Below are 268706 nucleotides of genomic sequence, written 5' to 3'. Positions count from 1 at the left end.
TCTTCCAAACGCGCTTTCTGAACTTTTCCATCGTCGAGCATCACGTCTCAAATTCGTGCCTGCAGTTGTTGTTTACATGCTTATTTGACTTCATGCGACACTGCAAGAACCGGCAGCCGGATGACGTTAAAGTACCACAAGAATGATCCGAGACGGCACTTTGACATCATCCGTCTGTCAGTTCTAGCGGCGCCGCACGAAGTCGAACAAGCCTAACGTGTGTGATTTTGTTGCCGTAAAGCAAGTCGTGATTCTCGCGAGATTTGTCAGGGGCGGTTCTCCCAAGCTTGCATTGCTGTTTTTTTTTGCGGCGACCTCCCCGAGCTTCAACAGGAGGATAATTCGCCCTACTATGACTTTGTTTACCACCTAAATAACTTTGAAGCTGTTATATTAAGGTAAAATAACTGCATTTACATTTATTTACATTATTTACATTGCACGTAAATATCTGTGCATATGTGCCACCAGTACTCTGTCAGAGAGGTTCTTCAGCACCGCGGGGAGCAGCCAGCACTCCAATGCACAGCTTATTAATACCAAACAAAGTGAACAAGTTGGTATTTCTGGCCAGAAACATCGCAATTTAAACATGGTCTGTGTAACGTTATGTAAATCCCGCATCTTGGTCTGATTGTTTCTGTTTTCTTGTTCTTGACATTCGCAGAATTCTGGGTTTATATTTTAAACTGCCACTTCAGTGCAGTAGCTGCAGACCTATGTAACAATGAGCACGATCTCACTACACTACAATAAGAGACACTACAATATGCAGAGCCGCCTTAACCTAATGTTAGGCTCTGGGGCTGAGAGGTTTTGTAGGCCCCCCATCCCCTCGATTTATAGAGTCTCGTTTAAAAAAAAAGTGTAAAATCTAGGTAATCTACATCACAAAATGCATTAGTTTCTTTCAAGAAATACAACAGTGAGTTTTCCCTCTTTGAGCCAGAAAACATCATAATATTGTTATTAACATATCACTGAGCCCACTTAGGCATAAACACAAGACACTTTATTTAACAACCACACACAGCAACTTATGGTGATAATAAAACCAAAATGTATGATAGTATATATGTTTATAAGCTTTATGTCTATATAGTTTTTGGAATATGCAAATTTGCAGAAAATTGCCACTCACCAACTAAATGCTCAGCACAGTTTTAAAAATATAATAAGTTGAAGTTAGTGTTAAAGTGAAAATGCACTGAAGATAACAAAAAAAAGTCTTTATAGACAGAATCTTGTTTTATTAGTCATTTATTTTGTAGGCTATGAAGATATAGTATGTATTGTATTTTGTATTTTTGCATACATAAGCATGTACAGTAAACCAACAAGTATGAATATGCACTAAACAGACAGGGAAAATACATGTATATAAGATCTTTAGATAAGGCGATTTATAAATATAAATGGTGCTATCAGGGGATGATCATTGAGTATGGGAGGCAGTTCAGAAAATAATTCATTTATAACGTGTGGATATGTATTGGTTCCCTAATTCAATGTACATTTAGTTCAAATATGCATTGATTTGTTTAGCTATATATTGGTTTAGATAAATTGGTTTGTTCAAATATATATTGATTTGTTAAATACAGACTTTAGAAAAAAAACATCAAAAAGCGCCTATTTATTTTTGTGTTTATTAGAGGACTGACAACACATACAACCATGTTGAGCACTTTTAACAGTGTTTTATGTAATTTCAAAGCGTTTCCTGTAAAATGATACCAAACTTTTGTATGTGCACCTCTGCTTGTGGGTATGAGAAGCTTTTGAAATTGGGTAGGCCAAATCCCGGCGGAAATCCCCAAAATAGCCTCAGAGTGTAAGAGGTTAAATATATGTGGCATCAAATAAACAAGTCAAAGGTAATCTAAATGTAATAAAAAAAAAATACTCAGATTACAATACACAAAATGTGTAAACTAAGAGATTAGGTTACTGACTACAAATTTTGCCATGTTGTTTGTAATCAGTAACTGATTACAATTTCTAAGTAATCTACCCAGCTCTGATTTATATTCATTTAACTAAAATTTTTAATATTGAACCAGAAAACAGCCCTCATTATTGAAAATAATTATTATTATTCAGGAAATAATTAATTTGTAACATATGGATATGTATTGGGAACTCTATATATATATATATATATATATATATATATATATATATATATATATATATATAATATATATGATTATATAAATATTATATATGACGGTTTTTCATTTCATTTTTTCAGTCATAATACAGTACAATGGTTGTCTTAAGAAAAATCTTAAATAATGACCACAAGTAAACTGTTGTTAACTAAATAGTGTTCATACCTTGAATGTGTAACAGCAGGATCAGTGATGAGAGTCTGAAGTTCATGATTTCACTTTGTAGAACCTCACAATGTAAGACCCAAACCTCTTTTCTTATTCCTGAGAAAAAAGAAAACAAAAATCAATTTAGTTTCATGGTTATTATAAAGTATTTCAGATCTGCCTCATTACAGTAAAATCATAATTATAGTAACACAACTGTAATGACAACAATCATGCCTAAAATAATGAGAAGATTAAACATATATAGAGAAATGTAATATACATATACATACTGTGCTGTTGTGCAGTTGTCTGACTTCAAGTTGCAGCAGTGGTTTCTAAAGTTCTCAGTTTAAGAAGCTGATAAAGAAGCAGTTGATCCAAGTTCCTTTTTTTAAAGAAGGTGATATAAAAATACCACAAAACTTGTTAAAGTGTGATTTTTAAAAGTATTCCTTCACCATTTCCTCACCCTCATGCAGTGGCAGTGTTTGACAAAAACCTAGGGTATGACATAATTTCCTCTGGGCTTACAAGAAGGACATTCTCATGTAATGAATCTAAATATTTGTTTGTATATTAAGTACAAAACTAGTATGTGAAAATAAAGCACTTGAAGTACTTTATGGAAATGTCGCCTGCACATAAAGTACCTATAGCAGATCTTGCCCTGAATGTGTATGTACAGCTCTCTCTGTGTGTGTGAGAGATATAATAGCTATACATTTCAGCTTATGAATGGTGTTTTGCATGGCGTTTGTTGCACATTTGATGCCTTGATGAAAGGTAAATAAAAATCTCTACTCCTTTCAAGTTAGTACTTTCCCTATTTTCAGGTAAGCTAAAGCTTTTGGTTGCAAAGCAGTTGCGATTGATTAAGCCTATTTGGAGAGAGAGATGTTTAATGTGAAAAAAATGTCAGTCATTGTGTTATAATGAAAATATAGACTACTTGTTCAGTGAACAGGCTGTATAACTGTTGGCTAAGTTACAGGCACTCATGAAAAACAGATGCTGATTATCTGGGAAACGGTCAAGTTGTCATTGTTTGTGTCAAACAAGTTGTGAATTTGTTGTAACATTACAGTTTTTCTCGGTTGCTTATATAGATTTCTTGAAACTATGCCTTATATTCTCAAAACAGTTAACACAAATCCATATAATCTCACCCAATTCTCCAAACATCATATTTTCAGGTCAAAATGAAGCTCTACACTCAAAACCATTCACTCTTACTGAAAAACCAAACTTTTCCCTCACACATCACACACAAGCTTTCAAAAACACACACACTACAACATAGTATTACACACTGGTGCAATAAATTCAAAACAATATATCTAAAACTGGTAAGTTGCTTGTGGTTCTCCCCCTCAAAAACCAAAACCTTTTCTCATGACCAAAAAAACCACAATCAATGTATGCACTAGCACATTTTTATTCATTCATGTGCTACTGTACACAGCACAACTGTAAAACATTTGTTAAAAAATTATTCCGCCTCAACATCCCGTCTTTGTTCTGGGTCAGGCCAGAGAATCTCATCACAGCCTATATTGGTCCTAGCCAAACAGCGAGGGTAAAATCCTCTTGCATGATCCACCCCTGGCATTCATCTACTGATATGTCGATCTGTATGGAAGGCAGTTTTTTACATTTTTTTATTCCAGTGGCATACGAGTTTGTATGGTGTCCCATCTGTCATTTTTATGCTCTGAAGTCCACACTGCTGCAGGCTTCACGCACTTTACCTACCCAGAAGTCCTAGCGAAAGAGCAATTGGACCAATCAGATGACGGAAGGGAGGAGTTCTCACTGAAGGGCGACCTCTCTTTTTATTTTCAGCTTAACGCTCGAGTCTGTCCCAAAATACGACTCTAGCGCACCGTTGTGGACAAGGGTCCCTAAAGTCTGCACTACACATGAGTTCATCAAAGTGTGGACTCTGAGGAAGTCCACAAGTCAATATTCAGTATAGTCTATGTTCACAAAAATCTCTGTGATCAACATAGACCCTAATATAAATTAAAAGCACATTTTGGGCCTCATTACTGTGACTTTAAATGACAACACAACAGCATAAAACACACAAGCTTCAGCTGGTCATAACACTTTCATGTGAGTCACTCTTTATTTGAATCTGTATCATTTACTACTTAATAAATGTTATCTGAAATATTTCCCTTCATCACAATATTTCAAAATAACAAATAACCCTCATTCCTCTACATCAAGGAAATAAATGTGCAAATTCACATGCTGTAGCACTTTAGTCATATTTACAGAAAGTCTTGTTCCCAGACTGATAGGTGATTTCAGTGTACACTTTACACAAGACAAGATGAAACAGATAAACGTGAAAACTTGACTGAAATCTCAAGAACAAATAAGCCTACATGGCAAATATGATTATCAAAAAAACATTAATACACACAAATAAGAGCTCTGTCAGGTAAGAAATAAAATACAGTGCTGAAATAAATGTAAGTTTGCTACATAAAGTTCTGTATATATAATATGATGGTTATTTTCATAACATTATGTCATGGAAGCATTAACACATGTTTGACCAGCAGATGTCAGCAAATAGCAAATATCCTATTCTAAAAAACATCTTAACAAACTATATATTGTTGGAAAGCTCAGTTATCATATTTCAAGGCCATTTGATGGTATTATAAATCATAAACCATTAGATATTTATGGCTCTAAGAAATCGTGTCCATATTCAATGGCGCAACTTTGGGTCTACCATTGGGGGGGGTTAAACTCGCGGCATATTTATTTATTTTTTGAATCATCTTCTTGTGTAAAAGGTAACATGCTAATTTGCCGTTCCTATATTAGCAATACATTGTGATACTTTTACTGATTTAGACTACTTAATGTAAATGCAGCTGTTCACTTTACTATTTATGCCATAATGACACAGTAGTTATATTAAGTGTTTAAGCACTAGCCAGCAGTGGCAGTTTCCAAATTTTTTGTGTGTTCAATATTTTATCAAAAAGAAACAAGAACTTAAAGATTAATCAAGTCCATCACTGTATTGGCACCTACATGCAGCAAATGTATTATGAACAATTCAACTCTCAATACATTACACAATACAGGGCGGCACACTGGAGTGCAGCTTGCACCTTTATTCAGAACAGATTTCACATATTGGTGGGCATCACCAAAACTCACCATCCACTAACAAAATCTAAACAAAAGCATGTAAATACAAAAGAAGGCCTATCTGTAAATCACATTTAAGGTATGTTACAACATATTAGGCTGCAACTTAACACACATACTATTCAGATTGTTTTTTTTGTTTTTGTTTTTGGCTTTTCATAAACAGGGAAACATTAACAAACACAACCTGTTCAATTATAAGTGTCAGAAATAATAAATAACTGAAATAAAAAAATTACACAAAATGTATATACATATTATACATACATATTTAAATAGAAAATATATAATATAAAAAAAAATTTAATAATAAAAAATAAAAATAGTGTATGATTGTCTGCGTAAATACATGAATATTTAAACATAGGAGGAAAGAGATATAGATATAAATGACTTTGATAGTGTATACAAATGTTATATACCTTTGTATATATCATACCTGAATATACTCCTACCTTTAAAAAACAATGCATATACCTACATAATCATACATGTATCACCATTCAGATTGTTTGCGTCTCGGTGTAAAAGGAATGAACTGTGCACATACTGACTTCTTAGTTAAGAGGTCCAATTTGTCCTGATGGATGTGACACACTGCAACATGGTTCAGCCTCTGCTGTGTCATAGTTGTGCGTAACCTGGGGGCTGTTTACACTTGGTATTAAGATGTGTTTTCATCGATCAGATCACAAGTGGGCGAGAGAGACACTTTACGTTTACACCTGGTATTTAAATCCCTCCCTTTTGTCCCCTTTCGACCGCTTTTGTTCTGAATACTGTGAGGGGTGGTCTATGAGACGGTGGGCAAGTCTCTATACTGTCATTCAAATGCGAGCGGGAGTAATGAAGAGTTTATATGGACGCGAACTAGTATTATGTCAGAGTCCACTGCTTATTTAGTAAAGCTAAAGCTCATCTCTGCCTCAGAGGACGAGACTGGTACCACAAGGAGTAATCTGATCAGAGTTTCAACTTCAGATATATCCTGAATAAAAAGGGAAATAAAAGCTTTTTGAGTGTATGGTCATAATAAAGGAAATATATAGATGGGCACAAAACCTGTTTGTCGCGCCCCACTTGTCATGTCTCTATGCCCCACGCTGACTTTGAGAAACGCTGAGGTAACTTAACAGTTAACTTAGCAATAGGGGTACCTCAGTTTGGTCAGGATTTTTCCTCTTTTTGGCTGGTGTCGACCAACAATGAAAAATCGTTGTCTGGCTCGACTGGCTGCCTTGTCCTTTTCATCATGCACCGTCAGCTTTCTCCAACCATTCATCCCATGCACTGCGCACGCGCAAAACAGTGAACAAACTTGGGAGAGAAAGCGGGTTGGGTTATACCTGTCAGGACTCTGCCACGAGAATCTTGTTTTATATTTATGTTTTATAGTGATGGCAGGGTTCTGACAGTCTCTTGTTTCATGTCTCATGCCTTGTTTATTGTGGCATGTGCCTCTGGTGTCTCCTCTCTAGTCCTCGCCCCCTTGTTCTCCCTGTTAATTATTCATTATTAGTTCATCCCTCTCACCTGTGTTGCCCTCGTTTAGTTTCCCTATTTAATCTCCTCTTGTCTCTTGTCTTGTGCTGGTTCATTGTGTTCACATGTGTCATGTCATGCAGTCTTAGTGTTTATTCAGTTAAATGTTTTCATTAGTGTCTAGTTTATCATGGCAAGTCAGTGTTTGTAAAAGATCATGTTGTATGTAGTTTTGCCCCCACTTGGGCTATAGTTTTCATGTCTCAGTTAATAAATGTTCTATGTTTACTCCCCGATATCGCCTGCGCTTGGGTTCTCTTGTTCCCTGTCTCAAACCCTCACAGAATGAACCAGCCACCACTGAACCCAGTAGCGATGTCTGGGAAGTCAGGGCGTTCAGCGCATCTGGAGCTCCCGAAGCCACCACGTTCAGCTCGGTCGGAGTCCCCGAAGCCAGCGTGACCGAAGCTACCGAAGCCAGCCTGTTCAACGCTGCCGGTGTCAGCGTGTTCAGCGCCGCCGGAGCCGTCGATGTCGATGTCATGGTGTTCCCCAAGCCAGTGAGTTCAGTGCAGTCAGAGACGCCCAAGTCAGCGCGTCTAGCGCAGCCGAAGCCGTCCAAGCCAGCGCAGTTCAGCGCGGCTGGAGCCGTCCAAGCCAGCGCGTTCAGCGCGCCCGGAGCCGCCCAAGCCAGCGCGACAGGAGCTGCCGAAGCCTGCGCAGTTGTCCCGTCCCGCACAACTCTCGCCGTCGACTCGTCCCGCGGAGCTGTCGCTACACACTTTGGTACATTACAGATTATTTAAAATATAATACTATCTTTCTTGCTGGCAAATGAAATTAAGAAAACGAACAAAAGTGTTCATTAGTAATTTTTCATATTTATTTTAATCTGAACCAGTGCTTTAAGTGGCCCAAAAGAAGTGCCGGTACTCTATTTTTCTTTTTTTTTGCTGACTGGACTATATTGAAGGGGTTTTATATTCAGCAGTCAACAGACGACCTTGCAAAAAATAATAAATCTATATAAGTTTGTGGATTTGCTTGAGCTAGAAATAGCTATTGAACATACATAAAATGTGCAAAAGGTAGATATATAATAAGTAAAATTTTCAGCATGGTCAAATGCTAAAACTAGTTGTTCAGATAGAAAGAGCTTAAAAACTAAAACTTTAAAATGACACCAAGACCATCTATGGGTCTATGGGTTCAAGAATAACAAAATACTGGCAATTTAAAACTAGAAAGTCGTCACTTTATTTTTTCCCATTGTTTTCCATTTTGCGGGTGGTAAAACTACTGTGCGCGTCGTTCAAATTCATTGATATTTCCATGGGCGAGGCTAGCCCCTTTTTAGGGGTGCTTCAGCACCCCTAAAAAGGAGCTCAGCACCCCTAAAACTTGGAGCAAGAAATTTATTTATTCTAAAATGTTTGTTCGTCTTTGACAAGGTTAAATAATGTCCAAAACATACTCCGTAGTTCGTGGTTTAAAATGTATATGTTAAGGTAGAAATGAAAACCTCCCCGCTTAGCAAATGGTGTCATCCTCTTCTTTTACTTCTCTGTACCTGCATCGCTTAGCGCGAGCACGAAACACACGCAGAGTGAGAATCAGTTAAAAGTGTTGTGATGCAACTTGCTTGCATGAATCTTACAAAATGTTTACGTTATGTTTATAATGACCGAGTACATCACGAATCAATCTTTCAAGCCGTGTTTTTGTCTTATATTGAATCACCATGGTACACGTATAATAAGTGTTTATTTTCGGATTATTTTAGTCCGGCGGGTACCCGCGCGCTGCGGAGTAGTACAGTACCTGGGTGACTCGTCCATAGACTTAAACGAAGAGAAGTAGCGCCGGTTACAATGTTCTTCCGCAAGACGCATGCAGTTTTGTGCATCTCAGTGGGTAGTTGCATACAGTACGTGTGTCTCCGTTGTTAAAGTTTATTGTATGATTTATCGTTAATTTGAGACTTATGCTGCGTTCCAGGCAACCTGTAACCCGTAACTCACGACTTCAAAACCACGACTCACGACTTTGAACTGGGAGTACATCGATCTAGTACGAGTTCACGGGTGGGAAGTCACGGGTTTGACTGCCGTTCCAGAGCACTTTCACCGGTAGAAGGTTGTAAAAACACGAGTTACAGGGTGCCTGGAACGCATAGGGTCGTGAGTCGTGGTTTTGAAGTCGTAACTCACGGGTTTAAAAACCTGCCTGGAACGCACCATTATTTTAACAATCGGGAGTCATGTAAACATGACATCACGTGCGTCTTTTCTGGTCAGTCGTCATGAAAACATGGCGTTTGGAACAGAGTGAAAACAAACTACATATCACTATACCACCAGTACCGGTAAGTTATGTGTGAAATCACTAACTGTCTGACTATCAAACTAGACAATAACTATTTTTTTAGTTGATCACATGTAGATTAATATGAAGGGGATAACGTTTTTAACCCTTAGTGCAGGAGTCACAAGTGTTTTGTTTTAGACATATAGTAAAGGTAATGTAATGGTTCAATTAAAGGAAAGCTGCAAATTAACAAACTATTAATAAACCTACCATATGTTGTAGGCATAAAAGTTATAAATTAGGAGATTTATCATTTTGACAAAGGCTTAAAACGACACACTGCTATCCACATAATACCATACCCACACTGCTGCTGTAGCCCACCTTTTGTCCTGAGACTTTAATATGGCATTAATGGCAAAAAAGTGCTAGCTCGCCACTAATTAGAAATAAAAAGGTTGGCAAAAAAATGCATCTCAAAACTCATCAGATTGATGCTTTAAAATATGTAATTTTAAAAAAAGTTCTAAGGGGGAGCATGCTCCCAGACCCTAGAGGGGTAATTTTCTTCTCATCTTTTTCACCCCTGACCCGTTTTCATGCCTGAAAGGTCTCCAAAAAAATCTGGATTTTGGAGTTAGTTGAACCAATGTTAAAATGATAGTTATTTTACAATAAACATATGATTGGTTTCTGTAGGAAAAAAGAGTGGGTGGTGGCAGCGGAGCTTGGGTGCTCAGCACCCCTAAAGCTCTAACCCTAGAATCGCCTCTGGATATTTCGTTGGGCAGTGTCCCAAACCAAAAAGGGCACTAAGGGGTACTATTAGTATGGTTTTAATAAAGTATTATAAATATGATGTGTTACATATAGCATCAACTTAGACAAGTGATTATAATGGGAAATATAATAACAAGAATTAAAGTGTGACAAAAAAATATTCAATATGATTTACCTGCTGGCTTGATGGATCTTTGAATCCATGTTTGCAATGTTGAACTGACTTTAGAAGCAGCCTCCCTTTCCGTTCTCTGTCTTTATTTTGTGAAGGCATTTGTGTTTTTTGTATTTTTTTGCCTACAAAGTGTGCCAACAACAGCAAATTTAGTGTTTATATTAACTTAGATCTGATCGGGAACTTTAAATCCATGAGACAATCGATAATAGTAAGAATGTGGATATTTTGTTGTTGTTTGCTTGCTAAGTTGTTAGCACTTTTACATTTTACAAATACATAAACAAACTTCCAAATGAGTAATTCTGCGGTTTAACAGCTGATATAATGTAATCATGCAATCTACCTACCTGTTAATGCAATGAACTTCAGAAACTGTCGTCCAGGCAGAGAGTGCACACAGAGATGCTGCGGAGCAGGCGGGAAAACACTAAGTGGATTAGCGGAATCAGTGGATCTTTAGCGATCTTTAGGATCTTGTTATAGATCACAACCTTTGCGTGCGAAATTACGGAGGATAAAATACGGGAGATTTAAGGGAAAATACTAATACGGGAGGACGGCGGGAAAGAAGGGTAAAATACGGGACTTTCCCGGCCAAAACGAGATACTTGACGGGTATGGTGAGTCACACCTCTCCACACCACGTTGAGGCTGACTGACACCAAAGGCGACGCATGCGCTTTTAACTTGTTAACTCAAGGGTGTATGGGTAATGTAGTCTCTGCTCTCAATGGGACGAATTAGGAAGTGTACATTGTGAAGAGCGCTCTGAAAAGCGGCAGGGCAGCAAAAGGATTAAAACCTCTGATTTAAACAGATGTGCAAATGAGCGTTCCGGTACGCTGAAAGCATGTTCTGGGCTCAGGGAGAGGTGGTGGTACGCTTAAGAGCTATTTTTAGAAGTGGCGGTACTGAGTACCGGCGCGTTCCGGCCCCCTTAAAGCACTGATCTGAACAATGTGATGATATTGGGGGGGTATATTAGCTGGATTTGATTTTTGCGGGGGTCATGACCCCGTAACCCCCGTGCAAATTACGCGCATGTCCATATTTCAAAACCTTTTAGCAGTAGTATTAATGCAATGACAGTAATTTATTAATTTGTGACATCGGAGGCTTTGTTGGTAAAACACTATGAGGTGGTTTTCCGGACAGTGTTTACATGAATGCACAACTAGGCCTTAGTTATTTTTGGACATTTAAGAAGATTTTACAAACAAACCTTACAAAAAAACAATACTGGTGTGCATCTTGAGACAAAATGTCACTAATATCAAGATATGTCAGTGCAAGGGGTTTTTAAATTAAGGCAGATCAAATATCCATTTTAGTTTTGGACTAAGCCCTGTCTAAACCGCCACTAAAAGTGTCACAAAAAAACTCATTACTTTATTGATTTCAACTTTTAAACCAGAGTTTTCAAAACAGTTACTGACCAATCAGAATCATCTTTTTATATGTATTTTTTATATCTTTATTTAACCAAAAGGTCCCCAGCTCTTTTTGATGGAGACTTGGATGAGAAGACACACTATTACATAAAGACAAAATTTTAAAGAATAAGCATAGAAAACCAAATTAAGATTCACTAATATGAAGGATTTTGAATACTATTTGTAAATACTGAAATGCAATGTAAATGTATTAATACAAAATCCAGCCTATAGCAAGAACACAATTATAAGATGATCTGACACAAAACTGTTGAATGATAAGCTCAATACTTCAATGAATAATTCATGTATTTGAGCATTAGATTATTTACACTGAGCTGTCATTAATATGTCACTGTATATGACATCACTGCATCACTGATGTCACTGCTGAGAGACTGTTGCTAGGTGATGATGTCATAAAGAGAGTTGTGACATCACTCCAGTAGTTCTGATGGACAGACAGCTGATCTACTCACAGACCTGCAACATCTAACAATGACAAACACACAGAAAGAGATAATGTTATAAAATCTGACCATTAGTTTATTTAACATACAGATATACAGATTTTCTCACCTCTATTTGTTTGTCATCAGTTTTGTTTTCAGATGAGTTCAATTTATTCATGCTGATGAAAAACCTGTAGGGTCAAAATTCACACTCTTACAATCTGAATTCATATCAGAATATTCACTGTATGTTATGCAGTTTTGAGTTTTACTTGATATTTTTACTTACCAGATCCATACAGCTCCTATACTGAGAAACTGAGGCAGAAACACCAACAGAGAGACAAACACTGAACTGTCCATTTCTTCATTGTTTCTGTCAATTGTTTTATTGGTTTTGTCCATTGCATCTGAAGACAAACCCCAGAAAACTCAGAACATAACTTGACTCTTCATCTTAAATAACAAAGACTCATGGTATTAAAATCAATCAGATAGATCACCTGAATGCAGGTATGAGAGGCTGTGCTACATTATGAATATCAACTGAAGAGCAATGACCTTTAACCCGTGACTTACAGACTGGCAGAGACAAATGCATGAAATGTTTTTTATACTTTAACATGAAAATAATAATGACACAAATGTTTATTTCATTATGAGATATACTGAAGTGTTTGACATAAACTATAACTGCTACAATATTAATGATCAGCTATGAGTGCTGCACAGTGAAAGCAGAGCCATAGAAAAACAGAGTTGTGCCACCGGAAGTCCAGAAGCTCGCCCGTCACGTGATTCACGGAGATTTCAGTTAGTTCCTAGAAGCCCATAGTGAGCCATTGAAATACATTGAGTTAGAGGCAAAAAGCTGTGATTTTTCTTAATTTATAGTCAAGAAACGTATTTTTTTTTTACAATATTTATATATCACATCAAAATGTGAAGGTAGTATTGTTATGTAGTTATATAAACAATGTTTTTTGACAAATAAAATTCACCAATATAGGAAGATTTGTATGGTCATCTGCTGGTATGTCCCTTGTTAACATGTTTTACGCTGCCTTTAGTAACTTTATAGCTTTTAAATGCATCACACTGTGTACTAATGTAAGTTTATGGCTGTTAATAATATACAAAGTGAATTGCTGTGTATGTAACTCATACTGGTTTAATTACTTAATATACAAAGCACAACATAAAAAAAGACTTACAAAGCACTTTGTTTAATTTATTATAAATTATAATAATATTTCTGGCTTAGTGTAGTTTTCTTTTTGTTGTTAATATAAACATCTGATGGGAAATAACATCATCATCACTTTAAATGATTACTAATCTCTTAACTATGTAAGTATACATTTGACAAGTTATTAATAAATTAATTCATTTTATTTTATTTATTAACCAGCAAAACCACAGTGTCAAAAACACTCCACCCATACGTTTGATGCATAAATATGACTGTATACATGCATCACTTTATTTATAGCCTCTCTAATTACACAATATTTACAATAATGGATGAATCTGCATTAAGAAAACAAAATTTACCAATAAAAGGCTGTTCGTGGTTTGTTGTGTGTTGCTAAAGTTATCCACAGCTTGTCCTAGCCTAATACCCGTTTTCTACTAACACCCCCTAAATGTACTTATTAAATGAGAAATAATGCACTACAAACACACTGATGCATAAAGTCATTCGATTCACATGTATTGCTAACATACAATATTATTTGTAAAGCGTATTAAGTCTTAAATCTTGTATTAAGTTCAACACATTCAATCTTTCTAATGCAACTCTATGGAGCTGACTGTGACTTCCGGGAACTCTGGAGAGACTCCGTGGTCCGCCATTGCTGTAAAAAAACCGTTCCATTGGAGTCAACGGACTTGACGTAACTCTATCTTTCTATGGCTCTGAGTGAAAGTAGCTCTGTGATGATGTCATAGCTAAGAATAAACCAATCAGCATCAAGGACAGAAACTATCTCTTATATAATTTCATCAGATGTATGATGAGATGTTGTGTTACCTCTTACAGTACAGGAATACTCTTGTAGCTCCTCACTGTTGATTGAGTCCAGGTACAGCTTGTTTAATAATCTCAATCCATCTGTTACCTGTTGTCCATTCTTATACCAGATGTAAGTATGTTTGCCATCTAGAGTGCAATTGGTTGTACAGCTTAATATCACTTTTTCTCCATCTATCACAGGATTTGGGCTGCTTCTCACTCGTGTATCTGAAATTTAATAAAAAATAATCTGCAAGGTCATGCAGTCAAACACATACAGATAAAATATATAATGTGAACGTATCCTAAATTGCTTTAAAAAAAGCATCTGTCAAATGCATGAGTGCAACATAAATATTTGTCTTAATTCTGAAGACCTCTGTGATGAGAGTCCTCAACATCAACATAAAATCTTGAGCGACTTTTGCCATTTTGCCACAAAACACCCACTTAACAAGAAGAGACATTGTGACAACTCATGAAACCAGTTTATACCAGCTTCAGTTTTATTACTGGACTGGTAAGTGCACTCAAAAAAATGATTCAAGCCCTTCTTAGAAATGACACATTAAAATTGTGTTCAATAAATGTAAAATACCTCATTAAGAGCAATAAGTATATAAATTTAATTAGTATAACACAAAATAAATATGTACTATAATTTATTGATTTCTTTTTAATTGCGTTAACACAATTAGTTTGAGTTTGGGTTCTGGAAAAATAATTTCCCAGCATGCTTTGCATGCAACTGCTTTTGGAGATTATTTTTATTAATTAAGTGTTATTTTATGCATTTTTAGGTAAAGAGAAAGACTTAATAGTGTTTAATGTCCGTTTATCTTATTGATTTAGAAGCGTTTGTGTTATATTTTTTCAAATGGTTTGGTTACCATCGTGCTGAAGAGTGGCGCTTGTGGTTAGGTTGTGGATGTTACATAGTTCTCTCAATGAGCACTGACTGTGTTAATGCCTGTTTGGAGATCAGTCTCTTCTCACATGCTCATCCAAAGTATCATATGTTATTATTATTAGCATGCTAACATGTGCCTATGCTAATTAGTATGATATAAAAACGTTTAATATAAAATAACAGAATTGAGTTCTTCAAACTACACTACATTGAGTTATTCAAACTATGCTAAATTGAGTTATTCAGACTACACTAAATTGAGTTGAGGCAACTAATTATATTTTTTGTGTAAAGCAGTTTTTTATGAGTTAGGGGTACACATTCATATTGGATGGAAATCCTGCCCACAATTTTATTGAGTTAATCCAATGAATCATTTTTTTGAGTGCTGGTTTGCTGCTGGCTGCTTGACCAACATATTCACACTATTCACCAGCATCTGGTCAACCATGCTTGCAAGCTGGTGAACTGCATGGTCCAACTAGTAATTGTGGTTAAGTGAGTTAAGATTCCACAGCAATGAAGCCATTGAGATACAGCAGCATTATATATCTAGTAACCAAAACACATCATATTATCTTCAGCATGAGCAACCTCAAAAACAAGTGTAAAATTCACAACATAAACATCATACAGTGTTGAGACAAGATTCAATTTCAGATGATTGACTCAAATGATTGATAGCATTGGAATTTGAATATTTAAAATGTAATCCACTCATTGTTTAACAAAAGATAAAAAAATCAAGGACCCTAAATCTGTAGCATAAATATATTTATTACCTGTAACAATAAGAAAGACTCCAGGAAAACCGGAAACTTTATCTATTGTGTTAGTGAAGATGTTGACGTGATATTCTCCAGTGTCTCTCATGCTAACATCTTTGATTCTCAGTGTGTTTCCCACAAACTCCACACGACCAGCAAACTGATGATCCTCACGCAGATCTCTGAGTTCCTCGTGATAATAATAATAGTAATCCCAGTACATTTCCTCTATTGTATATCCAGTGGGATGTGAGTATGAAGAGTGAATATCTACTGTTGATCCCACTAAAACACAAACTCTTCTAGAGGTGTAGGTCACACCCCAACAACCACTGTTAGAAAGACCTGAAAGAGTCACAAAATACTGCTGTAACATTCACAATCAATTACAAACACGCTCATACTCTATGAAACTGAGCTCTTCCATTTTAATTTCAGACTCACACACGGATGAAGAGCGCTCTGAACCAGACTCAAAGCAGTAATAACTGTCAGTGTTTTCACTGGATGACACAAATATGCTTTGGTCAAATGTTAAATGTTGTCCATTCTTGTACCAGCGGTAATAATTATCAGATGTTAAAGGGCAGGAGGAATCACAGCTCAGTTTTACTCGTTGTCCTGTAGATTCAGGATTCATCTTCACCTGTAAAACTAAATAATCAAAACCTTACATAAGATGAGAAATGAAAAGAGTTTAACTGGACTGATGAGAATGTAAATGTACCTGTGACTTTTAGATTGACTGTGACTGAGCTGAGATGTTTAACTCCATCCTTCATAATGATCATGAGCTGATATTCTCCACTGTCTCTCTCTCTCAGATCTGATATTGTGAGTTGTGAGTAATTTTCAGTGATCCACTGATCCACTCGTCCTGAGTAATCTGAATCTAAAGTCAAATCTTCAGGTTCATCTTTGTTTCTCCAGTTTGTTCTCTGTTTCTGACTAAACCAGAACACAGTTTTGATGTTTGAGTAATCGCACCTCACCATCACCCATGTCCCCCTCGCAGCACAAATATTCTGTTTATCACAGATTACATTAAAGTTATCCAATGTTAGGGACCCTGAAAATAAATATGAAATATTATTGACATTCGTAACTGTAAGGAGGACGCAGACAGAGCGGGATCCATTTGCAGATGCTTATTTAAACAAGCCAATCTAGCAAACAAATCCAAATCATAAGGCAAGAGGGTAAACAAAGACAGGCAGGCAGGTCAATAACAGTAAGCAGTCCAATCCAGGCAAACAGGTATAAAGGGTGATCCAAAATCAGTAAACAGGTAAACAGACAAAATGTCATAAACAGGCAGACAGATACTTTCAGAATAAATGCTCGGTACGCAGGTAAACTGGCAATACTTCGTGTTAGGGCTGAGTCAGATTTTAGCTTAAGTAGGAACAAACAGGAAATGATCAGAGAAGCAGAGAGAGGCGCCATGTCAGTACTCCGGAGAGGGCTTCCTCTGGCGCTCGACGGGGTCGTCCTCGTGGTCTTGGTGCAGGTCGTTCAGGTCTGGCTCGATGGAAGTCCTCGATGAAGTTCGGGTCAAGAATGTCGTCCGAGGCTACCCAGGACCTTTTCTCAGGACAGTAGCCCTCCCAATCAACCAGGTACTCGAGTACCTCGAGTCTAGCAACTCCCTGACAGCGTATGCCGGCTCCCCGTGGAGGAGGTGGCTCTTGAGGCTCAGCGTTGGGGTCGAACACCGCATGATATGGTTTCAGCAAAGATACATGAAAAGAGGGCGAAATTCTATAATTAACGGGGAGTTCCAATTGGTAAGTAACATTATTGATTTGTCTAATAATTCTGAAAGGTCCTACGTACCTCGGACTTAACTTCTTAGAGGGCAACTGGAGCTTGAGATCCCAAGTAGAGAGCCAGACCCTCTGACCAGGTTGATACGGGGGTTGTGGATGTCTGCGTCGGTTAGCATGGAGCTCTTGGTTTCTGATGTCTCTCTTAAGTCTTACATGGGCGCTTTCCCAAACTTCTCCACTTTTCCTCATCCATTCGTCGAAAGCGTGGACAGCAGATGGGTTTCCAGACCAGGGAAACATGGGTGGTTGGTAACCAAGTACGCACTGAAGGGAGTAAGGTTGGTAGATGAATGTCTCAATGAGTTTTGTGCGTACTCAGCACAGGGAAGAAACTCTGACCAGCGATGTTGTTCTCTGCTGCAGTACAACCTCAGGTATCGGTCAATTTCTTGATTTAGACATTCTACTTGTCCATTCGACTGGGGGTGATAACCAGAGGTTAGGCTAACATTGACATCTAACTGGTTGCAAAAAGCTTTCCAAACCTGTGACATAAATTGTGTGCCACGATCAGAGATGATGTCCTCTGGGATTCCATAGATCCTGAATACATGGTTAAACATGGCCTCCGCAGTTTCCATGGCAGCGGGTAATCCTCTCGAGAACCGGTCTATGATGACAAGAATAGCTGTGTAATTGTTGGAAACAGGGAGGTCAGTAATGAAGTCTATGCTGAGGTGCGACCAGGGGGGTTGGGGAATGGGCAGAGGTTTTAACAGACCGGAAGGTAGTTCCTTGGGGGTCTTTGACTGGGCACAGTTACGGCAGGATTAAACAAAATTAGTGACATCATTGTTCAGGGTAGGCCACCAAAGGATGTTTTAACGAGTGCTATGATGTGAGAAATACCTGGATGTCCAGAGCTGAGGGAACCATGAACCCATTGCAGGATGCAGGGACTATCGGAGGGTGTGGGGTCATGGTAGCGTGAAATGGCGTCTGCCTTGCCATTCATGTTTCCAGGTCTGAAAGTAATAGAGAAGTTAATGCGGTTGAAGAATAAAGACCCCCTTGGCTCGAGCGTTGAGTCGTTTGGCTCCTTTAACATACTCCAAGTTCTTATTTTCAGTAAGGATGATGAAATGATGTTTGGTGCCTTCCAGCCAGTGTCTCCATTCCTCAAGGGCAGCTTTGATTGACTGAAGTTCCTTATTTCCAACATCATTGTTTTGCTCTGCAGAAGTGAGTTTACGGGAGAAGTAAGCACATGGGTACATTTTGTTAGAGGGTCTTTGACATTAGGATAGAACAGCTCCTACTCCAGAGTCAGATGCATCAACTTCTAGGATGAATTGTTTTTCTGGATCAGGGTGTTTTAGAATAGGAGCTGAGGTGAAGCATACCTTGAGCTGATTGAATGCGTTTTCTGATTGACATATAGCTTTTACATATAACTGGTTTTTGAGAAGACGAGACAGGACTTCCTTGACATGGCTGATGTGGTCCTCCATACTGTTGGAATAGATAAGAATATCATCAATGTATGCAGTAACACACTTGTTGAGAAGGTCTCTGAACACTTCATTAATGAAGGACTGGAACACGGCTGGTGAGTTGGATAGACCATACGGCATGACGAGATATTCATAGTGCCCACGGATTGATGAGATATTCATAGTGCCCGCTAGTGATGTGGAATGCAGTTTTCCACTCATCGCCCTCTCGAATTCGTACAAGGTTGTAGGCACTACGTAAATCTAGCTTAGTGTAAATCTTGGCCTCATGGAGTTGTTCCAGGGCTGAAGGGACAAGAGGTAGGGGGTAAGGAAATTTGACCATGATGTTGTTCAAACTTCTGTAATCTATACATGGTCTCAAACCGCCATCCCATCCTTTTTCTCCATGAAGGAGATGTAAAAGAGCGGATAAAGCCATTCTTCAAAGCCTCAGAAATATAATCATCCATGGCGCGGGTTTCAGGTTGATACAAAGGATATACTTTACATTTGGGGGGCATAGCATTAGGGAACAATTCAATGGCGCAGCCCCATGGTCTTTGGGGAGGTAATTCAGTGGCTTTAAATTTACTGAACACTTCAGCATGTTCTTGGTAATGATCAGGAATCTTAGTAGTCTTACCAGACGGACTCTCAACACTGGTGGAAAGGCAGGGTTTGTGCAGGGGGTGTCTGATGCAGATATCCATGCAACAGGATGAACACTGTAAGATTTCTCCAGATCTCCAGTTAATCATGGGATTATGTGCAACAAGCCAGGGATGACCAAGGATGATATCATAGAGAGGTGAGGTGATAACATACAGTGTCACGCTTTCAATGTGAAGTGAACCAACTTGAAGGGTGAGTGGAATGGTGCGATGAGTGATACCGTTACCAATGGGAAGGTCATTTATGGCAGTAATGTGTAGAGGTGGTTGACATGGTATGATGGGGATCTGGTATTTCTTATCTGTATCTTTGTTGATGAGATTGAGAGCAGAGCCAGAATCAGTTAATCCTGTGAATGACATATATCGTTGCAAAGGATAAAGGGTTTGGGGTTGGCTTACCAGGTTGTTATAGCATGGAGTTTTGGCTGGGCAGAATTCGATACGATGTCCGGGTTTACCACAGTAAAAACAGAGGTTTAGGTTGCTTCTGCATTGGTGTTCCTCCATAGTGAGTGGGGAGAATCCCAGTTGCATCGGTTCTACGATGTTAGAAGAATCGACAGGGAAATTCAACACCTTGCGGGTGGCAATCATAGTGCTCGAAGAAGATCTCATTTTAGATTTTGAGACATACGGATGATCTGAGATGAAGCACTTCTGCCCCCGGCCGGATACTCAAATACTTCTCTAAGTTGTTGAATGAAGTATGTGTAAGAAGTGTGGAGACGATGATCTGTGTCCCAAACAGGGGCTGCCCACTCGATAGCTCTACCCGATAGCAACAACAGACTTTAGAGCATTTTTTCTCATCAGGCAAATCTTCACCCTCATGATCCTTAAAATAAATGTCCAGTTGTTGAACAAAACCTCTCACATGCTCAGCGATAATATCAAACTTTTCCGGTTCGCATACAATGACCCGTTTGGTAGATGTGGAAGGCAAGGCTTGAATATAACTGGTGAGATGATCACTCACTGACTGGAGTCGTGATAGTTGTTCCTGGTAACCCTGCAGGAGCTTTGATGGTGGTAAGCAGCCCGTTGATTGGCGACATCCGCTGGATCGATGGTAGGTGAAGTATTCTGTAAGGAGGACGCAGACAGAGCGGGATCCATTTGTGGATGTTTAATAAAACAAGCCAATCTAGCAAACAAATCCAAATCGTAGGGCAAGAGGGTAAACAAAGACAGGCAGGCAGGTCAATAACAGTGAGCAGTCCAATCCAGGCAAACAGGTATAAAGGGTGATCCAAAAACAGTTAACAGGTAAACAGTAGGGATGGCTGCCGCGAAACTGACATTTCGACACTGTGTCGAGATCCCAAAGTGTAGATGTTTCGAAACACTGCTCCGAAATGTGATTCGAAACACCCATTTCATGTGATGAAGTGATATGAAACACTTAAGTCACGTAACTATGGCTAAACAAAGCGGTGCATTTCACAAGTGTTTCGAAAGGTGGCGTACCTGTCGAATCTCCGTCGAATCTTAAACTGACAGGGTAGCACACAAATCTGACAATACATCATAGATGCGTTTTTGCCAAGACCAAATACTTTAAATTACTGAAAAGAAGTAATGTTTCCTAATTTGTATGTAACCGTTAGGCTACTTACAAAAAAATGTCAGCAACAAGTGTCTTTTGTGTGAGAATTTTTTCAAAGGCTGTAGAAATTATTAGAGCCCGACCGATTTTTTTTTGGGACCGATGCCAATACAGATATTAGGGAGTAAAAAAACCACCGATAACGATATATCGGCCGATATTCATTATGTGTATATGTGACCCGTCACGGAAACCAGGGGCACAAGTCGGCAGCACAAGTTTCGAGAAAATGAGAATCAAAGTTTTTTTTTTCAAAATTTGTGAATTTCGTTTTATTGCAGAATCTGTTAGTTGAGATCACGAAGAAGCCTCTCCATGTTTGAGATAGCAGTTTATGTATATTTAAAAGCGTACATTTTGCGGTTGAAATAGGCTTGTTTTTCCAGAGATTCTAGTGTGCAGCGGGGGGCGTCATTGTCTGTGTGTATATTTACATACTGTATAAGCTTGTGTTTTCGCCTCCGCCCCCAAAGGGAACAGCGTGACTACTAAATAAGGATAGTTCGCCCAAAAATGAAAATAATGTAAGTAATGACTCACCCTTATGTCGTTCTAAACTCGGAAGACCTCTGTTCATCTTCGGAGTACAGTTTAAGATGTTTTAACTTTCGATTTAGTCCGAGAGCTTTCTGTTTCCTCCATTGAAAATCTATGTACGGTTTCCATGTCCAGAAAGGTAATAAAAACATCATCAAAGTAGTCCATGTGACATCAGTGGGTCAATGAGATTGTGGTGAAGCATCGAAAATACAGTTTGGTCCAAAAATAGCAAGAATTACGACTTTATTCAGCATTGTCTTCTCTTCCGGCTCGAGCGTGAAGTCACGTGACTGTAGTGACGCGGCTGCCCTGTTCCTCAGGCATGTTTGCTTAGTTTTATTTATTTTTTTCAAACTTATAGTGTGCGTCTCCCCAGACTGTAAATGAAGCTCGGGCGCACAAAACAAAAGAAAGATAAAAGAAGCTGGGGCGGAACAAATAACAGTCAGCCGCATCGTACGTCAGCCGCGTCACTGACTTTATGGGGCTCCGCAGTCGGATGACGTCAAAGTACCGCGAGAGCTCTTGGAAATCTTACGGAGTAGTTTAATTTCGTCTCGCTCTCACGGTACTTTGACGTCTTGCAGCGCAGCATGAAGTCAAACTCATAAGTTACACAGAGACCCTATTTTAAATACAAAATTTGAAGGCGGGTTCATGTGTTTAACGGAACGCAAATACCGGAGTGTAATCTGATATACCTTACATGTTACGATGTAAATAGTCCTCAGATTGTATATTATAATGTATTACCAGAAGTTCATGCGAAATCTGATGTAAACAATAGCCTATATACAGTGGCGTAGCGTCTGGGCATGCAGGGTATGCACGTGCAAATGGGCCCAGACCAATAGGGGGCCCGGCCCTGGGCCCGCCCAAGCTAAAAATATACAAATATCTTATTAAAAGTAACAGACCTGCGCACCACAGTTAACAGTGCCAACGGGCAAGGTTGGGGGGGGTCTTTGGCTTAAGGGGGCCCGTAATTTTTTTTTGCATATGGGCCCGGGACTGACTTGCTACGCCACTGCCTATATATCTATATTTCACGGATTATACGCATTTGTGGAGAAAAATCATTGGATGATTCACACATCTGAAACAGACTGATTCGACTTGTGATCCCCACAAAGGTAAAAGTCCTGTTTATTTTTGCATGTTGTTCATTCGGACTTCTGTAATAAAATACTACATTTAATGATGCTTAGAACATCTGTACCTCAAAACGGCTTTACAGGGGATATGGCTTAGCTAAATGAGATGTAAATGAGCCCTATTGTCTCTCCAGCCAGGGAAAAGGGAAAGTGTTAACTTTTTTCTTTCTCAAATTTCTCAGCATTCTCCTTCTTGAATGTGTTACATTAAAATGGCCACAACTTCTCCAAATCTTATCAGATTTCCATGTGTTACACATCGTTAGAAAGCTCAGAAACTGCACTTTCAAAATCTATGAATAACTCAAAATGCCCCAGATCCGACTTGTGTCCCTACTTTCCGTGACTGGTCACATATTATAGTACAGTACACATATACTACAGTATATTATACTACAGCAGGCTACTGTACATATAATACACTATATACATTAACAGAATATACTATATATAAATACTTTTTTTGCAATGATCACTCACAAATGTGGTGATCAAACACTTAAAATGACGTGACAAAGATATGTAATATAGGCAGGTGTGTTTACACTCTGAGGCTATTTTGGGGATTTTTGCCTGGATTTGGCCTACCAAATTTCAAAAGCTTCCCATACCCACATGCAGAGGGGTACATATAAAAGTTTGGTATCATTTTACAGGAAAGCCTTTGAAATTTCATAAAACACTGTTGAAAGTGCAAAACATGGTTGTATGTCTTGTCAGTCCTCTAATAAACACAAAAATAAATAGGGTTTTGATGTTTTTTTTCTAAAGTTTTTATTTGAAAGTGTATAACTCTGGTCCTGAATGGTAACGAAACCTGCAGACAGTTTTGTTTGATTCCAGCAATTGCCAGCTTACAGAGGAAAAAGGAATTTTTTCTCTATCATAACATATGCAAAAGTTATTTTACTCCAACTGATGGGAGGAATAATACGCTTTTTGTATTTATTTTCCGCCTAAAATTATTTGAAGTGCTCCCATAACCACATACAGTGGAATAAATGCAATATCTTTATATCATTTTGCAGAAAACCCTTTGAAGTTACATAAAAAGCTGCTGTTTGTGACAAATATTGTTATTTAGGGTGTTTTTCATATGATGAAACACCAAATTTTCTTTTTTTATGTTGCAAATACTGCTTTTGATAGTGTATAACTCTGGTTCTGGATGCTCTAGCAGACTGCAGACAGTTCTAGTTGTTAGCAGCAGCAGACAGTAAACATCCAAAAAAAAGAATGAACTCTTTAGCATGTTGCATTCAAAAGTTATTCTCATTTTACTGAAGTGTGCGAAAATACATTTTTCATATAAATATTAATTTTTTGTTTTGCACATATAATAAATAGCAAGGGGTTAATCATGTACACAACCAAAGAAAATGCTGTGAATGGACTCATTTTTAGAGTAGGACCTAAGATAAAAGATAGTGTAGCATTTGTAGCTATCTGTGCTATCTGAGGCAGTCCACACTCAAGTTTCACATATGTTTACAAAAGTCAATTTTTTACCTCATTATTCATTCGACCATTGTTAGATAGGTGATGAAAATAGGACAAAAATAACGCTGTAGCCTTATTCCTGAGAATGAGAGCTTTCATTTGATATAAGGCTTGCCCATGTTTGTCATACTTGAAAAATATGAAATATGTGAATATTAAATGATATTAAAAAATATGAGGGGTGTGATAGTGTAAATTAATTGTAAATAACTTTCTTACAGTAAAAGATGTGTCAAAGTGATGCATATCTGCAGAAAGTAGAGACTCTAAGCTTTCAAACAGTATCTCATATGTGGCACTGGGTCCATTACAGACCATTACAAATTAAAGGAATGTTTTATATTTAGTCAAAATAAGATAATTCTGGACCCGGTACAGGGTCCCAGAGTTAAAGAAGTTAACAATAAACTTTATTATCCAAAATGATTGTGATATAAGTGCACAAAACAGTAAACTTGACTAATTATAAATAACTTTAAAACACAAACAAAACAAAATACATATAACTTAAATGATTGTCAGTTTTGACGAGAATAATGTTATATTGGGCGTATTTTGAAAATGGAAACTTATAAAGTCATTGTTTATTAGCTTTACAATAAGTTATGTACTTCACAAATGAATTAGACACTTACTGTTAAGACGACAATGCTTTACTGACAACATACTGATGTAGGCTTATGTTTAATGTACTGCACAACGTTTTTATAACACAAACCCAGTGTTCTGCCGGTACTTTAAACTTTTATAAAACTAAAGCGTCTTCTCTCCGCCTCTTTAATTTAACGAGGGTGTAAAGTTGCGCGAGCTTATTTAATCAATTGCTTTGAAATGAGCATGTTCAGTAACAGCACAAGCAGCTAGTGATGGTCGTTTTCGAAGCACTGCTTCATGAGGCTTCGAAACATTTACAAATCTTTTGTTTCGAATCAGTGGTTCAGAGCGTGTTTCAAACTGGCCCAAGTCACGTGATTTTAGCAAACGAGGCTTCATTACGTCATAACTGTTTCGAAACGTTTCGAAAATCCGACGATTCAACACTAGGGGGAGTTGATCACATGACCACTGTCTAATATGTTTCGGGGAACTCGGGTCAGTTTTATTATAAAAGTTCATAAAACATTTATCCTTCTGACTAATTACGCTGCCATTTTGTCTATTTATTGTTTATAGACAGATTTAATGACAAAAATGTGCATAATTAAAAGGGTAGTTAGTTTTAATGCTTTGTTTCCCCTAAATAAAACTAAAAAACATAATAAACTTTTAACTATGTCTTAATTAAGTTAAATATTTTTTTTAAACATATTTTAATAAAAATCTTTCTATTATTTTGTAAAAAAAAGTCTAAAATGTTTGGCCATATCTGCTTTACACTATTTTGACCAGCAGGGGTCGCCAGCATGTGTGCTGTTTCGAACTGCTTCGAAAAACTGAATCAATTTTCGAAAATTTTTCAGCTTCGAAAAGCTTCGTTTCTCCCATCACTACAAGCAGCTGTACTCCCACAGACTGCGCGGCAGTTAAAGCGCGTCCTTTCTCCGCCTCGCGTCATTTCTTCCGCTTGCGTTTTAAACAACTCGCAAGTGGACAAAAGAGACGGATTAAAAACACCGAATGTAAACCGGAATGTGTCTCTCTCGCCCACTTATTATCCAATCGACCAAAGCGCGTCTTAATACCAGGTGTAAAATGTTGTGAAGAAAACGCGTGACTGCCTCCACCTGAACTGAGAGACTGACTGAAGTGAAGGTGGTGGGGGATTGGATGGTGTCACTACAGTGAGTGACCTGGGTCACCATTAGCAACCAGTAGGGCGCACTCTGCTGGACAACTAGGACTTACATCTTTCAAAAGAATTAAATGTCTTCTGTAAGGAACGTTCATATCGGCTTCATATCTGTGGCTTATACGCCGATAACTGCGACATGCTCATATCGGCCGATAAAATCGGCAAAACGATAAATCGGTCGGGCTCTAGAAATTATATGTAAAAAAATAAGCTGGCTGAGTCCATCAACACAGAACAATTTATATATTTGAATAAAGATCTTTATATGTACACAATGTGGCATATTATGGCTTGATATATATTATGAATCTCTTATTATTTGTTTGGTATATCTCTATTACATTTTTTTTTAATTAAATAGACCCAAATAGCCTATAGTTATCAGCAATTGTGAGCCTAAAAGCTCATGTAGTTGTCAAATAGATGTTAAAACAACAACAACAAAAAAAAAGGTATTTTATTATGATGACATAGCGCATGCATTTCCCAGGTTTGATCCTAAGATCTTTGAATGAGAGTCGAGCACACTATCCAATCCCCCATTCTATCACTTGTGTGTCAATCAAACAACATGTGAGATACAATTTGTCAGCACTTTTCTAAAATCTTGCCAAGGCTGCTTCATGTAAAGACATGCAAACGACCGCTAGGTGTCACTGTTGAGGCGGATTCGGATTGATGTTTCAAAGCCTCGAAACATATGGCACTTTTGACATTTTCAGTGTTTCACAAAGCCGCGCTCTGCCCACCACTAGTAAACAGGCAAAATGTCACAGGCAGACAGATACTTTCAGAATAAACGCTCGGTATGCAGGTAAACTGGCAATACTTCGTGCTAGGGGTGAGTCAGATTTTAGCTTAAGTAGGAATAAACAGGAAATGATCAGAGAAGCAGAGAGCGGCGCCATGTAAGTACTCCGGAGAGGGCTCCCTCTGGCAGCGTGGTGTTATGGACGTTACAGTAACACAGTATAATGTAAAAGTAAGCATATTTTAGAGATCAAAATTTAAAATCCTGCACTGAAGAACAATGATGTAAATTAATTTGAATAAAGTTTATTTATGAGTTTTTCTTTTAAATCTACTTGATCTCAAGTTAGCTGATGTATTAATAATATTAACAAATTCAACTTTATTGTAAAATGTTACCAATTACCAATTATAGAGAGAACTCAGATGCAGGCTTTGGATGAACAGATACAAGGTTTATTGGGTACAAAAGAAAACCCAATTGGTGCCTAAAACACCATTTTATTTACAAATCTGTTGTTTAGTTTTGATTTAATGTTAATACTTAAATTCTACATATCAATACAATATATTTATATTCTAGCAATTCTCTTCCACATATTTTGCTATCATAACTGCACGTATTTCCATCGCTGGTATAAGTTGCAGAAGGTCGATAATTGACAAGAAATACTTGCTGTTAACATTTCTCAGTCATTTCAGCGTTCCTACAGACTGAACCACTGTAGTGAATCCACCCTTACAAACACAAAGCAGTCAATTACATGTAAAGCGTCTGTGAGGAAACAACTTTGTGGTTACATTCTGGGCTCTCCAGCTTGTCATTACTTACACTGTCAGAAAAATTATGTCCTAATATGAACTATTTACATACCTCAGAATCAATATGTACCTTTGAGATACTTATTTGCACTGTTTAGGTTAAATATCTTATTTAAATGTCTTATTTAATAAATGTCTTATAATATCACTGTCTTAAACAACACTGATGCTTTTCCCAAATGTCCAACAAGCACAAAACTGTCGTCTACTCAAAAGTGTTCATACCTTGAATGTGTAACAGCAGGATCAATGATGAGAGTCTGAAGTTCATGATGTAGTTTTGTAGAAAGTCACATAAGACCCAAAACTCTTTTCTTATTCCTGAGAGAAAACAAAACATCATTGTGACGCTCAATTCATCAGACGGTTTAAACAGTAAAATAAAACACTAAACTAAAATGCTTCTTTTCATAACATTTCAAACAAAAGATACAACGCATAAACATGTGAATACAAACGTGCTCGTGGAGATCTCTGACTTCAACCGGTTTGTAAAGTTGTGTAAATATCTGAAGTTGTGGTAGATCATTTAATGATCTGATTATCGTACTCAAGCGGATGTTAAAGAACGACTCTCCTCCACTTTTTGACACTTTTCATAGCATAAGAAGAAGGAAAGCATTTCATAACATGCTTGAATTGTACATAATCGGTCAACTATTCTTATCTTTACGTGTAGCTGTTATTTGTTGGAGAGTCCTGTAAACAGTGGTGTGTTTACCATTTTGGGGGCCCTAAGGAAAGTCCAAGGAACTGGAGCCCCACATGCCCCAACATTGCCTGAAGGGTTTTCATTTGAATTGCACAACAGTAATATTGAGTATATACAATTAAGTTAGACATAAAACCCAGATTTACTTTATTTTGAACTGCTTAACATAACATGGTACAAGACAAAAATTCTTGGTTTAAATAGAAATAGTGCCCATTGTCCTTTTCAAAATGATACAGACTTATTCTCTTTAAAAAAATAAAGGTCTTTGTTACCAGCTGGAGCGGGCCACTAATGCCCCTCCGGACGTTCCACCTCGAGGAGGTCCCCAAAAGCACCCCAATGACCAAGCAACGAAACCAGATAAGTGAAATTTAAAACAAACTTTATTTAAATTAATTAAAATCAAGTTGGGAGGGGGGAAAGTGGACTTTAAAAGTAATGGCCGGTGTGTTCTTCTTTGCAGGGATAGAGGGGGCCAATTGAAGAGGACGGAGCTCCTTCGTCCTCAGGTGAGTATCTCCTCTTCTACTGGTCCTAATCTTGGCTTCCTGTTTTTTATTTCAGTGAACACGTGGCGCCCTCCTCGGATCCTGGAGGCAAACAAGAAACACACAATGAATAACTGGACATCCCACATTTACCTGTAACTCCGTTCCTGTGTGAGGCACCCTGGCCTCGCCTTAGCGACTTCCAATGGTTGAGTACTTCTCCTCCCTCTAGATCCCGTGCCGACCGCGGAGCAGATCAGGTAAGTGTCACCGTAGGATCGTCTATGAAGGTAGGCCCTTACTCATGCTCCTGAGGTCTTACTTTCCAGTGGCTCTATAATCACAAAGTTAGATAATTAATCGGCTCTTATTCTCGTTTTAGGCATGCCCAGTCGTTGCGAGGCCCCACTGGAAGGGAAGGACACTCAACCCCGCTCGGACAAAGGTCCCGATCCCAGGCTTTGGCCCCTGCACAGAATACACAAATCAGTTGACTCTTGATTTTGCTGGACGGTTTACTTCGGACTCTCAGGTGCTTTGGGTAAGTATATCTCTTAGGTTAAGCGTGTTCCTTTGGACTTTCAGGCGGTTTGGGTAAGTATAACTCTCAGGCTGGGCGTGTTACTTTGGACTCTCAGGCGGTTTAGGTAAGTACAGGGTTTAAATTGAGCCAGAGCCGTCCAGGGCTAAGCCCCGGTACATAGGCTGAAGGTCTCACTCTGCTCATGCCATAGTACCCGCTGCGCTTGTGCGTGAGCACTCGCTGCGCTGGTGCGTGTGCACTGACGCGAAGGGAATAATGTGTTTCCATTCATTATGGGGCAAACTCACCAACGCAAGTTCAACGATTTGCGCGATCAGATTACATACAAAATCAATGCAAAGACGCAACCAGGCGCGTCCTCGCACGGGGCGATGCAAATGATGCGAATTGGGCTGCGCAATTGCCGCGAAAACACGAGCTTTTCCCTTTAAGCGCGTCTTCGCGCAAGTTAACTCAGAACTTCAAGAACGCGCTCTCACGCAGGTTCATTGAGAGAGACAGCATTGTATTGACACCCCCACTGCATTGCCCAATTACGCATCGCCACGCTAAACGGTGTCACCTACTTCTAATAAGCCCCATTTTGGTTGTCAAGGGAAACCAGGAAGTCATTGTGTTTTAAAATTTCGGTCCGGGCGGAACCTCTCCTCTCACTTTTTGGTTCCGCCCTAAGTCACTCTGTGACATCTTGGTTTAATCTTAAGCTAGTGGTTCCCAAACTTTTTCCACCGCACTCCCTTTGTACAGAAAAATATTATCAAGCCCCTCTCAGATCTATCCTTTGCTTGCAAATTCCTTATAGGATGGATTTAAAACAATGTAATTTATACACTACTGCAACTTCAGTCTGTGATCTTACTAAAAAAACTAAATAAGAAAAAACGGGTGAAGCATTAGATTACGATTCAGACTGAACTAACAAACACCAGCAATGTACGTTATAAGTTGGTTTTTGTCTGGATTTGTAATGGGAATCACATAGCTCTCATTTTCATATTGCAGAAACAAATTAACTGTGAGATACAACAAGCATATAGACGTCACTGCCTGTAAAAGATGTCTCTTATCTTTACCTCATCTTTTATGTCTCCAACAGAAAAAAATCTAATCATTAATCTTCATCTTTTTACTGCTAGTGCTCTTATTCTTGAGCAACAGTCTCAACTCCATTCACAGGACAGATTATGTTTTATATTTTTATAAACCTGTTCCTTAAATTATTAATAAATTGAGACAGAAATATTCTGCACATTTTATATTTACATTGAATTTTTGGAGAAACTGAATGTAATTGTTTTTTTGAAATTGTAAAACTTGTTAACAAAAATGTTAAATGGAGCTGATAGTAACATATTTAGAAAATTGTGCATGCTCGCTTAGTCTACGAGTCCGTAGGGTGTCACATCTGTCATTTTTACACTTCCAAGTGTGCTCATCAGCGCCCCCTTTGCCCCCTTGATGCTGTCTGCAGCAGAATTTGCACACTTTACCAACCCAGAAGCCCTTGCGAAAGAGCAGTCAGACCAATCAGACAACTGATACATAACACAAATATATTTTTTTTTAAATTCTAAAGACAGATTAAAAATGAGTGTCGTGTTCTTGAATCAGCATAAAAACTTGATCGGCTTTGCCACAAACCACCCACTTAAACAGGATGAGACTGTGTGATAGACATCTCTGCCCAGAAAACCAGTTTATACCAGCTTCAGTTTAATACTAGATAAAATAAACACATCATATCAGAGACAACCTCAAAAACAAGTGTAAAATTCACAACATAAACATCAGTTCATGACAGGGCTTTTTAATTTCAAAATGTTATCCAATTATTGTTTAACAAAAGATAAAGAAAACAAAAATGGAAAAGGCTCTTATGATCAATAGCATCACTGATGTAATGTCAGTCTGTTTTCTTTACATGTTAATAAATTCAACCTCACTGAAACTCAACCTGTGCAGAGCAGCTGCCCTTATTGTCCTTGCACTCTGAAGTGCCATTTTTTAGGTATTTTATTTAAATTTATTTATTTTCTTCAATTTTATTTCAGTTAGATTTGTTTATTTTAAGTTTGCTCAGATTACATATGAATGTGTAAACTTTACTGTTTGTTTCTTTAAGAGACATGATCTTGTACAAATACGGCCATGGGCAATTCATTTCTACATCTTCAGATTCTGCCGTCATGTCTTGCTCCATCACGGGCATTATAATAGGATAGATGTGTCGACTTTTCCCCAGACGATCTCCACAAAGACGAGTGACAGAACAATCACAGTAATGATCAAATTAAATTTGTGATCTATTAAGAGAAGAAGATGCTGCGCTGCTTAAAGGGCCGGTCACACTACACTTTTCATTCCATTGACTTCCATTCATACACAAGTGAATGCGTCAGATTGGAAACGCAAACTTGTGTGATGATATTTCGCAGGTCGCTGCATAGCAAAGTTCAAGTCAAAGCTCTGTGAATTCATATCATGTGAAGCATTACGATCAGTACAAAACTGGTACAACACTGTGTGATCTTTCTCTCTACTGAAAAGTACAAATAAATGAAGCAAAAGATCAAACTGATGAGCTGCTCCCCACAGCAACATCTGACCAAAGTGTGACCGCGGCTTAAATCAGCCTGCAATGCAATTATTTACATTTTCCCCAAAATAAGTGTATTACTAACAAATACTTTGATAATAAATAGATTAAACTCCCCATGCATTTATTGCACATCCCATAATGCACAATTGTTGAAACTTTCAAGAAGTCGTGAACCACAGAATCTTAAAACCCCCTCGACTAATTCTAGTCAGAAGATAACCAAAAAGATTGGTCGCAGTCTGGAGCTCTTGGTGTCCCCCTATTGCCCAATCCGTCTATGGATAATCTGGCACTAAGTAAGAAGCTCGTAAACAGATTCAGGGCGTTGTTGTAAGCAGTAAATTGCATGTAAAGCGTCTGTGAGAAGATAACTTTGTGGTTACATTCTGGGCTCTCCAGCTTGTCTTTAACTACACTGTCAGAAAAAATGTGTCCTAATATGAACTATTTACATACTTCAGATGTATTAATATGTACCTTTGAGATACTTAATATCACATACTTAAAAACTTAAAACTTGTTTTTCTTAAGTAACATTTCAAATAAAAGATTCAATACATATACATGTGTATACATGCGTGCTTGTGGAGATCTCTGACTTTAAGCGGTTTGTAAAGTTGTGTCTGAAGTAGATAATTTAATGATCTTATCTCATTTTCTCGTACTCAAGCCGATGTTAAAGAAACTCTTTTTGACACTTTTTATAGCATAAGAAGAAGGAAACCTTTTCATAACATGCTTGGACTTTACATATTTTGACAACTATTCCATACTATTATATTAAAAGTTAATTTATAGCTGTTAATTATTGCTGAGTCTTGTAAAAGATGTCTCTTATCTTTACTTCATCTTTTATGTCTCCAGCAAAAATAAATCTAATCATTAATCTTCATCTTTTTACTGCTAGTGCTCTTATTCTTGAGCAACAGTCTCAACTCCATTCACAGGACAGATTATGTTTTATATTTTTATAAACCTGTTCCTTTCTTTACTAATAAACTGAGCCAATAATTTGCATATGTTTTATACTCCACACGACCAGCAAACTGATGAACCTCATGCAGATCCTTTAGTTTCCAAGCATTAATGTTTGACAGATCCCAGGATGTTTTCTCTACTGTATATCCAGTGGGATGTGAGTATGAAGAGTGAATATCTACTGTTGATCCCACTAAAGCACAAACTCTTGTAAAGGTGTAAGTCACAGCCCAACAGCTACTGTTAGAAAGACCTGAAAGAGTCACAAAATACTGCTGTAACCTTCACAATTATTTGAAAACATCTGCACAAATATACTTAAATACAATTTATTAAGAGAACAACAATACTTCATTAATTCTTGTAACGGTGGTCACCTTTTTTCGCATTGCCACTCTCCCCTCAGAAAAAAACAACCTATGGTTGGACGAAAAACAACAACAAAAAAAAACTCAAAAACAAAATAGGTTAGAAACCTAGGAACTCCTCATCCTCATCAGAGGTGTCTTGAAATAGCTGGCAAAGTTTTTCCTTTTCTTGAGACTCCAATTCCTCAGCTGTAGGAAAGCACATTTTTAAGTTACAGATATGCCCTGTACATACATCCTCACCAGTGTCTTCCAGGGCTATTCGATAATTCACCAAACCCAGTTGCTGCAAAATACAGTAAGGTCCCTTCCATTTTTGTGCTAATTTTGCAGGAAATTTGTGTGATGCACTAGACTGAGGGAAGTTAAGTAACCATACACAATCTTTGTTTTTGAATGTTAAGTCTCTCCTTTTGCTGTTATAATTTCTCATTTGTCTCTTCTTGGCTCTCACTATTTTCTTTGGCTTGCTGTTGCAGTTGATGAAGATGATGGACTACATCATATGAATCAGCATTTGGATTCAAATTAGTCCAATGCAGGATTTTGTCCATAGGACCCTGGAGTTTTCTGCCAAGTTGGAGTTCTGCAGGGGTTAGTCCAATAGTTTCTTGCACAGCTGAATTTAAAGCAAAACGGAATTCAGGTAAGAACTGTTTCACTTTTTTGTAGTTGTCTTCCACATAGGCAGCCATCATGGTCTTGAGGCCATCATGAAATCAAAATGTAAGATTTTTGGCCTTTAGTATGAATATGTTATCTTAAATTGTCACGGTTTCAACCGTGTTTCTGTTGTCTCTGTTCTGATTGTTGTCATCTGGACTTTTCACTGATTACCAATCATCACACCTGTTACCATTTAGTCTTTGTGTATATATATATATATCCCGGTCACCTGTATGTTCAGTTGCTGGATCGTTGTCTTGGTTTGTTTCATTGTCACAGTGTATGTCTTGGTCCCTGTTCCTGCTACCCGTTTGTTCATTTATCGCGACTTGTTTCATGTCTTGTTTTTGATTTAATAAATGTTGTTTATTACAAACTTTGCGTTTGCATCCTCCTACCTGTTCCGGGGACGTGACATAAAGGGATAGCCCAGTTCACCCAAAAATGAAAACTTGTAATTTTTTTACCCAGCCTCGTGACATTTGATTCTACCAATGTCTTTCTTTATTCTTTCGAACCCAAACTCAGTTTTTTTTGTTAAAGTGTTGCTTTGGGTTTTCTGGTTACTCCCAGTCACCACTCAGATGAAATGAGTTTTTGTGCTATCCTTTATAAATGTTGTTATTATACAAACTTAAAAGTATTTATGAATTGATATACCAATTAATGTATTTGCACATTCTTTAGATTTGATGGCCATAACTGGAAACGCCCACAATGAGTCATATCCGTTTATGTTGTGGATAAAAATTATTCAAATCAATGTCTGTAGACCTTATTAGGTGCTTGATCTTGATGTGAAATGAATATTACTGATATTTTGCTTGGTGCAATGGGAAAAAGTTGCTGTGTGGGATTCTGAAGTTTTATATAACCCGTTTTATATAGGCCTGGTTTCACATACAAGACTTAGCTAAAGCCAGGACTAGGCCTTAGTGAAATTAAGATGTTTAAGCATCTTTTGTAAACACTCCTTAGAAAAAGACATTGGTGTTTATCTAGAGACAAATCAATGGCACTGGCATATTTTAAGGTCTTGCAATCACAATTGGTAATTGTTTCAAAGCAGCTTTACATTAATAGAAGCAGGGGAAACACTTAAAAAAATCAGGCGACACCGATTGTGTACAGATGTGAAGATAAGTCTGACTGAATAAGCTATACACACACAAATAACAGCGGCCCAGCCACTTAGTGTTGGTTCCTCTTTTGAAATGCAGTCAACTCTTAAATAAAACTTTTTTTGCATGCAATCCATCCATGTGTCATCTCATATGATCTTAATGTTGCTCATCTTCATGCACAGTGTGTAGATGCTGAGAGAGATGTGCATTTCACTGGGACAGCAAGACTGGTGGAGCGGTACAAGTGACACAGTAGCCTAGAGATGTGAAGTTAAGATTCAATCAATCAGTTGCTAGGTTTGTCTAAATGGATAAAAAAAAAAAAATCACTAAATTTAGCAATAAAGTGGCTAAGTTGGTAACACTGCTTCAGAAAATCTCCATTTTGTGAGAAAGTAAACACCATCCACTGATTAACAGAATTTGCATACAAATTGAAAATATAAACCATGAAATAAAAGATAAAAATTAAATAAATCTGAAATGTACATTTTAATTTGAGTTGTCACTATTACGGCATGGGCAAGAATAAAAAACCTTTTAAAAATGGACTTGCAGATTTTTTTTTTAAGTTTGTCTATTAATTTTAATATTGGCAGTTTTAATAAATAAATACTTAATATATAAAATTAAAAATGTCATTATATATTTAACAATTTATTTATTTCAACATTTATTGATCGATTTAATGTTGAGTGATTTGACTCTCCATATTATTACACGTTACATGCAATTATTTTCCTATTTCATGATTATTTCTTACACACTTCATAAATGGCATAGTGCACTATATAGGGGATACAAATAATTCAGTTTCAAAATATGCTGTCCACTGAAGCGAAATGAAGTGTGACAATGTGTTACGAGAGCTGCAGAACCACACACACAATTAAGATAAATCTTAAATAAATGACCACAACTAAACTGTTGTTAACTAAGTAGTGTTCATACCTTGAATGTGTAACAGCAGGATCAATGATGAGAGTCTTGAGTTCATGATTTGAGACACTTTGTGATGGTTTGGAGCAGCGCAGGTATAAATAGGCTGCCTGATGAGGTTAAACAAGACACAGGTGAATGTAATCTGAACTAATCACGAGTCTGAGCAGAGCATTATGGGGGATGTAGTTCACTATATGATAGATATGTTTAAGAAGGAGTGCCCTCCGGTGGAGCATGAAGGCACCTCACCTGACAAAGCTTATTCTCTAGAGAAAGTTTAAAACTTGATACAGATTTACAGATGAATAAATGTATGTATCTAAAACAAACTGAAGAGTTGAAATAATGTAAAACTGTCTGATTGTTTGATTTGTAGAAATGCCATGAATCATATAGTTTGATTTTATTTTTCTTGTGTTTTTCTTTCTTCAGTATATTGGGGTCTGGACACAGTCATGTCATCTGAACCTCTGCTTTTCAACCTTATTCACTAAAACAATTTGATATAGTATTAGTTTTGTCTTTCCATGTAATTCATAAAATAAAAATAAATAATTGTATGAAGTCTTTATTGACTTCCTGTGGCAACCACTAGAGGTCACAGTGTCTTTGTTTCTGAATGTTGATTGACAACAAGAGCTTGATGGTTAAAGAGTAACTAAACCCTAAACCAACTTTTTTTGGTTAATGATCTGTAAGAATGATGCTTTATTAGTGCTGTTCATTGATTTTAGTCAGTTTTTTGACATTTGGATATAAAGTGTTTTAATACTACAATATATGGTGTAAAAACGTCTGAGTGCTGCCCTCTTCAGGTTGAACGGTGGCTACTGCAGTTGAATTTTCCTATTGGATGTTGGGTCCAAAAAATGACTCGTGACGTAAGCAGGTTCAAGCTCACCACGCCCTTGTTACGATCTAACCACCTATGCTAACCACACACTTGGTACGAGCTTAGTTCGTCCCCTCTATCTCCGTTGGGATCTGCCCACTTTTCCACTTTGCGTTTTTCAAATATTGGCTGTGGGTTGAGTCACGCTCTGACCAGGGGTTTAGTTACGTTTTAAACTCGTGAGTAAATGTCCAGACTGACAAACATTATGGGTGTTTAAACTAAGGTAAATAAAATTCATGTATATTTAAGGAATAATTGACGGCGGGCCATTGAATTAGTTGAAAATAATGCACACCCAAGGTGGTTATGCGGCATGACGTGAAGCTGTTGTTTGGTCAAAAGCTGTGTAAAAGATGTAATTTTTCAATGGTTACAGAATTAATTAAGTAATACAAGTAAAACAAGCAATCTATAACATTTTATACACATAACATAGGGTATATAACAGCTCATCTGAATTTATTTGGCAAGTAATAATAGTGCATCAGCACTGGGGTGGTGAAAAGAAAGATTTTGCCTGAAATATGATTTTCTTTTTCTAAATTAAGAGTGGATTTATTATGAAGAGGATCTTGTACACTTTAAGTGGAAACATTGCTGTTGTGCCACTACATAATCTGTTTGAGTCGGTGTGACAGTTGACTGTCAATCTGTTTTAACAAGTATGAATGTCTTTATAAAAGTGTGATACTGAATGTGAATCTGAGATCTTTCATTTAAGGTTTAGAAAACATTTACTATGGTGATACATAAATGTTTAATGCTCTGAATAAACAACTGAACTCGGTGCAAGGTTAAACCACGGGTCTAGTTAAAGGTGAGACTCTATTAGTCATTACTGGTACAGAAACCAAACCAGTGGAAAACATCTCTGGGTTTGGTTTAAATACTTCTGTTGAGTTTAACCACACTGTGTAGCCTAACTTTTTGTTAACAACAAAAGACATGAAAATATATACAGACATACATTTGTTTTTTTAACACTTTTATGACATCTTAAATGTACTTACAGTATGGTGACTTAAATAAACTTTTAATATGAAAATTCTCGCATAATTTACTCACCCTTCAGGTTGTCCCAGATCTATATTACTTCCTTACTTCAGTATTAAATTGCCATAATTTTATCTTTTTCAATGAGGCTCACTATGAAATCTGAAATTAACTTTTAAAGAAAAAAAATTGTCTGGTTTACAATTCTGATGTATTTGTTTACATAAAACAACACTGCATCATAAATTGAATCATTAAATACAGTAGAATACAGTATAAGTCTTAGTTTTATTAGTACATTTAAGTCATTTTTCTTGGAATCCACCCCTAAATGTTTAAATCTAGACAATAAAGTGCACAAACACAGAGCATCATTTCAACAACAAACTACAAAACCACAGTTTGAGGTTAAGACGACTGTGAGAGCTGAGATACATGAATGTTTACAGCTATGAAAAAAATACACTGAACTTGATTTTAAACCTCATGTCTTTAACCATTTAAGACATTTTCTGTTTTCTTTGTGTGTGTGTTTGAACATTTTCTTAAAACATAACTATAGAAATGTGCAAAACATTGAATAAATATGACAAAAAATAATAATAAAAAAGGAAGACCATTACAATTTATTTAGTCTACCAAATACTTTAAGACATTTGTTATTGTTTTTCAATTTGATACATTAATTTGGTACACAAAAATAAAGCTTAACTTACAAACATGAGGCGGTGTTTTTCAATGAATTGATAGACCATGTTTAATTTGCTACACCCCAAAAAACTATGGTATTCATAATATTTAGACTTTAGACCAAGTTTAATAAACCAATTTATTAAGATCAAGCTATGCACAGTTTGGCAAAGAAATATACAGTAACTTATAAATACATCAACAGTCACAGATCCAGTACATTACATTACCAGTACATTATTAAAATATTAAAATCTTCATTTTCTAACATCTGAGAGGATGTTAAGGCTAAATTGTAAACTAAAACTATCAGCTACAATATGGCGTTGCATGTTGTTGCCAAAATCATAAGAATCAAGTAAAAATGATTGTTAACCAAGAAGACTTTCATATATGAAACTATGATACTACAGTACATAAAGTACTTCAGTCTGATCACTTATAGACATTTTGCATTTCATCACAGATATTTTACAGTCCATGCAAGTGCATTTACATTTATCAGTCTGTTTATGAGATCAAATCTACAACCTTGGATTTTTTGCTCACATTAAACTTTTAATATAATCCAGTATCAATAACAGCTGGTGTAAACTGTGAGGTTGCAGCATTATATCAACACAGAAGTTATACTGGATTTGTTTTGCAGAGACTTTTATGCGGCTTTAAAAAGTTCACTTCTGCAAACTGAAAGAGATAATGAATACTTGTATAAGCAATGTGAATGCAATCAAAATAATAATAATAAAAAATGTATTTATTGCAATTTAAAATTGATTTACATTTAACTGGTTTGTGACTCGCTGATAAACATCTGTAGGTCACCTGTTGTAGTTCAGTATCATGAAGTTGTTGTGAACAATCTTCAAATCTTTTACTTCCAACAATGAAAACCTTTAATAGTCCTTCAGAAAAACACAATGAATCAGATTTAACATGACATTTATATTAAGAACATGAACGTTAATTTACTCACCTATGATCACAATGAAAAAAACACCATTCAGCAGACCAAGTATGATGGTGAGAGTCTGACATGATGTCTCAGTCTGTTGAATGTTTTTCACTTCTGTATGATTCAGCTGTATGTAAGTTACTTGGTTTGGTCTTTCTGTTGGCTCTGTGAGGTAAAACAGTTGCATTTTTATGGTATAATAAATTGATTTGTTTCTATATGAATACAAACATATCACTGCATGAGCACTTACCCTTTACATGTAGTCTGGTGCCACTGCTGAATTTTGGAGGTGGTGTTGTTTCTATCTTCATACAGTAATAAACTCCTAATTCATCAATAGTGATGTTATTTATAAACAGATGATTTTTAGATTGAAGTGAATATTTGTGTCTGAATGTTTTGTTGAAGAATAAAGGTTTTGATGATAAAGTGCGTAATATCGTCACAGGAGGATCTGGTGTTTTCAGTAACAACCAATAAATCTCTTCTTCATCCAGATCACAGTTTATAGTCACATTTTGTCCCAAATCTGTGAGTTGATCCAAAGTCTCCGCAGCTTGAAGCAACATTAACAGATCTATGAGATGATAGGAAAAACAAAGTCATAAAAATTAAGATATAGAAATGAATGAAACACAATTTAAATGAAAATTTATTAATCGAATGTAAAGAAACTCACAGATTTGAAGCTGTGTGATTCTCATGATGTTGTCTCAATGAAACACAAATTAACTTTACTGCTGTCTGTTTATGAGCGAAGGAAAAATCTTACCCACATCAAGTAAAGGAAGTGAGTTTGCTTTGACCACATTGTACAAACAGTTTAAAACTCTCGTTACCTTATGACCATCATCACTTTAAAGAATTAAAAAAAAAATTAAGTAACCTCAAATATGAAATATATTTTCCATTTATGAACCCCTTTGGATAATAGGTTGTGCTAAATAAATTAATAAATGTAAACCGGCTATTCTTTTATTGAATGATTGTCTCTTGTTTGTGCATCATGTTATTAGCCTATTACATTTTACAAACCTCAAAAATTTTTGTTATTGGTTCTGCTGGATTCACATTTTAAGCAGGATTCAAGTTGTTGACCAAGTCAGTGGTCAGTAAACTATATGGTATGTATGATATATGGTAAATTCTAGGAATAGAAAAAGTTAAATGTGTTTACATTTAAACCACCTAACTGTGTCATATACAGTTGATCAAGTGACCAAATCAATAGAAAATTAAAGTATGTAACATTTTATTTGAGGAAAACCCCACCACACACTTTAGAGAATGATGCCTGGGACTAACCATCATTTAATATAGGTGAAATAGTTATGGTGATCTAAACAAACCTTAAACCAAACAGTAGGTGACTCGATGTGCTCATAACACCAGACTGCAGGAGCAGTTAAACGCACTTATTGAATCTGTGTACATATGAAGGTGTTTTATACTTAAGAGCTTATGAAATGATTATGAAGAGCTGTTTGAAATGTCTAGACACACTTACATCAACTGAACTCCTGTTTTTCACCTGCTTCATCTCTCAAAATGTTTAATATAGTAAGATTTAATGTAGCTTATAACACCATGTATCATGAATGAACTGAACTGAGAGAGACGCACATTTCACCGGGACAGCAAGACCCAGCACTCGTGGGACAGTACAAGCGACACAGTGGCCTATCTGTACAGATGTGAAGCTAAAATTCATCCAAACAGTTTGTCTGAATGGGTCACTTCATGTAGCAATAAAGTCGCTAAGCTGGCAACACTGCTTCAGCCAATCCCCATTTCTTGAGCAAGTAAACCACGCCCACTGATTAACATATAATTTGTCTACAAGTTGAAAGTGAAAACAAAATGTAAAAGAAAACTAATAAATAAAAGAGAACATAAATTAAAACTGAACTTTGCATTTTAATTTTGACACTATTATTGCTTGGGCATGAATAAAAGCATTTTTAAAAATATATTTACAGATTCCTTTTCAAGTTTGCTTTTTAATTTTAATACTGGCTGTCTTGGCTCGAGATTGTATTGAAAGTTAAATTTTAAATCATCAACTGCATTTTATTTTTCAATTTGGCAGGAAAGATGCATTATCACCTTGAAAATGAAAAAAATAATAATTTAATATCTTTATTTTTATTTCAGCATTTAATTTTCAAATTCATGACATATTTTGCGCTTTTATTTTTATTGTATCATTTAATTAATTATTTTTAAATAGGCAGAAAAAACTTCCATAAAACAGAGGTTTATGGCAAGACAATTTAAAAACCCTCTTCAGAGATATTTCTTTAGACACCTAAAAAGACAGACATATACAAAATAAGATGAAACATGTTTAAAAACAAACAAATCACTTTAGATTATCCGATCAAGCCAAGATGGGTTTGGTGGGCAGTTGGCCTATAGTGGTTAGAAAGGCAGACTTGTATTTCAAAGGTTGTCATTGCTGGCAGGAAGCTTCTATAAACTGCTCTGGGTGTGTTTGTGTTCATGACTTATAGTGTGTGTGTCTCTACTCACAAGTTGGGTTAAATACAAGCACCACTAATAAGGATTAACAATAACAATAGTAATGCAATTAAATTCAATTTACATAGCGCTTTTCACAATTGTTTTATTGTTCCAAAGCAGCTTTACGTTAATAAAAATGTGCATAAATGCGAGCAGCACTAAATAAGTGTGAGCAATAACAACAGTGATGCTTTGCATGAATGCAAGCACCACTAAAAATAGCCCAGGAGATGAAATGTTTTATAACCTATGCAAACATCTCACTATCTCTGGAGTTTAAGATACATTTAGGAGCTACAGCTCATAAAATAATTTACATTGTGGTCAGTGCTCACATGAAGGTGCTAACATCATAAAAAAAGCTGTTTACTGCAACTGGATGTGTGAGAAATGTTTCAGGTAATCTTGTTATTTATACAGCTGTAACCTTTTACACAGTTTTGAAAAGTCCACTTCTGCAGAGTGAAATAGCAAATGAGAATACATGTATAAGCGTAATAACAATATTAAAAACATTTGATTAAAGTTGCTGGATGAATACTGATCTGCATTTTGACACAATTTCTACAATAAAACAATAATGTTTTGACATAATTTACTGGTTTATAATTTTCGTTTGGTACTACTGTAGATGTTAAAAAGCATCTGCAGGTCACCTTCTAAAGTCGTGCCACATAACCACCTTGGGTGTGCATTTTTTTTCTCGAATAATTCAAAGGACTGGAATCAGTTATTCCGCTTATACCACAGTTACCAAAAACATTGCTCTGGTGCCTATTTTGAAGACATTTGACAGGTTAGGTGTACGGTTTACAGAAAAATAATCAACACACACGGAACATTTAACAGACAATAAGAATAAAGCATTCAACATGCGCCGCCCTTAAAATTAGAGCTAGAGAGGAAAGCTATTTAAACTTGCTACCAAAAAGCTAATATACTATGCAAATTAATACAAAAAAAGAAATTTAGTGATACTATTGCACTGTTAGTCATGTTATTATTTATTACAAAAAAAGTTTGATGTGTGTGTCATGTTTATCCTTACAAAATCACATTTTATAAGGTGTTTCGTTGATGAATAAATAAAGGATTAAGGAGCCTGGAGCAGCAGGAGTCAAATGATCGCGGTCAAGCTTACACTGTGTGTTATTTCAGCACTTGTGACAAATGGAGTTGGCTAACGTTAGCTGGATGCTTTGTAAGTCATGCCTTTTATTGTTTTCCCTGTTTGCTGTTTTTGTGAATTTTGTGCCGGATTTGAGCTGGTAATGCCTGGACATAATAAGATCGAGATTAAAGGTAAATTTTACTGTGTGTGTGTGTGTGTGTGTGTGTGTGTGTGTACCTGGTAATTATCACGTTGTGGGGACAAATTGTCCCCACAAAGATAGGAATACCAGTGTTTTTGTGACCTTGTGGGGACATTTTGATGTCCCCATGAGGAAACAAGCTTATAAATCAAACATGATGATGTTTATTGAAAATCTAAGGTACAAGAAAGGTTTTTGTGATGGTTGGGGTTAGGGAATGGGGCAGGTAAGGGGAATAGAATATACAGTTTGTGTGGTATAAAATACATTACGTCTATGGAATGTCCCCACAAAACATGGAAACCAGAATGTGTGTGTGTGTGTGTGCGTGTGTGTGTGTGTGTGTGTGTGTGTGTGTGTGTGTGTGTGTGTGTGTGTGTGAATGATTACCTTGATTAGTTCATTACTGATAATAAACCCACATTACTCAAATTCACAGATTCAAAGTACATTTATTTTTTATGCTTTAACAGATGACTTCAACAGTAACATTCAATTTAAGGTAAAGTATTAGAAATTAAGTAATAAAATCAAAAAGAGATATTAAAATAAGTTTATACAATAAAATAACCATTAATAATCCTGTACTGTAAAATGATTATGCGATCATTAAAAGTTTTGTGTTCTTGATCTTTAGAGCAGAATGCTGTCATGCAAACAAGACAACAATAAGGGCTGCCATGATCCTGTCACATGAAACAAGGCAAAAAGACATACAGGGCTGACAGGATCATGACACATACGTGCTGTTGTCTTTGTTAAGTCCACTAAGTCTGTTGTTAAGTCTGTTTGCTGCTAAGTCTGTTGTCTTTGCTTGTCTTGGAAAAGTCCACCGCCTCATACTGAAAGATCAACAAGAAATTATTACTAAAATTCAGCGGTAGATGTACTTATTCATTTGTTATTTCATAGAGTAATCCATGCCATAGTGTATTATGGGTTTGTGACCCAATAGTTTAACAATAATTATCAATACATACTGTAATGAATTTCTGTAGTGATATGAATGCTTTTACCTGTACTGTAACTTGTGTCTGCTGTTGATCAGCGTTATGAAATTGTCCTAAACTATTTTCAGATCCGATCCAACATCCATTTTCAGTAAAACAAACTTTTATTCCTAAGAATGATTCAGAGAACTTTTAAGTATATTGCTGTAAAACCATAATATATGCAGGAATTTAACATCTTGGATTTTATGTGAAGAAAACTGTATTCATGTTTAATTGTTTTTAATGCTTTTCACCATTTTAATCATTTCCTTGACTAGTAATTTTACAATGGATTGTTGAATGGTTGAAAGTATAAAACTTCAAGGTACTGTAGGCGCTCATTAAATATGACATCCAGAAACAACAACAGGCTTTAAAAAATCCAAAAGGCTGCTCAAAACCTTTTTACATGGAGAATAACATACCAGTTTAAAGGCGCTCTAAGCGAATAATGTGCGACGTCACTTCCTGTTGATGTTTGAACTGTTTTCAAACAGACAGAGCGTAGCTAACTCCTCCCCCTCCCCCTCCCTTCCGTGCTTTCATGAACGCGCCCAACCCCCACCCCCAAATCCTTCTTGTCGTTTATTGGCTGGAATACTTTGTTTCGTTTTGTGCTGCTAGGTTTGGCCATTTGTTGATATTGCCGTTTGTGAAGCCTGGGTTGTCTACAGAGATCGCGTTTTTTTACAGTTTGATCAGCGGACAGGCAGCAAGCAGATAGTGAGGAGATGTTTCCGGTATGTAACAAAAAATGTTTTATGGTCTAAAACGCTTCAATTCGCTTAGAGCGCCTTTAAGGTTATTATCCTTTCTTGAAATCAAATTATTTATATAAATAAATGCATTTATAAAAAATACACAATGGGGCGGTTTCCCAGACACAGGGTTTAGATTAATCCATGACTAGCTTTATATTAGGACATTTAACAGGTTTTACAAACATGGGTTACAAATAAACAATACTGGTTTGCATTTTGAGACAAAACAATAGCACTGATATATGTTAAGATGTCCATGAAAGCTGTTTTTAAATTAAGGCAGCTCAAATGTGTATTTTAGTCTGGGACTAAGATAAGCTTTGTCCAGGAAACCGCCCCAAAATCAAATAGCCAAAAGCATACTGTAAATAAATGCTTTTAGTTTTAACTAAATTACAACAACCTTATCCGTCTACTGAGAAGAGTTTATAGACATGACATTACTGTATAAGTACTCACCTATGACTGTAACGATCAAAACACAAATTAACAGGACAGAAATAAGGCTGAACGTCTTCCATTTTGTACAGTTTTGCTCGGTCACTGGGTCATGTGTGTGATTATTACATTCAGTTAACTCAGTTGGTTGAGTTGGCTCTGTAAAAAAAGTTTTTTTTTAAGATTTGAGTACAATATCATTCAATAAGAACCTCAGGTATGCCTGTTTTAAGTCAGTAAAAAACTAAAGAAGTGAATCACTAATGTTTATAATCACATGTATTAATATGTTTTGATCGCTAAATGAGCAAATGTACTTACCAATGATGTGCAGTCTTGTGCTGGTACTGAGTTTTGGAGATCCTGCGCCTGTGTTCATGCAGTAATAAACTCCTAACTCATCTACAGTAATATTATATATCACCAGACGATGTTCAGACTCTACTGAATATTTGTTTTTAAATGTTTTATTTGGGTAAAAAAGTAATGGTGAGTTTGAGAATGAGCGCAGTATCACTGTATGAGAATCTGATTGTTTCAGTAAAATCCAATAAACTTCATTTGAGTCCAGATCACAGTTTATAGTCACATTTTGGCCCAAATCTGTTAGTTGATCTAAAGACACTGCAGCTTGACACCACATTAACACATCTAAAAGAGAAAAATACAGAAAAAGTAAATTAAATACCATCAGATTACAAAAACATTTAAATATATAACCTGTAATAAACTCACAAAGCTGCAGCTGAATAATCCTCATGTTGATGTTTGGCTCAAACAGATGAATATGAAAACCGCTTCTTTCACGCAGCATTTAAGATGAACTGATGCAGACGTCTGAAAGACTCAAAGACTGTCTGTGTAATGTAAAGGAAGTCAGTTTTTTTCTGACCAAATTATGCCTACAGATACAGCATATGTATAATCAATTTAATCATGTCAAGCAATAAATGCAAAACAAATCCATGTAACCCTTGACTCTATCACAGATTTTGTACACAGCTACTGATATTGTCACTATTCATCTAAAAAACAAAATTGTGCAGGTTTGAGATCCCCTAGCTGTTCAATAATCTTTCAACAGATCAATGTCTGATCATATATCTCAGCATCTAAAACATCTTGACAGTTTGCATGAATCCATGATCACCAAAAAAGGCATGCATCTGCTCAAAGTATTTTAAAAATGAGATTTCAAGACATGACATTTCAACAGTTTTTGTATTATAAGCAACCTAGCAGTTTAAAGCAGCGCTACTGTAATGTTGTTACTCTTCTCTAGTTTGTTTTTGTGTGAATGCGTTTTCGTATATATAAGTCTCGCTTATATCAACAGGTACAGGAAGCACCTTAAAGTCATAGATTAGAAACTGTGTGTCACGTACATCTGCGGTGTGCATATAAGTCAAGCTCAGTTTTTTATGATCTCATTATCTGAAGCTTAACTTAAAGGGCGTGTTGCAGGTTAACCACCACTGTTGATTAATGGGTACATAAATCACTCAAGATATGTATATCATTTTTAAAATGTCTCAAAAAAGGTCTTAAAGACCCTTTTTTTTATGTTTTTGGTATTAACGGTTTTTTTAAGCAATTCGGCGATGACGTCACGTTGGGTAGAAGTAGATGAAAGCCTCAGCCAGAGCCATAGAAATAGATGAGACATTTATTGCCGTTTTATTAATACTTACGTTTATAATATGGAAATCATATATACATAATAGGAAATATATAATGTGGTATACTGCAAAGTTACCCTGCTAATTATTATTTATGATATATGTGGAGATAAATAAAACTTTGCAAATCTGCTGATTCAATCCATTCATGTCCTGACCACCAGGCTAGAGAGTTTTAAACATCCTTAATCCACACTTACTAGTCTATCATATAATATCTAAAATATATTTTTATGTGAAATAAAAGGAAGTTTTGTTATATTGTTTATGCGATCATAACGAATCACACGATCATTTTACACAGAATCAGCGGTCAGCAGCTGCAGCGGGCTTGAATCCAACCGCATACTGCAATAAACAGGCGTTCGGCGGCTTTTTACATCAAAGGATGACAGGCTAGAAACCAATCACTGATCCCCGTATTTTTATAAATCCTGGACATGATTGGACCGGCCGAACGGGTTGAGCACTTTTATATTTGTTGAGCAGAGAGGCTGCATAGTTTGACCAGCGGGCTGCGGGAACCGGCCGCACATCAGACCGACAGACGGTGTTGCTAATATAACTCCCAATGTATAACTATTATCAGACCGGCCAACCGGGAAAGTCCCGACTCTCCCGACTGAAACTCCGCTACTGGCTGTAGGGAAATGTGTGCGTTTTGATCGGTGTTCGAGGCTCTTACCTCGCGACCAGATGTGACGACGTGACGCCTCACTCAGCTTCCAGGATTTGAGTCATGCTGCCTGAATTCGTTTGTGCTGAAGATCGCATACACCCATTTCAGCAGGATTATGGTCCCCCTCAAACCAGCATGCACGAGTATGTTAATTGTTTGTTTACTTTCTACACGAAGTTATGCTAAGGCTATCTGGCTTTCTGCCTATCTCTCTATACTAGCCCATCTATCTGTCTGTCTGTCTGTCTGTCTATCTATCTATCTGTCTGTCTGTCTATCTATCTATCTGTCGTTCTGTCTATCTAGTCTATCTATCTAGTCTATCTATATCTATGTATTTATCTATAATTTGCATTGATATAATCTGAATATTGTACTTTACTCATCTCTCTAGTCACTCTCAATGCTCTTAAGGCAAATTCTCTCCCCAACGTGACGTCATGCAGTGCGTTGAGGGGGAAAGGAGAATCCTTGCAAACCGCTGTACTTTTTCGTTTTTTATTCCGTTTTATGATAACCAACAACATAAAATACAATGGATAACAATTTAAATGTTTATTATCAACAAGCAAATTGCCCAAATTCGTGGAAAAATTTTACCTGCAAAACGCACTTTAAGATGACATTGCGGCTGCTCTGCTACACTTAGTGTCCTAATTTACCCACTTGTTTTTATTTACTTCTTCAAGTTTACTGTATTAGTCAAATAAAGTAGGGCTGTGTCTGAAGTAACCCCACCCTTAAATACTTTTTGAGGGCTCAGACATTTTGTTGTGGCGTCCGTCACTATAGTGGACATTATGGAGTAAAGATCGCAGTGAATGAATTAACACATCTTGGACATGACGGCCAAAACCCTTACTCATTGTCAGAGCCGGCTGATAAATAGGGAGCGTTGGGGCTTTGCCCGCTTAAAGTTAGCCAGAACAGAAAAGTACTTTAATAGTTAAATATATAGTGCAAGTTAACACAGAATAAAATCATTTAGTTGTACTATTTCACTGTTAGTCATATCATCATTTATTTAAAAAATAAAAACATTATGTTCATTATGTGTTAGTGTGTATGTATCAGTAACCTGTTTAATAGCATGTGATTTGAGGCTGAGCACTTATTGGCTCATTTCAAATTGTCTTTGGGGCGCAGCAGTCTTTGCCCCAAACCCATTTTTGTTGCTAGGGAATCAATATTATTTTCTATGTTTTTGGCCTCATGTGATTGGACCGTTCTTAGTAAGTCTCATAACCGCTCAGGAGATCATTTAACTGATAGTTACAGCAAAATATCTTGAGATGAAAGAAAATAGAAAAAATCCTTACAAAATCACACTTTTACAAGGCGTTCAGTTGAAGAATTAAAGGATCAAGGAGCTTGGACCAGATCAACCCAACTTGTAGATTCAGCAGGAGACAAGTAAACGCAGTCGAGCTTACACTTACAGTGCAAGTCTTACAGCAAATGGAGTTGACTAGCTGTATGTGATGTAAGTTTTGTCTTTTATTGTTTTCCCGGTGTTTTTTGATCTGTCAGCAGGACCCAGAGGGCTTCTGAATGCCATCGTGGAGGCCCAGCGACCTTTGACCCACCTCAATCCTCAAGGTAATCATGGATAACTATATACAACTTTACATTTCCTATGTTTCATCCTATGTTTCTGGTAATGGTTTAATGGTTGCACATGTGGGCTTATAACAGAAACCCTGCAGGTTTAAACCCCAAAAGGGCGATTTATGACATTTCACCACTGTGCCCTCTCTTGTTTAAGACACTTAAAGGCTCAATATATAAGTTTATATATATTTTTGCTTTAAAATGTACAAAAACAATTCAGTATATCCCAAAATATTTGAATCCAGAGAATTTATTGTGTTGTCCCTAAACTAACACTAATGTGTTGTTTTTAACACATCTGATCTAAGAGTGCACACTGTGGGTTATAAAACATTATTTTATTATATCATCCACGGACATAAAAGTTTGGTCAGATTGATTTATATCGACAGTGAAGGTGAAGACCTCAACTCTTATCATTCCACGCTCTTTCACAGCGTTATTTAAACTGTGGCTGTTGTTGTTGTTGAGCGGCCTCTAGTGGTGAATGTTGCATATTATCCCTTTAAGATCAATGATAACTCACTGACTGTGTACTGTAATAATATGTATTTTATATACAGTAACTACAAGTTCCTATGTTTCTTTTATCGCAGGCTGTCAGGTGTTTGGTACCCGGGGTAAATTAAATATAATTTTTCCAAAGCTGTAGCTTAGTTAGAAAAAGAAAGTATATATATATATATATATATGTCACCACCAGGGGCTGGCTGTTTTAAACTAAAGCCACGCCCCTTTGCAACTCCCACCTCGAGGAGGTCCCCAAAGCCAACCCAATGACCAGACAAACACGGGAACAGGTAAGTAAAATTTAAAACAAGCTTTATTTAGTTTAAATATTTAAAAGAACTGGGAATTTGGGGAAAGGGGGAAATTAAAACTAATAGGTCTCTTCTTCTCCCTCCAGGGAGACTGCAGCCACGGGCAGACAGGCCAAGGACAACAGGGGTGCCAACCACCATAAGCCGGGGGAGAAAGGGAAACGTCAGGCTCCGGCCTGGACCCTGCTAACCGTGGCGCCCTCCTTCTTCCGTCCTGGAGGCAGAATAATTTTGGTGTGACTGGTAAGGAGGATCTCCACTGTAGGTGTACCTTTCCTCGGGTCGGCAGGGGGTCCTCGCCCCACGTGCCTTTACGTTCCCTGTCGTACGTCCGCCCACGTTCTCCTTGTGCCCCACAGATAGTCGCTGTGACACAAAAGCACTGTTAGCTTACACTTGGGGTGTTTCTCACCGGCTCTGCTGCTTGCAGCTCTCTGGGTAGGTATCACGTTACACAGTCTGTTCTCCAATTGTTTCTCCTTGTTCTCCACAGGCGGCCACTAGGACACAAATGACACTGTTACTTGGGCTTCGGGTATTGCTCACCGGCTCTGCTGCTTACAGCTCTCTGGGTAGGTATCACGTTCACAGTTTGCTCTTCAATGATTCACTCTCGTTCTGTTCTCTCTCCACAGGTGGCCGCTAGAACACAAAGGCACTGTTGCTGAGACTTCGAGTAATTCTCACCGGCTCTGCTGCTTACAGCTTTCTGGGTAGGTATCACGTTCACAGTTTGCTCTTCAATGATTCACTCTCGTTCTGCTCTCTCTCTACAGGTGGCCGCTAGGACACAAAGACACCGTTACTGAGACTTCGAGTATTTCTCACCGGCTCTGCTGTTTACAGCTTTCTGGGTAGGTATCACGTTCACAGTTTGCTCTTCAATGATTCACTCTCGTTCTGCTCTCTCTCCACAGGTGGCCGCTAGAACACAAAGACACTGTTACTGAGACTTCGAGTATTTCTCACCGGCTCTGCTGTTTACAGCTTTCTGGGTAGGTATCACGTTCACAGTTTGCTCTTCAATGATTCACTCTCGTTCTGCTCTCTCTCCACAGGTGGCCGCTAGAACACAAAGACACTGTTGCTGAGACTTCGAGTAATTCTCACCGGCTCTGCTGTTTACAGCTTTTTGGGTAGGTATCACGTTCACAGTTTGCTCTTCAATGTTTCACTCTCGTTCTGCTCTCTCTCCATAGGTGGCCGCTAGGACACAAAGACACTGTTACTGAGACTTCGAGTATTTCTCACCGGCTCTGCTGTTTACAGCTTTCTGGGTAGATATCACGTTCACAGTTTGCTCTTCAATGATTCACTCTCGTTCTGCTCTCTCTCCACAGGTGGCCGCTAGAACACAAAGACACTGTTGCTGAGACTTCGAGTAATTCTCACCGGCTCTGCTGTTTACAGCTTTCTGGGTAGGTATCACGTTCACAGTTTGCTCTTCAATGTTTCACTCTCGTTCTGCTCTCTCTCCATAGGTGGCCGCTAGGACACAAAGACACTGTTACTGAGACTTCGAGTATTTCTCACCGGCTCTGCTGTTTACAGCTTTCTGGGTAGATATCACGTTCACAGTTTGCTCTTCAATGATTCACTCTCGTTCTGCTCTCTCTCCACAGGTGGCCGCTAGAACACAAAGACACTGTTACTGAGACTTCGAGTATTTCTCACCGGCTCTGCTGTTTACAGCTTTCTGGGTAGGTATGGTTCTCCTCCGTAGGTCAGCAGAGGGGCGAAGGTCACACCCCACCTCACCGGGTCGAGCGCTGCCCTATCTCCAATGCCCATAGGCCGATCGATTCCTAGACGGGGGCGCCCTTTTCGTAGAGACCACGGGGCGGCGGACCCTTTCGCCTCTGACTCTGCGACAAAACAGACACAGGTAAGTTCACACCACGAATGTCTCCAATGGTTTACTCACGGTCACGGACAGCTCTTAGTCTGCGTCCCTTCATACTCCGAACAGCACACTACAAATAGTAACAGTAGTTTCTGAGGTCGTTGGCCTCTCCGTCCTCTGCCCAGTGGAAGAAAATGGATGATGCGGGGCTTCGTCTACAAGACACACAGCAACCCACAGCAAACACACAGCACCACTCCAACGTGAAAAGATTTATTACACAGTCTCACTCACCACACTATAAGTGCACCACAACAAGGGAAGCGCCCGGTGTCCTCCACTGCGCTTGGGCTACGATAAGGCGATGGGAAATACGACCACAATAAGTCTCGTTGCGGCGGCTGGTTGAATGTGTACTTCTAACGGCTCGCCCACCACACTCTTGTAGGGGTAGGGCCGCCCTCCTTCTCCTGGAGGTTTCCAATGGCTACACAAGTTAATTTTTGCCAGTTACTCCACACAAAAAGGGTATACTCACGGCGGATAGCCTTTATTTACGTTGTACCAGACGGTCAATTTTCTTCCTGCTTTACTCCTTCAGTATTGGTTAGAACAAAGTTCCTTCTTACCCATAGGACTTTCCTGTTTACTCCAGCAGGTCCACAATAAAGACTGCAACGAGAGAGAGAGAGAGAACCACAGACAGCCACCACGTCCAAAAACGAGCACAGCTCCGTTTCCCAGCACACACTAAGCACCTCTAACTGTGTTCTAACTGTGCTTTATATACTCCTCTCTGTACTATAATCATCCAATTGCCCGGCGATCTCTTCAACTAGGCACAGCTGTGCCCAATCGGCTGATTACAGCCTCCGTGAATCTGCCGGATGTCCGGTGTTTCCGTTTTCCGGTCTGGACGGAAACATCCGGGCGGAACCAAAACTTCCTCAACTTTTGGTTCCGCCCTGAAAGATCGTCACCCCGTGACATCCTCCCCCGCCAATGCATTCCAGTCCCTGGAATGCCTTTGAGTAGTCCACTCACCGTAACGGGAAGGGGGTCGGCCTCGATTCTCCCGTTGGGAGCGCCTCACAGGGGAGTCAGGTTCGGCGGGCTCGGGCACAACCTCAGGTTGTCTCTGGGCGGCCGGGGGTTCGGCTGGCTCTGGTACTGGCTCTGGCTGTCCCTGGGCGGCCGGGGGTTCAACTGGCTCAGGTGCTAGCTCTGGCTCTCCTGGGGCGGCCGGGGGTGGTGCTACCACGGGTAGGCCTGGTACCACAGCCCATCCTTCCATCCAGGGGGCCGTCGGTGCCGGTTCCGCCACTACCTCCTTCGCGACCTCGGGATAATTTGGGCAAGGGCGAATCATGTTTCGGTGCACCACACGTTCAGGGCCGGCCTTTCCTTCCGGCCGGATGGTATACACCGGCTGTCCCGGCCTCTGTTGCCTGCAGACTACGTACGGGGTGGTCTCCCAACGGTCACTCAGCTTTCCTTTGCCTTGCCGCCGATTGTCTCGTACCAAGACTCTCTCTCCTGGTAACAAGGGGGCGTCCCGGGCCGTCCGGTCGTACAGCCGCTTGTTCTTTTCCCCTGTAGCCCGTATCTTCTGGGATACCTGTTCGTAAGCAAAGTGCAGCCGTTGGTGGTGGCGCCCCACCCATTCCGTCACGCTCCCTTCCTCTTGGCCAGCGGCCACTCCCAAGACCAGGTCCGTGGGCATCCGCACATGTCTGCCGAACATCAGATAAGTGGGGGCATACCCCGTCGTACTATGAACGCTGTTATTATAAGCTTGCAAAAGGTTCGGTAGAGCACTCACCCAATCGCTCTGCTTCCGTTGGTCCAGGGTCCCTAGGAGCCCCAACAGGGTCTGATTAAACCTCTCACAACAGCCATTTCCTTGAGGGTGATACGACGTCGTATGGGTCTTCGTGCACCCATACAGCTGGCATAATTCTCGGATCACCTTTGATTCGAAATTTGCCCCTTGGTCTGAGTGCAGGAACTCTGGACATCCGAACGTTTGGAAGACGTGCCGCCATAGAGCCGTTGCGGTGGTGTTTGCCGTCTGATCAAGGGTGGGAACTGCCCATGCGTATTTTGTAAACAGGTCGGTGATTACTAAGATGTTCGGATAGCGGTCCTGTGGCCGGCCCAGTGTCAGGAAATCCATCGCCATGATGTGGAGGGGGGCTTTGGCATGTATGGGCACCATCGGCGCTCGAGCCTCTCGTCGAGATTTAAACAACATACACCTGGGGCAAGCTTGGACCAAGCTGCGTACTGATGCTTCCAGCCCCGGCCAGTAGAAAAACCTGCGCAGCAGCGATACTGTCCGTTCCTGTCCCTGGTGCCCCAGCTGATCATGGTAGGCGGACACCAAGGCTGCTGCTTGATCGGCGGGCACCACGATCTGGCGCACCTCTTCGTCCAGCTTCGGGTCACTAACCTTCCGGCAAAGCACCCCTTCCTGTAGTTCCAGCTTGTCCCACTGTCCCAGCAGTCTTTTTCCCGTCTCTGTTTGGGTCAGCCTCTCAGACGATGTTGGCCGTCGGCCCTGCTCCACCCACATCTTTACCTGACACACATCCTGATCCTGGGCCTGCCTCGCTTTCCACCGACAGGGGTCCCAGCCCCAATTCTCCGGTACCGCCTCCTGCTGGCCTCCTGGGGCCTCCACGGCCCCTATCAGATAGCCCTCCCTCTGGCTTTCTTCTTCCTTGCCTCCCCGGCAACCGGGGTTGTCCGCCTCTGGCAATCGGGACAAGGCGTCCGCGTTCGTGTGTTCTCGCCCAGGCCGATACTGCAGTTGATACTCGAAATTGGCAAGTTGTGCCACCCAGCGCTGCTCCACAGCTCCCAACTTCGCTGTCTGTAAATGTACCAAAGGATTATTGTCCGTAATCACCGTTACCTTAGCACCCCAGAGGTAGTCCTTAAACTTCTCGCTCAGGGCCCACTTCAGGGCCAGCAGTTCCAGTTTAAATGAGCTGTAGTTTGCGTCGTTCTTCTCAGCTGGGTGGAGGCTTCGGCTTGCGTAGGCAATCACCCGTTCTGTTCCCGCTTGTCGTTGGGCCAAGACCGCTCCCAACCCCAGGTTGCTAGCGTCTGTATACAAGGTAAATGGTTGAGTAAAGTCTGCATAGGCTAAGATAGGAGCCTGTAATAATTCCTGTTTCAACCTCTGAAATGCCCCCTCACAGGACTCATCCCAGTCAATCGGGGGTGATCCCCGTCCCCGGTTCCGCCCTGTACCGACCAGCAGCTGGTTAAGTGGCTTAGCGATCTTGGAAAAATCTTTTATGAACCGTCTGTAGTATCCCACAAACCCTAGAAATGAACGTACTTGCCTCACAGTCTTGGGCGCACTCCAATCTCTTACTGCAGAGACTTTCCCAGGGTCTACAGCCACCCCAGCAGCGCTGACCACGTGACCCAGGAACTGGACCTCTCGCCTCAACAGATGGCATTTATCGGGTTGCAACTTCAGCCCATATTTCTCCATTGCCTGGAAAACCTCTTCGAGGTGCCGGAGGTGGGAATCGAAATCTGGGGAGTACACAATTACATCATCCAGATATACCAAGACTGACTCCATTAACTGACCTCCCAGAAAGCGCTGCATCAGGCGTTGGAACGTGGCTGGGGCGTTGCAGAGCCCGAAGGGCATCCGTTCCCACTCGAATAATCCAAACGGGGTCGTGAAAGCGGTCTTCTCCCTATCGGCCTCGGCCACTGGCACCTGCCAATACCCACTGGCCAGATCCAGAGTGGAGTACCATGCAGACCGCGTGAGACCCGCAAGGGAGTCTTCGATCCGGGGTAGGGGAAAAGCGTCTTTCTTAGTCACCAGGTTGAGCTTACGATAGTCCACACAAAACCTCCAAGCTCCCGACTTCTTCTGCACAAGTACGATGGGGGCTGCCCATGGGCTACTGCTTTCCCGGACGATGCCCCGCCCCAGCATGCCCTGCAATAGTGAGCGTACCTCTGTATACAAAGTGGGTGGGATCGGCCGGTACCTCTCCCTACTGGGTCCTGCATCTCCAGTCGGAATATGATGTTCTACCACCTTAGTGCATCCGTAATCCTCCTCGTGTCTTGCAAACACATGTTGCCATTTCTGAAGGAGGGCTTGGAGTCTTTGTGTCTGCGCCTGTTCCAGCTTTTCCCCTTGCAGGGACTCACCTGCCAGGTGTCTTGGCACGTCCCTCTCCCCGTTGTTCGAAGGGGCTTCCATCTGCGTCAGGGCCACCTCGATGACAGTGGGGCACACCTGCCGGAAACTAACATCTCTCTCTTCCCTCACCTGATGGGGTGCAACCCCCGTGAGTCGGGCCAGCCGCTGGTGTCGGTGTAAATGTACTGGGTAGGGGTGGTCATTTCGAACCTTTACAGGGACCCTCCCCCGGTGGACCGCCGCTAGGCCTCGTGCTACTTCCACTTGGGGGCAATCAGCGTGGGGTTCAACCAATACCCACTCTTCGGGGCCAACTCCTCGGGGGGCCACTCTCACCCACACCATGGCCTCACTCCTAGGGGGGATAGATAAAGCATAGCGACACATCACTCTCCCTACCTCTTCCCGGCCTCTGCGGACCTGGGTCATCTGGACCCGACGACAGTCGGCGACTACTCGCTCCCATAAGGGCCTCTCAACAGGGGAGATCCTAGGGCCGGGCTTAGCCCGAAATAACTCCTCCCAACATTCGGAGAGCACGTTCATCCCTAATAGGGCTCGATGGACACCCAAACACCTGTCTTCCACGATGATCACCCCTTTTTGGGGAACTAACACCCCGTGAACTTCTAAGTCCGTCAGCCGATAGCCAATGTAAGGAATCTCTAAGCCGTTGGCGCCCCGCAACGTCAGCCAGGGGGCCTCTCCTCCTTGGGTTCTCTGCTTCCCGAATACTTCCTGCGAGAGACTTTCGGCAAACAATGTCACTTGAGAGCCCGTATCTACCAGGCACTGTACTGTCTTGCCACATACCTTCACCTCCGCCATTGGGCTATGCCCAACCATCTGGTCTCTGGAATTATCACGTCTTTCCGGGTCTCCTCGAGGGGTCCCGGCCACACGACCCACTGTGGCCGGTCGTCCTAAAAACCCCCTTCCGATGCCCTGCGAGGCCCACACTGACGGCTATAATGCCCTGGTTCTCCACAACGATTGCAGATTGGCCGCCCTTGGTCATCCCACTCAAAGCGGGGCCGGTTTAAACGGTTCGGGCGCCCCGGTGGCTCTCGGCCCCTCTCAGAGTAGACTCGCTCTCGGGGTGCCGGCCTCGGTTCCTCTCGCGCCCTACCTTGGCGAAGTTCTCCCAGAAGAGTCTTAGATAGTTCCGACATCTGCTCTCGGACATCTTTCAACAATTCTACTCTCAGGGCTTGCTTCCAATCTGCGTGTTCAGGTGGTGCTGCGGTGTTCCCACTTACGGCTGCACATACAGGGGTTTCACTTACTTCGACCTCATCACCCTCCAAGGCCAGCGCCTCCTTCTTTAGGTCTTCAAAGGTGAGCCCAGAGTCCCTCCGAAACTGGACCCTCAGACTTTGTCTCACGGGGCCCTCTTTCATCCCCAGGAGGAACTGGTCACGTAACAATGTCTCTCCGTCTCCTAGCCCATGGTCTCGTCGGGCCTGCAGGCGAGTGAACTGCTCTCGCAGCCTGAGGGCAAAAGCTCTAATAGGTTGTCGGGGGCCTTGCTTACAATTAAAAAATTGTGAACGGAGGACAGCTACGGGGGTATGGTCGCCATATTGCTCAGTAAGGAACTGGAACACAGTCTGGGCGGTGGCTCGGATTGCTTCGGGGGCGGCTTGTACCTCTCGCCGTGCTTCTCCCTCTAGGGAGTTCAACACAAACTGGAGCCGCTGAGCGGCGCTAAGGCCCTGTAAGTCGGCCAAGTACTCTAATTGGGCCTTCCATTCGGTCAGTCGTACCTCCGACTCTGCTCCTCCATATTTCTGGATCCATGGGCTTCCCATGATAATAGATGTGGCACGGGGTGGGGCTGCAGGCCCCGCGTTGTCAGTCATTGGGTGACCTTGGTTACTCAACTCGAGGTGGGGCCCTGCCGACTACGCCAAAATCTGTCACCACCAGGGGCTGGCTGTTTTAAACTAAAGCCACGCCCCTTTGCAACTCCCACCTCGAGGAGGTCCCCAAAGCCAACCCAATGACCAGACAAACACGGGAACAGGTAAGTAAAATTTAAAACAAGCTTTATTTAGTTTAAATATTTAAAAGAACTGGGAATTTGGGGAAAGGGGGAAATTAAAACTAATAGGTCTCTTCTTCTCCCTCCAGGGAGACTGCAGCCACGGGCAGACAGGCCAAGGACAACAGGGGTGCCAACCACCATAAGCCGGGGGAGAAAGGGAAACGTCAGGCTCCGGCCTGGACCCTGCTAACCGTGGCGCCCTCCTTCTTCCGTCCTGGAGGCAGAATAATTTTGGTGTGACTGGTAAGGAGGATCTCCACTGTAGGTGTACCTTTCCTCGGGTCGGCAGGGGGTCCTCGCCCCACGTGCCTTTACGTTCCCTGTCGTACGTCCGCCCACGTTCTCCTTGTGCCCCACAGATAGTCGCTGTGACACAAAAGCACTGTTAGCTTACACTTGGGGTGTTTCTCACCGGCTCTGCTGCTTGCAGCTCTCTGGGTAGGTATCACGTTACACAGTCTGTTCTCCAATTGTTTCTCCTTGTTCTCCACAGGCGGCCACTAGGACACAAATGACACTGTTACTTGGGCTTCGGGTATTGCTCACCGGCTCTGCTGCTTACAGCTCTCTGGGTAGGTATCACGTTCACAGTTTGCTCTTCAATGATTCACTCTCGTTCTGTTCTCTCTCCACAGGTGGCCGCTAGAACACAAAGGCACTGTTGCTGAGACTTCGAGTAATTCTCACCGGCTCTGCTGCTTACAGCTTTCTGGGTAGGTATCACGTTCACAGTTTGCTCTTCAATGATTCACTCTCGTTCTGCTCTCTCTCTACAGGTGGCCGCTAGGACACAAAGACACCGTTACTGAGACTTCGAGTATTTCTCACCGGCTCTGCTGTTTACAGCTTTCTGGGTAGGTATCACAATCACAGTTTGCTCTTCAATGATTCACTCTCGTTCTGCTCTCTCTCCACAGGTGGCCGCTAGAACACAAAGACACTGTTACTGAGACTTCGAGTATTTCTCACCGGCTCTGCTGTTTACAGCTTTCTGGGTAGGTATCACGTTCACAGTTTGCTCTTCAATGATTCACTCTCGTTCTGCTCTCTCTCCACAGGTGGCCGCTAGAACACAAAGACACTGTTGCTGAGACTTCGAGTAATTCTCACCGGCTCTGCTGTTTACAGCTTTCTGGGTAGGTATCACGTTCACAGTTTGCTCTTCAATGTTTCACTCTCGTTCTGCTCTCTCTCCATAGGTGGCCGCTAGGACACAAAGACACTGTTACTGAGACTTCGAGTATTTCTCACCGGCTCTGCTGTTTACAGCTTTCTGGGTAGATATCACGTTCACAGTTTGCTCTTCAATGATTCACTCTCGTTCTGCTCTCTCTCCACAGGTGGCCGCTAGAACACAAAGACACTGTTGCTGAGACTTCGAGTAATTCTCACCGGCTCTGCTGTTTACAGCTTTCTGGGTAGGTATCACGTTCACAGTTTGCTCTTCAATGTTTCACTCTCGTTCTGCTCTCTCTCCATAGGTGGCCGCTAGGACACAAAGACACTGTTACTGAGACTTCGAGTATTTCTCACCGGCTCTGCTGTTTACAGCTTTCTGGGTAGATATCACGTTCACAGTTTGCTCTTCAATGATTCACTCTCGTTCTGCTCTCTCTCCACAGGTGGCCGCTAGAACACAAAGACACTGTTACTGAGACTTCGAGTATTTCTCACCGGCTCTGCTGTTTACAGCTTTCTGGGTAGGTATGGTTCTCCTCCGTAGGTCAGCAGAGGGGCGAAGGTCACACCCCACCTCACCGGGTCGAGCGCTGCCCTATCTCCAATGCCCATAGGCCGATCGATTCCTAGACGGGGGCGCCCTTTTCGTAGAGACCACGGGGCGGCGGACCCTTTCGCCTCTGACTCTGCGACAAAACAGACACAGGTAAGTTCACACCACGAATGTCTCCAATGGTTTACTCACGGTCACGGACAGCTCTTAGTCTGCGTCCCTTCGTACTCCGAACAGCACACTACAAATAGTAACAGTAGTTTCTGAGGTCGTTGGCCTCTCCGTCCTCTGCCCAGTGGAAGAAAATGGATGATGCGGGGCTTCGTCTACAAGACACACAGCAACCCACAGCAAACACTACGGCTACGATAAGGCGATGGGAAATACGACCACAATAAGTCTCGTTGCGGCGGCTGGTTGAATGTGTACTTCTAACGGCTCGCCCACCACACTCTTGTAGGGGTAGGGCCGCCCTCCTTCTCCTGGAGGTTTCCAATGGCTACACAAGTTAATTTTTGCCAGTTACTCCACACAAAAAGGGTATACTCACGGCGGATAGCCTTTATTTACGTTGTACCAGACGGTCAATTTTCTTCCTGCTTTACTCCTTCAGTATTGGTTAGAACAAAGTTCCTTCTTACCCATAGGACTTTCCTGTTTACTCCAGCAGGTCCACAATAAAGACTGCAACGAGAGAGAGAGAGAGAAACACAGACAGCCACCACGTCCAAAAATGAGCACAGCTCCGTTTCCCAGCACACACTAAGCACCCTTAACTGTGTTCTAACTGTGCTTTATATACTCCTCTCTGTACTATAATCATCCAATTGCCCGGCGATCTCTTCAACTAGGCACAGCTGTGCCCAATCGGCTGATTACAGCCTCCGTGAATCTGCCGGATGTCCGGTGTTTCCGTTTTCCGGTCTGGACGGAAACATCCGGGCGGAACCAAAACTTCCTCAACTTTTGGTTCCGCCCTGAAAGATCGTCACCCCGTGACATCTATATATATATATATATATATATATATATATATATATATATATATATATATATATATATGGAGGGCGATGCCTCCTGCACAGACGTGGACACAGTGTCAGTGTCAGTGGGCTTTTAGCAATCACATTGGTTTCTTTACATTTCAAAATTAATCAATTAATTCACGCACATTATTTTGTCTTGCATGTTCCTTTAGAAATAAAAAATGCCGGATGAACTTCACTTAAGTCCTGTTTTAATATAATGAATGTAGTTTAATTAGTCTACAATAACACTATGCATTAATATGCATTATAGGCCTTTTAAATATGTTTTTAAAAAATCACTTTGTTTATTTTTATGCAATGATGTAGAATTGTTAACATCGGCATCATGATGGATCATAAGAACCTCTCAGAAAACAAATATAGATATTTCTAGATCTTAAATTACTCTTTGAAGCATCAGGATCAATAGATGAGAGCTCAATATCCTTTTTTACCAACATTTCTTGAATTATTTCTTCAATATACAGTATATATAAAATGTGTATTTGTATACATTTGTGTCTGCCTTCAGAATATGCAATTTTACGGCATAAAAATGACTGCATTTTCATCTAATGACACATCTACATTAATTCATGATTTTTTTTCTTTAAGTGCTTTAAGTACATCTACAGTTAAATGAGGAATTCAAACATTCATAAAATCTGTGCTGAAATATCAACTCTGTTTGTGAGTTTATACTTCAAATAAATCACGAGGCAGACACAAAGATGAAGGGGAAAAACAGCAGGCAGGAGACGAAGTTTTGATGAATAAAATAAAAAAATCATTTATTAAATAATCTCAGTTGTGTTTCAATGCTCAGTCTTCCTCTGACTAGAGACAGATTCATTATTATACCATGAAAATATTGTCTCATGAGGTTACAAAAAACCTTGAGATGGAGACCATTGGAGACTCATACTAAAAGTGCCAACAAAAGATTAAACAACTTTAAGAAAAGTAATGAAGAACAGAATTAAATGAATATAATACAAACTATATATGTATAAAAATCACAAAAATATAATGGTTCATTAAAATAAAACAATTGAAAGTGATAAATGATTTTTTTCTAACACACACTGCACTCAATTATTGACACCTCCATTTGTAATGATAACAGCTCTGAGTCTTGTGTTATAATGTCTGATGAAGTTGAATAATTCATGGCAAGTGATTATAGATTATTCCTCCATACAACAATTTCTCCAAACCCATTTTTTTTTTTTTTTTGATGTTTGTTTTGAACCAATGTCTTGATGATAGATTTATCCACAAGGTTTCTAGCAGAGCAAGTCAGGTTTTAACTTTTTTATCAGATGGTATTATAATCAATGAAACAATTTATTTGAATATATAATAAAATGAAGAAAACTGAATGATAAAATAAATGAGTGAATATATAATTAAGATTAGTAACAGTTAGTAAGTAAATATATATAATTGAATTAATAAATGGAATAATGTAAAAAATAAAACAGAATAATAAAATAAAACACACATTTTTCCACTCTGAACTATCAATCATCTCATTGTTTTATAGATCTATTACAATGATCTAGTAAGATTTAGACTTTGTAACAGTTTAACCTACACTGACACAAGACTGTTATGAGAAAATAAATTGTTAAATGAATAATTCATGTATTAAAGCTAGAGCTGTCAAACGATTACACTTTTTTATATAATTAATAAAGAAGGTCCAGATTCTATTGGGGTAGGGGCGTGTTTGTTTAGGTGATTTCAAATGTCAACATTGGCTTTCAGAGATCATGCACCCCACCTTTAACGCATTAAATTACCAGCCTTAATTTGAACATTTGTTTATTTACACATTCAATTATTATTAATATGTCACTGTATATAACATCAATGATGTCGCTGCTGAGAGATTGTTGCTAGTTGATGATGTCACTATGACATCACTCCAGCAGTTCTGATCACACACAGACCTGCACACCACTGGAGTCTGACAATGATAAATAATTACTAAAGGCCAATTCACACTGATCCAACAAACGTTAACAAATGTGTTTATTGGGTCAGAGTGAAATCTATGTTGGCAGTTGTTGGATCAGTAAATGAGACTTTATAATGTTGGAGTTCAGTGTAAACTGGCCTATAGAAAGAGATAATGTTATAAAATCTGACCATTAGTTTATTTAACATACAGATATACAGATTTTCTCACCTCTATTTGTTTGTCATCAGTTTTGTTTTTAGATGAGTTCAATTTATTCATGCTGATGAAAAACCTGTAGGGTCAAAATTCACACTCTTACAATCTGAATTCATATCAGAATATTCACTGTATGTATGAAGTTTTGAGTTTTACTTGATATTTTTACTTACCAGATCCATACAGCTCCTATAATGAGAAACTGAGGCAGAAACACCAACAGAGGGACAAACACTGAACTGTACATTGTTTCTGAAATAGTAAATAACTTTACTCTTCATCTTCATTACAAAGAATCATGATGTTAAAATCAATACAGTAAATCTATCAGATAGATCACCTGAATGCAGGTATAAGAGGCTGTGCTACATTATAAATATCATCACAACTGAAGAGCAATGACCTTTAACCCGTGACTTACAAACTGACACAGAGACAAATGAGTGAAATCTCTTAATAAAACAGTTTCTATAAAATGAAAATAATAATGAGACAAATGTTTCTTTCATTATGATATATACTGAAGTGTTTGACATATAAACTATAACTGCTACAATATTAATGATCAGCTGAGTGCTGCACAGTGAAAGTAGCTCAGTGATGATGTAATAGCTGTAAATAAACCAATCAGCATCAAGGACTGAAACTCTCTCTTATATAATTTCGTCAGATGTATGATGAGATGTTGTGTTACCTCTTACAGTACAGGAATACTCTTGTAGCTCCTCACTGTTGATTGAGTCCAGGTACAGCTTGTTTAATAATCTCAATCCATCTGTTACCTGTTGTCCATTCTTATACCAGATGTAAGTATGTTTGCTATCCAGAGTGCATCTGGTTGAACAGCTTAACATCACTTTTTCTCCATCTATCACAGGGTCTGGGCTGCTTATCACTCGTGTATCTGAAATTTCATATAACAGAGTTCATGTCAACTATATAGTTAAGCCTGAAATTTTTGATTCAGCTCAATCAATATGACCTGAGCAATAGCAAGGTCATGCAGTCAAACATACACATACAGATAAAATATATAACATGAACACAGCTTAAATTGCTTTAAATAAAAGCATCTGTCAAATGCACGAGTGCAACATCTATTCTGAAGATCTCTGTGATAAGTGTCCTGTACATCAACATAAAGTTTTGATCACTTTGCCACAAACCACCCACTCAAACAGGAAGAGACTGTGTGACAACTCATAAAACCAGTTCATACCAGCTTCAGTTTGAATACTGGATTAGACTGGTAAGTGTTGGCCTGGCTGCTTGACCAACATACAGTATTTACACTCACCAGCAACATTTGGTCAACCATGCTTGCAAGCTGGTAAACTCCACCCCCTCTCGACAATCAGGTTTTGTGTATTTCTTCAGCCAGCATAAAGTGTTCCTTCTCTAAGATCAATGCTTGAAAAGCACCTGGACCAACATACCTGGTCATGTGCTAAAGAACTGTGCAGAAAAGCTCAAAGCTGTCTCATAGACATCTTCAAAATCTTCAACAGCCAGGCTGTTGTATTAACTTGCTTCAATACTACCTCAATCATACCAGTTCCTAATAAACCATCCCCATCCAGGTTAAATGACTACTATCCTGTTTCTCTGACTCCTATTGTCATGAAGTGCTTTGAACAGATAGTCACGCAACACATCAAAGCCACCATCCCCCAAACCCCTTTTAGTTTCCATATCGAGCAAATCTGTCTTCTGATGATGCAATCTCCAATGCTTTTCACTCAGCCCTCTCTCACTTAGATTAAATGACACTTTGGTTTGGCATTTAACACCTTTCTTCCACAGCATTTAATACAGAAACTTGACTGCCTCTGCAATAACACCTGTGTGTGCAATTGGTTGCTGGATTTTCTCATTGGATGGCAGCACATTCAACATAATAACATTGAACACAGGGACCCCTTAAGGATGTGTTCTCAGCCCCCAGCTCTTCACCCTGCTAACCCATAACTGCAAACCAATGCACAGCCCCAACCTCCTCATAAAGTTTGGGGAATACACAAACCATCTGACCATGCACTGTAGCAACAATAATCTCTCTTTGAACATAGAGAGACAAAGGGGATTGTTGTCGCCCTTGTCACCCAGCACTCTCCTCTAACCATCAACAGTGCTGCTGTTAAGAGGGTGAGCAGCAACAAGTTTCTAGATGTGCACATCATGAAGGAGCTCTCCTGAACCACTAACACTGCATCACTAGCTAAAAAAGAACAACCCGTTATGTACTCATTCTACCATGGCCCCACAGAGAGTATCCTGTCCAGCTGCATCACTGTGTGGTTTGGGAACTGCACTGAAATCGCAAGGCCATGTAGTGCATTGTGAATGCAGCAGGAAAATCATACGTGCCACATTAACTTCTTTTACAACACCGCTGCCATATTAGTGGTGGCATCTTTTTTGTTACTCTCATAACAGCTGGAGGTAAATGCCTCTGTGGCTCCGTTGTGTGCCGTTTGGAGGTGTACAAACCTTCACACGTTGAATGTTGATACTTAATGAGAATTACCATTGTTTACATGTTTTTTTTTTTTTAAATAAAATTGTAATACGTATTATAGTAAGGTTATATTAAATTGTCCCTCTTACTTTAGTTCGCTGGTTAGGGTTTCCTACAGTGAAACATATGAGGAGGCATTGGGAGGTTGCTGAATGTATAGAATGGTTTTCCACAAATAAATTGTAAAATAATTAATCCTTATGTTCTTTGTAATGTTTTGTCTAAAGCCCCTTGACTTCACCACTAGATGGCATAATTTCAACTTTTCCCTGCCTTCTAAATCCTAAACTAAATTTTCTTTTTCTTTTTTTTTCTTTTTTTTGTGCAGTGTATATTTGGATATATGTACATTTCTGGACTTTAAGGAGATATCTTCTGGTTTGGATTACCCTTTTTTGTATTGCCTCCCAAGGGGAGTTTAAGTTAAGTTAGTTTAAGTTACTCTGTGACACATTCATTTAAAGTGCTGTCTAAGACTATTGCCAATATTTTGCTTTTCTAAAGTAAAGATTAAACACTTTAGATCTCATTGAATTCCAATTCCTCTGCAATTGGGTTCAACCTTCTCCAGTGGTGGAGTGGTTAGCATCTGGGACACACACTCAGAGACCTGGGTTCGATCCCCAGCTGGATCAAAACAGTAGGACAGAACCATGGATACAACCCCGGAGGAGGAAGCTCGATCCTTGTCCAATGCTGTTTCATGCCATGGTACTCAAAGTGTCGCAGAATTAGCTGTGGAGTTTTGAACCCTAGCTATGGAAAGAGTGGCAGGAATCAGGAAGCATTGACTGTGGCTTTCAATAGAGCACTTTCTGATGAAGCATCGGGAGCGGACAAAATCTTCTAGGTATGGTCCCAGTCAACAACCCCTGGTACTGTCTCTTCCTCATGATTACCCTACCTAACATGGTCAAATGGGGGCCTAATTGTTATAACTTGAGTTTCACTGCTTCATCTCTTGAACATTTTGTCTCTCCCAAGTTAAGTCAGACTACCCTGGGTTGTTAAGGACTACCCTGCAGCCATCAGGCCACCCCCAGAGTTATCCCATATTTCCCCTGACTATGCCGACCTGTTGGAAGTGTTCAGCAAAAAGCTGCCTCATCCTTGCCCCCCCACACAGATCTTATGATTGCGCAATCGACTTGTCTGAAATGTGCCCTCCAAGGGGGAGACTATTTTCCATTTCACCACCCGAGAGAAAGGACAAGGAGGACTATATTCAGGAATTCAGAAAAGACGTTGCTTTAGTAATACGTGCACTTATAATATTGAGTCATAGCCGCAGCAAATTTATTTTGTATTTTGTTGTGCTATCTGTCGTTTTTCTGTGCTTTTCACTGCTTCTATTTATGTAAAGCTGCTTTGAAACAATTGACTTTTGTGAAAAGCGCTATATAAATAAAATTGAATTGAATTGAATTGAATTGAATTGAATTCCTGAAATCTGGCTTTATACATCCATTGACTTCACCAGCAGGAGCTGATACTTCTTTGTTGCTAAGAAGGATGGGGGCTCTGACCCTGTATTGACTACAGGGATCTCAATAAGATTACCATAAAGAATCATTATTCTCTTCCATTAATGTCTCCTGCCTTAAAGTTGCTTCAGGGGTCTTCTGTATTCACTAAACTGGACTTTCGAAATGCTTATCATCTGGTCCGCATCCGCGCTGGTAATGAATGGAATACCGCTTTTAATACACCAATGGGCCACTATGAGTATAAGGTTATGCCTCTCGGTTTGATAAATGCCCCTGTTGTATTTCAAGCTTTGATTAATGATGTGTTAAGAGACATGCTGAACAGATTTGTATTTGTATATATGGATGATATTCTTATCTTTTCCAATGACCTCCAGGGACATGTGCAGCATGTTCGCCTAATCCTTCAGCAACTCCTGAGAAACCATCTGTTTGTTAAACTTGAGAAGAGTGATTTTCATGTTCAAGAGTTCTCCTTTTTTAGCTTCATGATATCTAAAGGTCATATCCAGATGGACACTTCAAAAACCAAAGTGCTTAAAGATTGGACTCAGCACAAGATTTACTTCAACGCCCATTCTCACTATCCCAGATCCTGAGCTGCCCTTCATAGTTGAGGTGGATGTCTCTGAGGTAGGGGTCGGAGCTGTACTTTCCCAGTGGACAAGAAGAGACAACAGATTGCATCCTTGTGCCTTTTTTCACACAAGCTGTCTTTTACAGAAAGAAATTATGATACTGGTAATGGAGTTATTAGCAGTCAAGCTAGCATTGGAAGAGTGGAGGCATTGGTTGGAGGGTGCCAAACATCCCTATGTTGTATGGACTGACCACAAAAATCTAACTTATATCCAAGAAGCCAAGAGACTGAACTCTCGCCAGGCTGATGAGCTCTATTTTTTAATCTCTTTAACTTTTGTTCTCTCCTATTGACCAGGCTTTAAGAATCAGAAACCTGACACTCTCTCCAGGCAGTTTGATCCACCCAGCATGGTTTCAACCCCGGTGACGATCATCCCCCATCCAAGATTCTGGCTTCTGTTAGATGGGAAATAGAGACCATTGTTAGAAAAGCACAGAAGCAGGAATCTGACCCGGTTAAGAGCAATAACAGAGAAAGACCTGCCACCCATAGATGATAGTTGGAATCTGGGTACACACAGAAGCTTGCAATCTGAAGATCGAAGAGAATGAGGAGGAGTATAGGGAGAAAGTAATTCAGAGAGATAGGAGGGAGCAAGACCATTGAGAGCTTTAAAGGTAAGCAGGAGTACTTTGAATGTAATACGAGAAAGCACAGGTAGCCAGTGAAGATGATAAAGGACAGGGGTGATATGAGTAGAGCGTTTAGTGGAAGTAAGCATTCTAGCAGCAGAGTTTTGAATATACTGAAAGCGGGAGATAGACTGTGCTGTTAAACCATAAAATAGTGAGTTGCAATAATCAATGCGTGATGTGACAAAGGCATGAACTAGTGTTTCGGCATCTTTTGAACTGATGTATGATCAGAGCTTATAAATTCGGCGAAGTTGGAAAAATGCAGCTTAAGTGAGGCTACTAATGTAGGGCTCTAAGGACAGGGAGGAGTCTAGAGTGATACCTAGATTTTTTATAGTGACAGATGGGATGAAAGATGTAGCACCGAGGTAATTTGTGTGTTATGTTTTTTGTTAGGGTTGGGGGGCCGGTAATTAAGATTTCAGTTTTGGTCAGGTTTAGACGTTGGAAGACCGTTGCTCTGGCCCATATCCATATCCAAGATTGCTGGTGATGTCAAATCTTTTGTTGCTGCCTGCCCTATTTGTGCCCAGCATAAGGATTCCAGGTCTCGTCCACAAGGTCACCTGCTACCCCTCCCAGTTCCTGCTCGGCCTCTCTTTGGACTAACTGGTCTACCACTCTCCCAAGGTAACAAGGTGATTTTGGATAGATTTTCAAAAGCTTGTCACATTATACCATTGCCAAAACTTCCTTCAGCTCCATGTATTTAGGTTCCATGGCTTTCCCCAAGATGTCCCCAACATCCTGGAGCAAACACTTAATATGGGCAGAATTTGCCCATAATACTTTTCGCCATTGCTTAATGGGTATGTCACCTTTTGAATGCCAATTTGGTTATCAACCTCATTTGTTTCCCATTAAAACTTGTCTCCTGCCACCAGGCCACCGCCAGCACCAAAGATCATTGATGGCCAGCCAGCATAAAGGGTCAAGCGGATTTGGACACTCGGCTGGTCCATTGTAGATGCCAGTTTCTAGTGGACTGGGAAGGATAAGGGCCGGAGGAACGGTCTTGGGTCCCATCTGCCCACATCCTGAACAAGAGTTTGATCAGGGACTTTCATCGTTTCCACTCAACCTGATCTGTTGGGAACGTCAGGAGCTGTTCCTACAAGAGGGGATTCTGCAATGTTTTGTCTGAAGCCCCTTGACTTCACCACTAGATGGAGTTATTTCAACCCAGAATAATTCTGCTTTGTTAAATTGTTGTAATTGATGCCCTTACCTGTGTTGAATTACTTCTAATGACAAACCCTATTTAAGGCCCCACTGTCTTTTTGTTCTTGTTCAGTCCTGATGTTGGTTTAGGGGTTGTCAGTCTCAGAGACTTTTTGGACCTTAGATTTTTATAATGAAAATTAAAGGAACAGTATGTAGGATTGTGGCCAAAACTGGTATTGCAATCACAAAACGTGTGGCTGAAACTGGTGCTGCAATCACACAGCTGGTGGCCAATATACCAAACGACAACATAAACATCAGTTGAGGGCTGCAACTCCACTTTTTAAATGACAATATCCTGGCCGGACTGGTGTTGTCAGTGATATAAGTATTTGAAATGAAAAGGATTTCTTAATGTCTAGTGACATTTCAGGGCCATTTAATGATTAATTGATATAAATTTCTTACATACTGTTCCTTTAATAATTATAATGATTACATTTTAGTGCTATAAAAACGAATGCAGACTGTCACTCTTTGCAACACTGCCACAGGGTGGTAGAGTGGTAAAATTATCAATAAAATTGTTAAAGGGAAATTATATAGCAATCTTTGTGTTATAAAATATTTGTAAATGGTTACGTTGTGTAGCTGTAAAAATGTAATAATGCTACGATTAAATGTTGCACATGCGTTTACATTGTTTTAGCAAAAAAAAGTATGTGTTAATACAACGTATTAACAGTGAGACCAAGCTGTCAAAACACATCATATTCTTTTCAGTATGGAAAACCTAACAAAAGTGTGAAGGTAACAACATAAACATCATTCAGGCAAGATGAATTAAAATGTAATCTACTCATTGTTTAACAAAATTAAAAGAAAACTAAAAATGTAAGGATCCTAAAACAGCATAAATATATTCATCAAATCTGATCAGTGAAAGCAGCTTTACAGAGAGTTTATTATGAGCCGTTACCTGTCACAATAAGATAGACTCCAGGTACACCAGAAACTTTATCTGATGTGTTAGTGATGAACCTGAAGTAATATCCTCCAGTGTCACTCATGTTGACGTCTTTGATTCTCAGTGTGTTTCCCACAAACTCCACACGACCAGCAAACTTATGATCCTCGTGCAGATCTCTGATTTTCCCACTATGATAGTAATACCAGTATGTTTCGTCTACTGTATATCCAGTGGGATGTGAGTATGAAGAGTGAATATCTACTGTTGATCCCACTAAAGCACAAACTCTTCTAGAGGTGTAAGTCACACCCCAACATCTACTCTTAGAAAGACCTGGAAGAGTCACAAAATATTGCTGTAACATTCACAAACAATTACAATTTTACCCATGAACAAGAAAACTGCACATTTTAATCTAAATATGAAGAGTTCAGATGCAAAACCCTCTAAGTGCGTCTGACATGTTTTCTTGCATATTTTTATCAGGCCCTTATGTTTAGGTTCAATTATTTTACTTTAATGGCAATAAAAAGGTTTTTAGTCAGAAAATAAAGGTTTCTAGTTTTATTTTAGATTATGTCCTTAAGTGTATTTATTTGCAGTAAGTACTAAAACAATCTCTCTCTATATTTTTTTACAGCTCCTCTTTCAAGAGCTTGTCATTTTGGCCTGTAATAAGTAATATTCATGAGCCTCTCTTCTGATAGGCCTGTTGTTTTATCAGTGGAATACACAGTTGAAATAACTTTACCCATGGAAGTGTACTAAACATTAGTTTCTGTACACAAAATGTTAAGTTAGTAAACCAAGAGACACAGAGACTAAGAAATTTCAACCTCACCATGTTTAATTCATTAAGAAAACAGACACCAACAGGGCCTTGTGGCTACCAAAGACTTTAATGTTACAAAACAACACGTAAGCATCAAGTTAGTGTTGCATAACCATTTAAAATATATAATTTCAGATTTCTCTGGCTCTATAATGTCACTTAAAATTAGGGCCGCGTGCATCTCATCAGTAAAGCCGGTTACTGGATTAGTAGTAAATTGCCATCACCTGCTTTCAGAAGCAGCAGCTGGTTAGGTGATGGCAATTTACTACTAATCAAGGAACCGGCTTTACTGATGAGATGTGCATAACAATTGCGTGCAATTTATTGTGCAGTCCTGCTTGTGCCCTAAATGTGTTTACATACATGTTATGGATTTGAGATCGGACCCAACAAGATAGGGACTGCAACGTCTTTAAAGAAAATTCTTGGAGAAACCGACATTGAACTGTATGTGCCACATTGATGAAGCAGTCACTTGTGACATGTTTAGGACAGACGGCTAAGGATAAACTAATTGATGTGGAATATCTGAATAAATGAACATTAACCATTAGTCTCGTATAGTCTAGTAATGTTTTTAGAAGCCTGTGCATTGATTTAGTTTCCTAACATTCATCGATTGAACAGCATTTTCTCGACAGGGTGCGATATTGCGTGGGGGCTTGTTTGACTACTTGTGAAATTGACTGTGAAATAACTTATATATTATTGAATAAACTTATATGGCACTTAAAGCCATGCAATTTCACATTTGACAATATGGGACCTTAAAATTTTTCACTAATTTCACTTTAGGCATGGCAATGGTGTTTAACAAATTTAAATTGTCTTTAAATGCAAAACCTTCTACAAGCAAGAAAAATATCCAATCTCTATTATTTTTAAATAAAAGTAAAAGGCTAAAAAAATATGTCAATATCCTAATATATTCTGTAAACTTCCTTTTACTGGGTGAAAAGCTCTTGCAATTTGATGTGCACTCGCCTCCCTTTACTCAATTCATCTTGTGTGCACATACCTGCTGAGAGCATTCAGTTATCATTGTCTTGTTTTGATGGAGGTGGTGTTTAGCAGCTTTTGCATCTGAGCTCCTCATATTGTGTAAATGTCAAACTTACACACAGATGAAGAGGTAGAGCAGGAATAACTGTCATTGTTTCCACTGGATGACACAAATATGCTTTGGTTGTTTTTTAAAGGTTGTCCATTCTTGAACCAGCTGTACTTATATTCAGATGTTAAAGGGCAGGAGGAATCACAGCTCAGTTTTACTCTCTGTCCTCTAGGTCCAGGATTCATCTTCACCTGTAAAACTAAATAATGAAAACCTTACATTAGATGAGAAATGAAAAGAGTTGAACTGGACTGATGAGAATGTAAATGTACCTGTGACTGTTAGATTGACTGTGACTGAGCTGAGATGTTTAACTCCATCCTTCATAATGAACATGAGCTGATATTCTCCACTGTCTCTCTCTATCAGATAATTTATTGTGAGTCGTGAGTTGTTTTTAGTGACTATCTGACTCACTCGTCCTGAGTAATCTGAATCTAAAGTCAAATCTTCAGGTTCATCTTTGTTTCTCCAGTTTGTTCTCTGTTTCTGACTGAACCAGAACCCAGTTTTGATGTTGATGTTTGAGTAATCGCACTTCAGTGTCACCCGTGTCCCCCTTACAGCACAAATATTCTTTATATCACAGGTTACATTAAAGTTATCCAATGTTAGGGACCCTGAATAAGAAACAGTAGTATTATTAATATTTCTAGCTTACTGTATGTGTAACTTCAATTCAATTTTCAATGCAATTCTCAACATTCAATTTTAAATGTAATTTATTTATATAGCACATTTAAAAACCACCATTGTTGACCAACATCTTTTACAGTTTTAACCCTCCTATTACCCTAAAATTTGATTAAAAAAATTTACCCACTGGGGTTAATTTGACCCCAGCATTTTAAACCTACATGTTTTTTACCAAAAGGTTTGTCTCAGGACAATTTTGCAAATCACTATAAAATCTCACTGAATGACCTACAATTGTATATATATATATATATATATATATATATATATATATATATATATATATATATATATATATATATATATATATATATATATATATATATATACATACATATATGTGTGTGTGTGTGTGTGTGTGTGTGTGTACCTGGTAATTATCACGTTGTGGGGACCAATTGTCCCCACAAAGATAGGAATACCAGTGTTTTTGTGACCTTGTGGGGACATTTTGATGTCCCCATGAGGAAACAAGCTTATAAATCTAACAAGATGATGTTTATTGAAAATCTAAGGTACAAGAAAGGTTTTTGTGATGGTTGGGGTTAGGGAATGGGGCAGGTAAGGGGAATAGAATATACAGTTTGTATGGTATAAAATGCATTACGTCTACGGTAAAATAACAGTTAAATAAAAAGAAATAACCAAAAGAAATAATTGTTTTTTCAATCCCCTGTTTTTATATCTTTGAGTTCTGTTCACAATTTAAATAGCTTTTCTCCTATTTGCTTCTAGTTATTCATTTATGTTTCAGTTTAGTTTCTATTTTGGTTTATAGACATCTAGATTCACAAAATTTTACATGGGGTCTCATTCAGAAACATAAGCGGCAATATCAACAATGACGTTCTAAAAATAACACAATATAGTGAAATAATAGGTCTGCAATATATTATACATTATACTATTTGAATATTAGAAAGGATTATTTAGATATTTGCCTCAGATCCAACTTTGTTGTTTCTCTCGTGATAAGCAATGTGTCTCTCACTGCTTAAGCATCACGTTTCTATGACGTCACGCACAGTCTCATATTAGACTGAATATATCACTTAAACATTTGGTCATTTTATCAATTTATGATTTTATTATTTTAAACTACAATGACTTTAATCAGCTTTTTGTTTAATACGTTTAGCATTTCATTAGAATTATAATTATTTAAAAATTATATTCTTTTCTTTCTGTTTCTTTTATATGTGAATTCTAACATGTGTTATTTAAGGATATAAGGATAATAACATGAATTTGATCCCAAGAAAAACAAACTTGGGCCCGGTTCCCCGATAACGTTCACTCTTAGCGTGCTAAGAAGACTCAAAAAGATATATCTTACCAAAGTTGTTGATGTTCATAAGGGTGTTCCTCGAAGTGTCTCTTAGGAAGTTTCTTAACACGCTGCCTCTAAGTTCGACGTACAATGGCGCTGTCCCAAGTGAAGGTGCTGAATTATTTGCGATCGATCTCTCAGGGATCGATTTTCCACTTCACGCGAAGGTGCATTACGACGTTAAGAAAGACAACACGTTATATACAAATGGAACATTACTCAAATTATTCCAGTCACATTTATTTTAACATAGTTTAAGTTATCCGTAAAATATAGACTATTAATTAAATGATTAAATTGTCAGTAATACGGGTAGACGAACCGGGTATCCCTCGCTATTTATCCACACTCTTTATCCCGTGGTGCCACTTGTGCCGCTTCTTCACATGGGTTTTGACTTTAAAAAAAATATGTAACACACTTTTATACGAATGTTAAAGTACTTAACAATCAGAATTGATTGGCAGGCAGCTGCAGTATTTCTGTTTAATGCGGTATTGCTTACCATTAATGTTTTCAATAAAAAGCAACCTAGTTAGATAGAGAATATGGTCTGAGAAGATCTAGCAGCTCCATAATGAGTTGTCTTGGAAGGCGATTTTTTTATTTAGCCACGTCAGGCAAAATGTCAAAAGGTTTAAGGGTTGACGAATAAAAAAATTGGCACTAAACAGTTACGCGGCCGGTGTTGTGTGGAAGTCTGTTCCCCCTATTTTTCCCTTTAGTGTAGTGTTTTTATAGCATTTTTATCACATTATACGTTTATTCTTTATATAAATTGAAAGTTTTAATGGCTACTGAGATGTATATGTGTGCATTTATGTAATGTATCAATTATTTGTACAGTATGAATCATATTATATGTATAATATATATTTATCATGTTTGGAAACATAACAGTTTTAAAACAAACAGTAGAGAAAAAAAGAAAAGAAAAGAAAAGAAAAAGACAGGCTAAATGTTAAAAGACATAAAACTGTCAAAAATGAAATATTTAATAAATTGTATAATAGAATACATGATATTATTGCTTTTTAGTATAATCAATTGAAATCTTTAATCTTTCTAAATAAATTATAAATGTAACGTGATGAAAACGCTATAAACATATAGGGAACAGACTTCAATGAGGAAGAAACACCGGCGCCGTCTTTTATTCATTAGTTCTGATACCAAATTAAGTCAACTGCATAAATAGTCCTGTATCCATTGCAAACATATTTTATTATAAGTCTTAAAAATGTCCATAACATAAAATCATTGTCAGCATACCATAGTTTGACTTGTACTGCGCTGCGCTGATTTCTAAAGACTGCGGTTATAGCGTTTTGCGCTCAAACAACACTAAGAGAGAGCTTACGAATGGTCCAGACCAACCTTACGAAAGTGTGACTTACAGAAGATATACTTAGCGTACGAACCTTTTGGGAATCGTGCCATAGAGTTAAGAGAGAGGTTAAGGAATAGGTTAAGAACTACTTACCGATAAGTTTTGGGGAACCGGGCCTTGTACACTACTGCCAAAAGGAGCAACCCAGTGAAGGCTTGCAAGTCAGACACACCAGTCTTTCCAAGTGGCCCCATCCACCCTCCTTTCCTCTAAGTTTGTCATTTCAAGTATGTTCTTTTCAATTGAAGGTGTAATGAAAAGCTCAAATGCTGATCTTTTACCTTGGACATGGCTGCCCTGGAACCATTTTCATGACATAAGCAGCACTAAGGGGCGGTTCACAGTTTGCGTCTAAAACTGTGTGAAAAATGCTACCATGACGCTTTCCTCCTCCTTTCCAATATGCTTTCTGACTCGACATTCTGAAAAGTTGAAGTATTTTCAAATGGCTGCAGAGCCGACGCACCTGGACCTATTTCAGCGTGCTTGTCGCGCCTCTACATTTGAAATACGCCTTGCAAAGTATAGTTTATTTTACTTGTACGTGTACACAGAAAAAATGAAAATGCAATGCATCTTTTGGGCTACATACTACATTCTCCTGTAGGCACATGCGTGACCTACGCATATAGGGCCCTATTTTAACGATCTGAAACGCAAGTGCGAAGCGCAACGCGCAAGTGAGTTTGTGGGCGGATCTTGGGCGCTGTTGCTATTTTCCCGGCGTGAGAAATAACTCTTGCGCCGGGCGCAAATCAATAAGGGGTTGGTCTGAAGTAGGTTCATTATTCATAGGTGTGGTTTGGGCGTAACGTCAAATAAACCAATCAGAACGCTAGCCAACATTCCCTTTAAACGCAAGGGCTCAAGTTCCATGGCGGGTTGCTATTATTATGACGGATTTACCAGGCGCACGCCAGGAGCGGTTCACAGCCGAGGAGACCGACGTCCTTGTACGGGGGAATCCCACGCTTGCCAGCATAAATCGGGCACGCCGTGTAACGGGAGGTGGATCTGCCTCAGGACTTGACGCCAGCAGAGGACATCGCTGCGTCCACCCTCACCGCTGAAAGGGTTTGGGGGCTTTGAAATTGGACCCAAGAAACGCAAGCAAGGTCCAACCCCAAAGTACTCTTACAAATCAAGTTCATATACATTAAGGTTTCTTATGAAAACATTTTAATTATTATTTACATAAAATAAACGTAATACAGCCACACAACAAAGTTATGAAAATATTTTAATCGTTATTTGCATGAGAATAAATAAAAACTATCACCACAATGCTCACCACTATGATTCCCCTTATCTCGTGTATTAATATTTTTAAGTGTAACAATTTATGATTTGCAAAAATAACTGTTGCATCTGTGTAGATTAGATAAGCAAAGTGTATGCGCGTTGTGCACCCTATACGTTATGGTCAAGCATGCGCCCTTAAAATAGCATAATGAACCACGCGCAACGCGCCACTGACTTTAAACTTTTTTTTCTGGTCAGTGGCGCAATTGTTTTTTGAAACTGCAAAATAGCATCAGGGATGGTTTGCGCCGGAAAACGCCTCTTTTTTTGCGCTGAACCACCCAGGGAGCGCAAGTTCATTCCCTAGTTTGCCGACGTGCTTCTGTGATGGGAAAAACCCGCTGTGCGCCGGGGCAAAATACGAATGATACATGCGTCACGGACAAAGTCAATTGCGCTGGGTGCAAGATAGAGCCCATAATGTACAAAGAGTTTCAAAAATCCGGCAGTGCATGTACAGTATGTGCACACTATTCTGATGATGAAAATTGCGGCATGCGCACTGTACGTGGACCCTCAAGTACAGGTAAAAAATGGACTTCGGCCTTTAGGCTACCCTGGCGTTCAAGTGGGGAGTGGGACCATAATAAGGTTCCATTTTTGGAAGGTAATGTGTCTGCTGGTGGTTAAGAAACAACAAGAGGGTCAAAACTAGGAGTCTCATTCTCATCTGAGGAGAATGCCTAATAACCAGGGCCCTTCTCAACATTATCGTCTGTCTCAGACAAATTCTCCAATATGTCACTTTTAGTGTCAAAAAGCTCTGACAAAATCTCTTTGAGAGAAAACTTTTGCTTAGAGGTCATTTTCAACTGAGAGTGAGCATAAAGAGAGCCCACAGAGCACAACGATAAATGGTTAAGTAGGCTTCTGTGCAGGTTTTTATATGTGACCAATCACGGAAAGTAGGGACACAAGTCGGATCTAGGGACATGGAAATCTGATAATATTTGGAGAAGTTGTGGCCATTTGAATGTAGGAACTCAAAAAACCTCAAAGCGGAGAGAAAAAAGCCTCTAAAGTTCCACCTCTCTCCTTCTGGGAGTGACGATAGGGCTTATTTACATCTCATTTAGATAAGCCATATACCCTGGGACCCCCTTTGAGATACAGATGCTCTAGCATCATATGTAGTATTTTGTGACAACATGCAAAAAATAAACAGGACTTCTTACCTTATAATGATCGCAGGTTGAATCCAGTCTGTTTCAATTGTGTGAATCATTTAATAACCATTTTTGTGTATAATCCGTGAAATATAGATATATAGTCTATTGTTTACATCAGATTTCACATAAACGTCTTGTAATAGAATAGAATATTCAATCTGTGGACTACTTACGTTATAACCAAGCGTGCCGCACAAGCCCTGAAAAGTGAAGCCAAAACGTCTCGATCGCCCCCCAGTGACTGGTCCCAGTATAGGTTATAAACCCCGCCTCCCCATGTTATTCAATGGGACTTGAGACCAACAAAAAAAATTAATTACACTTCAATTATCTTTTTTCCGAACCTGGTTTCTGTCATTTATTGTAGTTTTTATCACACTGATGTAAATTCAAATGTTTGTTTTTAAAATAAGTTTGTGTTTAGTTAGTTATTTAATGATATAAAAACGGTGGTGTCACGTCATGATTGACAGCTGTGATATCGTGTGATATGCGCATTCTGCAAGAGCGAGGGCGGGGTTTTGATTTCGCGGCTTCACTTCCTGCTCACTACTGCGCATGACTGGTCCCGAAATTGCTACTGCGCAGACCCAAGATGTCAGCGCCATATCGGGACACTGGCGGCTTCACTTTTCATCAATGCAAGGGAGCGAACAGGCGTCGTCCATCTTTTTTTACAGTCTATGGTTATAACACTGTATATGAGATTACACTTTAGGTTCCGGTAAACACATGACCCACCTTCAAAGTTTGTTTTTAAAAGTAGGGAGGTAGTATAATAGATAGAAGGCTTGAACCGCAAGAAACCGCAAGAACCGACAGATGGATGACATCAAAGTACCCCAAGAGCGATTTGAAAGCAGACTTCTGTGTATGATTTCTCGAATCGTTCTCGTAGTACTTTGACGTCATCAAGTTGTCGCTTTTATATCCAAGCAGTGCCGTCAAAAAACTTTGACATCTCTTAGGGATGTAACCAATCGCTCAATTGTTCCTCCACCAGCCAATGACTCCAACCAATGACTTCATGGAAGATACTGATAGACTGAACATTTGTCAGTTAGATAATGAATTCAACGATGTTTGTGTGACGTTTTAATTTCCTGGTGTAGTTTTTTCCAGTCATTCACATGGAAGTGTGTCTGTTTTGTCCCGCGCTCTCTTAAGTGGCTTTCGGCAATTTTGTTTGCTACAGAATGGATGCTTGTTGGATAAAAAAGTTTTGTTTTTAAAAGAAAGGACTTGTTGCAGGAACTTTTTCATCATGTAACGATGACATGATATCGGAGATTAGCAGACTATTCTGCAACATGTAATGATGAAGACCCTTAACTGTGAGTATTTTTAGCAAAAACAACCATTTTAGTGAAAGTAGGTTGGTTTGGGCTACATTGGGGGATGCTTTTCAAGAGGTTAACCACCAGCAGACACATTACCTTCCAAAAATGGATAGTTCCTATGGTCCCCCTAAAGGTCAAAGTCCATTTTTAACCTGTACTTGAGGGTCCACGTACAGTGAGCATGCCGCAATTTTCATCATCAGAATAGTGTGCACATACTTTACATGCACTGCCGGATTTTTGAAACTCTTTGTACATTAAATGCCTAGGTCACGCATGTGCCTACAGGAGAATGTAGTATGTAGTAGGGCTGCACGATTAATCGAAAAAAGAATCACGATCTCGATTCATACATAAACGCATTCTTCATTTTAAATGACGGCGATTCACTTGCATATACAGTATTTCCCTGTATTCAGATGGCGTATTCACGTGTTCAAGTATTTACATTACAATTCAAGATGCTATAATATCAGTCAAACTTGCTAACACACATTCATACAGTGTAACACCAAAACCCTATTCATTCACCAATCTGACCCGATCGTTTCTCTCCCCTCTCATCTCATTTGCGGTGTTCCGCAGTCACTCGCGTGACGTATAACAAGGCGGCAGACCTGAACACAGTCGTTTACTTGGTGGATTTGGAGCGGCAATTTTCACAAAAAAGAGAGGATAAATGTACAAAATAATGATTACTTGATTTGCATGAATAATATTAATTTATGTTGCATCTCAATTTATGTAACCTTTCACAAAGAAGCAGTATTGTGACAAATAAAAGTCTTTTTGAAACTGCTTCACTGAAACAAAATGTATGGTGGAACAACTTTTAAACAATCATTTCACAATAATACACATTCACTATCAGGGTGTAATTCTCTTTTTAAGAATAAGTGAAGGGAAATCGTTTTAGTACAGCAGCAAAACTGTGTTTCATACCTTGAATGTGTAACAGCAGGATCAGTGATGAGAGTCTGAAGTTCATGATTTCTCTTTGTAGAAACTCACATATACCAGCTACAAAACAAAGAAGAGTTTTATTATTCCTGAAAACACGTTTAGTTTCATTGTAATTCTTAATTCATGAATCTGTTATTATTGCTCAGATCTTCCTCTTTACAGTAAAATCATCATGACAGTAACACACAACTGTTATTACAACTAAAATCATTAAGATTGTAATATTTTGTTTAAATTGCATATAATTAAAAGATTAAACATGAATACATTACACAGTGCAGTTGTTGTTCAGTTATCTGTCCATGCAACAGTGGTTTAAATTTCTGTCAGTTTCAGCTCCTGATAGCTTCTAATGATCTCAGTTGCTTCCTTTTCCTAAATGAAGTTGATGTGTAGATAAGCTCATGCACATATATGGCACTTGCTTGCAGCCTCTCCGGAATAATGTCTTAATATAGAGTCTGAAACTCTTTTAAAGAATGAAGTCATATATTTTTCAGTAAACAGTGGCTGACAAGAGGAGCAAAACATTCAGAAAATTAATTTCAGTTTGTCAAACTTAATATTACGGTTTGGTTTCCCATACAATGATTCCAGCACTAGGCTTTTGTTGTATAAGGACATTTAAGTAGTTTTCACAAACTTAATTAACAAATAAACAATATTGATGTGCATCTTGACACAAAACGATGTCACTGATGTATGTTAAGATGTCTCTATGGGTCGATTTCCTGAACAGGCTGGGTTTAAGAGTCATAAAACCCCCCTGTTTCAGCAGTGCCTTTTCACACCTTTTAGTTTCATTTCTAAAAAAGGGTGTTGTCAACTGGTGGTAAAGTGGGAGGATAGAGTGTGGGGAAAAAGTGGAGATTGCATAAAAGGTTGTTTAAAGTGAATAATTACTGCTAATTTGCTTACAGACAATGTAAACACACACACATTGTCGTGATGGACAGTGATGCAGAGAGTTGTTAAATGTGTTTGAACAGCAGCAAAAGACCAACTACTCTCTGTCTATGGATCTAATATGATATACTGAGCGCAATGTTTTTATCTCATCGGTAATTTCAGACCGTTTCCTCGAGACCAACGCATTTTAACAACAACAATAATAAAATGCAATGTTGACGGGTGTTATTTGAAAATGAAATATGGTGCAATGCAAAGATCCTGCCATCAAAGCTGTTTATTTATCTCTAGAAAAATAGGCAGAAGATGATGCATGTGTTGGGATTTTTTTATGATAGTAGAAGCATAGTCCATATTAAGACATTAAGACTGCTCCTCTAAACAATTCCCAATCTAGCTTAGTCTGTAGGCCTAACTGCTGATTATTATCTGGTGATATTAAATCATGAATATGAAAACTGACATGGTTTTATGGTCTTGGTCTTGACTCGGTTGTAACGCCACGGCAGCCGAGGGAGCCCTCGCCAGAGTTCTAACCGAGCGCCGCCCTCTGCTTCTCTCTCATCTTCCTGTTCAGTTTCCATTTCAGTGAGCTCACGGCAACATACAGACGCAAAGTATTGCCAGTTCTACCTGCATACAGAGCGTTTATCTCTATATTGATTCTGATATTCTGTTATGACCATTGCCTGTTTGTTTGGACCTCTGTCTTTCGGATTATCCCTTTGTTCTGTCGTTTGGTTTGGACTGCCTTGCGTTACTGGATTTATGCCTGTATCTTGTTTACCCCTTTGCCTGAAGATTTGGATTTGTTTGTATATCGGCATTTTCAATAAACATCTGCACATGGATCCCACTGCCTTAGCGTCATCGTTACATCGGTCTTGACTCCCAAAGGACTCGGTCTCGACTCAGGCTTGCTTTCTTAAAGCGGAAGTGAACCCTAGACATTTTAGCCTGTTATCACTGGTAATTTATGTCCATTTTGCATTTTACATGAGAAAAAATTAAATACATTTGCACTATTTTGATTATTAGATTGATATTGTGTTGAAGCTGCATTTTCGTAACGATCTTTAATGGAATCAATTAACCAGAATGCACTGCGCAAAACTGGATCATTAGCTCCACCCACTAACCACTGACTGATGCAGCCTTTAGGTTTGTTCGACTTCATGCGGCGACAGCCGGATGATGTCAAGGTTCCGTGAGAGCGATTTAAAAGCAAACTCCTCCTCCTACTTTGACGTCATCTGGCTGTCGATTCTTGCGGCACCGCATGAAGTTGAACAAGCCTAATAACTTGTTTTACCGCTCAACCTGCTCTCAAATCAACTCAAGTCAACTTGAAGTTAGCCATTAGACGAACCCAACCAAGGAGTAACCTGTGCAGTATGTGGATGTAAGGACAACAAATTCAGGCCAACGGGAGTTTTTATTGTTTACATCAACGCGACCCTCAGCTGACACACCACTAACAGATTACGCGAAAATTTGACCCAGCACTTTCGTCAGGAAGATTTTGTGTAATTTTTTCAGCCCAGTTGTTCCATGGACTGAGGTAATGTAAAAAGGTAAAAATATCCAAAACATAATTTGGCTTAGTTGTTGCTTGTTTTGTGTAACTACTGTAAACATACTATGTAGAAAGTTATTATCATGTTGTTGTTATTATGAACACAAGCAAAGCAAGCTAACGTTAGCTCATCTTGTGCAGCTGTCAATCAAAGAACGTTATCATCTACTGTCATTCACCGCCCCCATTTAGAACATTCAGAATTATGTAGTTGTGCATTTTTCTTCCTGTGATTTGGTGACCCGTCAAATCACCGTTACTGTTACTGTAGCAGTTTAAAGCTTTATTTTTTTATATGGAGTTAGTACATTTGATGGCAGCACAATCAACTACATATATGAGATGAAATATAGTGTTGGAGCATAATATTGTTTTAGGGTGCACTTCAGCTTTAAAGACTCAGACTCAACTGTATTTGAAAACCACCCCTTTTTTTTTTGAGACTCGAGTCTCAACCCTTCGAAGACCCGGTCTTGACTCAGACTCGGCATAGGTGGTCTCGTCCCCATCACTAATTATGCAGTGTGCTTCTATTTAGATGGATTCAGATCTTCTATTTGATCAAACACTGTGTTGTTTATGTAGTTTGTGTACCTTTATGAATTAGCATTACAATATTTATGTTTTCAAAATTACATGCTAACAACTACGTCTACACAACCGAAAATGTGCTGTATCTAATTCTGATTAAAAGCGAACTAAACCCCTGGTCAGAGCCTGACTCCACCCACTGGCAATATTTGAAAAATGCAAGAAAAGTGGGCAGATCCCAAGGAGATAGAGGGGACAAACTAAGTGTGTGGTGAGATCTTAATAAGGGCGTGGTGATCTTGAACCTGCTTACGTCACGAGTCATTTTTTGGACCCACCATCCAATAGGAAAATTCAACTGCAGTAGCCACCGTTCAACCCGAAGAGGGCAGCACTCAGACGTTTTTACACCATATATTTTAGTATTGAAACACTTTATATCCAAATGTCAAAAAACTTACTAAAATCAATGAACAGCACTAATTAAGCATCATTCGTACATATCATTAACTAAAAAAAGTTGGTTTAGGTTTTAGTTACGCTTTAAAACCAGTGTTCGAATTGAAGGGGGTCCCGGACCTCCTATAAGCCTTAAGGTTTTTATTAAAATTAAAATACTACATGAATTTAAAATTCTCATGTTTCGTGTCACAAAGCGAAACTGTCTTTATTTGTCCCAATTTCGCAATAAACTAATTCAAATGACTTCTGTCTGAAATAAATAAACTCGCAAGTGCGCCTCATGCTGTTTTCTGGAGGAATTGACAGACAAACAGTGGCAAATCTATCCTCTCAGTCTGACGGCTGGTCCACCCAGTCACACAAAATATTTTATTGGGGAAGCAGAAGAAATCACGCTTAAATGATAATAAATGATAGTCTCTTTAATACTTAACAACAGGGCACATAAATTGCACTTGAGCGTGTTTGTGACCAACCCTCATTGACGACAAGCACACATACGCGCGTTTGTTAGCGGCATTGACAAGTACATAAACCCTGTGCGTGTTTGCTGTGATTGTTTTTAATGATAGAGAACACGAACCATTTGATATTTCAGATGAAATAAGCAGATCTTACTTGTAATTGTCATCTATGTGACGCGACAGTCGGCACTCAGCAGCACATCATCATTTCAAATCTGTTTACAAAATGAATTCTCTTGTTATGTTAAATATGAAGTTTACATTGCGTTGTAAAAATGATGAAATTATCTTCATACGTGCTTAATTCATAATGAGAATGTATTAATACAAGCTTTTTTATGCTGCTATATTATATAACAAAATAAACAATACATGTCATTTATATACAAACTATAATTCTATCTTGATAAGCACATTATCTGCTTCATGTTGGTCCGGTTTAATTCAGAGGACTCATTGCTTTGGTGTATTCATTTTCATTTTAAGCCTTTAAAAAGTAATTATTTTAGATGCAATTTTGTAATATTTATAGCTTAAATTATCTAATATAATTTTTAAAACATTTAAAATCATTTTGCAGAATTCCGCAGATTTTTCCAAAACATTTCCAGAGATAAAGCAAAAAAAGTCCGCATATTTCGTCTGGCCCTGTTTATCGCTCAAATACGCATCATTCAGAAATAAACAACTATATTTATAGAAAGTATCTTTTGCATGTGTTTTTTTAAACCTTGCAAATGTTAACATGCAAGCGATTTTAAACAATTTGAGCGGAAGATGTTAAAGTGGGCTGTTTTATGTGCGCAAAGACAAGGACGCTTCGCGCACACATACTTAAATGGACGCAACACTCATAAGCGGACGCACGGAGACGCATGATTCCTAAAGCATGCAAACACAAAATTATTTGGAAATACCACAGTCTTGGCACCTATTCTCATAAAAACATTCAGTTATGTTTTAATGTAAGTGCAATCAGTTCAGAAAGAAATCAGGGGCCGTATTCACAAAGAATTTTAAGGCTAAAAGTAGCTCCTAACTGGCGAATTTAGAAGCAACTCCTAAAAATAATAGGCGTGTCACTCCTAAATTTAGGACTCCTAATTTTTTTCACTAAGAGTAATTCACAAAGCATTTTAGCCCTAAAAGTAGCACCTAAGTCTGGGACAGCTTAAAAGAAGTCGAGAGGACTCCTAACTCACTAAGACCTATTCACAAAGGATCTTAAAATGTCTTAGGTGCTGATCCTCCTTAACATGGACAGTTTCACCAACTCAAAAGCATTGCACATACTTAAAAGCACACTTTAATGTAAGCATATTGTTTATGACATTTGTTTCATAATTCATTACATTCATGACAAGCAGGAAGTTTTTTAGAATTACATGAAACAATAATGATATTAAATATTTAATATTATAGGCATACCTGTTGCCATGCTAGTCTGTTTAAAGGCTGCAATCTCAACCCTCTACTGCGATTGTAATGCATATACCCAGAGGCGCGGGAAGATATTTTCGGTAGGGGGTGCGGGGTGCGGGGGGGGGGGTGGTTATAGAATAGAGTTATAGAATTCTAATGCTGTTCACAAGCTCTGTATTCTGCAGACCACTCTACCTATGTCTTCTTTTAAAAAAATCACTCGCCCCTCCCATCCATAGCCTACAGCTGAGCTGACGGGGCATACAAACTATATAGCCTATTGCAACACAGTAGAGATTCTCTGCCCAGGACGTTATTTTCCGCTACTATCCTCGGGCCGGGCCGATATAAGCATATTTTGAATCATTACTTTATTAGCCCAATTGGGGAGAAAGCTATGCCATAATCAGAAATATTATGACTATATTTAGGCCAAAGTAACAAATGTCTCCAAAAAGTTACACAAAGTACAAATTACAAAATGATTGTAAAAGTTACAAAATGCAACGCGAGTCAGGTGCGGAGTCTCCTCTGGCACGCATCACGCACCGGGCATGCTGTGCGGTATGGTGGAGCTTAAGTGCAACATGGAGTTTGAAGAAAAACAGGAGAATTAACTTTGACCAAGTTTGGAGGAAAGTCGGAGGTATGGAACCAGTTTATGTACACATATGCATTCTCACTGGTCCCAGTAGTACGCCTTTTTGTTGTCCTTTGGTTAAGTTTTTAATATTTCTAAACTCTAACATAATAACTTTATTGACATTACTCGAGTTAAGGCGATTATAGTGGTCCTTTCAATTCACGGGTTTCATTTAATTCTATTTTACACGTAAATGTAATATTTGTGTCTTTACGTTTTGTTTCACTTTGCCATGCCTCCTGCGGTGTAAAAATAAGATATTTTTCGACTTTGAAATTCCAAAATCATGTCCTAAATTGTCGGAATATATTCCAAATGGATTCATTTGAATTTATAGACGTTTAACATTAAAATCGATGCATGGGAATAATTTATATAATTTTTTTGAAATACCTTTTAAATGTCGCATGCATGTTCCTTATTGTACATATATAATTTAATTTCATTTTACGTCGTTTTAATAATTTAATTCAACCGTTTATACTTTCATTCAATAAAGCACATGTTCTGTAACATTTACAAGTGCGTTAAACACCGCAAAACAATTTGGCTATATTTTTAAATATTTTTGAAAAGATGACGAACTAGAAAATCGTTGACTGAACCTAGCTTAGCTTGGACGCATTTTTCCATCGGAATATTTTTAAAATATCAAAATGGGCCAACATATTTTGATTAAAATATATTCTAAAACCATGCTAAATTATTTTAAGAGTAGTAGACCTTCTAATATAGGCCAACCACACTCCACAGTTCATTCTTGTTCGTTTTATATGTGTTTCATTGTTGCATGCACTTTTTACGCATGCAAACTAAAATGCTATTTATATAGTGCGACCATTGTAAATCAATGCGAATCATTGTAAAAATGTATTAGCAATACATACCTTAATAACTAGTCCTCGGGAATTTTGCGTTGTGTGATTGAAAAAAATCCAAAATTCTCTTTTGAGACATTGCCAAGCTGATAGATAAACTCATTCGGCGTTCAGTATGTCGCTGTGAGTGTGCGTGCTTGTGTGTTATGCTTATGCCTATTACAGCATATCGGCTGAATGCAATCACGTCGTCAAGACAGAATCTGATAGAATCTGGCTAATACACACTGAAATAAATTAAATCATTTTAAAATTACTAAAATTATCCCTCTCTTCATCACACACCCAACATGGCATACAAAATGTCTTTATACAGAAACAAACCAAAATCAAGAGATATTTATGAGATATAATTTTACTGTCATCGCAGTTTTAAATCTCTGCCACCAGGGGGTGCTGCAGCACCCCCAGCACCCCCACTTCCCGCGCCCCTGCATATACCACCGCCTCTCGCATTCGTCCGGGGTCCGCGACATAAGCGGGAATGTTGCATTGATCTGCAACAAATCCTCTCCCCAGTGATGCGCGGGTTGATCGGAAATGAGCGGATGCATGTGGTCACCCGCGGTCACGAGTCATCCAAAAATATTTTTTATGATATTCGGGTCGCGTTCGGTCGGGTCGTTTGAAATAAAGATGGCAATTAACTATTAAACAATTACTACTTAAAAAAATGCTGGCCAGGGAGCGGGTCGGGTACACTATTTATTTTTTATTTTTTGCGGTCCGAGTTGCGGGCGGTTAGTTGAAAACGTTGGTCGGGTGCCAGTTGTTTTGTACATTGACCCGCGCATCACTTTCTCGCATGTCTCACGCTTATTTTTGCTTGATATCTCAGTGCCGAATTTCCCTTTTATTACGTTTCTTTTTTCCAGCACCAACTGGGCCAGCAGCAGTAACTGATCCTGCATCCATTTGGGCTTTCTTTTGGCGAGTTCCACCATCATTTATTTATTACATTAGGCAGGCTTCTTTAATATGGGCAACATTTCCTTGCTTTAAGTAGTCTATTTAGGCTAATAGGATGTACATTAATCAAGCAAGTAATGCAAAGTCGTTTTATTATTAGGCAATTGGCGGTTTTCATTTGTATTAGGCTTGATTTAATTTAATTTAATTCACAACTTTTCTTTAATATATGCATTTTGATGGCATTACTATTATTATTTTGTATAGGACACAGACATATTTCGATATTGTAATTCCATGATTTGGTGCGTCTGTGTTATGTTCCGCATGACAGCCCTGTCATCTAACAACCAATCACCGTGGTCATTGCGAGGCAGCTCGTGCATGAGAATTGACGTCATCCGTAGCAACGAAGACTCACTCTTAGTTTAGGAGTTATCATTTTTCCTTACTAAAAGTAGGTCTGAAAGGCGTTGTGAATAACTTTTAAGAGAAAACTCCTAGCTAAAATCTTTTAGTGCGATTTAGGAGTACTCTTAGTGATAAGATAAAATGCTTTGTGAATACGGCCCCAGATGTTTGTGTTGTAGCAGTTCTTATCTGCTTGTGTTTCTGTCATTTATATTAATTAAACAACAGGGGCCGTATTCACAAAGAATTTTAAGGCTAAAAGTAGCTCCTAACTGGCGAATTTAGGAGCAACTCCTAAAAATAATGGGCGTGTCACTCCTAACTTTAGGACTCCTAATTTTTTTCACTAAAAGTAATTCACGAAGCATTTTAGCCCTAAAAGTAGCACCTAAGTCTGGGACAGCTTAAAAGAAGTCGAGAGGACTCCTAACTCACTAAGACCTATTCACAAAGGATCTTAAAATGCCTTAGGTGCTGATCCTCCTTAACATGGACAGTTTCACCAACTCAAAAGCATTGCACATAACACTTAAAAGCACACTTTAATGTAAGCATATTGTTTATGACATTTGTTTCATAATTCATTACATTCATGACAAGCAGGAAGTTTTTTAGAATTACATGAAACAATAATGAAATTATATATTTAATATTATAGGCATACCTGTTGCCATGCTAGTCTGTTTAAATGCTGCAATCTCAACCCTCTACTGCGATTGTAATGCATACCACCGCCCTTTCGCAGTCGTCCGGGGTCCGCGACATAAGCGGGAATGCTGCATTGATCTGCAACAAATCCTCTCCCCAGTGATGCGCGGGTTGATCCGAAATGAGCGGATGCATGCGGTCACCCGCGGTTACGAGTCATCCAAAAATATTTTTTATGATATTCGGGTCGCGTTCGGTCGGGTCGTTTGAAATAAAGATGGCAATTAACTATTAAACAATTCCTACTTAAAAAAAATGCGGCCCAGGGAGCGGGTCGGGTACACTATTTATTTTTTATTTTTTGCGGTCCGAGTTGCGGGGGGTTAGTTGAAAACGTTGGTCGGGTGCCAGTTGTTTTGTACATTGACCCGCGCATCACTTTCTCGCATGTCTCACGCTTAGTTTTGCTTGATATCTCAGTGCCGAATTTCCCGTTTATTACGTTTCTTTTTTCCAGCACCAACTGGGCCAGCAGCAGTAACTGATCCTGCATCCATTTGGGCTTTCTTTTTCGTTTTGGCGAGTTCATAATCCACCATCATTTATTTATTACATTAGGCAGGCTTCTTTAATATGGACAACATTTCCTTGCTTTAAGTAGTCTATTTAGGCTAATAGGATGTACATTAATCAAGCAAGTGTTAATGCAATGTCGTTTTTTATTATTAGGCAATTGGCGGTTTTCATTTGTATTAGGCTACCTTGATTTAATTTAATTAAATTCACGACTTTTCTTTTATATATGCATTTCGATGGCATTACTATTATTATTTTGTATAGGACACCGACATATTTCGATATTGTAATTCCATGATTTGGTGCGTCTGTGTTATGTTCCGCATGACAGCCCTGTCATCTAACAACCAATCACTGTGGTCATTGCGAGGCAGCTCGTGCATGAGAATTGACGTCATCCGTAGCAACGAAAACTCACTCTTAGTTTAGGAGTAATCATTTTTCCTTACTAAAAGTAGGTCTGAAAGGCGTTGTGAATAACTTTTAAGAGAAAACTCCTAGCTAAAATCTTTTAGTGCGATTTAGGAGTACTTTTAGTGATAAGATAAAATGCTTTGTGAATACGGCCCCTGAAAACAAAGGAAAATCACTTCTGTATCTAAAAACAGATTAATTATTCGATGAAGAAGACAGTGTTATTATTCATTTGATTCTATTTATGTACCTAAATATATCTTACTTTATTTGTAACTTTGTTCTTTTCAATTTTTTATGCTCATAATTTCTTAATTTGTTCTTATGTTATTTTCCCACCCCCAGTTTTGCTGATCTGAAAAGTATTCGATCTATGACTCAAAAAACGCAATGTAATCCATTTAACCACTACTATACTGTATAGTAAAATTATGTAATTTAAAAATGAGGTCCGCCCTATTTCACCCCTATTCTGTGTAAAATTTCTGCCCTTGCCAGTGTTTCACACTAATTTGAGGGGTAAAAAATGTTTTAGAGTTTGAGTTAAGGGTAATTTGGGGTTTCTTTGATTAAAACCAGGATCTGGGGCCGTATTCACAAAGAATTTTAAGGCTAAAAGTAGCTCCTAACTGGCGAATTTAGGAGCAACTCCTAAAAATACTGGGCGTGTCACTCCTAAATTTAGGACTCCTAATTTTTTTCACTAAGAGTAATTCACGAAGCATTTTAGCCCTAAAAGTAGCACCTAAGTCTGGGACAGCTTAAAAGAAGTCCAGAGGACTCCTAACTCACTAAGACCTATTCACAAAGGATCTTAAAATGTCTTAGGTGCTGATCCTCCTTAACATGGACAGTTTCACCAACTCAAAAGCATTGCACATACTTAAAAGCACACTTTAATGTAATCATATTGTTTATAACATTTGTTTCATAATTCATTACATTCATGGCAAGCAGGAAGTTTTTTAGAATTACATGAAACAGTAATGAAATTAAATAATTAATATTATAGGCATAGCCTACCTGTTGCCATGCTAGTCTGTTTAAAGGCTGCAATCTCAACCCTCGACTGCGATTGTAATGCATACCACCGCCTCTCGCAGTCGTCCGGGGTCCGCGACACAAGCGGGAATGCTGCATTGATCTGCAACAAATCCTCTCCCATCAGTAATGCGCGGGTTGATCCGAAATGAGCGAATGCCTGCGGTCACCCGCGGTTACGAGTCATCCAAAAATCTTTTTTATGATATTCGGGTCTCGGTCGGTTGGGTAGTTTGAAATAAAGATGGCAGTTAACTATTTTAAACAATTACTACTTTAAAAAAATGCGGGCCAGGGAGCGGGTCAGGTACACTATTTTTTTTTTTTCGGTCTGAGTTGCAGGCGGGTTAGTTGAAAACATTGGTCGGGTGCCGGGGGTTCGTTTGTACATTGACCCGCGCATCACTGTCATGTCTCACGCTTAGTTTTGCTTGATATCTTGAATATCTTGCTTGAATTTGCCTTTTATTACGTTTCTTTTTTCCAGCACCAACTGGGCCAGCAGCAGTAACTGATCCTGCATCCATTTGGGCTTTCTTTTTCGTTTTGGCGAGTTCATAATCCACCATCATTTATTTATTACATTAGGCAGGTTTCTTTAATATGGGCAACATTTCCTTGCTTTAAGTAGTCTAGGCTAATAGGATGTACATTAATCAAGCAAGTGTTAATGCAATGTCGTTTTTTATTATTAGGCAATTGGCGGTTTTCATTTGTATTAGGCTACCTTGATTTAATTTAATTTAATTTAATTCAATTCACGACTTTTCTTTAATATATGCATTTCGATGGCATTACTATTATTATTTTGTATAGGACACAGACATATTTCGATATTGTAATTCCATGATTTGGTGCGTCTGTGTTATGTTCCGCATGACAGCCCTGTCATCTAACAACCAATCACCGTGGTCATTGTGAGGCAGCTCGTGCATGAGAATTGACGTCATCCGTAGCAACGAAGACTCACTCTTAGTTTAGGAGTAATAATTTTTCCTTACTAAAAGTAGGTCTGAAAGGCGTTGTGAATAACTTTTAAGAGAAAACTCCTAGCTAAAATCTTTTAGTGCGATTTAGGAGTACTCTTAGTGATAAGATAAAATGCTTTGTGAATACGGCCCCTGATGATTACTGATCAAGGACGATCACATCTTACTTTGTGAAATCACAGCAACCCTATGATAAGGGAGTGGGGCTTGGCCAGGGGGTGGGGCTTAGCTAGGGGACCCCCCATAAGCTTTGACATAATTCGAACACTGTTTAAAACGGATTATGTTCATTATTTTGGTAATGTTATTTTCTTTGTACTGCAAAGTTTTCTCACTGAGGTAACACTTTATTTTACGACCCGCAAAGTACCGCGTAATTAAACCGAATTTACAGCGTACCTATTTGTAACAACAGAGTACCTCTACAGTACGTACTTGTAGTTATAAGGGAACAATGTTTTAAGTTTGGGGTAATAAGGGGGTAAGAATATATGGAAAATTATTCTCTAAGTATTTCATAACTACAGGGTACCTATTGTAATATTACGTGGTATGTATGACTTACGTCTATGTGTAATATGTTTTTTTTTTCCTATTTGCTACTTACCTGATGAAGTGTTTTGTATAGCCTACAGTTGATGTCTACAAGCCACGTCGGCAAATAAAATATAACACACAATAAAAAATAATAGCAACTTGTTCCTCTTTGATCTGTATATGTATACAGGATTTACCAGGTAACTCTTATATTTGCGGGCTGTAAATTGAATTGGGGCTTATTCCCCGATTGTTCGGTGTATGTACCAGGTAACTCACATATTTGCGGGCTGTAAACTAAAGTGGGGCTTATTCCCCGATTGTTCTGTGTATGTACCAGGTAACTCACATATTTGCGGGCTGTAAACTAAAGTGGTGCTTTGTTCACCTTTTGTTATAAATGTTATAGGGTAAATACCATAAACATACAGAATATTGTTATTTTTATTTTAAAACAACTTATTTCAAAACATCTTTAAAACACTATAATTAAGCCAACACTTAATGTTTATTATCACATAACTTTTATTTAAAATAAAAAGTCTTGACAATTTTTCATTGTTTTTGCGGCTTGGCTTCCTCTGTTGGTGTTCTTGTCCACTCGGATGATGAGTTGATGTCGTCTCACAAATGCTGTTCTGCATTACATATAAAAACATAAATGAAAGCCTTCAGTAAATGTTTCTTCACTGTGCCTTGACAGAAACAGAGTTTTCTGAGCCAGTTACGTTAATAACTTTAGGCTAACTTATGTGCTAGCTAACCTGCTGCTACTGTTAGCTGGCAACTTTCTTGAAAAAACATTGTTTGAAATGCATGAGTCATGTATTAACAAAACCAGTCACCTTATCCAGCATGCGGATCCTGCTGAAATCACTCGCAGCCGTACTCCACAGTGTAGAACGTTTTTAAAACCTCTTAAAGAAATTTCACCTCAGGATCGCGCTCCAGCAAACCTCCTGCAGACGGCCACGCGTTCTACACCTGCGCAGTAGCCTACGCATGTAGTCGTCTTTTGCTTTAGCGGGAGCTGATATCTGCTGTTGTTTCATTCTGGTTTGCCATTGCATAAATTATATTTGGCTAAAATACTTGTGTTTACAGTAAATAAATTGCAAAGCACCACTTCAAATATGTCCGCAAATGTAAGAGTTTCCTGGTAAATAGGGAATAAGTTGCTATTTTTATTGTACTTACCTTAAAAAAAGATAACCACATTAAATCAGCTGGACTTTTGTTATTAAAAGCAAGTAATATAGGCTACTAAAATAAAAGTGATATGCTGTTATATTTATTTGCCGATGTGGCTCGTAGACATTGACTGTATACAACATTCAGTAGTCAATATGAAAAATTCAAAATAAAAAACAATAAAAAATAAAACATAATTTCCCCATAGACTTGACTAAGTCATATATACCACGTAATATTACAATAGGTACCCTGTTGCTATAAAATACTTAGAGTATAAATAATTTATAATTCTTCATATTCTTACCCCCTTATTACCCCAAACTTAAAATATTATCCCCTTATACCGACAGGTTACCTACCCTGTTGTTACAAATAGGTACGCTGTAAATTCGGTTTAATTACGCGGTACTTTGCGGGTCGTAAAATAAAGTGTTACCACTCATTTTTACCAAGAATAATGTTTTGTTAATAATATACAGTATTATTACCTTCAATGTAGGGCAAGTTACACTAATTCACTGTTTATATGTATTTAAATGTGCCACCCCTCTCTAAGTCTGTGCCCCAGTGCGGCCCCCTCATGAAAAATTGTCTAGACCCGCCCCTGATACTGAGCGACAGCCAATCACTGTGAAAAGTGGGCAAGTCAAGATTTTATAGGTCACGTTCTTTCTGATCCCATTTTTCAAACTTTACCTAGTGTGTAATGTTGCTGTTAGAGCATAAATAATACCTGTAAAATGATAAAGCTCAAAGTTCACTGCCAGGCGATATATTTTCCTTAAAAGAATTCCCCTTTCAAAGCCTACAGCGAATGACCGCTTTGGACTACAGCCATGGCCGGACTTACCATTGGGCTTGATTGGGCTTGAGCCCAGGGGCCCCGGCCAATAGGGGCCTCCGTGCTTGCTTGCTTGCGTTCGTTTGATTTGTTCAGTCGTTTTCATTTTTTATTTTACAGCCTATTGGTTGGTGCGGAATTGTTTGGTGCTGCATTTAATTCGTTAATATATATATGTCAGTCATCTTGGTGATGAATATGACGCGCTGAGTTTACCGCTTTTGAAAACCAAAGATGCTAGTATAATAGCAAATACGCGAAATGGGAGTCATGAATGAGCTTTACAGATAATGAGAAAGAGCAACGCGAAAATGAAGCGCTCAGTATGAAAAAGATTACTAGAGTAGGCTATGGTCTTGTAACTCAGTTTTTTCTTGTTTGTTTGTAATCTAACGTGATACGCCGTTATACGCAATTTACCCACTAATGGTCAAGGATTTTCGTATACCCATTTAAAAAAGCGTGAAAATACTTAACAGTGTGTGACAAACCTTTGACACTTTCATTCATAAATTGACATTTGAATCACTCACCATTCGCATGCTCCACTTGCTACTTTGGCGGGTATAACCTCATATACAGTCGGCTATTTGGTATTTGGTGCATTTGACTTCATGCGGCACTGCGCGATCCGATCATCATATGAAATCAAATTATCACGGCGCAAAAGTGACTGTAAAGCAGACGGGTGTATTCATGTGGTTCCACAACAGCCAAAAGAATGACATCAGAGTACCGCGAGAGCGATTCGAGAAATCACACAGAGAAGTCTGCTTTCTAATCGCTCTCGTGGTTCTTTGACATCACCAAGCGGTCTGCGTAGCGCCAAATGAAATCCAATCTGCTCGCAGTCTGCAGCTCACACGACACTAACAAAACAGTCCCTGTGGAGAAATAAACGAGTGAAGCAGAGCTACGAAACATAACAAAATCCGGAGAGTTAACAACGCATATGATTATATCAACATTTAAATCATCAGTCCAGTTTATTACTTCATCTGGAGGTGAGGATTCACTAAATTATGGCCATGTTGATGTCCTGATGGTTTTTGATATAATCCACTAGCTAGCCTAACTTTCCTGTAGTTTCTCTTTCAGCATGTTTGCTAACAGAATCACAGTTTAAACTTCTAAAAGTGTTCATTTTTATATCTACGTTCAAGGTTTTAATGTATTACGTTCAAATCAGACGCAAAAATTAATTAATGATCATCTTCTCCACTTTGGTTTTTGGTGTCTAATAGTACATGATAGTCTTGTCATAATTATTAAATTACATCCTAAAATCTTTTGTTTTTCATTGTTAAACACTGCACCACTTAGGCTATATGCACAAAATACACTTGTTGATTATGTTTATAACATTATATGGTGTGTAATAAGGTGAATGTTTATCAAGACATATCATTCTTTTCTTAAGCTAAGTTTTACACAATGATTTTAAATGTTGTTATGGGGTATTTTTTAATGTGCATGATTAATCTGGATTTGTGAAATCCCTAAAAATACATTATTTAATTTTAGACTGGGCTTATGTTCTGCTATAGAGACATAGGGGCAGTTTCCTAGACAGGTTTTATCCTAGTCCCAGACTAAAATGCATGTATGACGCACACCAATCATGTTTTTTGTAAGGTTTGTTTGTAAAAACTACTTGAATGCCCTAATATAACCTAGCAATAGGCCTAGTGCTGGATTAATCTAAACCCTGTTGGGAAACTTCCCTAAAATATAGTTCTATGATATATTTTTTAATTTTAGGTTGTTTACTGTATGTGTGCACTCTCAGAAGATAATTTACACAAGCTGTCACTGGGTGGTACCCTTTCAAGTAGTACACCTTTGTACCAAAAGAGTGCATATAATGGGTACAAATGTACCTATATCTGTACCTAAATGGTCAATATTAGGAACCATTTAAAGGGTACCGTCCCAGTGACAGCTTTTGTTCTGATAGTGTAGGGCGCAAAATTTATTCAAGCCCAGGGGCCTCCACCCTGTTAAGTCCTGCCCTGACTACAGCCCTCGACTTCCTGCTTTAATGATGTCAGTATAAGAGTTTTTGACTAAACTCCGTCCACAGGAATACGTCAGTTGCCAGCTAAACTAAGCTGCTGTCCAATCACAACACACTAAACAAACTCGATGCGTATTTCAGAAGGAGGGACTTCATAGAACAAGGAAGACATCAGACCGTTTTTAGGACAGTGAAAACAGAGCTATATAGATAAGTAAATTGTGTGAAAAATAATGCGTTTTTTACACGTGAAACATGAACACATGTTATATTGCGCCCTGTAAACACAATCAAAGCTTCAAAAACACACAAAGAACGGGAGCTTTAATATATGCTTCCGATTATTTGCGTATTTCTGTCATTTACTTTAAATGTGTGATTTATTTAGTGCTGTCTTGAACATTTGTGGAACTGTTCAGCTGTTTTGAACTTTAGGTGGTAAGCAGCACAATAAAGTTTATAGTTTTTGAACCGCAGTTAAAAGACGATGAGGAAACGCAATCAGGATGGAATCATTATTTTCAAAGGCATGCTATACAGGGCTGTGCATATCACATAACTTGTTGTGTGTTGTTTTGAGTATTTGCACACAGCTGTCATCAGGGGCGCTGCTAAGGATTTTGGGCCCCATGAAAAGAATCTTGACAGGGCCCCCAACACAGCTGAGACTTTTTTCATATTAATTTACATAAAATCATGTGCTTTTATGGTATTTTGACTACCAATGGGGTGAGAAAATTTTACTTGAATTAAGTGTTTAAGAAAAAAGAAATCTTATTTCACCATTTTTTTCACCCCATTGGCAGATCATTTTGCTTGTTTTTAGGACAATTTCACTTAAATTGTATATTAATTTGTCTTAAAACTAGACTCATTTACTTAGGTCATTTTGCTCATCAAGAAAAAGCATCTTAATTTAAGAATGTTTAGATATTTCTACTGAAAACAAGACAAAAACACTAAGTAAGAAAGTCAATTTTTGCAGTGTTGAACGTTTAACTAAAACTGTGTATTGTTATTTTTTCCAGCATTTTCTTGACCTAACATGGGGAGAAAATTGATTTCCCTTATCATGCACTTTTAACACTAGAACGGCCACCAGCATTCATTTTAACCGTAACATTTAAACTTATGCATTGCAAAAAATTATTTTCAAGAAAAAAAATTCTTAGTATTTTTTCTTGTTTTCAGTAAAATATCAAAAAATTCTTAAATTAACATGCTTTTTCTTGATGAGCAAAACGACCCAAGAAAATAAGTCTAGTTTTTAGACCAAAAATATTACATTTAAGGGATTTTGTGCATAAAACAAGCAAAAAAAATCTGCTAATGGGGTAAGCAAATTTTTCTTGAAATTTTCTTGAATTTAGTGTTTAAGAAAAATGTTCAAGATTTTTTTGCTTACCCCATTGGCAGATTTTTTTGCTTGTTTTATGCACAAAATCACTTAAATTTAATATTTTTGGTCTAAAAACTAGATTAATTTTCTTGGGTCGTTTTGCTCATCATGAAAAAGCATCTTTATTTAAGAAATGTTAGATATTTTTACTGAAAACAAGACAAAACTACTAAGAATTTTTTTCTTTAAAATCATTTTTTGCAGTGTGATATTTATCTTTAACACTAGAACAAACCGGGGCGTCATTTTGACCGTTTAGAAATTTGCATAGTCAATAACTTTGTCTAAATTAATCATAAAGCCTTGCTGCTCCCTGACTTTTCTTAAAACTACATGCATTTTCATTAAAACTAGTTTAAATATTTACTGTGTGAATAAAAACAGAAATATAATCATTTCTATCTATAACGTCCACAGGCAGTCATTTTGCGCTGTTTAAATTGAGTTTTGCCAAGTTGATATTCTGCCGGCGCTTTAAGTGAAGTCAAGCTGTGTTGCCTGGATTATACAATTTGGGCGGACTGAACCATTTTATGATAATTGAGAGGGGGGAAAGGGGCCCAGGGACATTTGTGTTTTCTAAACAAATAAAAAAAAATTGATGCCAGGAAACAGCAAATAGAATAATTTAAAGTTAATAATTTTTACTAATAAATTTTTTTAGCACCACAATTTTGGGGGCTTCTCTGGGCCCCCTTTTACTCGTGGGCCCTGAGAATAGTCATTGTTTACCCCCCCTTTACAGCGCTCCTGGCTGTCATGATCACACTTTGCGGTGTAGCGCTATGATAACGGCTGCTGTGAGACTAAAATCTGAGAGGCAGAGAGAAATCTTTCAACTTTTTCTTTTGGCAGCCGATGATTTTAAATAAATTTTTTTGATCACAATTTATACTATTCTGAAATATTCTGAATGTTTTGCCTTCTCTTAGTATGTGTTTGTGTCTTTTTCTTCTGAAATAAAAGCAATGGACAAAACAAAACAAATGAAGCAGTGAACAAAACCAATGAAGAAATGTACAGTTCAGTGTTTGACCCTCTGTTGGTGTTTCTGCCTCAGCTTCTCATTATAGGAGCTGTATGGATCTGGTAAGTAAAAATATCAAGTAAAACTCAAAACTGCATAACATACAGTGAATATTCTGATATGAATTCAGATTGTTAGAGTGTGAATTTTGACCCTACAGGTTTTTCATCCGCATGAATAAATTGAACTCATCTAAAAACAAAACTGATGACAAACAAATAGAGGTGAGAAAATCTGTATATCTGTATGTTAAATAAACCAATGGTCAGATTTTATAACATTATCTCTTTCTGTGTGTTTGTCATTGTTAGATGTTGCAGGTCTGTGAGTAGATCAGCTGTCTGTCCATCAGAACTACTGGAGTGATGTCACAACTCTCTTTATGACATCATCACCTAGCAACAGTCTCTCAGCAGTGACATCAGTGATGTAGTGATGTCATATACAGTGACATATTAATGTCAGCTCAGTGTAAATAATCTAATGTTCAAATACATGAATTATTCATTGAAGTATTGAGTTTATCATTCAACAGTCTTGTGTCAGTGTCAGATCAACTGTAACATCACAATGCATAAATCCTGTAAAAACTTTGCTATAGTGCATCTTTATGTAGATGATACTGTGATCTACTTTCATCTTCACTATAAGTCAGGCTGATATTGAACTCAATGCTGTTTTTAGTTAGGTTAGGATTTTATTACAGGGCTGTGCTTTAATCTTGTAGTTAGGAAAGCATTTGTTCAGTTTATTTTAAAATGTTTTGGACTATGGGGACATTATTTACATGTATGTTGATTTCACTGCATTTCACAGTTTAGACACTGACTGTGTATCATAGCTCTTTATGTTTTATAATTCATTGTCATTGTTGTATATTTTATAATACAGTCTTTTGGTTTTATTAAGCTTGAGGAGACTGCAGCATTGATTTATTTCTTTAAGCTGTATTGAGTAAACTTCATTTTTTAGGTAATCTTCTTTCACTTACAAATAGTTGCTGTGATTTTGTCTCTTCTAGATGTCGACTCTTCAGTGTACTTATTTAGGTTTCATTCAGGACTCAGTAGAAAATCTTTTGCTTATTTTGCACTCTGGTTATGAATTAATCTTCAGAATATAACAACAGCTTGATCATTTTATTACCATGGGAAGTAATTTTCTTGAAACATCACGCTAACCGTGTGCATGTCTGTGTTTAGTTGACTTCTTCATTTAGGTTAGATGTAATCAGTTCACCCAATACAGCCGAGTCAACTGCCTCTAGTGGACAAAAACAACACTGCACCAAATATACAAGAGTCTCTCTGTGGTGTACAGATCAAAAGGATTTCCAAAGTGAATTCACTAAATAACATAAAAGAAAGTCATGTTTAATTTAAAGGGGTCACATCAACTTGAAAATTCTGTCTACAGTGGCATTGTTGGACTTTCACAGTTTATTAAAATAATGTTCCCAAAACTGTCACTGTACCCTTTGTAAAGACCCCATTTAGGTACAGATATGTGGTGTCAGTATGTACCTCGAGGTATTAATATGAACTCTTTATGTGCACAGGTTTACTTTTTAAAAGGGTACCGCCCTAGTGACAGCTAGAGATCATTTATAACATTTGTTTCTGACAGTGTATGGATTATAATATTACTGGGAAACATGAAGACATGATGCACTGCTGTAAATCTACCACATAAAGACTTCAAGTTTATCCCAGGAGAGGGCGACACACAACAGAGTCTAATGTACTACAACATACACAAAACAATGAGTCCTCAGAAACAGAGACTCTTAGAGTTTAGATTGACAGAAATTGTGAAAGGAGGAAACTAACTTGAAATTTAATTGTAAGTTATCAATTCACTAAACTGCACTGTTAGACATTTCTGTAAATTTTACAGCTATTTACTGTATATCACTCAGTATAATGCACAAGATGGATGAAGTTAATAAAGTTTTTTTTTTTTTTTTTGGGGGGGGGGGGGGGGTGTAGTTTACTGTTCTCAAGAGTATCGCTCTCCTCTGTTCACCGGGGCAGAGGTTTTTTTTATTAAACAAAAGCACCAACATACTAAATTCTCGTTGGGGAACACAATATACATACGTACATACAATATAAATGTTGTCAATGTACAGAAAGAATTTCCTGATAAAGGAACAGCCAGGAATAAAAAATAAAAACAAAAAAAGGGAGATGCTTAAGTACAAGTCAAAGACAAGAGGCTAGGTACAAATAATATTTAGAGCAGTACATAAGGAGAGATTAATCAAAATAGTAATTTCCTAGATATGTCACTACACATTGCAATTTTAGTAGACTGGATCTTTTTCAGTGAAGAAAAACACAATTAAAGTCATTTATAAACCATACACCTCCACTTACAGCAATGAATATGATATTTAACCATCAGAATAATCATATTGAGCAAATCTGATATTGATGAATCTATATTGTCCATAAAAAATAGTATGTGTGACAGGTTGATAGTAGGGATATTATCCATCTTAAATGACAACCAATTATGTATCTCAGACCAGAAGCTGTTATATACAGGGCAACAAAAAAAAAAAAAACATGTGTTCCAGAGTCTCCCCACCTCAAAAAAAACACAAGGGTCTACGTCAAATTTGAATCTTCTTCTAAGAAAGTCAGCGACCGGAAATATCTTATAAATTATTTTAAAGTGGGTCTCTTTGACTTTTGGGGAAATGGGCCATTTAATGAAATTAAAATGTGTTTTTTCTATGGACAATGTATCCATGTTTGGAACCTGTACACACAATCCTCTGTTATAACCAAATAACAATCTAGATTTCAAAGCATCACTAATAAATTCATTATTACATTTATTGTGAAATAAAGTACATTCGTTAATACCTAAGTTTGGTAAAGTTGGTAAGGGTCTTGTTCTTGCATATAACAATATGTTTTGAATTAACTGTAAGGTATTGCTTTACAGATCATATTGTATTTTCTATATGTGCAGTTTAAATTATATTTGTCAATGAAAGCTTTATATTCCAAAAGTTACCATTATCATCTAAAATATAAATTACAAAAACAATGCCCTTTTCATACCAATCATATTTGAACAGTGATTTCCTATTGATTATAATGACCCTGTTGTTCCATAAAGTGGATCCATGAGGAGAAAAATTATAGGTAAATATCATTTTCCAATATTGGAGAACTTGTTTGTGAAATTTTGACAACTTAACAGGAATTTTGGTCACCTCAAAATCACAATTCATCAGAAAATCAAGCCCTCCTACTTGTTTAAATAAATTTCTGGGAATGTGAAACCACATAGAATCTGGTTGTGATAGATATGTTTTTAACCATTTATTCTTAAAGGTTCCAAACATTGCTTCAAAATCCAATGCTTTAATACCACCCATATCATAGTCTTTAACCAGCTGTGATTTCTTGATATAATGGGTTTTGTTTTTCCACAAGAATTGGAAAATAATTGAATTCGCTTTCTTAACATTATCGGAGGAAACATATAGGGAGTGGCATGGATAAATTACCTTGGAAATACCCTCTGATTTAGACAGAGTTACTTATGGCAGCAGTCATGAATGACCTCCTAGTGCACCTGAGCTGAACAGTGCAACAAAAAAGTGCTTATCAATAAACTTACAGACTCTTTGTGTTATAGATTCAGATCTTAGTATGGACTTAACTGACCTGCAATTCACAGGAGCACATTCAGTAAACAGTGAGGAAACACTCGATTATCTGTGTATTTGGTTGCTCCTCATTTATTTAAATTGAACTGTTAACTTTGGACATATAAACATGAACACAGCTCAGTTGCACAGCACACAGATGAAATGAGAAAACCTTTATTAGGCATTTCGGCTGTATATAGAAAATGCTTGTGACCGTTCAGAGATCATTTAAGAGAAAAGTAAAACAGATTTGAAGTGTCGTGCCATTTACTGCAAATGAATTGACTTCTTTTTAACAAGTTTTCTGTAAGTGTTATTTTTAAACATGAAAAGAGGAAATACGATCAACAGCTTCTCTATCGGCATCTTAAAATGAGAACTTCACAAACCACTGCTGCAACTTAAAGTCAGGCAACTTCACAACAGTTGTCACGATCCCAGTCTGTCATCTTCCTGTTTTCCATTTGTTTTGTATGTTTATTAAGTTCATTATTTATTTAAAGTTTATATGTCATTGGATATCATAGGTGTCATTTACGCTGGGGACATGTCCCCACCACTTTTTGAAATGGCTGATTTTGTCCCCACCACTTTTTAAAAGCATTTGGTTAAAATTAAAACCTCTGCGACTTACACTGCAAAAATGACTTTCTTACTTAGTATTTTTGTCTTGTTTTAAGTAGAAATATCTAAAATTTCTTAAATCAAGATGCTTTTTCTTGATGAGCAAAATTACCTAAGAAAATAAGTCTAGATTTTAGACAAAAAATATACAATTAAGGTGAATTTGTAATTAAAACAAGCAAAAATATCTGCCAATGGGGTGAGAGAAAAATCTAAAAATAAGATTTATATTTTCTTAAACACTTAATTTAAGCAAAATTTTTAAAGTTTAAGCACAAATTCACTTAAATTCTATAGTTTTGTCTAAAAACTAGACTTATTTTCTTACATAATTTTGCTCATCAAGAAAATACATCTTGATTTAAGAATTTTTAGATATTTCTACTGAAAACAAGACAAAAATAAATAAGAATGTCCAATTTTCAAGAAAAAAATTCAGTAAAAATATCTAAAAATTCTTAAATTAAGATGCTTTTTCTTGATGAGCAAAAATAATTTTTTAGACCAAAAATACCAAATGTAAGTGATTTTGTGCATAAAACAAGCAAAAAAAAAAAAAAAATCTGCCAATGGGGTAAGCAATTTTTTTCTTGAATTTGTCTTGAATTTAGTGTTTAAGAAAAATTGTCAAGATTTTTTTGTTTACCCCATTGGCAGATTGTTTTGCTTCTTTTATGCACAAAATCACTTACATTTGGTATTTTTGGTCTAAAAACTAGACTTATTTTCTTGGGTCATTTTGCTCATCAAGAAAAAGCATCTTAATTTAAGAATTTTTTGATATTTTTACTGAAAACAAGACAAAAATACTAAGAACATTTTTTCTTGAATATCATTTTTTGCAGTGTACAACTGGTTTTGTGGTCCAGGGTCACATATGTTGCGTTGTGTGCTTGCTTATAGTGTGTTTTCTTTTACATATGTAATGCATTTCATTGTAATCATTGACTTATTTACAGTACTACTGTTATCTACAATCTACTGTTACAGTATGGTTCTTTGGCAGTGTTCGGTTGAGCTGGTGTTGCAGGGATTGTTACATGTGCAATCGACATTGTTGAGGGGTTTTATGCTGAGTATTTTAGTGTTGTTGACCTACCTACACTCTGCCCATTTTTAATGCGCCCTTATTGAATATTTTTCCCGTCCTGCTGTAATGTTTTTTCATCTGATCTTTTGTCCCCACCACTTTTCAACACAAACTGACGCCCCTGTTGGATATCCCTAATCTCCGTCATGTTCCCTACACACATTGTCACAACAGTACAGTATGTCATGCATATATTTAATCTTCTAGTTAAGCGACAGTATCGAACACATTAAAGCTTTCTATATCTGTTTATATAAAACAATATGTAGATTTTTTGAAATATGTTTGATTTTATGATTACATCCATTGATCTGTTGTCTGTTTATTAGGAAAAGCACAAACTAAATGAGCCTACAGCAGCCATTAAAGGGACATTTCACTTTTTTTGATAACATTAGATTTTTCCGTTTTGGAATACATTCAGCTGATCTCTGGGTCTGCCGCTAGCACTTTTAGCATAGCTTAGCATAATCCATTGAATCTGATTAGACCATTAGCATTGCGCTCAAAAATAACCAAAGAGTTTTGATATTTTTCCTATTTAATACTTGACTCTTCTGTAGTTTTATCATGTGCTAAGACCTACAGAAAATTTAAAGTTGTGATTTTCTAGGCAGATATGGTTAGGAACTACTCTCAAACTGGCATAATAATCAAAGACTTTGCTGATGTAACATTGCAGCAGCAGGCGTATTGATATTACGCAGTGCCCGATTACGCAGTGCATATTTAAATTCAGCTCTAGCTGATGTGCTGTAAAGATACATAACAAGGAGTCAATGCACAATCAATAATAAAAAGAGCACAATATAATAAGTAGAATAAAAACATTAAAAAAGAAAAGGAATTAACACTCAGCAGGAAATGCCTGACGATACAGATGAGTTTTTAGTTGTTTTTTAAAAACCCCAACAGATGTCGCGTTTTTTATACTGAGAGGAAGCTGGGTTCAGAGAACGGCGCAACCGTAGCAAAAGCTCTATCCCCTTTAGATTTAAGCCTTGAGCGAGGGACACAGAGAAAAGATAGATCGTTGGACCTAAGAGATCTGGGTGCTGTGTAAGGGTGAATGATTTCTGAAATATAGTTGGGTGCTTTACCTCGAAGAGCTTTAAAAACAGTTAAAAGAACTTTAAACTGTATTCTAAAATTAACTGGAAGCCAGTGTGGAGAGGCTAGTGCTGGCGATATATGATCAAACTTTTTCTTACCAGAGAGGAGCCTAGCAGCTGCATTTTGAACTAACTGTAGACGATTTAAAGATGAGTGTGGAAGACCAATATAAAGAGAATTACAGTAATCTAATTGAGATGAGATAAACGCATGTATAACCTTTTCTCGATCCTGAAAACTTAACACTGGTTTCAATTTAGATATAGTTCGTAGTTGATAAAAACTGCTCTTGACAACAGAGCTAATTTGCTTCTCAAAATTGAGTTCAGAATCATAGATAACCCCCAGATTTTTTACAGAAGACTACATAAAATGAATAAGGGCCCAGATTATTTCTCAGACAGGTGTGATTTTTTTTTGTGGACCAAAAATAATGACCTCAGTTTTGTTACAGTTCAATTGTAGAAAATTATTTTCCATCCATGTCTTAATGCTGTCCAAGCAATTTAATAGGGGCTGTAAAGAGGCATTGGATTTTAATGGGATATACAATTGCGAGTCATCGACGTACAGGTGAAAATAAATATTAAAACTTTGAATGATATTCCTAAGAGGTAGCATATACAGATTAAAAAGAAGTGGGGGTAAGATTGATCCCTGTGGAACCCCGTTAACAAGAGAAGCAGTCATAGAGGAGTACTGACCTATCGACACGGAAAAAGTCCTAGATTGGAGATATGAACGGAACCACTCAAGAGCTGAATCTCTAATGGCCACCCAGTTCTCTAGACGAGATAACGGAATGTCGTGGTCCACTGTGTCAAAGTAAGCTGTAAGATCTAATAGAATTAGAATTGCATTCAACAGCAGCTGTCAAAAGTTCATTTGTAACTGTTAGCAAAGCAGTCTCAGTACTATGATATTTTCTGAAACCTGATTGAAAAGGTTCCAGGATATTATTGAGATTAAGAAATGTGTATCCTTGAGAAAAAAAACACTTTCTCCAATACTTTCGAAATAAATGGCAATTTTGAAATGGGTCGATAGTTGTTGTAGGAGGAAAAATCAAGATTAGGTTTTTTCAGCAGTGGTTGAACAACAGCATGTTTAAAGGAGCATTTCACCCGTAGAAACATTAATCTTTATTGAAAGTGTGTCATATTTGTAGTTAAAATTTAACATACATTTAGAATTTGGTGCCTATTTGACAGAGAAAAGGGGTGTTTGTAGTCTCACTCCCTCAACAAAGACATTGCACTTCCTTCTTTCAATGATGCAAAATGATGATTTTTACATAATTGAAAGAAGGAAGTGCAACACTGAAATCTGTATTTCTCCTGTCTCAGTGGAAACTGAGAAAATGATGCATGACCATTCAAAAATATGACTGGGGTTCTAACTATACAAAGCTTCAAGCAAATGGGTGAAGTGTCCCTTTAAAAGATGCTGGAACAATACCAGAAACTAGAGACGAATTAATGACAGCAGTAATTATATGACCAAAACTATCAAAGGCATCCTTAATAATAATAGATGGTATAACATCATGAGGGGAGGAGGTGGTTATTATCTGCATAACCACATCTCTCAATTCGGAGATGGAATCATGTTATGTCGTGGAGTGAATGACACGCGTTAAAATACATCAAACACACCGTCTTGAAGCTACATAACTCTTTACTGTTTTTAGCAGTAGCAAGCACTACAGACACACTGCGCATGCGCACAGCACATGCGGGAACACATAAAGTCCTTAAAGGGGTAACAACAGCATAATGAAATACATAACATATTCCTCCCCTTTTACTTTGAACAACAACAATATTCATTATTATTATTTAACATTTTCCTACTACTTGAGAAAGAGGGTAGACTACCTAATTTCTCAGGCTAAACCCTGAAGATTATTCTGCCCCATGCTGTGGGTTAGCCACTAAACTACAGTTCTAACCTCTGCGGTGCTTTCCACATTCTTGTGGGATAACGTGGAGACACAGGCACCTGTGGTGTTTTTACTTGAGTCTCGATAACAGTTTCTGAGACAGGAGATGTGTCTTCAAGCGGGATAAATCTGTCACACCCCGGGGCTGGCTACTATTTAGCTAAAGCCACGCCCCTTTCCAACTTCCACCTCGAGGAGGTCCCCAAAGCCAACCCAATGACCAGACAACAACGAGTACAGGTAAGTATAAAACAAGACTTTATTTATTTAAATATTTAAAATGAACTTGGGGAATGGGGAAAGGGCAATTAAAACTAATACTCTCGGCTCTGCCCTCCTGGTAGGCCTCGGCCAGGAAGAGTAACAGGAAGAGGGGGGGGCAGCAGGGGTCCAGAGCACTGTAGACCGGAGGGTGTGATACTCGGGCTCTTGCCTAGTCTTGACTACCCGTGGCGCCCTCCTTTTCCTCCTAGAGGCAGAATAAAAGCAAGATGAGTGTTGGGCCTAATGTATCCTTGCTGCGTACCTTTCTCTCCTTGCGAGGTTTTCCTCCGACGTGCTCTGGGGGGGAGGGTTATAACGATGTTCCTTTGTCTCACGTGTATGTCCTTTTCCTACAGGCTGCTGCAGGACACGGGGGATCGGCTACTACCAGCTGCAAAGGACCTCCACTCGCCTTCGCTTGGAATGAGGTCGGGTAAGTATAGGGTTCTTTCCTTCTTCTCTCCTTTTCTCTCCACAGGCGGCGGCTGGGACACAGAGACACAGTTATTTGGACTTGGTTTACTCTCACCTCTCTGCTGGACACAACGTACAGTAAGTACAGGATTCGCACAGTTTCTTCTCGTGTCGCTCACTCTCTCTCTCTCTCTCTCTCTCTTTCTCCACAGGCGGAGGCTGGGACACAGAGACACAGTTATTTGGACTTGGTTTACTCTCACCGCTCTGCTGGACACAACGTACAGTAAGTACAGGATTCGCACAGTTTCTTCTCGTGTCGCTCACTCTCTCTCTCTCTCTTTCTCCACAGGTGGCGGCTGGGACACAGAGACACAGTTATTTGGACTTGGTTTACTCTCACCTCTCTGCTGGACACAACGTACAGTAAGTACGGGACAAACACAATTTCCTCTCGTGGCGCTCCACTCGTTCCAATTCCACACAGCACGTTCCTTGTTCCTAACAAGCAGACTCCTAGATATATTAATTAGGTTAAACAGGGTGGCGGACTTACGACACTGATGTACTCGAGGTGTCAGCTGGGGTAAGTGGTTCCAATGTGGCGTCGGGGGCAGACCCTCTCGACGAGCTTGGCGGTTGCAGGGGGGGAAACGTCGTACTGTCTCACCGGGCCGAGCGCTGCCCTCTCCTCGCCACTCGTGAGGTGATCGAACACCGGACAGGGGCGCCCCTTTGAAGAGACCTCGGGACAGACGGGATTTACTACCCCTCTCTCTCTGCAACGGTAAGTATCACACAGATGAAAGTATCCACAAAAGTGACCCTTAGTCGTACTCACACAACCGTAATACTCCAGCACTTCACCGCCACTCCTAGACCCACTCGGATGTCAAGAAGAGGGATCGTTCTGGGCACCACAGTGCTACTATCCGCCTGGGGCGTGCTCACAACATATATTAAGTTACCACATTGGGACCGGTAGCCTCTTCGTTCTCCCTCGACGAGGCGTATGAAGGCGGGGGTTTGTCTGACGAGACACACAGCAATACACAGCAATACACAGCACCACGTCAAAGTGAAAGTTTCACAGCACAAAGACTCACCCACCGCACTCAAGTGTACACATAGGACGCCCGCCTTCCTCCACTTCGCCGGGGGTCTGTTCGGCGATGGATAATACGGCCCAGTCGGTAGATGCGTCGCTGTGACTAGCCTCAGCCAATATTCCTTCGGCTCGCCCACCACGCTAATATAGGGGTAGGGCCGTCCTCCTTCCTTAGGAGGTATCCGCTATAAAGACAGGTTAGTATGCAATGCGTCTTCAAACTCAGTATTTATACTCACGGACGTTGCAAACCTTTGTTCCAACTATCCTCTGTCTTAGTTCACACAACAGTCGACTCCAGCCATACAAACGGGGTGTCTCTTCCCCCGACAGGGTTAAACAGCAATTTCCGTCTCTCAATAACTTCCATGAACGTATGTACTCACGCTAACTCTGTTTCCTCTCCTTTGTTGTGTTTCCGTTTCCAACGTTTTCCGTTCTTTCTTCAACCCTTAAGGTTCACAATGTCCACACAGCCATGCAAGCTTCAGCCTGAGAGAGATAAACAGCCCACAACAAGCGTACCAGACGAGTACAACGCAGCAATTCAGCACAGCACACAACAACTCCCAACAGTGATTTTAGCTGTCCTTAAATACTGCCCTGCTCAGCGTGTCCTCCAATCATCAGCCGTTCCTGTTAACTAGGCACAGCTGCGTCCAATTCGCCGATTTTCCCTCTCGCGGCGCTACCGGAAGTTCCGGTGTCCATCTTTTCCGGTCCGGGCGGAAACGCTTCCGGGCGGAACCAAACTTTCCTAACTTCGGTTCCGCCCCTCAAAAGATCGTCACTGTGTGACAATTTCAGTATCCGTCACCACTGGTTTGCTGGTAAGTTGTGTAGGAGACATTTCAGGTACTCCTTCCTGGCCAGAATTTAAGGATGTTTTTGGTAGGTGAATCTGGGTTTTACACTGATCATCACTGGAGACTGCTGCAGACAACATCTGATCAACTTGTCTCTTCCAGGTCACATTGTCCTTCGTTTCGACTGCATAGGAAACGGGGCCTGTTTGCCCAATCACTGTGGCAGGGACCCATTTGGTTCCCTTTCCATAGTTACGAACAAGGACATTGTCACCTCTGTTAAAGCTCCTGAATTTTGCCTTGCACCTCCTCTCCACCTGCTTTTGTTGTTGTAACAGTACAGTATGTTCAGTTTTCACAGATCTTAATAAATCCAGTCGGCTGCGAAGTTGTCGTTTCAGCAATGCCATAGCTGGTGATGGCATGAGGTGTGTTTCTATATGCCAAAAGGAAAGCGTTTAGTCTTTGGTTCAAAGAGCCCTTGCCCTGGGATGCCTTTATGGTTTTCTTCAGAGTCTGCACAAATCGCTCTGCAAGGCCATTAGTAGATGGGTGATAAGGCGCGGACCTGATGTGCTGAATCCCATTTAAGCTAAAGAAAGACTGAAACTCATCAGATACCAGTTGGGGACCGTTATCACTTACAATCTGCTGCGGCAACTCGAAACGACTGAAAACAGATCTGAGCTCCTTGATAGTTTTCTCTGAAGTGGTGTTCTTCATTATGGCAACTTCAGGCCATTTACTGTGAGCATCGACCATCACAAAGAACATGTGATTCTCCAGTGGACCAGTGAAGTCGATATGCCCCCTTTGCCATGGCTCCTCTGGAAACTCCCATGGATGTAAGGGGGCTGTCTGAGGCATTTTTCGCAGATTCTGACAGTCTGGACAGATTTTGGCTTCCTCTTCAATCTCAGCATCTAACCCAGGCCACCAGAAGTAGCTGCGTGCAATTTCTTTCATCCTATGTATGGTATGCAGTTCCTTAAGCAAGGGTTTTCTAAGTGGTGGGGGTATAATGACGCGATAACCCCACAGTAAGCAGCCAGATTGTACCGTCAACTCATTTTGGCAATTCATATAAGGTCTAAGATGGTCAGACATCTTTCCTCTCTTACCCTGTGAAATCCAGTCCATAACTTCAGACAAGATTGGGTCATTTCTTGTAAAATGTTTCACTTGTGCAGCCGTGACCGGTGCATTATGCACTTCTTTGAAGTAGAAGATTTCAGCTTGTGAATGTTCTGGAGGTGTATCTGGCAGGGGCAATCTGGACAAACCATCCGTGTTGCAGTGCTGCTCGGATCTCCTATACCTGATGTCATATTGGTGAGCTGAAAGCAAAAGAGCCCAACGCTGCATGCGATTGCGGCCAGTGAGGGGATGCCAGAATTCGGACCAAAAATTGAGGTCTGTGGTCTGTAAGTAGGGTAAATTTGCGCCCAAAAAGGTACTGGTGAAATTTTTTTCACGCCAAATACAATTGCCAAGGCTTCTCGTTCGATTTGGGCATAATTACTCTCCGCTTTGTTCAGGGTCCTTGACGCAAATGCAATTGGTCTCTCATCACCGGACGGCATCACATGAGAAAGTACAGCGCCAACACCATACGGTGAGGCATCGCATGGATTGAAATGTGTGAGTACCTCAGATTCGGTTAATGTGCACTTCACATCTTTGAATGCCTTCTCGCATTTTTCAGTCCATTTCCATTGTTTGGACTTATTCAACAGCTCATGTAGGGGCCGTAGCTTACTCGCAAGATTTGACATGAACTTTGCATAGTATGTCTATAGACCTAGAAATGAGCGAAGCTGGCTTACATTCTTTGGAGATGGTGCTTCGATGATAGCCTTTACCTTGGATGGTGCTTTGTGAAGGCCAGCGCTGTCGATGAAATGTCCTAGGTATTCGACAGTTGGACAAAAGAATTCGCACTTGCCTTTTTTTACCCGCAGATCGTATTCACTCAGTCTCTGCAGTGTTGCATTCAGGTTTCTGAGATGATCTTCATCGTCTTTTCCTGTGATGAGCAGGTCATCGAGATAGCACTGCACTCCATTTAAGCCACTTAAGATCTGGTCCATGGCCCGCTGAAACAGAGCCGGAGCCGAAGTTATGCCAAATGGGAGCCTCTGGTACCTGTATAGGCCTTTGTGGGTTACAATGGTCAGCAGTTCCTGGGAAACAGGATCGACATGCATTTGAAGATAAGCTTGACATAAGTCTATTTTGCTGAATTTTTTACCGCCTGCTAAACCAGCAAAAAGATCGTCAATTAGCGGCAGAGGGTACTGTTCCACGGTTAAGACAGGGTTGATAGTGACTTTGAAGTCACCGCAGATTCTGACTGATTCGTCTTTTTATATTACAGGAACAATTGGTGTTGCCCATTCGCTAACACTCACCTTCTTTAATATTCCTGTTTTCTCCAGACGGTCAAGTTCCATTTCCACCTTTGGCTTAATCGCGTATGGAACAGGGCGGGCTTTTAAGCACTTTGGTGTGCTGTCCGACTTAATAGTCAGCTTTACTGTAATGTCTTCATGCTGCCAAGTTCCTCAGAAAATACCTCTGCATAGCCCTTTTCACACAGACATTCCGGAAAATACACGTAAAATGCATCCTGGATTTTTCCGGAATGGTTAGAGTTTTTGTTCATTCACACTGCCAAGATTACACGGCATCTGATGGTCCCGGAAAGACACGTGACCTGTTGAAAGTCCCGCCCTCTCTTCTAAGCAGCGTCTGAAGTTTGCAAAGTATTTATTATTCCTCTCTCCAGAAACAACTCGCATGCATTTTTGTTTATAATAAGACTACAAAGGAGCGCGTGAATGCACAGTTCTATGCTGGTAAATGATCTCAGTGGATATTTGACGAGCTCCCTGATCTCTGCTTTAATACAGTTTTCAGACATTTCTCATTGTGATTGTTTATATGCATTTAAAACCCGCATTTTGAGGAGCTGGACGATATATCTTGGTGGGATGACGCGCTGGTATTTTCCTTTATTATAGCTCAAATGAGCACGTGACGCGATATTCTTTTATGCTGCTGAATGATCTCCGTTTCAACGCAGTAAATGACAAGCTAACTTACCTGATATCTGCTTCAGTCCAGTTTGCTGACATTTCTCGTAGTGAATGTTGTAAATCCCTCATTTTAAAGAGTTGAACCAACTTCATGTTGCCATGACACGCGCGTCCTCACTACGGCACGTGCGTCATTGTTTATGCGTCTCATTTATAATTTCCTGATAACTGCTTCAATCTAGTTTGCACCATTTCTCGTGGTGAATGTTTATATACATGTTATCTCTCGTTGTAAGGAGCTGAACCATAACTTGTGTTGTGATGATGATGCGCGCGTCCTCACTTCGACACGCCCATTATGGCATTCTTGCGGCTTTCTGTTCACACAGAGGGTTACCCGCGTATCTTACTAGGTCCTCTTTCCGACAACGACCCCAATAGAGTAACGGAACGAGTTTTTGTTCACACAGACGCTTGTCTGGCAATTTTACGGGTATTTTCTGGGACCAGAGGTCTGTGTGAATGGGGTTCATGTTTCCTTAGAATGTTTTCTAGGCTGGCTGACTCTTTCACAACCAAGTGTACTTCTTGACAATTTATTTTTATTTTCCCCAGCCACGATCTGCCCATCAATGTTGCGTGACTGCTACCGTTCACAATGTAGATTGGTAATGTTACATTTTGCCTGTTAAGCTCCACAGTCACGTCCATGACTCCTACGAGAGGTACCAGCTCTCCTGTATATGTCTTTAGAGTCAGCTTAGGCTTCCTTGGAGACAGATTCTGTCTTGGGCCAGTTCTCTTTGTATGTTGATTCTGCCATGAGCGAAACAGCGGCTCCTGTATCCACTTGCATGGGAATGGCCTTACCATCCAGCAGTGGTGTCACCCAGTATCCATCTGAATTTGAAGACACAGACATTACATGTGCCAATTCATTTTCATCTGAATCATCTGATTGCTGCTTTGCAGTATAATCCACTTGATGAATGTGTTTCTTTTTTACTTTTCTGGCATAGACTTTCTTTGCCTCCATAGGCTTGCTTGCGTTCACTTTTTCACTTACATTCAACTTTTTGCTTTGACATGTCCGTTCAATGTGTCCTTTTATTCCGCAGTTATTACAGTCTTTGTCTTTAAACCAGCATTCTTGTGGCAGATGCCCACTCTTTCCACACCGATGACAAGTTCTCTTACTGTCTTGTTTCGGTTTTTCCCTGTATACTTTGTTCACTTGGGTGAAAGTGCTTAACTCTTGTGCTTCTTTTGCAGCCATCTCCATGGAAACACTGATTTCCATTGCTCGCTCCAGTGTCAAATTACTTTCTCACAAAAGACGTTTCTGGATGGTTTCACTTCGCAGTCCGCACACAAATCAGTCTCTTATGGTGTCGTTCAGCGTTGCTCCGAACTCACAATGTTCAGAGAGACGTTTCAGAACAGCAACAAACTGCGCGATTGATTCTCACTCTAACTGGTTGCGTTTATGAAAGCGAAATCTTTCGGCAATAATGAGGGGTTTTGGTGCGAAATGTTCTTTGAGCAATGTTACAACGTCCCTGAATGAGCAATCACTAGGCTTATTGGGCTGGACCAGACTATGCAGTAGATTGTATGTTTTCCTGCCCATTACACTCAGAAAGGTCGGTACAAGAACTTCGTCTTTAATTCCATTAGCCTTAACAAAACAATCAAACCGCTCCGTATTTTCATCATATGGTCCAATTTGTCCCACTATTCCAGCCATCTTTACAAGTAAATGCACTTTTCACTCACTGTTTGTGTTTGTTGATTTTCCTTTCCACCGAGCATGTGCCGATCGTCCCTGACGTAGTACCCTGTTTACTTTCTCTATTTGCCTCGGCGGTGTCACAATGACACAATATCGCGTTCATCCTCGTCGCCAGTTTACTTTGTTATGTCATGGAGTGAATGACACACGTTAAAATACATCATACACGGACACCTCTTGTAGCAATATAACTCTTTACTGTTTTTAGCAGTAGCAAGCACTACAGACACACTGCGCATGCGCACAGCACATGCGGGAACACATAAGGTCCTTAAAGGGGTAACACCAGCATAATGAAATACATAACAAAACAGGTTGAACATTTTTTAACATTATTGTTCTAGATGCACAAGCAGAAATTCACAGAGATCAGATGCATTAAAAGAGGAATGGATCACATCAATTTTGTCAAGAAAGAATTTTAAAACGTCTTCACAGACAATATTTGATGGCTCAATTTTGAGTATATTACTAGGATTAATAATTGAGTTTATAGTGCTAAAAAGAGTTTTTGAGGAATTACGATGACTGGTGATAACATCAGAAAAGAAACTGTATCTTGCTGCCTTTTCGAATTTATCCAAAAATAATTTAAAAATGTCAAATGAGACAGTGAGATGATCTTTTTTCCACTTTTCTGAGATGATGGACAGACTCATTCATTCAAGGCTGAGATTTAAGTTTAGGAACCCTAAATTTAACAGGGGGTACACAATCCAGAATGGAAGTGCAGGAGGAATTAAAACATTCAAGTAGCTTTTACGGACTAGGGGAGTCCGAAGCTGGGAGTAAAGAGTTTATGGCATTATTTTGATAGCTGTCTATAAAGAGATTTATAGTTTCAGCATTTATCTTATGCATAGAATATTCTGAGGATTTTGTGGTAGATAGATCATAAAACTATGTAGTGTTGAATATGATAGGTTTATGATCAGAGAAAACAATGTTTTCAATATTAATATCTCCAATTGAGAGAACAGAAGACAAAATGAGGTCAAGAGTGTGTCCATGGACGTGAGTGGCCTCCTCAACATGTTGAATAAGGCCAAAGGAATCACAAACCCGGCTAAACACAGTAACCAACGGCTTACCTGGGCAGTCAACATGGATATTAAAGTCACAGAGGATGAGAAGACGATCATATACAGACATAACCTGAAACAAAAAGTCTGCAAAGTCCACAGTAAAGTCTTTATCCAGTCTGGGAGGTCTATAGACGAAGGCACACAGAACCGGAGACATAGTCGCCGTAATTTCAACACATTGTAGTTCAAGTGAAATAGTGCTTAGGTGAGAAGTTGAAAATGTTTTTTAAAAACCACAGCGACTCCTCCTTCACGTCTTCCGTCACATCTAGGGGTACTAAAAAATACAAAAAGAGCAGATAGGTGGACAAAGTTCGCCAAAAATAGAAAACTCATTAGATCCAAGCCAAGTTTCAGTTAAAAATAAAAAGTCCAAATGGTGAGAGATAAAAAAAAGTCATTGAGAATAAAATACTTATTTGATACTGATCTGGCGTTTATCAAAGCCATTTAAATAGTTGTCGACCGTCGTAGTGGTTCCGGCATATTTCACCTGTTGGATATTAGCGATATTTACACCTCTGGCTCTGATGCGTAATTGCGTGGATCGCAGAGTAGCAAATAATCCTGTTGAGGCTGGGAGAGAAAGCAGATTATAACAATGTCTTAGATCCATCAAATGTCGCGTCGTTTGAGAGCCTAAAATTTGTAGTGGTGGCAGAGCGACGGCTGTTTATGATGAACATTATGAAAGTCTCTCCTTATCCTCACTAGGACACCTCCACGAATACCCCTCTTTCTGCAACGATTCTTAATGTATATACCGCAGGGCGGATGACGAAGCCATGGTCCAGATCGAAAAGGGAACAAGGAATAGTGGTGAGGAGTAGGGCAAACGCTTGTGTAAATTCCCAATGAATCCAAGGAGTTTCCGATATCAAGTAAAACTGCCGATTATAAGTTATGCCGCTCATAGCAGGTAAACTTAAACATTGCAATAAAAACGCAGAAATAAGGACCCATTTTTGGACAAATTGAAAGGTTTGGAGAAGACAGCATGCCGACAGGAAACTGGCACCATCTTGACTCCTCAACTCCTCTTCAACCAAGGAGACTATTTTCGGGAAGAAGAAGAAGAGGAGAAACGGGCAAAAGATAAAGGTATGCAGGTTTCTATCAGTGACGACGTGAGTGACAGTAGGATATATTGGCTATTTATTAGCCTCACCCTCTTGCTAATATGTTGTTATTAGCCACAAAATACGACTGTATTTGGTTTCGATTTCAGTTTTGCTGAACAAGAAACTATTAGAATTGAGGCATCATATCATGCAACTAAATTCACCCACAGGCAACACAGTCTAGTTTGTGTTTGCAACACAACAAGTGCAAATTCACACAGATGTCCTGACTATGTAATTTTTTATTGCTACATGCTATATGTTAACTTAAATAACTTCTAATATACATTGACATGGCATTATGTAAACTACAGTGATATAGCTTTTTAAATATTTTGTAGTGTGTTATGCTTAGTTTATAGGATGTTAACCAATGCTAATAAAATGTGTATTATGGTATTATTACATATGTATTATTATATTTTAATCGGGTAACTGATGCATGTGTGATGTAAGTGTATCTAACTTACATATTGTATCTTAATTGTAAATTCAGGGGCACTTCTGAAATATTTTGGAGCTAGAGCACCCACTGACCAAAATGAGAAGTCAGATACTTCCACAGCAGCCACAGACATGGTTGTGAAGTCTGACGAGGAGCCATCTACCTCTGCAGCCCCATGTTCTTTCCAGGATTTCTCAGGTGTGTGTGGCCCTCTCCCAAATGAACCACTTCATGTGGACATTCATTCCGTGGCCTTAAATTGCGCCTGCTTGCTAGTCTACAAGTCCGCAAGGTGTCCCATCTGTCATTTTTACGCTCCAAAGTTTGCTCATCAACCCTCATTGCCCTTTGAACCCTTGATACGGTCTTCGGCGAAGGCCGCACTGCAGCAGGCTTCGCGCACTCTACCAACCCAGAAGTCCTTGCGATAGAGCAATCAGACCAATCAGACGACGGAAGGGAGAAGTTCACACTGATGGGCAACTTTAAGCGATGCTCTGAAGAAGCTGGAGGTCACATTTTCAATGTTGTTGTTGGTGCTGCAGCTTTAGCTGTTCAGGAAAGATTTTCCACACTGCAGAATGTGAGAGAGAACTTTGGAGTGATCTCTAATTTCAGAAACTTCCCAGACAAACAGCTGCAAAAAGAATGTGGGACCCTGCAAACTACACTGCACTTTAAGGGACACTCAGATGTGGATGGCAGAGAGTTTGTGCAGGAGCTGAAGAACTTCCATGACCTCCCACCAAAATCTGTGACTCTGCTTGAGCTGCTGACTTTCATCCATGAGAAAGAGCTCACAGAAATCAACCCCAATCTGTGGACTGCACTCAGAATTGGTTTGACCTTCCAGTGACAGAAGCTGAAGCAGAGAGGAGTTTTTCCAAGCTTAACTTTATTTAAACGTACTTGAGGTCCACTATATTACAGGAGCGTCTCTCTGGACTTGTCATCATCAGCATCAATTATACAGTTTACACAACAGGTTTCATATGATGATGTAATTGAAGATTTTGCTTCAAAGAAGGCTAGAAAAGTCAATTTTAGTTTGTCTATTGTAGTTAAAGATGCTGCAGCGAATATGGTGGCTTGTGCCAGAAAGCTTAATGTAAAACACTTCAGCACATGTGCTTTACTTGATGGTTTAAAATGTGATAAATCAAACTTCTGGACTTGCTGACCAAAGACAATGAAGCTTTGCAACTGATGAGTACAGTATCCTAACTTTGCATCTCATCTAAACTCATGTTTAAAATGCAAGGTTTCTTAAGCCCATCTAAAGGTAATGAAGCTGTTAGTCATGGGTCATGGTGTACTGGGCAACACAACACACAAGATACTTTACCCAAGGATATTTGTGTTGTCAAGGTTCATCTGTCATGTAAGCTGGTATTTTCCAAGACTACTTGATCTGAACTTTTATGCATTTTCACTTCAAGCTTAGATTCCTCTGTTTTGCATCTTTTTCTTGCATCATTCCCTCACATTCTAGGGAGGTGGAGTTAAGACACAAGGACAGAAAACAATGATACACAAATAAGAACTGAAAGACATTCACAGACTGAGAGGAGCGAGCAGGAAATGAAAACCCGAATTGGATCTCTAATGGACTGATAACAGAATGATTTCAGTGGGAATTGGGAATCAGATCCACTCATACATGCTGAGGTTTTTTGTGCCCTAAAGGGGCGTCTGTGAGGGAAGACAGGCAGTGGGTCAAGACCTGAAAACCCCCTAACCTGTGCAACGTTATTGTAAGAGATTAATAAATAATATTTTTTCTGTAATTTAAAGAAAACATAAATTCAAAACTATCTAACTTTATAAGCCGGCTATAACCTCTACTAAGATAAACATGAAGGTAAATGTAGATCTGTTGTTGCATCTTCTGCTATTATAAAAAGTTTGATGTTTGTAAGTTAGTGTTTTAAACTGTATTAAGAAATGTGTAGAGCTGTGTCTGAAATAGCCCCTTATATCTTCATTCACTATTCCCTACATTAGTTTATAAAATGAGTAAATGAATTTAAACTAAGAGGCCGAAGCGCTGCAGGCACGATCTTGTGATCAAACACCATCTAGAATTTTGTTAAGGTTGCAAAAGTTGTTATGGTAAAATGAAAACAGCTTTTATAATGTTGCTGAAGTCAACAACTATCATTTCCTGTTTTAGCTCACTGACATTTACTGCTATAGAACTAGATATAGATACACAATTCTGGGGAGGGTGCTAGAAAGTGCTAGACGTTTTTCTTCACATGAACTTCACTTAGAAAAAAATGAAGTAACTGAGATTATCAGATCATCTACAAGGTGTTAAAACTGACAGCTACAAACCACTGACAGAGAACTGCACTGTAATTTGTAATGTATGCATGTTTAAATATTTTATTTAATGTAATTTAAGAATAAAATATTTTTATTTAATTATTGATAGTTAATAACAGCTGTGTGTTACTTATTTTACTGTACAAAGTAAGATCTAAACTGTAATAAGAGATGAATGAATTTATTGTCACAGTCAAACTAACATTGTGTTTTTTATCAGCAATAAGAAAAGTTTTTGTTTAATGTTTTGTAGCTGGTATATGTGAGTTTCTACAAAGAGAAATCATGAACTTCAGACTCTCATCACTGATCCTGCTGTTACACATTCAAGGTATGAAACACAGTTTTGTTGTTGTACTGAAACTATTTTCCTTCACCTATTCCTAAGAAACTGAATTATGTCTGATAGTGACTGTGTACCGTTATAAAAACAATGTTCAAGTTGATCCTCTATAGGTTGAGTTTCAGTGAAGCTTTTAATTGTCACAATACTGTTCCTATGTGAATGTTTAAATGAATTCAGATGTAACACAGATTACTTTTATTCATGCAATCACCTGATCCTTATTGTATATTATTAATTTATGTTTTTAGTGTGTGATTCATAATTTTTTTTTTTTATATTTCAGGTTTTGTAAAAAAAACTACAGTTTAGTTTAGTTTAATTTAATTAACCGTGCTTTAATCCAAAGGCAGGATTTTCCATTTGATCACTAAAATACTTAAAGTGAGTTTGTAAATTTAAAACTAAATTAATCGAAAGGTTTGTGTTTGAGAACAAAATTGATGAATCTGGGTTCATGTCCTTATAGGACTGTCTGAATCTCTCATCATATGGTAATTTTAATATAGTAATATTAGGCTAGAAATATTAATAATGTCACTGTTTCTTCTTCAGGGTCCCTAGCATTGGAAAACTTTAATGTAGTCTGTGATCAACTGAATATTTGTGCTGCGAGCGGGACACTGAGGAGGGTGCAGTGCTATTACTCAAACATCAACATCAAAACTGGGTTCTGGTTCAGTCAGAAACAGCGAACAAACTGGAGAAACAAAGATGAACCTGAAGATTTGACTTTAGATTCAGATTACTCAGGACGAGTGAAACAAGAGATCACTAAAGGTTTCTCAGAGCTCACAATAAGATATCTGAGAGAGAGAGACAGTGGAGAATATCAGCTCATGTTCATTATGAAGGATGGAGTTAAACATCTCAGCTCAGTCACAGTCAATCTAACAGTCTCAGGTACATTTACATTCTCATCAGTCCAGTTAAACTCTTTTCATTTCTCATCTAATGTAAGGTTTTGATTATTTAGTTTTACAGGTGAAGATGAATCCTGAATCTACAGGACAGCGAGTAAAACTGAGCTGTGATTCCTCCTGCCCTCCTAAACATGGTTACCGCTGGTTCAAGAATGGAGAATATCTAGCAGAACGGTTCAATAATCTAGAATATGTAATACACAACCAAAGCATATTTGTGTCATCCAGAGGAAACACTGATAGTTATTACTGCTTTCAGGATTGGTCTGATATCTCTCCATCTGTGTGTGAGTCTGACATTTATAAAATATTTAAATTAAAATGGAAGAACAAACTTTGCAGTTTTCTTGTTGATTCATATACAGTATGAGTGTGTTTGTAATTGATTGTGAATGTTACAGCAGTATTTTGTGACTCTTTCAGGTCTTTCTAACAGTGGATGTTGGGGTGTGACTTACACCTCTATGAGTATTTGTGCTTTAGTCGGATCAACAGTAGATATTCACTCTTCATACTCACATCCCACTGGATATACAGTAGAGAAAACATACTGGCATTACCTTTATCATTGGGAATACAGAGATCTGCGTGAGGTTCATCAGTTTTCTGGTCGTGTGGAGTTTGTGGGAAACACACTGAGAATCAAAGACGTCAATGTGAGTGACACTGGATATTATAAGTTCAGGTTCATCACTAACACATCAGATAAAGTTTCTGGTTCTCCTGGAGTCTCTCTTACTGTTACAGGTAACTGCTCATAATAAACTCTCTGTAGTGCAGCACTCACTTTACTGATTAGCTTGTGTAAGAGTCTGATATCAGCACGTCTGTGATTAGGCCATACATTTAGGCCATGCTTTACCAATTGAGCTAAATCAAATATGAGGCCCAACTTTGAAAAATAGTTTATGTGATCTCTGTTATATGAAATTTCAGATACACAAGTGAGAAGCAGTCCAGACCCTGTGATAGATGGAGAAAAAGTGATGTTAAGCTGTTCAACCAAATGCACTCTGGATAACAAACATACTTACATCTGGTATAAGAATGGACAACAGGTAACAGATGGATTGAGATTATTAAACAAGCTGTACCTGGACTCAATCAACAGTGAGGAGCTACAAGAGTATTCCTGTACTGTAAGAGGTAACACAAAATCTCATCATACATCTGACGAAATTATTTAAGAGATAGTTTCAGTCCTTGATGCTGATTGGTTTATTTACAGCTATGACATCATCACTGAGCTACTTTAATTCTCATTGTGCAGCACTCATAGCTGATCATTAATATTATGTCAGTTAAGCCAAGGAAACACTTTAGTGTAACACGACTGCAGGCGGCGCAATAATATTATGCAGTGCCTGAAAATAGATCCCTTAGTAACTTTCAATGGCAGGGGACTATTTTCGACTGCTGCGTAATATCACTACGCCTCCTGCAGCAATGTTACAGCAGCAAAGTTCTTGATTATTACACCAGAATGAGAGTCCTAGCCATATCTGCCTAGAAAATCACAACTTTTAATCTTCCGTCAGTCTTAGTACACGATGTAACTACAGATGACACAAGTTTTAAATTTGAAAAATAACTCTTTGGTTATTTTTGGCTAAATTATGCTAAAAGTGGTCCCGCTGGACTGGATGGCTTCCAAAAAGATAAAAATCAAATGTTTAACTCTAGGGATGCTGGAAAATTTGCATATTTAAAAAAAAGTGGAGTGTCCCTTTAAGTCTGAGAGATGTTGGTTTTGCCTGTTGTTGATGAGTAATAGCTGCGAATGATCACAACGCACTTAAACAGCCACGTCACAGGATATGGCTCTTTGGCTTTATCTAACAATTATGCAATTAAAAGGGAGCACAAACACATGGATGAGCAGAGAACGGATAAAAAAAGCCCTGGCCACAGACGCAGCAAGATGCTACAAAATTACAGAAATGTTCAAGCGAGCAGGTCTGTCAAAATTACAAGTACAAGAACACATCTTGGTTAGTTATTGCCTAATAAGTCCAATAAGTCACTGGCGCAGCTTCTGCAGGTTTCAAAGTCAGATGCCGGTGTACCGCGTTGTTTTGTGTACCATCATTACCGGGGAAACCCCTAAAAAAGAAGGCTGTAGTGAGACTGAAATCTGAGAATCAGAGCGCCTCACAAAAACTTCAAATTCTGAATGTTCTGCCTTTTCTGAATATAACTGAGTTTCAGATACAATGGACAAAACAAATGAAGCAGTGGACAGCTCAGTGTTTCTCTCTCTGTTGGTGTTTCTGCCTCAGTTTCTCATCATTGAAGCTCTGTGGATGTGGTAAGAAAAAATATAAACTAAAACTTAAAACTGCATAACATACAGTGAATATTCTGATTTGAATTCAGATTTTAAGAGTGTGAATTTTGATACCACATTTTTTAAACTGAGTTCATCTAAAAACAAAACTGATGAAAAAACAAAAAGAGATGAGAAATACTTTATAATCTTCTATAATACAATAAACTAATGGTCAGATTTTATAACATTATCTCTTTCTGTGTGTTTGTCATTGTTAGATGTTGCAGGTCTGTGAGTAGATCAGCTGTCTGTCCATCAGAACTACTGGAGTGATGTCACAACTCTCTTTATGACATCATCACCTAGCAACAGTCTCTCAGCAGTGACATCAGTGATGCAGTGATGTCATATACAGTAACATATTAATGACAGTTCAGTGTAAATAATCTAATGTTCAAATAGATGAATTATTCATTGAAGTATTGAGTTTATCATTCAACAGTCTTGTGTCAGTGTCAGATCAACTGTAACATCACAATGCATAAATCCTGTAAAAACTTTGCTATAGTGCATCTTTATGTAGATGATACTGTGATCTACTTTCATCTTCACTATAAGTCAGGCTGATATTGAACTCAATGCTGTTTTTAGTTAGGTTAGGATTTTATTACAGGGCTGTGCTTTAATCTTGTAGTTAGGAAAGCATTTGTTCAATTTATTTTAAAATGTTTTGGACTATGGAGACATTATTTACATGCATGTTGATTTCACTGCATTTCAGTTTAGACACTGACTGTGTATCATAGCGCTTTATGTTTTATAATTCGTTGTCATTGTTGTATATTTTATAATACAGTCTTTTGGTTTTATTAAGAGACTGCAGCATTGATTTATTTATTTAAGCTGTATTGAGTTAACTTCTTTTTTGTGTAATCTTCTTTCACTTACAAATATTTTCTATAATTTTGTCTCTTCTAGATGTCGACTCTTCAGTGTACTTAGGTTTCATTCAGGACTCAGTAGAAAATCTTTTACTTATTCTGCACTCTGGTTATGAATTAATCTTCAGAATATAACAACAGCTTGATCATTTTATTACCATGAGAAGTAAGAATTTTCTTGAAACATCACAGTAACCGTGTGCATGCCTGTGTTTAGTTGACTTCTTCATTTAGGTTAGATGTAATCAGTTCACCCAATACAGCCGAGTCAACTGCCTCTAGTGGACAAAAACAACACTGCACCAAATATACAAGAGTCTCTCTGTGGTGTACAGATCAAAAGGATTTCCAAAGTGAATTCACTAAATAACATAAAAGAAAGTCATGTTTAATTTAAAGGGGTCACATCAACTTGAAAATTCTGTCTACAGTGGCATTGTTGGACTTTTACAGTTTATTAAAATAATGTTCCCAAAACTGTCACTGGATCAGTACCCTTTATAAAGACCCCATTTAGTTACAGATATGTGGTGTCAGTATGAACCTCGAGGTATTAATATGAACTCTTTATGTGCACAGGTGTACTTTTTAAAAGGGTACCGCCCCAGTGACAGCTAGAGATCATTTATAACATTTGTTTCTGACAGTGTATGGATTATAATATTACTGGGAAACATGAAGACATGATGCACTGCTGTAAATCTACCACATAAAGACTTTAAGTTTATCCCAGGAGAGGGCGACACACAACAGAGTCTAATGTACTACAACATACACAAAACAATGAGTCCTCAGAAACAGAGACTCTTGGAGTTTAGATTGACAGAAATTGTGAAAGGAGGAAACTAACTTGAAATTTAATTGTAAGTTATCAATTCACTAAACTGCACTGTTAGACATTTGTGTAAATTTTACAGCTATTTACTGTATATCACTCAGTATAATCAAAGAGTATAGAAGTACAAGAGGGGAAACTCAATAGAACGTTCCATTGCAACACCAGCGCCCAGCAGCAGCAGCCCCACGAATCCGCCATTTTGGAATGAAAGCGAATCCGGAGTCAACTAGAAGTAATGGCAATATCTACTTTGTACATTAAAAGATCAAATTCAAACTGAATGATGATAACACAGAATAACCTAAAATCAGACCAGTGATCATTAATCCCTTTTTACAGCTTATTTCAGCTTATCAGATATTTAGACAAGTCTTCCACTTTTATATAGGCTAATTTTACATAGATACATACCGACATAAACTCATCCACACATAATATTTTGGCTCCATATACATACACATATACACACATATACATCTGAATTGCTCGAAATGGATTAAGTAAAAAAAAACACAGACACTGTCCCAAAGTGGCAATTATACTGTAGGATAACAGAATGCATCATGTTCTATAAGATTATAATGTTTATAATGTAGCGGGTCCAGGGGATTAATATGTACAAAATATATTTCATACCTAGTGGAGTTGGTAACTAATAATAGTAGTAAATGTGTAAAGTAGCATAAAATAGAATTACATAATAAAGCAAGAAAAAAATACCTCAAATGTGTTTATATTTAATGATTGGATTCCACAACTGATAACAACAAATCAACACATACATACAAGACAATACAGCGTTTCGTGTAGGTGTAGCAAGTGAACAAAATTTTAATTTAAGAAACTTACTATTGCGCTTCTGATTTGGCTGTGAGATTTGCTGAAAATGAATTGAGAATTAATTGGCTGTGAGAATTTTCATTCCAAAATGGCGGCCGCGCTAACTAGTGACTGTTGCCAAAAACGAATGAGAGTTTCCCCTCTTGTACTTCTATACTCTTTGGTATAATACTGCAAACTATTTATACAGTAAATAACTGTAATTCAAATTGCATTATGGGAATTTTCTGTGACATCAAACATCATATACAGTAATTTAAATGAAAGCCAAGCCAGCTATAACAATCACATCATGATAGATCTGCAGGAGAATGAGATTACATTTTTAGACAAGGGCAGGATGATAAACATCAATGTTTGTTTGCAGGTTCATTTGGTGCTACACAGACTGCTTGGTGATGTCAAATAACAAAAGTGATTCAAAGCAGATGACACCAGGTGACTATGGTAGGGCGGGAACCAAAAGTGGCAGAGAAGAGTTCCGCTTGGACATGGTTTCCGCCCGGACCCGATTTTTAATCATTTGTACTTCCTGATCTCCCTAGCAACACAATCGGGGTTTTATTGGAAACAGGTGCGCAGGATTAAGGGAGCGATCCATGATTGGAAGAGGACACGAGGACGGGCCAAATAAATAGGGCTGTAGCAACGCACAGAGGGAGTTCATTTTCGGGCACAAGCTGCTTTACTGGCTAGGGCAGATCCGAATACACGCTCCGTCCTTAGAGGAGCCGGAGGGTGCCGTTGATCCACGGAAGCGCTTATAGCGCATGGAAAGAGTGCGGCAGCCAAGCAAGGCGAAGAGGACGGAGCGGTGAGAATTAAAGGAACACTGCACCGGAGGGGTGCTTGTTGGTGTACTTTGTACACGCTGCTGTGTGAGCTGCCGTATGGATCTACGTCCATCCCTTGGGGAGAAAAAGAGGCAAAAGGTGACTAGGTGAAGAGGTTTGGACACGGATGTAGTTGTGAATGTGAGGATTCAGAAACCAACGAGTGCAGTCGAACCCCAGATTTTGAGTACAAACAACGAGTGAGTAACCGCTGGTGTATGTGTATGCTGCATTGATAAATAAGGCTGCCATTGTGTATTCTGAGTGTGTTAAAGGCACTGGGCCCCACTGTGAAGGGAAGCGTGGGTGAGCCACGTAACAACCGGAAGTACAACCAGGTTGTGAGATTCAACAACGAGTGAGTAACCGCTGGTGTATATGTATGCTGCACTGATCTAAGGCTGCCATTGTGTATTCTGAGTGTGTTAAAGGTACCTGGCCCCACTTTGAAGGGAAGGGTGGGAGAGCCAGGAGACAACCGGAAGTGCGAACAGGAAGACGACGTAGGAGCTGTTGCTGTAGGTTATCTGGCCCTGCGGATACAAGAAGTGTGGGTGAGCCAAACGGGTAGCAAATAACACACAGGGGTTGTACTGATTTCTTTCATTATATTACCATACTGTTTCTCCTGCGGTGGGAGCGAAGCTCAACGGGCCTCACTGACCGGTCGAGGCCAGGTGGTCCAGCCTAGAAATTCACGTGAGAGTGTGCCGAGTGCTGTGGGGTGAGTGAACTTATCTTTTGGTGTTTACACAAAGCTTGCTGTGTGTGTGTGCAGTGTCTGTAGTGACAGGAACCGCCCCCGCCTCGGACGGTTCGTGAGGAAGGAACAACACGTTGTGGCTCGCGCCCCGTGTGAAGAGGAGCCTAGATCTATCGCCCCCCCCCCCCCCCCCTGTGTGTTAGTATTAACCATTCTATTTTTGGAGCAGACAGTGGCGAAGCCCAGCGCTACGTGCAAGTGAGTAGCAAATTAAGTGTATCGTACGGAGTTCAGGTCACGGCATTCTCTTTGGGATCTATTCCACAGAAACCTTTGGTGTGTGCGGAGCCTCATCGAGAGTTCGCCCCGATTCGTGGCCCCAAGTGTCCAAGCAAGGAGGGAGAGCCAGGGAAGCGTTCGGCTCCGCCACACTTGACCCCTTTAGTCCCCACGACACCCCGAAGGCATAAGCAGACGGGTGGAGGTATACGGTACACGAACGCTGCCGCGAGGGCCCACTGTCTGCAGTACACGAGACGTTCGTACCTTTTGGAGTAACCTATTTGGGTGATGTATTAACCTACCTGTACTTACAGCAACGCCCCAGCCGGAAACCGAACAGCGAAGAGAGAGAAACACTTACCTTTGTCCTAGTGCACCGCCTCGAAGCGAACGGGATCGTCCAGCCCCGTGAGTAACTTACCCATGTGACGCAATAATTCTGTCTGTGCTTAAAGCCACATCCTGTGGAGGAAAAGGACGGAGAAGGAAGAGAGGAATACTTACCTTCGTCCTAGTGTACCGCCTCGAGGGGAACGAGACGGCCGAGCCCCGTGAGTAACTTGTCTGTGTGACGTGTCTAATCGTCTGTGTGTACAGCAACACCCGGGGGAAGAAACGAACTGTGGAGAAAGAGCGAAATACTTACCTTTGCCCTCGTACACCGTCCCGAGGAGAGCGAGGGGCCCCAACCGGAAGAACCTAAGGGCGTAGGAGATACGGGTGAAAAAGCCGGCAAGTTGAAGTCCCGTGTGGGATATTTAGTTCACTTACAGTGTTTTACTTGTTTGCCTCCAGGAAGAAGCGGAGGGCGCCACGGATTGTAGGACCAAGCCAGAAAGGAGCCCCTGTCCCCATCTCCTGGTCCAAACCGCCCCTGGAGACAAGAAGAGAGTCATTAGTTTTAACTGCCCTTTCCCCTTTCCCTTTCCTCTTTTTAACTATTTAAATAAAGTGATACTTTTAACCGTAGTATACTCGTCTGTCTGGTCATTGGAGTGGTCTTGGGAATCTCCTCGAGGTGGAAGTTAGAGAGGGGCGTGGCCTTTTAGTTACCTTTGGGTCCGCCCCCGGCCGTGACACAAACTTCTGCATGTAATTTCTCGAATCGCTTCACATCTAAATGTATGAATAAAATGTCACAAAACGATGTTACGCATCATCACACTTTTTAAAGTGGGTATACGGAAATCCTGTAATTTAAAGAAAACATGAATTCAAAACTAACTTCATAAGCTGGCTATAACCTCTACTAAGGTAAACATGAAGGTAAATGTAGTCACAATCTGTTCTTTTGCTATTCTAAAAAGTTTGATGTATTAAGAAATGTCTAGGGCGGTGTCTAAAATAGCCCCCTATACCTTCATTCACTATTATATAACTTTGTCAATCCGACTAAATTTAATACGATTGAAGGTTACGACGATACAGTTTACATGCACCCTAAACATTGCAATCTGATTTAAATGTTCGTTTACATGTACATTTATTTAGAATCCGAACCGAAAGTCTGCGTAAGCAAAGCCAGGGTTGCCAGACTCACGTATCAGAACCATCCGACTGGACTTTCAAAACTAGCCCAAAAGCATCCCAATGACTATTCACAGCCCAAATACCAATAACTTATCAACGAAATCATTTAATCTTTAACCCGCAGAAAAAAACAACTGGTGAAAACAGTTTAAACCGTATCCCAAATCTAAACTCGAAAAAAAGCAGAGGACTTGGCAACGCTACGCTTGCGACAGCATCTCTCGTCTCGAGTTCACGCTAAGAGACACTACAAGATATCCAAGGCCGGCCTTGGGCATACGCGGAATAGGCAAATGCTAAGGGCGCTGCCGACGCCTTGGGGCGTCCGAGCCCAAATGATAATTTTTATTAATATATGTATATACACATTTAACAATAAATATTTAATTTTGCACAAGAAAACAGTACTTATTAATGAATTATTAGTAGCATAGTATCTCGGGAGATCGTGCTCGTTAAATAGCTCTGTACTGCACTGAAGCAGCAGTTTAAAATATAAACCCAGAATTCAGCGAACGTCAAGAACAAAAAATTGAAAACAACAATCAGACCGAGACGCAGAATTTACATAATGTTACACAGACCATGTTTAAATTTCAATGTTTCTGGACAGAAATACCAACTTTTTCACTTTGTTTGGTATTAATAAGCTGCGCATTGGAGTGCTGGCTGCTGGCCGTGGTGCTGACGGAGTACTGGTGGCCAGGCACGTGCACACATAGACATCAAAGGGGGCTTGAGCACCTGCCCTTTTTATTCTTGGAGAAAAAGTGCCCTCTTTTTCTGGGGTGCTTTTTTTTAATAATATGATGATCTTTATTCATATAACAATTGATGTCTGTCTGTTTCTTGTGTTTTTTACTTGTTACTTATTTAATTTAACATGAATTTATTTAGGAATCATTTAAATGAGATTTAAACTCTTATAAAAAGAAAAATAGCGCTATTTGTGGTACACAAACGGTTAACGATGAGTCCCGCCTCCAAAACTCACATCGCTAATATGATTGGCTTTACCTTTCCTAAGTCCCGCCTCTTTAACCTACTTCGCTTTATGATTGGTCTTGTCTCTACTCGTGTATGCTGCATTCGCGCTTGTAAGAAGCGCCAAATCTCAGCCTGAACGAGACGCGATCATGTGCATGATTGCAGGCAGCTATCGGTATGTCACATACCGATAGCTTACCGTAAGTGTGTGAGGAAGAAAGCATTCGTCTATTAACAGTTTCATGCACAAAATATGGGACAAGTTATTACACATAACGATTGAGGGACATTGTTTCCCTGACAATCCCATATTAACCTGAAGAGTTGCAAACGTGTAACAGTATAGTGTATGTAGTTTAAACAGACTGCTTATAAAATAATAAAACACAAACAATAAAATAATTGTTAACTACAGTAGTAAGCTTTTTTTGTTTGCGTTTTTTGTAGTGGCTGTTAAATAAGTAGCCTATAATGTTAAACTGGAGTGATGTAGTAGATTGGGGAGAAATCTGCTGGTTCAGTATTTTACTTGCCCAGTCTGAATTTTTATTGACATCACCAAAAAGTAAAATATAAAATAGGCCTAATATATTTGTGGTTTCTGACATGTGTAACCCTAATAAATATTAAACCTAAGATTAAAGGTGCCAAAGGATGTGTTGCCATAATATGTGAAATTTTGTTCTTTGACAAAGAAGGCACTTTATAAAGTGCAAACATTATCCAGAAACGTTTTTACATGTCCATTTACAAGCCTAGAATTTGTCATTTGAATGAAATGGTCTATTTTTGCTCTATTTGAAAGAGTCATGAATGATAATGCTCTGCTCTGAGTCTCATGCCAGAAGCTCACATTAGTAAACAGACCTTATATTTTGAGCCCTTATCAGACAAAAATACAGATTTTGATTAACAACTAATTGCAAACTAATAGAACCTCAGCTAAACGCTAGCATATAGCATTTTTGGCATGTAGCACTAACTCAGCAGTCACAATTTTGTTTTTAGCATTTTAACAAATGTATAATTAATGTGTAATTTAATGTTTTCAAAACATGCACATTGTGTAATGGTTTCATTTGCTGCTCTATAAACCTAGAACACTAAGGAGACCATGCTTTCTGTGTGAACTGATTATTTTGTAGACATCTTTTGAAAATGAAACAATTGCGTGAGTTTGAGGAAGATAAAATTAATTAACTTAATTAATTAATTAAAATAAATTTTAAGGAAGTCAGATTTTGCGTTAATATATATACTTTTTTGTTTAAAAAAAGAAAAAAATACATAATTATGAGAAATGCCCTTTATTTCACTTGAGCCCCTGCCCCTCAAAATGTCTGTGCACGTCCCTGCTGGTGGCACTTATGCACAGATATTGCTTATTTACGTGCAACCTATTGAAAACTATTATTCGTTATTATATAATTATTATTCGTTATTTTACTTCATTATTTCCACTTTAGAAGAGTTATGGACTTTTTATTTCAATATTTCTCTTTATATAAATAGGCTACTATTTTGTACTTAAATCTATAATTTCCTTATTTTACTAACCCAACTAACTTATCTGCGCTTTCCGAACGTTGCACGTAAGGGAAAAAGTATAGCTTTCTTCCCCTTGAGAAAAGTTGTGCACTTTTAAACTTTTTACATTAAAATTATCCAATGTTAGGGACTCTGAAAATAAATATGAAATATTATTGACATTGTAACACAGTATAATGTAAATGTAAGCATATTTTAGAGATCAAAATGTCAAATCCTGCATTAGAGAACAATGATGTAAATTTATTTCAATAAATCTGAGTTTTTCTTTTAATTCTGACCTACTTGACCTCAAGTTAGCTGATGTATAAATAATGTTAACAAATTTAACTTTATTATAAAATGTTACCAATTATCTAAACTTATCGGTGCCAATGTTTTATCTCAAGATCATGGCCAGACTTACCATTGGGCTTGAGCCCAGGGGCCCCGGCCAGTATGGGGCCTCCGTGCTTGCTTGCGTTCGTGTGATTTGTTCAGTTGTTTTTATTTTACAGCCTATTGGTTGGTGCGGAATTGTTTGGTGCTGCATTTAATTCATTAATATGTCAGTCATCTTAGTGCTGAATATGACGCGCTGAGTTTACCGCTTTTGAAACCCATTGAAGCTAGTATAATAGCGAATCATGCTTGCAGATTCACAGCCAAAAGTCGTCTGAATGTGAAACTACAAAAAAATTATGTAAAAATCACTTTATTCAATTATTTATTTGTGTAACATTTATATTTTATTTTTCTTGTCATGGTTAAAAAGGAAAAATAAACAGATGCAAAAGTACATGGACCCCTGATTAGCTTCAATGCATTTATTACAAAATGAAATATGATATAAAACCATTCATTAAATGTACAAAACTTTTGTACGACATGAAGTAAACACAAAAAATCTAGTTAAAGTACAAAGGCAGTGATTCAGTGTTAAGATTCTATAGAAAATATATGTGATTTAAGTTATGACACTTAACTTTAACATCAGTTAAAACGATAACAACAAATAACAGACTTCAGGTGAATAATAAAGAGAAATAAATAGATGAGACCAAATGCCAGTTAGATGCACTATATTGACAATGAGGTCAGGACTCTGTGTAGGCCAGTCAAGTTTCTGCACACTCTTTGCTTTGTGCACTGGTGCACATTCATGTTGGAACAGGAAGGAGCCATCCCTAAACTGTTCCCACAAAGTTGGAGCATGAAAATATCCAAAATGTCTTGGTATGATGAAGCATTAAGAGTTCCTTTCAGTTGATATGACTGGAACACCTGGGGCCTCATTTATAAAGCATGCGTACACACAGATTTGATCGTAAAGTGCGCGTACGCAAAAATCCATGGCAAAGTCCATATTTATAAAAATTGTCTTTGACGTGGAAATGTGCTTAGCACCACGTCAGGGTCTGAGCAGACGTACGCACTTTTGCTTGTCCGATTGCTGTAGGTTTTTGGAAAATAAGCCATTTTTGCTGTTTGAAATTGGGTTTAAACATTGACAAGCGCTCTTTTATATGTCTGACATTAATTACGCATTGTTTAAAGGCGGAGATCTGAAACTGCTCGGCTGCGCGCACAAGTTCAAGTTCATTTGCGATTTATAGATTCGAAAGGGGTACGCGTGTTTTCTGCACGTACGTTCGGTTTATGAATCACACGTATGCATTTTTGTTAAATGATCGTAAGATCAAATGTAGGATGGTTTTTACGCAACATTTTATAAATGAGGCCCCTGAATTCAATGATTTGGAGGGGTGTCCCAAAACTTTGGACAATATAGTGTATATCCAAAGGGAATATTTCATTTTTAACGATCAGACATTGAAGGGCAGAGCAGCTACACTGAGCCAACGGCAAATTTCAGAAGGACTTGCCGAGAGGATACTGCCCTCAGTGGTGTGTACACAGTGCTGACGGCCTGCTGATCACCTTGAACTCACATATCCAAATCATCAGAGAAAATTATAATATATGCGCTATCTTTACTAAGAAACCAAAGAATTAAAGTTTATTCTAGTGTTGTAGTTCTCGAGACCGGTCTCGGTCTTAAAGGTCTTGGTCTCGTCTTGGAATCGACCACATTTTTACTCGGTCTCGTCTCGGTCTCAGACAAAGAGGAATTTTATTTCAAGACCGGTCAAGACCACAACTGATGGCACATCACAAATTTATTTTTTACCATTAATTTTATGCAGTTTATTCAGGTTTGGCATATGATGTTGGCATTTTTCAAGTTTCTCCCAATGACAATTTTTCAAATTGTATTACTAAAAACACCTGCATTGTGTTAAGTGGATGGCAAGCCATGGAAAGACAGTTCAGATTAAATGGTTAAGTTGATTTCAGCTCTTTAGTGTTTGTTCACTTTTAGACAAAGATAAATTCCCACATATCTGCAATGCCTTTGATTATTTTCTCAACTTCTCTGATGGCATACACACACACACACACACACACACACACACACACACACACACACACACACACACACACACACACACACACACACACACACACACACGCGCACGCACATGCACAAGAAGTGCCTAATCATATGCATATTCCACATTTTAAGTGTTTTAATGCAGTGACTTGCACTGGGGTCTTGGTGGTCTTGACTACAACACTAGTTTATTCATCGATATTTTCAACTAAAAAGCTACATTTTACGACACAAAAGAGTAATATTTCAAATATTGTGCAGGTTTTAAGCTCCATTGCCGTTGACGTGAAATGCATTCTAATTTGTCTTTCATAAGTCCAAACAAGTCACCTTCTGATGCATCCTCGATACAATGAGCGGATCAAGAACACATCCTTAGATGTTATGTGAACTTGACTTGATGTGAACTTGGAATTGGAACAGTACTTGGGCCACGACTGATGACGTTTCACAAGTCCACAAGAACACAAGTAAAGATATCTTGGGCTTTTGGGCGCATGTAGACTTTTAGTAAAGATCCTCCAGACAGTTTTATTTATAAGACCTCAGCTGATTTCTAAACTTTGTTGCCATATCCACACTGTTGACACATGAATGGTTTCTATCGAGTGTGGATTCTCATGTGTTTGTTAAGTGTAGCTTTTGTTTTGAAAGTCTTTTTACACTCATGGCATGTGAAGGGTTTCTCTTCAGTGTGAGTTCTCAAATGTACATTAAGGTTAGATTTTGTCCTGAAACTCTTTCCACAGGGTTGACACACGTATGGTTTCTCTCCAGTGTGAATTCTCACATGTCTATTAAGGTCATATTTCATTGTAAAACTCTTTCCACACAAATGACATGTGAACGGTTTTTCTCCAGTGTGAAGTGTCATGTGTGTCTTAAGATTACCTTTAGTTGTAAAACTCTTTTCACAGTGATGGCACACATGTGGTTTCTGTCCGGTGTGAATCCTCATGTGTAGGTTAAGGTTTGGTTTTGTTCTGAAACTCTTTCCACAGTGTTGACACAAGTACGGTTTCTCTCCAGTGTGAATTATCACGTGTCTATTAAGGTCACATTTCATCGTAAAACCCTTTCCACAGTGATGACAAGTGAATGGGTTCTCTCCAGTGTGAATTCTCACATGTCTATTAAGGTCACGTTTCATTCTAAAACTCTTTCCACACAAATGACACGTGAACAGTTTTTCTCCGGTGTGAAGTGTCATGTGTGTCTTAAGATTACCTTTAGTTGTAAAACTCTTTTCACAGTGATGGCACATGTGTGGTTTCTCTCCGGTGTGAACTCTTGAATGTTTCCTAAGTTCACTTGCAGTTGTAAAACGCTTTCCACAGTGATGACAGAGATGTGGTTTCTCTCCAGTGTGAATTCTCACATGTTCGTTAAGGTACCGTTTTGTTCTGAAACTCTTTCCACACTGTTGACATACATAAGGTTTCTCTCCAGTGTGAGACCTCATGTGTATCTTAAGGTAACTTGCAGATATAAAACTCCTTTCACACTCATGGCACGCGTGTGGCTTTTCTTTAATGTGACTTCTCACATGAGTCTCAAGTTTACTTTTATCTCTGAAACTCTTTCCACACTGTTGACATGTGAAAGGTTTCTTCTCACTGCGAGTCCTCTTGTGATCTGCAGGGCGTTCATCTTCACTGAAACTATTTTCACACTTTATGTCTTCTGTCTTCAGAGTTTCTTTCTGTGAAACATTATGGTTAATTTTTACAATCTGATGTTTCTCATCCACTTCAGCTTGACTCTCCTCTTTCACTTCCATCATATCTAAAATGAAGACAGTAAATAGTTCGTATTGATAAACCAGAATGACAAAACACATTTGAGATTGTCATGCATTCATGTTATTTTTAATGTAAAGTACATTATGTCATTTCTATTGTCAATTTCTGCTCTTGTAGTTTAACTCTTATGCTGTGTTCATAACACTGGTGGTGTTTCCAATATCACCAAACATTGGATTCTATCTTTTTGTCAACTTGTTTTCTTTCAGTTAAGACTGGTTTTCATGCATCTGAATATCTTAGTGAAAATAGCACTATCTGTGAATAGCGTTGCAAAATTCCAGGAATTTTCAAGGCTGGAATCTTTCCATGGGAATTAACAGGAATATATGAGAATTAATGGGAATAAACCCATTCAATCGTGATATCTCTCCTCCTGTGGCCCTGTAGTGGACAGTGTGACGGTGAGACAGTGCTGATTAAATATTATACCACGGACCTACTGAATGCTGTATTCTGATTGGCTGAGAAATGTTCCATGGGTGCTGATTATTTTTCAATAACCGCATGCCTAACCTTTAAAATGTTTTAAAACTAGGCACCAGAGCAATATTTTTGGTAACCGTGGTATAAGATGAATAATACACTCCATTAAATTATTTAAAAATAAAAAAATAATACAAATTTGATTTAAGATATTACAAAAAAGATGTAGGCCAATATGAAATAATTATTACTCAGTACTAAGGATGTCACGATTTAGATTTTAAACCGAAATCGATCGAAATTAAGTCACAACCTCAAACTTTCAGTTTAAAAATGGGATCGTCGATGTCACCATGCTGGGGAAAAAACTCTCAGAGGTGCCTTTAACTCTTTCCCCGCTATTGACGAGATAACCCTTCAATTAAGAGAAACCGCTTCCCTGCCAATGACGACAATTTCCGCAATACCGATACACAACTTATTTTTGAAGAAATTTGTTGTTGAACAAACCTTTGAAGAAACCGCTGGCGGGGAAAGAGTTAAAAACTCCGGTCCAGTGGAACGCGATTTATATTTTAAACATGAGGGATGTATTGCTACAGCTCCTTGAAATTCATATCATAAACAGGATTACTATCTGACACGTGCGCGAGAGAACCGCCAAGATGCAGTGGGTTATATTTTAAACAAAAGGGATAGTTTGCCTCAGCTCGCATGCAAAGCATGAAACTGAACAAATACGTAAGGATTACTACTGTAGTTTATGGTTAGACTTCAGACAGATGTGAGAGCATGTGCACGGGAGACAGAGAGAAGCGCAGCTGTTTATGACGTGCTGGATTTATTTCAGATGCTAGGAGCCCAAGATGCACACATTAAAGACACACTATGCAGTTATTTTACCTTAATATAACAGCTTCAAAGTTATTTCAGTGGTAAACAAAGTCATAGTAGGGCGAATCATCCTCCTGTTGAAGCTCGGGGAGGACGTCGCTAGCAAAACCAGCAATGCAAGCTTGAGAGAAGCGCCCCTGACAAATCTCACGAGAATCACGACTTTCTTTACGGCAACGACCTCACACACGTTAGGCTTGTTCGACTTTGTGTGGCGCTGCAAGAACCAACCGCCAGATGATGTCAAAGTACCGCGAGAATGATCCGAGACGGCACTTTGACGTCTTCCGGCTGCCGGTTCTTGCAGCGCTGCATGAAGTCGATCAAGCCTATAACAACAACTGCACCCGCGAATTTGAGACTTGAGGCTAAACGATTTAAAAGTTAAGAAAGCACGTTTGGAAGAGAGTAGTAAAAAAGGAAAAGAGAATCTGACTGCATTAGGAACCGGACAAGAGTCCCACTCGGTCAGGTTTTTACTCGTTGCCGTGAGCTAAAAGACAGCACTGGATGGGATGCTGATCTGGCGATCTTGTTGATGGACTAGTAAGTAAATCTCTCATTTGTAAACTTGTTTGCGGTCTATGTTGTATGTTGTTGCGCTTGCTTGTAGTATGTCATGCGATTATCATGACAACAGTTGTCAACATCTCACATAATTATCAGGACATAAATAAGCCTAGAGGTTGTAAATAGTGTAAACATGCACAATTTGCAAACTATTATGATAAATAGCAATAATCATGTATAGTGACATTATAACAAACAACTTTATGAAATAATGCAACGTACACAATTAACTTTGTCATGGCATTTTGTAATGTTTCCTTGTGATTTAGCTGCAATCATGTAAAAACGTTATAAGCTAGCAAACGCGGTACTTTAATATTATATGCACTCTACACTTGGAATAAACTTCTTATTATCCTTTTAACATCATCTGTAGTTTGGTAGACTATGCAGTAGCCTAATATTTGTATGACATTGTGAAACATTACCTGGTCATTATCTTCGGAGTACTAGAGTGGGAAATTACGACAGTTGCAAGTATTCTCCAGCGACTCTAGGGGTCGCTGTTTGACAAAAACGCCGAAACTGCATAGAACGGCTTTAAGTCAAAGAAGGAATCCTCTTTCTACAAGCTCTCTCACGTAAAGTGAAGCCCACAAACCCCCTGTGAGGAAAAGCATGCAGTGTGCATGTTAATGTGAAACTATAATAATAATAGTAACAATAATAATAGCATATAATTTTTTGTCTTTCAAAAAAATAAAAATTGAGAAAAAGCAGAGAAAGCCTCGAGATGGCTATGGCTTAAGAGAGGAATTCATGGGATCAGTGTAGCTAGATTTACCAACTGGACACAAGCTGTGATCTGATGAGGATTTATGTATGAGGGTGTATGAGGTTGAAAGACGGGAAACACCCAATGATTCCAGGAACATCACTAAAGACGTGTCCAGTAGCATCAGAAGTTGTATTCGCACAGTAAAACTTCCTTGTGCTGTGTGTAAGCTAGTGTGCTACAACATTATACCATTATAAAGACAAATACACTGACTGAGAAAACATTTGGGCAGGGCCGGCAATTGCTATAGGCTGACTAGGCGGCTGCCTAAGGCTACAAATTTGTTGGGGACGCGGGCGTGCTATGGTGTCACGGGGGGAGCGGAGTTCCGTTAAATTAGACAAGTGCTCAGCTGCTGGCGCGTTGATCTAAAATATATATAATATAATAATGCAATGCATGCTGTGCTGTGTGCACCAAAAATAAACTGAAATCTCATTGTACAGAAATTTAAGCTCCAACCTGAAACAACATGTAGCGGTAAGTTATGTAAGGGATAATCGACGGCTAGCCATACATTAAAGGATTTTATTGCATGACGTAGAGGCAAAGCGGAGGGTGGTTGCCTCTACGTCGTGCAGTAAAATCCTTTAATCCATGGCTAGTCATGGCGCGAGTTACCTGTGTGCGTCTCTTCTTTAAAGAGTATGACAAAGATAAAGTCAATGGGAAAAAAGACCACTTAATGGGCAGTTAAGACTTCCAGTGACTTTTTGTACCAAAGACATAACATTTGTGATTTCGAGATCTACTCTGCTTCTCTTCTAAATGAGACATTGTGGGAATTTTATGCCTCTGTTCAGTCTACCACAAGTTTGATGTGTCTCAGAGAAAATAAAAGAATAAAATATGTTTTTAACAACGTATCCTCCAAACCCCCACAACTTTTTGGTCGTTTGTCCATTCCCTCAAGTACGCCCAACAGAGGTGTTTACTCTAAATTAGCGCCTCTACTGGCCAGAGGTGAAAATGTATATATTAGGGTATGAAATTATAGTTTGGGGTATCATTTTGATGTAATAAAATGCATTTGGGTATGATTATTAGTTTAAAATGCCAGGATTCATTGTATTTTACTACACATAACACTATTCAGGAATTTAGAGCAAATGACGTACCCATTTACCCATAACCCATTTATTTATTATTTGAAATACTACACAGCATACAAAACAATCACAACTTTTTTCAAAAATTCCTTAAAATATTTCAAGTGTACCGAGGCCAAACAATCAATTTATATGAAGAAAAGATGCAAAACTGATCACAATCCACCGTAGATATCATATCCTGTGTATACTGATTCAAAAACTGCCGCCAGAAGCAGCGATTATACATCATCTTTGATTGTGAAACAGCGTTGGCTCTCATGTGTCTTGTGACCGATTGCATCATTAGGTTAGCTATAAAACTGAAGCGCTATTGGCTGTTGTTAGCGACTGCATCATGATCTATGTTCCAGTTTATATTTGAATGAGATCGGACTGTTTGCGTTGCATTCATGGATTTCTTCATATAAAGTGATTGTATGGCTTCAGTTCACAAGGTTTGCAACGCGAATTGTTTGTAATACTTTTATACTGCTGTTTTTTTGGTCAATTTATGCAATAAACACCTGTGACTGTACTTTGCTTACATGTTGTGTTTTATATGGTTAGGAACTGGTTGGTTTAGATGCTCCAAAATATCTTTAAACCATAAATGTTTATGAAACAAAATAAAATGCATATAATCTGACGTATAAGGCATACATTTATTTCTACAATAAGTTACCGCCAACCAGCTGCAAGTAAAGGGCGATTTATAGTCGTACGTAGGTCCTACGCCGTAGCTCTGCGTAGCCTGACACGCACCTCACAAAATTTCTAACAGCGCGTAAGCTCTACGCGGACCGCAAGCTCTGTGATTGGTCCACCAGAACCCCTCCCGTCAGGTAAAAAAACTGCGTCATAGGTATTTCCGTTTGAGACGGAGAAAACAAAGATGCTGCTGCTGCGGTGACACGCGTGATTACTGCCAACCAGCGGTTTTGCGTGTGTTTGCACGTCGACGCACAAGTATAAATGAAAACCGTCGCGGAACCTACGCCGTAGGACCTACGCACGACTATAAATCGCCTATAAATGTTAACATTGTACAAAATGACACAGAGTCACCCTTGTTGTGGTGATCCCAGTCAAAAATGATCGTCCATATAAAGTGAAGGTGGAAGATCACAAAACACAATCAGAAAATTATTTTACAATTGTGCCGTTCCCTATCAAATCCATGTCATTAAATTTACCTATTTAAGAACAAACCAAAATGAAAAACGCTGTGACAAAATGACATCAACTTTGTGTGAGCTCATGTAAATGAAGCATGCATCTAATGCATTTACTGAACGTATGCACATGAGTGACAATAGCCTATTTCATGTACCTTGTTAATGGGTGCTTTGCATTTAAAACAGACAGTGCTTGTTTGGACATCTTTTGGGGCACACAATGTGCATCTCTTTCTTTTCTCTTTTCTGTTTGAGACATTTGAAAACCCTGGTTATAAACTATTTTCTGTAGGCCGGTCATTTATGAACAGAAACACCACAAGTTTATCAAGGTGGGGGGAATCCAAAAAGCGACAAAAACACTTTTTTGAGAGAGAGACTGATAGTCTTCGTAGTTAACTGTAGTAGAGCATTGCATGGAGATCACAGTCATTCAATCCACTGAAGGTTGCTTGTTATCATCTCATGAATTTAAGTTAATTTTCCATGTTTCTCATTGCCAATGTTTTTATGATTATTCCTCAACCATTAATAATAAAGATTGAAAAACAGACACCAACCTATTTGTTCCTCAGTATCTTCATCCTTTATTCTGCATGGTTGTGGATCTGTCATCTTCTCAAGCTCCTCTTTCCCCAGCATCAACATTATGTCATGAAGATTTCAGTTGTCACACATGGAGTGATTTCTCTGTGTGTTTGACTCCAGCATTTATTGGTGGATTGTTGTAGGAGGAGCTTCACTGAAGGTCTCAATCACTTTTACTTGTGGGTGTAAACTAGAGGTGAAAAAAGAGACACATTTAATGTCAGTAAAACATTCACAATCTGTTTCTCATGTATCAATCACAATTTTATTTTATTTAAATCAGAGGATTAAGGTTTTGGGCAACCCCATTAACAGCTATTCAGCCTGGTTATGGACGTATAATTATTATTCTCGTCTTTATTATTAGGCCTACTCACAAATTTCTATTTTGAGTAATAATATAGAAATATCCTCCGTTCTTTGATCCAACGTCTCACTTCATCTAATTTGACTGAATTTTTATCAAATGCCTTCTTACAAAAAGAAATAGGGATGCACTGTAAGGAAAATTCTTGTCCGAAGCCGGTGTCATGAGCAATCCAGTCCCCCCGAGCAATTCGGTCTCCCCTAGGACCCCGATTGGTATCTAGCACTAATGCCTGCTCAAAAATGTGTCATTGCAATATCTCGTCTGCATACGCGGCTAGCAAGCTAATTATGTTGTACAAAATAGAAACATTACATTTTAAAAAAAATAGAAGTTAACTAAAAAAACAATATAATAAACTAATATTCATGTTGCAGACACGTCAGTACTTTTGTGTCATCATCTGCTTTACAAAAACAATACTTTTATTTTTTGTAAATTATTAACATACCTTACGGAATATATATTTTTAATAGTAAAAGTGTAGTAATCATGGCTTATAATTATAATTTAAATGTGTGATTCAACTATGTAGTAATCATGTTTTGTATAAGTAATTAATGAGTAAGTAATTGTATAAGTAGACAGTAAAAAGTGGAAAGGTACAGTATAATAATCTAAATAATAAAATGACACAAGCAATGTGTAGATCTCCCACCTATAGCCTCATTTATATACTACTATATGAAACATATCATTTAAAAGACATCAATTGTAATTTTAACAACGTTCTAACTACATAAATCATAACGCGATTTTGAAGGAATTGTAATAAGGCGCTAAGAAAACTACCCACAAGGAGTTTTTTCAGCCAATGGAGTCGCGCGGGGTCCTAGGGGAGACCGAATTGCTCAAGACACCGGATAAAATGAAAAACTCAGCCGAATGCTAAACAACCAAATAATTGTAACATTTTTGATTTCCCTAATTATTTTGCCAGTTTTCTCACCAAGTTACATTTAAGAATGTCCTTTTTACTATATTTTTTCACATTATTTACAATTTTTTTGCATTCCAGCAGTCATTATAGGGCCTTACACGAGGTCACTTCTCTGATTAGATATAGACTTGTTAAAACAGTCCAGTTGCATTCGACCACAAAAATGAGTAGCTAAACGGATATTAATCCGATCCTTATTCCTGAGCAAAATGCAAATAACCTATTCATTACTCTGCCTTAAAGAGGTCATAGTATTAAAAGTGCTATAATTGGGTCCCCAGTGCTTCTATCAACCTAGTAAATGTGAAAAAGATCAACCCATTATTTATTTTGTTAGAATGTTCTGAATACAGTTCTAATTCAAATTTGTACCTTTAACATTGCATTTTAAAAACAAAACAGCCATTTATATTTTATTTTTCTTGTCATGGTTAAAAAGGAAAAATGAACAGATGCAAAAGTACACGGACAGCTGATTAGCTTCAATGTTTTACAAAATAAAATATGATATAACTTTTGTACAACATGAAGTAAACACAAAAAAAATCTAGTTAAAGTACAAAGGCAGTGGTTCAGTGTTAAGATTATATTGAAAATATGTGATTTAAGTTATGAAAATTAACTTTAACATCAGTTAAAACAATAATAACAAATAACAGACTTCATATGAATAATAAAGAGAAATAAATTGAAAAGACCAAAAAATGCCAGTTACATATATCGAAAGGGAATTGTAGGAGCCATAGTTAGCTTATTTAACCTTTTTTGTTCAATTTGTTCATTTAAATATAATTCTGTTGTTGTATGATTAATTGTATATTTTTCTTCGAGGTTGTGTCCTCTATAGGTGAGAGAAATGTTTAAAAGTTTCTGCCACCCATGACAGGAGGAAGGCGCTGGTGCAAGATCATACAGTTATTTGACCATACACATGGAGAATGGCTGAAAGTGTCTTTGTGTTGTTTGTTTTATGCTATAATGCATGTTTAATTTTGATACAATAAAGTTATCATTAAGAAACATCAACAAGCCTCTTTGGATTTTATGCTACTTTGTACGCGTCAAAAATATTGCATCATTACCTCTCACGGTGGTTAAGAAACAAGGGATAAAATTGGAAATTTGGAAGCCACAGAAATATTTCATGTTTAACCATCAGACACTGAAGGGCAGAGCAGCTGCAATGAGTCAGCGGCAAATTTCAGAAGGACTTGCAGAGATGAATCTGCCCTCGGCGGTGTACACGGCACTGACTGCCCGCTGATCAACTTGAACCCACATATCCAAAATCATCAGAGGAAATGTTTATATAGGAGCTATCTTTACTAACTGACCACAGATTTAAAGTTTATTCATCTATTTTCTTGACTAAACGGCAACATTTTATGACACAGAAAGAGTAATATTTCAAATATTGTGCAAATATTGTGCTCACCCTGTGGTCTGTGTGGGTCCTAACACCCCAGTATAGTGACGGGGACACTATACTGTCAAAAAAAGCACCGTCCTTCGGATGAGACGTTAAACCGAGGTCCTGACTCTCTGTGGTCATTAAAAATCCCAGGATGTCCTTCGAAAAAGAGTAGGGGTGTGCCCCGGCATCCTGGCCAAACTTGCCCATTGGCCTACTAATCATCCCTCATACTAATTGGCTATATCACTATGTCTCCTTTCCACTAATAAGCTGGTGTGTGGTGGGCGTTCTGGGGCAATATGGCTGCCGTCGCATCATCCAGGTGGATGCTGCACATTGGTGGTAGTTGAGGAGATTCCCCCATTCATATGTAAAGCGCTTTGAGCACTGAGAAAAGCGCTATATAAATGTAACAAATTATTATTATTATTTTAAGCTCCACTGCCGTTGACGTGAAATGCATTCTGGGAAACTTGGCTGTCATAAGTCCACACAAGTCACCTTCTGATGCATCCTTAAGAAAAAGAACGGATCAAGAACACATCTGGGGATGTTAAATGAACTTGACTTGATGTGAAATTGGAATTAGAACAGTACTTGGGGCACGACTGATGACGTTTTACAAGAACACAGATTGAGAAACGGCCTGAATCTTTTTTGCCGTACGCCATTTTTGGCTTTTGTGCGCATGTAGACTTTTAGTAAGGATCCTCCGGACAGTTTTATTAATAAGACCTCAGCTGATTTCTAAACTTTGTTGCCATATCCACACTGTTGACACATGAATGGTTTCTATCGAGTGTGGATTCTCATGTGTTTGTTAAGTGTAGCTTTTGCTTTGTAACTCTTTTTACACTCATGGCATGTGAAGGGTTTCTCTTCAGTGTGAGTGCTCAAATGTACATCAAGGTTAGATTTTGCCCTGAATCTCTTTCCACACTGTTGACACACGTATGGTTTCTCTCCAGTGTGTATTCTCAAATGTTTCTTAAGTTCACCTGCAGCTGTGAAACTCTTTCCACACCGATGACAAGTGAACGGTTTCTCTCCAGTGTGAATTCTTGCATGTATCTTAAGCCTACATTCAACTCTGAAACTCTTTCCACACTGTTGACACGTGAAAGGTTTCTCTCCAGTGTGAACTCTTATGTGTTTCTTAAGTTGACTTTTATCTATGAAACTCTTGTCACAGTGATGGCATGCGTGTGGCTTTTCCCCACTGTGAGTTTTCATGTGGCGGTTAAGGTTTGTTTGAAAGGTGAAACTCTTTTCACATAGTTGACACGTGTAAGGTTTCTCTCCGGTGTGAATCATCATGTGTGCTTTAAGGTTCTCTTTTCTTCTGAAACTCTTTCCACACTGTTGACATGTTAAAGGTTTCTTCTCACTGCGAGTCCTCTTGTGATCTGCAGGGCGTTCATCTTCACTGAAACTATTTTCACACTTTATGTCTTCTGTCTTCAGAGTTTCTTTCTGTGAAACATTATGGTTTATTTTTACAATCTGATGTTTCTCATCCACTTCAGCTTGATTCTCCTCTTTCACATCCATCATATCTAAAATGAAGAAAGTAAATAGTTCATATTGATAAACCAGAATGACAAAACACATTTGATGCTTGGAATGTCTATTTTTAAACGGTTTAAGTGAAATCGAGTTCAATACAACTCAATACACTCCAGGAAATATTATTTAGATCCCGGACGAGCCCCCAAATAATGTTACAATAAATGATGTTTTAGGGGTATTTCTAACACTATTTATTAAAAAAATATTATTTAGTGTGTCAGGCAATACAAAGAAACAAGGTTGCGGTGCAAAAACAAGTGGTTGATTGGATTATAAGTGGACGAGAGAGACAGATTCCCATTTAGACTTCGTGTTTTGTCCACTTGTGAGTTGTTAAAAATGCAAGCGGGTGATATGACACGTTTAAACTGATGCAGTGTTCACGCACTAATATTAAAGTATATGAGATTACAGCTGCTTGTGTTGTTACTGAACCTCTCATTTAAGAGCAATTGATTAAATAAGCTTGCACAATTTTACACCCTCGCTTAATAAAAGAGGTGGAGAGCAGACGCTAGGGCTGGGCGGTAGGACGGTACATTCCGTTACCGCAAAATAAAATGTCAGACGTAACAGATTTTTCTATTCTGTCTATTCTGCAGAATGTAAAATAGTGGACGTGGCTAACTGCGCATGTTAGACTGAGTGTGACGAAAACATGTAAAATAAGAGAGTGGCAACACTGTTATCGGAGCTCCGTCGAGTTCATCATCTAAATCCTATTTTCCTACTATCTAGTTTAGCTTCTTCCGTCAGCACAGAGGGGCTTACATGTGCTAAGTGTATTGAAGTAGTAAGGCTGCAGAACTAGAAGCGCGCATCCGAACGCTCGTTGAGGACAGTAAGACCGCTAATGCTAATGTTGCAAACACTGTTTTGGGTGCGCCTACGGTAACGCGTAATACACATTACTCGGTTCCGGCAACTAAGTTAAGGCGGCCGACTAACTGGGTGACTGTCAGGCGGCATAGTCATATTCGATGCCCATCGAAGACCCCCCTAGTAGTTTCTAACAGATTCGACATTCTAAGCAATACACCGGCTGAGACATCTGTTAAAGGTGCCGTGGTTATTGGAGACTCGATAATCAAGAACGTGAACATTGAGGCACCAGCCACCATAGTTGACTGTATACCGGGAGCCAGATTGTCAGACATTAGATCCAAACTTAAAGTGCTGGCTAATGCTAAGCGTAAGTTTTCTAAAATTGTTAATCACGGCGGCGCAAATGACACCAGACTCCGCCAGTTGGAGATTACCAAAGATTTACTATTAAAGAGGTGTGTGAAATTGCAAAAACAATATCAGATAGTGTTATATGCTCTGGTCCCCTCCCTGCCTACCGGGGTGATGAAACGTATAGCAGATTAGTGTCTCTTCACCACTGGATGTCAAAATGGTGCCCTCAGCATAACGTAGGGTTTATAGACAATTGGAAGCATTTCAGGGGGAGACCTGACCTGCTAAAGAGAGATGGCCTTCAACCGTCATCAGAAGGGAATGCTTTACTTTCTAGAAATCTGACCAATACTCTTACTTCTAATACAGTCTGACTACCCAGGGCCCAGGTCAGGAAACGGATAGATCGGCTTACCCGTCCATCTGTTAGCTGCCCTGACATGTCAAGATCACATATATCCCAGCACTTAGAGTCTATCTGTCACTCGGGCTCAATATTAATGACATCGAGATATCACCTCAGAGCGATGCAGTTTCAGACCATTGCCTTGTCTCATACACGGTACTTCTAGATAGGATCACTCAATCCACAATATGCTACGACTAGCCCGAAAAATTATTTCCACCACTAAAGATAACTTTATTAGCACTCTTCCAGACCTGTCCCAAATGCAACATGTCGCAGATAACCCTGAAGATCTAGATATTGTAATAGAAAACCTGAACAGTATTTGTTCTAAAACATTGGATGCCATAGGTCCCATTCGAAAAAAGAGAATCAAAGAAAAAACGCCATCTCCATGGTATGACCATCATACCACAGCCCTTAAAAAGGCAGCTAGAACAATTGAAAGAAATTATAGAAGCACAAAGTTAGAGGTATGGTGTGCAGCATGGAAAGAGAGTGTTAAACACTACAGACAGGCTATAAAAATCGCCAGATCTACGTATCTTAGCAATCTTATTAAAGAAAATCATAATAACCCTCGTTTCCTCTTTAGCGCAGTTGCGAAACTGACTAGAAACAAAGAACAAACAGAACCCACTAATAAACTCCCACACAATAGTAACGACTTCATGAACTTCTTTACTAAGAAAATTATGATTATTAGGGAAAACATTGTAGGTACCCAAGCAGCCACCATTCTACCCAATAATTTATTTAACGCTAGCTTACCATACAAACATCTTGAGTCATTTAAACCTATTACAATAGAAGAGCTATCTAAATTAGTAACGTCATCCAAATCATCGTCCTGTATATTAGACCCTGTTCCCACAAAATTACTTAAAGAGGTATTTCATGTAGTGTCAGACATACAATATCTTTAACTCATCTCTAGAATTAGGATACGTTCCAACAGCTTTCAAACTAGCAGTTATTAGACCGCTCATTAAAAAAACCACACCTTGACCAGGGAGATCTTAGTAATCTCAATCTCAAATCTCCCTTTTCTTTCCAAAATATTAGAAAAAGTAGTGGCAAGCCAGCTACGCACATTCTTAGCAAATAATAGCACGTATGAAAAGTTCCAATCAGGATTCAGGCCCCACCATAGCACAGAGACAGCACTGCTTAGAGTTACAAATGACCTTCTCCTAACATCCGATCGTGGCGAAATCTCACTCCTTATATTATTAGACCTTAGTGCAGCCTTTGACACAATAGATCACACAATCTTACTTAATAGGCTAGAAAACTATGTTGGCATCAGTGGTCAGGCGCTAGTCTGGTTCAGATCGTATCTAACCAATCGCTATCACTTTGTTTATGTAAATGAGGAGGAGTCATATCACTCCCTGGTTAAATACGGCATACCGCAGGGATCAGTTTTAGGTCCTATCCTGTTCTCGTTATATTTGTTACCTCTAGGAGATATTATCAGGAATCATAACATACGGTTTCACTGCTATACAGATGATACATCTCCTCACATCCTAGCAAAACACACCAGTTTTCTAAGCTATCAGACTGCATCAGCGATATAAGTGACTGGATGGCACATAACCTTCTTATGCTAAACTCCAATAAGACAGAGATACTTGTTATCGAACCGAATCGCTACAAATATAATATGACAGATTACAAGTTGCCCATAGATGGCTGCACTGATGTGCTAACCTCCACGGTTAAGAATTTAGGTGTGATGTTCGACAGCAATTTATCCTTCGATAGCCATATCTCCAATGTCTGCCGCACAGCATTCTTCCATCTTAGAAATACCTCAAAAATACGCCATATGTTGTCTGCATCAGATGCAGAGAAGCTTATCCACGCTTTTATGACCTCTAGAAAAGACTATTGTAACTCGTTACTCGGAGGATGCCATGCAAATCAGGTTAGCAAGCTTCAGCTAGTTCAAAACGCGTCTGCTTACTCGATCCAAGAAGTATGACCGCATAAGCCCAATTCTGGCATCTTTACACTGGCTACCAGTGACCACCGGCAGAACCCGCTTAATCTCTGCTTAATCTCCTTATCTGTTTCAATGTGTATATATATATATATATAAGGGGTCTAATTGCTTCTTATATCAGTGAAAAAACAGTAAGTGTTTTTGTGGTGCTTTGACAAACAGTGTCAGTTTTGTTAATGGCAAAGAAAGTTTGGGGTGGTTAGATTAATGAAATATAATGTGAAATTAATATTAATTTTCAATAAATCAAAGTATTGTGTTGTGTCACACATTATTAGTTCTTCGTCACATGTATAGTAGACCATTATTTGTCAGTGGGTAATGATTGCCCTTTTCACCGGCTACCACCACAAGTAAATTTTAGATCTGTGGGAAACACTCCAACGTTTAAGAAAACAAGAAGGCATGTGGTTTAAAAGATGGCAAGTAAAATAAAAAGCATATCTGTATGCAATACAGTTTCATTATTGTTCAATATTATCCAGAGCGCCTTAATATAACTTGAAAAAAATATGTGTGACCAAATCATATTTTGCGCCAGTAACTGAAAAAGTTGGTAGCGCAAGTGCCACCAGTGGAAAAGGTTAGTGTAGTTCCCTGAATAAAGCAATGACATTTTTTTCTGAAGCGATCCATTTACCCTCTCCTCTCCAGTTAAAAGGATGCTAAAACACAGCTTGGTAGCAGTTAAGGTAAGAATACTTACATTTGGACACTTCATAATTTATTTTCGTGTGGCGTGACAGTCATGACTATTTAAAGACACACTATGCAGTTATTTTACCTTAATATAACAGCTTCAAAGTCATTTCGATGGTAAACGAAGTCATAGTATGGCGAATCATCCCCCTGTTGAAGCTCGGGAAGGACGCCGCTACCAAAACCAGCAATGCAAGCTTGAGAGAACCGCCCCTGACAAATCTCGCGAGAATCACGACTTGCTTTACGGCAACGACGTCACACACGTTAGGCTTGTTCGACTTCGTGCAGCGCTGCAAGAACCGGCAGTCGGATGACGTAAAAGTACCGCGAGAATGATCCGAGACGGCACTTTGACGTCATCCGGCTGTTGGTTCCTGCAGCGCTGCACGAAGTCAAACAAGCCTGTAACAACAAGCCTGTAACAACAAGCCTGTAACAACAACTGCACGCGCGCATTTGAGACGTGATGCTCGATGAGGGAAACAGCTAAGAAAATCCGTTCGGAAGAGAGTAGAAAGCGAAAAAGAGAATCTGACCGAGTTAGGAACCGGACAAGAGTCCCACGCGGTCAGGTTTTTACTCGTTGGCGTGAGCTAATAGACAGCCCTGGATGCAAAAGGGATGCTGATCTGGCGATCTTGTTGATGGACAAGTAAGTAAATCTTTTATTTGTAAATTTGTTTGCGGTCTATGTTGTATGTGGTTGCGCTTGCTTGTAGTGTGTATTTTTTTACTAAGCTGTTCATTCATCCAGTGTTGATAATTAGACCAGTAAAATAACTTCAACAAGGGTCTAGCTAGCTTACGATCATAAGAGCATTTAGCAGACTTGCTAACAAACACTCGTTTCTCTTACATGTTTTTTTTGGCCATCTAAACTCAAGTGTTGTGTTGTGATGTGTACGTAGTCATTTGTCTAATTTCGATTGCTTATGGCCAACGAATAACGGCCAATGTTATGAAATAATGCAACGTATACAATTAACTTTGTCAATACATTTTGTAATGTTTACATTACAATTAAAAAACAAATGAAATTATACAGTAGACATAACGTTAGACTATAGACTGTTTACTTGTGATTAAGCTGCAATCTTGTAAAAACGTAATAAGCCAGCAAACGCGGTAGGCTACTTTTATTATTATATGCCTACTCTACACTTGGCATAAACTTCATATTATCCTATTACCATCATCTGTAGTTTAGTAGACATGCAGTAGCCTAATATTTGTATGAAACTGTGAAACATTCCCTGGTCATTATCTTCGAAGTCCATCTCACGCCCAACACTATCCTAACAGGTACGTACAGAGTGGGCGTGCGAAATTACGACAGTTGCAAGTTTTCCCCAGTGACTCTAGGGGTCGCTGTTTGACAAAAACATCAAACTGCATGGAATGCCTTTAAACATGTTGTGAGATATCACTCACGCAGACTCTCTCTCTCTGACTTATAAAAACTGGCTACAATATAAAACACTTAATTCATCTGTTTTATGTAGTTCTGACAAGAACAAAGTCCAGTACGTTAAAAAAGCGCTCGTTTCTCTTCAAGATTAAATGGAAAAGCAATACTATATAACATTTACATTTAGTCATTTAGCAGACACTTTTGTCCAAAGCAACTTACAAATGTGGTAAACAATAGAAGCAATTATAGCAACACAAGAACAGCAATACATAAGTGCACTGGAAATAGTCTCATCAAGTCATCAAGTATACATAGACAAGGGTTGGTTAGTACATTTTTGGTTAGAAGTTTTTTTTAAAGAAATGTACAGATAGAGAGAAAGGCAAATAGAGAAAGATAGTAAGTTCTATATTCGGAAATGAGGCGACCCAGTGGTGGTTTTAAAGGCCAGGAGCAGAGCTTCAAATTTGATGCAAGCTACTATAGGAAGCCAGTGTAACTTGACAAAAAGACGAGTCACGTGCGCCCTCTTTGGCTCATTGAAGACCACTCTTGCCGCTGCGCTCTGAATCATCTGTAGGGGTTTGGTTGTGCAGGCTGGAAGTCCAGCCAGTAGCGCATTGCAGTAGTTCAGCCTGAAGAGGACAAGAGCTTGGACAAGGATCTGCGTAGCGTGCTCATTTATTAAAGGTCTAATTTTTCTAATATTGTAGAGGATGAATCTACAAGAGCTAGCGGTGCCGGCAACATGCTCCGTATAGCTAAGCTGATCATCAATGACCACTCCCAGGTTTTTGGCTGTCCTGGAAGGCGTGATGGTCGAGGAACCTAGGTGTATGGAAAGGTTGTGCTGAATCTTTGGTTCAGATGATATGATAAGCAATTCTGTCTTCGCAAAGTTAAGCTGAAGATGGTGATCCTTCATCCAGAGTGAGATGTCCCTTAGGCATGACGAGAGGGGAGGGGGTCATCAGGGTGGAATGACAAGTGGAGTTGAGTGTATTCCGCATATAAATATAGTTTTATTAAAATGTGCAGCGCGCCAAAACAACAAAGACCCTAAATATGAATAAAAAACAACTAATCATTTAATGACACCAAATACTGCGAGTTTTATCTTATTATTGACCAGCAAAAACAGAGAGGCCTACATCAGAGCCAGGGAAACTCTGTCAGAGATGTAGCCCAGATAGGGCAGTGATCAGCGTGGTGAGCGAACACTGACTTACGCTGATGGGTCTGCTTCTGACTTACCGAATCGTTCTAAGCAAATGTTCAACTAATTGACTGCAGATTACAAATAGGCTTGTTGCCATAGTCGGTGAAACTGTGATTACCGGTACTTCAGCCTCTCACCGGTTAGACCACTTGCCCACCGCGACACCGTATTTCACCATCGTTTTGATATTTTCTTGTAATTAAATCATTTAGTTTCGTTAGAGAGAGCAACACTAACAACTGAATGTGTCTGCTGCCTGAATTCGTCTCTATTGTCTTTGGACAGCTCTTTGGTCTTGGCCATGTTAGTAGTTGGATTCTTCCTGATTGTATGGGGTGGACTTTATGCAGCTAATGACCTCAAAAAGGTGCATCTAATTTAGGATAATAAATGGAGTGGATGTGGACATTTTAAAGGCAGACTAAGGGGGTGTCCACACGGAGACGCGTATCACTGTATACGTATAAATTTGTTATCGTATTGGCATTTCATCCACACGGATCCGGCGTTTTGGGAGACTGGATCCGCTATTTTTTGAAACCGGGTCCTAAAGTGGATAAATCTGAAACCGACACCCTTGCAGTTTCGTCTGTACAGCCAATCCTTATATTTTGTGAAGCGAAAACGTCATCACATCACGTGTCGGAAGCGTCACACGTAACAGCAACAACAATAACGGCGGACTACGTGATTGTGTTCGTGCTACAGAAACTACTAAAGCCTACTAGCTTTATTACAGCAAAATCTATTGCTTCTATGCAATTGTGGTGACCACCAAGCAATAATGGACAACACCATACGTTGGTTATGCGCATGCTCAAAGTCTTCTTCTCCGTGTAAGTATAGTGTATATCTGTGGCAGAATTACAGCGCCCCATACTGATCCGGCATATATACTACACCGCTTTCAGTCGGTTTCAGTGGTTTCGTGTTTACGGATTATTTTTTAGAGCAAGGAAAAAAAATGATCGGATAGGGAATGCACCGGCTTCGTGTGGACATAGCCTAACTAACAGGTCTTTGAGGGTCAGAATTCTAGCTGATACAAAAGTGTTCAAATACTTATGTGCAGCTGTATCATACAAATAAATAGTTAAAAATCATACATTGTGATTTCTGGATTTTGTTTTTTAGATGATCTCTCTCACAGTGAACATGCACCTACGATGACAATTTCAGACCCTTCCATGACTTCAAAGTGGGAGAACTTGCAAAATAGCAGGGTGTTCAAATACTTATTTTCCTCACTGTAAAACAGACAGTGCTTGTTTGGACATCTTTTGGGGCACACAATGTGCATCTCTTCCTTTTCTCTCTTCTGTCTGAGACATTAGAAGGCCCTGGTTATAATTTTTTTTCATTTTTGACCAGAAACACCACAAGTGTAACAAGGTGGGGGAAACAAAATTTTAAAAAAATTGTATAAGTGAGATTGTTATAGTCTTTGTAAACAAAGTCCATAAATTTCAATCTGATGCAGTAACATTAATTACTATTTTTTTGGGTAAAAGGAAATTCTCTCGGTTATGACGTGAACACAACATGAGGTTTAACTTTAGTAGAGCATTGCATGGATCAATTCCCAGAGATCACAGTCATTCAATCCACTGAAGGTTGCTTTGGATAAAACTCTTTACCTGATGTTTCAATCTAATTCTACTGAATCTATTACAGATGCAGAAAGTTATCATCTCATGAATTTAAGTTTATTTTCCATGTTTCTCATTGCCAATGTTTTTATGATTATTCCTCAACCATTAATAATAAAGATTGAAAAACAGACACCAACCTATTTGTTCCTCAGTATCTTCATCCTTTATTCTGCATGGTTGTGGATCTGTCATCTTCTCAAGCTCCTCTTTCACCAGCATCAACATTATGTCATGAAGATTTCAGTTGTCACACATGGAGTGATTTCTCTGTGTGTTTGACTCCAGCATTTATTGGTGGATTGGTCTCAATCCCTTTTACTCTATGGGTGTAAAAAAAAGAGACAAAAAGAGGCATTAAAGTCGCCATAAAACTGAAGTATTGATTGTCTTATTTACCACCCAGATTACAAAAACACATTTTTGTTTTGTTATGTTATTTATTTTTAATCTGTGGACGCTGGGGATTTTTTGAATATTTGGGAAAATGTATATAAACTGTATCATATACAAACATAAATAAACACATTGTTTGGTTATAAGCAGACATGCATGCAAGTTATACAAATGCTAAAAATGACGTCTTGACTGATTTAATTGCAAGTAGAACTTTAAGTCTTTTCCTAAAAAAAAAACTTTCATTAAAAGCATAATAAACATTATTATAGTTATTATAATAGTGCTCGCTTACATTTAGGTAACTGATTTACTGGCTAGCTAGTTACTGTATAAACATATTTTGGTATTTGCTAGTTAAATTATTATACCATAGATCAAATATATTTATCCAAGTTTATCATCAAAACTTACTTCAAATGCAAGTGTGGCTTCTGTGGTCAAAGCCTGGAAAATGGAGGGGAATCACCCAGAGCCTTAATTTGTACCCCTGCTCTCCTCTAACGTTAGTAGATAAATGTAAGAACTAAAATAAGAAGTGGTAAATACAGATGCAGTTTTCGGTTAATTTTAAAGTTGTCTGAAAAGCGCACAACTTCCGTTTTAAGTCCTCGATCTTCACAGTACACTGGTTCATAATACATGAGTAAAAACACTTAATAATTTTGGTATTAAACGTGCTGGACATTACCTCAAAGTACACAACTGTAGGAGTCAGGAGATGTTTATGACGCTGTACGGACAATGGATCCCTGCTCCAGAGACAACAGTGAGTCCGGGTCAGATTTTCAACTTCATCTCACTGCTAACGGTTGGCGTATTAAGAAATCCTGTCTTCTGTTGACAAACCAATAAAATACTCGAAGAATGATTAATTATTTCAGTGCACACCGAAGCATTTACACGTAGCTGAAGACATCAGACTCGAAACACACTGGCTGCGTCCGAAAGCTCCAAATTGCCGCCTTCTGAGGCAGCATTCCAAGACCAGAATGCCCGAGATGGAGCTCGCTCGCTGCAGTGCTGCACAGCCAAATGGGAGGAGCTCCGCTTCGCTAGATCTAGTGGGCGGGGCTTGAAGCGCGAGTTCATCCGTATGAATGAAAATGTCCTCAATTTATGTCCTGTTTTTCTCTAATCTCATCATGACTATGATTGATTATTTTCAACATGTTCAGTACGGTTCTACCGAAGCGTATAGACGGGTTGCAAGCAGAGTTCTAAATTAACACCCGCCAACCCGCCAAATGCGGGTTAAAATTCATTTTGGCGGGTGTTAATAAAAACTTACTAGCCAGTTTGGCCGGTGATGCATGAGGCATTGCATGCAAGATACATAAAGCTCCGTTCTCGGTCATTTATCCCTCTGGCATTACTTCCTACATTTCCCATGAACATGCCGTAAAGCTACGTGATGATGTTTATACGCCAATTGGTTGCGCGCAGTTTGCAGCGAAACCAGCGCGAGAAACCATGGAAACGAACTGAGCGTCCACCAGAAAACAAAAGAAAGAAGGAGAACGAACGGGCAGAGTAGGGAGGATAAACTAAAAGACAGCGGTGTCGCCACACCCCTTTACTGGGGCATGTGATCCAGTGTAAATCTTTCGTGCCGGTGTAAATCTCAAGTTTACATTTTACTAGTGTATTCCTTTACAAAGATAATAGCGGCAAAACAGATCTATATGCAATGTAGTTACCCAATTTACGCTTGTAAAGCGACAAAGCAGTCGCACTGACGCGTGCACGCATGTATCCATGTCCACGCGCGTCTTTGCGTTCCTCCGCGCGCGCAACTCCATCCAAAAGGGGACGCCACGCGAGTGAGTAATTATGAAAACATGACGAGAAGTAAGTTTCTAAATAATAATGCTGATCTTTTTTTGACTCGATCATTATTGGCTTCTGTAGATGGACATCAGAAATGTTTTTTGCAAAGCAGGGGAAAGGGAAGCAGAAAGGAGAGATGATAAGTTTAAGGGAGGTAAGACAAACTATATCCTCAGGTCTCAAACATTAGAGGAAAAATCTCAGGAGAACCTTTTGTCAAGTCTATAGGATTGCATTGTTGCTGAGAAAATCCACAGGTGTATGTGTTATACTGTTCTGTATTTTTAGTTTACTAATATTTAACTCTAGGACACTACATAAACAGTTAGCAGTAACTGTGACTGAGATTATTTAGTATAGCAGTCATAAAATGACTGGTTTCTTAAAATATCGTAAAAATAATTTATTAATCATTGCTATCATTGTACCTGTATAATGTAGAAAATATTTCTCTGCTGTCATTATTACCAAACATTTTATGCCATGTATGCCTCCATACATGTTAATAATGTTAGGTATGATGAAGATTATACTTAAATATTTTTAAATACATATTTATCTTTCGCAGTACCTGTTGCACTGTAGAATAGTGGGTTAGGTAAAGGACATTGTGTAGAAGTGTTGCACATTTCTTGCACACAGCAGGTTTTCAAAAAAGTCAGCAAAAAATGGGGGGCCTGTGCCCCAGTAAAGCTTTATATCTATCGACAGAGAAATGAAGAAAGCTTATGTTTCATCACAAAAATGTTGTCATGTTTTGTCAGGATTGTCGCATGCACGCGAAAGAAAAAACAAATCATTGTTGCATTCAGTGGCAATCATAATTTCTCTTATTTTCACCGGAAAAAATTTGGCTAGTGGAAATGCTGATTGGCTGGTAACTTTAGAAAGTTACCAGCCACTTTGGCTGGTGGTCAAAAAAGTTAATTTAGAACCCTGGTTGCAAGTTTACAAACATTGCAGGGTGCGCGCGCATCAACCTTAATTATTGAAGCGTTCTTTATTGTTTGTATATAAATAAAACTTGATTTTAGTTGGATCTGTTTTTCTGTCTTTATTTTTGCAGTGTTACTGTGATACATATATGAATTATAATGTTAGGCTAGTAACGTAATAGTCGCATCTACTGGTATATTAACATCACGCACCCAGCACTGACTCTGTTGGAACTATTTTCCACGCAACAACTCCTTGGCATTTTGACTTACAGACACAGCTACTTGCCTATCCACCACCCCCAGCTCTTCCTGGAGCGTGCTTGAGGTGGTCTGCCATAGCTGCATCTATTTATGAGTCAGTTTGGGCTCCACCTCTTCACAGCATCTGAAGGAAGAGAAGAATATGTTTCTTTTTAAAATGAATACAATTAAAAAAAATTAGGTAAATGACATGCACTTACTTTCAAAATCTTTATGTCTACAGCTAAAATGATATATATAAAATTGTATAAAATATGTTCTGCTTTAAATAAGTGTTAGATCAGTTTTGGGGGAAACAGCATTTGTCCCCTCCCTCTTCTATTGAGAAAGACCCTAGGTGTGTAACTGTCAAAAAATGAACAGGATATTTCTGCTAAAGACAGGTGAGCTGATGTCCCTTGAATAGATAAAGCACAGCAATAAAATTACATCAATATACAAGTAAAATTATATTCAATATAAAGTTTTTTTAGATCAACATTCCCCAAATAACCTTGAATAACATAATAAAAGGTGTGCCTTTAAAAGACTTCTTTTCCAGATGTCCACCACCCTCATATTGAACTTTGCCATAAGACAATTAAACATAATTCTGTGAAAATAATGTAAGATTATTTCACCTTAGACAAATAACCTAAAAGGTCAATAAATCACAATTAACAGTAATGAGCTATTGTATACAATGTTCAAACATACACTATCCCAGCAAACATTGGTCCGACCGCAACGTCGTGTCCCTGGCCAAAAATAGTCGCGGTATGACGGCACAAATCGGTGAAAACATGTAACACAGAACATTTCATAAAAATGCATTCAGATACATTTGTACATGTCTATAGTTCTATGGGGTTGCATGTACTGTATAATTGTTACTTTGACTTTTACTTCAATATTTATACCCTGTTGTGAATCGGTTGTAAGAGGACGTCACTAGGTGACGTCTTTTACACGTGCATTTATAGTCCATCATGACCCTCTATAAAAAATCATAAACCTTCTATAAAGTCATTGTGAAATATGCAAATGCTGTGCTTACACCTTGCTTAATACTGCAATAATTAATTTAAAGGCGGAGTCCACGATGTTTAAAAAAACGCTTTGGAAAAGGAGACGGGCCGACTACCAAAACACATATACTGTAGCCAATCAGCAGTAAGGAGCGTGTCTACTAACCGACATCCTTGCCGGGTTGCGTATGTGTGGGGCGGGTCTTTTAAAAGAAGGTCCAGATTCTATTGGGGTAGAGGCGTGTTTGTTTAGGTGATTTCAAATATCAACATTGGCTTTCAAACATTGTGGACTCCGCCTTTAAGTGCAAAAAGTAGTTTTTAAGAGGTTGTGAATAGACGTCCACTGACGTCTTTTACACGTCTAGACTAGACTAGTAGGAAAAAACAGAATTATCTTTATGAAATACACGATTTGTATACAAAGTAAATATATTAACTTTATCTTGTTTAAATAAATTATAATCACAAAGTGCCCAGTGTGATTGCAAAGCCACCATACATTTTAGTCATTATTTCAACATGCTTTATTATTAAATGTATGCATATATGAAGCCAGATTCATCAATTTTGTTCTCCAACACAAATCTCTAAATTTAGTAAATATACAGACTTACTTTAAAACATGTCAGAGACTGATCCAAAGGCAAAATAATGATTGCATGAATAATTGTAATTTGTCTTGCTTTCAAATTGATGTTAACTTTCACAAAGGAACAGTATTGTGACACAATTAAAAGCAGAAACATTATGACAGCTAACATGCTTAAAATAATATTTTATTCTCACATTAGATTTATTAAAAGATTAAAAATGCATATATTACAGTTTTCTGTCCATGCATCAGTGGTTTGTAGCTGTCAGTTTTAACACCTTGTAGATGATCTGATAATCTCAGCTCCTTCCTTTTTTCTAAGTAAAGTAACTAAGTAAAGACCACAGCCTTGTCTCGTACACCATACTTCTAGAAAGGGTCGCTCGGTCAACAACATGCTACCGTTTAGGCAGAACAATAATTTCCACTACTAAAGATAGCTTTATTAGTACTCTCCCAGACCTGTCACAAATGAAACATGTAGCAGATAACTGTGAAGATCTGGATATTGTAATAGAAACCCTGAACAACATTTGTTCTAGCACGCTGGAAGCTGTTGCTCCCATTAGATCAAAGAGAATCAAAGAAAAATGCTAGCACCATGGTATGACCATCATACCGCAGCCCTTAACTCTTTCCCCGCCAGCATTTTTCATCATTTTCACAAAAGTTTAATGCCTCCCAGCAAATGCTTTTCTTTAAATATATAAACATACAATATATTAAATGAAAGAACAGACACTCTGCATTAAAAAAAAAAGTTTAATCCTACCTTCTTTTTATCACCTCTCAAATATGGGTAGGTTTCTTCAAAAACACCAAATTGTGAGCAAAAGCTGACATAATTCAATTTATTAAAGGACTCTTTTAATAGAGATCAGATGCAGGGCGATCCTCGAAACTTAGACAGACATACAGCTGTTTGCCCTAGGGCAATACTTCCAGGTTTTATAAGTAGCGGTATTGTGGTTTGACAAGATAAGTCGTCAATGGCAAGGAAAGAGTTAAAAGGTAGCTAGAAAAATTGAGTGAAATTGGAGAAGCACAAAGTTAGAGTTATAAGGTGCGTTCCATTCGACCGTAAGTGGACTGCGAAGTGGACTTCACAGGGTATTCCGCCATCTTAAGTGAGATTCCAATCCGAAGGGAGCGAACATGTTCAGTTCGAAGGGCACTGCGCACGGCATAGGGAATCAGGGAACATCAATACATCACTTCACAGGAAGTGGAGAGCGATAATCACCCAACTGTCATTGCGCGCATCACGTGATCACCCGTCGGAACGGTCAGACCGCTATGCAATTATATGACAAGCGTTTAAAAACACATATATACACATAGTTAACCAAAGTTTAAAGTTTACTTTCATATTTGCATGACAGTTACAGCAGGGCTTCAATTCTGTTAATAGTCAAGTAATAGCAGCAATAGTCAATTAAAGTGTATAATAAACATACGTTTTTCATTACGTAGTACTCAATGTTTTTTTTATTGTATAGTGTACATATTTGAAATGTGATAGTAAATAAACATTAAAATATGAATGTAGTCCTATATATATTTATGTTATATCAATCTGCGCGACCCCATCGTTGACTTTCTTTGATGACGTTTGCAGGCCGTTCCAAATGAGCGGTTATTGTCCGTGAAGTCCACTTCAACTGATATACCGTGCTCAGGGAGTAGGGAGCAGTGAACACTCCGCAGGGACCCTGTCGAATGGAACGCACCTACCCACCCAGCACAAGACGTCATTTAGACGTTGTTTTTTGGGCTAAATCACGTCGGCCCGTCATGACCTTCATTTAGTCCAAAAAAAGACGTTGAAAACTGGTCTTTGTTTGGTCCGTCTTATTCAGTCCAAATTTAGCCTAAAATTAGACGTCTTTTTCGGACCACTTTTCAACGTGTCTCCATTCAATAATAATCCTGACAAAATATGCATGAATGTATACGTAGAAACGATAAATACTGAGCACATTGAACGATAATGAAACATGCTTTGTTTAAAGTCTATTAATATTTCTGTTTATTTTAATTAAATAAATATGTTAAATGTGCTCTAAACAGGTCATTTTGGTCCTGTACAGCACTGATAGAAGCACTTCATTTTCATCTTTAAACAAATATCTTTATTTTCTTTTAATATGATATTATTGGCAGAGGCGCGCGTCCGTCTCTCTCCGCATGCTTTGTGATCACGTGATTATTCAACCGGAGACGCGCGTTGGGTATTTACAGATTTTCTCCTCAGACAAGTCTTTCTGTTTTGTGGTTGATTCTGGGGTAAGTTTCCTTAAATTCGTTGTTACTTTATTGAAATTAGCTCACAGGGATGTTAATTCAGTTGTCAGTATATGTCGATACGACTAATAATTGATCAATTTGAATGTTTATCGTTTGTTAGTAATGTTAGCTCGAGCGCTGTCAGCTTGACTGAGCTCGTCGCGCAGGTGTGACTCTTGTGAGCTAATGGAAATCTTTTATTTGTCTTTATATCTTCTATATAATCGTGTTATGCTTGTTTTTAAATGTATTTTAAATTGTTTAGTTAATTATAATGCAAGTTTACTCCCAGTATTGTAGTGTGGGCTTTTTTCAGTTTACGGCTAACCTGATTGAGCCCGTGGCACAGCTGTGAGCTAACAGTTAACGTTAGTGGATATTTGTTTTATAACGTGTTGTGAAACGTTTTTTCTTAAGTGTATTAAACAAATTATATCGCAAGTTTACTCCATGTATTGCAATGTATGTGTGCTTTGTTCAGCTCCCTATCAAAATTACATTAACTACTCTACTTTAAAATGTTAAAGGCCATTCTGAATAAATAACTGTTGTATATTTATTGTTACTTCTTTCAGATCCTTTTCTTGGTGTGTCTTGATGTTTTCTATTGGCTAAAGAGTAAGTATTACTTTGTTCATATTTTCACAGCCACCAGAATTAGACTCAAGTCAAGTGCTCAAAAGTGAAATAGCATGTTGGTCTCTTCAATGCAATGATAAATAAAATAGTTATAACTAATTAAATAGTCATATCTCACTTTGACTTTATGTACAGTTTGCTCGAGGTCAAAACACAGCTCATTCATACAAATCAAACAGTGACACTGGCTATATGTCTGCTTTCTTTTTTTATAGCAATAAAAGCATAGAGATATATAAAGCAAAGACAACTATAAGATAATCCTTTAGGAGCCAGTAAAACATCTACAGTTACAGCAGTAAACATACTTGTTATGGGGTAAGAAAAACTAGTACAGTGTAGATATGAACTATGGTATCCTAAGCACTTCTCTTATTATTGCTTCTGTCTTGTTCTTCATTTTTTGTTGTGCAAATAAGGAGACTTAGAGTAAGTACAAATTGAGCTTTTAGTACTGACGGGAATATTACATCGCCATTCGTTTGAAAGAAATAACAGACACTTTGAATGAAAGTGGTATGAATACTTAAAGGAATAGTCTATCCATTTTCCATATTAAACTATGTTATTATCTTAACTAAGAAGAGTTGATACATCCCTGTATCATCTTAGTGCGTGCACGTAATCGCTGGGGCGCGCTGCGACACTTCGATGGCATTTAGCTTAGCCTCATTCATTCAATGGTACCAAACAGAGATAAAGTTAGAAGTAACCAAACACATCAACGGTTTTCCTATTTAAGACGAGTAGTTATACGAGCCAGTTTGGTGGCACAAAATAAAACGTAGCGATTTTCTAAGCGTATTTAAAAGAGGAACTATATTTTATGGCGGAATAGCACTTTTGGGAGTACTTTGACTCGCCTGAAAAATCTGCTCCCCTTCTCTCTCTCATAATGGGAGAGGGAGGGTGTTACTGCGCCGAGTCAAAGTACTCCCAAAAGTGCTGTTCCGCCATAAAATATAGTTCCTCTTTTAAATCTGCTTAGAAAAGCGCTACGTTTTATTTTGTACCACCAAACTTGCGCGTATAACTACGATAATAATACTTTTTCTGATGCTGCTGTTTACTCCATTGTAGCATGTCTCTGTGAAACTGACAATCTCAGGTAGGAGCTGCTGGTTTGTGGTTGGCAGTATGGATCACAGTCTGCAACTCATGAGGAGCTGGGCTGGAGACATGAAGAGGTTGTCAACAGGTGTGTTCCTATACTTTATCAAAATGAGATAGGGATCAGTCATGTGGGCCAATGTGTGTGAAACTTAATGTTTTTGCAAAGTCTTCAAACTCTTTGTGTTGATATTGTGGACCTTTTAATTTCACTGGTATGCCATGTCTCGCGAAAGTGACTAAGCTTGCTGATGACAGTGGCAGCCATAGTAGTGTTGAGTTTGTCTAATTGGAAGAAATGGTTAAAGTAATCTACATTAACCATTTATTCATTGTTCGAGGTGAAGAGGTCTGAAGCTAATACCTGCCACGGTCTGATTGGTATTTCATTAGGAATCATGGGTTCCTTGGTATTTGAATTATGTTGAACCAGGCAAGTACTCCATCTTTCGATCATGTGTTCTATCTGCTTACACATTTCTAGCCAGAATAACATTTCGTGCTCTTAGCTTAGACTTCTCAGCGTGTGCGCATATCTCAGGTCAGATATGACTATTTTCTTATCTTCACTGGTCAATGAAAGTTTGTCTTAAAAGTCAATAATGTATGTGGGAAATTGTCTCCTCTTTGCAGGCCATCCATCCAAGATCATCTATCTGAGCTGCTGAAAACTGCCTCGGTACGGATCTGTTGGAGCTTTGTGTCACTGACTGGTAAGTTTTTATAATTAAGTGAATCTACATGTCCATATCTTTGATGAGATTGTCATGTTTTGTTGCTATGGTCTTTCTGGAGAGGGTGTCTGCCACAGGAATCTCCTTTCCTGTTTTCGTGTTAGATGTCATATTTCTAGGGCTGTAGAATCATTCTTTAAAGCCGTGGAGGAGCGGCATCTAGCAGGACCCTATGAAATCCATTAAATTTTTGTCCCGAATTCAGTTTTATTTTTCTCAAATAATCACACCAAACGCTTTTTAAAAAAAGAGCAGTGTGACGCGACTTTTCATATTGCTAGCAAACAACGAGTCAGCTGTCTTGTCAATCAAATATTGAAGCGTGATATTATTTAGCTATAAACTGTCATATTAGCAGAAACTTTATAAAGAGGACGCTTGCTCTGACCTTGTTTGAGGGTGAGAGGTGCACAAACACATAGGAGAGTGAGCGAGTGGAGTCCGGTTCTTCAAAGCAACTGTAAACTTCCCTCACCACACCGTAAGGCCCGCCTCTCCCCCCATTCGATTGGACAATAGAAAGATGCGAATGTTGTCGGCTGCTTTTCCGCTCTCAGCGCTCCTTCAAAAGCGTGTGCTGCGGCTGGTGACAAAAAACGCAAGGCGTTCGGCGCGCATAAAAAGTGTGCGCAAATACTCCCTGCCCATAGAATATAATTAAAAAAGGCGCCTGCAACTGCCATAAATGCGTTTGGTGTGATTGGCCCCTAAGAGTGATTCTTAGCTTTAAGAAATTGGACAACTTGCTTTTATACTTAAGATTGAAAGTAGGAGTATATTTCATGAATTCTTAGTACTTAAGACAAAAATGGCACTTTCAGAAGCTTGATAAATATGGGAACAGTAGTCCAACTTAAAACTAACTTCAGTTTCTTTCCTTTCCTATCAGTATTTCTGCAAATTCCTGTTCCGTGTCACATGGCTTATGCAAGACTGAATCCATAAAGGTGAGTCGTCATCATCATGAGAAACGTCTTTGCTCACTGCATGCACATTTCTTTTATAAGCAGAATGACACACTTTGGTGAAGTGATTGTGTTTTTGGGGCTGTTTAAACCTGGTATTAAAGCCGCTCTATGCATTTCGGCGTTTTTGTCAAACAGCGACCCCTAGAGTCGCTGGAGAATACTTGCAACTGTCGTAATTTTCCACTCTAGTACTCCAAAGGTAATGACCAGGTAATGTTTCACAATTTCATACAAATATTAGGCTACTGCATAGTCTACTAAACTACAGATGATGGTAATAGGATAATAAGAAGTTTATTCCAAGTGTAGAGTGCATATAATAATAAAGTACCGCGTTTGCTAGCTTGTAACGTTTTTTAATGGTTGCAGCTAAATCACAAGTAAACATTACAAAATGCCATGACAAAGTTAATTGTGTACGTTGCATTATTTCATAACATTGTTTCGCTATAATGTCACTATACATGATTATTGCTATCTATCATAATAGTTTGCAAATTGTGCATGTTTACACAATTTACAACCTCTAGGCTTATTTATGTCCTGATAATTATGTGAGATATTGACAACTGTTGTCATGATAATCGCATGACATACTACAAGCAAGCGCAACAACATACAACATAGACCGCAAACAAGTTTACAAATAAGAGATTTACTTACTAGTCCATCAACAAGATGGCCAAATCAGCATCCCATCCAGTGCTGTCTTTTAGCTCATGCCAACGAGTAAAAACCTGACCGAGTGGGACTCTTGTCCGGTTACTAACGCGGTCAGATTCTCTTTTCCTTTTCCAACTCTCTTCCGAACGCGCTTTCTTAACTTTTAAATTGTTTAGCCTCACGTCTGAAATTCGCGCGTGCAGTTGTTGTCATAGGCTTGATCAACTTTATGCGGCGCTGCAAGAACTGACAGCCGGATGACGTCAAAGTGCCGTCTCGGATCATTCTCGCGGTACTTTGACATCATACAGCGGTCGGTTCTTGCAGCGCCACACAAAGTCGAACAAGCCTAACGTGTGTGACGTCGTTGCCGTAAAGCAAGTCGTGATTCTCGCGAGATTTGTCAGGGGCGATTCTCTCAAGCTTGCATTGCTGGTTTTGGTAGGGGCGTCCTCCCCGAGCTTCAACAGGAGGATGATTCGCCCTACTATGACTTTGTTTACCACCGAAATAACTTTGAAGTTGTTACATTAAGGTAAAATAACTGCATAGTGTGTCTTTAAGATGTGTGTGTTTTTTTGTCGATCGGATCATAAGCGGATGAGAAGGACACATTCTGTTTACACCTGGTATTTAAATCCGTCAGTTTTGTCCCCTTTCAACCTCTTCTGTTCTGAATACTTTTAGGGGGTGGTTTGTGGAGACTGTGGGCGATTCCTTCTGCTGTCATTTAAACATGAGCAGGAGTAATGACGGGATTTAAATGGACGCAGCTAATATTATGCCAGAGTCCGCTGCTTGTAAGTAAACATGCGGCACAGTGTTTTGAACATTTATATGTAAAAGCTTTCTTTGATATTTCTTTGATATTCTCTTGTGGGTGTTGGAACACATTCTACCACATGCACGCTTACACTACATAAGCAATCCGATTAAAAGTGTTTTCAACTACCTCTGAATGTGGTCAAAAGTGGACAACCTCAAGATGTTTTGAACATCATTTACACATGTCTTTAGCATCGTCCACTTGTGATCCGATCAACAACAGCACATCTTAATACCAAGTGAAAATAGCCCCTTTTTTACTTGCGCTTCCAAGCTTTATAATGGTAGAAAACATCAATTAGGGAACAACTTCTGACTTTAAACCTCAATAAAGTGCATTCATCCTTCACAGAGGTAATCCATATTCAAATGTTTACCGCAAACTAGTTATTATAGTTTATAAAGTTTAAAACATTATCTTTTCTTACTATATAGCATCGATGACCCACAGAAGAACTTTATTAACCCCTTGGAGCGGTGTGGATTACTTCTTTAAAGGCTGCACTTCTTTGGGAAAATGTACCCTGATCCATGTTTTTTCCCATATTAAGCTCGGAAAAGCAAGGACATTTACTAAAATAACTCAAAATGTGTACGTCTAAACATGTGTATGTCGAGTTACTGAGTGTGAGTACATCATGGGGTAATTTTAAAATCTGTCTAAAGCATTGCTTTAAATATTTAAATGGTGTATAGCAATACATAATTGGGACTAAATAACAAAGGTAAAATAAAATATAAATTCCTTTTAATATTAGTGTACCTAATTGGATTGATCATGCTTTACTTTTTGTTAAGACAACCCCTGTTTTTAATGTTAACATTTAATTTTTTTTATGTTCTCAATTAGATGCTGTAACCATAAAGCAACCAGGACAACACACCTGGAGTGACCAAGAGCATGATGAAGAAAGAATCGGACGAGAAAATATCAACTGGTGCCCATGATGAGACATATTGTTCTTGGACCTGCTTTTTCTGTTTAGTAATAAGTGGTTTTATGTGGTTGCATAAAAGTAATTTAATATTCAATCCACAAGCTAAATTTCCTACATTTTCTTAAAAGGGTAGTTGACCCAAAAAGGAAAATTCTGTCATTTACACAAACAGTTTGGTTACAAACATTTCTCACAATATCTGCCTTCCTGTTTATCAGAACAAAGAAATCTATGTGGGTTTGTAACAACATGAGAGTGTGTAAATGATGACATAATTTTCATTTTTGGGTGAAGTACCCCTTTAACATTTTTATACCCAGGGGTAGGGGTGTGCAGCGGAGTCTGTATTTGTATCTGTAACAGTCTCAAAATTTTTTTTTTTTTTTTTTTTTTTTTTAACAGTCTCAAAATTATTTGTATCTGTTTTGTATTCTGATGAAACCGGAAGTGGGTGGGTCTTAAACCGAAAGTTTGTCATATTACATTAAAATGGCATTTTAAATGCATTTTTGCTTTTTATTATAATTATAACTTAAATAACTGTAAATATTTATTAAAAAATAATACAAAATTTAAATCAAAAAGACAAATAACTTGATTCTCGCTAGTAATACTCATGGAAAGCAAACAACTCATTTTTAAAGCCTCATACAGCTTGTGCTATGCATTATTGTATTGTAGCATTAAAATAACAAACTTGAAAGCACGTTGACAAAACTGTAGGCTAGATCACCCTTAAATGTTTATTGTGCCTGTCAGCACAATTCCATGAGACCCATTCTTTCTAAATGAGTGCGATGTTTTCAGAAAAAAATAAGTAGCCTACATTAATCCCTAGTCTAGCGATTTAAATATAGTAATTAAACATCTAAAATGATCGTTATTTGTAAGTTTTCTAAAAGAGTAAAATATAGCCTAATACTACTCATATATCCATGTCTGACATCTTGGTTTCAGTTTAAAAACATGCAGGAATTTGAAAATAAAATGCAGGACTTGCTTGATGCTTAAAGAGTTATTAAAAAGTTCGGGAACTGATTTATGTTAAAAAGTTATTAAGATCGACAAACTCGCGCTGACTGACAGATCCGAAATGCAACGCAGGGACACGCAAGTGGCGCAGTATATGCACAGAATAGTTCAAAAACATCTGTTTTGATAAGAATTTACGAAAGCATAATAAGCATTAGAACAAACTTGCTGAGCTCATTTTTATCTATGTCCATATAGCGTTTGCGCGAATATAACAAATTGTTTTTCTTATTAATCTTCATCTAAATAAATAATCAGATATTTGTTTAAATTTTTAAATAACAGTATGCTCTATTAAAAATCAGTTTTGACTTATTTCAAAACCAGCAACATGATTTAAAACAATAATGTAATTAGAAATATTTAATTCAAATGTTTCAGTTGTTATTTGCTTACTTTATTTTTATGTTAATTGCAATTCATGTCATAGTATTCTTCAGTTAAAATTTTGCTTTTAAAATGTTACATTTTCATATTTTTATCTATTTACTTATTTATTTTATATTCACCTAGATTGACAATAAAGCTTGCTTCGACTAGAAGTAATTAAAATATCATCTACCGGTGCCACAAAGATACAGAGTTATTAACGAATATTTTATTATCAGAGTGCAGCATTTTATCAAGGTTTTCTGGTCTAATTAAATAAAACGGAATTTTTCTTTACAGTTGGGTTAAAAGAAGTTTGATATTAGCAGCGTTTTTAAGATTTTAAACTAATTCCAAAACAGCTCGCGTTTCTAAATAAGGGTTGCGCCGAAAATGTCATTTTATAGATTGCACTCATTCACTTCACACACATATTATTCGTGCTTTAAGGGGTTTATAATTTAGAGCTGTTCCAGTAAACATGTGATTATGGCTGGCCGAATATTTTCTCTGTTATTCGGATGAATTCGTTGTTCGTTTTGAAGCTATTATCCGTGCCCTTCCGAATAACGTATTCGGCTTCGGTCACATCCCTACCCAGGGGTAAAAAAAATGTATGTTAAACATTTTTAGTTTGTCTTTTTTTGTTACTGCTACTTTCAACAAGACTAATTATTCAGCCAAGCTTATTTTGTAGTTTAAGAAATGAACAGCTTTTATGGGTTTTAAGACACAGATATGTGCTCACTGTTTGCCCATAGAATGCCCAGTGGTCCCACAATTTTCTCGCAGTATGCCCACATTTTTCCCACGTATTTGTATTTAAATAAATTTTTCCACACAGTATTTTGTATTTGTGATATCTGAATTTGTGATAGTAATTTGAATTTTAAAACAATTCCATGTATGTATGGCTATCTCAGATCATATGTGAAAGGCAGTTTCTGGTATAAATAGCAGAACACAAAAGGCTTTCTGTGTCAGAAATGCAGTCAAAAAGTGGGACAACAAGGATAACTGATCATGAAGGTAAGAACCTTAACCATGCCAGGTGAGGGATATATAATGGCTGAAAAAAACAATAAACCAATTAATGAAATATTCATGTCATATGTGTGTTTGACATATAAAGTCGTATTACTTTTTTGTTAGCTGTCCTATTTTGAGATAATTATTAGCCTAATAATAATAATAGTATAATTAATATTATATAATACATTCTTGAAACAAGGTTAAACCCTTGGAAAGACATGGGAAATAATAGGAAATAATATAGAAATTTAGCCCATTTATAGACGTCTTTTCAACGACCACGAAAAGACGTCTTTTAGCCTTTCACTTTTCAACCAAATTTAGCCTTTTTCTAGACGTCGCTTTATAGACGTCTTTTCAACGACCATGAAAAGACGTCTTTTCACCTTTCACTTTTCAACCAGAATTTCACGTCATTAAGACGTCTGGAGAAGTCGTCGTTTCGACGTCTTTTCAACCAGATTTTGCTGGGTGGGTACAGTGTGCAGCATGGAAAGAGAGTGTTCAACACTACAGACAGGCTATAAAAAACACCAGATCTGCCTATCTCAGCAAGCTTATTGAAGAAAATCATAATATCATTTCCTCTTTAGCACAGTTGCGAAATTGACTAGAAACAAAGAACAAACAGAAACCGATATTAAACTCCAACATAATATTCACGACTTCATGAACTTCTTCACTAACAAATTATTGTTGTTAGGGAAAACATAATAGCTATGCAAGCAGCCACTATTTGACCCAATAGTACATGGAAGACTAAATTACCACATGGACATCTTGATTGATACAATTGTCAGCTCTCAAAGTTAATAAAATCATCCAAATCATCATCGTTAGGGGTGTAACGATATTACGAACCGAACCGAACGATCGCGATACACCACCCACGATATGAATCGCGAACCTCCCGTGTCGTGTCGCGGTACTCTCACGCCTCCTGCTGCCCATTGTTGAGGTTAAGGTCACTTATCTCTGACTAACTAATCTATGTATTAAAAAAATATATTTGCATATATTTGATTAAATTGTATTAGTAACGACTAATAAGAGCTTTTAAAATGCTGTTCTAAATAGTATATTCCAAAGTTACTGTTTTCCAAGTGCATGTCATGTCATGTCACGTGACTTGGGAGTGAGCGCAGGTCACAGGATGGCTGCTCCGCCTGAGATTGCAGATCCCCCGGACACATTTAAGTCTCTTTTGTGGGAACATTGTGTGGTTTCCAGTGGAGTACAGGAATGGAATTCGTGTCGTAGACAAATCACACACAATCTGTCGTAACTGTGCGTGTGCTTGCGTTCGCGTGTGTGTGTGCTTGCGTTCGCGTGTGTGTGTGCTTGCGTGTCAGATCAGGTTAACCGAAGCGAAATAGAAGAGCGCGAGATCATTCTTCAGAACAAAAGTACAAATGTAACAAGACGTCGTCTGTCTGAGGTAAAACCAGAGGGTTTACACGTTTGTTGCTATTTTAATCGCAACAGAGATTTGATTTGTTTATTTTTGCCTGTTCAGCACAAGTTCGCGTGTTTAATCGCCTCCGCTGTCACTGTGAGAAAAAAATCTATAATTCATTTGTTTCATGATGTTAAACATGTAAAGTAATGCATGGTCTCTGTTCATCTGTTCTCTTCTTCACAAATAATTAAACACATTTTAACTTGAATGCTCGTTTTGTAAGTCCATGATTAAAAATGAACATGTAAACAAAAACAATTATTATCATTAAAGCATGAAATGACGAATAATAAGTGATGGCAGAATTTTTATAAGTGAAAGTCAAACGCGACCTATGGTGTGTGTGTAATGATTTTACCTTGATTAGTTCATTACTGATAATAAACCCACATTATACTCAGATTTACAGATTCATAGTACATTTATTTCATGCATTAGTTGACTTCACAAGTTACATTTTCAGCATTTTAGCTAAGGAATGATATTCATCACCTGATAAACAGCTAATTAGAGTCCTGCATTACTAAAGTTAAAGTCTGATTTTAAGTTTGTTTGCCAAAGTTAATAAAGAAACGTTTCAAGTTGTTTTTGTTGTTGTTATTAAGTTAAGTTAATCTATTGTTCCTTAGCATTGCTGGTAAAATGACAGGAACCCTACACCCACAGCAAACCGAACCGAATCGGACCGAACCGTGGCTCCAAAACCGTAAACCGATCCGAACCGTGCAACTGGTGTATCGTTACACCCCTAATCATCGTGTATATTAGACAGGGGACCCTGTTCCCACAAAATTACTAAAATAAGTATTTCCAGTACTAAATATTTTTAACTCATCGTTAGAACTAGGATACGTTGCAACAGCTTTCAAACTGGCATTTATTAGACCGCTCATTAAAAAAACACACCTCGACCAATCTTAATAGTTTTAGACCATTCTCAAACCTCCTTTTTCTTTCTAAAATGCAGCTATGTGTATTCTTAGTGAATAATAGTACGTATGAAAAGTTACAATCAGGATTCAGGCCCCACTATAGCACAGAGACAGCACTGCTTAGAGTCACAAATTACCTCCGTTTAACATCAGATTGTGGTGAAGTTTCAATTCTTATATTACTAGACCTTAGTGCAGCCCAGAGCATGTGAGCGGTGCGGAGCGGGAGCGGAGCGTTGAGCGGTGGGGTAATATTTCCATCAGAGCGCATTTCCGAAATTTTTGCTCCGCTCGCTCAATACGCTCAGCACCGCTCGCTCATCCCAGAATGCCCTTTGGTAATTTGCTAGTTCGAGAATCTGTAAAAATGGCTAGCAATAAGTTATGGAGTTCCAATATTGTTTTAATGAAGTCGCCAGCCTTATATAGAAATGAAAGAAATGCAGAGGTGTAAAGTACTTGAGTAATTTTACTTGATTACTGTACTTAAGTATTATTTTTGGGGATTTTTACTTTACTTGAGTACAATTTAAAATCAGTACTTTTACTTTTACTTGATTACATTTTTTTAAGAAAAAAAGTACTTTTTACTCCTTACAATTTTATTTAGTGTCAAAAAGTACATATTTTTTAGAGATCACTTTATTCTATTTTCCCTTACTCTTACCAAACCAATTGAATTGTGCTGACGGCCAGTTTAATTTAAATGTTATTTATACAGCGTGCCACTCCCTGAAATTCATACGGTCATAGCTCAGGCACCTTAATTCCGGGGTGTTCGCCCTTCGGGTCCCTTATCCTACCTGAGAGGGCCTTTTCAACGAGCTAACCCCCGTCTCTCTAACCCTTTCTGTGGCCGACGGTCTCCTGAATTTCAAACGTTCGTGGCTCGGTCGCTTTAAGTCCTAGGCATTCGCCCTTGGCGTCCCTTATCCTGAGAGGGCCTTTCCAACGAGCCAACCCTGACGCTCTAACCCTTTCCCCGGCTGAGATACAGTGGTCATTCCCCTGATTTTCCCACGACCGTAGCTTGGATGCCTTTGGGTCGCTTATACCCGAGGGGACTTAAGGTGCCCGAGCTACAGCCGTGGAAAAAATCGGGGAAAGGACCACCGTATCTTGGACGGGGAAAGGGCTAGAGACTCGTGGGTGGCTTGTTGGAAAGGCCCTCTTGGGTAGGATAAGGGACCCGAAGTGCGAACGCCCTGGACTTAAGGTGCCTGAGCTAAGGCCAAGGAAAAATCTGGGAAGGGTTGACCATATCTTGGCCTGAGAAAGGGCTAGAGACCTGCGAGTGGGCTCGTCGGATGAAGATTTTTTCGCTTCTTTGAAACCGACAACACATTAAGCCAGCAAAAAGTTGGATGGATATCTGGCCTGAGTTTCAGACACCAGGAAGTCTCTGCTCACGTTCACTGCTATTTGCAGCCTCTCTATCAAGACTAAGACCTTGTTCACGCTGTCCGTCCAAATCTGATTTTGTTGCATGTCTGACTGGACAGACTCACTGTCCACATTGTGTATCACAACTGTTTAGATCCGATCTGTGCGTCCTGTTGGGTTTTGCAATTTTCTGGATTATCTGCACTGTTTCTATGGCAATGATGTCACACTGGCACAACAATCGTGTTTACATTTTACGTGACGCAACAGCATGACCGAAAAGCTACAAAAATACGATCAGCGTGGTCAGACTTAAATGTATTTCTGGAAATGTGATTTGAAAAGTATTTCAAACCACCTCTGGATATAGCTTGAAACAGAAAAGAAAAAAACAGATTTCATGTGGTTTTTAGCCGTTCACACGTTCTAAATGTGATTGGGTCCCAATCGAATATGCACCAAAATCAGATTTGGACTGACAGTGTGAACAAGAACTAATAGAACTCTATCTGCACTGGCTGTCTGTGAGATGCTTGATACTCAATTTTGAAAATCAGCTTCTGCTTTAGTTAAATTCGAGGTTTCAAAACTTTGAGTAGCATGTTGGATACTGAAATTAGGTTGTTTTATAGTTGAAATACAATTAAATACAAACAGTTGTAAAGCAGGATAAAACCCTGTATGTGGTGCATTCACTTCATGTTTTTAGAGATTAAAAGCTTAAACAAGAATCTCTAGTTTAAAATTTTCCTGTTACTTTTACTTTTTTAATACTCAAGTAAAATTTTAATGTGGTACTTTTTACTTTTACTCAAGTATAATTCTGGCCAGATACTTTTACTTTTAATTGAGTAAAATTTACACTCAGTACTTGTACTTTCACTTGAGTAACATTTTTGAGTACTTTTTACACCTCTGAAGAAATGAAACTAAGATGACAGAATAACTGTAGTGTCGTCTGCATCTAGATGCAGTTTTAAAGATTAAAATTACTTTAATCTAACTGATCAACACAAATACAAAGCGCCATAATATAGGCTAACTGATTGCTTACCAGCATTAAAACCACTTAAAATAAAAACCTAAGTTCTCCGCTCCGTGGATGAGGAAGCTTCAGCCAAAACGCCTTTAGTATTAACTGACTGAACACTTGACTCTTCTTTGGACATTTAGATATTAATTTTTTCATCAACAGCATGCGTGGAACATTATAAACATTGATGATAATCTGCCGACTCGACTGATTCAGCACGTCCTCTATTTTACAGAGAGTCCTCTTAATTAACGGCTTTTCGTTCGGTCCGCGTGAGCTAAACATTTTTGTTCTGTAATTTGCTCTCACGTAGGCTATATTTCTACATATTTTTGACCAAGTAACAATCGGGATAAAATGTAAGTTGTTTTAGTTAGCATTTAAGCTTCTGAAATGATGACAAATCAGTCTGACTAAAATGATCTATCCAGATGAATTTAGCCAAAATAATGATTTATTCGTTTTCATACTATATAGATACATGTTAATTTATCTACTAATATACTATTGAAAATGACATAAATAAATACTCATGGCCTTCTGTATTGCATTCGTTTTGTACATTTACAGGTTCAGAAATATGGTCTAATTTTAATTTCTTTAAGACACAGCTGTGTTCTGTATTTACCGATGCACTGTAAATTTGCACTTAAAAAACCTTCTTGTTAAGAAATTGTTCTTCAATTTATTTTAGTTTTTTCAAATAATATATTTATATAATAGTATAGTTTGTTAATCTTTCTCATAAGGGGGACGAATTATTATAATATTTCGTAATTACTTATTACATTTATTATTACTTAAAATTGTGAATTAGTAAAACATGTGGATGTCGTGGAAACAATTTGTTAATTTGAATTATATCCGGAGCTCCGTATCAGTTAAACTAGGTCTAATAGCCAACACACAACTGTACATAACTGCGATTTATCAGCTAATACTTTAATTAAATGCAATTATCCAAGAACGTCAGTATAGAAAACAATTAGGCTTACTAAAAAAATATTTATGTCGGAGCGGGATCTGAGCGGGAATTGGTTTATTTGCGAGCGTGAGCGGAAACTTAACGGAGCGCTTGCTTGGGCGGTGAGCGACTGAGTGGAGCGCTTGAACAGTAGAGCGGAATATTTAGCGGAGCGAACCAGGGGCGTCATGCACCAATTTTTTTTAAGGGGGCACAGTGTCAACAGCTCACAGAAATTTGTGCATACACAGACATCAAACGAAATATTATAGAGCTTTCAGTCTTTTCCATGGCACTTACATTTCTAACAATCTGAAAACCCCTGCTTTCATGCAAAAACCTCCAAAATAAAAGTGATGACTAACTTTCATATCAAATACTATTCAATCGGAATAATGACACATTTGCATCATATTCACATCTGAAACGGCATGTTTTATTTAAGTCTTAATGGGTTGTTTAATTGTGTAATTAATGCATTTTGCACAACAACTACATTATCATATAAAATTAATGTAATTTTAAATCCATAAAGTATATAAACAACGAAAATGACATAAGCTATAGCCACGTGATTGATTTTAATGTTCAATAATGATTTTAAAAAAATATGTTTAGATAAAATTATTAGAGGAACGGATTTTTGCATTAAATTTTACCTCATGTGAGCATGTGAGATTTCGCGCCCGCGTGAACTTTGGCGAACTTTGGCGTTGTGCCAAGAAGATGAATCTCTGCTAATATAACGTTGAGACGGTCACATTTAAAACCATACATTTTCTACACAGAGAAGGTTAACTGCACATTACCGTACTGGGGTTTGGAAATGTTGTGAGCGTTTCTAACACGTTTTAATTCCTCAGATTGCCAAATGCAGCAGCAAGCCAGCAACTCGTGAGCGCGCCCAGACACTGATGACGTCTGCGGCTGCGCTCTGACTGCAGCGCCAGCTGCCGCCAGAATAAAAGTAATGTAACATGATCAAAACACGATCAAAACGGCGAAAATCTCCGAAAAGTGACAAGGATGCAGCACAGAATGTATAATATTGTGCATATTAACAGATTAAAAGTCAAATAACAGATTAATGGACGCTTATTTGATTTTGAGGTTGGATGCAAAATCCATTGGCTCAAAAAAATCAAGGGGGCAGGTGCCCCCTCAGTTTGAATGGGCATGACGCCTCTGGAGCGAACCACCGCTCTGCTTCGCTCACATGCTCTGGTGCAGCCTTTGACACAATAGATCACACAATCTTACTCAATAGACTAGAAAACTATGTTGGCATCGGTGGTCAGGTGCACTCAAAAAAATGATTCAAGCCCTTCTTAGAAATGACACATTAAAATTGTGATCAATGAATTAAAAATACCTCATTAAGAGCAATAAGTATATATATTTAATTAGTATAACACAAAATGAATATGTACTCTAATTTATTGATTTATTTTTAATTGCGTTAACACAATTAGTTTGAGTCTAGGTTCTGGAAAGATAATTTCCCAGCATGCTTTGTATGCAACTGCTTTTCGAGAGTCATTTTTTAATTAAGTTTTATTTTATGCATTTTTAGGTAAAGAGAAAGACTTAATAGTGTTTAATGTCCGTTTATCTTATTGATTTAGAAGCATTTGTGTTATATTTTTTCAAATTGTTTGGTTACCATCGTGCAGAAGAGTGGCGCTTGTGGTTAGGTTGTGGATGTGACATATTTCTCTCAATGAGCACTATCTGTGTTAATGCCTGTTTGGAGATCAGTCTCTTCTCACATGCTCATCCAAAGTATCATATGTTATTATTATTAGCATGCTAACATGTGCTTATGCTAAACGTTTTATATGAAATAACAGAATTGAGTTATTCAGACTACACTACATTGAGTTAATCAAACTACGCTAAATCGAGTTATTCAGACTACACTAAATTGAGTTGAGGCAACTAATTGAGTATTGCCATTTACTTTAAATTGAGTTGGACTAACTCAATATATTTTTATTGTGTAAAGCAGTTTTTTATGAGTTAGGGGTACATATTCATATTGGATGGAAATCCTGCCCACAATTTTATTGAGTTAATCCAATGAATAATTTTTTTGAGTGTGTTAGCATGGTTTAGATTGTATCTAACCAACCTCTATAACTTTGTTTTGTGTAAATGAGGAAGAGTCATATCATTCCCCGGTTAAATACGGCATCCCGCAGGGATCAGTTCTAGGTCATATCCTGTTCTCGTTATTTATGTTACCTCTAGAAGACATCATCAGGAAACAAATACTGTCAATCTATCAGACAGATCACATGAGCACAGACACAGGTATGAGAGGAGTCACTGTTAATTGAGTCACAGCTGAAAAGTGCTGTTGATGAAGATGGGCTGCAACCTGTGAATATATTCAGATATAATAATAATATGGCACAATGTCAAATGCATTACTATTTATAAAAGAGTTACTAACCAACCAGTATCAAGGATTTTTTATATTTTATTTAATCTTTATTTAACCAAGGCGGCCCATAACGCTGGGAAAGCACTTGCATGATCAGTAGTTCAAATTAAATTACATTCATAATCTGTGCAAAAATCCTTAGGTGTGTCCCCGGCCTGTGGGAGACCCAGCTGAGAAGCCACACTTTTCATAAAGACAAAATTAAAAAGTACAATAAAAAAACAGTGAACAAAATTTAGATGCACTAATATACCTGTAAAGGACTCGTAAATACTAAAATGTCATGTAAATGTATTTACACAAAATCAAGCCTATAGCAATAACATTCTTATAACAGAAACTTCTTTATAAGCTTCAAACTTTTAATAAGCGCTTTAAACTTTCCCATGGTAATAAAATGATCAAGCTGTTGTTACATTCTGAAGATTAATTCATGACCAGAGTGCAGAATAAGCAAAAGATTTTCTACTGAGTCCTGAATAAAACCTAAGTACACTGAAGAGTCGACATTTAGAAGAGACAAAATCATAGCAACTATTTGTTAGTAAAAGAAGATTACCCAAATAAAAGAAGTTAACTCAATACGGCTTAAAGAAATAAATCACTGCTGCAGTTTTCTCAAACTTAATGAAACCAAAAGACTGTATTATAAAATATACAACAATGACAATGAATTATAAAACATAAAGAGCTATGATACACAGTCAGTGTCTAAACTGTAAAATGAAAGCAACATGCGTGTAAATAATGTCCCCATAGTTTATACAATATTATTACACGGCTCTCTGGAATGCTTGATTCTGATTGGTCAGTTGAGACATTTGCAGGTTCGTTCTTTTCAAATAATAACCGCTCCAATGTAATAACGCATAGGCGGTACTACTTGTACGAGTAAAATCGCTCCGCGTCAATCAAGATTAATAAAGATTACTGTTTGGCGCCATCTTGTGACAAACATTGGACAACCACGACAAGACACAGACAGCTTACTGAGACTGATCTTGACAAAATAGAGCATGACAGCTACGAAGCCAACACACAAAAAAATACAGAATGGGCATTAAAACTTCTCAAAGACTGGCTAAAAGAGAAAAAATGGAGACAGACAAGTATGAAGCAGAGGATCTTAATAAGGTATTACGATCATTTTATGCATCTGTGCAAAGTTTCGCGGAAGGATAAAAATGTTAATTTAAAACAAATATGCCAATAAAATGTTTCAAATTCATATTCATGTCCGGTTTTTTTCTTATGTGAACAAGTAGCCGTGTAATAAGCGGGATAATGTAGAGGCAGCTGGTAGTTATCGGGAAATAAGCCCCTTCAGTGTGATACAAGACCCTCCGCTTCGCGTCGGGTCCTGATCACACTGTCGGGGCTTATTTCCCCAATAACTACCGGCTGCCTCTACATTATCCCTTACATAGCCTGACAGTGAAGATGAAAGTAGATCACAGTATCTTCATCTAGGATTTATGCATTGTGATGTTACAGTTGATCTGACACTGACACAAGACTGTTGAATGATAAACTCAATACTTCAATGAATAATTCATGTATTTGAACATTAGATTATTTACACTGAACTGTCGGCTTCTTCATTGTTTCTGACAGTTGTTTCATTGGTTTTGTCCATTGAATCTGAAGAAAGACAAACACCAGAAAATTCAAAACATAACTTTACTCTTTATCTTAATTACAAAGACTCATGATGTTAAAATCAATACAGTAAATCTATCAGCTATCAACTTATAGAATAAATCTCTTATATAATTTCATCAGATGTATGATGAGATGTTGTGTTACCTCTTACAGTACAGGAATACTCTTGTAGCTCCTCACTGTTGATTGAGTCCAGGTACAGCTTGTTTAATAATCTCAATCCATCTGTTACCTGTTGTCCATTCTTATACCAGATGTAAGTATGTTTGCTATCCAAAGTGCATTCAGTTGAACAGCTTAATATCACTTTTTCTCCATTTATCACACGCTTTGGGCTGCTTATCACACGTGTATCTGAGATTTAATATAACAGAACATTTGATTCAGCTCAATTCAGTGTGATGAGCAATGGTAAAGTCATGCAGTCATACAGATCATACCTGTCAACATTTGGATTCCAAAATCCATGAAAGCTCTGAATGGGGGGAGGGGGGTCTGGGGGGTTAACAAAGAGTGATAGTTTGCATTTGTTTTTATAGCGCTGAAATTATAACATGCAAAACCATTCTCTACTTTCAGAAACCTCCCAATATGTTTCACTTTAGTAAACTATTGTAAGACGGACAATTTAATATAGCCTAACTTGTATCAACATTCGAAGCTAAAAGCGATATCTCTAGCTATTAATATTGTACCTCGAGTCTATCAAAATAATGTTATAAGGATTGTGATCTAATGATCTAACACAACCAGAAACAACTGTTCAGTCTTACTTGTGAAAGATAATTCCCTGAGACTCTTTTTGAGGTGTGTGGGCTGTTTGTAAACCTCCAAATTGCACACGACGAATGCATTTTACCTTCAGTTGCTATGAGATTAATGGAGAAGTTGCCACCACTAATATGGCGGCACTGTTGACCCACGATCCAGCAGCCAACGCGTGGTCTAGTTATTTCTTTAATGTCTATGCTCTTTGCTTCTACAGTGCAATTGTCTCATTGTGATTTATTGAGCTCCGTTAAATCGTTTTTCCCACCGTGTCCGATACAAAAATCAGTGCGACATACTTTGTAAAAAGCATGGGAATTACCGATGTTGATTCGCAGTAAGTAATAAATTATTCTCTTCCGTCCAGCTGTTATTAAATTTGCAGCGCTATATATTTTTTTAGCTGTAGCACCACCTGAGCTTTGATGCTAAAAGTGATGCTTGATTCAACTTGCCCCTGTTTACCTGCACAGAAATCAACAGCGCAACCGAATTGTAGGTTGCCAGGTTAAGATAAAAAATAGGTTCAAATTTGTATGATGTGTCTATTGTGTGAGTAGGATGTGTTTCATACAAGATCTGGCAACTGGACAACCTTGGAATATGTATTTGATTATTCATATAAAGATTTAAGGCTGTTTAAACTACGGGAGTTTTCCGGAAGAAATAACAAAATGGGAGGGGAAATGTGTAAAATACGGGAGACTCCCGGGAGTGTTGGACAGGTATGATACAGATAAAATATATAATATGAAAACAACTTAAATTGCTTTAAATAAAAACATCTGTCAAATGCATGAGTGCAACATAAATATTTGTCTCAATTCTGAAGACCTCTGTGATGAGTGTCCTCTACATCAACATAAAGTCTTGAGTGATTTTGCAAGTTTGCCACAAACCACCCACTTAAACAGGACGAGACTGTGTGACAACTCATGAAGCCAGTTTATACCAGCTTCAGGTTTATTAATGGATTAGACTGGCAAGTGCTGGTTTGCTGCTGGACCAACATATTCACACTCACTAGCAAAATTTGGTCAACCATGCTTGCAAGCTGGTAAACTGCATAGTCTAACTGGTAATGCTGGTTAAGTGAGTTAAGATTTCACAGCAATGAAGCCATTGAGATACAGCAGCATCATATTTGCAGTAAACAAAACACATCAAATTATTTTATCATCACATCATTATCTACAAGATGAAATTTCAGATGAATATCTCAAATGATTGACAGTATTGAGTATTTTAATATATGAAACATAATCTACTCGTTGTTTAACAAAACATAAATGAAACAAAAATACGGACTCTAAATAAATATATTCATCAAATCTGATCAGTGAAAGCAGCTTTACAGAGAGTTTATTATGAGCAGTTACCTGTAACAATAAGATCGACTCCATGTAAACCAGAAACTTCATCTGATGTGTTAGTGATGATGCTGAATCGATATAATCTAGTGTCACTCGTGTTGACGTCTTTGACTCTCAGTGTGTTTCCCACAAACTCCACACGACCAGAAAACTGATGATCCTCACGCAGATCTTTGAATTCCCCATGATGATAGTAATGCCAGTATGTTTTCTCTACTGTATCTCCAGTGGGATGTGAGTATGAAGAGTGAATATCTACTGTTGATCCCACTAAAGCACAAACTCTTGTAGATGTGTAAGTCACACCCCAGCAGCTACTGTTAGAAACACCTGAAAGAGTCACAAAATACTGCTGTAACATTCACAATCAATTACAAACACACTCATACTGTATATGAATCAACAAGAAAACTGCAAAGTTTGTTCTTCCATTTTAATTTAAATATTGTGTAAATGTCAAACTCACACACAGATGAAGAGGGAACTGAAAAAGACTCAGTGCAGGAATAACTGTCAGTGTTTCCACTGGATGACACAAATATGCTTTGGTTATGTGTTAAAAGTTGTCCATTCTTGTACCAGCTGTACTCATTTTCAGATGTCAAAGGGCAGGAGGAATCACAGCTCAGTTTTACTCGCTGTCCTGTAGATTCAGGATTTATCTTCACCTGTAAAACTAAATAATCAAAACATACATTACATTAGATGAGAAATGAAAAGAGTTGAACTGGACTGATGAGAATGTAAATGTACCTGTGACTGTTAGATTGACTGTGACTGAGCTGAGATGTTTAACTCCATCCTTCATAATGATCATGAGCTGATATTCTCCACTGTCTCTCTCTATCACATCTGATATTAAGAGCTCTGAGTAATCTTTAGTGACCCACTGCTTCACTCGTCCTGAGTAATCTGAATCTAAAGTCAAATCTTCAGGTTCATCTTTGTTTCTCCAGTTTGTTCTCTGTTTCTGACTGAGCCAGAACCCAGTTTTGATGTTGATGTTTGAGTAATCGCACCTCACATTCATCTGGTCCCCCCTCACAGCACAAATATTCAGTTCATCACAGGTTACATTTAAATTATCCAATGTTAGGGACCCTGAAGAAGAAACCGTAACATTAATAATCAGGGCCTGAGTGGGGCCACTTTTCAGCCCGGGAGTTTCAGGCCCAAGACCGGCCCACTTTTTCCATAGTGTTATTCCAAATTAGCACTTTTTTCAAATTGGATAAATAAAGCAACAGTTCAGCTCTTACTATAGTTTTTATTAATATCATGGTTCAACAAATAAGGTAAAAGTTAAATAATATTTCACTTAAGATGAGAAGTTAACAAAAATATTCCTCTACACTCTGGGTTATTTTTGACCCATAATGGGTAAATATTGGACAGAACAAATGCTGGGTTAAAAATAACCCAATGTTGGGTTGTTGTTATGCAACCATGGATTATAATAACCCAACAGTTGGGTTAAAACAACCCAGCATTGGGTCAATTTTAACTCAGCAGCGTGTTCTGTCCAATATTTACCCATTATGGGTCAAAAATAACCCAGCCCTGTTTAGAGTCTATTCCACAAGAAAAGGTTGATAAATTATTAGCATTGCTAATGCTATGAGGCCTATGATTAATCAGATGCAAATATAAATATAAAACCCAGTCCTAATTAAAAAAGAAAACAGTTTGACAAAAAATATTAAATCCAATATTGGGTAAATATATAGCATAAAAAGTGATTTATAAGCTTTTTTTAGGCTGCTCATTTTTGACTGGGAACACAAAAGGTGTTATATGGTTCTTCTGAATACAACCTGAGGGTTAAATAACTTTAATTCATATTGTTTACTCATTGCCTCCTCGTTTTCAGCGGGGAACTGGCTTATCTGCTGCTCAGAAACTGCTTGCATAATATTTGCAAAGTCTATGAATCGCATGAATACACAAAAGGCTAATATTTTAACAAAAAAATGTTGGCTTTTAAATCGTTTGAAAACGGTATTAGTCGAATAATTAAGTTGCTAATGCTAATCATTACTAGGCTTATTTCTCTTTAAGTTACCTGTTGTCACTTTTGTTTGTCCTCTTGAAAATAAATCTGTAAGTTTGGCACATTTGGCAGCATCCTCCTACAATGGCTTTTTTCTTCAACCTGTTTTTTTACGCCCTCCTCCTCTCAGACGCGTTTTGTTACGGTAGCGCCGGCCCAGCCTACCGGAGAAAAGTTTTAGAGAAGACGTGCTATGGACCGAACCAACTCTATGAGAGGGGAAAACTCCTTCACATGGTACAACCCATGCAGAGGCTGCAGTGTCAATGCGAAACGTGTGAAGTGTCATTTAAGAGAAGACAGACTCACTAACGTGACAAATGTAAAAAAAAAAAACTCGACCGGCCCAAAAGTGAAGCGGCCCACCGGGAATCCTCCCGGTTCTCCCGATTACCCACTCCGGGCCTGTTATTAATATTTCTACTGTAAATATAACTTCATTAAAATGACCATAGAGACAGATGAGAGATTCAGACAGTCCTACACTCTGAAAGTGAAGGGAAATCATTAAGGATTTACGTATTTGAATCAGAATTGTCGAATCTTTCCATAGTCGACCGATAGTCGAATCATATCTATGTTTGTCTGCATGGGTTGGGAGGGGGCCAGACCAGGTACAAATTGTTAACTTTTATTTTCTTTCACAAGCAGCACACATAAACAACTTTCTGTTAAAGTGACCAAAACTGTCTTTCAAGTGATGAACGAAGACAAAACTGACGATGCATTTATATATTTATTTTTTTTAAGGTAAAATATATAAGGCAACATTTGTTTATTTATTCCTCATAACATTTTAAAGCCAAGATCTACAGAACATCACACAAAAATACATTTTGATAACTAAACCTAAAAAAATAACAAAGGTGATTCTGCCTTGGAAACCTCGGCTAATTCAGTGTTTTTATTTAATTTGGAGATATAGCGCGTCAAAGCAGTCATGACCAAAAAAAAAAAAACCCGACAAATGAGAAATGACAAATAATTTGTGATTGTGACTGTAAATGATAAAAACTAATCTTTATTTACAATTCATTAAACGTTAATTTATAACATGAAAAACACTGAAATTAATGATTTTATAGACACTATGCGTTATTATTTAGCACAGAAATACCTGTTTGCTTGCTCTGACTTTGATCCTCTCTGTATTCACTTTAGATAGAGAAAGACCTGATGATATTATTTATTTCAGGAATCTCTTTGCTATCATTTAAAAGTGAACACCAACCATAATATTAAATCACAAGAAAAGTCAGGCAGAAATAGGTTCGGTGCAGATAGTTTCCGTTTCATCACCGAAATTTTAAATAACGGCTTACCTGTTTTGTAGTTTAACTTTTGACAAGATAACCAAAATGTATGATAAATACATTTTAAAAACTTATACCCGTCGAAAAACATCCGTTTTTTAATGTTTAGTTTGATGAACTCCTAAATATGAGAGGCAGAGCACCTAGCCTGTTCGGCTAAATTACATGCGCAAGCATGGCCACCACGCAGTATCGCAACATTGATACAACGAAAAGCTATCCAAAATTTACAGACTTAAATTAGATCAGAATTTACGTTTTATAATAGATACATTTTTTAAATAAAATAAGGTCATCAGAAGTAACAAGGTGCAGAACAAATATTCAAAATGCCTCAAGTGCACAGAAACAAAACACAAGCCAAATAGTTAAATCAAATCAGATAACCCAGAGTGATTTATAAATAAAATAAAATAAATTATTGAAAGAATAGAAATCTATAGCCATAATATAATTGCCAGCTTTGTCTTTTAAATGTAGAAACAAAGAGGCAATGGTTTATTAACTAAGAAACCTCCGTGTAGCCCGGTCACAGGGGATGTTGGATTTATTAACGCATTTTAAAAATATTTATTGAAAGCTGTTACTTCACATATTATTTGCAGCATTATAATAATATGCTGTATATTAATATATTGTGAGAAAGCTGTTATATGTGAAATCAGATAATGTGTGAACCCATATACGGCTAAAATTGAATGATCCTCATTTCATAACACATCTGCGACGATTGGACTGTGAGATTGGTAGTCGAATCAGGCTTCTCCTATCGATGCATCGAATCTTCGACTATTCGGGGTCACCCCTAAATTTTATACTTAATAGCAATGTATTAATGCATTGAGCTGCGATAAGCGTCACTATTCCGATGGTTTAAATGAAATTCTGGGCACTTATTCATAAAACGTGGGCACGATTTAACTTAATCGAGGGAACGAGTTAATAAAATGTGGGCACGATTTAACTTAATCGAGGGAACAAATTACTAAAACGTGCACACGATTTAGCTTAAACGAGGGAACAAATTACTAAATCGTGCGCACGATTTAGCTTAAATGAGGGAACGAATTACTAAAACGTGCGCACGATTTACTAATTCGTGGTAACGAATTGCTAATTCGTGGCCACGATTTAAAAAAAAAGTTTTACCATGTCATGAGAAGGGCTCCGTATGTCTTCATGTTTCCCAGTAATAATATAATCCATACACTGTCAGAAACAAATGTTATAAATGATCTCTAGCTGTCACTGGGGCGCTACCCTTTTAAAAAGTACACCTGTGCACATAAAGAGTTCATATTAATACCTCGAGGTACATACTGACATCACATATCTGTACCTAAATGGGGTCTTTACAAAGGGTACTGGCCCAGTTATTTTAATAAAGTTGATGTGACCCCTTTAAATTAAACATGACTTTGTTTTGTGTTATTTAGTGAATTCACTTTGGAAATCCTTTTGATCTGTACACCACAGAGAGACTCTTGTATATTTGGTGCAGTGTTGTTTTTGTCCACTAGAGGCAGTTGACTCAGCTGTATTGAGTGAACTGATTACATCTAACCTAAATGAAGAAGTCAACTAAACACAGGCATGTACACGGTTAGCGTGATGTTTCAAGAAAATTACTTCATCTTAATATTTTCTTTATTGTAATGTGTGAATCCTTTGCTTATTGATGTTGAATTTGCCTGAAATAGGTGAGCAAATACATACAAAAATAATTTGCCTGACCATACTTCATACTCTTTTAAGTACGGTCATGGATGCGCCCACTGCACTCAGGATCTGCCTTCATCCATTTTGTTGTGAATGCCGCAAGTGGGTTAAAAATAATCACTGAACTTCATGACACATGACACTTCAAGAGAGATTACTGATAGACTGTTTGTCTCCTGCTAAAAAAACAATCACGTTACAGAAAAGAAAAAAAAAAACCTCTTACTAACCTAACTACTCTGTGTAGTTACTAACCTCTTACTAACCTTTTACTCTGTGACTTTTTACTTTTTAATCTAAAAATGGTACTTTCACCCCTGCTCTCCACTACTTGGGTACAGACTCAAGTAAATTTATGAAGTTACTGTCCACCTCTGCTGTCAACTGTGTGGTTACATCATTAAAAAAAAAAACTTATGTGTTCAACAGAATAAAGAAACTCATACAGGTTTAGATCAACATGAGGGTGAGAAAATGATGACAGCACTTTTATGATTAATGACTTATAGTGCTCCTAACATCAGTAGGACAGTATTACACCAGGTTGTGTACTATTTATGACAATTAGAGGGGGGTTACTCGCTATTAAGTTTACAAGTGTGGTGTGTATTGTGTGGGTTTCTTTTGTTTTGCACTTTGGTTTATCTGACTTGTTTCTTTATTTTCTTTTTTTGAAGTGTATTGTGAAGTGGCTAACCCCTCGCTAGAAATAACTGCTGTGCACGTATGATGGGTTAAGTCCTGAGTACGATTAAGTCAAGAGAGAAAACCGTCTAATAAATGAATTGATTTAATGCAATATTGGCCTGAGTGTATTCATTTATTTGGATAACTGTGCAGGAAGCCCTTTGTGGGATCTCCTACCCATGTAAATTGGAGTGGCGTAGTCACTGACAGTTAGAGTCACTTATTTGGCTCTGTCACACACAGTATAATGTAAATGTAAACATATTTTTGAGATCCAAATGTAAAATCCTGCATTAGAGAACATGATTTTAAATCTGACCTACTTGATCACAGCACTGCGTCATGGGCGGAGTGATTTGCACAACTCTGACCGAACTCTCTGCTCCTCACTAGGGGCTTCTGGGGTGCTGGGAGCAAAACACTCCGCCCATGTAGCAGTACTTCATCTTCTTAGAATATAGTTTCCAGTATGTATACTGTTAAAAGATCGCTGTGTCTCATATCACCTTGTCATTTGTACACTGTGTGACTATACAAATCACAACACATAAACAGGAAAATGTTTGCGTTATTTTGTCACTTATTGGGAGCAGTTTGCTAGCTGGAACCAATCACTTCCAGACTTTGTGCTAAGCTAAGCTAGCAAGGGCTGCGTCAGACAGAGTTACAGCACGCACGGAGATGAGAAAGGTATGTATGGACTTATCTAACTCTGGGGGAGACGGTGAATAAGCTAAATTCCCAAAATCTGGGCCAAAATTTAGCATTTTGGAGACCTCAAAAACACAGTGAACCAGTGAAATATTGTCAAATATTGATCTACCGGGGACACAATAGGTCTGGACTGGTCATGATGAATAACACACTCCAACACCCCAGCCAACCTATTGGCCAATCTCTTAGAGAGCAATTTATAGTCACTGCAGAGTAATGAAACCGGTCGCCAACATTTGATGTCAGTCAGGTCGCCTTTCTTAGGTAAGAGGGTTATTACAGCTCTACGGCAACTCAAATGTAGCTGTCCTTCTGCCACGCTTTCGTTCAACACCTCCAGCAGATCATTACTCAGTTCAGTCCAGAACGACTTATAAAAGTCCACTGGCAAGCCATCGATTCCCAGAGTTTTTCCAGACTCCATGGCTTTAAGTGCATCACTCAGCTCTCAGATGTTCAAGGCACCTGACATTCCAGTGTTGGCTTCTTCTGATACCTGGGGTAAATCTTTAAAAAATTCATTGTCGTCCATATACTCTGCTCCAAGTTCATTTTTGTATAAGTTCTCATAAAACGAAAGTACTCTCTTTCTAATGTCCGCAGGTTCTACTAACAATCCACCAGACTCAGAATAGCCCTGTTCTGGACATTTTTCTTCTCCAGATTGAAAACAAATTTGGATTGAGCATCCATTTGTTCCATCTTCTGTAATCTTGAACTGACCAGCGCCCCTTGTGCTTTAGTGCACAGTACATCAGCCAATTGTAATTTCTTTTTTGACAAAGAATCTAAATAACCTTGCTATCCAGTTGTTTTAGCCAATTCCTGAAGTTTTACAATTACAGTCCCCAAAATGTTCATGCTCAAAGGGTTCTCTTTAGTGACGTTCTGAGTGTACTGCACACAAAACTGTTTATCTGGACCTTTGCAAAGTCCCACCACTGTCATAAAGATTTAAAAGAATTCTTGGTGGTTCTAAAATCATTCCAAAACAACTTGAACATTTCCTTAAAAAGGGAAATGAAAGGCAAAATCACAAAAAGCATGTAAAATGGCTAATAACAGAAAACCTTACATTTAAATAAATTTTTTGTTATGCTTGGGGAGCTGTGCAAAACTCTTTGGCAGGATGGCAGCAGAGAGGTTTCCTGAGGTGTCCTGGAAAATATGCATCACCCAACAAGTATTAGTATTAAGTTGCCAGTATGCACTCATTGGCTTAATGGAGTTTAAAAATACAACACACTGTACCATGCTGTGATCCGAAAAACTTAATGGAGTAATTATACACTTTTTTATAATACTACAGTGATATTTAAAAACATAAAACCGTTCGACATGATTTCTACCCAAATCTGACATTGTGCAGTTAAAATCACCACCCAATATTAAGTTTGGGTAAAAATTATTTCCAAAAGCTGCTCTTACATTTAAAAGCCTACCCTTGATTATCTCATAAATCTGATATGAGTGTGGAGTAAAACTCTTAGTAAAAAGAAGAGCTCCTCCTCCACTAAGTGTGGTGTTGTGACTTAACACAGACACCCCCTCCCACTCTCCTGTCCAATCAGCAGCATTCCTTGAATCACTGTGTGTCTCTTGCAACATGGCAACATAATTTTTCTTTGCTTAATCACTTGAAACAGTTCTGCCCTCTTTTCCATTTCCCTTGCTCCATTAACATTTACTGTTGCAATATTTACTTCCCCCATAGTTAAAGAAAAAGAAAAAAACAAGAAAAAAACAACACTCTGTACACAAACATCACATCTAAAAATGCACTATTAGGCTTTATCACTACCTCCATTAACATTGTCAGAAGTGAGCTTCGTCACTATTTTCTTGAGTCTATAAATCTCTTTGTTTGTAAACAACCCTTCTGACATAAAGTGTCTTTTCCACAACTGCTTTAAGTCAGGAAAAACTGGTTTACACAAACCCCACTCTTGTTTTTGGTAGCCCTAAGAAAGAGTTTGATCTCATCAACTTCATAAGTGGAGTTAGAAAAATCAATCTAAGACAAACTGATGCTAGAATCAGAAGATTCATTGCCACTTTCCATTTCATCTTCATCAAACACATCCTCTACATCCGCTTTTTTAGCTCTGACATTTTGTGAATCACCAGATTTTTTCCTTTTAGAAGGAACTTTAAACATAGTTTGTTCCGTCTCTGTCACCATTTCAGAGTTATTCCAATGCAAATTAGGCTGTGAAACAGTAAAGTCACGATCATTATCACTGTATCTGTATTAACACCAGTTAACAGTTTTGGAGGCTACGGGATTTGAGCAACTTTCATTAGTTACGCTCTCACTTATCCGAATCACCACACTTTCATTCACGGGCAGGTTTTCTACTGCTCTTTCCTCCGCTATACTATCATCCGCCATAGGTGGATCAACGTTTGACGGTCCAGCCTGCACTACTTCGCCAACATTAACATCAGCCAGCGAGTTGTTGTTCTCTTTGTCTTTACCCGGACAAGCGCGAAATAAATGTCTTATTTCCCCACAATTGAAACATTTCATCTTTTCCATAGAAGCATATAAACCATAGACTTGAAGAAACGTCTATATATATATTTTGGGCAGTTTTTGCCTCTTTTCAATAGTGATGTTAGGGGAGGACAGGAAAGTACAGGGAGGAGAGAGGGGTATGGGATCGGCAAATAACCACGAGCCAGGAATCGGACTCGGGTCGCCGAAAGTGCGAAAGCATCACATGTTGGAGCGCTGCCCACTACACCATCAGCTCTGACTACATGAAGGCTTTTAGTGTAACCAATTAAATTGTAACTTTAAGTCAGTGCTGTTGTTAAAGCATTTTATTTACAAATCTGTTATTTAGTTTTGATTTAATGCTAATACTTAAACTCTACATATCAATGCAATATATTTATATTCTAGCAATCCTCTCCCACATATTTTGCTATCATAACTGAGCTTATTTCTGTCACCGGTATAAATTACAGAAGGGTGATAATTGACAAGAAATACTTGCTGTTAACATTTCTCAGTCATTTCAGCGTTCACTGAACCACTGTAGTGAATCCACCCTTACAAACACAAAGCAGTAAATTGCATGTAAAGCGTCTGTGGGAAGACAACTTTGTGGTTACATTGGTAACACTTTATTTTACGACCCGCAAAGTACCGCGTAATTAAACCGAATTTACAGCGTACCTATTTGTAACAACAGAGTATCTCTAAAGTACGTACTTGTAGTTATAAGGGAATAATATTTTAAGTTTGGGGTAATAAGGGGGTAAGAATATATGGAAAATTATTCTCTAAGTATTTCATAACTACAGGGTACCTATTGTAATATTACGTGGTATGTATGACTTACGTCTATGGGTAATATGGTCTATGTGTAATATGTTTTTTTTTTCATATTTGCTACTTACCTGATGAAGTGTTTTGTATAGCCTACAGTTGATGTCTACAAGCCACGTCGGCAAATAAAATATAACACACAATAAAGATAATAGCAACTTGTACCTCTTTGATCTGTATATGTATACAGGAGTTACCAGGTAACTCTTATATTTGCGGGCTGTAAATTGAAGTGGGGCTTATTCCCCGATTGTTCTGTGTATGTACCAGGTAACTCTTATATTTGCGGGCTGTAAATTGAAGTGGGGCTTATTCCCCGATTGTTCTGTGTATGTACCAGGTAACTCTTATATTTGCGGGCTGTAAATTGAAGTGGGGCTTATTCCCCGATTGTTCTGTGTATGTACCAGGTAACTCTTATATTTGCGGGCTGTAAATTGAAGTGGGGCTTATTCCCCGCTTGTTCTGTGTATGTACCAGGTAACTCTCATATTTGCGGGCTGTAAACTAAAGTGGTGCTTTGTTCACCTCTTGTTAATAAATGTTATAGGGTAAATACCATAAACATACAGAATATTGTTATTTTTATTTAAAACAACTTATTTCAAAACATCTTTAAAACAATAACACTATAATTAAGCCAACACTTAATGTTTATTATCACATAACTTTTATTTAAAATAAAAAGTCATGACAATTTTTCATTGTTTTTGCGGCTTGGCTTCCTCTGTTGGTGTTCTTGTCCACTCGGATGATGAGTTGATGTCGTCTCACAAATGCTGTTCTGCATTACATATAAAAAACATAAATGAAAGCTTTCAGTAAATGTTTCTTCACTGTGCCTTGACAGAAACAGAGTTTTCTAAGCCAGTTACGTTTATAAATTTTAGGCTTACTTATGTGCTAGCTAACCTGCTACCGTTAGCTAGCAACTTTCTTGAAAAACATTGTTTGAAATGCGTGAGTCATGTATTAACAAAACCAGTCACCTTATCCAGCATGCGGAACCTGCTAACATCACTCGCAGCTGTACTCCACAGTGTAGAACGTTTTTAAAACCTCTTAAAGAAATTTCACCTCAGGATCGCGTTCCAGCAAACCTCCTGCAGACGACCGCGCGCTCTACACCTGCGCAGTAGTCTACGCATGTAGTCGTCTTTTGCTTTAGCGGGAGCTGATATCTGCTGTTGTTTCATTCTGGTTTGCCATTGCATAAATTATATTTGGCTAAAATACTTTACAGTAAATAAATTGCAAAGCACCACTTCAAATATGTCCGCAAATGTAGGAGTTTCCTGGTAAATAGGGAATAAGTTGCTATTTTTATTGTACTTACCTTAAAAAAAAGATAACCACATTAAATCAGCTTGACTTTTGTTATTAAAAGCAAGTAATATAGGCTACTAAAATAAAAGTGATATGCTGTTATATTTATTTGCCGATGTGGCTCGTAGACATTGACTGTATACAACATTCAGTAGTCAATATGAAAAATTCACAATAAAAAATAAATAAAACATAATTTCCCCATAGACTTGACTAAGTCATACATACCACGTAATATTACAATAGGTACCCTGTTGTTATAAAATACTTAGAGTATAAATAATTTATAATTCTTCATATTCTTACCCCCTTATTACCCCAAACTTAAAATATTATTCCCTTATACCTACAGGTTACCTACCCTGTTGTTACAAATAGGTACGCTGTAAATTCGGTTTAATTACGCGGTACTTTGCGGGTCGTAAAATAAAGTGTTACCGTTACATTTTGGGCTCTCCAGCTTCTCTTTACTTACACTGTCAGAAAAGTGTTTTCCGAGTTCGCCTCACTGACAATAAAGTGGGACTGCTAATATGCGTGTGTGGTGTGCTGTCCCGGGGCTAAGGTTCCGAGCTCTGGAAATACCCCCCGAGTTCGGAACGTTCGTCCCTTGACCGGGGAAGGAGCCCCGGACCTGGGGTGTGCCCTGACCCGTGTTATCCCCGGTGCTGATCTAAATGTTCGTAGTGAGGTGAAGGGGTGGAGGTGGGTTTGCGATAATTCCGGAGAATGAGGGTAAGGAGTCTTGATTATTTATAGAGCTGGTACTAAGTTGTTGTGTTGATTAGTGATTGATAACCAGCCGTGTTCATTGCTCAATGATCGAGAGCCAGCCGTGTTCATTGACTTATTAGCTCCTCCCAAACCTTGTTTATAAAACATCATGTCCTAATATGAACTATTTACATACCTCAGATGTATCAATATGTACCTTTGAGATACGCACTGTTTATGTAGAAATAAAGTTTACTTTTGAAAGGGTATCGTCCAAGTGACAGCTTCTACATTTTCTTGTTTGAATAATTAAGGTTTGTATGACTCTTGTCTTATATCACTGTCTTAATGCAGTAAACAACACTGATGCTTTTCCCAAATGTCCAACAAGCACAAAACTGATGTTTACTCAAAAGTGTTCATACCTTGAATGTGTAACAGCAGGATCAATGATGAGAGTCTAAAGTTCATGATGTAGTTTTGTAGAAAGTCACATAAGACCCAAAACTCTTTTCTTATTTCTGAGAGAAAACAAAACATCATTGTGACGCTCAATTCATCAGACAGTTATTACAGTAAAATAAAACAACTAACATGCTTGTTTTTTGTAACATTTCAAAGATTAAATACATATACATGTGTATACATACGTGCTCGTGGAGATCTCTGACTTTAACTGGTTTGTAAAGTTGTGTCAATATCTGAAGTTGTGGTAAATCATTAAATGATCTCAGAGGCGTCATGCCCATTCAAACTAAGGGGGCACGTGCCCTCTTGGTTTTTTGAGCCAATGGATTTTGCATCCAACCTCAAAATCAAATAAGCGTCCATTAATCTGTTATTTGACCTTTAATCTATTTAATATGCACACTATTATACATTCTGTGCTGCATCCTTGTCACTTTTCGGAGATTTTCGCCGTTTTGATAGTGTTTTGATCATGTTACATTACTTTTATTCTGGCGGCAGCTGGTGCTGCAGTCAACGCAGTCGCAGACGTCATCAGCGTCTGGGCGCGCTCACGAGCTCTCTCCTGTTGCTGGCTTGCTGCTGCATTTTGCTATCTGAGGAATTAAAATGTGTTAGAAACGCTCACAACATTTCCAAACCCCAGTACGGTAATGTGCAGTTAACCTCCTCTGTGTAGAAAATGTATGGTTTTAAATGTGACCGTCTCAACGTTATATTAGTAGAGATTCATCTTCTTGGCACAACGCCAAAGTTCGCCAGAGTTCACGCGGGCGCGGAATCGCACATGCTCGCATATGAGGTAAAATTTAATGCAAAAATCCGTTCCTCTAATAATTTTATCTAAACATATTTTTTTTAAAATCATTATTGAACATTAAAATCAATCACGTGGCTATAGCTTATGTCATTTTCGTTGTTTATATACTTTATGGATTTAAAATTATATTAATTTTATATGATAATGCAGTTGTTGTGCAAAATGCATTAATGACACAATTAAACAAGCCATTAAGACTTAAATAAATAAAACATGCCGTTTCAGATCTAAATATGATGCAAATGTGTCATTATTCTGATTGAATAGTATTTGATATTAAAGTTAGTCATCACTTTTATTTTGGAGGTTTTTGCATGAAAGCAAAATTAGATTGTTAGAAATGTATGTGCCATGGAAAAGACTGAAAGCTCTATAATATTTCGTTTGATGTCTATGTATGCACAAATTTCTGTGAGCTGTTGACACTGTGCCCCCTTAAAAAAAATTGGTGCATGACGCCCCTGAATGATCTGATTATCGTACTCAAGCGGATGTTAAAGAAAGACTCTCCTTCACTTTTTGACACTTTTCATAGCATAAGAAAAAGGAAATCATTTTATAACATGCTTGAATTTGACATAATCTGACAACTATGCTTATCTTTACGTCTAGCTGTTATTTGATGGAGAGTCCTGTAAACAGTGGCGTGTTTACCATTTTGGGGGCCATAAAGAAAGTCCAAGGAACTGGAGCCCCACATGCCCCAACATTGCCTGAAGGGTTTTCATTTGAATTGCACGACAATAATATTGAGTATATAGAATTAAGTTGGACATATAAAAACAGATTTATTTTATTTTTAACTGCTTAACATAACATGGTATAAGACAAAAAAACTTGTTCCACCGGCCTTCCTATGTACAGAAAAATATTTTCAAGCCCCTCTCAGATCTATTCTTTGCTTGCAAATTCCTTATAGGATGTGTGAGGATTTGACAATGAACAAGAGAACCCAAGCGCAGACGATGTCGGGGAAAGTGAACATTTATTAACATGAAACACAGAAAACAAAAACCCATGAGGGGGCAACTCAACACTAAACATGATATACAAAATACTAACATGACATACTAGACTTTGATATAAAACAAGACTGAAATCAAACATGAACTCAAAGTACAACACATCGGTACACAATGAACCAGCACAAGATAAGGGACAAGAGGAGATTAAATTGGGAAAAACTAAACAAGATAACGAGGGCAACACAGGTGAATGGGATGAACTGATAATGCATAATTAACAAGGAGAACAAGGGGGCGGGGACTAGGACAAGACACCAGAGGCACATGACCCAATATACAAGGCCATGAGCCTCCACATGGAACAAGAAACTGTCAGAACCCTGCCATCACGATAAAACAAATATAAAACAAGACTCTTATGGCAGAGTCCTGACAGTACCCTCCCCCTAAGGAGAGGCTACCAGACGCTCCTCAGGGGAACACACAAGACCAAAACAAAACACTAAACAAAACAGACATGAGTCCATGGAAAAAGTCTGTAGGCACAGCTACGCGGGACGGGTCGACCGCGTGAGCTGTGCGGGACGGGACAACTGCGCTGGCTAGGCGGCTCCGGTCGCGCTGAACTGCGCTGGCTTGGTCGGCTCCGGCTACGCTGAACACGCTGGTTTGGGCGGCTCCAGCTGCGCAGGACGTGCTGAATGCGCTGACATCGGCAGCTCCGGCGGCACTGAACGCGTTGGCTTCGGTGGCTCCGGTCGCGCTGGACACGCTGGCTTCGGGGATTCCGACTGCGCTGAATGCGCTGGCTTCGGTAACTCCAAATGTGCAAAATGCGCTGACTTCCCTGACATCGCTGCTGGGTTCAGTTGTGGCTGGTTCATTCTGTGAGGATTTGACAATGAACAAGAGAACCGCAGACGATGTCTGGGAAAGTGAACATTGAACATTTATTAACATGAAACACAGAAAACAAAAACCCACGAGGGGGCAACTCAACACTAAACATGATATACAAAATACTAACATGACATACCGACTAGACTTTGATATAAAACACGACTGAAATCAAACATGAACTCAATAAAGTACAACACATCTGTACACAATGAACCAGCACAAGATAAGAGACAAGAGGAGATTAAATAGGGAAAACTAAACAAACCAACGAGGGCAACACAGGTGAATGGGATAAACTGATGATGAATAATTAACAAGGAGAACAAGGGTGCGGGGACTAGGACAAGACACCAGAGGCACATGACCCAATATACAAGGCCATGAGCCTCCACATGGAACAAGAGACTGTCAGAACCCTGCCATCACGATAAAACATAAATATAAAACAAGACTCTTATGGCAGAGTGCTGACAGGATGGATTTAAAACAATGTAATTTATACACTACTGCAACTTCAGTCTGTGATCTTACTAAAAAAACTAAATAAGAAAAAAAGGTTAGATTACGATTCAGACAAACACAAGCAGTGAACGTTTTAAGTTGGTTATTGCCTTGATTTGAATTGGGAATCACATAGCTCTCATTTTCATATTGCAAAAACAAACTTACTGTGAGATACAACAAGCATATAGACGCCACTGCCTGTAAAAGATGTCTCTTATCTTTACTTATTACACGGCTCTCTGGAATGCTTGATTCTGATTGGTCAGTTGAGACATTTGCAGGTTGGTTCTTTTCAAATAATAACCGCTCCAAAATAATAACGCATAGCCGGACTACTTGCACGAGTAAAATCGCTCCGCGCCAATAAAGATCAATAAAGATTACTGTCTGTTTGGCGCCATCTTGTGACAAACACTCGACAACCACGACAAGACACAGAGAGCTTACTGAGACTGAACTTGACAAAATAGAGCATGACAGCTACGAAGCCAACACACAAAAAAATACAGAATGGGGATTAAAACTTCTCAAAGACTGGCTAAAAGAGAAAAAAATGGAGACAGACAAGTATGAAGCAGAGGATCTTAAAAAGGTATTACGATCATTTTATACATCTGTGCAAAGTTTCGCGGAAGGATAAAAATGTTAATTTAAAACAAATATGCCAATAAAATGTTTCAAATTCATATTCATGTCCAGTTTTTTTTCATATGTGGCAAATAGCCGTGTAATAAGCGGGATAATGTAGAGGCAGCCGGTAGTTATTGGGAAATAAGCCCCTTCAGTGTGATACAAGACCCTCCGCTTCGCGTCGGGTCCTGATCACACTGTCGGGGCTTATTTCCCAATAACTACCGGCTGCCTCTACATTATCCCTTACTTCATCTTTTATGTCTCCAGCAGAAAAAAATCTAATCATTAATCTTCATCTTTTTACTGCTAGTGCTCTTATTCTTGAGCAACAGTCTCAACTCCATTCACAGGACAGATTATGTTTCATATTTTCATAAACCTGTTCCTTTAGTTCCTTATTAACTGAGCCAATAATCTGCATATGTTTCATCCTCCACACGACCAGCAAAGTATGAAGAGTATGAAGAGTGAATATCTACTGTTGATCCCACTAAAGCACAAACTTCTGTAGAGGTGTAAGTCACAGTCCAACAGCTACAACACATAAAACTTCAACATTACTCCACTAAGGTCCTGTCCCTAATAGCGCACCTTATGTGGGCTTTCGGTCTCGTGGCCTTAAATTGTGCACGCTCGCTCAGTCTATGAGTCCGTAGGGTGTCCCATCTGTCATTTTTACGCTCTGAAGTCCACACTGCTGCAGCCAAAACATTTAAAATAAACTGAACAAATGCTTTCCTAACTGCAAGATTAAAGCACAGCCCTGTAATAAAATCTTAACCTAACTAAAAACAGCATTGAGTTGAATAACAGCCTGACTTATAGTGAAGATGAAAGTAGATCACAGTATCATCTACATAAAGATGCACTATAACAAAGTTTTTACAGGATTCTGTTACGACAACTGAAACAGGCATCTTAATGTTGGAATAAACTTCAGCTCTGTCTGGCTTTAACATAGCAACCATTTTTCAACCCTGTTAACAGGCGTCTTGCAGATGCCTTTGTGGCAGCTAGATGGAGGAGTTTTGGATTCCTGGAGTTTTATGATTGACGATTTACTGCTTTTTAGTAACATCTGTAATGTGGTGTTAACATGCGCTGAAACCAAAATGAGTCATGAAGTGAACGAAGAGAACCCTTTGACTGTGCTTTCATTTTATCATGATTTGTCAACCCCTTCTGTGAAACCACTTCTATTAAATCCAAGATAGAAAGAAGATTAAACAAGTTTCAGGGAAATCTCTCAAATAGGTAACACTTTATTTTACGACCCGCAAAGTACCGCGTAATTAAACCGAATTTACAGCGTACCTATTTGTAACAACAGGGTAGGTAACCTGTAGGTATAAGGGAATAATATTGTAAGTTTGGGGTAATAAGGGGGTAAGAATATGAAGAATTATAAATTATTTATACTCTAAGTATTTTATAACAACAGGGTACCTATTGTAATATTACGTGGTATGTATGACTTAGTCAAGTCTATGGGGAAATTATGTTTTATTTATTTTTTATTGTGAATTTTTCATATTGACTACTGAATGTTGTATACAGTCAATGTCTACGAGCCACATCGGCAAATAAATATAACAGCATATCACTTTTATTTTAGTAGCCTATATTACTTGCTTTTAATAACAAAAGTCAAGCTGATTTAATGTGGTTATCTTTTTTTTAAGGTAAGTACAATAAAAATAGCAACTTATTCCCTATTTACCAGGAAACTCCTACATTTGCGGACATATTTGAAGTGGTGCTTTGCAATTTATTTACTGTAAACACAAGTATTTTAGCCAAATATAATTTATGCAATGGCAAACCAGAATGAAACAACAGCAGATATCAGCTCCCGCTAAAGCAAAAGACGACTACATGCGTAGACTACTGCGCAGGTGTAGAGCGCGCGGTCGTCTGCAGGAGGTTTGCTGGAACGCGATCCTGAGGTGAAATTTCTTTAAGAGGTTTTAAAAACGTTCTACACTGTGGAGTACAGCTGCGAGTGATGTTAGCAGGTTCCGCATGCTGGATAAGGTGACTGGTTTTGTTAATACATGACTCACGCATTTCAAACAATGTTTTTCAAGAAAGTTGCTAGCTAACGGTAGCAGGTTAGCTAGCACATAAGTAAGCCTAAAATTTATAAACGTAACTGGCTTAGAAAACTCTGTTTCTGTCAAGGCACAGTGAAGAAACATTTACTGAAGGCTTTCATTTATGTTTTTTATATGTAATGCAGAACAGCATTTGTGAGACGACATCAACTCATCATCCGAGTGGACAAGAACACCAACAGAGGAAGCCAAGCCGCAAAAACAATGAAAAATTGTCATGACTTTTTATTTTAAATAAAAGTTATGTGATAATAAACATTAAGTGTTGGCTTAATTATAGTGTTTTAAAGATGTTTTGAAATATGTTGTTTTAAAATAAAAATAACAATATTCTGTATGTTTATGGTATTTACCCTATAACATTTATTAACAAGAGGTGAACAAAGCACCACTTTAGTTTACAGCCCGCAAATATGAGAGTTACCTGGTACATACACAGAACAAGCGGGGAATAAGCCCCACTTCAATTTACAGCCCGCAAATATAAGAGTTACCTGGTACATACACAGAACAATCGGGGAATAAGCCCCACTTCAATTTACAGCCCGCAAATATAAGAGTTACCTGGTAACTCCTGTATACATATACAGATCAAAGAGGTTCAAGGTGCTATTATTTTTATTGTGTGTTATATTTTATTTGCCGACGTGGCTTGTAGACATCAACTGTAGGCTATACAAAACACTTCATCAGGTAAGTAGCAAATATGAAAAAAAAACCTATTACACATAGACCATATTACCCATAGACGTAAGTCATACATACCACGTAATATTACAATAGGTACCCTGTAGTTATGAAATACTTAGAGAATAATTTTCCATATATTCTTACCCCCTTATTACCCCAAACTTAAAATATTATTCCCTTATAACTACAAGTACGTACTGTAGAGGTACTCTGTTGTTACAAATAGGTACGCTGTAAATTCGGTTTAATTACGCGGTACTTTGCGGGTCGTAAAATAAAGTGTTACCATACTTTTTGTCATAATAATCTTCTGTATCGAAATCAGCAAATGGTTCTTTCTTTTAGTGTATGGAGGACAGGTTTAACAATGGGACAATCTAAACTTTGGGCAGGTCATCTGGGACGACTCAAAATGTGTCACAGAATTAGTAAGCATTTTTTTCTGGCCAGGTTTGACTAAAGATATAGTTGAGATTACAAGACATTGCCAGTACACTGCTCATCGATGCTCTACAAAAGATCCACTAAAGCCTTTGCCAGTATTATGAGTGCCATTTTAATGATTGGGGATAAATATTTACCCACTATAGAGGAGTAAGGCTGGTAATAAACATATGTTGGACATTTCTGACACGTTTCCTTTTAAAGAACATTAAAGCCCAATCTGTAGCTTTCTGTTTGTTTCAGTTATTTGTATGTAAAGCATTGTGGATGTTTATGAGAAGACTTATGGTTTATTTACTGCTTAGGTCAAGTGACAATTATACAATGCAAATATATGAAATTTAAAATACATGACATCGTGTACTTATAATACAAGATAACAATATGGAGTTCGTCATGTGTTATAAATCATCATACTCATAAATGGTACAACCACAAATAATGTATTGTAACTGTTGTAATTATTATTTATTAGACAATACAACATACAGTATAATAATGTTTATTATAAGGGAATATAACTGCAATAATGCATTATAAACACAGACTTTATAGAAAGTGTTACCACATACTGCAGTCAAAACAGAAAGCAGAGAAATATATTCAAAAGATAACATTTATCTGACGATTATGAATGTCTTAATACAAATATAATATGTGGAAAAATATCTCAGAAAGGCAGGTACCAAAAAGCTTTATTAAAACATTTACAGTAGCAAACCTTCAGAAAGCCAAGCCTTGTTTTAATCAGTATCCTACAGTTTTATGTGTTTAAGCATTTGTTTTGTCCATTGGATCTGAAAAAAAGACACAAACTCAGTTATATTCAGAAAAGGCAGAAGATTCAGAATTTGACTTTTCTGTGATTCTCAGATTTCAGTCTCACTGCAGCCGTTATCACAGCGCTACTCAGCAAATAACCATCATCACAGCTGTGTGCATATTTTCAAAATAACACAAAAGTTCTGAGTGATGCGCTATGACGTTCAGTGCCACTGGCAGCGCTAAAACACTTTCACTTTTGGTTGTGTTAGTACATGTAAAGTACAACTTGCGTCAGAAAATAGTAATTCCACCTCATCTTCTTTTTTAGGGGTTTCCCCAGTAATGATGGTACACAAAACAACGCGGCACACCGGCACCTGAACTTGAAACCTGCAGAAGCTGCGCCAGTGACTTATTTGATTTATTAGGCAATATTTAACTAAGATTTCTTGTACTTGTACTTGAACATTTCTGTAATTTTGTAGCATCTCACTTCAATATTAATGATCAGCTATGAGTGCTGCACAGTGAGACTGAAAGTAGCTCAGCGATGACGTCATGGTGGTGCTGCTTGAAGTCGAACAAGCCTAATATCACATGCATCCACCTTGGATTGAACACAGCGTGATGGCGGAGAGAACATTCACTAACAAACTTCCGATTCCTTGGCTAACAACCAGAGCTAGGAAAACAACAAATGAAAAGAAAACAACCAAGGAAAAGAAGGAAACGAAGATAAAAAGCGACCGTGCCTGTAATAAAACTAGGATCAATATCGGACCAGCATTTGAAAGGTGGAGGGATCTATGAGCTTTAAAAGGGTTCAAGCTGGATGCAGAGCTTGCCACATTTCTTCTTGACAGGTAATTGTGCTTTATAAACCATTTATTGTATTTCTGAGTGTTATGTAAGTAATCAAGGATGCTTAAACACGCACTGCTGAGGACGAGCTCGATATGAGGTTGCTCGGTGGTAGTGTGGGAGGGGCATAAAAATTGAAAACATTCGAAATCATCTCAATCCTCCAGAGTTGCCGACCGTAGCTTTAAAGAGTTACTTCAGTTGGTAACTAAAACTAGTTTTGTTCAACTTAAAGAGCACCTATTATGAGATACACATTTTTAAACATCCTTTTGTGTGTAAGTGTGTATTAGTACATGCTAACGATATTCAAAAAGTACATACCTCAAAGAAAACGATGACGCGAGTTATCGTCTCTAACGTTCGAGGACTACAAAAAACACTCGGATTGTAGGCAACAGTTTACTCCCTGGGATTAGTGACGTAGATAAGACCAACATTATCATAGTTCAGCCCTCTCTGCTTCGCTTGGGTACGCCCTCAAAGACGAGGGTGGGGAGCGCCGAGTCAGAAGAGAGCTAAAATGGCGGAGGTTGGGAGTCCCTGCTTTGACTCTGTTTGCAAACTCTTGTTTCATCATTTAAGCGATTAAATCTCTCGAGTAGACGCTGTCTCTTTAGATGCGAGGGCAAAATAGCACTTTATGGACTTCCACAGAGGACATCAGGTTTAATATGGTTCCGGAAAAATCCAGTCAGAAGTTGTTCACAGAGTTTTCACAATAACTGCTTCTCATGAACCGAAGCTGGATTTGCGCGACGTCTCCTCCTGAAAGTTGGATTACCGTGCACTTCTGGATTACAGGCTGTAAGTATTCACGTTTATTATTTGCCTTTTACTGTAAGTTACGTAACCGGTAACCGGAGATTAATATAATGTGCGTGTAGAGCTAAGCTTGCAAGCTAATTGTTTTGTGTTGTAATACTGTATTTCATAAACAACGTACCATATTTACACACGTGTATGTTGAATTATGCAGACTATCGTTTTATCGATGTTGGTTTAGACATGTTTACAAACTTGCTAAGTTACCAGCTAAACTGTTACAGGTAAAATTTGTTCTCATGATCAAACTCAAGAAACTCTAAGTACAGATGATTTGTTTAAAGTTATATGTATTTTACTGTTGTATTTACTTGAAGCTTTCTTAGATTTTGAAACGAAGTAAACACGTAATGTGTGTTGCTAATGTTGGGCCATGTAATATGTAATACATTAACGTTTTAATGAATAGTCTAATGAGTTATAGTCGTTGTACTCTATTGTTATAATATGTCTTTTTGACTGAATACATGTTTGTTTTATTTGTCTATATCCTAGATTCGCAGCTGGACGCATCCTTCTACACTGTATGCAAACATGCAACATCATTACACACAGTACAATGAGTCAGACTGGCATATGAGGAGCAAAGGTGTGTAACACATATGATGTATTTAGCTAGTGAAACCACTACCAGTCTTAGATGTATAACTGATGATGACAAAGTTTTTTTTCTCTGCATAATCATAGGAATCCAGGCAGTAGCATCGTTTCACAATGTTTCCATCACCATCATCAGTGGATGCCTTTGCCGTCCGTAGCCTGAGATTTCAGATTTGCAGCAAAAAATTAGATTTTCCCATTTATTGGAATGCTGTGCAGGTATTTAAGTATTTTAGTAACTGTGTTAAATAAAGTAGTATTTACTTTTACAATAAATGTATTGCTTGATGTAGCAATAAATCCATTACAATGTCACCAAGCCTTAACAAAAGCAGGAGAGGGAAAGTACAAGGCTATGTTCCCAAAACACACAAGTGACATACTGTAAGCAGTAATGTTTTTATTTCAAATATATTCATAAATAAAAACTTAATGTATGAAGCAGGGAAATAAATGATCAAAACAAAATATTTATTGACTGCAATATTTGTACAGTTATGTGGATGATGTGATCAGGCTTGTGTTTGATGAGGTATTTGAAGATAAGCTGAAGGAAACCCTGATTCCAATGGACCTGGCATCACAGTTTGAGAGACCTTCAAAGGAGGACGTGATTGCATGCCATCTTCAGTGCAGGGGTCGTCGAAAGCCAACATTCTGACGAGTCTGATCAGGAAGCTCCAAGCTTATCTGGAGAACAACACACGACAGGATGATAACCTTATAGTGTAGTGTCGTCTTAAATAGCACCAGCTTACAAAGCTTTGATATGCCATTTATCTGAATAGATAGCTGTAAGAAATGAATTGAACAATTTTTGAAACAAGAGCACAATATGGTTACTAAAGTATGTTTATTTGTATATTGTTTAACATTTAAATATATATTTGTAATAAATAAAAAACTTTTGACTGACTACTATATTTTCTTTAAAGTTACATCTTTTGATCTTTTGGGTACTTTGTTACTATAATGATACTTTAGTGTTATTGGTTTAAAAATGTAATAAAACTTACTCTAGTCCTGCGCCTCAAAGGCTTATAGTCGGTACAATAAATGTTCTGTGTGTAGGGATTTAGACAATTTGTGCAAAACCTGGATGATGAATCACGCAGGTAAGAGGCCCTGGAACCTGTTGCATTCTCCTTAAAACCTAATAAGTAAAAACATAGCACTTATAAGTAAGCAGTCTTTCATAATAAAGTTTACCATAGTGAAATAATGTAGAACATTCATTTCAATTAATACTTTCTTTGTGCTACATTTGGTGTTTCCATATAGTTTGCACAGTAAAATAGTATGTAAGCAGTCTTTTATAATAAAGTTTACTATAGTAAAATAATGTTAACAAGTGAAATAGTTTTATAATCATTTCAACAAATACTTTCTATGTGCTACATTTGGTGTTTCCATATAGTTTGCACAGTGATATAGTATGTAAGCAGTCTTTTATAATAAATTTTACTAGAGTAAAATAATGTAGAAATTACCAAGTGAAATCGTTTTATAATCATTTCAACAAATACTTTCTATGTGCTACATTTGGTGTTTCTATATAGTTATGTAGTACGTTATAATTACCTTTTGGATGTCTTTGCAACACATTTTCTTCTTCGCTTAGCATTCTGGCAGAGCTAAGGACACCTAAAAAAGTTAAATCCAATTGCGTTCATTGACGGAGATCGTTTATATCGTAACGGCCTTCTGAACTCTCTGGATCGAGCTCGAAGTGGTAAGGCAGTACAGACACCATCGTTTATAGAGAAATATAGCGCTTGTTTACGTTGCCTGTGACTCTCAGTCAGAACCGGAAAACTCACGCGTAGTCGGGGCGTAACCTTTCAAACACACGCCGAACCCAGTTGACCAATAACAGTTGAGTAGTCATCTGACCAATCCGAGTACACTAGACATTTTGGGAGGCGGAGACAGGAACTAAATCCGAGAGTTTTCCAGACAGGGAGAATTCGGTGAGGTATGTAAGCAATTTATAAGACTCACAATGCATTAGTTCAAGTTTTAATAACATGTATGTATTGATAACATGATATTACAATAACGTGCTAACGTGCTAATTTATTAGCATAATAGGTGCTCTTTAAACTTTCACTTGAATTTCACAATAAGAAACAACTAAATTTTTTAGGTATTACCAACTGAAGTTATTTTTTAAGTTGATCCAACTGTTTATTTTTTACAGTGTAACAGTAAAGTCAGATGTATGATGACATGTTGTGTTACCTCTTACAGTACAGGAATACTCTTGTAGCTCCTCACTGTTGATTGAGTCCAGGTACAGCTTGTTTAATAAAGTCAATCCATCTGTTACCTGTTGTCCATTCTTATACCAGATGTAAGTATGTTTGTTATCCAGAGTGCAATTGGTTGAACAGCTTAATATCACTTTTTCTCCATCTATCACAGGGTCTGGGCTGCTTCTCACCTGTGTACCTGAGATTTCATATAACAGAGTTCACATAAACTAATTTTCCAAGTTGGGCCTCATATTTTTGATTTAGCTCGATTGATAAAGCATTACCTAAACCTCTAATCACAGTTGTGTTGATATCAGACTTCTACTCGAGCTATAATGCTTCAGTATAATGAGTGCTGCACTACAGAGAGTTTATTATGAGCAGTTACCTGTAACAGTAAGAGAGACTGCAGGATAACTAGAAATTTGATCTGATGTGGTAGTGAAGATGTTGAAGTGATATCGTCCAGTGTCACTCATGCTGGCATTTTTTATTCTCAGTGTGTTTCCCACAAACTCCACATGACCAGCAAACTGATGATCCTCACGCAGATTACTAAGTTTCCCACTATGAATGTAATACCAAGATGTTTTCTCTGCTGTATCTCCAGTGGGATGTGAGTATGAAGAGTGAATATCTACTGTTGATCCCACTAAAGCACAAACTCTTGTAGAGGTGTAAGTCACACGCCAACAGCTACTGTTAGAAACACCTGAAAGAGTCACAAAATACTGCTGTAACATTCACAATCAATTACAAACACACTCATACTGTATATGAATCAACAAGAAAATTACAAAATTTGTTCTTCCATTTTAATTTAAATATTTTATAAATGTCAGACTCACACACAGGTGAAGAGTACTCTGAACGAGACTTAGAGCAGGAATAACTGTCAGTGTTTCCACTGGATGGCACAAATATGCTTTGGCCATGTCTATTTTGGCCATATTTTCCATTCTTGTACCAGTCGTAATAATATTCAGATGTCAAAGGGCAGGAGGAATCACAGCTCAGTTTTACTCGTAGTCCTCTAGGTCCAGGATTCATCTTCACCTGTAAAACTAAATAATCAAAACCTTACATTAGATGAGAAATGAAAAGAGTTTAACTGGACTGATGAGAATGTAAATGTACCTGAGACTGTTAGATTGACTGTGACTGAGCTGAGATGTTTAACTCCATCCTTCATAATGATCATGAGCTGATATTCTCCACTGTCTCTCTCTCTCAGATCTGTTATTGTGAGTATTGAGTAGTTTTCAGTGCTCCCCTGATCCACTCGTCCTGAGTAATCTGAATCTACAGTCAAATCTTCAGGTTCATCTTTGTTTCTCCAGTTTGTTCTCTGTTTCTGACTGAACCAAAACCCAGTTGTGATGTTGATGTTTGAGTAAAAGCACTTCACTGTCACGTCTCCCCCCCTCAGAGCACAAATATTCTGTTTATTACAGGTTACATTAAAGTTATCCAATGTAAGGAACCCTGAAGAAGAAACGGCAACATTATTAATATTTGTAGTTTACTGTATGTAACTTCATTAAAATTACAGAGCGAGATAAGAGATTCAGACAGTCCTGTAAGGATATGAACCCTGATTCATCAATTTTGTTCTCAAACACAAATCTCTAAGTTCGGTTTTAAATACACAAACTCACATTAAACATTTTAGAGACTGATCCAAAAGGAGAATCCAGCCTTTGGAGTACAGCGATGTAAATTAAATTAGACTAAACTAGTTTAAAATCTGACATACTTTTAACAAATCTATAATGAATTGAAGTATTTCAGTATAACAACAAACTGTGTTTCATACCTTGAATGTGTAACAGCAGGATCAGTGATGAGAGTCTGAAGTTCATGATTTCTCTTTGTAGAAACTCACATATACCAGCTACAAAACATTAAAGAAGAACTTTTCTTATTGCTGATAAAAAACACAATGTTAGTTTGACCGTTACTTTCTCAATCGGATGCAAAAATACGTTGTGCACATGTGCAGAACATTTGCGCTCCAAGTTCACGTATTATATTTATGAATCTCGTCACAGAAACACGCAACAACAACACATTAATGGGGTCACGCTCTGTACTAAATTCTGCAGCGTTTGTGTATACTTTTAAAACATTAGACTACTTAAAGCAATAAAATAGCGTTGTGACTTTTGAAAAGTTTGTTTTCATTACCTATATCGGAAAACTTCTTAAGAACAACTCAGTTTTGACTTTTATACAGAGTAAAGCGTGAACTCCAACGAGAGATGCTGTCGCGAGCGTAGCGTTGACAAGTCCTCTGCTTTTTTCGAGTTTAGTTTTGGGATACTGTTTAAACTATTTCCACCAGTTGTTTTTTTTCAGCGGGTTAAAGATTAAATGATTTAGTTGAAAAGTTATTGGTATTTGGGCTGTGAATAGTCATTGTGATGCTTTTCGGCTATTTTTGAACGTCCAGTCGGATGGTTTTGAAACGTGAGTCTGGCAACCCTGGCTTTGCTTGCGCAGACGTTCAGTTCGGATTCTATAATGTACATGTAAACGAACATTTAAATCAGATTGCAATGTTTAGGGTGCATGTAAACTGTATCGTGGTAACCTTCAATCATATTAAATTTAATCGGATTGACAAATTTTGTGCATGTTAACATAGCCATTTGGAAAAAATATCTAGAACTAGCTAGCAACCTCCCCAGAAAAGTGTATATATATCTAGTTATCAGTAAATGGTCAGTGAGCTAAACCTTTAGGAAAATTTTAATTGTCAACGTCAGCTTAATTGTAAAAATAAACATTATAAAAGCTGTTTTAATTTTACCTTAGTAACTCTTTAACAAAAGTCTCGATGGTGGATGATCACGAGATGGTGCCTGCAGGGTCAGGGGAAAATCTGCCCCGACAAAACGTTGCACAACGTTTATTTAACAGAAACAGTGATGCGTTGAACACTCTGTTGTGATGACGCAAGAGTTGCAACTACGGTAGCTGAGAGGCCATTCGTTGTGTTCTTTTTAAAATGTTTCTGAAGCCTGATGAAATCATTATAAATGTGTGTTTAATACAGTACTGTAAAATACCCTCTATGTTACAGTCACTGACCTTACTGTCCAGAATGAAAGACAACTTTCCAACTTGAACCCATTTTGCGAGCTGTCTCTTTACTACCGCGTGGTTTTATACATCTTGCCGCTGATTATGCCGACATTTCTGACACACCCACAAACAAGAGAAAATGCATCTAAAACCTGTTGCACACCGTTTCTAGGAAATATGTCGTTCAACCCGGAAACCGTAGCAAAATGTTGCACCTGTGTGAGCTTGAACGTGCCCCTGGGTATCTTCCATCCATTCCATATCCGTTTTAAAATCAAAAATGGAAAACGATCAACCAGTTGTATTTTCATTTATCGTTTCGATTTATGAAATGAAAAAAGAAAACTAGGAATTGATAGGCTACATTTTTCTATTTTGTTGCTCCTTACTGAGAAAAGTCTTTAGTCACGTTCACATTATAACTATATAGGCTACATTTATATCACACACGCAACATACTATAACTTTATGCTAATTCTTTCACGCGGTAATTTTATGTAATGGAACTCAGCTTCTCCTTAGTGTCATCTGTCATTCAAATGCGCGTGCACTTGAAATAATAGATTTTATTGGCTGTCAATGGTTTATCGTTAATCAGTTGGGAAAAAAATTTATCAGAAAGTGATCTCAACGATATCGTTCATTGTAACTTTATCTTTAGTTGTGGTGTGAACTCTTCTCTTTAATATAAATTTTTTTTTCCTTTTTTTAAACTATATTTTTATAGTTATATATCATGTGAACGGCAAAGACTTCCAATCATTAGCATGATTAATTATCCTATGACTGATGTAAATTTCTGAAAAGGGACAACAAGGCCCTTTTTTTGGTGTCGGAGGAAGGAGTGGTGTGCTGCTTTGTCCTGCCAGTCCAGCATTTATTTGAAGAGAGAGTGATGTTAGGTGACTGGGTCCAGTCTTAGTCCTTAAACCCTGCACACAGTGCACCGGCTCACATCCTCCAGGTATTGGGGGAACTCTGGGAGGCTCTGACACGAGTACCAGGGAGAAAAACTAAATGATTTAACTTCACTTTTATTTTACTTTACACAAGTACCAAGAGTACAGAGCACTGCCTTTCCCTGGTGGTTCATCAAACATTAAACTCAAAAAAGCACTAAAAGATCTGAAAGTCCCAGAGCTAGAGATCATTTTTGACTGAGTAAGGCTAGGTTTCACACACAGGTTTACATAACTAATCAGAACTACAAGCTGCATAAAAATATTTAATCTACTTTACCAACATAATAAGTATATTACACTGGAGAAAAATGCAAAGGAAAATAAAAAGTATACAACTTTATAGATTTGTTTTGGAAGAGTTTTGTTTTGACACAGAAGGGGTAACAGTAGATGGTGGATGCTGAGAGTTTTTAGCAGCTATAGTGCCATAGAAAGAGGAGCTGGAAGGCAGGTGAAGTTCTGCACACCCTTCAAACAGAAGGGGGTAGAGTGACCTCTGCTGGTTGAGCTTCCACATAGCAAGAAGAGCTATAAATATGTTACAAAACTAAAATGAGAATTAAATAATATAAACTTATAAATAATTAGGCTACCTGCTATCCTAAGCTACATATAAAATGAGTTCACTTGTCTAAATCTAAAGTTAAAGATCACCAATGCTTTTACCAATGTTTAATTCTCCCTAACAGCCAGAGTTGTTATTTTTTTGTATGTTTTTTCACACCCAGTGCTACTTTAGTTGTACTAAAAAAAAAAACGTTATATTAGTTCAGTTTTAGTCTACAATCACCTCGCGAACTATAGTGACTTTTATTTTGAAACTGGTTTTACTTTCGCTTTCAAAAAAGGAATAGACCACGTGACTTCTGTTTTTGGTTTATAAACGAAAAAACGAATTGACTGAAGTTCAAAGACTCTCTTTTATTCTTTGTTTAAAAAGGAATAATGATAAAATAATCGACAAAAACTAAAAACGGAATCCGTGTATCGTTCGTTCAATCGATTTTTCAAATTAAAAACAAAAATGATAAAACGAATAACGACTTGTTTTTCGATTTTTTGATTGTGCATTCAGATCAAAATACAAAATATGAATAACGGGATTAGGACAAATTTTAATTTTGATTTTTAATTTTATACCTTAGCCAGGGGCGAAAATCTCATCTAAATGTTGGGGGGGACAATAAACATAAAATTTTTCAAGAACAATTTTTGAAGGGGACACCAATAATACAGGCAAAATTGTACTTGCAAGGAAATGGGTACAGATAGAAAACGTTTCTCTTTCTCTATGAACGGACGCAAATTTAATTTTAATACATATGAATGCAGAGGTGAAAAGAGTAATACAATTTTCTACTTAAGTAATAGTAAAGTTACTTTAATAATATGTTACTTAAGTAAAAGTAAAGTTACTTTAATAATATTTTACTTAAGTAAAAGTAAAGTTACTGGTCTAAAAATCTACTCAAGTAAAAAGTCATTTTAATTTTAAGAGTTACTTTTTTACAGCGGGGAGAGGTTTCTAGTATAGTTCACAAAGGAAGGATATATACATCTCAAACTATGTTTTTAATTGTAAACATCTCTACAATTAAAGTGCAATAACAAATGTTAATAAAATAAAAAGCTTTTTATAACTAAGAAACATTTATGGAATTATTTAATGATTTTTACAGGTGAGTTATGCACTTTTGAAGCAAAAATAATATGAGGTCAGCAGCTAGTAAATACAATCATTATATGAAGGTTGTAATTGATGTATTGCTGGTAACATACATTGTTATTAAACTATATACATAAATGAACATATAATGAGATGAGTGCCATGGCTATACACTATACATCCTTTACACGTTTATTAGCTCCCAGACCTGTGTACCTGATGTCTTTCAATCTATCTCTCTCGCGCTCTCTCTCTCTCTGCAATGTCTAATGATCTGCGCATTCTCGAGGACGTTCTCAAGTTGTTTGACTTGACGCGAAGCTGCTAGACCTCGGAAGATAATGCGCATGTATTAAAAATGCATCGTGCAAATTAGCGGTTAAACACGGTCGGCAATTCTCAAACTCCGTACTCAAGAGCATGAACCCTACCTGAATGAAACAATCGCTTTGCGTCAATGGCCAGGGGTTTCTTTCGTAAGAATTGAATTGAGGGTCTGCATTAGCCTGCGCCTGTCTCGTCCCTCTCCATGGTTCTTTTTGCGCGTTCCCCCGCCCATCAATCAATCATCCGACCGTGGCGCGTCTTTATCACCTTACTTTTTTATTTATTTTTACTCAGTAACGGATATGATTTAACATGTAGCGAAGTAACCAACAATACTTTAAACATACTTAAGTAAAAGTAAAGTACAGATTTTAAAAACTACTCAAAGTAAAAGTACACCAAAAACTCAGTTACAGCAAGGTGAGTAAATGTAATTTGTTACTTTCAGCTCTGCCTCACCTCTGCATGAATGCATAAAAATGTTTTCTTGATCGTTTATCTGCTTCTGTTCTCAGAAAACGAAATATGTTCATGTTTATATGTCAAAATAGTCCAGTTTTAAAACATATGAGGATAAACTGATAAGTGATGGGAAACGTTGTATTGTATATAGCTTATTAACGCGTCGGCTCCGTACACTTCTCTACCACCGGAATGTGTGGTGGTGAGGTAAAAGGGGCGTGGGCAGTGGACCAAACCACTGTGAGGCAAGGGAGGGGGAATCCAAATATTTAAAACGTTTTTTTGTTGTTGCTCCGTTTGCATTTGTATTGTTTCACTTCTTACACAACTAGTTTAAGTATTATAAATCATTAAATTATTTTCAATACACATATTCTAATGATAATTTAGGGGGGACAACCCTCAGATAGGGGGGGTCCTGTCCCCCCCGACCCCCCCGGGATTTCCGCCCATGACCTTAGCAGACATATGCCAATGAAATCATTTTAAACAGATCAAGTAGGCCTACTATTGCGGTAACAGATTACAGCCATTTTAATAAGGTTGTGCATATGACAGAGCAATCATGCTCTCCTGTAAGACTTATTCTATACAAAAAGTATAAAAGTTTAGCCTAATGATCTTCTCCCAATGTGCACGTAATATTGTTAATAATATTGTTCAATGACTAATTGCACGTTTTAATCATTTATGTGAAATCATCTTTTCCATATTTAGTTAGTACTCATTGTGCATTGCCTTTTGAAGTTTATATTATTACTTTTTATTTGTATCATTGCTATATTAATATCTAATAAACAATTTTAAACAGAACAAGTACTATTTTGGTAACAGTCCGAGTTTTTAATGTTATTTCTTTTTTATTATTATTTATTCAGGACACACACATACACACCTAGGGTTTAAAATAGAGGTCTGCGCGACATTGTTTTTTTCCTTCCCGCACCCACTTAAAATTAACTCACCGCTTAAATGCTTTTTCCAACCTTTTTTTTCCCTACGACGTCTGTCATTAGTTTTTAGCAAAATATGAATAAAGGGAAAACGTAGGTTTGTTTCTAGTGCTGTGTAAAAAATAACTTTTAACTGAACTAACTATTTAACCGACATTTAGCCTATAAAGAATGTTCCTATAAAGACACGTTTTAGCGTATCGCATTAAAAAAACGACAACGATGACTGAATGTGCTCTCTTTTAAGGTGCACTAGTGGCATCATCGGGATGCAAAGACATTGCCAGGTTTACAGGGCATATTTGAAAAAAAAAAAACATTCACGGTAAATGCAAAATGTAACAGAGAAACATAGCCTACATTAAATAGGGCAAAGCATATCACTCAAAATTTTAAGCAACGAAAACCATATTAGCCTATTTTCTGCCAAACTATTTCAAACATTCTTGCAGGTGTACATGTGATCAGAAGTGCGGATACGCCAACGCTGTCAAAAGATGTCGGGCTGCATTTCCCAAAAGCCTCGTAACTTAAGAAGCACTTAAAAATCGTTGTAGATCTACAGCTCTACTGTGATGATGTTGTGCCTTTCATCTATTATTTTAAATGTAGAAGGCAATACTTAAGGAGACTAAAGACATTGTATTGTTAAGCTCTTATAATTCATTCTTTGATTGTGAGGTTAATAATGACCAAAGGTTGTGCTTTATTTAATAGTATTCATAGAACAGTGTGTACATCTGTGCTGGTAAAATAAATGTAAAATAAACATTACATAGAAAGGAATAAGATATTAATATAGCAATAATACTGTAGCAAAAATAAGTAATATTATAAACTTAAAAAGGCAATTCACAATGGAATGAGTGCTAACTAAATATGGAAAAGATGATTTCACATGGCATAAATTATGTAAACGTGCAATTCGTAATTGAACAATATTAAACAATATTATTAACAATATTATTACTTGCACATTGGATGAAGATCATTTAGCTAAACTTTTAACAAGCGCGTGCTACAATTAAGAGTCATTTTATAGGATATAGGCGACAGTTCAGCTCTTTACAAACGAATAGCCAGCCACTGTGTGTGATCTTATTTCAGTGCATTTTTGTGAAATGCACGTGAAAGAATAACTAACGTTCATTACGTAGCTCGTAGAAATTGCTCTTAAGTGCTAAGTTCAATTTTATCGGGAAACCCAGCCCAGACCGCTCGTTCCGTCACGGAAGACCAGAGTTCCGACCTCTGCCGTATTTATACACTTAAATTTAATCCAGCACCACAAGAATCCTTATAGGCATTTTACACGATATGCTGCAAACAGTGAAATCGCAATGCAACCACATCTTCTTTCATGTAGTGGAAGAGTTTTGTGCAACATTTATTTTTTAAGGCAATAGCCTACATATTTTTTATCACCGTGCCCAGTGCCGGTCCTAGATGCTGGGGGGCCCTAAGCAAAGCTTTGTGAGGGGCCCTCTGTCAGTGCATTCAGACCCTTATAGCATAGCACACATACATCTCGGAGACGTCTATTTGATGTCTGCGTTTACATCTGCAAGATGTCTTATTTAAATTGTTTTCTCATCTGCAATACGTCTGTGAGACGTCTCCTAAAAGATGTCATATAGACATATTGAAGATGTCTGCAAGACGTTTTTGATTAAGAATGTATGTAAAGCAGCTCTTTTCCTTTATAAGATGTTTTTACACACCAGATGTATTCCAGATCTCCAGATCTTTACCAGACATCTCACAGACGTACCTGTGCTATCTGGGTAAAACCCAGTCAATGTTGCTGTTAGTTAGTTGTTAACTAACCACATAGTGTATTATCTTATAGCTGTATAATATTCCCATATGCACATTACTTTGAAACCCTGACTGATAAACTTGCTGATTATAACATGAAAACATGTATTTGCTGATAAGTTGTTTTGATTTAAAATGTGTTGTGAGAAGCACTAAAAAATTAACCTGATCTAAATGAATGTAATGAATCAAATTAAATTACATATAAATACATACTGTTAATACACAGGGGTTAAATTGGGATTTGTTATGTGTGGGGGGGGGCTCTGTGGGGAGGGGTACTTCGAGGGGTAACATGTTTAATACTGATGACAGCAAAGCCACTGGTGTGTTTCAATGACATTCTGGACCTCTGATAGGATTTGATAAGTTTCAGCTTTAAAAGGAGCATTTTACCCGTAGAAACATTAATCTTTATTGAAAGTGTTATATTTGTAGTCGAAATGTAACATACATTTAGAATTTGGTGCCTATTTTACAGAGAAAAGGGGTGTTTGTAGTCTCATTCCCTCAACAAAGACATTGCACTTCCTTCTTTCAATGATGCAAAATGATGATTTTTACATCATTGAAAGAAGGATGTGCAACACTGAAATCTGTATTTCTCCTGTCTCAGCGGCAACTGAGTAAATGATGCATGACCATTCAAAAACATGACTGGAGTTCTAACTATACAAAGCTTAATGCAAATGGGTGAAGTGTCCCTTTAAAGCTGTCACAGAGGTTGACCCCAAATATTTTAAAAATAGTGTCTGATTTTAAATATTGCAAATCTATGAGTTTGACACCCTATATCCATTTGTTGCACATGTCATTATGCACAACTGATCAAACTTTAAAGGAAGTTAAAAGAATCAATCTCCTTGAATAATTCTAGGCATAAGATGCCCAAAAAGACTCAATTAACAAGATAAGGTACAACACACAGTACTGTATCAGCAACATGTCTTATAAATTAGCCATAGAGATTCCCTATGCTGGTCAGCAGCTACAATCATATAGTTAGGTTTGATTTGTGTAATCAAAATACATTATTTTATTATCTATACAATGAGTTATATCCAGTGTTATCCAGTTAACATACTGTAATTAAACGAGTGACATATACTTTAATCCTTTACAAATTTCAAGTCTTCTATTAAGTTTTCTCGACGTGGGCACCATTCTTACCTCTCTCTCTCTCTCTCTCTCTCTCTCTCTCTCTCTCTCTCTCTCTCTCTCTCTCTCTCTCTCTCTCTCTCTCTCTCTCTCTCTCTCTCTCTCTCTCTCTCTCTCTCTCTCTCTCTCTCTCTCTCTCGTCAAATTACCCTGCACGAGAGCGCGTTCTTGAAGTTCAAAGGAAAAGCGCGTGTTTTCGCGGCAATTGCGTCACCCAATTCGCGTCATTTGAATCGCCCCATGCTAGGACGCGTGTCTTTACATTGACTTAATCTGCTCGCGCAAATCCTTTATCTTGTTCCCTTGCTTCACGTTTTTTCCCTTTATTCTGCTCCAGACGGATAGCTTTGTCTTTGTTTTAAATCAATGGTGGGCATATAATATGCGCATCGTTACCAAATCACTCTTCTGCGTCATGCACGCGGCCGTTTCTAAATTTGAAGGCTGCAACCTCCGGATCATGTCGCATATGCGCGCTGCATACGTCATCAAGCCTGATTTATTTAAGTTAAATAAGCATTTCATTTGCAAGTCATAAGCATAATATAACAATTAACCATTAACTAAGAATAATAGTCAACATTATAATTGTTAATATTCTAAAATACGTTTTTATGACGCATATGCAGCCTACAAATGTGACCTCTGAAGGCTGCAGCCTTCGGATTGAGAAACTGCCTGCATGTTGTCCGAGTACATATCAGTGATTTTAAGAAATCATTAAGTATTTTTAAAAACCCGCACAAATTCGGAAGTTTGCAAATTATTTAAATTATAGCGTCTTGTTTTCATTAAACATAATAATAATTTTTCTTTGATATAATGGTTTTAAATAATTCTGAGATCAAGGGGGCCCTCTAGTGGTGCGGGGCCCTATGCAAATTGCGTACTTTGCGTATAGGAAAGACCGGCACTGACCGTGCCATATCCAAATAAATAATAATAGCAGACAAAAGTTTAAAAGTCGGCCTTAATAAGCGAATAAGACTTACAAGAGAGCATGATTGCTCTGTTATATGCACAACCTTATTAAAATGGCTGTAATCTGTTACCACAATAGTAGGCTACTTGATCTGTTTAAAATGATTTCATTGGCATGTCTGCTAAGGTATAAAATTAAAAATCAAAATTAAAATTTGTCCTAATTCCGTTATTCATATTTTGTATTTTGATCTGATTGCACAATCAAAAAATCGAAAAACAGGTCGTTATTCGTTTTATCATTTTTGTTTTTAATTTGAAAAATTGATTGAACGAACGATACACGGATTAACGTGCTTTTTCTAATTGGTTTTTCGTTTTTTTAATCTGACACAAGCGGTTATTTGCTTTCTACAGAAAAACGGTATTTTCGTTTTATAATTACAAACGAATTACGGATTATCCCCTGACCGAAAATCAAAATGAAAACCAATAAAAGAGAACATAAAATTAAAACTGAACTTTACAATTTAATTTTGTCCCTATTATAGCTTGGGCATGAATAAAAATCCTTATAAGAAATGTATTTACAGATTCCTTTTCAAGCTTGCCTTTTTATTTTAATATTGTCAGTCTTGCCTCAAGATTATATAGAAAATGAAATCGAAATGGTCCGATGCTTTATCACGTTCAAAATGAAAATGAAGTAATTTAATATAATGTTTTAATAATATTTAAGTCCAAAAATATCTTCCATACAATATGAATAGGCATTTGATTAAAAAAAATATCTGCAAAATCTGATATTTATAAGAAGGAACCGCGGATGTTTGTATAGCAACCAAAGCACATAAGCACTTAAGCGCCCTCAAGCGGCCATTTTAAGAACAACGCCTGGCGCGTGCAGCCTTCGGTGGAGTTAATTTTACCTCAAGAGATTTAATAAATTAATGATTTAATATACTGATCACTGCATATCTATTTCTGTTTCTTTTTTACTTGTGTTATATCGCTCTGATATTATCTGTTGGGCTGAAAATAGGCTTGGGGGAAAAAAATCTCACTTAATTTATGCATTTATAGCATTTTCCAATAGCATCTTTAATGTGAAGCAAATAGATTAAAGCAAGAACTCTGTTAGCATGAATAATCCAGCATGTGAGACAGTAATTGATTCTTTACAGAAGCTGCCTGATTTTACAGACATTACTCAACACTGAGAGTCATATGAACTTAACATATTTGACCTAAAAACAGCACATGAACACAACTCAACTCCAGTCATTCACTGATTCAAAATAACTTTCTTCAAATATAAAACAAAACAAATCATACATGACACGCTAACAGTTTATTAAGTGTACTTGATGCAGATTGGGATTAATGTATAAACACATCTGTGATATTCAAGACTTCTTTTTCTAAATACTGATGTTTGTACAGTGAAGCATCAGCACAGAGTCATGTGAGGACCAGTAAAGGATGCCAGAGGCAGTTTAATATGATGATGCCACAAACAGAACACAAAACTCTTATTTTAATAAAGTCAAAGGTCACAGAGCAAATTAACTGTTTTAATTCATTTCCATAGAGAAAATGAATATGAATATTTATTGGCCTTAATTTATACTCATAACATAAACAGATTTAAAAGTATTTCCCTGATCATGATGCAAAGATGACAGAATAAAGAGCACTTATTGTTCTCTTATACACATAACTAATGGTTTAGTGATTTAAAAGAGTTTGCAGTCATAAAACAATAAACGTGAGAACAGAAACATTAGTGTTCATTTATCTTCTCCCACATGAGTTTAAATCAATGATATAAATCACTCATTTGTTCTTTATTTCTATCATCTCTATACAGTATATACAGCATAGCATTGATCATTTTTTCGTTATGGTTAACATACAGAATGTGACTTACAGTCATGTGAAACAGAAAGTACACCATGGTTTTATATATCAGGACATTAAAGTCATCTGGTCCTTGCAGCTCTTAAAAATAAACTATTAACATTGATTTTTTTTCTCGTTTCATAAATGATGCTCACTTTTCCTTGTTTAATATTTATTATTTTATTATATTACTTTATTCTTGTACAAATGTTATATCAATTAAACGTGAAACAAACACTCATATGTTGAATGGTTACTCAAGCATTCGTTCAAGTGGATATAATGTGAATAAAGTGTTAAATCATGCGAGTGCTAGCATGTGACAGTGGGTTTAACATTTTGAACTCTTCATAAGTCAGGATCTCTCCCTCACCAGTGTTAAATGGGCAAAGCTCCACCATAGACAGCGCACCTTCTTCCCCAAATAATCAGCAATGGGATTTTTCTAGCTAAAAGTTTAATGGGATACACAACACCCGCTTGCTGTTTTAGTTTTATTTGTACATTCAGTCCTACAAATGGCAGAGGGGGTTTTGAAAGATCCTAACAGGACATGTACAAGGGTATGTAGCTTTAATTTAGGTTTAATGTATACTTTTCTCAAGAGAGGTTTGTCTCTTAAACAGCAATAGACTGTTTTATGTTATATTAAATATACAAGAAATATAAAGGAATATATCCATTCAGTAATCTTTATTTCCTCTCAAAGTTTACGAAGATAAAGGCACTGTTCACAAAAAAAAAGATTTGGTTTACAAGAAAGAAAGCCCTATAGGGGTGATTAGTGTGGTGATAATAAAATATATTTTTTTAATTGTTAGATAAACAATCTCTTTAATGAATGTTATTTTTAGTGTTGAAAGATTATTTGTCACTTTTTTAACAGCATCTTACCTTGTCCCTGTTGGCAGTAGCGCTGCTCTCGTCATTGGGAAGCTCTCTGCTTTATGGTTATAACCTGGCTGTGGTTAATTCTCCTGCGCTAGTAAGTGACCTAAATATGAATAATATGAGTGCAACTAATACTGTTTTGTGTAACAGGACTCACTGTTTAGACTCAGGACCAAATACTGATCATCACATTATTTAAATTCACTTTTAGATTATTCATTTTATAAAATATAAATTAATATCATGATGGCAGACTACATAGAAAGAAATAAAAGAGATGTTCAAGCATTATCGGCAATGCCAAGACATTTTGAGTTTGTTTGCTCTCAGAGGAAAAACTCCTCAGTATAAATGTTGATGTTTTTCATTGTTCTTGTTCTTCATTAGTACATTAAGGACTTTTATAACCAAACCATTGTGAGACGTTATGGGTCAGGAGTGGATGAAGAGCATCTTACGCTTTTCTATTCAATCACTGTGTCTATATTTGCCATTGGAGGCTTGCTGGGCTCTCTCACAGTAGGAATACAGGTTACCAAATTTGGAAGGTAGAAAACGAAGCTTCAGATCCCAGAATTAATTTATTTTTGTAATGAAAGATAAAAAGCTAATGGTTTAATGTTAGAAATAAATGCATACAGGTTAAGGTCTTTATCACAGTTATTAAAGACTCATTTATTCAATCTCAAACGTGTACAAAATATATTTACATGCATGTAATAGGAAGACACTTTTATCCAAAGCAACTTTGTGTGTTTGTCTAATTTGTAGGAAAGGGACGCTGATACGCAGCACAGTTCTGGTGTTTGTAGGTGGAGGGTTGATGGGCTTCAGTCGGTTATGTGGCTCACCAGAAATGATTATTATCGGTCGCTTCATTACAGGAATACATTCAGGTAAAGCAATGTCCTAAAAATGTACAATCTTTTGCTAAAAAACAATCTTTTGCCTCGCATTTCTCGTGCTATTAGTAATCTTATGTTGTGACGTCTCTTCATGCATTTATCTGCTTTACTGATGTGTCCTCTGTCTGTCGTGCTGTTGTAGGGATATCTCTCAGCGTGGTGTCCATGTTTCTTGGAGAAATCGCTCCAAAGAATCTCCGTGGATTCCTGGGACTCATGCCCAGCATTTTCATCTGTTTGGGTGTATTTATTGCTCAGGTTCTGGGGCTTCATGAGATCTTAGGCAAGGTGAGTCTTGATTGAAAGTCCTCAATCCTTTACTGAAATCATTTAAAAGTATTTTTGTGTTAAAAACTGCTGTTCATTTTTAGTTGATGTATTTACTAATATGAACTTTATTGTAAAGTGTTGTTGTATTTTTGATCTGGTGTCTCCACACAGGAAGAGTTCTGGCCTCTGTTCCTCTCTCTTGTCATATTGCCCACATTCATACAGCTCGTCTTCTTGCCATGGTTCCCAGAGAGTCCAAGATATCTTTTGATAGAAAAGCAGAACATTCATGCCACAATCACAGGTAAAGACTTTCAGATTCAAAGATTGTGACATCCTGGTCTGTGTCTTCTGTGCTTTTACTGCCTTGTTTCGTCTTGTTCCTGTGTTGCTCCGTCTCTTTGTTTGTTGGTATTTAATTCATCGGTTCTTGTCTTGTATAAATACGTGTAAGCTTTGCTTGTGCACATCATGTTTTTTTTGTACCAACCCTGTGTTTGTTTTTTGTTAAAAGATGCTCCTTGTTCCTGGTGAATGAGCAGATCAATAAATATCATAATCTGTGATTTGATTCTCTGTCATTATATGATATCATGTGATCTTGTCGTCTGATTCTCTTGTGTTATGATGCTTTTCTGTCCTGCTTGACGTAGCATTGAAGTGGTATCGTGCTAAGTGTAACATCCAGGCTGAGGTGGAGGAGATGCAGGAAGAGCAGCGAACTTTGACCTCAGTGAAGACGGTCTCAGTATTACAGCTCTTCAAGGATTCGTCCGTGCGCTGGCAACTTATCACCATCATTGTGGTCAATGCGGGAATGCAGCTGTCAGGAATCGATGCGGTGTGAATGTTGTGTGAAAAAGACAATAATGTTGTCGTAGATAAAAACAGGACTGATTTGACTTCTCTATTTTTAGATCCGGTTCTACACCAATTCAATCTTTGAGAATGCCGGCATTCCTGCTCATCAGAGCCAGTATACAACAGTAGGCACAGGAGCCATAGAAGTCATCGCTGGACTCATAGGTGTAAGATTATGTCACGCCCAGGGGCTGGCTATTACTAGGCTAAAGCCACGCCCCTTCTCAACTTCCACCTCGAGGAGGTCCCCAAAGCCAACCCAATGACCAGACAACAACAAGGACAGGTAAGTATAAAACAATCTTTATTTGTTTAAATAATTAAAATGTACTGGGAATGGGGAAGGGACAATTAAAACTAAACTCTTGCTCTGCCTTCCAGGCAGGCTATGGTCAAGAAGTTTGCCAGAAAAGGGGGGGGGATGCACGGGGGTTCCAGGGGGTACTGGAGACCAAGGGGGAGACGTAGGAAACAGGCTCCTGCCTGTCCCCGCTATCCGTGGCGCCCTCCTTTTCTTTCAATTCTTTGTCGTTTGTTCACTCTCCTTTCTCCGTTTTCCACAGGCTGTGGCCGAGACACAAAGACACAGTTACTTTGATTTGGATGGCTCTCTCACCTCTTCGCTGTTTACAGCCCTTGGTAAGTACACGTTTCCCACAGTTCGTTTTCTTGGTGCTCACTCTCGTTCTCTTTCTCCACAGGCCGCAGCTGGGACACAAAGACACAATTACTCTGACTTGGATGGCTCTCCAACCTCTTCGCTGTTTACAGCTCTCGGTAAGTACAGGTCTCCCACAGTTCGTTTTCTTGGTGCTCGCTCTCTTTCTCCGTCTCTGTAAATCAATGGCTTGTGAGGGTGAGTCTATAATTTTGCGAGGTGGCGGACTTACGACAGTTGGCATCCACGATGTGTCAGATGGGCAGTAGTTCCTATATGGCGCCGGGGACAAACCCTCTCGGCGAGCTCGTTGGTCTGCAGAGGGGCGAAACGTCACACCGTCTCACCGGGTCGAGCGCTGCCCTCTCCTCACTACCCGTTGGGCGATCGAACACTGGACAGGGGCGCCCTTGTGTAGAGACCTCGGGGCGGCGGAACTCCTTCGCCCATAGCTCTGCGACAATGGAAATCACACAGGTAAGATATCAATGCTAATAGCCCGTAGTTGTACTCACACACTTCCAACTCTTCGTTTCTTCACCGCCACTCTCCAAAGTCCGCCAATGTTCAAACGGGAAACCGTTTCCAGGGGCCCACACCGTCACTTTACACCTGAAGCACACTCACAGCGTATATTAGACAGATCTCTCTTGGACCGTTAGCCTCTTCGTCTTCCCTCGACGAAACGGGTGATACAGGGGTATGACTGACAAGACACACACAGCAATTGCAAAGCAATCCACCGCAATACACAGCACCACTTCAACGTGAAAAGTTTCTCAAACACAAAGACTCACCCACCACACTCAGGTGTACACAAAAGACGCCCGTCTTCCTCCACTTCGCTTTGGTCGAATTAGGCGATGGTAATACGGCCTAGTTTTTTGCTTCGCTGCTGTGGCTGCTTCAATGAGGTCCCTTCGGCTCGCCCACCACGCTATTTCAGGGGTAGGGCCACCCTCCCTCTACTGGAGGTATTCAGTAAAATCACGGGTCAGTCTCCAATGCATTTCAATAAAAGGATCTAGTACTCACAGCTTTCCGCGTTTATTCACGTTGTAAACAACAATACGTTTCCTCTCCCTTTTATTCCTCTCGATGTATAACGTAATCCGATCGTGCTTCAACCTGTAAGGTTCACTATATCCTCAGCACATCCGCTTCAGTCTACGAAAGAGAGAGAGTATCCACAGCCACAATGGTGTACCGGACGAGCACAACTCAGCACTTCAACACACACTAAGCACACAAGCTCTTCGGGGTGCTCCTTTAAAAGATCCACAGCTTGCCTTTCTTTCGCCTCCTGTGGCTCTGTCTTCTTTCCGCTCGCTTCCAGCGATCCCCGGATCAACAGAGCCTTCGGGCTCTTCAAAAGGTGCGTGTCTTCAATTTGCCCTTGGCAAAGGAGCTTTCCCCGTGTCAGTCCTCCTTTCTTTGTGTTCCTGCAGAGCTATTTAAGTGCTTCATCCTCCGACAACCTCCAATCACACTTTACTTGACTAATTCGTTGCACCTGTAGCGAATTTGGCTTCGTTTGTCTCCATGGAGAACCAGGAAGTAAACCGGTGTTTTTAAAAATTCTGTCCGGGCGGAACCTCTCCTCTCCATTTTTGGTTCCGCCCTAAGTCACCCTGTGACATCCTCCCCCGTCAATCCGTTCTAGTCCCTAGAACGGGCTCTTCATAGGGACGGGTAAAAAAATGGTGTAGGGTCTCTCTTTAAAAACCGGACGGGCATGGCACGGGTTGGGCTACGGGCCCCGCATTGTCGGTCATTGGGCGACCTTGGTTACTCAACTCGAAGTGGAATCCTGCCGACTACGCCAAAATCTGTCACAGGTAGGGGTGGACCCAGATGTTAATAAGGTCACGCCCCTTTTTCCACCTCGAGGAGGTTCCCAAAGCCACCCCAATGACCAGACATACAAGGTAAACATAATATTAAAATACACTTTATTAAATTACTTAAAATAATGGATAGGGGAGGGAGGAAAGGGGAACTTAAAATAACGGCCTCTTCAGGCTCTTGTCCTCTTCACAGGCTGGGTTTCACACAGTTCCTTTTCGTGTCGCTCACTCTCTTTCTCCATAGGCAGCGGCTGGGACACAAAGAGCCTGTTTACACTTGGCATTAACATGTGTTTTCGTCGATCGGATCGCAAGTGGACGACGTTAATGCCAGGTGTAAACAGTGTTCAAAACGTTTTGAGCTCGTCCACTTTCGACCACTTTCAACCACATCCAGAGGTAGTCGAAACCACTTTCGATCGGATCGCTTTGGAGTTGTGGAACGCATATGTGGTTGAATGTGTTCGAACAGCTACGAAAGACCGCCTAGTCCCCGCCTACTGACCTAACGCGTAATCATTGTGGGACGTGTTTCCGGGTCAGACAGCATTTAAACTCTGTGTAGCCAAACGGAAAGTTTATTTTAAAATCAAAATCAGAAATCTAAGCAATGGATGCTCGTGGATGGAGTTCGATTGAGACTAGGTGCCTCATCTCTGTGTGGGCAGAAGAGGAGGTGCAGCGAAAACTCGTAGATTCCTATCGAAACCGTCGTGTATTCGAGGTGATTTTGCAGAAGATGGTGGAAAGTGGACACAACCGGTCGTGGCAGCAGTGTCAACGTAAAATAAAGTACTTAAAGCTTGCATACAGAAAGGCAAAGGACAGCAATAGCAGGTCTGGCATGGAAAGGGTAACCTGTCCGTTTTTCGACGAGCTAGACGAGGTTCTAAAGGACAAACCATCATTTTGTCCGGCGGATGGGTTTGTTTTGGACTCTGCAGACGTCGGAATGTCTACGGAATCAAGAACAGACTCCACCGACTCCGACCCTACCGGCGATGCCACCCCTGAGGAAAACGAAGGTAAAATTTATTTTATGTAAGTTTTGATTAAACCAAATTTGATTGGCTTTTAGAAACGGAGGGAACCAACTGAGAAGTTGTAAAAACATTATGAGCCCCTCAAAACGGCATCCATTCTTAACTTAAGTGAACCACACGGCTACAATCGGTTAATAAATGTGTTTTGTGGCTTATCAATGCAATTTTGTAAGAAAACAAACTATATTTTAAACTTTAAAACCCACAATCACTAGCTTCCGGTATCGACGCCATCTTGGATTCGCACGTTTACCATGTTGTACTAGTGTGAGTGCATGGTTTGTTTGTTTTGTTTGCAAAATCACATCAATTACCCACAGAACACCGTTATTAACACCATTTTAACACCGTATAGCCATGTGTATTACTTATGTTAAGAATGGATAAACTTTGTAGGGCTAATGTCAGAATTTGTTTCCTGTTATAAAGTTTGAAAGAGCAAGGCCATTTATCCCAAAATCTAAAATGTGTTTGTCTGAAAGATGTTGGACTGAAATATTAGGGTCATTTTGAAAGTTTGTAGGAGTGTCCATTCGAAGACAAAGTGTACTGACGTATCTTAACATATCAGTGCCAATGAGTTGTTTCCATATGCAGATCAGTATTGTTTTTCTGTACGGTATGTTTGTAAAAAACTACTTAAACGTCCTAATAAGTAAGGGTTAGTTTGGGAACCTCCCAAAATGGGATTGTGCAGCAGTAGATCTCTGAATGTGAAGATGAAAATGACAAATAATTACTGCAACTGTTCTTAACCAATGTTATTTGTTTGTTTGTAGATACTACAGTTGAAAGTGAGGCTGATGCTTCTTCGTCACAAGTGTCGTCGAAGAGAAAGAAGCCAACCCGAGGTCGAGGCCAAAAAAAGAACAAATTTGAAACAACCCTCGAGATGTTTGCGAACTCTATCAACGAGGGAAATGGTGACGAGGTGCTGCTGAAGATGCAGGAGAGGCAGCATGCCCACGAAGAGAGACTCTTTAAAATGATGATGCAGTCAATTTCAGCCATGGCATCACCCGTGCAACAATCCCCCATACGACCATCACCATATTCGTGGTACCAGCCGCAAGGGCCCTGCACATCCACATCTTTCCAGCCCCAAGCACCATCGTTTAACCATCCATCGGGTTTTGCCCCTGAACTGCCTCACACATCAGAATTTGTACGGTGCAGCACACCTGACTTTAGCTCTCCTCGCTCGGACGACTACTAGCATAAAAAGGACACTTAAAATATATGCCGTAAGGACATTTAAGCAATATCGGCCATAATGACACTTTTTTTTTTTTTAAATGCACAATGAAACGTACAGTCTGAAAACATTTCCTTTACAAAGAACACTTAAAGACATGAGCCAAAACATGTATATATTTTTTAAAATATCTCTTTTGTCTTCTGTGTTCAAAGTACTGTATTAAAACAGTTCCATATTGTTTTATAAAAAAAACACTTAAAGAGAAATGGGCCCAAACTTGTATTTTTTATTTTATTTTGTAAAATCTCTTTTTGTCTTCTTTGAACACAGAACTGTATTTTAAACAGTTCCCTTTATTGTTGTATAAAAAGGACACTTAAAGAAAAGTGGCCCAAAACTTGTATATATATATATATATTTTAAAGTTTGTCTTGTGTTAAAAGAACTGTATTGAAACGGCTGCTTTTTGTTGTTTCTATAAATGTTTATTTTCAAGATCAAAGTCCTGGTTTTCATTTTAGTATTGTTTCGTTGGCTTCTGCAAAACATCAAATAAAACAAAAGGTTACTCTTTAAAGACATGTTATGAAATCCATCCCTAATAAAGTAACGCAATGCAACTACAAAGTAATAATATAATTATGAGGCTAAAGAATCTCACCCAAAGAAAAAATTTTTGGTTTAATGAACATAAAATGTTTTTATAAATGATGGTGAGCACACAGCTTTTGTACCCATTGAAATACATCTTATCACATTCTCATACTATAGAAGTCAATGGTCAATGTTTGCAATCAGCTGTGCGCTTATCATTATTGGTCATCTTGTGTGTTCAACTGACTTAAGAAACTCTCATAGGTTTATAACAATGAGGATGAGTATTGAATATGTATGTTTTGGTGAACTATCCCTATAACTTGCCCTATAACTTCTTGCAAGTCAATCTCATTTAAAAAAAGTCACACTCAAACTAAAACAGATACATTTCATGATGCCCTTGCACAAAATAATACATGATTATGGTCTCATTTGGATCGCAGACTTTTAATGTAATACAAGAGTTATCGTTTTCTAATACTACAGTAAAGTTATGAAGGCCTTAAAAATATAGGTGTAATTACTTTAAGATAACTATATATCATACGTTTATTGATATGTAATTTCAATTGAATTAATCTATAAATGCACTGTAGCTAAAGCCAGAGGTCAGACCATGTACTGTTTAAAATCTGAAGAAAATACATGTAAACATTGGAATTATCTGAAAATATGTCTTAAGACATTTTATTATTACTTACATATATGTTATAAAACAACATTAAGTGAGAATGTGCACATTAACTTTAGTTAGTTGCATGCCATTTTAACAAAAGCCCTGAAGGATGTTGTTTTTGTGAAGTGACCAAAAGACACGTGCTCATCTATACACTGTAGGTCAAGATGAAATAATGTGATAAAATGTTTGGACATCATAATAACAAGGATAAAGCAGACGCAGTATGCAGCTGGACAAAAATCTGAGATTTATTGAGAATAACACAATCAAATTAATACGAAGTAAACAGAAACCTAAGTTTAGATACTGTACAAGTTCTATACAAGGTTTCAGTACAATCGTTTAAACTGGATTTTTGTCAAAATATAACGAGAGTGCCCGTCTAACACACTGTGGGCCTTCAGCTCTCTCTTGTGTCACTGGAATGTCAGGTGCATTCACTTCCACTGGCTCCTCTACATCCTGCATCCAAGAATGTGTCGTCGTTCATTGAACACAAGTTATGTAGGACACAGCAGGCACTGATAATGGTTGGGACTCTTGTTATGCTGACTTCAATTTTTTTCAGCAAACACCTCCATCTCCCTTTCAGCTGTCCAAATGCACATTCAACAGTCATACGTGCACGGCTCAAACGGTAGTTGAAGAGCCTCTGTTCTCTGGAGAGATGACCATTGTCAGAAAATCCCTTCATCAACCAGCTCATGAGTGGGTATGCAGGGTCACCAAGTAGCATCACTGGAATGTGCACACCCTCAATTTCTTGTGTTTCCTACAGTAGAAACAGACACATATTATACAAAAGTAAAATTCATGCACCGCACAGCTGCCAGAAAATGTAACAAATGTTTTATATTAATTTGCACGTCTTACCGCTGGGAACAGCTGTCCATTCTCTGCTTGATGAAACAAGGTGGAATTACGCAACACTCGCGCATCATGAACACTGCCTGGCCACCCCACATTTATATTGGTAAAGCTGTAAATTAAACAAGTATTAGTTTGTTTATAAGAGACCATACAATAAAACAACCAAAAGTAAATACGGATAAGAAAAACTACTGAATGTGACTGGTTACTCACCGTGATCTGTGATCCACAACTGCCTGTAATATAATTGAGTAGCTTCCTTTTCTGTTGTAATAGTCCTTTGAATCCTCAGAAGGTGGGGTAACCGATATATGGGATCCATCAATTGCTCCAGCACACTGAGGAAAACCCCATCTCTCTTTAAAGCCTTCAACAACTTCCTGGAGCTTCTCTCCCTTTGGCAAATTAATAAAAAAGCTTTGCAGTGTTCGTATTGCTTCACATACTTCCGAAACAATGCGGTGCACAGTCGCTTTGCCCATTCCAAACATCTCAGCCAATGTTCGGTAGTCTGTTCTGGATGCAAGGTACCACAGAGCAGCTGCAGCTCGCAGTTCTACAGTAATAGTCTGTCGTAAATGGGTTTGTTTTTTCTTCAGCAGTGGCCGCAATTTGTCGCACAGAACATTAAATGTGCGTCGTCGTATACGAAAATGTTCAAGCCATTGATCATCATTATACGTACCGAGCACAATATTGTTCCACCATTCCCGACTTCGCCGACGATTCCACAATATTCGACGGGGTCTTGATGCTATCATTGCCGAAACGAAAGCGGCAGCTCTCCGCCTATTTCTCCTCTGTTTCATTTTTTTAACTAGTGAAATTTGTGTGAGCGTATTAAGTCCATTGCTCTGAAATATCTGAAAGAGCCCGTACATATACATATACAAGACCTCGTGCAGCATGTTTGGAACAACAATACAAGCATGGAAGCTCTGACGTAATGTTACGGAGCATAGACTCTTAAGTTCCGGCACGCGCTTATGACGAAAGCATTATAGACCCTCCCACTGACCCTCCCATGAGGACATAAGTGGTCGAAAGTGGACAACCGAGACGGATTTAAATACCAGGTGTAAACAGAATGTGTCTCTCTCGTCCACTTGCGATCGACGAAAACACATGTTAATGCCAAGTGTAAACAGTGTCAAAGACACAGTTAATCTGACTTGGATGACTCTCACCTCTTCGCTGGCTACAGCTCTTGGTAAGTACAGGTTTCACACAGTTCGTTCTCTCGGTGCTCACTCTCTTTCTCTTTCTCCACAGGCAGCGGCTGGGACACAAAGACACAGTTAATCTGGCTTGGATGGCTCTCACCTCGCTCTGGGTGCAACGTACAGTGGTTCCTCTAGTGCAAATACAGCCCACTCTCCGTCTCTGCCGATCAACGGGCTTAAAAAGGTTAGTATACAACTTTACAAGGTGGCGGACTTACGACAGTTGGTCTTTGCGATGTATCAGATGGAGCGGCAGTTCCTATGTGACGCCGGGGGCGAACCCTCTCGGCGAGCTCGATGGTTGCAGAGGGGCGGACGTCACACCGTCTCACCGGGTCGAGAGCTGCCCTCTCCTCGCTACCCGTTGGGCGATCGAACACTGGACAGGGGCGCCCCTTTGTAGAGACCTCGGGACGGCGGAACTCCTACGCCTCTCTCTCTGCAACAGTAAATACTCCACTGATAAAATGTCAACAATTGTGACCCCTGCTCGTACTCACACAACTGCCAATTTTCCTGTTCTTCACCGCCACTCTCAAATCCGCCCAATGCTCAGACGGGAAATCGTTCCGGGGCACCACACCATTATTCTAGACCTGAAGCACGTTCACAACATATGATGTACTAGTTTTCTCTAGGACCGATAGCCTCTTCGTCCTTCCTTGACGAAGTGAGTGAAGGCGGGGATTCGTCTGACAAGACACAGCAAATGCACAGCAATACATCGAAGTGAAAGTTTCTACAGCACAAGGACTCACCCACCACACTCAGGTGTACACAAAGGACGCCCGTCTTCCTCCACTTCGCTCGGATCAGGTCTGGCGATGAATAATACGGCCTAGTCGCTGTGACTGCTTCAATAAATGCTCCTTCGGCTCACCCACCACGCTATCTCAGGGGTAGGGCCGCCCTCCCTCTCCTGGAGGTATCCGGTATAAATGCAAGTTAGTATACAACACGTTTTCAATAGAATGTTGGTACTCACGACTGTTGCAATATCTTCGTCCCACTATTCTCTGTTCCAGCTCACGCTGCAAGCGCTCCAACCACACCGACAGGGCGACTCCTTCTCCGACCAGGTTATACTGCACTTCCGGTGACTCACAACTTCCACACAGGCATGTACTCACATCAACACCGTTTTCTTCTCCTCTGTTTCGTCACGATGTACAATGTGTTCCGATCGTTCCTTAACCTTTAAGGTTCGCGATGTTCTCATAACCATCCAACTTCAGCCTGAGAGAGAGAGTTTAAACAGCCACCAACAGCGTAACAGACGAGCACAACTCAGCACTTCAACACGCCAAAAACTGCCTTCGGGGTGCTCCTTTAAAAGATCCATGGCTTGCCTTTCTTTCGCCTCCTGTGGCTCTGTCCTCTTTCCGCTTGCTTCCCTAGCGCAGCCCGGATCAACAGAGCCTTCGGGCTCTTCAAAAGGTGCGTGTCTTTTTTCTGCCTTTGGCAGAGGAGCTTTCCCCGTGTCAATCGCTTCTCGTGTCAATCGCGCCTTCTTTGTGTTCCTGCAGAGCTATTTATTTGTCTCCCTCTCACACAGCCTCCAATCACACTTCGCTTACTTAATTCTTCGCACCTGTGGCTCGTAAAGCCCCGATTATGTTGCCCTGGAAACCAGGAAGTACTGGGTGTCATTAATGCAGCCTGGGCGGAAACCCCATCTTCGAGCGGAACCAAGTTTCGCCAATTTTGGTTCCGCTCTATAAAAGTCACCCTGTGACATCTTCAACAGAATTAAGAAACTCATACAGGTTTAGATCAACATGAGGGTCGAGGAAATTATGACAGCACTTTTATGAATAAATAAACTATCCTGTTAAAACAGTAAATGGCCAATCAAAATCAACTTTTCATGTGTACTTTTATTTCATCTTTATTTAACTAAGTCTCCCAACTCTTTTTGAGTAAAACCTTGCAGAGAAGACACATTATTACATGAAGATGAAATTAAAAACAATACAAATAGAGAACAAAGTTAAAATTCACTACTATAAAGGACTTTTGATAGTATTTGTAAATACTGAAATGTTATGAAATGTATTTATACAAAATCCAGCCTGAGAATAGCAATAACGCACCCTTATAAAAGATAAACGTCTTCATAAGCTTTAAACTTTTAATAAGCGCGTTAAACGTTCCCATGGTTATAAAAGGATCAAGCTGTTGTTATATTCTGAAGATTAATTCATGACCAGAGTGCAGAATAAACAAAAGATTTTCTACTGAGTCCTGCATGAAACCTAAGTACACTGAAGAGTCGACATCTAGAAGAGACAAAATCATAGCAACTATTTGTTAGTGAAAGAATATTACACAAAAAGCCTTAATAACCTAAAAAAGCTTTAAAAAACAAATGCTTAACTACAAGATTAAAGCACAGCTAAAATCCTAACCTAACTAAAAACAGCACTGAGTTGAATAACAGCCTGACTTATAGTGAAGATGAAAGTAGATCACAGTATCATCTATATAAAGATGCACTATAGCAAAGTTTTTACAGGATTTATACATTGTGATGTTACAGTTGATCTGACACTGACACAAGACTGTTGAATGATAAACTCAATACTTCAATGAATAATTCATGTATTTGAGCATTAGATTATTTACACTGAACTGACATTAATATGTCACTGTGTATGACATCACTGATGTCATTGCTGAGAGACTGTTGCTAGGTGATGATGTCATATAGAGAGAGTTGTGAGTAGTAGTTCTGATGGACAGACAGCTGATCTACTCACAGACCTGCAACATCTAACAATGACAAACACACAGAAAGAGACAATGTTTTAAAATCTGACCATTAGTTTATTTAACATACAGATATACAGATTTTCTCACCTCTATTTGTTTGTCATCAGTTTTGTTTTTAGATGAGTTCAATTTATTCATTCTGATGATAAACCTGTAGGGTCAAAATTCACACTCTTACAATCTGAATTCATATCAGAATATTCACTGTATGTTATGCAGTTTTGAGTTTTACTTAATATTTTTACTTACCAGATCCATACAGCTCCTATAATGAGAAACTGAGGCAGAAACACCAACAGAGGGACAAACACTGAGCTGTCCACTGTATCTGAAGAAAGACAAACCCCAGAAAATTCAGAACATAACTTTACTCTTCATCTTAAATTACATAAGACTCATGATGTTAAAATCAATACAGTAAATCTATCAGATAGATCACCTGAATGCAGGAATGAGAGGCTGTGCTACATTATGAATATCATCACAACTGAGCTTTAACCCGTGACTTACAGACTGACACAGTGACAAATGCGTGAAATCTTTTTTATAAATCAGTTTCTATAAAATGAAAATAATAATGACACAAATGTTTCTTTCATTATGAAATATACTGAAGTGTTTGACTTATAAATGTCACGGGTGACGAAAAGATGAACAAACGAAAACGAAAGTAAAAACGAAAGCGGAACTACTTTTGTGGAGGCGGTTTCCCGCCGGACCGATTTAAGTGAGTTCGGATCGCTTGGCCGGCGGTTTGATGAACCAACAAGCGCCAGGTGTGCGAATTGAACGCGGCGATGGCTGATTGGGACACATCGGCTGTTTCTCAATTCCAAGAACACAAAGAACGGACTTGTGTTCTTGTAGAGACTGGTCTTCCCAGGCAACCTCGGAAGAACGAACTCAGAAGGTTGCGAGGACACAGAATGCACCTGTGAGAATTGAGATGTGTGCGATCTTCCTGCTGGTCACCTGACCTTCCCAGATTTCAGCGCGCAAGTCTGCACTTGATGCATCCTCGATAGCAAGAACTCATCCGGGTATTTTCATGCGTCCTCTGTACTTGTGTTCTTGAGAATTAAAATTGAACGTCGACTGTAAATGATGACGTAGAGCGAGGACACAAGGACGCAAGATCGCTGAAGAAAGCATATTGAGAAACAGCCATCGCAAGCAGATGTGCTTTAAAAGGGATGTTAAGAGCAGGCTGCTGGTTGTTAAAGGGAAACCAGGCAAGTCTGCGTATTATTTCTCTACAAGCTCCCCCTAGTGTCTGGAAGTAAAAACAGTTGTATCTCCCCCCTCGCAACCCAGTTTATCAGCTTATTTCCAATCCAGTTATGTCTATCTAAGTTAGGGAAGTAATATTTCCTTTCCAACTGATTTTTTATTTTTATTGTGTTGTCATGCATAATAGTATTTTTACAGTGAACAACCAATATGAACGAGGCAAACTACTGCTTTCGTGTTTTGTTTTTATTGGGAGAGTGGGCATGAGAATAATATAATTATAAATAAATAAATATATATAGACAAGCAAAGGGAAAACGTCATTATCCAGATGAACTTATAGACCTTACTAATATAACTTTATATTATCCTTCTACATATATATACGTGCCATTCTTCCCGGACGCGTCCTGGCCAGGATTTCGGTGCGTCTTCCGGAAGTCGTATTTGTTGACAGGCATACGCCTTTCAGTTAAAAACATAAGACATGCAATCGTAATTTCATTCTTACCTTAAAATGTAACTGTTGCTTTTCTGTAGTAATAATAATAATAATCCTCTTTGACAAATATGACTTCCGGAAGACGCACCTGAAATCCTGGCCAGGACGCAACCGGGAAGAATGGCATGTATGGTCACCCTAATATATATATTAGGTCTAAAGCTCTTTTTCTTTTCTTGGAATCTTCCGTCAAGGGTTTTTGATGCTTCTTCCCTGGCTCGTTTGCAACAATCGCTAGCCGCGTTTCGCTCACCTGCCTCTGTGTTGTTTGCCGTAAAGTGATCCTGCTTCTCGCGATATCTGAGACTTTGCGAGACTGAAGGACACCGTTCTGTTGTTCTGTTGACTCTGTGTGAAGAATATTTTCCTTTGTTGGAATCACATTGTGACCTTGCTGTATGAGCGAAGAGGAGCTAACGTGGCTGGCAGGCAGATTGGCCGGTGGAAGTGAAGCGCTGTATATGTGAGTTCCATCTCATCACTACTGCAGACCCTTCAACTTTAAGAGACGGATCTCGGTCAAGGCGGCGGAGTATAAGCCCTTCGTTGCTGTGAGTACTTGGATTTCAGTTTGTGTGTTGTGGATAACTGCATTCCGTGGAGTGGCTTTGACTATTGTTGGACACACTGCAATAATAGGAGCACCTGTCCTGCTGATGTCCGTGCCTGTGACCGTGAGTACCATTCACTTGTAGAGCTGAAGTTTTCCCATCAATGATCTTTGTCATAACGATTACAAGACCTATCTAGATGGGAGCTACATATACCTGCTCATCGCTGTGTCTACTGCTGTCAGCTCACATTGGAAAAACCTGTATATTTACTCTTGCTATTTGTAAAGAACGCCTCTTCTGCTCTCCTTGCTATATATTTCTGAAGAGAACCCTGCTTGGATGTTCCTTGTGCTTATGTAAGCCAGCCTTTGTGTCTACTGCTGTCTGCTCACGTTGGAAACCCAGTCTGCATACTTACCCTTGCTATTAGCATAACAACGTGTCTTCTGCTTCTACTGCTGAGTGCCTATGAAGAAAACCCTGTCTGCATACTCATCACTGTTACTTGCATAGCAACGTGTTTACTGCTTCAATCGTTGTGTGTTCATGAAGAAAGCCCTGTCTGGATGTTCATTGTTGCTTATATGAGGAATTCCTTTGTGTCTACTGCTGTGTGCTCACGTTGGAAATAGGGATGTTAACAATTAATCGATCTTCGATTAATTGTCGATAAGAATTTACTCGATAAAACTTAACGATTGTTGAAAAACAAGATCATGCACGTGTGTGCGGCACCTGCGCAAAACACATACAGTCGGAGAAAAAAATTAAGCGAGCGCGCAAAAGTTAAACTACTAGCTATGATCACAACGATGCTCGATGCCAAGCACACGCATGTGCTTTTTAACGTCATGCGAGACGAGGCTAGCTGGCTATGGCGTCATTATGGTGCCACAATTATGCGCGCGCAAGATCATATTTTGAGCACATGAAACTGAATTTAGCACGCGCGTGAACCGAGATTGTGAAGAAATATTAGTCTCGCAAATATAAAAGTGCTTCGCGCGAACGAAACTGCTTGTCTGCATGTATTCAAACGTGCCCCTCCTCTCGCGCAAAACCCCAATTTGCTCGATCTCCTACTACCTCTCTGCGCGCGCTAAGATCCTTCAGCTCACGCGCTCAATCAGCGGAGTCTCCAAGTGGTGCTCGATGCAGAGCCAAATGGGCGGAGCTGGAGCTCCAGGCCCGCCTCGCTGGATCTAATGGGCGTGGCAGCATCAAGTGCTCAGGTGCAGATAGTGTTTGTTTGTATCAAGGACTCCGGAGTATTGCACGGTAATTTAAAGATAAACTGAACTTTAATATGTATATAAAATCTTAATTTTACAATTATCGCTGTCTCGACGTGATTTTTGGGAGTATGTTAAACAGTCAAGTCCCACAACTACTCACCCAGAAAGTAACATATCCAGATAACATGAAATTCACTCCACCTGAGTCAGATGTCATGGAGATCACCCAGACATAGGGCTGGGATAAACGATTATTTTTTTTACGATTAATCTAGCGATTATTTTTTCGATGCATCGATTAATCTAACGATTCATTTTGTCAGTCCGATTCGACTTCGATTCGATTTGATTCTCGATTATCTCCCCATTAATTAACTAATAGCAAGTTATACATGTTGATTTACATATCTTAATGTTAACATTTCAATATATCTTTATTGCTCTTAAAATTTCAAAATAAAAAAGACTATACAAGTGCAAAATAATGCATTCTTAGACAGAGGTAGCATTCAATAAAGCATTTGTACTGTACATACTGTGCAGTTAAGTAACCGTATAAAAATCTCAAGTTCAAATTACTTTATTTTACATGCATTTATGAGCAAAACCTCTTCAATGTGCCTTTTGATGGTCTGTGTAATTTTTATAACTAGATTTGTTTAATCCACATTGTTTTCGTGCTGTTCTAGTCCATTTAATGACAGATATAACTTAAGATAGACTTATTATAGACTTAAGAAGCACATATATTATTAAATCTCTTTCTCTTAAGTTTGTTAAGATAGATTAGGACTCATTTACTGCTGGACAGAGAGTGAATGAAAGCGCAGTCTTCTGGCAACAGTGACATATTTCATTGCTTTCTGTTAAATTGCTCAAATGACTGTTTAAAACACACTTGGCATCACATTCATGATTTTATGGTAAAATGACACTTTTTCGCGTAAATCCACGAGCATTTAAACCATAAACAAAGCACTTTCACTTTAATTGAGCGTGAGCAGCGCAGCAGAACCACGCAGAAACGATTGCAGCACTGTTGCTACAGAGCCGCCCAAGTATTTGCAGCTGGCTCCGACCTCCGTTTATATCCGTTTCGAGCCGCGAGCTCGCGCTGCTCATGCGGCGGGGTGCATGCTTGTTAACATGGGCGCTGAAAAAAACCACACGCCGCGCGGCCGCAGGCACTGCTCACCCTTGCTGTGTGAAACCGGCGTGGACTGAAGCCACTCGCGTTGCTACTACTGCGCCGCCTTTTTGGGTCTGACGAATCGACGCGCATATTTTGCGTCGACGTATTTTTTGCGTCGACGTCGTCGATTACGTCGACGCGTTGTCCCAGCCCTACCCAGACACCAGAGGTGCGTTCCATTCGACCGTAAGTGGACTGCGAAGTGGACTTCACAGGGTATTCCGCCATCTTAAGTGAGATTCCAATCCGAAGGGAGCGAACATGTTCAGTTCGAAGGGCACTGCGCACGGCATAGGGAATCAGGGAACATCGATACATCACTTCACAGGAAGTGGAGAGCGATAATCACCCAACTGTCATTGCGCGCATCACGTGATCACCCGTCGGAACGGTCAGACCGCTATGCAATTATATGACAAGCGTTTAAAAACACATATATACACATAGTTAACCAAAGTTTAAAGTTTACTTTCATATTTGCATGACAGTTACAGCAGGGCTTCAATTCTGTTAATAGTCAAGTAATAGCAGCAATAGTCAATTAAAGTGTATAATAAACATACGTTTTTCATTACGTAGTACTCAATGTTTTTTTTATTGTATAGTGTACATATTTGAAATGTGATAGTAAATAAAAATTAAAATATGAATGTAGTCCTATATATATTTATGTTATATCAATCTGCGCGACCCCGTCGTTGACTTTCTTTGATGACGTTTGCAGGCCGTTCCAAATGAGCGGTTATTGTCCGTGAAGTCCACTTCAACTGATATACCGTGCTCAGGGAGTAGGGAGCAGTGAACACTCCGCAGGGACCCTGTCGAATGGAACGCACCTCAGAAGTAGATGTATGTAGACGGAATGTTTATGTACTGATTGACTTGTTTAACTTGTTAATGTGTGTATTAACCTTTCCTGTTTCATGAATTTGTTTATGAGCAGCACATCATTATTAATTATATTATTATTGGGATTCTTATATACTGTAGCACACAGGACTCAGCAATGATGAGAAACATTCAGCTGACTTGTGAGTGGGTAAAGGAGACCACTTGCTGGGAAGATGAGCTGCAAAAAATCTAAAGGATGATGCCCTGTTGGCTTTTACAATGTGGGACTTGTTTATAAACACCATGTTTTATGAGGGTGAAAGGAATGAAGAAGAAATGCCGACTCCCTTCCCTTTTACATTTTATAGAAGAGCAGGAGATATATGAGACAAAAAAGTTATCCGTGGGTTTTGTTGACAAAACCCTGTCTTGTGAATCTACTAGTGGGGATAGACTAATGTGAATATTGATTTTTTTATTGGTTTTGTAAAATTCCATTAAACGTTTGTGTGAACTGTGAAGTGATGTGTTCTTGAAATAAATGTATATTTATTATTGTGTCTTATTATACCATTAAAGTGTTGTTTTCTTGAAATATTCGTGATATTATTTTATATCTTCTTATTATGACATTTTATCTAGAATTAAGATTTATTTTATGTTATATGCACATTTTGCTAAATTTGGGTTAATAGAGACCAATAAATCCACTTGTAGGACAGTGGAGTACAACAATTGTAGGACACCTGAGTATGTGACTATTAAATTACATTTATCTTCTACAAAAATGTAGTTGAAGCGAATGCCTCACTAATCTCAAAGCACATCGTATATCCTCTACTGTGGGAAGTCACATGGTTTTACACTATTTGTCTGCTTATTTATTAAAATAGCATAATGCATAGCCTATCACATAAAGGTTGAATCTATTCAAAGTTAGAGTCAATATTCCATTTAAATTTGCAAAATCATTTTTACAGCATATATGCTTTCACATTTACATACAATAAGGGCAGATTAGGTTACCTAGTCTTATTTATTACTATTATATTTATTTATTTATTGAATTAATCCGATGATTTGGTAATATAACAAGGTCGTATTAAACATTAGGAAATGCATTAGCTAACATGAAAAAACAATGAACAATATAGCTTTTCAGCAAGTATTAATTCTTGTTAATGTTAGTTAATGTCAATAGTTATTTAGTTCATGCATTAACTAATGTTAACAGTTACAACGCTTGATTTTATAAATGTATTAGTAAATGCTGAAATTAACACGAACTAAGATTCATAAATGCTATAGAAGTATTGTTATTTGATAGTTCATGTTAGCCAATGCATTAACTAATCTAAACAAATACAACCTTATTGTAAAGTGTTAATGTGTTATCGATCATTTAGATTAGTTCACACTTGTGATTGAGTGTCAGGCCAGCCAATCGGAATTTAGCTGTCTCATCTCTGATTGGCTGTAACGATGACTCCGCTGATGCTTAGTTGTTTTGAGCGCGTGAGCTGAAGGATCTTAGCGCGCGCAGAGAGGTAGTAGGAAAGCGAGCAAATTGAGGTTTTGCACGAGAGGAGGGGCACGTTTGAATACATGCAGACAAGCAGTTTCGTTCGCGCGAAGCACTTTTATATTTGCAAGACGAATATTTCTTCACAATCTCGGTCTGCGCGTGCGAAATTCAGTTTCATGTGCTCAAAATATGATCTTGCGCGCGCATAATTGTGGCACTAAAATGACGCCATAGCTGGCTGCCAACGCAACGAAATTACATCCGCAGTGGATCTGAGAGGGTCCGACGCAGAAAATGCAAATACGTTTAGGGTACTGAAAGCAAAGACCCTCTTCAGGGAAGCCTGCAAGATTAGCATAGCAACGCTGCTATATACAGAGAAGGAGACCAGAAGCCGTTTTTAATGAACAGATTAAAATGTAATCTTAAATTATGGCAAGAAACTGTGAAATGTAAACCGTAACTGACTGTCGTTACACCCTGAATGCCCGCAACATACAGTATATCACTGATCATCATTATTGACTGGCTGAGGCGCTGCGTGTTTTCTAATCGAAGGTTGCCATCTCCGTAATATAAGCATCTTTGCTGAAAGTACGTCTAAGCTGAGGTGACGACGAGAAAAGTGCCCTTCGTGTGCTTCTTGGATATAATTACAAACAGTGTATCAACGACTCGGAAAGCGAGGTAAACAACTTGATAAATAACACTTGATGATAATAAAACTGTTATTTTGACATGGACTTTCATGCGTCTGTTTCAGAGTGACCATGTGAGGCGGAGTTAAACACTGTGTCTATTAGTCATTATATTTCATTACGAGATAAGTTTAAATTGATGATTTTATCAAAACAACAACTACACTGACTCATTTTACAATCCCACTAGCATGTTATTTAGACAAAATAAAATCTTTTAATTCGCGTGAGGAAGCTGTTGTTTTTATGCACACTTTTATGTCATTGGCTATATGCCACTGCAGTGAAGGCTTATTGCACTATTACTGTTAACGATTATTCGATTGATTGATCGTTAATTTAAATGATCATCGAATATGGGAAATTGCATAAATTGACATCCCTAGTTGGAAACCCTGTCTGTATACTTACCCCTGTCACTGGTATAGCAACGTGCCTTCTGCTTCTACTACTGTGTGCTTATGAAGGAAGCTCTGTCTGGATGCCCATTGTTGTCTATCTGAGGAAGCCCCTTTGTGTCTACTGCTGTTTGCTCACATTGGAAATCCAGTCCGTATATTTACCACTGCTATTTGCATAATCATGCATCTTCTGCTTCTCTTATTGTGTGCTTATGAAGAAAGCCCTGTCTCGATGATCATTGTTGCTTATACAAGAAAAGATCCCTTTTCATATTTATCATTGCTCGCTTGCAAAGGGAAGTCATCTTGGTGTACTCTTCATTGTCTACCCTGTGAAGGAAAGTCTCTCCTGTATCCTTACTACCGAACACCTGCAAAGGAAAATCTCTTCTGTACACCTACCTCAGCATACCTACTAAGGAAGGCCCCCCCTGTGTACTTGCTACTGTGACATACTTTTCCTACAGGAAAGTCTTACTCACATACCTGCCCCTGGAAACCTGCAATGAGCCACCCCATTGGAGAGCATGGACAGGAGGCTTGAGGTCTGGTTGTCTCGCTGGAAGAGGGAGGCCAGACCGAAGATTTTAAAGTGTTGTTGATTTTAATTAAATTAATAAAGATTACTGTTTCTATTTTAAATTACTTGTCTGTCTGCTTTTTGGGAACTCCGGGGTCTCCTCAAGGTGGTAATTGAGTCAGGGGTGGGACTTCTAGCCAACCGCCCGCCCGCCCCGACCTCTGACATAAACTATAACTGCTTCAATATTAATGATCAACTATGAGTGCTGCACAGTGAAAGTAGCTCAGTGATGATGTAATAGCTGAGAATAAACCAATCAGCATGAAGGACTGAAACTATCTCTTATATAATTTCATCAGATGTATGATGAGATGTTGTGTTACCTCTTACAGTACAGGAATACTCTTGTAGCTCCTCACTGTTGATTGAGTCCAGGTACAGCTTGTTTAATAATGTCAATCCATCTGTTACCTGTTGTCCATTCTTATACCAGATGTAAGTATGTTTGTTATCCAGAGTGCATTCAGTTGAACAGCTTAATATCACTTTTTCTCCATCTATCACAGGCTTTGGGCTGCTTCTAACTCGTGTATCTGAAATTTTATATAACAGAGTTCAAGTCAACTACTTTTTAAAGTTAGGCAGAAATGTTTGATTCAGCTCAATTCAGTATGATGTGAACAATGGTAAGGTCATGCAGTCAAACACACACATACAGATAAAATGCACTGTAAAAAATTGCTGTAATTTTACGGTAAAATCTTACGTTAAAATTACTGTATATGTAACTTCACGGTTAAACAACGTAATATGCAATGCATTGTGGGATGTCATACAGTTTACAGCCCACAATTGTAAATTTACAATAAGACCATGGAGATTCCACAACATTGTCACGTCATTTCCTGATTTGTCAGGATTTATACACTGACCACCGTTAAAGACTGCGTCCCAAATCACACCGTACACCCTCATTCACTATTCCCTACATTAGTTTCCTAATGATCCACCTGCAATCAAGTCAATGAGTTCAAGTACTGAAGCATTAATGATGGACACCTGCTGCTAATAAACAGAATCACTAAAGAAAAGAGAAATAAAAAGAGAAGACATGAGCAGAAACACTTACAGACACAAAGACTTAGATCAGGGATGGCCCGCTGGACCACATTATACTTAATCAAATACTTTTAAAATATCGGCTGAATCCGAAATTGCATACTTACTGTGTAGGTACTGAATTTCACTGGGTACCTACTTAACGTGCACTAAGGCAGTATGTACGTTCGCGTTAAGTATGGACAGCATTCGCCATGTTGACGTTATCATGTGACATATGACGTAGTAGACTTGTTCGAGTTCATGCGGAACCACAAGAACCAACAGGAGATTGACATCACAATACCGCGAGAGCGACTCGAATCAGACTTCTCTTTATGATTTCTGGAATCGCTCTCACGGTACTTTGATGTCATCCAGCTGTTGGTTCTTACAGCGGTGCATAAACTCGAACATACCTAATAACAGACATGAAAACGTATGCGTGTGTATGAGGGACAGGTGCACTAACACCTGATTGCATCAGTAACTTGATCTGTAACAGTGTTACAGATATATTACACATTATTTTGTAGTGGACAAAATAAGTAAAACAAGCAGATTGTAATTTAATATCTATTGTCAGATGACAGCTGTGCTTGAATACAAACTAGACAATGCAGGCAATGTGATTATATACATTTTAGTGTAGCAATTTCTTGTATTTACTTAAAACAACAGGAAACATGAATAAAAAATGAATGAATAAAACCATCACAATAAATGAAAACGTATAGAAGTGAATCCCATATGAAACAAAACTTTATTCAAATTTATTTTTCTAACAAACCATCACATATTTACTGTCAGCTCAACACAGCTGTGACAATTCTACAGCTTTATTTTCATGTATCAGCTGAGCACTTTGTGGTATATCCTGGGTCTGTGCGTGAAGTCTGGGTGCTGAGGAACAGCCCTGTGTGTGTATCGAAATCACCCGATTGGCTGGTCTCCGGTCGATTGCTTTGCTTTCCCGTGGCATCATGGGAAAGCTGGGATAGAAGTGTCCATCCGATGCACGCTTCAGAATCTGGGCAGACTCAGTAGGGCATCCGGGGATTTCTCGCCTACTGATTTTATGGATACTGAGGATTCGGACATACTACTCTGTTCACGTGCTGTTTCCCCTACTACATTTTCAGTAAGTAGGCGGTTTCGGACAATACTTAAGTACACGTGCCTCTGAATCTCGCGAGAAATAGTCCAAAATCCCGCTAAATTCTCGCCTACCCTTTTACGTATACTTATGTCACAGGTCGGGGCGGACCACAGATGTGAACAAGCCACACCCCTTCCTCTAGTTTCCACCTCGAGGAGGTCCCAAAGCCAACCCAATGACCAGACAACACAAGTGTAAGTAGAATTTAAAATGTAGCTTTATTTAATTTATTTAAAAGGTATGAAAGGGTAGGTTTAAAACAAAGGATCTCTTTCTGCCCTCCAGGTGGGCCGTGCCAGGGGGGGAAAGAGGGGGGCCAGGTGTCAGGGGTCCGAGACACCACTGAGGACGGGGATGGGGGAAGACGAACGGGGCAAGGCTCCTCTGCCTTGTTCTATTGATCCCGTGGCGCCCTCCTCTTCTCCTGGAGGCAGATTAAAAAGAAAGGTTCAATATTTTGTGAATTCAGTGACAAAGGTACCTGGTGGCTTCCAATGATAGGGTGGTCTTTGCTCCTTGGTCCTAGCCTAAGGTTGGGACAGGTAGGTTTCCTCGGGCAACTGGATTCAACAGTAATTTAGGCCTTTTCTCTCCCACAGGTAACTCGGGATGGCGTACAGGTAAGTACTTCACCGGCGTAAGACTCGAACTCTCTCCTTCTGCAGACTTCCAGCTGTAACACAGAGGATTACTTGTACTGACACTGGGACCTTCTCTCTCACTCAGGTAACTCGTGATGGCGTACAGGTAAGTACTTTACCGGTATTGGACTCAGGCTCTCTCCTTCTGCAGGCTTTTAGCTGTAACACAGAGGAATATTTGTACAAACACTGGGACTTTCTCTCTCACCCAGATAATCGTGACGGCATACAGGTAAGTACTTCACAGGTATTTGGCTCGGGCTTTCTCCTTCTGCAGGCTTTTAGCTGTAACACAGGGGATTACTTTTGCAGGCACTCGGACTTTTACTGGTCACTCTGGGGACTCGTGGAGACATACAGGTAGGTATCTCACAGGTAAGGAACTCAGGCTCTTTCCTGTTGTAGGCTTATAGCTGTAACACATAGGATTACTTTACAAACGCTGGGGCTTACACTGGTCACTCGGATCACTCGTGGCAGCATACTGGTAAGTACTTCACATGTCTTAAACTCGGGCTCTCTCTTGTTGTAGGCTTGTAGTTGTAACACAGAGGATTACTTTCACAGATACTGGAACTTATACTGGTCACTCTGGCGGCTCATCACATAAAGCAGAGGCAAGTTAGCTTTAGCAACTGCATCTCTTCGACTTCCCTCAACCAGTGGTAACTTTTGGACATTCAACAGGTAATTGCAACAATGACTACTGTTCGTGGATGGTGGACTTACGGTGACTGCACTACAATCAATTGATAGATATACTCCAAACCTTGAGATGGCGAAGCGTCGTGGCACAACCTTCCCAGAGGCCTCTGGTACGGCAAAAGGGGGAAATCCAGCACTGTCATGCCGAGCCGAACGCTGCCCTCTCCTCTCTTCCACTTCGACTACAGAGAACTGGACAGGGGCGCACCTTTGAAGAGGCTCCGTAACAGGTGAGATTTATCTACGCCACCCTTTTTACAACAGTACAAGGTTCTTCATACACACAGAGCAATTTTTAATGGTTGCCTACTCACAGCAGTCTGGTACACCGTTGCCCTTCACCACCGTTCCACTGAGTCAGGCCAAATCCAAGGGATGACCAAAAGAGCGCTACACTTGGAGCTTCAATACAGGGGTCACACACAGCATATACTGTAAATTAATTCACCGGCCTCCACAGCCTCTCGTTTTCCCACGACGAATTCAGTGTAGGGGACTACTGACAACACAAACACAGCATCACACTGCACTAATTTAAAGTGTACTCTCACAGCAAAGGCACAGACTCACCCACAGCACTCCTCACACTTCTACGTGAATAATAAGGTCGCAGTCCCGCCTTCCTTGAACTGTCCCTGGGACCGGTTGGCGTTGTACAGTGCAGACCAGTGTTGTAAACGTTGCTGCTGCGGCCCCTCACTCCTCCCAGGATCGTCACTTCTCGGCTCTCCCACCACTCTACTCCGTGGTAGGGCCGTTATCCTAATCACTGAAGGCTCACAATACACGTTGAACTCCACAATGACACACTGTATCAAACACCGAGTACTCACAATGGTTAATGATGTTCTCCTTTGTTTCCTTCTCCTTTAGAATAGATGAAATCCTCTTCGCCCGGGTGTAAATCCACTGCTACGGTTTCCTTCAGCAGCACTTACGGTGAGTCGTTCTTCAACAACACTAAAAACACATCAATGATGTACATAGATCCATTCGTTTCCGAAATCTTCATATGAATCGTATACTCAGCCTCTGGCTCTGTTTCCTTCTTTGCTTCGTTTCCAGCAAAACATCAATTCCTACCGCTACCAGCGTGACTTAGCCCAGATCCTCACTCTGCAACACCGGAATGGTCCAACAGCGCAACACAGCTGCCACAAACAACAACAATGAACTCCTTTGGTGCTCCTTTAACAATCGTGCACAGCTCCTTCCTTTCGCCTCTTACGGCCCGCACTCTTTCCGCTCCCTTCAAAAGCGATCCCCGGATCATCGGCGCCTAAGGACTCTTCAGAAGGAGTGTGTGTTTTAGTCCGCCCTTGGCGGAAAGGAGCTTTTTCTGAATCAACCGCACTAGGCGGAACTGCATCGGCCCAAAGTCAACCGCCCTCACTTGTGTTTCTGCAGATCTATTTATGTGTCTCCTTTTCAACACATCCTCCAATCACAGCTGCTGCATTAAATCCTCACACCTGTAGCTGATAAAGCCCCGATTGTGTTGCTCGAGTAACCAGGAAGTATGGGTGTTTTTAAAATTTGGTCCGGACGGAAACCTTCTTCGGGCGGAACCAATCTTCGCCATTTTTGGTTCCGCCCTATAAAAGTCACCCCGTGACACTTAGGTTTCGGACATACTATTCATTCGCCTACTGCTTTTTGCCTACTTTATAGTATGGCAGTATGCGGTTTCGGATTCAGCCAGTGATTTTTGTATTAGGACGTAAATACTCCCAACCAGGAGGGGGCGCTAGGTCCCGCGGATCGTCACAGTAAGCATAAGCATGTGTTTAGGCTTATGTGTAGAAGACGTCGAGGTCCGACTCGAGATCCGATCAGGTTCGGGTCTAAAAGTTTCAGGCGTGCCTCGGACACGGGTCGGGTACAATAATTGGGTCTCGGGTTATTTAAAATGAATGTGTTTTTGCCGAACGGACCAGTGAAGCCCTGAACTCTCGTATGTGTGTGTTAATGTCCTTTTCAAACCTCCTCAGTTTGCCAAGAGCGCTTGCGACATTGTGTGGCTGGCAATAGGTTAATTTTCGTTGAGACAGACATGTCAGATATTTTTAAATGTACGTTTTAGCGGTTACCATGGTGCCATCGTCATATAAACAAATGGAGCAGCTCTCCAAATTTGTTACGAGGCCACCGGGGCTGCAGACTGCACAAACGTCAGTTTACATTCGGGTCCAGTCGGGTTAAAATAATGCCACTAGTTTGGTTGACGGGTCGTACTCGGGCCAGAATTGCTCTCAGATTTGAATATATATATTTTATATATATTTTGTTTTTAATTTATGTATTTTTATTTCAAATAATTTTGTTCTCTTAGGGTCAGATAATAAACTCCTCTATACTAATTTAAAAGTGCCTTGTTACAGATGTTAAAGCAATGCAGTTAAGAAGTTTTATCTGAAATGCTTGTCCACTGAAAATAAAGTTATAATTTAGAACTAAAATAATTGCTAAGTTTTATAGTTAAAATCTTTAAAGACAGGTTAATTGTATATTGTGGTTTTTTAATAAAGAATATTAAGAATAGTAAATTGTGCGTGTGGTTCTGGCCCCCTTGGTATAAAGGAGGTAAATGCTGGCCCTCGTCATTATCAAAGTTGCCCATCCCTGACTTAGATGAACATCAGCTGAAAATAACAGAAGACAATAAATCTCTCCATATATCACCAGAGGAGAATTAAACATTTCCACAAACAACATTACCATCTTCACTTATAAACCACTTTGACTTTATTTCTGTTATACATTTACAAAAGTTCTTACTGAGAACAAACAGGTGTTTACCAGACTTTACAAGCATTTTCTTTAAAGTCACCATTATGGTGATCACTGTTTTCATTAGTTGGGCTCTTGACTTGTTTTCAGTCTGGTTGCTGTAACAGTGTTTTTATGATGCATGTTTGTTATGCCAAAGAAAAACAAGAGATGATAGACTCTCGTGAGGTTGGATGTCTGGCTTTTGTTCAGTAGTTTGTATTACCAGCCTTGTTATACTGCATCATAACAATTAGTAGTATTTAGGGGTGTTCATGACTAAGTATTTACATGTTTGAATCAGAATCATTAATCAACTAATACTAGTAGGCTATTACTGTAATTTGATATCTTGATAGAGTTGCATACATATGGACTTTTGCAAACTTGAAACTAGCCCTCAGCTGACACACACAGACATCAAGAATCAGCGTATGATTCTCAACTATGGTGACTAAAGAAAATGGGAAAACAGTTCATCTGCATAATTTGTTCATACTGCAATGCATGCTAGGAGTCATGAATGAGTTTTTTAATATGCTGATACCCAGCATGCATTGCAGCATGAAGCTTTTCATTTGATGGTCACCATTGTTGAGATTCATAGACTGATTCTTGATGTCCGTGTGTGTAGTTTGCATATGTTTTTTTTATTTTATTTATTCGCAATTTATTTAAGATTGTATACTTTAACACTGAGTTTCTGTCACATTATTAGACTACTATGAGGGGTTGCCACCCATCTAATCACTTATGAGTTTCTGTATAAAGTCAGTAAATTCCGTTTAACTTATGAAACTAACACCATAATGGTTATTAGTCAGTGATTACAACTTCTTTATACTTTTTTTTTTGCTATACCCAATGTTTTTTAAATCACATTGAAAAAGCAGAATAAATGTAACACCAAAGGGCCAAGGATCAAGAGTCCTACTAAAGCAACCGCTGATCACGAGAATGGCAACTATTATTTTCAACAACAAAAAATCAACTGTCTGGGACGGTTTACCAGACAGGGAGAGTCCTAGACTAGAGCTGTCCAAACTCAAAACAACTTAGACTGACATATCCTAAAATACATCAGTGCCCTTTGTTTTGTTTTGTAATGTTTTTAGCTAGGCATGTTTGTTAAAACTAGTTATATTTCTTAATTAAACTAAGGCCTATTCCTGTTTTAAGATTATCCCTGTCCAGGAAAACATCCCTTAATGAATTACTTCTCAGCAGAGGCGTCAGTTTGTTTTGAAAAGTGGTGGGGACAAAAAATCAGATGAAAAAACATTACAGCAGGATGGGAAAAATATTGAATAACGGCGCATCAAAAATGGGCATAGTGTAGGCCGGTCAACAACACAAAAATACTCAGCACAAAACCCTCTACAATGTCGACTGCACATGTAACAGTCCCTACAACACCAGCTCAACCGAACAGTGCCAAAGCATCATACTGTAGAAAACAGCAGCACGTTAAGTCAATGATTACAATGAAATTCATTACATATGTAAAAGAAAACACAGCATACAGTCGTACAGTGCAAAAATTATTTTCAAGAAAAAATTTTCTTTGTATTTTTGTCTTGTTTTCAGTAAAAATATCTAAACATTCTTAAATTAAGATGCTTTTTTTGATGAGCAAAATTACCTAAGAAAATAAGTCTAGTTTTTAGACCAAAAATACAAAATTTAAGTGATTTTGTGCATAAAACAAGCAAAAAAATTGGCCATGGGGTAAGCAAAAAATTATTGAGAATTTTCCTTTTAAACATTAAATTCAAGAAAAATTCAAGAAAAAATTGCTTACCCCATTGGCAGATTTTTTTGCTTGTTTTATGCACAAAATCACTTAAATGTGATATTTTTGGTCTAAAAACTAAATTTTTGGACATCAAGAAAAAGCATCATAATTTAAGAATATTTTTAGATGTTTTACTAAGAAATTTTTTCTTGAAAATCTGACTTTCTTACTTAGTATTTTTGTCTTGTTTTCAGTAGAAATATCTAAAAATTCTTAAATCAAGATGTATTTTCTTGATGAGCAAAGTGATGTAAGAAAATAAGTCTAGTTTTTAGACAAAAACTATACAATTTAAGTGAATTTGTGCTTAAAACAAGCAAAAATATCTAAATGTTGCTTAAATTAAGTGTTTAAGAAAAAAGAAATCTTATTTGTAGATTTTTTTCTCACCCCATTGGCAGATATTTTTGCTTGTTTTAAGCACAATTTCACTTAAAATATATAGTTTTTGTCTAAAAACTAGACTTATTTTCATAGGTCATTTTGCCCCTCAAGAAAAAGCATCTTGATTGAAAAATGTTTTTGATATTTCTACTGAAAACCAGACAAAAATACTAAGTAAGAAAGTCATTTTTGCAGTGTAAGTCGCACAGGTATTGTTAGATTTTTCAGAACATTTTAACCAAATGCTTTCAAAAAGTGGTGGGGACAAAATCAGCCATTTCAAAAAGTGGTGGGGACATGTCCCCAGCGTCCCCAGTGTACATGACACCTATGCTTCTCAGTAAGAGCTAATGTACATATAAAATAAAATCTAACTGGTTGGTAATAAGTGAAGGTGTTAATGTTGTTTGTGGAGTTGTTTGATGCTCTTCTTGTGAGATCTTAGGAACTCTGAGTATCTAAGTCTGTAAGTTGAGTTTCTGCTTGTTTTCTTTTCTCTTTAATTCGGTTCTTGTTCATCTTTCAATCAGTGATTGTGTTTGTTAACAGCAGCTGTTCATCATTAACTCAATCATCACTTCATTATCTCATTAACTTCAACATTGGCTCTGTTTCTTTTACTCTTTGTAGTGTGGACACATTAAGCAGTGTTCTTTGACACCAGGGTTGCCAGGTCCAAGAAAAATTTCCAGCCCAATGACAACTTAAAACCCGCCCAAAAGGAATGAAAACTAGCCCAATTTTTACATTTGTCCAATCACAGTTAAAAACTGGGGATTACAACAAAGGCTCTAAAATAAACTCTTACTATTGCTTTCAATGTACTTTCTGTGCAGATGAAAATTTTCTTAATGCACTTAAGGTGCTCTATTTTCACACACTATTCTGTTCTAAACAAAAAAAATCTACTTTAGTAATTCTTAAGATTATCTTAAGAACATCGAAGTGTACCCAACCGTGCCCTTTTGAGACAGTATGAACTCTGCCCTTTTAACATACTATGTTTGTATAATTATATTATACATCTATTTAAACTTTTCTATTTAACTTGAAAATATCATACAAAGATGGGTTCACATGGTCTGTAAAAATCCTCTCAGTATAGACGTAACTCCTAACGTAAGGTAATTTCTTGTTTCTGACGTGATATTAAGAGCAAAACGCACCCCCCCACACTCACTTTTTCACTGACTTCCTGACGCTGCAGCTGTCCTTTGTTTGACAGGTATTTCTTATGGGATTAATGCACATTAGGAAAATAAAGAACGTTTATTTTAGTCTACAGATAAACATTTTCGTGGCCACGACACATTATAAATCTAGCCCAAAAAAACCGCAACCCGCGGCTCTGAAATTTTTCCCGCAACTGTATTTTCAAAATAGCCCAATTGTGCGGGAAAACCGCAAACCTGGCAACACTGTTTGACACCAAAGATTTTGCTGTGGGGTTTAAAGGGTTAAATGTGTAAGATATAAAAACACAGAATGCTAATGTTTTTTAACAGTCCTAATCTGTAAATGAAATTTACTGAAGGAGACCGTTAAAAACATTAATTGCTGGCAACCAAGTTGCCAGTTGATTACTGTCATTTAGCAGAATGTGCTGTTAAAAAAAAACAGAAAACCTAACAGTCAAATTTGCATACAGAAATATGTTAATTTCACACAGACATTACAGAAAAGTCCTTGTATTTTGTATTTTTTTATTATGTGAACTTAAAAACTGATTAAGATGATAATGTGAGAGATCTCCTAGTGCAGGGCTAGTCAACTGGTGGCCCGCGGGCCAACTGCGGCCCGCCAATCATCTTTATCCGGCCCGCCGGTCACCTTTGGCCGTTTCTCAATCGGAAGGCTGCAGCCTCCGGAGGTCGCATATGCAGACTGCATTCGTCATCAAGTTTAAGTTAACTGAGCATTACATTCACAAATCATAAGCATATTACAACAATTTACGATTAACTAAGAATAATAGTCAACTTTATAATTGTTAAAATTCTGAAATAAGACTTAATGACGTGCAGCTTGGAAATGCGACCTCCGGAGGCTGCAGCCAGTGGTGTAGTGGTGCCTGGAGAAGTGGGCATACTCTACATTTTGCCCCCAATTTTTTTAAAGCGTCCCAGCAATAGATAAACACCCTCTGTTATTAACAGCATGTAAATAGTCTTGCAAGTAGATCACCCACAAAATGGGCTCGTAGTATTTTCACACTGTCACTTAATTTCTGATGCTTGATTTCTTAGAGTAAGGATCATTATGACATTAAAGCCACAAAGAGGTGCAGATTTTTCAGGAAATGAACTATAGGAATAGACAACTAATTATGAATTGTGAGTACACTTTTTTAGTCTGTTCACATATTAAAATTATACTAATCTCCCACCTTGCACATAGTCTGGTATAGTAGTTTCTCTTGTGAACAATCTTTTGGAACAGCTGATTTGCAACAGATAGTGCAGGCAGAGTATGCCAATATTATTTAGGGGGACATTTTGCAAATATTACAGGTAGGCCTAATACATTAATAAAAGATATATTAATACTATATTCTAAAACATATAGCAGTGGCGTGCACAGACCTCCTCAGGGGCAGGGGCTGATGGACTTAAAAGGGCATAATTTTTTTTACGTCAAATAACAATCAAATGTATTCATTACTTTGGTGTTTTTATTCTTTCTTTCCTTGGCATTATTTAAATAATGTTGTAACAAATGAATAATACATCAAACTAAAATAGGTAAGTTAGGAAAATATTATTTACTTTCGCAAACAAAACAGCGAGAATGAAGTTTTGAGGACTTATATGTGTATATGTATAAGTGTTATCTATCATTAAATCAGCAAGTTAACCGGTCTATCACAGTGTTTTAATTGCTTATTTCTTTGATTAAATGTCTCACTTACAAAAAAGAAACAATAAGCTTAACCATTTGAAATTATTCCTAAAACCTATTTTTCATAGCTGAATTTGCTGAAACACACCACTTTGTTAGTTTAGCACACCATCAAAACACGACAAATAGTGGGATTAATATTTTTGCTCCAAACTAACTTTATAGCAGATCAAGTGTTTTGAGCTGATGTGGCTTCAGATCGCAAAATGAAACAGATAATACACGCTTTCTTTTTGGTATTGTGCAGTGCTAAAGTGTTGCATTATAATAAATAAATATACTGCATTATGAAAATCCCCAACATGACCGGAACAACACAGATATACCATATATAATCCTAATTAAGTTTATTGTCTTCTTGTTTTATCCATAAGAACATCTTTATTTGCATGTTATTGGCAGCAGGGTAGATAAATGCCCTTAAAAGTGTAAATTCTGAATGGGACCGCAGCGTTCTTCGTGTGTCAATTCTAAAGTGTCTCTGCGCGATGGTGCACGAGGGCGCCCTCAGGCGTCACGTATGAATGAACAGACTCGTGTAAAGGTCAGTTCAACAGTGGCTCATATCACCGCGTTTGGAATAAAAATTGAATAAATATTACTATTTTCTTTAGAAATTAGAAGTAAACATATAAAATCAATCAATAGGTTTCCAAACATGCATGCCTTTGAACCAGAAGCCCCGAGAAATGTTGTTTTGTGAAGTGCTTTCATGACGACCGCGGGTCATATTTCATTTTACAGGTATGTAGTCCGATTTTCATTTTCATAACTTGTGACACAAATTAAGTCATTACTGTCTCAATTTTTTTTTAAATAATATAAAGTTGATAAGTTCCATCCTTACAATTTAGAGATGGACATGGTCTTAGATTTCATTGCACTAGATTAATTTCTCCAAACTAATAACACGAGGATGTAACGTAACATTGGCCTTCGATGAAAACATTACAGAAAGTATGAGAACATTTTCAGAAAGCAGCTGAAATCTAGTTTTACGAATTAGTTAAGCATAACTCACATGCTGTCGCAAACCTTACAGTAGCAGCATGTAGGATAAATGTCTATTTTCCCTATTAGCTTAAGCTAAGTTCACACTACATGATTTTAAGCCAGATTTAAGCCCGATTTGCAAATCGTTCGCTCGCCGACAGGTCGGGGTGTGATCGGGTGCAAATCGCGGGGGATTAGCGGGCGATCGACGTTCGCCAATCTGTTGGTATGAAAGAGCCAACAACGCATCAAAGACGCTCGCAGACGGCTCGCAGACGCGTCGCCGACACCAGAAAAATATCTAGCTTGTTAGATATCTGGAGCTGTCGCGCGACTCAACCTCCTATGATGTCACGAGCTAAAGCCAATCCGACGAGGGGTTGACGTCACACGGAAAGATGAGCAGCATGTCACCAAGAAAACATTGAACTCAGGCATAAATGTCTGTATGACGTTTCACATATATTTACCACAACTGCGCGGAGAAAAAGAAACGGTGGAGAGAAAGAGCAAACGCTGTAAAACAGCCAGGTGAGCAAATGTTATTATTACATTATCTAAATGTTATAGGGTAAAATGTAAATTAATTGGTCATATTTCCATATACATGCATATTATAGAAGCTAGCGTAATCCTATTTTGGGGATATGTCTGTAAAACATTATAAAGTGTATAATTCTTTTTACTGTACTTCTGTTTATTGTTATATATTGTGTATTAGAGGATATTCAGTTACATTACAATCTGCCTTTTGTACCAGTCGAAAGAGCTTGTAAACAAAGGAATAAATTCTCATATTTAGTTTGAGTAGACAAATAAAATAAAGTGTGGAGGTAAATATTAACTGGAAACATTGCATTTATTTATTGATTTTAGACTTTACTGTTGCACAAGTGGACTCACAAACAACTAGGGATACATTAACTTCATTTGGGAACCATGGCTTTGGAATTGAGGAATATTGAAGACCCAGTTCTCTTATCACATCTCAAAAGAAGCATAATGGTGATGCTATACAACGCCCTGGAGACTGACAGAAGCAGATCAATGTTGTCACCTGAACAACCTACCCTATGCATATATCATGCATGACATGTGCGGTCCGGTCCCAATGTGTTTTTGTTTACAAACTATTGACTTTACTATGTATAATATTTATCAATAAGGTGATTAAACTTGTTGAAGGGTTTAGATTGAATTTCCCAGTGCTGTTTCATGAAATAAAGGGTCTATCGAAAGTAATACATTTAATGCAACAAAGTATAAAAGTATAAAACACATTGTCATATTTTACAAAAACCGCCAATATGAATAGTGCTTTATAGCCTTGCATTGTTGTTTGTGCAACTTGAAAACAATGTAGTACATTTGAATGTATATTATGTGGACAGACAAAATATAAATTGTTAGAACACGTGCAGTGCACCACATTAACACAATTAAACATTACAAAACTCCCTATGTAGAGCCCCTTTAAGGGCTGGGTGATATATAAATATCGTAATATAATTGTGTGTGATTGGCTGTTAGATTAATCCACATTGAGTAAAAATGCCCAGAGCTTATCATCACAATCCCCATAAATGTTTAGCATGATCAGATATGTTGATGTTTAGCGCCGTAGTATAGAAACATTGTTAATGTTCTGTGAATAATGAGTGTGGATCAAGAAATAAAGTTAGTACAAGGCACTTAATTGCAACATGCAGATTGCCTTTATTTGTTACATTCCTGCACCTTTTGATTTGTATGCAATTAAAATTAATTGAATAATAACACAACAATAAACAGAATACTTAAAACAATGAAAAAGTGAACCACATTGTGTTCTTTACAAATACAGGACTTTAGAACACACAAGAAAACTAATGTCCTAAACTGACAATAACTGGCTTTAATCTGCTGTTTGCAGGGATAACTCTACATCAGTTCCTTTTAAAATGTGTTGAACTTGCCAATAAACACTACCCGCTGGTGAGACAAAGTAGTCCCGCATCAGAGTGCGTTGCACTTTTGCTGTTGCCATACAATTGCGATGTGAGGTGGCGTTCATCGGTTGAAAAGCACCCATCCCACGATTCTTCCATTGCCCATCAACCATGTTTTGGTCAGCAGTCTGCTACAGCTGGAGTGGTAGCAAGTACCCCAAAGCAATGTGGAAACTGCCACTTCCTTTCGAAGTCCACGGCTATGCCACTCTCCTTCCGTTGATGGTGTCTAAAACAATAGGACACACCAAATGTCAGTGATTAAATTATTATATATTCAAGACTACAGTTTCCAATGGATTTATTTGCATAGTTATATCTAGAACAAACTTGGATAGCCATGCTTTTGTGAGTCAAACACCTTGGGTCTCATTTATAAAACTGTGAGTAGGATCCTTACTAAAAGTCTATGTATGCACAAAAGCCAAAAAATGGCATACGCCAAAAAATACAGACAAAGCAATGTTCCCTTTCTGCAAGTGTGCGTACATTAATTATCTTCTGATCCCACCATGCAAGCCTATTCTCCCATTAAGTTTTTTTTTTTTTTAAAGATCACAACATTTGTGTGGTAACTGGCGTACGCATGTTTCCAGAACTGTTTTGTGCATACGCATGCTTTATAAATGAGACCCCTTCTTACTTAATCCATATAAATAAGTATAAAGATAAACTAGGGACTAAACAACATGTAGAATAACAAATATTACAATATAAGGTTTGGAAGTAATTTTATATTTATTGCTGTGTTAACATAATTCATGTTTATACACAAAATACTTTAATATACACATAGTGTAAGCTCAGATAAAATTATGAAATTAATGTATACAGGTATGTATAGACATAAAAATAAATATTACTTGTGCTTTTCGGAACTATATCCCTGTTTCTAATAACAGTTTTTACTAAAATACTTTTATCAAAGATGTCCACAATGTTATGGGTGTTCTTTTTTTTAAATGAAGAAGTAATAGATAGATAGATAGATAGATAGATAGATAGATAGATAGATAGATAGATAGATAGATAGATAGATAGATAGATAGATAGATAGATAGTTTGTAATAACCCTACCTTCAAGAAATCGTCCTTTATAACCTGGTACAGAACAGCTATCCAAAACTATTTGTGAGATGGTGCTGGTCCCCCATCCTGGACTTGAACCTGAGGGACTTGAACGTGTCACCTGCATGACACCAAAAAGTTCAAAAACATACCCAGACAGAAAAAAAACGTAATGACAACATTCAGTTCATATTCGTTTGAAATGAAATCACACAAACCTGTTGCATAGAATCGCAGGGTCAAAGACAAACGCTCTCCAAGTCATGCTTTGCGAAGCCTGTCCTATTCTATTTGAACGATAATTAAATCAAGAAACACAGCTTTTAAACACAGTAGACAACACGTTGATATTTTAAATGTGATCATAGCCAAACATAAGCATGCAGCTATATTTCCTATATAAACAAGCTGTACTCACCTCCAACTCTTAAATCCCTGCTGTCCGCGTGTGGTGTCCACCTCTCCACACACATCTCTTCATTTTTTTTCTTTTGCGGCTTTGCATCGCGCAAACGGTTTGCAGCACTAATTTCTGTCTGAAGTCTATACAAACAAAAGTTTTGCGCGTCGTCTTGATTCTTCTTCTGTGGGTTTACTGGTGCGCGTGTTGTTTCGCGTCATTTCCGGTTTGTTTTATCGCGTGATTTTTCGTGACAAAACGTGGTTTGTGGACAAGATAGAATCGCCGGGTGATAGAGTTGTTCTCAACTCGTGTAGTGCGTTACCTCCTGTTGTGGGGCAGTCACGTTATGTCGTGTGGTGTGAACTGATCAACAACGTGAGCACTCCTGATTTCACAGAGAGCAAGTCATGTAGTGTGAACCGCACAGTTCGGACCAACGTTTTAAAGTCATGTAGTCTGTACGAGCCTTAAAGCTCGTACAGACTACAATGTCGCAAACCTGCTGCCCTGCTGCTCGTGACGCTCGTGTAGCTATTTTTGAAGACTCGCGGCTACTGCTAGTGCGTGCTGCAAAGGAAACTCCGCCTACCGCCCCACCTCCGCCAAAGGATAAAACATTATATTATTTTTTTATTATTAATGTTAGTGGCAGTTGTATATAGACGCGTATTGTTATTCATAATAATATGTATAATAATAATCATTATTATTTACTATTAGTGGAGAGGGGCACATTACATTTTGAGACAAAAGGGGCAGGGGCTTGAGCCCCTGTGGCCCCTCCCCTGTGCACGCCACTGAGATGAGGGAAGCATGGTGTTTTAAGAGATTAGTTCATAGTTATTAGTTATAGTTCTAACAAACTTTAATATACTGTATACTTTGTAATGCACTGTAAGTCACTTTGGATAAAAGCCTCAATATTTTCATAAAAACATAAAAATAACAGTATTTAATCTGTATTGAAATACATTTTACAACATATGACACTCTTAACCCAATGCAGGGTTTCTAAATTGATGCTTATATATTTTTGTCAAGTACTGTAACACTTATCTAAATATGACATAACAAATAACTGATTTAATGATTTTAAACAGATTCATTGTCAGTGCAGTTTTGACATACAGCGATGGCCGGGCAAATCATAATTCGAGATCTGCGATAAGTTATTAACATAATTTACAAGTTCCTGTAATTTTAAAAGTGCTCACTTTGTTTGACGTCTTTGATGGAAACTGTAGCAGGACGGGCTGCATCTCTGTCGGCATCCTCTCTGACTCGGGGTGCGGGAGGCGGATGGAGCGGACGAGGGCGCTGGCAATCGTTAGCTGAGCTGCCGGTTTACAACACTGATGTTGATTACTATTTTTAGCTTAAACTGCTAGCTAAAAACGGGGATGTAGCATTGCGAGGTTGTTTGTAAATCTGGAAATAAAAGTTGCAGTAGTTCGCTTAATCTTTCCTATTAATGATATCAGGCAGTAAACCAGGAAGTGATTGACAGTTCTCTAATCCAATTGCGTTGGGCATTGTCAGATGGACGGCAACCTAGCCCAATGGTGTTTAGGGGAATCATATTTAAAAAAATATCCGATGCCTTGGCCCTCCTCGCATAAGTAACTTATTTTACTGAGTGTTTCAGGGTATATTTGCGTTTATTTCCATCATGCGATTGGATTAGCTACAAGAGAAGTGGAAATACGGCGTATACCTGCGTATACCCTCACTAAATCACTGTTTAGAAGTGGGTCTACGCAATTCCGACTGAAATAGAAGTGGGTATACGCCGTATACCTGCGTATACCCTGGACTACAGCACTGGCTGCAGCCTTATTGAGAAACGACCATAGTCTGATTTAAATTCAGCGTGGTTACTTTTACCTTTACACTGTACAAGACAACACAGAAAGGGGCTGTGTGGGGTGCCAACCATCTGCGGGTGCGTAATTATCTGATCCAATTCGAGCTTTGGATGCATTCAAGAAAATAAACTTATGCGACTACACCGCATGTGAGGCGGCGACCGGAAGTGATGTATTTCAGTGTGTTCCAATCAAAACTGTGTGCAAAGTTAAAATTATTAATTATTTTTTGTTTTACTTTATCAGTAACACTTAAATACTTTAATTACTGGTAAGTAAATTATTAACTATACATATATTCGTAGATTAAAGGTTCTCTCCCATGACAGATTTACAATTAAACTACATTTTCGTTACGACTGCCACTAGGGGGCGAACTCCCGACAGTTATATCTGTATGTAATGTACAATGTTTAGCCTATGTATCTATAAAATATTAAAAAAGAAAACATGTAGTGCAATTTTAGTCATTAGGAGAAGACTTGAGTACTTGACATGTAACAATTAATGAAAGTAAACAGTTAAAAACAAAATATGTTTAGGAGTGTTGATCTTTTACACTTTTACTATTAACATTTGGCTCTTACATGTTAAACTGCAATTGTTTTTAAATATTAATAAAGAAAATATGAGTTTTCAGTAATTAAATGGCTTTTAAATTAATTTTTTTTTGAAAATGCATGTTTTTAATATGTTTTTTTTTTTTCAAATATACTACAACAAAAGTAACAAAAATGACAACAACACACACACACATATATGGTAAAAGTAAAAAATATATCAAAAATAAAAATAGGGGTAAAAGTTTGGCCCGCGTCATATTTACAATTTTAAAATCTGGCCCCCGAAGAAAAGTAGTTGAAGACCCCTGTCTTAGTGTTTAATGTTTTGTTTTGTAAGGATTTGACTCAGTTTTTGGGTTACCATTGTGCTGAAGAGTAGTGTGGCTGTTTAGGTCAAGGATAGGCAGTAGATCATTGATGTTATACTGCCTGTTGTTTTATTTCAAAGCAGTTATTGTGTAGTTTGTTTGTGATGAACTACATGAGATTTGTGTGAAATTGATTATAACACTACTGCACATTAAATGTTTGTAGTTTAAGTTTAAAGTTATATTTGTTTTCTGTGGACTCAAATGAATTAAGTTTTTCAGTACTAACACCACGTGAATATATATATATATATATATATATATATATATATATATATATATATATATATATATATATATATATAAACTTGAATGGATCAGGCAATTGATTTTCTTAATGAACCGAGTTGTTTTCCAGGGCATTATAAATATAATTATTATACCATATTTATTCATTTAAAAGCTGTAAAATAACGTAAATAAACCACAACACAACTACAGCAAGGTACCGTTTTTATTTTACGGTAATGTATTGTAATTTTGTATTACTGGACATTACTGTAATTTTACAGGTATTAGCTGGCAACTTTATTGCCGGTAATTTGCCGTAAATTTCACAATTTTTTTTACAGTGATAATGTGAACACAGCTTAAATTGCTTTGAATAAAAGCATCTGTCAAATGCATGAGTGCAACATAAATATACAGTCAACTTAAAGTGAATTAAAACCCTTCATAAAAGTTATTTTTGTGTTTTGAACAATACAATACTTTTTGTCTAAAAGCAACTTTGATTAACTATTGATCAACATCAAATGTTGATTAGTGTATTTGTCTTAAATCTGAAGACCTCTGTGATGAGTGTCCTCAACATCAACATAAAGTCTTGAGCGACTTTGCAAATTTGCCACAAACCATCCACTTACAGGTAAACAGGAAGAGACTGTGTGACAACTCATGAAACCAGTTTATACCAGCTTCAGTTTTAATACTGGATTAGACTGGTAAGTGCGGGTTTGCTGCTGGCCTGGCTGCTTGACCAACATATTCACACTATTTAACAGCAAAATTTGGTCAACCATGCTTGCAAGCTGGTAAACTGCATGGTCCAACTGGTAATACTGGTTAAGTGAGTTAAGATTCCACAGCAAAGAAGCGATTGAGATACAGCAGCATCATATATGCAGTAACCAAAACACCAAACCAAATCTGATCAGTGAAAGCAGCTTTACAGAGAGTTTATTATGAGCAGTTACCTGTAACAGTAAGATAGACTCCAGGTGAACCAGAAACTTTATCTGATGTGTTAGTGATGAAACTGAACTGATAAAATCCAGTGTCACGTGTGCTGGCTACTTTGATTCTCAGTGTGTTTCCCACAAACTCCACACGGCCAGCAAACTGAGGATCCTCACGCAGATCACTGAAATTCCCACGATAACGGTAATGCCAGTATGTTTTCTCTACTGTATATCCAGTGGGATGTGAGTATGAAGAGTGAATATCTACTGTTGATCCCACTAAAGCACAAACTCTTGTAGAGGTGTAAGTCACAGCCCAACAGCTACTGTTAGAAACACCTGAAAGAGTCACAAAATACTTCTGTAACATTTATGGTCGAGAAATGTTGAGTGTTTTATCTTATAGATTAGTATAAATGTTTTATATGGTATACTTTTAATGTGTTTCATGGTCAAGGTCTACATGAATAAAGTTGTCTCTCTGTTGCTTGCACATGTATGTGTTTTTCCACAGCTGGGCCTGGAGGAGATACGGGTGACCGTGGTGGGAATAGCGATATAGTTGTATGATGTGTTAGAGAACAAAGACACTGTGTTTCACCATCCATGGGAGGATTTGTGTATGTCTTAAAGGGTACAGAGATAAAGGTATATCACAACCAGTTTGTTATGAGGTAGGAGAAGGGGTTAAAGGCACAAAAGAGGATGTTTTGAGTTTTTTAAATGAGCGCATGCGTAAGAACAGCCTCCCTCCTTCACAGCTCATTTCTAGGGAACGCCTTCCAAAACTCGTGCACGAGTATTTGAACACGAGTGTTTGTTTAACACCGGCATATGCTGTGTCGCGTGACTCACGTCAGTGGATTCATTATGTGAAATGATGATAATAAACACATAAGACCATGGGCGGAAATCCCGGGGGGGTCGGGGGGGACAGGACCCCCCCTATCTGAGGGTTGTCCCCCCTAAATTATCATTAGAATATGTGTATTGAAAATAATTTAATGATTTATAATACTTAAACTAGTTGTGTAAGAAGTGAAACAATACAAATGCAAACGGAGCAACAACAAAAAAACGTTTTAAATATTTGGATTCCCCCTCCCTTGCCTCACAGTGGTTTGGTCCACTGCCCACGCCCCTTTTACCTCACCACCACACATTCCGGTGGTAGAGAAGTGTACGGAGCCGACGCGTTAATAAGCTATATACAATACAACGTTTCCCATCACTTATCAGTTTATCCTCATATGTTTTAAAACTGGACTATTTTGACATATAAACATGAACATATTTCGTTTTCTGAGAACAGAAGCAGATAAACGATCAAGAAAACATTTTTATGCATTCATGCAGAGGTGAGGCAGAGCTGAAAGTAACAAATTACATTTACTCACCTTGCTGTAACTGAGTTTTTTGTGTACTTTTACTTTGAGTAGTTTTTAAAATCTGTACTTTACTTTTACTTAAGTATGTTTAAAGTATTGTTGGTTACTTCGCTACATGTTAAATCATATCCGTTACTGAGTAAAAATAAATAAAAAAGTAAGGTGATAAAGACGCGCCACGGTCGGATGATTGATTGATGGGCGGGGGAACGCGCAAAAAGAACCATGGAGAGGGACGAGACAGGCGCAGGCTAATGCAGACCCTCAATTCAATTCTTACGAAAGAAACCCCTGGCCATTGACGCAAAGCGATTGTTTCATTCAGGTAGGGTTCATGCTCTTGAGTACGGAGTTTGAGAATTGCCGACCGTGTTTAACCGCTAATTTGCACGATGCATTTTTAATACATGCGCATTATCTTCCGAGGTCTAGCAGCTTCGCGTCAAGTCAAACAACTTGAGAACGTCCTCGAGAATGCGCAGATCATTAGACATTGCAGAGAGAGAGAGAGCGCGAGAGAGATAGATTGAAAGACATCAGGTACACAGGTCTGGGAGCTAATAAACGTGTAAAGGATGTATAGTGTATAGCCATGGCACTCATCTCATTATATGTTCATTTATGTATATAGTTTAATAACAATGTATGTTACCAGCAATACATCAATTACAACTTTCATATAATGATTGTATTTACTAGCTGCTGACCTCATATTATTTTTGCTTCAAAAGTGCATAACTCACCTGTAAAAATCATTAAATAATTCCATAAATGTTTCTTAGTTATAAAAAGCTTTTTATTTTATTAACATTTGTTATTGCACTTTAATTGTAGAGATGTTTACAATTAAAAACATAGTTTGAGATGTATATATCCTTCCTTTGTGAACTATACTAGAAACCTCTCCCCGCTGTAAAAAAGTAACTCTTAAAATTAAAATGACTTTTTACTTGAGTAGATTTTTAGACCAGTAACTTTACTTTTACTTAAGTAAAATATTATTAAAGTAACTTTACTTTTACTTAAGTAACATATTATTAAAGTAACTTTACTATTACTTAAGTAGAAAATTGTATTACTCTTTTCACCTCTGCATTCATATGTATTAAAATTAAATTTGCGTCCGTTCATAGAGAAAGAGAAACGTTTTCTATCTGTACCCATTTCCTTGCAAGTACAATTTTGCCTGTATTATTGGTGTCCCCTTCAAAAATTGTTCTTGAAAAATTTTATGTTTATTGTCCCCCCCAACATTTAGATGAGATTTTCGCCCCTGCATAAGACGTAAAGTTAGATCATTCGACGCTACTCCCATTTCAACTAGCATGTAGCAGACTGGTCCTTACAACTACAGTACACAAACAATGTCAATATACCTGAATAACAGTACAACAATAATTATTCCACAAAGAAAGAATAATCACTGTTACCTGTCAGGAAGAATTTTTGCGAACTGCGCGTCTGTATTGACACCTCTCTGTTCTTTCATTGCTCTCCAGTGTTGAAATGTTTCTCCAATAACGACTCTGGTTACATTAAGTTACGTTCTTCTGACAATTTTCTCCTCTTCTCAGCGACTTAAAAAGTCTTTCTTTTACGTCCTCCTTCGGGTTTCTTCTCTTCCGTGGTGCAAATTCGAGGAGGAAAGCAGGATCGACAATGAAAATAAACCGAAACTTAAGATGGAGTTTGTTGAGGCTTGGCTGTCTACAGAGATCGCGTTTTTTACAGCTTGATCAGCGGACAGGCAGCAAGCTGAGAGTGAGGAGATGTTTGCTGTATGTAACAAAAAATGTTTTGTGGTCTAAAACGCGTGAATTCTCTTAGAGAGCCTTTAAGGGGCCTGAAGGTAGGAGTCTGCTGAGCATTGGGACAGAAATGAGTGAAAGAAAGGCAGGGCTATTGGACCACTATATAATATACTGAAAAACTCAGAACGGGGTCATTGTCATTATCATTTTACCAGGTGTACACACCCTATGACCAGTATTGTGTTTCAAGCTGTCTGACACAATTCTTTAATAAAATACTTTGAAGAGAATTTTACATCTCAGCCGTCTCTGATTCTCCTGAAAAATCCACGACACATTCACAATCAATAGGCTTTATGCCCAGCTGCACTACTTCCTGAACTTCAGCCAGCTCCTTGTTTTCTGTCTGCCATTATTGGAAAAACTGATTAATCCAGGTGTGCCTGACCTCAGTAGTAATCAGACAACAATAATCAGACACACCTGGATTAATCAGTTTGTCAAATAATGGCAGACAGGAACACACTGTATATGAATCAACAAGAAAACTGCAAAGTTTGCTCTTCCATTTTAATCTAGATATTTCATAAATGTCAGACTTACACACAGGTGAAGAGGTAAAGCAGGAATATCTGTCAGTGTTTCCACTGGATGACACAAATATGCTTTGGTCATATGATAAATGTTCACCATTCTTGTACCAGGGGTAACCAGATCTTAATGTCCAAAGGCAGGAGGAATCACAGCTCAGTTTTACTTGTCCATCTGTAGATTCAGGATTCATCTTCACCTGTACATCTAAATAATGAAAACCTTACATTAGATGAGAAATGAAAAGAGTTTAACTGGACTGATGAGAATGTAAATGTACCTGAGACTGTTAGATTGACTGTGTCTGAGCTGAGATGTTTAACTCCATCCTTCATAATGATCATGACCTGATATTCTCCACTGTCTCTCTCTCTTAGATCTGATATTGTGAGATATAAGAGATCTTCAGTGATCCACTGATCCACTCGTCCTGAGTAATCTGAATCTAAAGTCAAATCTTCAGGTTCATTTTTGTTTCTCCAGTTTGTTCTCTGTTTCTGACTGAACCAGAATACAGTTTTGATGTTGATGTTTGAATAAAAGCACTTCACTGTCATCAGTTCTCCCCTCGCAGCACAAAAATTCAGTTGATTACAGACTACTTTTAACTTATCTAATGTTAGGGAACCTGAAAATAAATATGAAATATTATTGACATTCGTAACACAGTATAATGTAAATGTAAGCATATTTTTGAGATCCAAATGTAAAATCATGCACTAGAAACAAAGATGTAAATAATCTGAATAAAACCTAAAAGTGTTTTTTGTAAATCCAACCTACTTGATCTCAAGTGAGCTGATGTATTTAATAATGTTATTAAATTTAACTTTATTTTAAAATGTTAACAATGGTCTAAACTTATTGCTGGCAATGTTTGATCTCAAGATGCACACCAGTATTTTGTGTAAGGTACACTCTTACAAAAATGGTTCTATATAGTACTAAATAAGGGTTCCCTTTCAGTCGGTCACTACGACGTCACGTCGTGACCGACGAATTGGGAACTCGCTTAGAGAGACCAATCTGCTTCGAATACTACTAAAACGCCAATGAACTTGGCATTGAGATATTTGCATAATGCTGGCGCCGCCCCGCCAGGTGCCTATATAAGCAGCAGGTGCAAATATGGAAATTAGCTTTTTAGCGCTTCGAAAGCCTGCAGTATCTGCTACTGAGAAGCTACTCTACTCTGTTGGGATCTGATTGCTGAAGTTGGTTGGACTAGCAGTACCACAGCGGACGCTTCGCTTATTCCACGGCTCTAAATCTGTTTATTGTTTTGAGTTTAGTGTGTGCGTTGCCTTCCTGTGCGCTCATCA

At 38.3% G+C, this 268706-nt stretch overlaps 7 protein-coding genes and 3 long non-coding RNA genes across 21 annotated transcripts; 3 read left to right on the top strand and 7 right to left on the bottom strand.

The window, feature by feature from the left end:
* Positions 1–12418: 12418 nt before the first annotated feature.
* LOC135741065 (sialoadhesin-like) lies at positions 12419–28473 on the bottom strand. Its single transcript, XM_073813623.1, has 7 exons — positions 28389–28473; positions 28156–28251; positions 16555–16896; positions 16272–16481; positions 15843–16172; positions 14169–14378; positions 12419–12543 (listed from the first exon to the last, which is right to left on the bottom strand). Exons 2-7 carry the CDS (start codon positions 28199–28201, stop codon positions 12419–12421), a joined length of 1263 nt encoding a protein of 420 aa, XP_073669724.1. The 5' UTR covers positions 28202–28251; positions 28389–28473.
* Positions 28474–39710: 11237 nt separating this feature from the next.
* LOC135741242 (uncharacterized) lies at positions 39711–40450 on the bottom strand. The gene is made up of 3 exons (XR_010529393.2): positions 40141–40450; positions 39909–40052; positions 39711–39837 (listed from the first exon to the last, which is right to left on the bottom strand). It is a non-coding gene; the product is annotated as an uncharacterized lncRNA (long non-coding RNA).
* A 4753-nt stretch (positions 40451–45203) lies between these two features.
* LOC135741239 (solute carrier family 2, facilitated glucose transporter member 5-like) lies at positions 45204–224345 on the top strand. 3 transcript variants are annotated; one of them, XM_065259896.2, is made up of 8 exons: positions 221551–221834; positions 221981–222048; positions 222158–222256; positions 222550–222710; positions 222934–223058; positions 223210–223355; positions 223509–223641; positions 223991–224345. In XM_065259896.2, exons 1-8 carry the CDS (start codon positions 221825–221827, stop codon positions 224182–224184), a joined length of 936 nt encoding a protein of 311 aa, XP_065115968.1. In that variant the 5' UTR covers positions 221551–221824; the 3' UTR covers positions 224185–224345. The 3 variants fall into 3 exon arrangements, with proteins under 3 accessions (XP_073669603.1, XP_065115968.1, XP_065115969.1); XM_073813502.1 differs by lacking the exons at positions 221551–221834; positions 221981–222048 and adding an exon at positions 45204–45458 and having other exon boundaries at positions 223991–224344; XM_065259897.2 differs by lacking the exon at positions 221981–222048 and having other exon boundaries at positions 221554–221834; positions 223991–224344.
* Positions 120904–125410, top strand: LOC135741060 (uncharacterized). Of its 2 annotated transcripts, none has more exons than XM_065259703.1 (8): positions 120904–121047; positions 121260–121337; positions 121905–122252; positions 122326–122559; positions 122696–123019; positions 123209–123418; positions 124481–124580; positions 124820–125410. In XM_065259703.1, coding segments are annotated over exons 2-8 (1263 nt in total). In that variant the 5' UTR covers positions 120904–121047; positions 121260–121291; the 3' UTR covers positions 124821–125410. The 2 variants fall into 2 exon arrangements, with proteins under 2 accessions (XP_065115775.1, XP_065115774.1); XM_065259702.1 differs by having other exon boundaries at positions 124475–124580.
* Positions 133775–142917, bottom strand: LOC135741058 (uncharacterized). The gene is made up of 2 exons (XM_065259700.2): positions 142774–142917; positions 133775–137262 (listed from the first exon to the last, which is right to left on the bottom strand). The coding sequence occupies exons 1-2, from the start codon at positions 142859–142861 to the stop codon at positions 136079–136081; spliced, it is 1272 nt and encodes a 423-aa protein (XP_065115772.1). The 5' UTR covers positions 142862–142917; the 3' UTR covers positions 133775–136078.
* LOC135741059 (uncharacterized) lies at positions 146307–157271 on the bottom strand. Its single transcript, XM_065259701.2, has 4 exons — positions 156756–157271; positions 156479–156590; positions 155809–155991; positions 146307–147078 (listed from the first exon to the last, which is right to left on the bottom strand). Exons 3-4 carry the CDS (start codon positions 155894–155896, stop codon positions 146315–146317), a joined length of 852 nt encoding a protein of 283 aa, XP_065115773.1. The 5' UTR covers positions 155897–155991; positions 156479–156590; positions 156756–157271; the 3' UTR covers positions 146307–146314.
* LOC135745266 (uncharacterized) lies at positions 162647–171322 on the top strand. Of its 5 annotated transcripts, none has more exons than XR_012335985.1 (6): positions 162647–162981; positions 163557–163599; positions 164701–164818; positions 165078–165443; positions 166354–166411; positions 168771–171322. It is a non-coding gene; the product is annotated as an uncharacterized lncRNA (long non-coding RNA). The 5 variants fall into 5 exon arrangements; XR_012335988.1 differs by having other exon boundaries at positions 162949–162981; positions 164729–164818; XR_012335986.1 differs by lacking the exon at positions 162647–162981 and adding an exon at positions 163184–163349.
* LOC135741090 (sialoadhesin-like) lies at positions 179527–196253 on the bottom strand. Of its 3 annotated transcripts, XM_065259748.2 has the most exons (7): positions 195822–196253; positions 195597–195692; positions 184065–184412; positions 183778–183987; positions 183318–183641; positions 181315–181524; positions 179527–181149 (listed from the first exon to the last, which is right to left on the bottom strand). In XM_065259748.2, the coding sequence occupies exons 2-7, from the start codon at positions 195640–195642 to the stop codon at positions 181085–181087; spliced, it is 1203 nt and encodes a 400-aa protein (XP_065115820.1). In that variant the 5' UTR covers positions 195643–195692; positions 195822–196253; the 3' UTR covers positions 179527–181084. The 3 variants fall into 3 exon arrangements, with proteins under 3 accessions (XP_065115820.1, XP_065115821.1, XP_065115822.1); XM_065259749.2 differs by lacking the exons at positions 195597–195692; positions 195822–196253 and adding an exon at positions 187824–188183; XM_065259750.2 differs by lacking the exons at positions 195597–195692; positions 195822–196253 and adding an exon at positions 185374–185515.
* On the bottom strand, positions 203154–210976 carry LOC135741094 (uncharacterized). 3 transcript variants are annotated; one of them, XM_065259755.2, is made up of 7 exons: positions 210828–210976; positions 209832–209909; positions 209153–209500; positions 208864–209079; positions 208404–208727; positions 208002–208211; positions 203154–203506 (listed from the first exon to the last, which is right to left on the bottom strand). In XM_065259755.2, the coding sequence occupies exons 2-7, from the start codon at positions 209875–209877 to the stop codon at positions 203481–203483; spliced, it is 1170 nt and encodes a 389-aa protein (XP_065115827.1). In that variant the 5' UTR covers positions 209878–209909; positions 210828–210976; the 3' UTR covers positions 203154–203480. The 3 variants fall into 3 exon arrangements, with proteins under 3 accessions (XP_065115827.1, XP_065115829.1, XP_065115830.1); XM_065259757.2 differs by lacking the exon at positions 210828–210976 and adding an exon at positions 210203–210317; XM_065259758.2 differs by lacking the exon at positions 203154–203506 and adding an exon at positions 206146–206450.
* Positions 224346–257910: 33565 nt separating the features above from the next.
* Positions 257911–260143, bottom strand: LOC135741057 (uncharacterized). Its single transcript, XR_010529325.1, has 3 exons — positions 259493–260143; positions 259284–259395; positions 257911–258435 (listed from the first exon to the last, which is right to left on the bottom strand). It is a non-coding gene; the product is annotated as an uncharacterized lncRNA (long non-coding RNA).
* Between the last annotated feature and the right edge of the window lie 8563 nt (positions 260144–268706).

Source organism: Paramisgurnus dabryanus, chromosome 24 (assembly GCF_030506205.2).
Source record: "Paramisgurnus dabryanus chromosome 24, PD_genome_1.1, whole genome shotgun sequence".
Taxonomy (NCBI): domain Eukaryota; kingdom Metazoa; phylum Chordata; class Actinopteri; order Cypriniformes; family Cobitidae; genus Paramisgurnus; species Paramisgurnus dabryanus.
This window is presented reverse-complemented; position numbering and strand designations above follow the sequence as displayed.

Bases quoted from the DNA above. Each gene is read 5' to 3' on its own strand.
- LOC135741065 (XM_073813623.1), bottom strand. From the start codon at position 28,201: ATGAACTTCAGACTCTCATCATTGATCCTGCTGTTACACATTCAAG. The intron at 16,173-16,271 runs GTGAGTCTGAAA...TGACTCTTTCAG, and splicing joins AGAGCGCTCTTCATCCGTGT to GTCTTTCTAACAGTGGTTGT. The intron at 12,544-14,168 runs GTAACACAACAT...GTTTGTCTTCAG, and splicing joins GTATTCCTGTACTGTAAGAG to ATGCAATGGACAAAACCAAT.
- LOC135741060 (XM_065259702.1), top strand. From the start codon at position 121,292: ATGAACTTCAGACTCTCATCACTGATCCTGCTGTTACACATTCAAG. The intron at 121,338-121,904 runs GTATGAAACACA...TTTCTTCTTCAG, and splicing joins CCTGCTGTTACACATTCAAG to GGTCCCTAGCATTGGAAAAC. The intron at 123,020-123,208 runs GTAACTGCTCAT...ATGAAATTTCAG, and splicing joins AGTCTCTCTTACTGTTACAG to ATACACAAGTGAGAAGCAGT.
- LOC135741058 (XM_065259700.2), bottom strand. From the start codon at position 142,861: ATGTTGATGCTGGGGAAAGAGGAGCTTGAGAAGATGACAGATCCACAA. The intron at 137,263-142,773 runs GTTGGTGTCTGT...TCTTCATTTTAG, and splicing joins AGATACTGAGGAACAAATAG to ATATGATGGAAGTGAAAGAG.
- LOC135741059 (XM_065259701.2), bottom strand. From the start codon at position 155,896: ATGTTGATGCTGGTGAAAGAGGAGCTTGAGAAGATGACAGATCCACAA. The intron at 147,079-155,808 runs GTTGGTGTCTGT...TCTTCATTTTAG, and splicing joins AGATACTGAGGAACAAATAG to ATATGATGGATGTGAAAGAG.
- LOC135741090 (XM_065259748.2), bottom strand. From the start codon at position 195,642: ATGAACTTTAGACTCTCATCATTGATCCTGCTGTTACACATTCAAG. The intron at 183,988-184,064 runs GTACATTTACAT...TTGATTATTTAG, and splicing joins AGTCAATCTAACAGTCACAG to TTTTACAGGTGAAGATAAAT. The intron at 181,150-181,314 runs GTAACACAACAT...GTCTTTCTTCAG, and splicing joins GTATTCCTGTACTGTAAGAG to ATTCAATGGACAAAACCAAT.
- LOC135741094 (XM_065259755.2), bottom strand. From the start codon at position 209,877: ATGAACTTCAGACTCTCATCACTGATCCTGCTGTTACACATTCAAG. The intron at 209,080-209,152 runs GTACATTTACAT...TTGATTATTTAG, and splicing joins AGTCAATCTAACAGTCTCAG to TTTTACAGGTGAAGATGAAT. The intron at 208,212-208,403 runs GTAACTGCTCAT...ATGAAATCTCAG, and splicing joins AGTCTCTCTTACTGTTACAG to GTACACAGGTGAGAAGCAGC.
- LOC135741239 (XM_065259896.2), top strand. The intron at 223,059-223,209 runs GTAAAGCAATGT...GTGCTGTTGTAG, and splicing joins CATTACAGGAATACATTCAG to GGATATCTCTCAGCGTGGTG. The intron at 223,356-223,508 runs GTGAGTCTTGAT...GTCTCCACACAG, and splicing joins TTCATGAGATCTTAGGCAAG to GAAGAGTTCTGGCCTCTGTT.